The 223059-nt window shown below is 37.4% G+C and overlaps 1 protein-coding gene and 1 pseudogene across 1 annotated transcript; one reads left to right on the forward strand and one right to left on the reverse strand.

Annotated features, from left to right (window-relative positions):
• Positions 1-71831: 71831 nt before the first annotated feature.
• Positions 71832-181292, forward strand: SLC12A2 (solute carrier family 12 member 2). The gene is made up of 27 exons (XM_068535801.1): positions 71832-72664; positions 100071-100190; positions 101434-101509; positions 101819-101914; positions 116034-116173; positions 117873-117983; positions 118561-118669; positions 129402-129529; positions 129626-129710; positions 132232-132383; positions 137522-137629; positions 138716-138839; positions 139880-139981; positions 141805-141960; positions 142555-142654; positions 146980-147091; positions 148593-148733; positions 159075-159181; positions 162391-162470; positions 164754-164879; positions 167671-167718; positions 169178-169300; positions 170795-170906; positions 172693-172779; positions 174053-174188; positions 177049-177116; positions 178390-181292. Exons 1-27 carry the CDS (start codon positions 71924-71926, stop codon positions 178523-178525), a joined length of 3624 nt encoding a protein of 1207 aa, XP_068391902.1. The 5' UTR covers positions 71832-71923; the 3' UTR covers positions 178526-181292.
• Positions 181293-190683: 9391 nt separating this feature from the next.
• On the reverse strand, positions 190684-190781 carry LOC137760322 (U6 spliceosomal RNA; annotated as a pseudogene).
• Between the last annotated feature and the right edge of the window lie 32278 nt (positions 190782-223059).

Below are 223059 nucleotides of genomic sequence, written 5' to 3' on the forward strand. Positions count from 1 at the left end.
ATATATCCCAAACCTCTACCCTACTCCCCTCCGAAAAAAGATATAGAAAAAAAATTTTTTACAGTGGATGCTCACATTAAAAAAATAATAGTCCTAGGTTACGTGAGCAGAATTTCTAAGAGAGCTTAATTTCTTAAATTGTTTTTAATCAAAGTAAAACTCATCTTCCCAAGAGACAGGTGAGAATGCTATTTTGCTTTTAAGACTAGGGCTGGTGTTAGCACAGAGGTGAAAGAGAAAATTATGTGAAGGGGGAAACTACACAGAACTATACACTCAGCAACCCCATTAAAGCCATATGCTGGATACAGAGGAAAAGGAAATGAAAAGCTTTGAAATGCAGCTGTCCCACTCCCTGCTATTTCCACTCAATCCCAACTATTTTTCCATCAGGATCCAACACATGTGCAGTGACACATGGAAACAGGGTGAGCTCATGAACCCAGGGGAACAGAGAGTCCAACATTCCCAGAGCAGCACCCTGGAAGCACATGGTCACTCCCAACCTCCATCCCTATAGATGGTAGTGGAAGACGTAGCGATGGAAAAACTCACTTCACAGCAGAAGAGGAAAGCCAAAAGATAATTCAGACACCTGGTCGTTGTTTACTAATTATGCCAGCAGACAAAATCGTTAGATCTAAAACTAATCTAGTTGGACAATATCTCTGTTTATTAAAATCAGAGCAAGGATCTCCTTGGGGACATTGGAAGATAGTGGTATCAAAAACTAGTAATCAATGAAGGCTCTACAAACATAGTGGAGTAAGTTGTTCTGTCCATGTTCCTTAGGTAGGTCTTATTTAGAAAACCTCTCAGCTGAACACAGGGCATGACAAAGCTCAATTTGTAGAATGGAAGGAAGGCTTCTATTTTTCCATCTTTTCTTCGTGTTTGTATGTTTCTGACACTGTGGTATTAACATTTTAAATTGAATCTATAAATAAGCATTATGATGAGAAGCTTCCCTTATTGGGAAGGCCAGGCTCAGTAGATGACCTTAAGTAAGATGATCAGCTGCTTTGTTTCCGGTAATCTGGTTTCGTGATATATCCTTCTCCTAGGTATTAAGGTCTGGTTTGAATTAACTATACACTCAGCAACCTCAGAACTGCTCAGAGCTGTAAGAGTAACTGAAAGGACTTATTTTTAACTGGTGGCCCAAAAAGGCTTCCTTGTGGTTTGTGGCATACAGTTTATTTATTTAACTACTTACTCATTTGATGGGCATTCATTGACATCCCACACACATATGCCAAGCACTGTGCTAGGTGTACATATAAAACATGACTTAGTTTCAAGCCCTGTTTCTGCCAGGTATTTACAGTGGGTCATGATATTTAACCCCTCTGAGCCTCTGTTTCCTCATAGGTTTATTGTAAGAACTGAAAGAGATAATATATGTAAAGCTTAATAAATAGTGGTTTTAAAAATACAGCCTCTGCCTTTGAGTAGCTCAGTCTGAAAGTATGACATGTACATAAACAATTAAAATGTAATTTGATATTTGCTACAACAGAAGGTGTACATACCAAGTAATTTGAGAATACAGAGAAAGGAGTGGCTAATTCTGTCTAGAGTGGGGACGGGGGATGTCATCAATGAAGTGTCAAAGAGTAGGTGACCTTGAAGTATGAGTACAGCACGGGAGGGAGAGACATTCAGAAAAGTTAAGATTGAATTCACCAGGTCCCTGGAAAGTGAGAAACCCCTCCAGGTAGCAGCAGAAGAGCTTACCCCTAAGGCTTGCGATGCTCCTGTTCTTAGAAGCTGGAAGTTGCTAAGGTGTTGGCCTCTTCCAACTTCACACCACACTGCATGGCCCTGATGCCATTTCTTCTCTCTCCCACAAGCACAAACTGAGGGGCCTGACTCTCCCAAGGCAGCAGTTTGGGAAAAGGATAGGGTAGCTGGATCCAATCAGTAGATGGATCATAGAGGAAGCAGGGAGGAACTACTGGATAAACCTAGAGTTAAAAAAAATAATTCAAGTACATAGTACACTCACGGTATGTAGGACTTAGTAAGCATTCTATTACTAGAAAACATTTCCAGTCCCAAAACATTGGAGTGGCTATTTCTTCTAACACGTAAGAACAGTAATGTACAGTCACAAACTAGTAATTTATCACTAATGAAGCAATGACCTAGTATGGAGACAGCAAATAGAAGGTACTATTGTCCCCTCCCCGGCCCTGGGCAGACATTATTAATCAATCTTGGCATGCTTTCTCATTGAGCCTAGACACAACCTCAGAATCTAGGCTCTTATTGTCATGCCTGAACTAGCAGCTCTGTGGAGAACATGCTAAAAACAAAAGACCGTGAAATACATGACATAGTGCCTACAGAAAGATCAGGGTTGCAGTCTCATTCATCTGATTAAGAGAGTCATGCAAACCCAAAGTTCAGCTCTAGATATTTACTGTAAATGGGGCTGAAACACTGTGTTGGATAATTGTGGATTGACTTACTCAGCATTAAGGCCAACTCCCTTCTAGCATCTAGAAGCTGCAAAGCTAAGAAATGACATCTGGTCCCTTTAAATTTAGGGTTTCCGATTTTGATTCAGAAACACTCATAAAGAGAAAGGCAGGTCTGTGACAGATGCAGCATTGTCCTGTGGTTAGTAGCAGTCATGGGCCTCCTGACCCAGAGACTTCTCCCTCCCTGGTGGAGGGAGTCTGAAGCATCTCACACCAATGCCCAGGTCTGGAATGAGATTTGAGGAGTCATTACTGGAAGTTCAACCTAGAAGCTGTTTCTTCACCTCCCTCCTCCACAATGATTTCACAAACTTCTTAATAGCCAAATATCTTTCTGCTTAAACAGGCTAGATTCTGTTGCCTACAACTGAACTTTGACTGATAAAGGCACGAAAAAACCTACCTTAAACCATATTTTCTGGAGGAAATATATTTAGCAAAAATAATTCTAACAGGATGAATGTTTCAGTTAAAGCTCATATTTCTATAGCATCAGCTAATAGCTCTGTGAAAATGAATTCAAAATCTGTATTTCTAACTCCAGCTTCTGACCCTGTCTGCATTCTCTTATCTCAGATTGCTTCCTGGACTTCCACACTTGGATTTCCTGTCAGCACCAGGAAGTCCTATGTCAATAATTTCATTTTTCATCTTCTCTTTCATTATCCCGGCCACCTGAACTCCAAATTCCAGCATAATCTGACTTCCCCCTTTCTCCCTTACCAAACCCTGAAAATTCTTCCGCACAATCTCTCTTTTCTACCTCTTTCACTATCATCAGTCTAGTTCAGGCCTTCCTCAGCTCAGGCTTGCCCTATTATATTATTCTATCTGGTTTCTCTACTGTCAGTATTTCCCCAACCCCCTTAGCCCTCAAATTTACCCTAGCCATGGCAACCCAATTAATACTACTAAAAATCATTCTCATCTTGATACTTCCTGTTCAAACATTTCCAGACTTCCAATACTTTTAATATAAAATTCAGGGACTTCCCTGGTGGCACAGTGGTTAAGAATCCGCCTGCCAATGCAGGGGACATGGGTTCGAGCCCTGGTCCAGGAAGATCCCACATACCACGGAGCAACTAAGCCTGTGCACCACAACTACTGAAGCCCACGTGCCTAGAGCCTGTGCTCCGCAACAAGAGAAGCCACCACAATGAGAAGGCTGTGCACCGCAACAAAGAGTAGCCCCTGCTCGCTGCAACTAGAGAAAGCCTGCGCACAGCAACGAAGACCCAGTGCAGCCAAAAAGAATTCAAACAACTTAAGCTGACACTCAAGGCTTTCACAATCTGACTGCCAACTATCTACCCAAGGTTATTTCCCACTATTTCCCTCATTGAATCAATACTCCAGCCAACTCCAGCCAAACTGGCCTCTTTACTTCGTCTTCTTATTAACACACTATTTTGAAACAACCTGCCTGGTACACACATTTTCCCTTCTTGCAGTGCCCTTACTCTCTTTTCTGCATTTCATGTAATGTTGAATGGAAAATCAAAATTCCTCCTCCATTGAAAGGGAAAAGTAGCGGGGAGGTGGACACAGACTCCAAAAGGTATCTGAATGACAAACCGGAGAAAATGTACTAAATTGAGAAAATAACATTTTAGATTATTTTTATTGTTTTAGTCAATTGACTATCAGACAAAAATTTTATTTAGATTCTGGAAGAGCTGCAGCCTGGTGTTAATCTTGTGGTTCTCTGGGATTGAAAATACTGTTTGAATGGGCTGAAGCTATTAGATTTTTATCCACGTTGGATGAGAAATAGTACAGCTGACTTACAGAAATGACTTTCTGGTGAATGTAATAGTCAATAAAGCCAGACAAAACTTGGTTAACCTTTAGCCTAGTGAAACATCCAGGCAGATGACTGGCTAGCTGAAACCCTCCATCACCACCATATGTTTTCTCTGTGACAATTTTAGGATCTGCAGCAGGAGTGCATTGTTCATTATACCTATCTCACCAGATGGACTTAACTCTACTTGTAGAGCAAGGAAACGCTTTTCGCTTCCTTCATCCTCTCTCCTATTCTGCAGTTTGCTTGCAGGAGCAGGTAAAAGGATTCCCTCCCAGATATGTAGCTTCTTAACACATCATCTCTACACTCTTCCCTGCTGTCACTGCCCTTTTCCACTGGGGGCTATGGCATAGTACACTGAGTGAGGCATCTAAATTCAAACTTGTTGATTATGGTCTTAGGCTCACTTTGTTCACCTTGTTTGCTATCTATACACATATCACACAAGGGATGGATGTCTAAGGCTCCAAGGGTTATTTTTGGTGCCCTGCCAATTGTCACTTGTCAAAACCTGAGAAGCTCCCACAATCTTCTTTCCATGTCAACCAGCGTTTCCCTAGAGGGCTGGATGTTTCTCTTCATCTTCTCCCCATCTCCTTCATATTTAGTTCTAAGAACTCTAGACCAGGCAAATGCCTGCTTCTCTATTCTAATAAGATGTGCCCCAACCATAGCCAAAAGTCTATCTTCCTATTATTCGCAGCTATGATTTAGAGACTTAAACCCCATCCTCAGATTCCATCTTGGTAACTAGTCCTTTCCTTTTAAATTCTCATCAGTCATCTAAAGTCACAGAACTTAATTGGAAAAAGTGAATGACAATTTTCCTATGTCTAAAGTCCATCAATTTTTTTCTAGAAACTTATTGACCAAATATGCTTCCAAACCCATTCCTTTTCCAATAAATGGGCTCAATAACTCTTTTTAGACTTTCCATACCAACTGGTGTACTGGGGAAGGACAAGCCACATCAAATCTGCAGATTTGATACAATACAAAATTTGATACATACAAGAAATCACAACATCCATTTTTCACTCAAAAGGTTGATTTTCACCTAATAGTTAAGGCCCTCTTGGATGAATCACAATTCTTCCCAGGTTAGTATGCCATTCTTTGTCCCATATTCTTTTCTTTTATTTCCTCTCATCCAAGTCACATTCTTCTGCTCTCCTTTCTCAAGAGCCAGGTATTGGTTCACCATTATTCTCAGGAGTATGCATACTCCTTCTTTTCTAGATGGTCCAGATTGTTAAACACTTTTTGATATGAAGAGGCTCACATGTATCATCCTTAACTCTCCTTCAGGTAGATTTTTATATCTTCTTCCTCTTCTTATATTTCTCTACTTTTTATTCTCCTTACTCAGGTTTCAATTCTCTTCCATCTTACTAGAATCATATGTTGTCTGGTTTTCTCAATTCTCTCCAAAAACTTTGCATCCAATATTTTTTTCATTCCCAAAGTTCCTTCACACTCTTCTCAAGCCAGATTGCATTTAGTTCCTGTATATCTAGTTCTTCCCTCTGACAAGAATATAAACACATTCTCTAGTTTACCCTGAGCTCCATTCCTAGGAGCTAAGGAGCTCTAAGAAGTTCCAGGGCTGGAATCTGAAATGGAATCCTGATTCTTTGTGACTCCTCTCCATAACTGATTTGGTTGACAAAATGTTTAATCATGTATCTCCCTACCAAAGAAGCTGAAAATTGCTCTGCAAATTACCCATGTACTTCATTCAACTACTCAGTCACATTTAAAGCTCAGGAGAGGGTGTCTTGGGCCCCTTTGGAAATGTAAAGCACTCCCATCTTGAAAATAGAACGATAAAAGCTTGGAGTCCATCATTCAGCAGGCCTAGCGAGGTAACCCTTGTTATAAGATCTCAGGGGGCTCTGTACCTTTCTTCACAGTTATCATCAGTTAGTTCAGTGATTAATTGCTTAACATCTGAATTCTTAACATTGACACCTACTATTACCGTCCAATTTGCTACTTGTTACCCAAAATATGAATCACAGGCAATAGGTTTCACAATCACCACACTGAGTATTCAAAAGTTTATGGAGAGCTAACATTTCAACTGGCAGCAAAGCAAACAAGAAGGACGATGCACTTGTAGGCATGTGCTCTGAACGCAGATGGGTGACAGGCCACAGGCGCTGCAAAAAGCAAATGAAGGACCTTCTGCTTGGGCTACAGAGTCACTGCTAAAGATTATAAACTCCTTTGCTCATACTAGAACTTCCTGGGCAACAGAGCCACAGGAGACATCTCAGTGGGAAAGGCTGCTTGGCTTCAACTCTAATAACCTGAACAAGATGCAGGGCAATTAGCCCCAGGCTGTGGCCTCCAGGGCAAGCTTTTGGTCACCTTGCAACAGGCGTGCTTTCCTCTAGTGGTCCAGAACAACCTCACACTCGTTCCACCCTCCATGCTCCTCCATCCTCCAGGAAGAATCTAGTTTCTTTTCTCCTGCACCAAACTATAACACATTAAACACTTTTTCTCCTGACCACTTAGCAACTTTTTGCTCTTAGATCATGGAAATTGGAATTAGAACAAGTAATGAAATGCCCTTGGACAAAAGAGAACTGAATTCTAATCCTAATTTTGCCTTGAGCAAGTCACAGTTCTGGACCTGTTTCTTCAGCTGTTAAATCAGGAGGCCATATGCTTCAAGGTTCAATTTGGTTTTATTTTTACTTAGGGTAGACCCTCTAGGACAGAGTCTTTCAAGCTGGGGGTCAGAATTTACTAGTGGGTCATAAAATTCATTTTTGTGATGGAATGGAATATATCAGAGTACATTGAACAGAATAAGAGTATTGTTTATGCAACTTTTGTTGTGTCTTCGTGTGCATCTATGAGTTGGATATCGAACATATTTCTTCTGTGGATAAGAGTGAAAAAAAATTTTTAATCTCTGCCCTACAGATACAGACAGAAATTAGATTAGTGGTTGCCTAGGGCTGGGGGTAGAAATGGGGGGTGACTGTAAAGGGACTGAAGACTTCTTTTTAAGGTGATGGAAACCTTACTGTATCCACATATTTACCTTCCCACAGTCTGTGTCCTTGGCAGCCTGCAACTACTTTCCTCTATCCTGTTGTTACTCTACAAATCTCTTGTTCCTGGTTGAAGATGCTATATAAGCTGGAATTCTAGGCCACCATTTTGAATTACTTTTGGTTTAGGTTTCTCTCCCACGATGTGGGCTGTACACATCAATAAACTGTTTTTCTCTTGATAATCCATCTTTTTGTTAAAGAATCCCAGCTGAAAATCTCAGACGGGTAGAGGTAAAGTTTTGCCTCTCCTAAAGTACCAAAGATGAAGAGTCAAGAGACAGAAAGGGGAAAAAAAAGGTGGGGGATGATTCCTGTATCTACGTAAAGAGAAAGACAGACTGGGGATTTTTAAACAAAGTGGCGATATCAAGACAGGAAAAAGTATTTCTGGGTGATGTTGGTTGGATTCTTATGTACAGGCCATGAACTGTCAGCCAACTACACTTACTAGGTTGTGAGTACCTTGATGGCAAAAGAACACTTCTAATTTATCTAATAATGTTTAAAATAGGGCTTAATACAGAGTAAGTATTTAGTGTTTGTTAAATTGCAAAGTTTGTTAAAATGCACAGTGGTTGATAATAAACTAAGGACTGGATGCAACCTAAGTGTCCATCAAGAAGGGACTGGTTAAATAAATTGATACTTTCCAACTGTTACAACAGTGAAGTGTGTTTACATATACTGTTATAAAATGATCTCCAGAGTACAGTATTAAGTGAAAAAAGCAATGTGTAGAATATCCTCATGAAGTCCAAGAAAATTAATCTCATCATGCCACTTACATTAAGAAGTTCATAGGAAAAATACCAAATGGACATCCTCTGGCATACAATATTTTGTGCCATACCCTTTTTGCAGTAGGCTAAAAAATTTCCCCTAAATCATAAAACTCTAGGTTCTAACCTGGAAGAGTTAACCCAATTTTTGTAAACAATGAAAATCTTTTTGTACTGCATTAAAATTCATCAATAAAATGGTGTTCATTTACATTAATTATAGTGGTGATTGCTTACGGCTGTGCCGGATAATATAGTCCAGGCTCAAGTTCTATTTTTAGACAACTGCTCTGAGGATCATTAGACACCTGTCCTATTTAGCAGCTGGATCGTTAAGCATCATAGTGCTTTTAAAATAGCAGACAAGCCAACCACAAAGACATATTTTAAACAAGGGAGTTTTAGTAGTGAAGATCATGATTTGAATTCTTTCAATGCTACCTTAATAAAAGTATTTTAAGCTCTAAGATATGATCCAAGCAAAGTCAGATGGAGAAAAAGGTGGATTTGCCTGAAATCAAATGAAAATAAAAATTTCTTCCCCACCTCTCCACTTCTATACCTTGGTTGTAGTACCTAGAATCAAGTAAGAATGAACTTGGGCCCCATAAAATTCACATTAGAATGGAGAAGGGAAATTTTTAATAACTCTAATATGCCAAAGTGTCTTCTGGGCTGAAAAGAATCTTCAGAGATCTAGTCTAACTTCAATACCCTTGTTTTACAGAACAGGAAACTGGGGCTCAGAATGTTAATGTGACGGTCCCAACGTGGATTCTAAAGACTGTCCAAAGAATCATGGTAAAAATGAGATTCAACATGACTTGTAATACTATATATAAAATAGGCAAACAGCAAGGACCTACTCCGTAAAACAGGGAAATATACTCAATTTCACGTAATAATCTATAATGGAAAAGAATCTGAAAAAGAATATATATATATATATACATATACATATATATATATATATATATGTATATATATATATATATATATATATATATATATATATATATAGAACCAAATTACTGTGCTGTACACTCGAATCTAACACAGCATTGTAAATTAACTATACTTCAATATAAAAAAAACATAATGTGACTTGTATTTCTCACCCAGCCCCAGGGTAAGTGTGCATGGTAACCCATCCTCATTTGATGGAGACTGGGTTACAAGTAGGTATGTAACCCAGCATCAGTCAAACAAATATAAGGGAAATTTTCTATGGGGGATGGTTTCTGGAAGAGATTTATCTGTAATAAGAAGAAAAACAATGATGAGGACTACATCTTCTTCTGGCTGTGAATGCAATAGTTTCAAGATGCAATTCCTGGAGCTACAATAGCCATACTGAAACCTTCTATGACAAGCATTAGAATGAAAAGTCAACCCATTGAGGTTGAAAGGAAAGATGCAAAGAATGGTGGCTACCAATAGCATTGTTGAACTGCTGCACCCAAGTAGGGGTACTTATCTTTAAACTTCTTATTATCTGACATCATTAAATGTCTTTAATATTGAAATATTGATAATCTGATAAACAAGTATTGTGTGGCTTACAATCAAATGCAGTCCTGTCTTCTACAGGGCCAAAAAACCAAGTCTAGGTAATTGATTTATTTGTACTTGACTGTGAACCCCTAGAAAGCAGGGACTATGGCTTGTCTTTGAAACCACAGAAACCAGCAGAGTCTAGAAAATAAAATAGGTCTCAGAATGTTTGTTGTCATGGGATTACAAATGGCACAGCCACTTTGGAAAATAGTTCTGGTAGTTTCTTATAAAGTTAAGCATAAGCTTACCATGTGACCCAGGATTTTCACTCCTAAGAATCTACCCAAGAAAGTGAAAAAATATATTCACACAAAGATTTGTACACAAATGTTCATAGCAGTGTTATTCACAATAGCCCCAAACTGGAAACAACACAAATGTTTTTCAGCTGGCGAATGATTAAACAAAACGGTATATCCATATATGGAAGAGTATTCAGCAATAAAAAGGAACAAAATACTGATAAATGTTACAGTATAGATGAACCTCAAAAACATTTTCTTAGCGAAAGAAATCAGACACAAAGGACTCTATATTGTGTGATTCCATTTGCATAAAATGTCCAGAACAGGTAAATTTATAAAGTCAAAATTGATCAGTGATTACCTGGGGCTGGACGTAGGAATAGGGGTTGACTGCAAATAAGCACAAAGGAATTTTTTTTGGAGGGGTAGATGATTGAAATGTTTTAGAACTGGATTGTGGCAAGGTCACACAACTCTATAAATTTACTAAAAATCATTGAATTGTATACTTTCAATGGGAAAAATTTATGGTGTGTAAATTATACCCCAACAAAGCTGTTAAAAGTAAAAATGTGTTGCATTATTGAAATAAATCAAAAATTTTATTGTTATTGAAATACATAAAATCACTCAGTCAAGGATTTGATGCAGACAACTGTTTACCTAGTAGTACATAAAGTACCTAGTAGTGCAGAAGGCATAAAGGTGCAAAGATGTTGCCTTCCAGTGGGTTAAGAGACATTGTTGTGGCTGAAAAATTATAACAGTTCAGCCCAAAGTGAGTGAAGCAGGTAAAAGAGTACTAAAAGTTCAAAGCAAGAAATAATCATTGATAGCTGGATTTTAAGGAAGATATTCTGAAGTTGCAGAACTTCAGCCGGGCTTGGAAGAAAAAGAAGTATCTGGGGCAGAACAGGAAGCTGTTTACCATACTCTGGCAGCGGAAAAACAAATTAGGAAAGGGAAAACAGACAATGTTAAATGTTACGTTGTGTGTTTTAGTTTGTGTTCAAAACGGGCTATTTACAGTTATGTAGGTTTCAAAGTAATATTCAAAAAAATTTTAACAATGTTTTCTTAAGCCTTTGAGATCAACATCCGAATCTTCCACTTAAAAATCTAATAATTGTTATATAAAACAAGAAAAACCATTTTCATATATTCTTTTATTAATGTTCAACTAACTTATGTTGAACAGATTAAAATCACGTAAGAAGTTCTGTTTAAACACTTAGTTAATTACATTTTGTCTCACATTTTAAATTATACATTTAATAAATTTAAGTTTTGGTAAGCATTTCAAATGCCTGACCAGACACATTTACAGCCCTAACAAGAAAGATCTCCCTCAGCTCCTACGTAACTCTTATAAATCTAATAAATTATATCTACAAAAAATATGAATCACAATTGTGCTATTGTTCTTAAACAGTGCAAAACTGATGTTTTAAATTATTCCAGTTTTATTATATTTTTCCACTTAAGTCACAAGTCTAAACCAAATACATATTTCAAATGGAAATCACATGCGTAATCTCTCAGATTAGGTAACAAATACACACGTTTTCCTAATGATTGTGTAAAATGTTCTTATATAAAGGTAAATTACCATGGGCTTGATTTATTTCATTGTATTCATATTTAACTTTAAAACCTTCCTGAATATCAAGACATTTAATTAATGGCGATTTATCACCTCAGGTAGAATGAAGTGATTAAGTCAAAGTTCTAGGACTTCGATACAGTTACTTATAGCTCAGAAACTTAAGCCTAGAAAGTGGGACTTGAGATCTACATATCCATGATTTTGCTGAAACCACAAATGGACTTACCTTTTTTATATAAACTGTGTTAACGAGCCCATGCCACTCATGAAGTCAATTTTAATCCCCGAACTGGGATAGCTAGAATTCTGTACCCTCATCCTGGTTGCAATACTTCCTTCATGCTTTGATTTGATTCTATAAATCTCTTTACTGCATCATGAGATGCTGCAAACTTTTCTATTCATTTAGTCCTGATTGGATCTTGCCTGCCTCTCATACTTTGTTCTGGCTCTAGACATGACCTATAATCTTTTTAATGACAAAACTGGCTTTGCAGAGGATCTGGCCCACAGTGTCCTATGTCTTTTACCAGAGATCTCTTACCAAGGAAGAGGTGCTAAAGAAGGTCTGATATAGATGGCCAACAGGCACATGAAAAGATGCTCAACATTGCTAATTATTAGAGAAATGCAAGTCAAAACTACAATGACGTATTACCTCACACAGGTCAGAATGGCCATCATCAAAAAGTTTACAAATAATAAATGCTGGAGAGGTTGTAGGGAAAAGGTTGTAGGGAAAATTCCCTCCTACACTGTTGGTGGGAATGTAAATTGGTGTAGCCACTATGGAAAACAATATGGAAGTTCCTTAAAAAACTAAAAATAGAGCTACCGTATGATCCAGCAATCCCACTCCTGGGCATATATCCAGAAAAGATGAAAACTCTAATTCGAAAAGATACATGCACCCCAATGTTCATAGCAGCAGTATTTACAATAGCCAAGACATGGAAACAACCTAAGTGTCCACTGACAGGTGAATGGATAAAGAAGATGTGGTACATATATATACACACATATATATACAATGAATGGATAAAGAATGGATGAATGGACAAAGAAGATGTGGTGTGTATATATATATATATATATATATATATATATATATATATATATATATATATATATACACACACACACACATATACAATGGAATATTACTCAGCCATAAAAATGAATGAAATAATGCCATTTGCAACAACATAGATGGACCTAGAGATTATCATACTAAGTGAAGTAAGTCAGACAGAGAAAGACAAATATCATATGATATTACTTATATGTAGAATCTAAAATATGATACAGGGACTTCCCTGGAGGTCCCATGGTTAAGACTCTGCACTTCCACTGCAGGGTGCACGGGTTCAATCCCTGATCAGGGAACTAAGATCCCGCATGGGTGCAGCCAAAAATATTAAAAATAAATTAATTAATTAATAAAATTAAATATGATACAAATGAACTTATTTACAAAACAGAAATAGACTCACAGACACAGAAAACAAACATATAGTTACCAAAGGGGAAAGGGGGGGGGGATAAATTAGGAATTTGGGGTTAACAGATACACACTACTATGTATAAAAGAGATAAATAACAAGGACTTACTGTATAGCACAGGGAACTATATTCAATATCTTGTAATAACCTATAATATAAAAGAATTTGTAAAAGAATATATATATATATATATATATATATATATATATATATATATATATATATAACTGAATCACTTTGCTGTATACCTGAAACATTGTAAATCAACTGTACTTCAATTTAAAAGAAAAAAGAAGAAGGTCTGTAAGGTCATGAAATTGAGGTCCAGGTCATGGAAAGCTCAAGATGGAAGGTAACCTACAGTGTTGGAACAGTCAGAATAGAAGCCAGGCAGAGAGCAAGGTCAAGGGGGCCAAGGAAGACTTTACTGAGAGAAATGATAATAGCTGCCTACAGAGGATGCAGAGCTATGAGAATGTGGTCCTAAAGGAGAAATGGCTCTCTTCAAAGTCTCTGGAAAATTCATGACAGAAAATCTAGGGTAACGCCATGCCCACTTGTGGAAACTATGCGGTGAAGATGAAGATGTACAAGGTTACAGAGACTGAGAGATTTAGAATGAGCCTAAGGTTTACTAATGAAGACGTAAAAAGCATTAGGGTTGATGGCAAAGGTAAAGTGAAGAAACTTGATCCCAGAGGTCCAGCAATGTAGCAGCGAGAACCCCATGGCAAAAAGTCCCAAGTCAACTAACGTTCTGTACAATCCAAGGATCTAAGCAACCAGTCAGTACCCCTTCATTTCAAGTGACATCTGAAACATCAAAAATCCCAACTATAACAAAAACTGAGAAAGTACAGCTACTTTAGAGCTGGTGGTGATGTGGGTATTTGATCTATGGCAACTTTAAAACTGGTTTTGTTGAAAATAAAGTTATGGAAAAGTTATAAAATGATATCCCTGTTCTTTTGCTGCATTTACTAATCTCATCCATATTTAAATTTATATTCCAAAATTGGTCTGCCCTGTCTTTTATAAACTTGCAAATGTTTCTGAATTAGGTAGCCTGTGTTTCAAAATGAAAAACTAAAATGCAGAGGTTAGGAAACTTCTCATTTCCCATAGAAATCCTAGCAGAAACGAAGAGGAAAAACTATTGACACTCAACTTGTTTCTCTAATCGCTATATGGCATTATCACCCCATCCTTAATTCTAGTGTATTTGTTAGAAATTTATCAGGAACAAGCAAAGACAAATTTAACCTGATCTTTGTCGAAAAATCAACTACATTTTTGGTGCAAATCTTAGTTCCAAATAGAGTTGCCAGATTTAGCAAATACAACTATGAAATACTTAGTTAAATTTGAAATACAGATAAACAACTGTTCTTTTGGTCTCATGTCACAAACATTCCATGGGACATAGTTATACTAAAAAGTCATCCACTGTTTATTTAAAATTCAAATTTAATTGGGTGTGCTGAATTTTACCTGGCAACACTAGTTCTAAAGTGAGTGGGTTAGTGACTTGAAATCAATGGGCCATGAAACAGGAGTATGTGACAAATACCACTAATAAAGGTAATAACCTAATCCAAACTACTAATCTTCTTCCCTTCTCTACCCTTCACTCCTATCCCTGTAATACAGGGTTCTTAAAATATTTATTTATTATTTATTTATTTGGCTGCATCTGGTCTTAGTTGTGGCACTCAGGATTTTTGTTTTGGCCCGCGGGCTTCTCTCTAGTTGTGGCATGCAGGCTCAGTAGTTGTGGCATGCGGGATCTTAGTTCCCCAACCAGGGATGGAACCCACGTCCCCTGCATTGGAAGGCAGATTCTTAACCACGGGACCACCAGGGAAGTCCCATCCCTGTAATATAGTTTAAATTTAATCCATATTTTCATACAGCCAATCAGAGACTCAAGTGAGTAGTAACTCTGAAAAGCAGCTTGTCTCTAACAGAAAATCAATCTTTTAATCAGTCAGAGAAGGCATTCTAGATGAAAATTCCTCATTTATTTACATCAATATTTTAGCTAATAAAATAACAATAGTTTATACATAGTTGTTACAACCTACTAAATCAGCTAAAACTTTGCCTGTTTTTCTTTCCTTTTTTTTGTTTTGTTTGGTTTGGTTTGGTTTGGCCACGCTGTGCAGCTATGGGATCTTAGTTTCCCAGACCAGGGATTGAACCCTGGCCCTCAGCAGTGAAAGCACGGAGTCTTAATCACTGCACCACCAGGGAATTCCCAAATTTTTCCTGTTTAATAACTGATTTACATGTCATATAAATGAAAATAAGTAACAGTAGATTATTGACTTCAGATTAATTGAAATTAAAACACAAAATACTGAATTCATTATGTGTCAGTAATAAAAAATCATCCCCATTAAACGTAAGGTGTCAAATGCTTGAGAGTAAATGAAATTCCTGACAGAAGGGCATGAAGAAAAGACAGAATGTTCATGATTATCAGTACAGACAGGCAGAGGAGAGGAAAAAAAGCATTAGTAAATGAATGTCTACCAAGGTATGGTAGGCAGAATAATGAAATCCCTCCCCCAAATATGTCCATGCCCTAGTCCCCAGAATCTGTGAATATATTTCCTTACTTGGCAAAAGGGACTTTGCAGATGGGATTAAATTTAAGGATCTTTGAATGGGGAAATTTTCCTGGATTATTAGGTTGACACAAACTAATCACACGAGTCTTTAAAACTAGAGAACCTTTCCTTGCTGCACAGAACCAGAGAGATGGCAGCATGAGAAGGACTCAACAGAGTTGCTGGCTTTGAAGATGGTGGAAGGGGCCATGAGCCAAGGAATGCATGTAGTCCCGAGAAGCTAGAAATAGCAAGGAAATGGATTCTTCCTTAGAGTTGCCAGAGAGAAACTCAGCACTGCCAACACCTTCATTTTAGCTCAGTGACGAGTAAGCCAGAGACCAGTGTCTGGCTTAATAAATAAACATAAATTTATGTTGTTTTAAAGTACTACATTCGTGGTAATTTGTTAAGGCAGCTATAATACAAAGCTAACACATAAGGCTTGACTCTTTCCACTTAAAACACTTATAGAATTCGAGATTAGGCAGTTTCACAGGGATGGTCTCAGTGTATGGAACTCTGTGAAAAAATTAAAAAATTTTCTCTTGATATCTGGATGTGGATTTGCATGCTGTCTCCCACTGATGATCACACCTTCTCCACTAATTTACAGAGTTCCCAGGGGTTGTCAAAATACCCCACTTTTTTGCTTTGGAATCTATCCATGTGGCTATGGTGACACATATTATTTTTAAGTCACAAAATAAAATTTAAAAAAGAGGGGTATTCCAACTAATATTTAAGTTCTGAAAGCAGAAAATAGTTCAAAATTTTATTTCCTAGGAAGACTTGCATTCTGTTAAACATATACCAGAAACTCACAACTTTAAAGGATGTTTTAAAGAAAAGATTTCTATGTGGGTGTGAATAATGTCATTTAATATGTGAATAATAAAAGTCTTAAATTTCTAATTTTTTAGAAAATATTAATGTTTTATCATAGAATTTATGTTACAAAGGACCTTAAAGATAAAATAATCCAACATCATTCATTTATTAAGCAAATGCCTTTTTACCCATTTTCATGTGACATAAAAATGAATTGCCTTAACAAAATGAAGACAGAATTCTTAATTGGATGACAGTAGTATGAATAATTCAATAGAAGCAAGGAATTTTAGTACGGATGCATTGATGCACTTCTAAAGCTAGGAAAACCTTGCCTGTTGTCTGTAAAATTTCTCAGTTAAATTGGAGAAAACTCACTCAGCAACAGAATGAACATTGAGCACTTTAATCCCAGATGATGAATTGGTTAAAGAATTTGGTGACAGGTTATTAAATAATTTTCATTCACTAGCAGAACACAGCTGCACTATGGCAAAAATCTATCTGACTTAAAATTGATGTATTTGCTAACAAAGAGAATGTAATTTACAAGCAAGTCTAGAAATTAGCAGGTTAACACCATATCTTTTCAACACTTACATTCTCTTCTTTATGGATGGATTCAGCATCGTTTTTAAGAAAAGCCCTCAATATGTGACTTCTCTCCAGCTTCCTCGCCAAGAACAGATGAATATAACATGACAATGTTTCTAACAATGAATGAATGCCACACACAAAATATGATATTTACCAATGGAAAGTATATACTTTTCAAATACATCTGGGAATTATATAAACAAAAAACAGCTAGTCAGTGTTGGTTCAGAGGGCATGCTTTTGAATAATGTTTTGTCTGCACTTCTGGCTTTTCTTGGCTTTTCTGCTTACCTAACTTTCCTTTCTTGTCTTCCTTTGTCAACATTACAAAGATTTTTAGTTTATTCTAGAGTACTCATCATTGCCCAACTTATAATTTCAAGCTAAGCATGACTCAGAATGCCCTTGATTTTTAAGCTTCCACAGCCTTTGGTTACCTAAAGGTTACCCCTTTCCGATGTCCTTCTCAGTCAGGTAATGTCAGGAAACTGATCCTACATTTTAATGATTTTCCTCAGAAAAATGAAGACAACTGTAAGGTAGTCAGTCTGAAGCACTTGTATTTTGAATATAAACCAGGTGCTTCTTAAATTTCAGTTCTTTTTTTCCTTATCTGTATTCATTCAGCAGCTGATGAAACTACTATATCTTCCGAATTATTTGGCACTTCTCTGCAGCATTGTAAAGTCAATATAAACCAGCTGAGAATTTTTTAAAGTGGCAATAAAAGTCCTGGTAAATTCAGTGAATTATAAGCTTTCCCATGCATAATTCTGATTTAGGTTAGCTCTTATTTGAAGGTCAAGGGGGAATCCATGTGAACCGATGCTTTCATTCAGGTGAAATCTGTAATCATTTGAAACTGCAGATGCTAACTAAATTTAATATACAACATGAACAAACATCAACACCTTCTAAAGACAAAGGATGAATGCTCTGTGGCTAAAAGCAACCAAGAAAGAAAAGGTGTGGAAGATAGACAGACTGCACTGATCCCATGAGCCCCGGGATTTTGCATTCCCTTGAGATGTCTCAGTGCCTGGTCCACAGCTGGTGGAGGAAAGGTCAAAGTGAGCTGCACCAGTAATCAACAGTGTGGAGGCAGAGTAGGTGGCTGAGGAGGGGAGTGGGAAGAAGAGATTTAATAGTGGGAACAAGAAGAGGAGGGGCTTCTAAGAATATAAATTAATGGGTTCGAGATGAGAAAAGTAACACTCTGGGCTATGGGAATGGCTAATGCACAAAACTGAATTATGACGAAATCTGGTTCATCCTTGGAATGCTTTTATTTCTATAGTTTCTGATAGTCTGAATAAAGATTCCTACAATTCCAAATTTCTTCTCCAAAAGTTTAAGCATCAGTTAATTTAGAAAATATACACTTAGAGTTTGAAAAAACAAAAAACAAAACAAAAACTATGATTTTAATAAAAAATTTGCAGACTTGCTCATTATTTAATTTACTCCAAGTATAATTTGCAGTTGGAGGTTCTATATTTAAATGCTCATGAAGTATAAAATAATCATATATAATCCACTCATTTCAGAGAGAAAACATTGATAGTTAGTAGTTTTTAAAACATCAGGGCTTCCCTGGTGGCACAGTGGTTAAGAATCCGCCTGCCAATGCAGGGGACACGGGTTCGAGCCCTGGTCTGGGAAGATCCCACATGCCGCAGAGCAACTAAGCCCGTGAGCCACAACTACTGAGCCTGCGCTCTAGAGCCCACGAGCCACAACTACTGAGTACGCGTGCCACAACTACTGAAGCCCACGCGCCTAGAGCCCGTGCTTCGCAACAAGAGAAGCCACGGCAATGAGAAGCCCGCACACCGCAATGAAGAATAGCCCCCGCTCACTGCAACTAGAGAAAGCCCGCACGCAGCAACGAAGACCCAACGCAGCCAAAAATAAATAAATAAAAAATAAATAAATTTAAAAAAAAAACATCAATAAAGGATCTACTTCAAATTCCCACTAAAATTGCCCCATAAGTGCTATTATGGCTAAGGTTTATAGTTTTTAAAGCAAAAACGAGGAAAATTTACGTTAAGTTGAGTATACCAAGTAAATAAATAGGTATTTTTAAACTTTTGTTCAAATCATGACTTTAGCATATTGTAATTCAGAGAAAAAATTTAGGGACCTTTTAGTCTAATTCCCTTCATGGTAGAGGTGAAGTAATGATGCCCACTAACACCCTGGGTGCCCAAGTTCACACTGCACATCAAGATCCAACGCAAAAAGTGAACCTAGTTCTCTTAATTCCTGGTCTACCTTCCTTTCCATTGTATCACACTTTACCAGAAAAAATAATTTTAAAAAATAAATAAATACCATAATGCTAAGATGTTGGAGGAATGCTCCATTGATAATGTTATGTTTCATCCTGATCAATGTTCACTATAAGCAGGCTATAATCAAAATTAAAGAGTAGATAGAAAAGAGGAAACATATACTGGTATAGTTACCATATCTTGACAAGGTATTTGTAAAACTTAGGGAAAACTCTAGATTTAGCTGCCTAGATATAAGTTGTATTTAAAGAAATATGGTTATTCTGGGAGACTTTCTCAGGCAACAAGAGAAAAATTAGGATCAGTTTTGCTGTTATTGTAGGAGTAGTAGAAGTAGCATAAATTCATCAATTACTCTTTTTTTCTTTCAGGGAAAAGAGATGACCAAGGGCCAAGAATTTGCATAGACCACCAAAAGGAAGCACAGATTTCTCACATTTGTTTCTTTTCTCATGTCCCAGAGAATGAAGAATTATTTAGGCATTTTTGTCCCCAGGGCATATATGACCACTAATACAGTGATGTTTGCACTGTGGTTTTCAGACTTGATTAAAATGACTGGTAGAATAAATGTGTGTTATGGTTGATAGCCTTCTAAATTTGATAAAGAAAACTATAATTACAGCCAATCTTACCTGATGATCTAAACAAAATACTTACAATATGCAATGAGGATATCTTTGTCCTATTTATGACCTGTAAAATGGCTTAGAAATTATAGTTTAACTGGATGCTTTGATATGATTAAGTATATATTTACCTGACTATCTAAGGTATCCATGACAAAAATAAAAATGTGGGCTTCCCTGGTGGCGCAGTGGTTGAGAATCTGCCTTCCAATGCAAGGGACACGGGTTCGAGCCCTGGTCTGGGAAGATCCCACATGCCGCGGAGCAACTGGGCCCGTGAGCCACAATTACTGAGCCTGTGCATCTGGAGCCTATGCTCCGCAACAAGAGAGGCCGCGATAATGAGAGGCCCGCGCACCGCGATGAAGAGTGGCCCCCACTTGCCGCACCTAGAGAAAGCCCTCACACAGAAATGAAGACCCAACACAGCCATAAATAAATAAATAAATAAATAAATAAATAAATAATAAAACTTTCTTCCTTTAAAAAAAAATAAATAAATAAAAATGTAAGCTGGTGGGGTTTTGTTTGTTTTAGTTTCCCTAAGAATTATTCACATCTGCAGTCAAATGTAGTTTTTTCCAAGTAATGCCTATTAGACAGAAAAAAAGAATAAAGGATAAACTATACCTTTTTCTGAAAAGGGCTTCTATAATTTTAAATAGATGCAATAGGACTTACCTGGAGTTTCAGTGGTTAAGACTCCACGCTGCCACTGTAGGGGGCATGGGTTCGATCCCTGGTCAGGGAAATAAGAATCCACATGCGGGGCTTCCCTGGTGGCGCAGTGGTTGAGAGTCTGCCTGCCAATGCAGGGGACACGGGTTCGAGCCCTGGTCCAGGAAGATCCCACACGCCGCGGAGCAACTGGGCCCGTGAGCCACAATTACTGAGCCTGCGCGTCTGGAGCCTGTGCTCCGTAACAAGAGAGGCCGCGACAGTGAGAAGAGGCCCGCGCACCGCGATGAAGAGTGGCGCCCACTTGCCACAGCTAGAGAAAGCCCTCGCACAGAAACGAAGACCCAACACAGCCATAAATAAATAAATAAATAAATTTAAAAAAAAAAAAAAAAAAGAATCCACATGCCATACTGCATGGCAAAAAAAAAAAAAAAAAAAAAAAAGATGCAATATTTAGGGGAATCATATAAGTCTATAGCAAAAAGAGACTTGGAAAAACTAGAAAACAAAATGCAGCTGTTTATCCTATTTCAAATATAAACAGAATTAAGATCTTCTACTTAGGTTTTTTCACTTTTCATTATCTTTAGTATCTTTAAATTCTTCCCTAACTTTTTTTTTTATGGTGCAAATCTCTCTTCCCATGATTTGAGCCCAATTCTCATTTTCCACCTTCAACAGAGGTAGAACTATTGGTGGGGACTATAATATGTGATAACCTCCGATAGAAAAGTAATTACCAGCTTACAAACAAATGTTTTGTACTGTTAAGGATGGCTTATAAATATGTTGTTTCTATTGAAACTGTATGCTGGCAAAGGCTCCGGTCTGTTATTCTGATTACAGCCTGAGGTATAGTTCCTCCTCAGGGTCATTTGTACCTAATGACAAAGAACTCTCTTTATTGTCACCTCCCACTATCCCTTTACCCAATGAGAGCAGGTGGGTGGTGGGATGGGGGTAATACTGGTGTATTTCTCTCTCATATGAAAGTCTATAGACAGTCACACATAACTGCCTCTTAGATCCCATTGTGCAGAACTGAATTACCTGGCCATAACCAGCTGCAAGGGAGGGTAAGAAATGCAGCCTTGATTTGGGGCAGCCATGTGCCCAGATAAATACCAGGGGCTTTATTAATAGAGAATAAGTGGAAAATGGATTTGAGGGAACAACTAACAGTCTCTTCCACACTCCGCACCACACATTTTAACTTTGTATTAATAATCAAATGAGTTGTGCCTAGTTTCTGCCATAGGAATTTCTTTAATATCGGTTGGACCCTCAACCAAACTAACATTATTCATAGTTTTCAAGATACTCAAATGTACTTCTGCAGAGAAAATATAAATTGGAATCAAGGACAATACAGAAGAAAAAAATCTCTAATCATCATGTTACCTAGAATTTACAATGAGATAAGCTTATTGTATATTTTAGAAGTGAAGAAAATAATTACATAGATTTCGCTCTAGGGAAATCTCTTATATAAATTGATTTATTTTATTTATTAAGGGCTTGGCTCTGATCTTTTTTTCTAGTGACTTGCTGCAGTTCTCAAAATAATGTTAAGTGTTACATTAAAGGGACAGGACTCAGCCACAAAACTTAGCTTTGTTTGGGAATTCTAAAACACAGCCAGGTTATTGTCACGCCAGAACATTTCAAGGTGCTTCACAAAAGATGTACAATTACTTATGAACCGTAATGCAATCTGTGGTCCCAAGATAAGGATTGAAAACAGAAGGAAACAAGTGAGTCATTACAACTATTGGCTTCTATTTTTGATAAGATTATCAAAGAATTGCCTGCTTTCAGTCTTAGCTGCTTCCTATGTGAATATGCACGAAGAATGTAGGTGTGGCATATAAAACAGAAGAAGCTATTTTCATACATTTTCATAACATCTTGCACATACTTTTAAACTGAGTTCATTGAATGCTATCTAATCTTCAAAAAATTATATTACATTAAAAATTAAAAGAAAAATAAATAAATAAAAATTAAAAGAAAAAAGCAGATAGCTCTTCCTATCTTTGCTAAAATAAGGTTCGGATTTGGTGTCCTCCAAATTCCTATCTACCTGCATTCTACATAGTATTATTAACATTATCTGTATTAAATCTTTCAATATTTAAATGTTTTTCTTTTTCCTTTTTGGCCAGGACTATTGGATATACAATCACTAACACTTCTAGATTTCTGGGCTTTATGTGGGAGTTGGGGGAAAACTGGATAAGAAAGAATTTTTTTTTCTTCAAAACTATATGTTTTTCTGACTTACTATAGCCTCAAGCAGAGTCACTCTCTGAACCCCATCCTTCTGATGGGTTCACAGTTTCATCACTGCCATTTTGACCTTCCTGAACTTCGTATACTTTTGGCTTAACTCTTTGTGTCTTTAATAAACATACACAGAAACCCGAAGGAAGGCCTTGAAAAGATGACTGATCGTCAGAATGGTAAACACAAATCTGGAATTTCCAGTGAGGATGCCCTGTGATGAGTTTAATTTAATTTCAAACTAGGGAACTCTAGCAGCACCTAGCAGATATACCTGACAATGAGGGTTATAGAAATCACAAGTGCTATACTAATGAATTTTTATCCTCAGCATTCAACACTTTTTCTTTAGTGGTAATAACAGTATCAATAGCTAGTGTTTATCAAGCATATACTAGGTATGGACGCTGTTGTATATACAGTATGCATTCTCAAATTAAATTCTTCTAATAATTTATAAGGTAGGAATCATTTTCTTTCCAGTCTAACTTTTAAGGTAACTGGACCACAAAGAGGTCAAGAATTTGCCCAAGGTCACACAGTTATGATGTGGCAGATGGGAGATACCTACCCAGGCAGTCTAACTCTAGAACCCATCCTCTTGATCTCCACACTAACCCATCTTCCTCCTTTGTTCATGACATAAGTCATACTTGCAAAAAGACCTTTCTCTTAAAAACAAAATTGAAGATGTCTTGGAACCATTTATGTTTTGTGGCTCATTTAGATAACATTTGGGTTGTTGCTTCCTGATCTGATAACTACTGTCTATTCTCTTTCCATCCATATGGCTATAATGGGAACACCAATTGACTCTATCTTCTAGACCAAAATTTACTGATCCATGGGTGAACACCTGACTCAAGATGAGCCCCTGAGATCTTTTCCAGGATATATAGCGTTGGTTGAGGTTCCAGTTGTAGCCTGGTTGTCTTCTTGAATAGTGAACACATAAATGAGGAAGCTGGTGGCAACGGTCATTTTCTACCGCATGGACCAGGTAAGGGAAAAAAAACTGGTGTGCGAATGAAAAATAAAGCAAACCTTCACAGAAAAGCAGAGCTGACTTCCTGGGTTTACTGTAGTGGGTAGATTGCAAACCCGATTCCAATTCTTCACTCCCCTTCCTGTATGTCCCTCCCTTCACAATATGACTTTACAGCTCTTCCCATCAAGAGGCAGAGCTTAGTATCTCATCTCTTGAATCTGGGCTGGCCTTGTGACTTGGTGAAAGTAAGAGAGTGCCAGTTTCAAGCCTAGATTACAAAAAGCCTTGCATGTTTACCCTTTTTCTCTTTGATCCATCCACTCCCTGAGAACATGCTTGGCTCACTTGCTGGAAGGATACGGAGCACAACTTTAGTGCCCTAACCAAGGTCATTTTCAGAAGCCAGTCCCTGAAGGATACACAAGCTGACCAAAGAGACATGAAGAAACCCAGCTGAGATCATGCAAGCCCAGTCTACCCAACCAACCCATAGACTCATGAAAAATAATCAATGATGATTATTATAAACCACTAAGTTTTTGATTGTTATTATACACCACTAAGCCTTTGTTTGCTGTACAGCATTAGCTAACTGATAGTTACCTACAGTGCTTCCACCCATGGTTTTGGAGGCTTAGACACTTCCCAGCACTGAGGTTCCATGGCTCACACTTATAATAAATTTTCCAATTTATCTTGTTTCCTCAGTTGAGTTTCTGTCATTTACAACCCAAAGAATTTTAAATAACTAGGGTTTGATGGGATCTGAGACTAGCAGGGACAACATCTTACTCTTACCCAGGGTCCCACAAGAGGTAACCAGATCTTGTAATAGGATGCCTCAAGGATACTAGGTAGGGGAGATACAGGGTTTGTTAATCAGTATCTAGTCAAGAAAACAAAACCCAAGTTAGATATTCCAGTTAGAGGAAATTTAATCCAATTGCTTGTAAAAGTAATAAAAGAGAGAAAATAGGGAAGGAGGGAGGTGGAAGATGACAAGCAAGAAGGATGATACCCACAGACTAGAAACTGCCGGTGCTCCTGGGCTGCGGTTCACAAGCCTGTACCTGCCACTCTGCTGATAGCTAGTTCTGGATGTGTTGGTGAGGTGCCACCCCAACTGGGGATGGAACTTTGGCAACCCTGTCACTGTAGGAATTACCATCATTGCTGCCTGAGACACTGTCAGAAACTGGAAGCCACAGAATGATTCCCTTTTCCTCACTTCCTGACTTCCAGTACCCTGTTAGTGTCTCCCATTAGCAACCCCAATCAGAAGCCTGCTGGCAAGGGACCCTGGGAAATGTAACTTTCAGACTTTCAGCTCTCTAGGATATTAAAAGAGCAAAGAATAACAGCAGGAACAGAGCGGAAAGCAAACAGACAAATGACTGGTATAGGAGAGGTAGCAATACATTTTAAGAGAATTATCTTGGAGGGTTGTTCAAGGATCCTCATGGTCAAACTAAGGGTAAAAGAAGCTGAGGTAGCACCACTCAAGGCCTTGCAGAACTGGACAAGCAACATGTTCACACTGCTTAGTGTCGAAGACCAGGGGTTTACTCCTAGATGGGTGGACTGCACAATGTCCCTGGGACTCTGGCAGAATCCTATAGCAGGGGAAAAGAAGTCTGAAAAAAAGATTGACATTGAATTTTCCCCCAACACAGTAAAAGAGAAATCAAGATTAAATTTTGTTTGGGAAAGAAAAGAATGTGACATTTCTTACAACCAGAGTATTCAAACCAGAGTCATACACACTCTAGAATGGTGGAGTTCCAAGAGACATCAGCATTCCCTAACACAGGATGGATACGGAAACTGCAGGACTGAATGACATGCTCAAGGATTGCACAGTTGTTACAGGGCAAGGCGCACTGACTCCTGAACTAATCTTTCCACTGGATCATGCTGCTGCCACCATTACACAACAGTGAGCTAGAAATAGATGTACCATGAGATCCAATGTGAATGCTTCAATGTATCTGTGGCCAGCTTTCTACTTTTGTTTTGTTGGTTGTGATATTGGCAGTAGTTTTTCTAAATTATATAACTAATATATGAATATATTCTCATTGCAACCATTTGAAAGTATACGTATGCCTAAAGCGTGAATATGAAACCCCCTTTGCCACTCACACCCACAGTTAAGACCCTCCTCGGAGGAACTGGCGTAGGAGCTGAGATTACTAATCAAGGAACAAGGACCTTGAACTCATATCTTTACTGAAACCTGGCCAACTGAAACCTGGATGGAGATGAAAACCTTACAAAACTGTCAACACAGTGAGCTGCTTTTTATGGTTTGTTTGTTTTGCAGTACTGAATCTACTTTTAGGGCAGATTGCTTCTTTGATCTGATAATCCTGAATAGGCCATTTCGTTATGTAAGTATTAAGCTGATCCCTCATTCGAATGGAAGGTGTTTGAGTTGGTGAGCCCCCCAACCTTGAATGTTTTAGTACATAGAGGTTCACACAGGAGGCTGCCTACATGGGGAAGCTAAGTGTTCTTAGCTTACATGCAAACAGTGCTACCTGTATGGCAGGGATTATTCTGTTTGAGAGAACTGTTTTGTTTTATATATTTGGTTTGAGATCTCGCTGTCCTAAAAAAAGTCACTTGTTCTTACAGGTAAGGATAAATATGTGTATCTGTTTGTAGTCTTGCTGACAGGAAATTTAGAGCTGAGCTCGGAGAAGCTGAAAGAGCTGTTTTCTCCAGAGTCATGGACATGTCAATGCTGCTTTGAGGTCCATGAGATCGTTGGCAGCCTTCTAAGCACTGTGAGATGGAAGGTCCCTTCAGACGGGCAGGGTGACGGTGAGGCTTCTTCAGGGTTGCTATAGTCAGTGGATATGGACTCAGGGGAGCCAGAGCAGGGAGGAAAGATGGTGGTGGATACCTCCTGGAGATCACAGCAGACTGACTGCACAACAATTAGAAATAATGTGAGTATTAGAGATTAATGCCAGCCCAGTTTTCAATTGCAGACTGTCAAAGCTTGCAATATACCAGTTAAAATTTATATAAATATATGCTCCCCAAAATTTGTTTTTTGAAAGAATATACAGCAAAACAGCACAGACTATCTCTGGATAATAGGATTAAGGGTGCTTACGCGTTCTTTTTTGTACTTTTGCTTTAGAGCATTGTCTGTTTTCAGCAGAGTACATGTATGAGTGGCATAATTTTTTCTAAATAACTAAAACTTATTCCAGAGGAGGGAAACAGAAGACTATATGCTACATTTCAGTTAAGATCAACACCTACTTTGTTTTATGATTGTGTGACAGCTTTTGAAGAGCATGTGAAAACATCTTCTACTTTCTGAAATATTAGGTAAGACGTACTTTCCATTCATTAAGACCAGATTATCTGGAGCAGCAGCATTTGCGTGTGTGCTGATAATTTGGTAAACAGAGCCTTTTACAGTCACTTGGGATCTGGTCTGTGTATCTGTTCTTCCGGGGAAATAACGGAGCTGTGATTGGAGGACCGATCCTGGTAAACAGGTCTTCAGGTCACTGAGGTTACTTGTCTGGTCCTGTTTGCTATACATGTAACACCCCTCTAAGTCTCCAGAATTCTGCAGAGCAGTCACAGGAAGAATAAATAAGACATCCGTTCTTCCACTTTGCTCTGGTAGAAGGTCATGGAGTCCTAAAGATGGACCTTCTTATTTAAGTACATATAGAGTGGCCAAATATCTCTGATTGCTCAAGTTTAGATATTGTCAGGCCATTTGTCTTGAAAAATACAGTTTAAAAGCAGGGGTCTTTGCATTTCTCCAAAGAAGATATACAGATGGCCAACAGACACACGAAAGAATGCGCAACGTCATTAACCATTAGAGAGATGCAAATCAAAACTACAATGAGGTATCACCTCACACCAGTCAGAATGGCCATCATCAAAAAATCTACAAATGATAAATGCTGGAGAGGGGGTGGAGAAAAGGGAACTCTCCTGCCCTGCTGGTGGGAATGTAAATTGATACAGCCACTATGCAGAACAGTATGGAGGTTCCTTAAAAAACTAAAAATAGAACTACCATACGACCCAGCAATCCCACTACTGGGCATATACCCTGAGAAAACCATAATTCAAAAAGAGTCATGTACCAAAATATTCATTGCAGCTCTATTTACAACAGCCAGGACATGGAAGCAACCTAAGAGTCCATCATCGGATAAATGGATAAAGAAGATGTGGCACATATATACAATGGAATATTACTCAGCCATAAAAAGAAACGAAATGGAGGCATTTGTAGTGAGGTGGATGGAGTTAGAGTCTGTCATACAGAGTGAAGTAAGTCAGAAAGAGGAAAACAAATACAGTATGCTAACACATATATATGGAATCTAAGGGAAAAAAAAAAAAAAAGGTCATGAAGAACCTAGTGGCAAGACGGGAATAAAGACACAGACCTACTAGAGAATGGACTTGAGGATATGGGGAGGGGGAGGGGTGAGATGTGACAGGGTGAGAGAGTGGCATGGACATATATACACTACCAAATGTAATATAGATAGCTAGTGGGAAGCAGCCGCATAGCACAGAGAGATCAGCTCGGTGCTTTGTGACCACCTAGAGGGGTGGGATAGGGAGGGTGGGAGGGAGGGAGTTGCAAGAAGGAAGAGATATGGGAACATATGTATATGTATAACTGATTCACTTTGTTATAAAGCAGAAACTAACACACCATTGTAAAGCAATTATACTTCAATAAAGATGTTTAAAAAAAAAAAAAGTAGGGGTCTTTGGGGAATTCCCTGGCAGTCCAGTGGTTAGGACTCTGAGCTTCCACTGCAGGGGGCACGGGTCCAATCCCTGGTTGGGGAAGTAAGATCCTGCAAGCCGCGCGGCCAAAAAAAATAGGGGACTTTATACTTTAAATGCGTGAATTGGATGATATGTGAAATATATCTCTATAAGCTGTTTTACAAGAGGAGGCTAGGGCTTCCCTGGTGGCGCAGTGGTTAAGAATCCACCTGCCAATGCAGGGGACACGGGTTCGATCCCTGGTCTGGGAAGATCCCACATGCTGCGCAGCAACTAAGCCTGTGCACCACAACTACTGAGCCTGCACTCTAGAGCCTGTGAGCCACAACTACTGGGCCCATGTGCCACTACTACTGAAACCCACACACCCTAGAGCCCGTGCTCTGCAACCAGAGAAGCCACCGCAATGAGAAGCCCACAACGAAGAGTAGCCCTCGCTCACCACAGCTAGAGAGGGCCCGCGCACAGTAACGAAGACCCAACGCAGCCAAAAATGAATAAATAAAATAAATAAATTTATAAAAATAAATAAATAAAAGAGGAGGCTAGCACACAGGGTGATGTACCGGGAAACTTTAAAAAAACGCAATGCCCTGAACTCAGTAATTATTTGCTGAATAAATTAATAAATGAATAATAGCCTAAATAGCGAGAAACATTTAATCAATCTATTTTTTAAAATAAGTATAATATGTATAATTCAGAATTTAGATCATTGGTGAAAATGTAAGAAACCCAAGCCCTAAACTTTGGACTATTGGAAGAAAGTCTCCACATACAAACCATTAAAGTACAATTAATTTGTAGCATTATAGTGAGTACCAAGAAAAAAGTAGAAGGGAATCAGACCTAGAGATGTAAATATAAATCAAGTTGTGAGGGCAATTTTTAAGATCTGAGAATGGTGTATGTGGTAGCCAGCCTACAAGATGATCCCCAGTGATTCCTACTTCCTGGTATTCACATAATCCCCTGCCTCCCACCCCCTTAATGTTAGAGTTGTTCTACATGACCAGTAGCATATGGCAGAAGTGATGGTTTGTCACTTCCAAGGCTAAGTCATAAAAGACAGTGTAGCTTCTATGTCCCCCTCCCTACCAACTCTCTCAGGTAATTTGCCCTGGAGGAAATGAGCTGCTGTGTCATGAGCAGCCCTACGGAGAGGACCTTGTAGTGAGGAAATGAGGCCTCCTGCTAATGGCCACACGAGTGAGCTTAGAAGCAGATCCCCCAGTTAAGGCAAGTCTTCAGATGACTGCAGCCCCAGCTGACAGCTTAACTGCAACTTCACGAGGGACCCTGAGCCAGAACCGCCTGGCTAAGCTCCTCCTGGATTCCTGAGTGTCAGAAACTGTGTTGGATAATAAGTGCTTGTTGTTTTAAATAAACTAAATTTGGGGGTAATTTATTACTCAGCAATAGGTAAATAAAGTAGAGAATAAGAGAACTGAGAAACATGTAGAAATCCCAGACTTACATAACATTATAGCCTTTTCTAGATAACATAGAACTGGTGAAACTCTGTTCACCTCGTGCCTTCTATCCTATTATTTCCTTCTTCTCCAAAAGATTTCAACATGCTTGACTGGAAGATTTCACTCTCCTGTGGAAATGTTTTTCTAATTGCATAATTAAAGTCTGTAGAAAATTTAGATTTACTTTAAGTTGGTCGTGGTTTTTCTTTATAAATATTAATGTTCTATTCTTAAATACTAGATGTACTTTTCTTATAATAACCATAAAATTCATTACATAAGAAACATTATTTTACATTTAGGTCTAAAAGAGAAGAGTTGACAAATTTTAAGATATTTTTTCCATCATAGAATTTTCTTTTTTTTTTTCTAATTTTTTTTTAATTGAAGTATAGTTGATTTACAACGTTGTGTTCATTTCAGGTATACGGCAAAGTGATTCAGTTATACATGTACATATATGTAGTTACACATATATATATGTAGGTTATTAGAAGATACTGAATATAGTTCCCTGTGCTATATAGTAGGTCCTTGATGTGTATCTATTTTATATATAGTAGTGTGTATTTGTTAATCCCAAACTAGAATTTTCTTATTCTTATTATGATTTTGACAATAGATAATTTTTCATCTGAGTCAAACTGGAGTGTAGAGGATGGTATCTCCTTTGTAGAAGTATAAGCTGAAAAATATGTAAAGGTGTTGCTGTCCACTGTCAGATAAAATGAACTCAGTCTTGGAAAAAGCTATTCTTATTAAAGAAAGAAAAAAAGAATTTACTTTCTTTTGCTGGTTTAACAATGCCAATTTATTACAATGAATATCTCAAAATAAAAATGTGTGTGATGAGTGATGGTATTTATAGATTATCTCCCCAGTCCCTCTTTTCCTCCCCACCATTTATATGGCTATTGGGTGACTCTTGGCAACCAAGTTCACCAGACAACACCCTTTGGCCCAAGTTGATTGTGCCAACGTGAACATCTGCTAATCCTGGAAATCTGGAATTGTGAATGGGGTGGGGAGATGAGAAAGGATTGGGATCGATTTAGTTTTTCTCAGGATGGCTGAATCTGTGACATATAAACTTGGCTGCTGTCTGTGGCCATGTTTTTATCCACGTAACATGAAGCAGCGGAAGACTGTTGGCTGAGAGAGAGGTAATGAATCAGAAGTACAGAGATGAGTATACATAGGAGTCGAGAGAATATTTCTAGCTCCATCCTCGTCCTTAGGTTCCTCAAAATACCCCTGGTGTTCGTCTAATATATTCCTCTTTTTTGTTAAACTCAGGTGGGTTTCTGTTACTTGAAAATAAAAGTTCTAATACAGAAATAATGTGATATATTCTAAGGATTAATTCAGGAAATCAGGAAATATTTAACTACACAGCTGTTGATCACAGCATTGAAAACACTAAACACAGCAGAAACTAACACAACATTGTAATCAACTATACTCCAGTAAAAATTTAAAAAAAAGAAAAAGAGACCAGATTTGTGGTTACCAGAGGCAGGGTGTGGGGGTATAACTGGATGAAGGTAGTCAAATTCCAGTTATAAAATAAATAAGTACTAGGGATGTAATGTACAACGTGGTAAATATAATTAATGCTGCTGTGTGTTACATATGAAAGTTGTTAAAAGAGTAAATCTGAAGACTTCTCATCACAAGGAAAAGAAATTTTTCCTATTTCATTAATGTTGTATCTATATGAGATGATGGATGTTCACTGAACTTTCTGTGATAATCATTTCATGGTGTGTGTGTCAGATCATTACGCTGTGCACCTTAAACTTATACAGTGCTACATGTCAATTATGTCCCAATAAAACTGGAAGAAAATTTTTTAAAAAAACACTAAACATTTAACAGAAACAGATTAGTACCTCTATAATGTACCCAATATAAATCATGTTGTAGGGTAATATTAGGATAAGATTATGTGTTTATGATACATGCTAATGAAAAAAGTAAGTTTGGGAAGGTTATGTCATATTTAATCACATCTTTGTTTATATAGACATACAAGAAATTATGACATTGTATAAACTAACAAGTCAGTAGTGGTTCTCTCTGGTAGAATTGCAAAATTTTTATTTCCCCTCCTTTTTAAAAATCTCATTATCAATAAGGAACTTGCATTTCTTATGCATTGAGAACAAAGAAAGTTTTACACCAAAAGAAGAATTAAAATAACATGTGGAATGTTTGTCAGTCCACAAGTTAAGCAAAACTAAAAGCTGTAAAAGTTTAAAAAGAGTGAGAGCTCAGCAGTAGTCTAATATCAATTGAAATAATACCATGGTCATGAGAATGTGAAACAAGAAAAACAAAAACAAAAACCTCCTGCAAGTGCATTACAGTTTGATTATCATAGTTATATTGTACAGATAAGCAAGAGGTTTATAACAACTAATTGGATAAACAATATGTGGTTTGTAAGGCTCACTTATTCTCTGTGGGCAACTAGCCACTGTCTGTAATCTCACTCATCCAATAACTATTTAATTCAAAGTATAAATCCAACAGATAATAAACATACCCTGGAGGGATGAAGTATGCTAAAATCTAAGCACACAGTGATATACTGTCATTTATATTTAAAGCAGATGGTTGAAAATCACCGAAAAGAAAACATTCAATGGAAAAGTAGAAAATGATCAGATTGCATATTGAAAATATTTTTGCGGAAACAGATTAACTAAACCATGATTCATTCAAATATAAAACATCAAAGTCAAACTCTCTCTCTAAATACCTGCATGGCATCTCACCCTTTCTAACCTGTTTTATACCAGAGAACTTTAATCACAAGATGCGGTTGGCAGTATTTCAGAAACGCTGTTCAACAGTGCAAAATCCTTTTTTTGGAAACTAGGATTAGCTTACCACAAATATGGGTATGTTAAAGTAGGCACTGAGTTATGCAATATTTATGCAAGTGGAATTCTTCCAATATTTTCTGGAAGAGAGGTACTTTTCAATAATGCCATTCTGTAGACCAACATCTTAGAGAAAGTGCTTATGAGTATGCTTTTTTTTTTTTAAATGAGTGTTCTTAAGAATAAAAAGGCAAGAAAGTGTGAGAGCAAGATAAATCTCAATTTTTAGGTAACTAATGACTAATTTCAATAAAGTTTATTTAGAAATAAAATAAGCTCAGTATATATTTTATATGTAAGTTCTCTCCACTACCTTTTATCCATTTATTAAGTTCTGAAAAATATTGCTCAGATTTACAAGCTTCTAACCTCTCTCCTTCAGTTCACAATAGCAAGCTTGTTGTGTGTCAGGAGTGAACTATCTCCACCTACATCATGTGTGCAGTAAGCCCTCCCCATCACTGTCTCCATCTCTTCACTGTGTATTACCTATTTTCATCTTGAGCCCCTTCAGTCTGATCCCTGATCTGATGGTAGAATTGAACTATATGTCCCCTCCCACCATTATACATAGCCCTAAACTCCTATTTTCCTATGTTTCTATTTTTTATTAGTTTTTTCTTTTTCCTCTTGACTCCTGAAATCTGATCATTATCTGAAATTCAGTCTATAGCCATTGGTAATCTCTTCAAAAGTCTTCTTTTAGAGAACTTATTCACTCTCAAGTTTTCAACTCTCAATTTGGTTCCTAAATCCTAGTCCCAACTGCCAGCCGGGTATTACCATTAAATTATGACCTCATCTAGAATAGAACTCATCATCTCGCTCTCTAAGGTCACTATTCTCATTCTTCATTATTTTATTACTGAGTTCTAACAATACTTTCATAGAGTCTCTGAAATCCATCTCTCGATTTCAGTTTACAATTACCTTTCTTAGGCCATGGCCTTATCATCACATTGATTTCTCCCTGCCTGGTGTCTGACATTGGGTCTCTCAAAAGAAAAGCTAAGATAGGCTTGCATATTGGCAGTTTATGTGGGCAGTGATCCCAAGAAGCATGATTAAGAGGCTGAGGGAGTGGGACACAGAAAGAGGGAGAGCCAGTCCAAAGATGCCTTATTGAATTAATTGGCCACCACTGTGGGTAACCGATGCCAGGTCTCACCAGGATCTTCTAGTGAGTCTTATGAAATGCATCTCTGGAAATCCACCTGGGAGATGAAAGGAGGAAATATTTATTTATAAAATCCTGTCCCCCATTGATTAAAGATGACTCTGCTGGCAATAACTCCCCTGTACTTCCTGATTGTACATGCATGAGACTATGCATTTCTACTGGCCTTCAAGAAGCTCTGGGCAGGAAGTAGTAGGTAAGTGGCAGAAGCTTACATGAGTTTTGTCCAGTTGCACCTATAAGATGTGGCACAAAGGGAAATGAGTGGCTTATAAAAGGCATTATGATATATCTTATTATTTAATTTGCCGTGTGTGTCTCTTGTCTCTTCAACAGGACTTTAAATGTCTCAGTGGCATATATCCGATCAGTAGAGAATTTTACCAACAAATGCTACTGCTACTTCCAGGCTCCGCCACCAGCATTGATGCCAAAGCACCCCCTGCCACACACACACACACACACACACACACACACACAGTTTTTAAAGTTTGTATTTCGAATTGGTTTTTTCATGATATTACTGTGCTCCTATTATCTGGTTTCCTTAAGACCATAGAACATCTATGTAGAAAGTCTGGCTAACTTAGCAACATAGCCACTGGCTAAAGAAATAAACAAAGGGAGTGGGCTGTCTAAAGTTGTAATGCTGGACTCATTATCCCTCACAGTCCAGCCAACTAACCTAGTAACTTAAGTGACTAACCTAGTAACTTAAGGTTAGTTTTCATTACATTTTCTTATTTTTACATCCTACAGCTTAGACAGATATTTTTTGTATTCTCTAATCTAGTCCATCAAGATGGGTTGGAAGACTTTAGCTGTTATAATGGTCTCAAACTATGTTTATGTCCTACACAAATAGAGTTTATTTCTAAAATGTTCTAAAATGAAAAAGTGAGAAAACAAATTTACCTTTTTATCCTCTGGGTACAATATAACATCCATAGAATTTATCAAGCCCTTTACTTACTTGTCAGTGGTTTTCAAATGTTGAAGACAAGTTAGCAGAATACCTCTCCTAGAGGAAGTCTGGGGAGTTCTTTTGACCTGAAATAAATGTCCTTAACGTTTTTAAGGGAGAAAAATTCAAGAATTTGAAAAATGTATTCATTCACTTAACAAATATTCATCGAGGATGCTATCGTGAAAAAGCACTACAGTAGTCCCCCCTTATCCACTTTTGCTTCTTACAGATTCAGTTACCTGCAGGCAACCACGGTCCAAAAATATTAAATGGAAAATTCCAGAAATAAATAACGTATACATTTTAAATTGCGTGCCGTTCAGAGTAGCATGATGAAATCTCGTGCCATCCTTCTCTGTTGTGCCTGGGATGTGATCCACCCTTTTTCTGTACATCCCACCCATTAGTCATTTAGTAGCCCTCTGGGTAGCAGTATTGTGTCCTAGTAACCCTTATTTTACTTAATAATGACCCCAAAGAGCAAGACGATGCTGACAATTCAGATATTCTCTTACTGTGTCTAATTTAGAAATTAAACTTTATTATAGGTATGGATGTATAGGAAAAAACCTAGTAGTATAGGTGGGGTGCAGCACTACCTGTGGTTTCAGGCATCCACGGGGGACATATGGGCCATACCTGCCATGGATAAGGGGGACAACTTCACTTCAAAACCTAGTTTTAATCACTTCAAAACCTAGTGTTTATTGTTCTACTTATAAAAAATTAACTATACTCTCTGCAAAATAAATAAACAAACAAAAAACTTAGAAACATAAAAGCACCTGTAATCACACCACTCAAAGAGAAACACTTTTAATCTCTTATGGATGTCTAGTGCTTCTGCGGTGGAGTCCTCTTGAAAATGCTTTCATGGGAACAAATCAAAGGTTAAAAAAATTCAAGAATCTCTATTCCAGTAGACTCCATGTTTTCCAGTCATCAGGATTATGTTTTACTCTCCATGGTATCTACCCCAAGGGCTGACACATATTACAGGCTAATAAAAATGTTTGGGGGGGCAGTTCCTGAGTCTCATTAAAAACTAAACCAAAACAAAATACATTAATAAGCTCAATTCCCCAGTTAAGTGAGACATTTAGAAGGTTTAGCCACATTAACTCCTTCTGATCATAAAGCAACACTTACCAACTGTAAATAGAGTTTCCATATGTTCACCACAAGATGATAAGTTTTGGTGTTTATTAGGAATGGAATTTGGTGGCACAGGCGAGAAAAATCTATACTTACCTGGTTGTTGAAAATCAGGAGTGTGGTATCATTTGAAGCACATATGGTGATGGTGTCAAATTCTCAACACTCCTTCATATCACTTCAACCAGAGGAGTAAGACAAAGATTGATTTATCGTATCAGTGACTCATTTTCACATATGATAAAAGGTGACTATATTGGGGGGATCTTCAAGATGGCAGAGGAGTAAGATGTGGAGATCACCTTCCTCCCTACAAATATATCAAAAATACATCTACATGTAGAATAACTCCGACAGAATACCTACTGAACGTTGGCAGACCTCAGACTTCCTAAAAGATGCCTGAGGGTGACCTAAATGCAGAGGCGGGGCCAAAACTGAAGCTGAAGCCCAGGAGCTGTGCGAACAAAGAAAGGGAACTTTCTCCGTGCAGCCTAGGGGAAGCGGATTAAATCCCCACAATCAAACTGATGTATCCTGCATCTGTGGAATACCTGAATAGACAATGAATCATCCCCAAATTGAGGCAGTGGACTTTGGGAGCAACTGTAGACTTGGGGTTTGTTGTCTGCGACTGATTTCTTTCTGATTTTTATGTTTATCTTAGTTTTGTTTTTAATGCTTGTTATCATTGGTGGATTTGTTTATTGGTTGGGTTGCTCTCTTCTTTTTTTTAATAATAATTATTTACTTATACATTATTTTTTTTCTTTCTTTTTTTCTCCCTTTTTTCTGAGCCTTGTGGCTGACAGGGTCTTGATGCTCCAGCCTGGTGTCAGGCCTGAGCCTCTGAGGTGGGAGAGCCAAGTTCAGGACATTGGACCACCAAAGTGCTCCCAGCCCCACGTAATATCAATCGGCGAGAGCTCTCCCAGAGATCTCCATCTCAATGCTACGACCCAGCTCCACCCAACGGCCAACAAGCTCCAGTGCTGGATGCCCCATACCAAACAACTAGCAAGACAGGAACGCAACCCCACCCATTAGCACAGAGGCTGCCTAAAATCATACTAAGTTCACAGATACCCCAAAACACACCAACGGACGTGGCCCTGCCCACCATAAAGACAAGATCCAGCTCCACCCACCAGAACACAGGCACCAGTCCCCTCCACCAGGAAGCCTACACAACCCACTGAACTTACTTCACCCACTGGGGGCAGACACCAAAAACAATGGGAACTACAAACCTGCAGCCTGTGAAAAGGAGACCCCAAACACAGTAGGTTAAACAAAATGAGAAGACAGAAAAATACACAGCAGATAAAGGAGCAAGGTAAAAACCCACCACACCAAACAAATGAAGAGGAAATAGGCAATCTACCTGAAAAAGAATTCAGAGTAATGATAGTAAAGATGATCCAAAATCTTGGAAATAGAATGGAGAAAATTCAAGAAACGTTTAACAAGGACCTAGAAGAACTAAAGAGCAAACAAACAATGATGAACAACACAATAAATGAAATTAAAAATTCTCTAGAAGGAATTAATAGCAGAATACTGAGGCAGAAGAACAGATAAGACGGACAAAACAAACTTTAAAATAAAGACTATTACAAGAGACAAGGAAGGACACTACATAATGATCAAGGGATCAATCCAAGAAGGAGATATAACAATTGTAAATATTTATGCACCCAACATAGGAGCACCTCAATACATAAGGCAAATACTAACAGCCATAAAAGGGGAAATTGACAGTAACACAATAATAGTAGGGTACTTTAACAACTCACTTTCACCAATGGACAGATCATCTAAAATGAAAATAAATAAAGAAACAAAGGCTTTAAATGACAACTTAGACCAGACGGCCTTAATTGAAATTTATAGGTCATTCCATCCAAAAACAACAGAATACACTTTCTTCTCAAGTGCTCATGGAACATTCTCAAGGATAGATCATATCTTGGGGCACAAATCAAGCCTCAGTAAATTTAAGAAAATTGAAATCGTATCAAGTATCTTTTCCGAGCACAACGCTATGTGACTAGATATCAGTTACAAGAAAAAAATGTAAAAAATACGAACACATGGAGGGTAAACAATATGATACTAAATAAACCAAGAGATCACTGAAGAAACCAGAGAGAAAATTTTAAAATTCCTAGAAACAAATGACAATGAAAACACGATGCAAAACCTATGGGCTGCAGTAAAAGCAGTTCTAAGAGGGAAGTTTATACCAATACAATCCTACCTCAAGAAACAAGAAACATCTCAAATAAACAACCTAACCTTACACCTAAAGCAATTAGAGAAAGAAGAATAAAAAAACCCCAAAGTTAGCAGAAGGAAAGAAATCATAAAGATAAGATCAGAAGTAAATAAAAAAGAAATTAAGGAAACAATAGCAAAGATGAATAAAACTAAAAGCTGGTTCTTTGAGAAGATAAACAAAATTGATAAACCATTAGCCAGACTCATCGGGAAAAAAAGGGAGAAGACTCAAATCAATAAAATTAGAAATGAAAAAGGAGAAGTAACAACTGACACTGCAGAAATACAAAGGATCATGAGAGATTACTACAAGCAACTGTATGCCAATAAAATGGATAACTTGGAAGAAACGGACAAATTCTTAGAAAAGTACAACTTTCTGACACTGAACCAGGAAGAAATAGAAAATATAAACAGACCACTCACAAGCACTGAAATTGAAACTGTGATTAAAAATTTTCCAATAAACAAAAGCCCAGGACCAGATGGCTTCACAGTCGAATTCTGTCAAATATTTAGAGAAGAGTTAATGCCTATCCTTCTCAAATTCTTCCAAAATATAGCAGAGGGAGGAACACTCCCAAACTCATTCTACGAGGCCACCATCACCCTGATACCAAGACCAGACAAAGATGTCACAAAAAAAGAAAACTACAGGCCAGTATCTCTGATGAACATAGATGCAAAAATCCTCAACAAAATACTAGCAAACAGAATCCAACAGCACATTGAAAGGATCATACACCATGATCAAGAGGGGTTTATCCCAGGAATGCAAGGATTCTTCAATATACGCAAATCAATCAGTGTGATACACCATATTAACAAACTGAAGGAGAAAAACCATATGATCATCTCAATAGATGCAGAGAAAGCTTTCGACAAAATCCAACACCCATTTATGATAAAAGCCCTGCAGAAAGTAGGCATAGAGGGAACTTTCCTCAACATAATAAAGGCCATATATGACAAACCCACAGCCAACATTGTCCTCAATGGTGAAAAACTGAAACCATTTCCTCTAAGATCAGGAACAAGGCAAGGTTGCTGACTCTCACCACTGTTATTCAACATAGTTTTGGAAGTTTTAGCCACAGCAATCAGAGAAGAAAAAGGAATAATAGGAATCCAAATTGGAAAAGAAGAAGTAAAACTGTCACTGTTTGCAGATGACATGATACTATACATAGAGAATCCTAAAGATGCTACCAGAAAACTACTAGAGCTAATCAATGAACTTGGTAAAGTAGCAGGATACAAAATTGACGCACAGAAATCTCTTGCAATCCTATACACTAATGATGAAAAATCTGAAAGAGAAATTAAGGAAACACTCCCACTTACCACTGCAACAAAAAGAATAAAATACCTAGGAATAAACCTGCCTAAGGAGACAAAAGACCTGTATGCAGAAAACTATAAGACACTGATGAAAGAAATTAAAGATGATACAAATAGATGGAGAGATATACCATGTTCTTGGATTGGAAGAATCAACATTGTGAAAAAGACTATACTATCCAAAGCAATCTACAGATTCAATGCAATCCCTATTAAACTACCAATGGCATTTTTCACAGACCTTGAACAAAAAATTTCACAATTTGTATGGAAACACAAAGGACCATGAATAGCCAAAGCACTCTTGAGAAAGAAAAACAGAGCTGGAGGAATCAAGCTCCCTGACTTCAGACTATACTACAAAGCTAAAGTAATCAAGACAGTATGGTACTGGCACAAAAACAGAAATATAGATCAATGGAACAGGATAGAAAGCCCAGAGATAAACCCACGTAAATATAGTCACCTTATCTTTGATAAAGGAGGCAAGGGTATACAATGGAGAAAAGACAGCCTCTTCAATAAGTGGTGCTGGGAATACTGGACAGGTACATGTAAAAGAATGAAATTAGAACACTTCCTAACACCATACACAAAAATAACTCAAAATGGATTAAAGACCTAAATATATAGCCAGACACTATCAAACTCTTAGAGGAAAGCATAGGCAGAACACTCTATGACATAAATCACAGCAAGATCCTTTTTGACCCACCTGCTAGAGAAATGGAAATAAAAACAAAAATAAACAAATGAGATGAAACAATGAAACTTAATGAATGAAACCTAATGAAACTTAAAAGCTTTTGCACAGCAAAGGGAACCATAAACAAGACGAAAAGACAACCCTCAGAATGGGAGAAAATATTTGCAAACGAAGCAACTGACAATGGATTAATCTCCAAAATATACAAACAGCTCATGCAGCTCAATATCAAAAAAAAAAAAAAACAACCCAATCCAAAAATGGGCAGAAGACCTAAATAGACATTTCTCCAAAGAAGATATACAGATTGCCAACAAACACATGAAAGAATGCTCAACATCACTAATCACTAGAGAAATACAAATCAAAACTACAATGAGGTATCACCTCACACCAGTCAGAATGGCCATCATCAAAAAATCTACAAACAGTAAATGCTGGAGAGGGTGTGGAGAAAAGGGAATCCTCTTGCACTGTTGGTGGGAATGTAAATTGATACAGCCACTATGGAGAACAGTATGGAGGTCCCTTAAAAAACTGAAAATAGAACTACCATACGACCCAGCAATCCCACTACTGGGCATATACCCTGAGAAAACCATAATTCAAAAAGAGTCATGTACCACAATGTTCATTGCAGCATTATTTACAATAGCCAGGACATGGAAGCAACCTAAGTGTCCATCGACAGATGAATGGATAAAGAAGATGTGGCACATATATACAATGGAATATTACTCAGCCATAAAAAGAAATGAAATTGAGTTATTTATGGTGAGGGTGATGGACCTAGAGTCTGTCATACAGAGTGAAGTAAGTCAGAAAGAGAAAAACAAATACCATATGCTAACACATATATGGAATGTAAGAAGAAAAAAAAAAAAAAGAAGTGGCTCTGATGAACCTGGGAGCAGGATAGGTATAAAGACTCAGACATAGAGAATGGACTTATGGACACGGGGAGGGGGAAGGGTAAGCTGGGACGAAGTGACAGAATAGCATTGACATATATACACTACCAAATGTAAAACAGATAGCTAGTGAGAAGCAGCTGCATAACACAGGGAGATCAGCTCGGTGCTTTGTGACCACCTAGAGGGGTGGGATAGGGAGGGTGGGAGGGAGACGCAAGAGGGAATGGACATGGGGATATATGTATGCATATAGCTGATTCACTTTGTTATACAGCAGGAACTAACACACCATTGTAAAGCAATTATACTCCAATTAAGATGTTTAAAAAAAAGGTGATTATATTAGTAAAATTGTCTTTTTAATATTTGTGCCAGAAGATTGAAAACAAAGCCCATTATTTTCCTCTTGTTTGGGAATTACATAGTATTTTCCTTCAGAAAAATTTGTTTTCCAGCAGTTATTCGTATTATGGATATGAACAATTAGTCTTTTTTAATATGGAATATTTTCCCTTCTACACTAGTATTCAAAGGAAGATTCTGATACATCTTTGGAGAAGAGAACCCATCTTTGTACCCTCAGGACATAAAACAAATATTTCCAATCTTCTTCAAAGAGTGGAGATGAGTCCCATGTTTGTAAAACCAAGTTCTTTTTTTCCCTTAAGGAAATGAAACCAGCTTTTGTTTTTTGACAATAACTTTTGCTATAGTTTTACTATGCAGTCAAGCTTTTTATGAAAGGAGAGTGTAGATCCTCTGAGTTGAGAGATTAAAAAAAAAGTAATACGTCTGACACAGGAGGCCTGGGGGGGGATGGATGATGGTACCATTAGAATCAGTTATGTATGACTAGTTGATGCCTGTGATAACAGAATTCAACCTTGGTCCTAAGTCCCTAGCACTGGTTTGTTTAGCTGAATTTCTTCCTTGGTCCTGGTTCTCATTCTGCTCCAATACCACAAGAGTAATAAGAATCCTGTCCAGCTTGTGCGAGGCTCCTTTACTGGGGCTTGGTATCACCTCTCCCCTTGAATGGCAGGTCAGTAGGGAGGACCATTATTTAAGGACAGGCCATGCAGGTGTTACTTGTGGCTTGTCTTCCAAGGCCAGCTAACTGCTTTACCTAGAATCCATGTTGAACAGTGTTTTCATCAAACCGTCTGTACCAAGATGGCAGATCATCAGTCATTGAGAAGTCAGGCCTATTCCTCACCTCTCTGCCTTGTGAACAATCAGCTTTATCCCAGTCAGTCCTGAGAGCGTCAAGTTGTTCAGTTAAGAGGACAGGTTTTCAGACTATCCATCTATTAGCTAGAGAAAATAATATGCCATGGGATGAATGGTCAATAGCATAATATGAGAAACTAAGAATAAATGTCTTTAAGATCCCATCAAGAAGGAAAAATATATGCAAAATAGCTTCAATCACTAATTTGTAGCAGTTTTCAATAAGGCACCTCTGTTTTAAGTTATGTATCTCAAAATGTGACAAATGCCACTTTTTCAAAGTAAGCCTTAAAATTATGAAGTATGGAGTTTGAGTTATCAAGTCATCTGAATTGTATAGTAAATCATGGGGGAAATTCAGGCTAATTGACTGAAAAAGCCCTCAATTATCTTGGCAATTTAGAAAAATCAGTGTGTCCTATCCTGATTTACCCAAGTAATTATGGTTATAGACCTGAACTATTGCCTTTTTATTGTAAATAATGTTCTGATTTGAGTTGGCAATCTTTTAAGTGAAGTTTTAGGGGTCAGCTTCTTTCTTAGGAGACAGAAAACTTAATAAAGAGGTCTTTTAGAAGACCTTGCTTTGTAATAGTTGCTAGTAAACCAGGAATAAATTCCACAACCACAGAGACTGAGTCTGAAGTTGAGTCTATGCTGACATTTCATAAACAAAATTCTAATTTTCTAGTGTAAAAAGACATAATCAAATGCAAACATAACTGGTTTTAAAAGAAGTTAATGATTTATTTAATTGAAAATATTAAAATTGTTTGTTTCTAATCAAATTTCCCAAGGCTGCCAAACTAGCTCTCTCTTATGCATTTTGTCAGGCTGTTGTAAATGGATCTTGACTTTATTTTATTCAAGTCTACTGTAGAATCACTGAGGGGTTCTTAGCTCTAGAATTCACTCCCCCTGGTGGTCCAACAAATTGTAAACTTACTAGCCTTCAGGGAATGGCATTAAATATTTTCCTCTTGGCAACTCTGAATACAAAATGATATAAATGATATAATGCTTTCATGTCAAATGACCAACTATAGTTTTTTAAAATGCATTTTCAATAGCAATACAAGCCTACATCAAGAAACAGGAAACATCTCGAATAAACAACCTAACCTTGCACCTAAAGCAATTAGTGAAAGAAGAGCAAAAAAACCCCAAAGCTAGCAGAAGGAAAGAAATCATAAAGATCAGATCAGAAAAAAATGAAAAAGAAATGAAGGAAACAATAGCAAAAATCAATGAAACTAAAAGCTGGTTCTTCGAGAAGATAAACAAAATTGATCAACCATTAGCCAGACTCATCAAGAGAAAAAGGGAGAAGACTCAAATCAATAGGATTAGAAATGAAAAAGGAGAAGTAACCACTGACACTGCAGAAATACAAACGATCATGAGAGACTACTACACGCAACTCTATGCCAATAAAATGGACAACCTGGAAGAAATGGACAGATTCTTAGAAATGCACAACCTGCCGAGACTGAACCAGGAAGAAATAGAAAATATGAACAGACCAATCACAAGCACTGAAATTGAAACTGTGATTAAAAATCTTCCAACAAACAAAAGCCCAGGACCAGATGGTTTCACAGGCGAATTCTATCAAACATTTAGAGAAGAGCTAACACCTATCCTTCTCAAACTCTTCCAAAATATTGCAGAGGGAGGAATGCTCCCCAACTCATTCTACGAGGCCACCATCACCCTGATACCAAAACCAGACAAAGATGTCACAAAGAAAGAAAACTACAGGCCAATATCACTGATGAACATAGATGCAAAAATCCTCAACAAAATACTCGCAAACAGAATCCAACAGCACATTAAAAGGATCATACACCACGATCAAGTGGGGTTTATCCCAGGAATGCAAGGATTCTTCAATATACGCAAATCAATCAACGTGATACATCATATTAACAAACTGAAGGAGAAAAACCATATGATCATCTCAATAGATGCAGAGAAAGCTTTCGACAAAATTCAACACCCATTTATGATAAAAGCCCTGCAGAAAGTAGGCATAGAGGGAACTTTCCTCAACATAATAAAGGCCATATATGACAAACCCACAGCCAACATTGTCCTCAATGGTGAAAAACTGAAACCATTTCCACTAAGATCAGGAACAAGACAAGGTTGCCCACTCTCACCACTATTATTCAACATAGTTTTGGAAGTGTTAGCCACAGCAATCAGAGAAGAAAAAGAAATAAAAGGAATCCAAATCGGAAAAGAAGAAGTAAAGCTGTCACTGTTTGCAGATGACATGATACTATACATAGAGAATCCTAAAACTGCCACCAGAAAACTACTAGAGCTAATCAATGAATTTGGTAAAGTAGCAGGATACAAAATTAATGCACAGAAATCTCTTGCATTCCTATACACTAATGATGAAAAATCTGAAAGAGAAATTAAGGAAACACTCCCGTTTACCACTGCAACAAAAAGAATAAAATATCTAGGAATAAACCTACCTAAGGAGACAAAAGACCTGTATGCAGAAAATTATGACACTGATGAAAGAAATTAAAGATGATACAAATAGATGGAGAGATATATACCATGTTCTTGGATTGGAAGAATCAACATTGTGAAAATGAGTCTACTACCCAAAGCAATCTACAGATTCAATGCAATCCCTATTAAACTACCACTGGCATTTTTCACAGAACTAGAACAAAAAATTTCACAATTTGTATGGCGACACAAAAGACCCCAAATAGCCAAAGCAATCTTGAGAACGAAAAATGGAGCTGGAGGAATCAGGCTCCCTGACTTCAGACGATATTACAAAGCTACAGTAATCAAGACAGTTTGGTACTGGCACAAAGACAGAAATATAGATCAATGGAACAGGATAGAAAGCCCAGAGATAAACCCACGCACATATGGTCACCTTATCTTTGATAAAGGAGGCAAGCATATACAGTGGAGAAAAGACAGCCTCTTCAATAAGTGGTGCTGGGAAAATTGGACAGGTACATGTAAAAGAATGAAATTAGAACACTCCCTGACACCATACACAAAAATAAACTCAAAATGGATTAAAGACCTAAGTGTAAAGCCAGACACTATCAAACTCTTAGAGGAAAACATAGGCAGAACACTCAATGACATAAATCACAGCAAGATCCTTTTTGACCCAGCTCTTAGAGAAATGGAAATAAAAACACAAATAAACAAATGGGACCTAATGAAACTTAAAAGCTTTTGCACAGCAAAGGAAACCATAAACAAGACCAAAAGACAACCCTCAGAATGGGAGAAAATATTTGCAAATGAAGCAACTGACAAAGGATTAATCTCCAAGATTTACAAGCAGCTCATGCAGCTCAATAACAAAAAAACAAACAACCCAATCCAAAAATGGGCAGAAGACCTAAATAGACATTTCTCCAAAGAAGATATACAGATGGCCAACAGACACATGAAAGAATGCTCAACATCATTAATCATTAGAGAAATGCAAATCAAAACTACAATGAGGTATCATCTCACACCGGTCAGAATGGCCATCATCAAAAAATCTAGAAACAATAAATGCTGGAGAGGGTGTGGAGAAAAGGGAACCCTCTTGCACTGTTGGTGGGAATGTAAATTGATACAGCCACTATGGAGAACAGTATGGAGGTTCCTTAATAAACTAAAAATAGAACTACCATACGACCCAGCAATCCCACTACTGGGCATATACCCTGAGAAAACCATAATTCAAAAAGAGTCATGTACCAAAATGTTCATTGCAGCTCTATTTACAATAGCCAGGACATGGAAGCAACCTAAGTGTCCATCATCAGATGAATGGATAAAGAAGATGTGGCACATATATACAATGGAATATTACTCAGCCATAAAAAGAAATGAAATGGAGGTATTTGTAATGAGGTGGATGGAGTTAGAGTCTGTCATACAGAGTGAAGTAAGTCAGAAAGAGGAAAACAAATACAGTAGGCTAACACATATATATGGAATCTAAGGAAAAAAAAAAAAAAAAGGTCATGAAGAACCTGGTGGCAAGATGGGAATAAAGACACAGACCTACTAGAGAATGGACTTGAGGATATGGGGAGGGGGAGGGGTGAGATGTGACAGGGTGAGAGAGTGTCATGGACATATATACACTACCAAATGTAAAATAGATAGCTAGTGGGAAGCAGCCGCATAGCACAGGGAGATCAGCTCGGTGCTTTGTGACCGCCCGGGGGGGTGGGATGGGGAGGGTGGGAGGGAGGGAGATGCGGGAGGGAGGAGATATGGGAACGTGTGTATATGTGTAGCTGATTCACTTTGTTATAAAGCAGAAACTAACACACCATTGTGAAGCAATTATACTTCAATAAATATGTTTTAAAAAAATGCATTTTCATAAACAAAATACAGTATATATTTTTAGAAACTAGTAAATAATTCTATTAATATATTTATACCAATTGTTTAATATCATAATAATAAATACAAGTTTTATTGACAATAAAATAGCAATTACCAATTTAGTCAGTTAATAAGCTTGTTTATACTCCATTGCATTTGTGTAGAGAACACCTGACACATTTTTATATTGATAATGCTTTCCCAGGCAAAGTAAACCAAATATGTATCTGGTAAGTTTAGGCAGCAGAGGAGAACATTGGCAATTTATGTGTTCAAGCCAAACTGAAGAGAAGTTACATATCTCCTGCAAGTAATATAACCTAATATCCAAATCTTCTGACCTATCCTAAACTTACTAGGATTTTGCCCACTCCAGCTCCTGAGATCTTCTATGAAAGTCTATAACATTATCAAATGGCAAAAAAGATGATGTCTATTAATAAGATGTATTTTTCCCAGTAACTCATAGGGTGCTATAAATGCTAAGCATTTATAAAACAACCGATGACATGAGAGGATTACAAAAACAGAGATAACATTTTTCTGTTTCTCCTCTGAGGGCCAAAAAGCCAAATAAAATGAAGAAGATATAGGTAAAAAACAAACAAACAAAAAAACGCTCAAAAACCCCACCTTGAGTGACATCCCAGAACATCCATGGGAAGCCAGGTAGAAGGTAGAAAAGGTAGGAACAGATCTTAGCAGATGTTAATTTTCTTGAGTCACCCAAATTATTTAGGACAACTGCAATTAATTCTAAGGCAAGTTTAACAATCAAGAAGAAATTGATTTGGAAAAGTTAGGTTGAGAGTTTAATTGAATATGAGCAAAAAGGGATGAATCAGTAATTGAATAACTATATCAGAAATGCTGATCCAGGAATTAAGCAAACTGGCTGAGATCTATTAAACGGTTCAATCTTCCCATAATTTCTCATCTGCTACTGGTGTCAAGGCAGAAAGACTAATTTTCAAATATCGATAGTAACAGCAAATATATTTGGAGTGCTGTGCTAAGAGCTTCACCAGATTAACATCAGTTATTCTCACAGCGTCCTGTTGAGACCTACTCAGACCCCCAGATTTGGCAAGAAGATAATTTTAAACTAAAGACAGTTGAGATTCTTTTTTTTAATTTTTTAATTTAATTTTATTTATTTTTGTATACAGCAGGTTCTTATTAGTTATCCATTTTATACATATTAGTGTATAAGACAGTTGATATTTAACAGATGCAGAAAGAAGCCTTTTCAGAGCTTCTCTTATCGAAATAAAGGCAGAAATTTCTGGGAGTGAGGATGTCATAAATTCCCTCTCCAGGGGAGCTTTACTGGCCAGAAGGAAGATGGAGAAGACCACCGGCATCTGCATCAACAAACATTATCACAATCTTTCTTACTTCCCGTTTGTTCCCCTAAAAACCCATTTGTTCCTCCTATAGAAGCCTTTTCTCCCCTTGCCCATTCCTATTAACTGTTTGGAGAGTCTCATTTTTCCTTGTGCTCCCACGTAAATAGTTGATTAAAAGCTGTCTTTTCTCTTGTCTTTTCTTTTTGTCAGCTTAATTCACACATCCTCAATTATTGAACCCAAGAGGGTAGAGGAAAGGTTTTCCTCTGACAAATCCTGCAATGTAAGTAATTTCATCTTCATTGTAGACATGAGAAAACTTAAGACCCATAGAAATTAGGAAACTTGCCCAAGTTCACTGAACCAGAGGAATCAAGATTTAAATACAAGGCTATATTGCTCCAGAGTATATATGCTAGTTATCAATTCATTTAATTATTCATATTGGGTCTAAAGGTTCTACCAGCCCAAGTGCTTAAAAACAATTCTTCCAAGACCCTACCATTGATGTCTTAATTCTGAATGTATTGGTATTTACCAGGAGGGACATTATTTGGATGACTGCAAGATTTACCCAAATTTTTGGGTAAAAACAAAGTAAATAAAGCATTTAACTTTATTTTACTTCCTTCACAAACTGGTTTCTAAGGTTGGTATGTTTAATTCTTTGGAAGGAATTCTTTACATACAATTGGAAAACTGACTCAAGGTGAAAGAATCTAGCATGAGTAAGACTGCACTGGTCATATGTTACAATGAGGAAATTGAGCAGACAACACACAGGACCTAGAGCAGTCAGACACCAATGTTTCTGAAGCCCTAGAAATGCCCCGACTTTGCAAAGGTGAAGAAACTGCCCTAGAACATCCATTACTAACAGCCATAAAGGAAGGCAGCTAGCCAGGCCACGGAGAATCAACTGCAGCTCAGAGGATGAAGATTAAAGGAGGAGTAATCTGGAGATGGGGGTCAAAGGGAAGTAGGATAGAGGTGCAAAGGCAGAAAGAAACTTCCTGTGATGGACACAGAAAAACAAGTAGTCTGCAAAGCACTGGAGTAGGTAGCACCACAGAGCTAACTGTGTTACAAGAAGCTAGAATAAGTATTACTACCTTCCTCAAGTGAAAACAATTGGGATGAACATGGAGAGATTTCCAGGATATTTTTAAGAAAAAAATCAAGTAACAAAACAATATGTACAATATGACACTATTTTTGTTTTTAAAAATCCATAAAGCATCCAAAGAAGACATACAGATGGCCAGTAGGCACATGAAAAGATGCTCAAGATCGCTAATTATTAGATAAATGCAAATTAAAACTACAATGAGGTACCACCTCATACCAGTCAGAATGGCCATCATTAAAAAGTCTACAAATAACAAATGCTGGAGAGGATGTGGAGAAAAGGAAACCCTCCTACACTGTTGGTGGGAATGTAAGTTGGTGCAGCCACTATGGAAAACAGTATGGAGGTTCCTCAGAAAACTAAAAATAGAATAATCATATGCTCCAGCAATCCCACTCCTGGGCATATATGCAGAGAAAACTCTAACTTGAAATGATACATGCACCCCTATGTTCATAGCAACACTATTCACAAAAGCCAAAACATGGACACAACCTAAATGTCCATCGACAGATGAATGGATAAAGAAGATGTGGTACAGATATACAATGGAATACTACTCAGCCATAAAAAAGAATGAAATAATGTCATTTGCAGCAACATGGATGCAACTAGAGATTATCATACTAGGTGAAGTAAGTCAGAAAGAGAAAGACAAGTGTCACATGATATACTGACATGTGGAATCTAAAATATGGCACAAATGAACCTATCTACAAGACAGAAACAGACTCACAGACATAGAGATCAGACTTGTGGTCCCTAAGGGGGAGGGGGAAAGGGAGAGGGATGGACTGACTGGGAGTTTGGGTTGGTAGATGCAAACTATTACACTTAGAATGGATAAACAATAAGGTCCTACTGTATAGCACAGGGAACTATATCCAGTCTCCTGGGATAAACCATAATGGAAAAGAATATAAAAAAAACAATGTGTATATATATATATATATATAACTGAGTCACTTTGCTGTACAGCAGAGATTGGCACAGCATTGTAAATCAGCTATACTTCAATAAAAAAAAATCTATAAAGCAGTGTATATTTCCCAAGGGTACATATGAATATCCACCTGTAAATGCATAATAAAAAGACTGGAAAGCTATTGTGGAAATAAACAAATGAGAATGATAGAAGGATATTTATACAGGGCTTGCTATAGCAAGGGAGTCAGCCACGATCACTGATATTTGGCAGAGGCTGAAAGACAGGCAGGGGAGTGGTAAAAAGAAGTATTATAGTGGGAAAAGGGAAGGCTTCAGGTATTCTGTGATCGGAAATTGTTGGCATGGAAAGCTAGAGGATGGCTAACTAGAAGCAGGGGTATCTTAAGTGATTGGTTTAGGGAACATACTCTGCTCTCTCTAGTTGTTCCTGAGTTGGAAGCTGACAGTCATCGACCAAGCTCAGACACTTCTGGACCAATTGCTGCTGAACTTGTGGTTTGACTTACCAGTCTGGGTGCTCGAGAGAGTGTGTGTCAGAGTTCTATTGATATACATGGTCTGGCTCTTGTTCATTTGTATATTCAGTCCCTCGTTATGCACTAAACTGATATTACTAGTTACCATTAGCAAGGTGGGAAGGGGTATGGTCATCAAAGACTAAATTCCTTACCTGTAATGTTTTACTTTCTTATAAGGAGAATACATTTACTCATTTTTTAACTGTGCAATTTTTAAAAATTCTGAAGCAAAATGGCAGAAGGACAGTAGTTGCCATTTCTAATTTTTACAACACTGCAAGATGGGTCCTATTGTTATTTACTCTTGAGAATACTAAGGCACTAGGAAGTTAACCTGCCCAAGATCACACAGTTGATAAATAGCAGACAGAATTTAATTCCAGATATATCTGATCCTAAAAGCTACTTACCATTATGCCATGCTGCTGCTTATAGCAGCAAGTATAGTTATTCCATCATTAAAAGAGAGAATGGTCAGTTATACCATTTACAAAGGGCAAGCATAAGACATTTTGGATTAGCACAATATTAGCATCTATTAGTACATTAGACTCTATCCACCAATATGATATTAGAACTCAGAAATGATTGCTGTCCTTTTCAAATTGAACTTATAAAGCTATCATATAACAGTCCTGAATGAATTATTACAAGTCTGATCCTTCGTATTTCTGGAAGGGTAGCTTTGGCTTTTGAAAGAGATAGCATCTAAAATGCAGTTATAACTAGTGAGAAAACAGGATAGTATAGAACCTTTTTCTATCTTTCAAGAATTCCTTGCAGAGCACAATTTATCACCTATACTGCTGAGGAAATGGCATGTGCCAATTTCTCCTCTAGGAGATGCTAATGAATCCATTTCCTATAGGTTTAAAGAACAACGTGAAAAAGTTGACTGTTTTTTATGTGCTAATGTAGCTAACCTAACTTCATCAAGTTGATTAAGAGCTTATAAATGTGTTATATTTACCTCTGGCTTAAGGAGTGCAAACCAACACTGAATTCTTCTCTTTCTTTAAAAATCTATAAATATTTTTGCTATTTTTCTGTCTTGAATATTATCTCAGTGATTTACACAATAATCTAGTGGTTCTACACTGAAAAGGCACATTAAAATCACCTGAAGAGTTTAAAAAATAAGTCACTGCTTCACCCCTCTCCACCACCACCTCTCACCCAAGAAATTCTGATTTAATGGGTCTAGGGTAGAGTCTCTGCATCTCTATTTTTAAAAAGCTCAGCAAGTGATTCTAACCTGCAGCCTGAGTTGAAAAGCACTGCTATAGACTGTGAAAATTAATAAACAGAAACCTTAATTAAAATAGAGTCAGGAGGCCAGAAGGGGGAGCTCTCATGCCCTAAGAGGATAGCAGAGACCAACAAGACTCCTTCCTGCTTGGCAAGAGCTCAGCCAGTGAGAGACTGTCACAACTCAGCCAATGAAAAGTCGCTATACTTCCAACTCTCAATTCCTCCAAAGGACTCTTTGTTCACTATAACTCTCCCAACTTCCTTTCCCCTCTTAAAAGAATTCTCCTCTCCTTGTGGTTGGGGACTTGCTCAGGGCACACCAAGGTGGTAGACTCCAAATTGCAATTCTTTTGTTGATCCCAAATAAAACCATTCTTGCTGGAGAAATAGCTAGCAGTTTATTTGTTTTAGGTCAGTTAAGACCAAGATAGTTGTAACGCAAAGGATTTCATGACGCAGTTGTTTAGTTTGTTTGCCAGCATCCATTCCTTTGCGGAATCACTGTCTCCTCTGCTATGAGGTCTTGGCAAGGCTGACTTTACCCCTACCCATCCACAGCCAGTTCTAGTCATATGCACACAACCCAATTCAAGGTAATCCAGAGCTTGGTGGAGACCTTCCCAAGAAGTTTCTGTCAGTTAATGCCAAGTGTGATTGACAAAAGATGTTTATCCTCTACCCATCTTAGGTTCAATGGCGGGGGTTTAAACTGACAAAAGAGAGATTAATAAGAGAAAAACATACAGAAGTTTATTAACACATGCATTGCACATACACACAGGAGAGTTCAGTGATGAATATGTAACTCAGAGGGGTATTTAGAAGTGGGGCTTATATATGCTCTTAACAAAAGAAAAAAATTTGTAGAGAGGTGACAAGACAAAGGAAAGGGTTTTAGGCTTCTAAGGGTAGCAAACTGTGGGAAGGTAAATATATGGGGAAAACTAATGGAAGATAAGGGCTAGTTGGTGAGGTATATTATGTAGATTCCTCTGGTGCCATCCCAGGGCTGATAAGAGTCTAGAGTTATCTCCAATGACTAAGGGTTGTTCTGTCCTTTGTGGTATAGATGGGGAGGCCAGAGAGTTTTTCTTGTCTCTGTTTTTTCTCAATTGCCTTCAGCTCAAAATAATCCATAGGCCAGAGTGGCATACTTTAGGGTGGTACACTCTGAACCCTTTCAGAAGTCCTCTTCTGTGACTGTAAGCTGTAAGGACAATGTCAGGAGTGGCTTATGGCATCTTTATTACTGCATGGAGGAATCCTTCACCAGTGGAAGAGAAGTGATGCTAACATACGAAGAGAAAAAAAAAATCTAGAGTTGGAGAAAGATCCCTGATTTTCATTCAATAAATATTTATTTACTATGTGTGTTGGCTGGTGGTGAAACAGAGCAGGACCCTATGGTCCTTGCCCCTTATGTCCTCCACCTGCCTTTTGTCTGTGGAAAAACTTCAGCCAAAGAATAAGTTTAATCAGAGATGTGAGAAAATGCAGAGACAAAGGAAAACAGTCTAACAAGACTAAAAAATAATAATTTAGTCATTAAGCCTAGTTAAGGAACTTCAGATATAGGTAATATTCTGAGCCACACCCTGTGAGCTGCCTTGTAGATACTGAAACCCTCACCAGATGGAAGAAGTTAACTACATGATGACCAGAGTATAGCCATGACATAAGCTGCCATAATTCCAAGAATTGGCCTCAAGGAAATGGGAACAAACTGACCCTGGAACTAAAGATGAATTGTACTTAAAACAATCAAGATGTCGCTGGTCAGACTACCGATGACCAGTTTCAAGATGACTGTCAGAGCTGACTGTGCTGTTTCTGCATGTAGCCCCCTCCCTCCGTCTATAAAACTCTTGCCCACTGATAGTCAGTAGTCAGTGGTGAGGGTGGGGGGAGTCGGCCTCAGGCGTCCCCCCCACCACCCCATTTTCCGGCATCCAAAATAAAGCAAACTTTCCTTTCCACCAACCTTGCAAACTTTCCTTTCCACCAACCTTCCGGACCCCACTTTCGGTTACAGTGGTAGATGACTGATAATGAGACCCTGGATCCATCATTAGAGTTTCTATTAGATGTTCTACAGAACTAGCTTAAGCTATTTCATGCCAGTTTGAGTTGGGTTTCTATCGCTTGCAACCAAAAGTATCCCAAAAAATATAATATGCATTTAACATTTTTGTAACATCAGAAACATTTTTTGAAGTCATGGAATAGCTTACTCCCCTCTCCTGTCTTCCAATCATGGTTTTAAAATCTTTTTGTGTGTGAAACAGAACAGGCTTATTGCCAATTGGAGAAAGTTTTAGTGGTCTGGATAGAAGATCAGATGAGCCATAATAACATTCCCTTAAACCAAAGCCTAATCCAGAGCAAGTCCCTAACTCTCTTCAATTCCATAAAGGCTGAGAGAGGTGAGGAAGCTGCAGAAGAAAAGTTTGAAGCCAGCAGAGGTTGGTTCATGAGGTTTAAATTTAGAAGCTGTCTCTATAACATCAAAGTGCAAGGTGAAGCAGCAAGTGCTGATGTAGAAGCTGCAGCAAGTTAACCAGAAGACCTAGTTAAAATAACTACACTTGGCTACACTACACAACAGATTTTCACTGTAGATGAAATAGCCTTATAGTGGAAGAAGATGCCATCCAGGACTTTTATAGCTAGAGAGGGGAAGTCAATGCCTGGCTTCAAAGCTTCAAAGGACAGGCTGACTGCTGTCAGGGGCTAATGCAGTTGTGACTTTAAGTGGAAGCCAGTGCTCATTGACCATTCTGAAAATCCTAGGGCCCTTAAGAATTATGCTAAATCTACTGTGCCTGTGCTCTATAAATGGAGCAACAAAGCCTAGATGACAACACATCTGTTTACAATATGGTTTACTGAATATTTTAAGCCCACTTTTGAGTACTACTCAGAAAAAAAGATTTCTTTCAAAATATTGTTACCTAACTAAACTTGTGTCTGCTCACCTGCATGCAGCAAAGCCAATCTACTGACACCAGATTGGGGTGAAGGAAAGTGCAGCATTTATTGTAAGGCACCGTACAAGGAGTCCAGGACAGCTAATGCTCAAAAAGCCTGAACTCCCCATGGATTTCAACAAAGCATTTTTAAAGGCAAGTTGAGGGAGGGGAGTCTCAGGGTAAGTGATCAGCTCATGTACAATTCTCTGATTGGTTGACCGTGAGGTAACAGGGTGGTGTCACAAGGGTTAACATCATCAATCCTTAGGCTCCAGTAGGCCTGAGGGCCTGGGGGGTCATCAAGTAGTTAACACCTTCCATTTGGTGGGGATTTTAGAAACTGTAAAACAACCCAGGAAATGTGCATTAGATACTACTATCTAGGTACTTCAGAGAGGAGCTAAAGTAGAGGATATGGGGGAGAGGTCTGTCTGGGGAAACCCTCATAGGATCCTGCTTGGTTACAAGATCACTGCTCATAGACCATGCACCTGGTCACCCAAGATCTTTGATGAAGATATACAGTGAGATTCATGTTGTTTTCATGTCTACTAACACAACATCCATGCTGCAGTCCATGGATCAAGGAGTTATTTCAACTTTCAAGACTTATTCTTTAAGAAATACATTTCATAAGGCTATAGCTGCCATAGATAGTGATTCATCTGATGGATCTGGGTCAATTAAAAAACCTTCTGGAAAGGAGTCACCTTTCTAGACGCCATTTAGAACATTCATGATTCATGGGAGAGATCAAAATATCAATGTTAACAGGAGTTTGGAGGAAGTTGACTCCAACCCTCATGGATGACATTGAGGGGTTAAAGACTTCAGTGGAGGAAGTCACTGTAGATGTGGTAGAAATAGCAAGAGAATTAGAAGTGGAGCCTGAAGATGTGACTGAATTGCTGCAATCTCATGATAAAACTTGCATGTATGAGGAATTGCTTCTTATGGATGAGCAAAGGAAATGGTTTCTTGAGATGGAATCTACTCCTGGTAAGGATACTGTGAAGACTGTTGAAATGACAACACAGAATTTAGAATATTACATAAACTTAGTAGATAAAGCAGTGGCAGGGTTTGAGGGAATTGACTCCAATTTTGAAAGAAGTTTTACTGTGGATAAAATCCTGTCAAAGAGCATTGCATGCTACAGAGAACTCATTCATAAAAGGAAGATTCCATCAATGTGGCAAACTACATTGTTATTTTTATGAAATTGTCACAGCACCCCAACTTTCAGCAATCACCATCCTGATCAGTCAGCAGCCATCAACACTGAGACAAGACCCTCCACCAGCAAAAAGATTGCAACTCATTGAAGGTTCACATGATGGTTACCATTTTTTAGCAATAAAATCTTTTAATTAAGGCATGTATATTTTTTAGACATAATGCTAGTGCACACTTAATAGGTTACAGTATAGTGTAAATATAACTTTTATATGCTCTGAGAAATCGAAAAAATTGTGTGACTTGCTTTATTGTGCTATTCATTTTATTGGGGTGGTCTGGAACCGAAATTTAGCTGTCTTTATAAATTTACAAAACAAATGGCAACATGTGAAATAGGCTTCTAAGCAATTATAAAGTTATGTACAACCCCAAAACCATAAAAAAGGTTAAAACTTAGTCCAAAAAAGTTACAAAAATTAACTACAAAATAGGAAAATATTTGTAACACATAATAGGCAAAAAGTTTATTTCTTTAATTTATAATGAGTTTTACAAATCACTAATGAAATTGAGCATGAACCTGTGGGGCCCTCCTGGACACAAAAGCCTTTCCTTGTCCCCTGTTTCTTGTTTGTAGGAAAAAGGCTTCAGCCTCCTAGACCTTCCAAAGGTACCAAAGGGCAGATTCAAATAGATGCTAATCAGAAAAGTGAGGGAATGCAGAAACAAAGGAGGAGCAATCAACAAACAATAGTGCAGCAGTAAAACAGAGTTCCAGCTCCTCCTCAAGGAATACACATAACAATATATCTTTGAGCTCTTCGGTAGGAAATAAGGCCTCCACCCAGGTGGAGGATGGTAACTCCAGGCTGAGCACCGAAGTCCTAGAACATTGTCCTGTTACCTCACCACCAACCAATCAGAAGAAAGTCACACCCTGTAGCCCTCACCCCTAATTTTGCCTATAAAAACTTCTCCCAGAAAACCATCTGGGAGTTTGGAGTTTTGAGCACAAGCCACACGTTCTCCTTGCTTGGCCCTGTAATAAACCTTTCTCTGCTCCAAACTCCAACGTTTCCATTTGTTTGGCCTCACTGTGCATCAGGCACATAAACTTACACTCAGCGACACTAAGAGAAAAAAATGCAACTACCCAATACAAAAACAGGCAAAGGATATTAACAGGCAGTTGAAAGAAAAAGAACAACAAATAGAATCATCCTTAACTTCACTCATAATTAAGTAAATGCACACCAATATTTTTCAATGATCAGAAAAGCAAGCATAAAGTATTCTGCTAATGCACAATGTTGGCAAAAGCAGGTGATGGAAATGTAAATTGATACTACTTTTTGGATGGGCAATTTTGCAATATTTATCGGAATTTAAAATGCTTGTACACTGTGAACTGTTAAGTCTACAGCTAGGATTTCATCCAGTGAATAAACTCTCAACAATTACAAGGCATATGTTCCAATGTATTTACTGATCATCATCGTTAATAACAAAAACCTGGACATGACCTAAATATCCATCAGTTAGTGTGCTTGGTTGAATAAATTATTATATACCCAAACAATTCAACATTATTTAGTATTGCAAATTAAGAATTATACATGCTGTTAAAAGAATGGAATCATACATGCTGTTACATAAAGTGAATATAAACAAAAAATACTGTAACAGGAAAGAACAAAATCTGACTCCATGTTGGATCTGTTTCTTTTACTTTAACCTCTGCTCTCAGTTGCTTTTTGTATGTTGTCTATAGCTATTGGCATACATAATGGCCTCCCTGGGGGAACCGTGCCTCTCTGCCTAAATGTTAAACTACAAGTGCCTTTGCTGAGCTCACAGGGAAACATTCTGACCCTGCCCACCTGTGAATGGCTGCAAGAAAGAAGAAATTAACACATCCCCTACCTGAGGCTGGCTAAACCAGCAGATGTTTTGTAAGACTTATGGCCTTTTTACTTTACTTTCACACCTCCTCCCCCTCTCTGTTCTATAAAAATAAAACTAGCATCGAGACCCCGCTAAGATGGTACTCTAGGACATTAGTCTGCCATCTTCTCGGACTCCTGGCTTTCCGAATAAAGCCGTATTCCTTGCCTCAACACCTCGTCTCCTGATTTTTTGGCCTGTCGTGCAGCGAGCAGAGCAAGCTTGGACTCAGTAACAATAACACATATATTCTCATCTGTTTATGTACATGGAGAAATATATATAAACATTTTTCCAGGAAACATACAAAAGAAACTGTTAATTAGGCAGTCAGTTAAGGCAGAACTTTAGGGAGAGGAATTAGTAGAGACTTTACTTTGCATCTTACGACTTTTGCTTGATTTAAAATTTTATTTTACCATATATATTTATCTATATTATATATTTATGCTGTATTACATAGTATATTTGATATATATTTATACATTATATTATTATATGAATATATCATTGATAAATTATATATTATACTATATTTTATATATTAATACTGGATAATTTATAATATAATAAATATTTTATATAATATATATTAATATATATCATCCATATTGAGATACCTTTTTAAATCATGACTGGGAAAGAATGGGTTTCCATCCTTTCTAGATGGTGTTTTAAAATTTATTTTATAGAAACTAACATAACATTGTAAAGCAACTATACTCCAATAAAAATTTAAAAAAAGAACATCATCCAAAATAGCTTTAACATAATATTGTTTTCCTGATTATTTTAATTATTATTTCCTTCTGGGTGCTTATGGTTTGTTCATTCTACAATCATCCATCTTTCTTAGCAGATAGGCAAAAGAGATGAAAATGTGTGGTGAATAAAATGTACTGTTGTTTCTATAAAATTTTAAAATAAATAAAACAAAATTTATTTTATAATAAAATGCAGTACCATAGTATAACCAGTTTGTTTTCCTCTCTCAAGAAACTTTTAGCAAATATTTGAAGATATGGTAAAGAATCTTAAAAATAATACCATTCTTGGTATAACCACTTGGAAAAGTTTGCCATCTATGGTTTGTCACCTTCTATAGATGGTTTGTCACCATCTATAGAAGGTGAAGAACATACCCTACGAACCAGCAATAACCTCCTAAATATAGACCTTACAGAAACACGCATATATTCACCATCACGTGTACTAAAATGTTCACGACAAAAATGTTCCCAGTAGCAAAAACAAAAGCTAACATGGAAACCACCAAAATATTCATTAACAGTAGAATGGCTACATAAATTGTGATATAGCCATACAAGGCAAAGCTATAACGTTGTGAAAATAAATGCACTACGACACATCAGCGTGGATCAACTGTACAAACATATGCTGAAAAGAAGCAAGACACGAAACATGCAGTATGAATCCATTTATATTATGTCTAGGGGTGTATATACAGATAGGAAAACCAAGGAAATGACTATCACAAACTATCTGGGAGTGGGACAAAAGGGCTGTAAGGTGGAAAAGGCACACTTGGGGGCTTCTGGAGACCTGGCAATGTTATGTTTGGTGACCAAGTCATGATTTATACAGATATTTGCTTTGTAATTTTCATCAAAATGTACATATATGTTTAAACACTTCCCTGTATCTATGTTATATATCATGATAAAAACTATAAAAATAAAACAAAGCACCCAATACCATTCTGCATCAAAATCACAGTTTACACAAAACCAGTATTCTGTCTATGATACCAAAGGATATTTTATGTTAGTTTCCAAGGAGTCATCTTTTGGGCTTGCAGGATGGATTCTAAGGTTTGGACATTTATAACCCCAAAATAAAGTACAGAGAAACTGAATATAAAACTGTGCCCAAACCATCACAATAAAATCAGTCCCATTACTGAGTATATTTAGAATAGATGAGAAGATAGAACTTCAGATTATTCTTCATTATTAGATCTTTAATCGTTCTTCCTAAATCAGATATAGGCCATTCCTTTTCAAGAATATAGTATTTCTTGATGAATTTACTACATAAATTGCAAATCCTCTTAAATAATCATACTAATGTATTCTTCCTATCATCATTGCTCATATTTACCCACCCTGCAAAAAAGGAATCTGAGAGCTGAACAAAAGAAATACGTGAGGTATGTCAAGAGGCTTAAAATCATCTAATTAAAAGAAAATCTCTTCTCAACTTAAGCTCCACATCCAAATACATATTGGTGGTGATGGTGAAGGAAGAGGAAGAGAAGCTTTGAATTGCTATGGTATACACACACACACACACACACACACACACACCATTTTGTATGGGGAAGCCCCCACAAAATGTTAGCTATGCATAATTTTCACTTAATATTTGTAGGTACATTTTCAGTTCCATGTTCAACATAATTGCCATTTTAATAGGATGTTTTATAACCCTTCAAAATGCAGATTTCTACCCACTGGCAGGACTCATCATCAAAGGGAATTCCAATTCCATGGGTTTTGGCTGGCCACATGACTGCCCAGTAAAAGATGACATTTCCTAATCTGCTATGCATAGCCAAGTGCCTAAATTTTGGCCAGTAAGATGCAAGAATGTGAGTATGTGTGTGTGTTAGTATGTCTGTGTGTGTGTGTGTGTGTGTGTGCACGCTCGTGTGTGTTGTTAAGGAAGTTGCTTGTTTTCTACTCTCTAGTTCCCCCTTCCCACTGACTAGAAAAAAGCAAGATAGGAAGCAACTGCCTCTGACCCAGAGATGAGAGCTCCTGATGAGAATGGCAGAGCTACCTGGCCAGCTTGAGACACATTTCTGCACTACTGTCTGAGTAAAAGATAAATGTTTATCTTATTTCTGCACTGAAATTTGAGGATACTGTTAAAGTAGACTTTAATATAAAAGCCAAAATACTCAAATTATTTGAAGACAATTATTAAATCATTGCCTTATACCAAAGCAAAAGTAAATGTTATAAGAATTAGGAGATTAAACATAAAACCTTAAACTGAAATATATATACATACTAATTTTTGCACATGGTCTTGTAATGGCAAGGTTCTAGGCATTATATAAAAGGTAAAAATCACAGAGGAAAAGATTGAGATACTTGATCGCAATCCGTTTTAAAAATAACTGCATGTCAACACTAGGATGAACAAAACTACAATGCAACTGATAAACTGAAGAGAACCAATTTAGTTTAAGGTTTATGTCTGTGATACTTAAAAACTCCTAAAATTGGTAAGTAAAAGACATTGGAAAAATGGCAAGGAACATTGTATTAATACTGATTCTTGTTTGCAAGCCATGGGAACCAACTCTGGTTAACTTAAGAGTGAATTACTGGGAGAATATAGGAAAGCTAAAAGCAAAGAGAACTGGATGCAAAAAGGACAAGAGAAGTAGTTCCAGAGGAACTACTATACAGCCTTTTCTGAGTGCTATCACTGAAATAAAAGGACAGTTCCATGGAAACAGTTTGAGGTGGAAGATGAAGTTTTGCTGGTGACTGCTTTCCGAAGATACTCCTGCGAAGGAAATGAGGAGGCGAGACTGGGCAGAGGGAGAAGCCAACTAACGCTGTGGATGCAGCTGAAGCCTTAGTCAACCCCACAGGGCGCTCGTCAGAGTAGTCACAAGGAGAGGCAAAGGCCTTTGTTTTGTCCCTTTCTCCACTCCACCCTTCAGCTGCCCATAGGCAACGCAGTTCTCTAGTTAGGGAGACAGTGAAGTACGAGCAGCTAACAGACCCGGCAACCGGACTTACTTTCTGACTTTGCACCACACCCCGCAAAATTCAAAACTCTTAGGAGAACCAGACTGGCACATTTGGTCATGTGCTCACAATTTGGCTGGGGCAGTCAAGGTCCTCCAATGTTCTGTCCTTCCAACACTGCAGAGAGGCCATACCCACACCCCACCAAAAAAACATTTGTACGCTATTACCAAAACAAGGCAGAATGGAAGCCAGACTTCTAGGATACAGAATATGTCTATTATAGATATCAACAGGCAATTCAGAAATAATGATATGTAAATGATGAATAAACTTTTAAAAGTTCACCCTCACTAGCAACTGATGATCTGAAAATTAAACCTTGCTAATGAGACTGACAAAGATTAAGAAGGATCTTTCTCAGAATTTCTAAGGATGGTGGGAGACAGGCACTCAAATACAAAGCTAATAGAAGAATAAGCCGATATAACCTTTCTGAAAATCAATTTTGCAATGTATGCCGAAAGTTTTAAAAATACACATACCCTGAAATTTCACTTCTAGGAACTTAGCCTAAGGAAATAATCAATTATAAAAAAATTTATATTCACAAAGATATTCAATGCAACATTGCTTGCTATATTTATAAAGGAAGGAAATAAACTAAACATTAAAAGAATAGGTGATAGATTCAGTAAATTATGGAAAATCCAAATAATGCAATATTATGAAGCCATTAGGAATCATGCGTTTGCAAGATAATTATATATACAGAAAGATGTTCATGTTACTGGTAAGTTTTAAAAATTACAAAACAAAATATATAATAAATCTTTTTGTAATATCAAAAAGCAAAAGGTAAATGCTATTTTAGGGTGATGGCATTATAAGTACTATTTCCCTTTGATTTTTCCTATGACTTTTCTTTTTTTTTAAAGATTTATTTATTGATTGATTGATTGCTATGTTGGGTCTTCGTTTCTGTGCTAGGGCTTTCTCTAGTTGCGGCAAGCGGGGGCCACTCTTCATTGCGGTGCGCGGGCCTCTCACTATCGCGGCCTCTCTTGTTGCGGAGCCCAGGCTCCAGACGCGCAGGCTCAGTAGTTGTGGCTCACGGGCTCAGTTGCTCCGTGGCATGTGGGATCTTCCCAGACCAGGGCTCGAACCCGTGTCCCCTGCATTAGCAGGCAGATTCTCAACCACTGCGCCACCAGGGAAGCCCCCTATGACTTCTTTATTAAACGTGTTACCTTTATAATTAGAAAAATATTATAAAAATCTAATTAATTGACCTCATAAATGTGGATTTTTAAATTTATATTCTGGAACTTTGTGTCTTTAGAAATTGGTTGAAATAGTGGTGGACTTTCAGTTCAAAACTCTTAAAAAACAAAAAACATTTTTTGACTTATCAGAAGAGTTGTTACTCAGGGCCATCTTCGAAGTCAGATGCGGTAGCCCAGTTTCAAGAAAAAATAATTACTTGAACTGTAAAAGTCTGTCCTTAACTTTATAATCATCTGTTGTTTTTTCTGTTTTGTTTTTTTAATTTTGGCTGCGCTGGGTCTCAGCTGCAGCATGCGGGATTTTCCTTGTGCCATGTTTTAGTTGAGGCATGCGGGATCTTTTAGTTGCAGCATGCAGGATCTTTTATTTGCAGCAGGTGGACTTCTTAGTTGCAGCATGCAGACTTCTTAGTTGCGGCATGCGAACTCTTAGTTGCGGCATGCATGTGGGATCTAGCTCCCCAACAGAGGATCGAACCCAGGCCCCCTGCGTTGGAAGCGCGGAGTCTTACTCACTGGACCACCAGGGAATTCCCTGTTGTTTTTTTAAGTGGAATATTGAATTTAATAGTTTTGGCCCACATATAAGGAAGATTAAATTACTTGGAAAGATCCCAGAGAAAAGTAATAAAAATAATTACGTACCTAGAAATTGGGCTCTATAATGACGTGCAAGAGGAAATCATTTAGAAAATAAAACCAAAAATAACCTTACAATTTATGGGTTTCCATAACCTGTGAAGAATAGGACATGAAGCAAAAAATCTGAATTGTTAGAAGAATAATTTAGTTTAGCCACTAGGAAGAATATACTGTTCTTAAATAAGTATTTGAGCATTTATTACATGTTTAATACTATGGCTGTAAGGACTTGTAACCATGAGCATGTGTTACTAAAGGAAAAAAAGTTTGTTTTTTTTAAATGTCAAAGGCAGAACAAGTACTCTATTCCTCAATATAGGGGTTTACTATATAATCCTTTAAGATCCCTTCCATATTTATGACTTTGAATTTCAGGAATCTTACACAATTACAAAAACATATCTCAATTATACTTGTGGCTTTTTGAAAGCGAAAAACTGGAGTAATCATTAAGGAATATAATAGAGGATAAAAAGTTAGAGATTTTTCATTCAGAGTGAAGAAAATGTAGGGAACTCCCTGGTGGTCCAGTGGTTAGGACTCTGCGCTTTCACTGCCAAGGGCGCGGGTTCAATCCCTGGTCAGGGAACTAAGATCCCACACGCTGCATGGTGCGGCCAAAAAAGACAGAAAAAAAAAAAAAAGTGAAGAAAATGAAGGTATGTAATTTAGTTATGGGGTACATTACAATATTTGACTCCATAAAGAGGGTGCAATTTAATTCTTAAGGTCTGTGTGTTTTGTTAAAGTGTTGGTGTGTGTATTTTTAATCTTTAGTTTTGGGAAAGTATAGTGAAATACAGACAAAACATTCCTATAGCATACTTTAGTATGTAACATACATTTAGTGCATAATAGTTTTAGTAACAAACCATTAGTTTTAAAGGGCACAGTAGGAGGAAAAAATGGATTTAAGGTGAATAGAAAAGAAATCCTCAGTCTGGGCTGCTGTTCCATCTTCCAAATTAAGTGGCGGTGCAACTAAGGAGCCCATGTGCCACAACTAAGGAACCCATGTGCCGCAACTAAGGAGCCCACGTGCTGCAACTGAGAAGCCCACACGCTGCAACTGAGGAGCCTGTGAGCCACAACTAAGGAGCCCACCTGCTGCGACTAAGACCCCACGCAACCAAATAAATAAATATTTAAAAAAAAGATTTAAAAAAAACAAATTAAGTGGCAGCAAAATAATGATACTAACAACTGCTTAAAAAACCCCAAATCTGTAACAGAAAAAGACAGCTTACATGCTACTCAAAAATCATTTAAAAGCTTCTCAAAATCAAAATGAAAAGCAAAATTTAAAACTAAACAGGACACACTCCCCAAAAAAGATCCAATTGAAAAGTTTAGCCTTAGAGCCATTTTAAAAAAATTTCAATAAAACATTAAATGCTTCAAATAATTATTTAATGTTTATATATATTAGGGCTTACCATGTATCAGGCACTGTCCTAAGCACCTTATAGATAGTAATTAACGTAATCCTCATAACTCTGAGTTAGCTACCATCATTATCCCTATTTCACAGATGAGGAAACTGAGGCACAGAGGTCACACTAGCCCATGTCACATGACTAGTAAGTAACTAGTGAAGCTGAGATTCAAATCCAGGTAGTTTGGCTATGGAGACCATGATTGTAATCATTTAGCTATTTTGTAAAAGTATTTATTTGACATATTAATATTTGATAACAATTTTGAACTTTATTGCAAATGTTCACAGCCTGCAGAATTAGAAGTAAATCAGTGCAGACACAAATAACTTTTCCAATACAAAATTTTAGTGATTTCCTTGATTAGCTTTATGACAAACACATGTGTAGGTGGGGGTAGGGAATAAGAAAAGAGATTGTGTTTACTTTAAACGCATTTGTCATGAATTTACTGCTTGGATAAACAAAACATAAAAGATTTCGATTCAGTAAAATCTTGGGCTATGTTTTCTGAAAGACATAATTTACAAGTACTAATTTAAATGTTATTTAGATAAAAAGCAAGTCAGATTTTGATTAATGTTTAATTCTATGACTGACTTTAAAATCTTTACATTTTTAATTTAAGAAGAATATGATCGGACTTAGATAACAAAACAAAATTGTAACATTTACAGCATACACAAGGTTCTCTAGGGTAACTTTTTTTTTCCATGATAATCACTTTATTTCTCAAGGGAAATACTGTTGACCTAACCTGTATGCTGATTGCTAGCTAGTAAAAATGGGAAACCATAACCAGGTAGAATGTGAGCACAGTAAGCACGTCTAACTAAAACTCAGTGTAAAAAAAAGATAAATAAAAACTGTGACTTTAAAGCTCCACAAGGGGGCTTCCCTGGTGGCGCAGTGGTTGAGAATCTGCCTACCAATGCAGGGGACACGGGTTCGAGCCCTGGTCTGGGAAGATCCCACGTGCCGTGGAGCAACTGAGCCCGTGAGCCTCAACTACTGAGCCTGCGCGTCTGGAGCCTGTGCTCCGCAACAAGAGAGGCCACGATAGTGAGAGGCCCGCGGACCGCGATGAAGAGTGGCCCCCGCTTGCCACAACTAGAGAAAGCCCTCGCACAGAAACGAAGACCCAACACAGCCAAAAAATAAATAAATAAATGAATAAAAATTTAAAAAAAAAAAAAAAAAGCTCCACAAGGTTTTGTACCTCACATGCTCTAATGGTGCAAGATGTGAAGAGTTGCAGGTCTAACCTAATTTTTATCTCCTTTTAGGACATTTTAGCATTTGTGAAATGAGAAGCTTGGAACAACATCCTAAGTCCCTTCTAGTCCTAAAATTCTGAGTACATTCAATACATAGTAAGGACATTTGTACATACATGGCCAGACCGACTTCCTGGCAAAAGGGGAAGATGAGCAAAATGCCTGGGTTACTCCTCCATCATGGCCCTTACAACAAGTCTGTTCTCCTCAAAGTTAGTCTCTAACTTGACAACCGGTAAATCTGATAAATGTTTGCTAGCAGTGAACTACACGAGACTTCTCCTGACAGTGTTTCTACAAGTTTCACATGCGTACTTTGATTGTATCTCCTGGAGCCCTTGGTCCCTCTCTCATTACCCTCTCATTATGTTGGCTAATACATGTTACTAAATTCAATATATATTCACCTCTCATCTTTTTCCACCTCTTGGCCCAATTTAACACAGCTGATCCTACTTTGCAAATGCCTTCATCTGGTTTTCTTCTCATATCTCAGGCCACTTCTTTAATCTAGTCATCAAAGGTTGGAATCACACAAGTCTGGGCCCTAGGCCTTCTTTTGAACTCTATATCTATGCTATTTTATATGGAAGCCACTAGCCCATGGGGCTGTTTAATAAACTTAATAGAATTTAAAAATTCAGTTCAATTGCCCTAGGCATTTCAAGGGCTCAAAACCCACAAGTGGTTCATGGCTATTTTATTGGGCCACACTGATACAGAATACTTCCAACATTCTATTGCACAGTGTTGCTCTATTCCATCTTACTGAGTGACCGTATTCGTGCCCATGGTGTCAGGTACTATCATCTATTTGCAGAAAACCCTCACATTTGAACTCTCATACAAACTTCTTTTTTGAGCACAAGACCCATGTAGCCAAATGCTTTCTTAATTTTCCACTTGGATGTCTCAAAGCCCAAAATGCCCCAGACCAGATTTCTCATATTCATCTTCAAACCTAGCTTTAGAATGTTCTTCCTCACTAATGTCACTGCCATCTAACTCCAGGTGAACACGTTTGAAAACTCAAGTTATCCTTCATTTTCCCTCATTCCTTCAATCCGTTTCCAAGTTCTCTGAGTTACGTCTTAAGTACCATATCGCTCAAATTTTTCCCCTTCCTCATTTCCCTGCATCCCCCATAATCCAAACTCCTATAGCTTGATTAGTGGAGAAATCTCCCTGGATTTAAATCTTGGTTTTGGCTGAGTGACCTCAGACAAGTTTCTTAAACTCTTTTCCTTAACCAAGATTTTCATCTGTAAAAATAGGAATAATACTATGATGTTCTTCATAGTGTTGCTGTAAGAATTAAATATGACTATGAACGTAGAGTTTAGCACAGTATACAGGACATAAATTCCCTATAAATGTTAGCTACTATTATTACTATCATCTCATGCCTAGATTACTGAAATTGTATCCCGTCTTTCCATACTTATTCTTGTTCCTCTCCAATCTTCTGCCCGCAATATAATAACTAGAGAGACTTTTAGTAAATGTAAATCTGATCATTTGTGCTCCCCACCCCAAATCTTCCTGGAAACCCATTTTATAGGTTTTATAGGGCTTTTAGAATAGACTCATCTTTTATTACTCTTGTCCCTTAATCCCTATTCTTTAACCAAACTGGCCATGTTCATTCCAAGAGGCCTGTTGCTCGCCATATTTCCCTTTTCTCAAACCCCTATGAAAGTTATAGTTTAATCCTAGTCATCCTTCAGACCTCACTGAAAAGTCACTTCCTCCCTGACTAAGTTTGGTCCCTCTCTTTTGCATTCTCATTGTACCATATTCCTCTCTGTCCCAGAACTTCTCGGTTTGCAATCACATGTTTATGAGTGACTACTATTTGTTATTACTATACATTTCTTTGTTTCCTCCAACAGACATATCCGCGTGAGCTCATGATATTCCTCCAACACAAGCCTGCTCCATTCACCATCTTCTCCATCTCAGAAAATAGCAATACCATTCTTCCAGTTGCTCAGGCCCAAACTCTTGGATTCTCTTCAATACTCCACATCCATCAGCAAATTCTATTGCCGCCACTCCAGAGCTTGACCACTTTCCTCCCATTTCCACTGCTACACACAGCGGTCAAAGCCACACCTTTACTTCCCGGATTGCAGCAATACCTCTTAACACATCCCCTTGCTTTTTTCTGTCACCACTGCTTACCCACTTGTGTATTTACAACAAGGCAGCTAGACTGATCCTTTATACATCATCAAATCATGTCATTCCTCTACTCAGACCCTCCAATAACTTGCCATTGCTAGGGACTGTACTGTGTCTCCCCAAAATCCTTATGTTGAAGCGCTAACCCATGTGACTGTATTGAAGATATTGCCTTTAATGAGGTGATTAACGTTAAATGAAGTCATAAGGGTGGAGCCCTGATCAGATAGAAATGATGCCCTATAGAAGAAGAGACATCACAGTTCCCTTTCTACCATGTGAGGACACAGTGAGAAGGCAGCCCAAGCTAATATACCATCCCACTCAGAGTAAAAGCCAAAGAGGTGCTATACATTCTGGACTGTCATGTCCCCAACCCCTAAACTCTCTGACCTTTGATTCTCCCCATCCCTTAAGCAGCTTCAGCCACATTGGCCTACATGCAATTCCATCAACATTTCGGGCATGCTCTCACCTTCAGGCCTTTGCTTTTCCTCTGCTTGGAACACTCTTTTCCCAAGTATTTGCATCACTCATTTCCGCACTCAAATGTCACCTTCTCACTGGGGTCATCCTATGAAAAATTTTACCACCTCCATCTTACACACATATCCCATTCCCCTTTCCTTAGCACTCACTACTAGCATGCTACATATTTTACCTATTTATCTTGTTTATTGCCTCTCTCGCTAGACTATGAGCTCCATGAGAGAAGGGATTGTCTGTTTTGCTCATTGATATATCCCCGTAACACAGAGCACCTCATAGTAGGTGCTTACTATTTGTTTAGATCAATGAATGTTGAATACCCACAGCCACCAAATTAGCTCTGGAGCTAAAAGGTACCACACGCATCAGCTACTAAGGCAGCAATCTTGTAGTAGAAACTGTACTGCCTAAAGGACCACCTGATTGTTCTGGCTTCTTCTAGTTTTCTGCTAATATTACTACAGCTCATGAGGGACTTTAAAAACTGTGGCTCCATGATCCAAGAGCGGTTCCTTCCTCTCTCTATCTTTACAACAGAGATAATAAACTGAGATGAAAAGTTGTGAATGTCAAATAAAATCACGGATAGTACAATTTTTTGAAAGTTGCCTGGTTGCAGGTTTCTTGACGGTATTTCCAAACAGTTCCGCAAACTCTGCCTCTCTTTGATCATGCTTTCAGGATTCAGCAAAGGATGTGTTTATCCCCATAAATAAAATTAAAAATTACGTAAACATCAATACAAAACTAAAAGACAAGTGATGGAAGAAGCCATTCATGGTTATCTGTTTATGTAGGGCTGTGGGTAGAATTTAGGTTAAAAATGGGATTCTACCGCTAAGAAAATTGCAAAGTAATTATATTCCCCTATTTTTTACAGAAGAGAAAATAGGCCTGCACAGGAGAAGTACCTTTCTGTTTTGCTTGAAATAGCGGAAGTCTTCACAACTTAAACCACGTCGAAACTTCCTGGTTAGTGCTCCACAGTTAGTTATTGCTCTCAGTGTATTCATTTCTATGTTTTTTGCAAATGCCTCCACTTAAAAATCGTCTTGAAACAATATGGTATCACAACTAGGCTCCCTTCTCACCTTCAAACATCACAGCTTTTAAAATGAAGGTGTCATAGGAAATGTGGACACACCCAATGCATCACGACTGGAATTAATATCTGGTTACGCAAATCTAACGCTGCCAGGCAGGTAAACACCTCAAAGGCAGCACAGAAGAAATCTTGCCTCCCTCTAGGCTCAGGCCTGGAGTGAGTGAGGGGAGTCGCGGCGGGCCGGACCTCCGAGCAGGCCTCGCCAGGGCCGCGCCTCCCCGGGGGGCGCACCTTGCCCGCAACTCCGGAAGCACCTGCGGTCCGGACGGGAAACCCCCGGCATCACCCGCAGGAGCTCAGGGCCGCCCGCCGCTCCTGCATCGCCTCGGGTACCACGTGCCGCAGGGGAAGCGGCCCGGTAGCCCTGCAGCATCTCGCGAGATCTCGCCGGCTCGGCCCCGTATTGAGAGCTTAGAACTTAAAAAAAAAAAAGGAAAAAAAAAGCGAGCGGGCGACTGCCTCCGGAGCCGCCGCCGGAGCATCAGCAATCGGCGTGAGCCGAGGCAGGGCCCGCGCGCCCCTTCTCTGGCCGGGTGGGCCGGGCACCGTCCGCAGCCTGGTCTGCCGTGGCCTGTGCTGTCGGCCCACTGACGCGCTGCCCCAGGGGCGGGGAGAGAGGGAGGAGGCCGGGGGGCCCCCGCTCCTCTTCGCCGCAGAGCCGGGCGGGGGAAGGAGGTGGAGGGGTGGGAGGAGGGCGACGGAAGAGGAGGTAGCGGCGCGGAGATCTTCCCGGCGACGGCGGCGAGGCGGCGCTTGGCCGCTCCCGGATCGCGTTGCTCATGCTGCCCGAGGCCCGGCGTGGACGGGCCGGACGCGATCCCTGAGCGGGGTAGCGCAGGAGCCGGGATTGGCCGAGAGCCGAGGGAGCCTCCGCCGCGCGCCACTGCGGGACCGCGGGTGGGCGGGCTGAGGGGCGGAGGAGCCGCGGGCCCCGCCTCCCGCGTGCTGCAGCGGGAGCCACCACTGCCGCGGCCCCGCCGAGGCTTTAAACAGCGGGGCCCGCCCCGCGCCCGCCGCACTCGCGCGCAGACTCGGCTGCCGGAGGCGTTCGTGCCGGCCCGGGCTAGCGGCGGCGCGTGCGCGGCTAGGAGAGCGACTCCCTCACCTGGCGTTGCGGCGGCAACCACCGCCGGCCGGGGGCGCGGAGGGTGTGCAGCCCGCCAGGTCCGCCAGGCTCTCCGGGTCCGCCGAGCGTCGGGCGGCGATGGAGCCGGGGCCCACGGCGCCCTCCTCCGGCGCCGCGAGGCTGGCGGGGGTCGGGGAGATGCCTCCAGCCGCCGCGCTGGCCGCCGCTGGGATGGACCTGCCCGGCACGGCCGTGCCCTTGGTGCCGGAGGATGCTGCGACTGCGAGCCGGGGCGGCGGCGGGGTCCGCGGGGAGGGCGCCGCGGGGGCCGGTGACGGGCTGGGCAGACCCCTGGGGCCCACCCCGAGCCAGAGCCGCTTCCAGGTGGATCTGGTTTCCGAGAATGCCGGGCGGGCGGCGGCGGCGGCGGCGGCGGCGGCGGTTAACGCTGGGGCGGGGGCCAAGGAGACCCCCGCGGACGGGAAAGCCAGCGGCGAAAGCGGGCTAGCCAAGGGCAGCGAGGAAGCCAAGGGCCGCTTCCGCGTGAACTTCGTGGACCCGGCTGCCTCTTCTTCGGCAGACGAGAGCATGTCGGATGCAGTGGGGATCGGAGGCGACGGGCCCAACGTGAACTTCCAGAACGGCGGGGACACAGTGCTGAGCGAGGGGAGCAGCCTGCACTCGGGCGGCGGCGGCGGCAGTGGGCACCACCAGCACTACTACTATGACACCCACACCAACACCTACTACTTGCGCACCTTTGGCCACAACACTATGGACGCCGTGCCCAGGATCGACCACTACCGGCACACGGCAGCGCAGCTGGGCGAGAAGCTCCTCCGGCCCAGCCTGGCGGAGCTCCACGATGAGCTAGAAAAGGTGAGCTCTCCCGGCCCTCTCTGCAGCCCTCTCGCCAGCCCCCACTCCTCCCCAGCCGCTGGTCCGCGCTGACCGCGGGATGTAGCTGCCGGCTCTCCTCTGGTGAGGCGGCGTGAATGGACGTGCACGACTCGCTGGCATCTCTGGATTCAGCTGTCAAGGGTGGAATTGCAGAGGAATGTAACTTAATCTCTTAAAAGTTGGCAGCGGGTTAGGCTAGTTACGTGATACCGGAGAGGCTGCATTTAACAATCTCCCCCATCCAGTTATATATCTTGTGTATGCTTTTTTTTCCCTCACCCACGCTTAACAATTACCATCCCTCTGAATGACAGTTGTACTTTTAGGCCCCGAGAAGGGAATGTGCAGGAGGTTTAGGTGGTGAGGACGTTTCTCAGGAGGGAGTGGAGAGCACCTACCATCCGTGTCTTTTTTTAAAGGTTGTTGTTGTGTGGGTTATGTACACCCGTTAGGGGTCCCAAGAGTAGGAACATTAGTATTTGAAGGGAAAATCTTAGCAGGGTGTGTTTGTGGTGTATGAATTATTAAAGCTCAATTCCTGCAATCTTGAATGTGCAAAGATATAGAAATCTTAAGTCTTGGGACAAGCACTTCCTGATAATGGCATAAATCCACTTTTTATAATGTAAACCTTTTGGAAGAGGGTTACATCAAAAAGGCGGGGGGCAGAGTCTAAGAGAGAGGGAGAGAGAAATAGAATTGTTTTTTCTGTGGAGGATGTCCAGAAAGACCTTCTGGGGTCTTGTGTAAGTAGTTATACTTGGTGAACAGAAAACCATCTCTATAAACTCTATTGATTTCTGTAATTCTGTCTTTTATGGCCGCATACAACTTGTATTTTTTCAGGGTACAAAATCGTTCTTTTGAGATGACATTGATGCTTTTGAGATTTGATTAATAATTTTTTATGATTTGGGATTACTTGAAGTCTGCCTTTACAAGTGTATAATGAATACATTGATGGAATTTTGTGAATGCAGAGTTAGCACCATATAGGTTGACACGATCGAAGTGTTGGAAAGTTTAAATACAGAAAGTATGTAATTTCTTTTGGATAGGATTATTTGACTTCATACAGTCATTTCATACAAGACTGTACTTGTCCCAGTGTTTGAAAATGTAACATTCATAACATTCATTGAAATAATTGCCGAGGTCCCAACCCTTACAGCTTATTGATTGTTTAAAAGCCTGACATCATTTAGCTTTGGGTAGTACTACTCCTTTCATTCTGTTATGGTATTTTGTCATATCAGAAGAAAAACGATTTTTAAAACACTTATTTTATTCATATTCCTGCAGTTTCTTTCAAATCTATTATATTTTCCTTTCAAAACTCAAAATTCTCATAAAGCAGATTATATAGCTGGTAATTTCCTTTTTAGAGCATTTTTATTATTGAAAATATTATATAGATATTTTCAGGTTTATTTCACCAAAGCCCTGTAGTTTAGTAGTAAAACAGTCTGTATTTACCCGTAAGTATTAAAAGCTTTTTTTATTGAAGGATATTATATACCTTGATCTTGTACGCTTCCTAGGAAAGTTTTTGTTATTTTAAATTAAATTCTCTCAATAACAAAGCCCTTCCAGTTCTCCAAATTTTCAGGTTTTTGTTTGGTGTTTTTGGTCAGTTCGCAGTATATAAAAGAGAACACCTGTATTGTTTAGATGTATAGTAGTTGAAGAAGTCACCTAGCTTCTCAGCCTCAGCTTCCTCACCTTTCAGAGTTATTTTGAAGATTAGGGGGAAAAAATGTATGCAAAGGCCCACGTTCAGCGCTTGCAAAATAATGGCTAGTATAGTTACCATTTCAATCTTATATTGGCCCTTAAGAAAATACATCGTTAAACTTTAGGACTTCAGTTTTAGATTCTCTTAATTTCTGCATTTTTTCAGTGAATGTAGTATCTAAAATGTTATGTTCAGATTTTCATTTGTGCAGCATGTAGTGTAATGAATTCTTTGTAGTTTTTTACCTTTTACCGTTTGGGCCCTTTATGGGCAGCGAAAAAGGTTTATTAGGTTAAATAAGCATAGAACCTCCTCTTGAAGATAATTTTGTTTAGAATTGAGCGAATGGATTAAAGAGATGTGTCATGTTAAGGAGTACAAATCTGGCTATAGATAAACCAATGTTGAAGGAGGGCAGGGGAGGGCTGATAGTATAGGTTGGCTAGATTCCCAAAAGTTGTTCTTCACTTTTTAGATTGACTCTTACTCCTTAAAACCTTTTCTAATGCTTGTAGCTCTAGGTGAAATCATAATATTTAGAATTCTATAACATTTAATCTTAGCTCTTGATTGACTGTCATGTAGTCTGCTTGGGCCACTGAATGCTTAAATATCTACCATGGATCTAACTTTGTGCTAGGAACTATGGAAGAACAAAAGAAGTAGAAGAAAAGCACTCCAGAAACTTGTTGGGGGAAAGGACTATAGTGTCTTCTACGTGAATTCCTTTCTTTGCCGAGCACTGTGACTTTTTAAAGTATTTTGCCTAGAATCCAACTGAAGGGGAATAGTTAAATAACCATGGTGCGTCTTGCTATATTATGCAGCCATTCTAGGGCCAGGACCCATGAGTTCTCCATTTATCGAATATTTATTGGGGAGAAGAGTTTGTTAGGTGTGGGCCACCTGGCTGTGGCACTGCGGGGTGATGCGGTGATTAGCAAAACAGATACTGACTCTGTCATACTCTAGGCATACATTAACCAAATGGTTGCACAAATAACCTAGTTACAAACTTTTTTTTTTTTCCAGTGCTATGAAAGAGAAGGGTTAGAATGCTGGTGAGGATATAATAGGACCTAATTTTAAGTGGGGTGGGTTGGGGAGGCCTTTTTTTTTTTTTTTTAACTGTAATTAGATATTACCAAATAAAGTAATAAACAACTCTTAACTTAGAGTGCAAAATGAAAGCACCTTATTATTTTAAAGGTGCAAAAGCAAGAAAATACAGCATAAACTTATCCATTTTTAAACAGTCATCTGTGTGATGGGTATACAAAGTATGACATTGAAGCTGAAACCTGAAGGCTAAGTTGATGATAGGGCAGAACAGTATTCCAGGCCAAAGGACCAAAATCTGTGAAGATAGTGAGGTGAGAGAGTGGTATGTCCAAAGAACTATAAGGAGGCCAGTATGAGATTTTATTATAAAGGTAGTGGGAAGTTATTGAGTTTTGTGTGAGATAGCAACATGGTCTGTTTTGTTTTGACACCTTTTGATTGCTGGATGGAGAAGGGTGAGAATGGAAGCAGCTTTTACTGTGGTCTCCTTACAGATAATAAGGATTGGGGGCAGAATGAGTGGGATGTAGGTGGATTGGATGTGGGAGTGAACGAGAAGCTGATTCCCAGCTTTTGGACTTGAGCAGCTGAATAGATGGTTGGTACTTTGCCTAAGATGGGAAAAGCTGGAGAAGGACTATAGATCGGGGAGGAAAGAAAGAATGCTTTTGAGTAGCCTGCAAGATATCTTAGTCCAAGAGTCATTTTGAGGGAGAAGGGGCAGAATATATTTTATATGTATATGAAATATATGTGTGTATGTGTATATACATATATATTTACATACATATGTACGTGTATATATATTTCTGTGTTTATCATCTAAAGTCATGCATGAAATTACTTGGGGAGAGTGGGTAAATAAGAGAACAGAAACAGGGTCTGGGATTGGGCCTGGGGAATGTCTAAAGGTCTACGAGAGATTGTGGCAACACTAGCAAAGGAAGTTAAGAAGGAGCTGTTAGGCTGGTGAGAAATAGCCAGGAGAGCAGTGTCAGGGAAGCTGAGAGAAAAGTGTTTTAAAGAAGGCACAAAGTCTTCAGAGATATGCCAGTAATTGATTTTTTTTTTTTTAAGTATTTCAAAGAATATAACCGAAGTAGTGATTCCTGCCCCTACAAGAAGAAAGTAAAAAGTGGGGGGTAAACAAATAAGTGTTTGATAGACAACTTCAACATGTATGATGGAAAGCATGATTATCAAATGTGGAAAAGTATGTGGTGGAGAATCCATAATAGCTCCTACTGGATTAGAAGCAGTTTTAAAGTAGTTTGAAAAGATTGCATTACCATTGCAGAGTTGTCCGTAGGCCAAGGTTTGGAGCCTTTTGCTGGTGGTATGTCAAATCTTTGTATGTGGCCTCTCTCTTTTAGCCTCTCTCATTAATAAAAAGGGAAAGGTCAAGGGAACAGCTATATCAAGTGTCTTATGTTTCACTGAACTTGTTGGTTTTTTCATTTAATTCCTAAGAAATAAGTCTTATACACATTTTACTCATGATAAAATGGGGTCATAAAAAGTGAAGAAATTGCTTAATGCCACTCTCAACAGGAAGTGGTACAGCTGGCATTCACACCCAGGTTTTACTTATTAATGCCAGGACATAGTAGCTCCTCTTTCTTGTTATTTCTTCTTTCTCCCTATCCCCTGGACCTGCTCTGAGATGGCAGGGATGTTGAGGGGGACATGTTGGGGGTTGCTGACATCACTCTTCTATCTTGACCTCCTGAGAGTAGAATGGTTACATAACTGAGAGAAAAGAGGAGGAATTCTTGTGATAATGTAATTACTGACTAATATGACTGTCTCTTTCACTAGGATCTGAGCTGGTGTCTCATTCATCTCCAGACAGAGAATAGGTAGTTAATAAAGATTCGTTTATCGAGTGTATCAGGGTGGGCAGTTCCTCCCACTTAACAGGGACTTTAAAACACTAAACAAGTGTAGCTGCTGCTCTAAATGGGCTGTGCTGAGTCTTGGACAAGAAATTCCACACACTACTAATCATGTCAGTACAGAGGTTGAGTCTTTGAAGGTCGCCCTGGAGGAACCAGAATGGGTCACATCCCTGGGGATAAGGAATAGAGTAGGTCCAGGAATGAGTAAAGGTGGGACCTTCATCAGAAATATTTGTTCAGGGCACAAACTTGCACTGTTTCACAATTTTGCCAGGGGCCCCACCCTCTAAACCCATGACACCAGAGCTGAAGTCTGATTTACCTGTAAGACTGTACACATTCTCCAAGTATATACCAACTAACTGCCTGGGGAGAAGGAAAGATAAATTTGGGGATTTAAAATCTGGCAAAAAATCTGTACGCTGCTGTCGTAATCAGTGTCTTCTCTATGTGTGTTTGTGTTCATAGTCACATTCCCAATCTTGTTAGGCCAGAATTTGAAGGACCAAAAGAGCGTTTCTAGGTTCTTATGTACTGAGTGTGTTTGTTTTCACTAATTTTTGATTACATGTTTCATACGTGTTTGTAACGTCTGTAGCACTAATCAAATTGGCTCCATGCTGAAGTGAAATGAATATGAATTTAGTTATTCAACAAATCTTGATTGAGCATCAATAATAGCCCTGTTCTGAGTGCTGGGGTTACAGCAGTGAGCACAACAGAATTGTGGAGCTTTCATTCTAGCAGTAGGAGAGAGTAAACAGATAGGTCAGATGTAACTGCCGTGAGGAAACCGAAAGGTGGATAGATGCTGATAGCTGGGGTGGTGTTATTCTGGGGGAGTTAGAGAAGCCCCCTCTGGTACATGAGCAGACACTAGACGGGAGTGAAAGATCAGCCCGTGAAAACACCTGAGGGGGAAGAACACTAGGCAGAGGACTGCAAACACCAAGACCTTGAGATGGCAGTGTGCCTGGGGTATGCTTGGCATGACTGAGAAACAAGAGGGCCAGCAAGACTGGAGTGGCTAGCAGGAGAGTCATAGGCGAGGAGGTTAGAGCAATAGTGAAAAACAAACAGTGTAGAACTTGGTAGATCGTGATGAAGACTTGGGGTTTTACCCTGAGTGATGTAGGGAATCATGGAGAGCTTTGAGCACAGACTTGACATGAGCTGACTTACATTTTTAAAACATCACTCTCATGCTGTGTGGAGAGTATCCTGTAAGGGGGTAAGAGTGGAAGCTGGGAAACAAGTTAGAAGCCTATTGCAGTGTTTTAGTTAAGATGATGATGACTTTTATGAAGGTGATAGTGTTTGATACAATGACAGGTGTTTAGATGCTGGATATGTTTAAAAGGTGGAATTGTTGGGATTTGGTGACTGTTTGGGTGGGGGGTTTTCCCCTGTTGAGAATAGAGTCGATATTTATGAAGAGGTGGGAGACTGGGAAGAGCAAGTTTGGGAGGTGGACTCGAGTTGGGTTTCATTCTACAAATTAGTTCTACAATGGGGCAAACACTTATAAAATTGCAGCTACTGGTTTGTGAAAAAATAGAACCTAAGAAAATGGGTTTTAATTTGTAGTATAAATATGTGCTTTTATGCTACAAATTTCAGGTAAAACCATGAGAACCGGTAGTTTTTCAAATAGAGTATAAAGGGGTGGGGAACTAGTGGGTTGACTCCACAAAGTGAGAGAGTGAGGAATGGACAAGGAAAACTACTTAAATACTGAAGTTAAAAATATATCAATGGTTTCTCATTAAATATGAAATTTATCATCTGCCATTGGATTTATGATTCTTCCATTTTTCACTAGAACCTGTAATAGTGCTTTCTTAAAGCTATTATGAAAAACTTGGAGCCCATGGAGGACTTGGGGATTTCTGATTAGAAGAAGGGGGAAGTCTGAAAGGCAAACATAGCTTAGTGGAATCTTGTCTCTCTGCAGAAGCTGATTGTGGCTGGTGTAGTCATAGTACCCTTGGGCTCAGAAATTTCTCTGCCTTAAATTTTCACTGTGCTGTTCCTGAACAGTGACAAATTAGCTATTCATCTAGAGTAAGAATACTAGAAACCTCTGGATGGTTCTTTGTTGGGCTGGTATGAATTGGTTCCTTCAGTGATGTAGCTTCTAACAGAGTTTAGTGTGCGAGTCACTTTGGAGCTTTTTTGCGGCTAGGTAGCTTGGTAGAGCAGGCTTTATTGTACTCCAGTGGAGGAAGACTTAAAGGACCTATGAGGACCCTGATCATCTGCTGTAGCATGACTTTTACCCCATCGTTTCACCTAAATAGTTTTTTATTTATTTATTTATTTTATTTATTTATTTTTGACTGCATTGGGTCTTCGTTGCTGTGCGTGGGCTTTCTCTAGTTGCGGAGACCGGGGACTACTCTTCTTTGTGGTGTGCGGGCTTCTCATTGCGGTGGCTTCTCTTGTTGCGGAGCACGGGCTCTAGAACGCAGGCTCAGTAGTTGTGGCACATGGGCTCAGTAGTTGTGGCACACGGGCTTAGTTGCTCCATGGCATGTGGGATCTTCCCAGACCAGGGCTTGAACCCGTGTTCCCTGCATTGGCAGGCAGATTCTTAACCACTGCACCACCAGGGAAGCCCCTCACCTAAATAGTTCTTATTAAAGTCACCAGTGACCTCCTCCATTCTTATCACCAATTCCAGCAAACCTTTTTTCTCAGCAGCATTCAACCTTCCAGCAGCGTTTGATATTCTTTTGAAGTCTTCCTGATACTTCCTTGGCTTCTATAACACCACTCTCTCCTTTAGTTTTCCTTCTTTCTCTCTGGCTCTTTCAGCCCAGTGTCTTCTGCATTTTCCTTCGTCTCTAAACTGGCCATCCTCTAGGCTTGATTCTGGCTTTCCTTCTTCCTCTGCTGTCTTCTCTCTCTGTATATCCCCTGTCTATATCACCTGTAGGCTAATTGCTCCCCAAATTTTGTCTCCTACTAATACCCTGTTTGTGAGTTCTGGGCATCCAGAGCCTGCTGGACGTTTTTGCTTCCTTTCTAAAAGACACCCCACACTCACAAACTTAAGATTTTTCTTCCTCTGCCTCTGAAAACAAAACCACCCAGGTCCTCTTCCGGTGTGCCCTGTGTCTCTGTGAATGGTACCACCATTCATCATATTGCACAAGTGAGAAAACTGAGTCATCCTTGACACTTTTTCTCACCTCTCTACATCCAGTTCATCACCAAGTTCTTTGTATCACTTTTATTTCCTAAATATTATTTTCATCCTCACTGCTACCATCCTAGAGCAGTCTTCAGCATATCTCTCCAGTAGCCTTCTCTGCTTTCCCCTATTCACTATGCCCTCCTATTACTATTGTGCCTGGAGTGATCTTTTTAAAACAAAATTGATCATGTTATTCCTTGGCTTAAAATTAGCCCTGCATTGTCTAGCTCTGGCCTGCCTCTTCTTTAGTGTTTCAGTTTCTCAATGGCACAGTACTTCCTCTGGCCATAGTGCCTTTGTATGTAATACTATCCATGAATTCTTCCTCCCTTCTCCCCCATACCACACTGATAACTTTTCAGTCTTAATATTTCACTTCAATCTGTATTTCCTGAAAGAGGAAACCTTTATCCTCCAGTCTAGGACAAACCTCTTTTCTCTTCTAGCCCTTATTTCAGTTAGTGGGAGTATGTTTGTTAAGATGGTTGTTTGAGTAAACTTCAGTCGACTTCAAGCTCCATGAGAAGCAGACTATGTCTGTGACTGTTTATCATTATGTCCCTACTACATAGTAGACCCTCAATCAATACACGTTGAATAATAGAACTATTCTTTATAAATTATTGTAGTACAGAAGAATCTTAAAGTCTTTTATGTACCTTATATTGTCATCTAGAATCTCTAAAGGACATTTGACAGGCAGATGGCCCCAGTTTGCACATTTGGAATTTAAGACACAAAAGAACTAAGTAACCTGTCCAAAATCATAAGACCCGTAACTGGCAGAGCCACGGTTGGAACTTGCAGCAACCATTTTGACTCCCAGTTGATGTTAATTCCAATGTCCTACAGTTTAATACTATGTAAGTTCTTGCTATTTTGGTTTTAATTCCCATGGCAGTTGTGTTTTAGTTCATTGAAGATAAAGTAGAAAATATTTGGACCCCTCAGTTTCACTGTATGGATAGATCTTTTCCCAACAGAAAAATATTTTTAAAAAAATTTAAGTATAACAAGGTTTCTTATAAATGGAATCAAAGTAAGTTTTTTTTTTTTTAATTTCTTCTGCTTTTCTTGTCTGTATCTCCCAAAAGTGTAATGTAAATGTTTAAATGTTCTCGGGTTGCACTTTTCAGTACTATAACCACTAGTCACATTTGGCTGTTAAACTAAATTTTTTTATTTTTTATTTTTTTAATATTTATTTATTTATTTATTTATTATTTTTGGCTGCATTGGGTCTTAGTTGCAGCACATGGGATCTTTCATTGCAGCGTGCAGACTTCTCTCTAGTTGTGTTGCGTGGGCTCCAGAGCACCGGCTCAGTAGCTGCGGTGCACGGGCTCCAGAGTGTGTGGGCTCTGTAGTTGTGGCGCATGGGCTCCAGAGCATGTGGGCTCTGTAGTTGTGGCGCGTGGGTTCCAGAGCGCATGGGCTCTGTAGTTGAGGCATGTGGGCTCTTTAGTTGTGGTGTGTGGGCTTAGTTGCCCTGCGGCATGTGGGATCTTAGTTCCCTGACCAGGGATTGAACCCATGTCCCCTGCATTGGAAGGCAGATTCTTAACCACTGGACCGCCAGGGAATTCCCTAAGCTAAGTATAAATTAAAGTTAAAAATGCATTTACTTGAGCCAAATTTTAAGTGCTCAATACCCACATGTTGGCTAGTGGCTACCATACTGGACAGTGAAGATACAGAACATTTCCCTCATCACAGAGAAATCAGTTAGCCAGTGCTGTCAGGGGAAGTGATATTTAAAGGAACTTTTCCCTTCCCTCATTCCTCCTTTCTTGGATTTCTCCCTTCCTTTTCTTCCATGTTAAATAGTCACCACTAGTTTAAAATTATTAAACAGTCAAATTTTCTCTAATTTTGCATGAGATCCTTCCTTAAATAAAGTTGTCTAAACATATTAGGCCCTCAATGAAACATTTGTTTTGAATCACTGGAATTTATCTCTTTCTGAGAATGGAGATTTTTAATATTGGAAAGGGTCTTTAATATTGGAAAGGCTGTGAAGAATTTCTTAATATTGTATAAAGTGTTAAGTTTCCAAAGCACTCTTAACTCATGTATCTGTATTTGGTCTTCAAATCTATCTTTGGAGGAGATGGGTTTTCAGAAGGTCTTAGAGTAGCAGTCATATTTTGCAAGGTTGTGGTTTGCCTAAGCACTTAACTAATACTTGGTAAGGCTGCATCTCTTTGAAACTAGCTCTTTGTCTCCCTTTTCTTTTGGACCAGAGATTCCCAAATTTCTAAAAGAATTACCTGGAGAAAAATTACAGATTCCTCTCTCCCAAAGAATATACATGCCATTTTAAAAAAGCTTTCCTGGTGATTCCCAGAGAGCCAGGTTTCAGAACCAATGTCCTAGACAGACTTTGGTTATCATTAATGACAGTAGTACATAGCTGTGGGGTTTTTTGTTGCTTTGTTTGTTTGTTTTGATATGCTGATTGTCAGTTTTGAAACATCCTACTATAGGAACCTATCAAAGATCTGGATTTAACCCTTAGGTAACTGTATAATGAATTGTATAACTTTACCAGTTATTCAACATCTGTCATGTTTCAGGAGCAGTCTGTAGTCTGTGCACAGTAATCTTCCAAACCAGTTAGTTTACAGATAGACAAACTCAGAGGCTAATAGCAACTTGCCTAAGTCTCACAGCCAGTGAGTGGTAGATGCTGGATTTAAACATAGACATGTTAATGAAAGCTCACATGTGAGGTGCTAGGACAAATCCTGTAGGGAAGTCAGACACACAAGTACTAACTGGTAAGTCTGAATCCTGATGAGTTCACATGGAATAGCTGGAGTGAGATATTACCTCTCTTTTATAGAACCTAATGGTTTCAGATGTAAATAATCAGGCTATACTATTTTAGAAGTTAAGCTTTATGATAAATTATTCTTAGTACTGGCTTACCTGTAAATTTCCAGAAATAATAGATTTGGCTTGTAGGACTTGAAAAATTATCGTTTCACCTATTTCAGTCCCAATTATTTGGCAGATTTGCTGATTAGAAACAAAGGTGATTCAGTAATTAAGCAAAGCAGCAACAATAACAACAAAAAGGCCTCATTTAAAAGGGTTCAGCACACCTGCACTTGGGGACTACATAGTTAAACTTTATACACAGTTACAACAAATATGGCCTTCTGGTTTTCAGAACGAGGGCAGATTAGAAGGGAAAATGAACACTGGCAGAGGTGGATTCAAAGATGACCAGCATGTTATACAGATAGAAAATAAGAAAATCATAAAAAGCAGAAAATAGCAGTCTAGAATAGCTCTTGAGTAGACGCAGAGACAGGGCCTGAGTTTTGGTTGTCACAGTATCTCCATCTAGCATAGTGCTGGCACAAAGTAACCATGGTGTTTTAAATCTCAATACAAAAAGAGTCAGCCAACCACACATTTTTGGAAAATTTCAGTCTCATGTCATCCTAGAGTATCGCATTTTAAGAGGCTAAGTATTAGTCCTTTTCAGAACCAACACTTTAAAAATTTACTCCAAGGGTTTCATTGTACTTTGTTTATTTAAAATGTTTATTACCGTATCATTATGAAGAGAAGATAATATAGGAGGTTTGAAAAACAGAGAAAGTTAAAGACCTCAAATCCTTAACACTTTTGCATTTTTATATACATGTAAAAATTATGATTTTATATCCTACTCTTCCCACCTAACATTAAATAACTAATCATAAGTAATCAGTTTCCTATGTCACCCACAGTAATCTTCTGTTTAAGTGAATGTTTTTATGATACTCTCATACATGTACCGTATGATATGTGTACCATAACTTGCATTTTCTCTGCAGACTCTTTAGTTCATTTACACTTATTGTGATTTGGCTGTTATTAGGCATGGTATTTTGCTATTTGTTGGTTTTCGTACCCGTTTTTGTTCCTCTCATCCTCTTTTCCTGCCATCTTCTATGCTAATCAGATCTTTTTTAATATCCATTTTAATTCTATTTACTTTCTTCTTATATATCTCTTTGCATTATTATTTCAGTGGTTGTTCCATTTACAGAGAATATTGAATTTTTCCAGCTAAAATATAGGAACCTTAAAACAGAATACTTTTCTTAGTACTTTGGTCATCATGTAAATTACAAACCCAGCAATACAGTGTTGTACTTTTTTTTTTTTTTTTTTAAATTTATTTATTTATTTATGGCTGTGTTGGGTCTTCGTTTCTGTGCGAGGGCTTTCTCTAGTTGCGGCAAGTGGGGGCCATTCTTCATCGCAGTGCGCGGACCTCTCATTATCGCGGCCTCTCTTGTGGAGCACAGGCTCCAGATGCGCAGGCTCAGTAATTGTGGCTCACGGGCCTAGTTGCTCCGCGGCATGTGGGATCTTCCCAGACCAGGGCTCGAACCCGTGTCCCCTGCATTGGCAGGCAGATTCTCAACCACTGCACCACCAGGGAAGCCCCAGTGTTGTACTTTTTGTTTTCAACAAAAGTCCTACGACTTTTAAAAAAAGAGGAAAGAATGCTTATATGGTGTTTTATTTCCTTTTTTTTTTCTTCTTCCATTTCTTCTTGTAGATCTGTGTTGCCATCTGATACTATTTCCCTTCCTTGAGTAGTTGTTGTAAGGGAGGTCAACTGGCAACAAAATTCTTTGTTTTTATTATCTGAAGATGTCTTTACTTCACTTTTGAAGCATAGTTTTGCTGGATGTCAGTTTCCTGGTTGCCAGGGTTTTCTTCTTTCAGTGGTTTGAGTATGCACTTTCAGTGTCTTCTGCCCACCATTGTTTCTGATAAGACAGCCATTAATCATACCATTGCTCATCTGTATATGATACATTGGTTTTCTGTGGTCGCTTTCAAGATATATTCTTTACCTTTGGCTTTCAGGAATTTGTACATAGGGGCTTTTCTCTTTGTGTGGATCCTTTTTGGGTTTAAATTTCTTGTATCTGTAAGTTAATGGGTTTCACTGCTTCCTCCAGCCATTTCCACTCTGCTGTTGAATCCATCTAATAAATTTTTAATTTTGATTTTCAGATTAAGAATCTCTAATTTTTAAAATATAGCTTCCATTGCTCTGTTGAGATTCCATCTGTTACTCACTGATACCGTACTTACATTTAGTCTTTTAATATATTCATTATAGCTATTTTGAAGTCTTTGTCTCCCATATCTAACATATGGGCCCACTTGGAGTTAATGTCTAATGACTTTTTTTCTTGATTATGGGTTATATTTTCCTGTTCAGTAATATTTTGGGTTAAAGACTAGACTTGTATGTAGATAACACATTGTAGCAACTTTGGGTAGTTGTTTTTTTCAGTATTCTTCTAAGGATTATTGTTTTTTGTTCTAACAGGTACTTAAGTTGCCTAGATTCAAACTGCACACTGAGTTCTCTTTCCCCACTATGCAGTACCTGATATCTCTGTTGTGTCCTGTGTTTTCAGCTGCTGCTTTTTTAGCCTGTCTCTTTGGGGGGGGGGGGGGTGTGTGTGTATGTGTGTGGTGCAGATCCTCCCTGTACCTGTGTGATTTAGTGGTCACCTGAGATTTGGGGCTTACCCTCGCTATCATTCTGTTTTTTTATCTAGAGATTCCCACTTAATTTCTAGTTCCTCTTTTGGCTCTTGGGCTGTCTTTTCTAATATTTCAAGCTAGGAAGGCTTCACTTTAAGCCATCCAAGTTACACACACTTGGGGAAGTGCTCTCAGTTGAAAAAGAAAGCAAACTCAGTGCAGCTGTATCTATCTAAGAGTATTTCCTATCTGGTCTTTGCTTTTTTTCAATCTGTCCTAGTTTTTATTCCATACATAGATAGTTTAGCTGTCAGTCAGGGGTTTAAATCTTGGCCTTTCCGCTTAATGCTTGTGTGACCTTCAGAAAAAGAACTTGCCACTTCAGATTCTCAGTTTCCTTCTACAGAAAATGGGAAAGATGATAATTCATAGTGAGAAATAGCACATATTCATGTGAGAAATACATGAACTACCAAGTGCATACCATGTGCTAAATGTAGTTTTTGTTATCGTGTGTTTCTCCATGTATATTGCTTTTCTAATACTTTACCCATTTAGGATATTGTAAGTCATATATTTATATCTTTGACAACTTTTGGTTCTCCTTATTTTAAAAATAAAACAATTTGAAATGTAAATGACACAGTTATACCTTCCAGTATCACTTAATAATATAAGTTTTCTGGTAACTTGAATTAAAATGTTTTTAAGCTATTTGTTGACATTAGCAAGTTGTGTGGGATTTGAAATAATGTATAAATTATGCTATGCATAATGCATTTTGTTGTAACTCAGTCTTGAACATGATAGGCTAGGTAGAGGACTGAATTCTTTGACTGCAATCAGCAGTTCTGACTTGGTTCATTGTAAAGTCACATGGTCACAGCATCCACTTTTATCTGTGGCACTTGAGTTTTGAGCTTTGCATTAATGCCACTGGATATTAATAGACCATTGTTAACCAGAGCAGATTGGATTCCTGTAAAACAGTACTTTGTTTTGAGAGCATAGTCTGTATGGGGAGCATTACACTGAATACACCAATCACCGACAGCACGGATAGGAAATGTTGGTAGCTTTGGGGTGATATAATTGGCTAGTACTTAATGAAAAAATGGTTAGAATTAGCCCAGCCACTTTGGCATCTAAATTTGCATATGTATGCATCCATTTTTAGTTACTGATTTGGCTTTGTTTCATAATATTAATTTAACACTTTAGCTTACTTTGGTATTAAGAAGATGCTATTAAACTGTATGAGAAATTTTTATCTAAAGTATCCTGATGGATACTTTAGTTCAGAAGTTTGTTTTTAGGATTTAAATACCATTTTTTGGTGAACTTTCACTTTTTTGAAGTGTAATTTTGGGTTTTTTTTAAATCAATAATAAGCTGCTTGTAAAGAAAGCAGTGAATTCTTTTATACTAACTGTGCCCTGAAATGAAGATTCCCCACTCCTCTGGCTGTCAGTAACAGTGATTTAATTTGCTTAAATAAAGCTAGGCCCAGAAGTTTTGCTTCTGTTCTCCTACTGTGCAATCTAATATTAACCCTAGCTTGTGTTGCTGTGATGTGCTTATCAGTTGCCACCAAAGCAAACAGCACAGGGAGGAAGCTCTCATTTATTAAACACATTTTTAGCACTAGTGAAGTTACAAAAGATTTCTAGTAGTGTGATCATTGGTCCTCAAAGCCAGGTTCTTCACACTATATCCTATTGACTTGTTGATGGTGTAGGTAATAAATCTTTTACCACCATTCAGAATGGAGATGCCATATTTCTATGTATAGGTCAGTGTTTTTGTTTATTCTTCCAGAGGTAATCTTAAACTGCCAGTATTATAGGAAGCAGTGTAGTAGATTAATAGTCTAGATTAATAATGTTTTGCAGTACTTATTTTTGTGTATTTGTTCAACATCTAGTTATTTAAACTCACCGCATGGGCAGTTGAAATAATCACTTTTTTGTTGTTTATAATAATAGCCAAAATTTATCAACCACTTACCCTGTTAATGTCAGACAATGTACCAAGCAGTTAATACATTTTCTTTTTTAATCTTTTAAAGTCTTTTTATTTTGTTTTTTTAGACATTTTCCCTATGGTTTTATTTATTTATTTATTTATTTATTTTTAAATTTTTATTTTATTTTTGGCTGTGTTGGGTCTTTGTTACTGCGTGGGCTTTCTCTAGTTGCAGCGAGCGGGGGCTACTCTTTGTTGCGGTGCGCAGGCTTCTCATTGCAGTGGCCTCTCTTGTTGCGGAGCTCAGGCTGTAGGCACACGGGCTTCAGTAGTTGTGGCTCGTGGGCTCCAGAGCACAGGCTCAGTAGTTGTGGCGCATGGGGCTTAGTTGCTCCACGGCATGTGGGATCTTCCCGGACCAGGGCTCGAACCCGTGTCCCCTGCAGTGGCAGGCATATTCTTAACCACTACGCCACCAGGGAAGCCCTAAAGGTCTTTTTAGAATTGTGGTCTATAGCAGAGAAAAAAAATGTAAAGCCTAAATGCATAACTTAATCACGTGATCACCACCCAGATCAAGGAATAAGAACATTGCTGGCACTCCAGAAACCCTCTGTGCACCCCATTCTGATCTCCCTGTGCCAAAAGTAGCCACTGTCCTGACTTAATGGTGATCATTTATTTGGGTCTGGGTCTTGGTATTTTGTTTGTTTGTTTTTGTCACCTTTATGTATTCTGGAAGACCATTAGTCTAGTTTTGCCTGCTTTAAAACTTTATATGGAATCATACAGTGCTTTTTTTATCTGTCATCTTTTGCTCACTGTTATGTTTGTGTATATTTATAATTCATTCATTTGTATTGCTAATTATCTTCCATTATATGAAATGCTACAATTCTGTAGTTGTGGATGTTTGAGACTGTTTCTGGTCCTTGGCAATTTTTAGCAATGCTGATATGAACATTTTAATATAAGTGTCCTACTTCATTTAAGTGTTGTTTATCTATAGGGATATATCTAGGAGTAGAATTGCTGGGTTAAAAGGTATGCATTTTTTTCAGCTTAAGAAGATAATGCCCAAACTTCTTTCCCAAAGTTGTATACCAATTTATATTCCAACCAGCAGTGTATGAGAGTTTTTGTGTTCTATACAATCATGATATTTTCTCACTTTATCTTCTCAAACACTATGGGATAGGTAATATTATCTCCATTTTACAGATGTGGAAACTGAGGGCCAGAGGTGTTAACTTGCCAGAGTTCACATAGCTAGTGATAGCAGAGCTAGATTTTGAACTTGGATCTGACTCAGGAGCAGACACTTAAAATTTTACTTGTTACTATTTCAGGACATTATTTGGAAAACAGGGATTGCCCATAAAGACTCAATATTCATTCACTATGTCTTTGATTAAAAATGACAGGGAGAGGTCTGTACCCTTGTGAACCTTCCATTTTAATACATATTGAAGGAGTGGAGGTAGGTACATAGATTACAAGAGCTGAATAAAAAAAAAAATACTGGGTGTGATATATGCTATGAAGAAGAAAAAAGGGGCACTGCTGAGAAGAAACTGTATGTTGGGTGGTCTGGGAAGGAGGCTACACTTGAGCTAAGACCTACAGTTTGAGGAGCCAGCCATCTTCAAAGTGTGTTAAAGACAGGGAATGGCAAGCAAAAAGTCCCCCAGGAGAAAATACTTTAAAATCAACATTTCAGCAATAAAGCAGTATTATATCAAATTAAATATTTGATAGAACTCTTTCAGTAATTTTCTAACTTAAAGGATAGGATTTTGAAGGTGTATAAAAACTTCAAGGAAAATTAATAGAAATAATAAAGTGGTGTATGATTGGAAAAATACAGAGACTTCTAAAACAGACTAATATTTACTTTTTCTTTAATCATGTCAAATCTTACTATGTGTGGTAATAAAACATTGATGACAAATCTCAAGAATTCTGTGTGGATAATTTTCTTTTTCAAGCCTTCCTGAAAGGGCATGGATGTGTAAGTGGACCAAGGAGTGAAGAGGTTGCAATGGTAAAGCATGTACGGGAAGAAGGAACCTGGTATGACCCAGAGCATTTGATCAAAAGGAGTGGCTAGCTTGCACTGCTAATGTCCGTTTTTAATTGGAAAAAGAAAATTCTAGGTCAGATAGAAACTGAACGATTTATTGGTCTGTTTTAACTACCCTGTCTACCACCATAGCCTCCAAATAAGCTCCTAAAGTTAAATAACTTGTATAACTCTATTTAGGACACAATTTCATATTAAACATTTTAATATGTTTATATTCCAGGTGGGTTATATCTGTACACTAGCAAATGTTTCCCCTCCGTAGGAGGTCTGATCCAGCTGTCTGTAACAGTCCTGTAGGGCAAAGAGTTTCACACACACTGTAGACCCTGGGGGAATTTCTACAAAGAGCAAAGAGATTTTAAAAAATACCCTCTGGTGTCATACACCGCGCAGAACTTCTGCTGTCATTTTTATGAGGACTGTGTCAGAAACCCTTAGCTTCTGTAGATTTGGAAGCAGAGGAAGGAGGGAAGGATGAAGCAAGGTAAAGAGTGAAAACAGCTGAGGAATTGGGAAGTTTGAGCAGGACAGTTTCTTAAGTTGGGTGATTTGTCTAATGTCTCCTTGCCCAAAATAGGTAACTTAAAATAATTCACCTTGGCTCACTGTAATATGTGGAATTCTACCATTTAGAAGATTCTCTGCATTGCCACATTAATAGCTACATGGTTAGGGGTAAGTTAACCTGTCAAAAGACTGTTCGCACATTTGTTAAGTGGATATTAGATCTATCTCTCAAAGATGTGCCAGTTCAGGGAAACAGGGTGTGAAAGCATTTAGGGAAGTGTCTGGAACACAGTAGGCTTTCAGTAAATGTTGGCTGTAATTAAAGGAAGCCAGAGAGATTATGAGGGTCTCCTATACTACGAATTCTTATTTTACCCCATGAGTAATGGATAGCCAAACCTAGATTATGTACAACTGTATTTTGTATGAAACTTTTGTTTCTTGACAGTAGAAAAACTACTATTTTGATGTATCTTGCAATATTACTTAGCACAAAAAATCTTGTGTATATCACAATAAACTTGAATTGGGTTGGATTCTATGCCAGGGTTCACCTTACCCCAAACATGCAAAACCAAATTATTGCCTAACCTATAAATCAATTCTTATCCAGAGTCAAACTCTTTAAAAGTCATGGAGAAAAAAATCATCCTTTTCCCTGTTATATTTTCCAAGTGTGTTTGTAGTTATAGGAAATAGTAAGAGAATTGCTCAGAAAAAGATGGAAGTAAAGTGTATTTAACTACTAAGGCAGATTGTTACACTGCTAAATAGGCTTTTCCATCTTGTTTTTCATTTAGTACAAATATTAATTAGGGAGAATTGAAAACTTCTGGAATGAATTATTGTTTCAGTTCTATTTATGTGTGATCACCCTTCATGTTGAACTTGTGACCTTTTTGGTAGTTGTAATTAACAGAAATTTTTAGCATTTAGATGATATGATCTGCCAGAATAATTTGAAATCGGATAACTTGAATGAGGGTAGACAGTTCTGTATATTTAAAAATTTCTCTGTTTTCTACCATAGCTACTACCCTGTACATAGCATCTTCTAAATAAGTAGTTGTTAAATGCATGCAAAATTTTATAAGCTATTATCTGCCCCCCCGACATTGTTTTCCAGTTCAGGTAGTTTTTTTTTTTTCTATTGCTTAAGATTATTTGGTAAGGTTGATTTACTGTGTAAAAAGTAACATCAGTTGTGATTGGGATCCAAATTTTATTTCATAGATCAAAATGCTAGGATGCAGTGTAGTTCCCTAGTCTTCATTTGGCAGGGTAAATGATGGTTTGACGCATATTTTGTGGCAGCCAGAAAATGATTAGCCAGTGCATATAATTTTGTCATATTGAAAAAATAAAGCCATCTCATATTATATCCTATCTTTATTCCTTTGCAGCTTTCGTCATCTTCAATAATTTTAGCTTTGTTTTTTTATGTAAACGAATACCTTATCTTACACAATCCTCACATTAACTATGTAAGTTAATGTATTAGTTTAATAACCACTTTCTAGTTGCAGAGATAATGCTAATAGAAAATTTTGTTTTCCTATGGACTTCCCTGGTGGTGCAGTGGTTAAGAATCTGCTTGCCAATGCAGGGGACACAGGTTCAAGCCCTGGTCCAGGAAGATCCCACATTCCGTGGAACAACTAAGCCCGTGTGCCACAACTACTGAGCCTGCACTCTAGAGCCCGCGAGCCACAACTGCTGAGCCCACGTGCCTAGAGCCTGTGCTCTGCAACAAGAGAGGTCACCACAATGAGAAGCCAGTGCACCACAACGAAGAGTAGCCCCTGCTCGCCACAACTAGAGAAAGCTCGCACGCAGCAACAAAGACTCAACACAGCCAAAAAGAAAAAAAAGGAAAAAAAAATTTTTGTTTCTCTAAATAAATGAACCTTAACACAGAAGCATGGATTCATAATGGATCCATAAAACATGACCAAGATTTAATGCAAGATATGTTTCAGAGATGCAGTGTGGGGACAAAAGGAGGAGTACCCTTAGTTGCAAGAGGAGTTAAGGGATGCTCACTGGCATGGGTTTTGGTCCTCCGTATGACATGGAGGACCTTTTTATAACATTCATAAAAAATGAATATATTTGGGTTTGAGCTTCCCAGAAGGTGCCACAGGAGCAGCATTGACTGGGTACTGAGAGCAGGTACAGCCTCAGGGAAAATGCTGCCTTTGCTCTAATAGGGTCAACTGAGTATGTAATCTTGTTCTTGTTGAGAAGTGGCTGGGCATTGAAAAGCCAGGCCATCTAGGAATAATTTTCCTACTAATCCTTTTGAAATGTGTAACTGTGAGTCACCCTCTTACATTTCTAACATGGCACTGAAACTTAAATTGCTGTATTATAATCAAGCTGTATCAGTTGGCTTGATAGTCAAGCCCAAGAAACCTCAGCTGCTCTGTGTGGCTGTAACACATTGATCTTTATTTACAGTCTTGAGACTCCAAGGAAATGGTACAGGTGGGCAGGGATTATTATCTCCATTTTACAGATTAGGAAACTGTCACAGAGAGGCTGTGACATGAAAAGAGGTATCAACGGTTTTGTTTTTTTTTTTTTTTTTGACTGGATTAAACAACTAATAGAGGCTTCTTGGTATAGTAGAAAATGCCCTAGATAGAAGATAGAAAACCTACCTGTCATCTCTAGCCTCTACTATAAAAATACCAACTCTGGGAGGGCTGAAAAGTCCCTAGCATGGTTCTTGATAAAACTGATTAATAAATATTTGTTTAATGAATGAGTGGAAGGATGTGGTTGTGGTTTATGCTCAGAAACTGCTTTTTGCAACTGTAGAATCTTCAAGTAACAGAAAAATATCAGAAGTTATTTTAAGGGACTGGAACATTTCCCTCTTCAAAAAGTGTCCATATTTGAGCATCCTTAAGTCCACCTGGAAACAATATTGTAGCAGCCATAGACCTAAAGAGATAGTTTGGTACAGCTTTGCTCAGTTGTTCTTTAAAGCACCAGTAAACCAAAATAAAAGCCCAAACATTTTCCCCTCCTCCCAAATTTTAAAAAATTATGTAGGTTACTGTCTTTTGCCTACTATGGCCTGAAATTGCTGAGCTAAGATACTTTTGCCAAGTCTTTACTAGTTTAACTGTAAAAAGAATAAATTTGTATAAAAATGAATATATTTGGTAATAGGCTTTGCCAGAAATGTGTTTTATTATATTCTAACTGTATTCAAAAGTTGCACTGTCTAGACAGTCTTGATTTTTCTTTGTACAATGACAACCACCTTTATTCAACTTTGGAAAAAACATGATCATAAATCATTCTGAGCACTGCACAATCATCTTTCATGGGTATTAACATCCTTGTCCAGTGATGTCGCAAAGGCCATCTACACTACTTTGTATACTTGAGATGATAGTCTTGTGGACTTAGTAACTGGGATGTCTGAAGAAAGAAAATAACTGCCATTTTAGTGTAATGTGTACCTAAAGCATTTATCAATGAAAAGTGTGTTGGTGTGCCCATGATGAGGATGTACACAGAAGACAATACTGTACTCTAGGTTACAGAGCCAGTGAAAGCAGTGTTAAGATTTCTAATTGTAATTTTTTAAAAGCTTGGGTAAATATTTTTTCCTAAAGCTTTATTGTTGTTCATCACTTTAAAAAGAAATCTGTCTTCATCCTAGGTTGTCTCTAAAATACTGAAGAAAATTCTGGTGTTAGGGAAGAAACAATAGCTTGAATTTTTAAGAATTTTTTTACTGAGAAATCATCAGTGAGCCTAGCCTTTGTGTTTCAGTTGTATTTTTTTTTTAGGTCAAGCAGAGTATGAGTTATGACCTTTGATATGTAAAGGGTAATTTAAATCAGTGAATTCAAAACAAGTTAATTTTTGGATATTGGAAACTGAAAAACTAAAATTTTAAGACGTGTATTGCAGAATAAATCTAAAATCAATTTACATTATAAAGGATTTTAATTATTAAGAACTTTATTTTTTTGATGGAAAGTTTTTTTTTTAATTTTATTTAAGAAGTTTTTATATTGGAGCATAGTTGATTAACAATGTTGTGTTAGTTTCAGGCATATAGCACAGTGATCCAGTTATACATGTATCTATTCTTTTCAAATTCATTTCCCATTTATGTTACTACAGAATATTGATCAGTGTTCCTTGTGCTATACAGTAGGTCCTTGTTGGTTATCTGTTTTAAATATAGCAGGGTGTACAAGTCACTCCCACACTTCCAATCCATCCCTCCCCTCTCCCCTTCCCCCCGCCCCCACCGGTAACCATAAGTTCGTTCTCTAAGTCTATGAGTCTAGAATGTACCATCTTTCTGATCAGATACCTTTTTTGATATTTAAGTGTCCACTGAAACCTTTAAGAATTAAAAACTAATCCAAAAAAGAGAAAACTGTTTCCCTCTCCTTTTCATTTAGAGGAAAGTTGTTTGTAGTACACTGACAATTTCTTTTTTCTTATTTGGTAAGAATTGGAGTAGTAAAAGTAATGAACTATAAAAGTGGCAACATCAGTATTTTACACACAGGGCTGATATTGAGAGGGGAGGTCTGATCTGGAAAAGTATGGGAGCTGTCACTTATTACTTATCACATACAGATGGTGTTTAAAGCTACAGGTTTGGTGAGATGACCATAGGAGAAACAGAGAGTGAAAGAGATGGGTCTAAGACCAAGTATTGAATGGACTCTTACCATTTAACTGCTGGCTGGAAGAGGCTAAAAGAGTGTGGTATTTCAAAAAAAGTTTGAAGAAAGAGGGAGTTGTCAACAGTATCATGAGCTGTTTCAAAAGTCCTTTGAGACAGGGACTAAAAACTGTACATTAGATTTATTAGATTTGGTAGCAGAGAAGTCCTTGGATGTCTTAAAACTGTTCCAGTGTTGCGGCATGGTGAAGCCAGGTTGGTGTGCCTTGTTGAATGTGGGGTAGTATTTCAGCACGTTTGGCTGGACATTTGGAGGTGGGGTGTGTGGTGTGCAGCAAAAAGATAACTATGGTTAGAGGACAAAGAATGATCAAGTTGAGGTAGAAATTTGAATATACAAGGGAGAGTATCCACAGTGCAGAAATTCTCCTTTTCTCTACTCCCTGCAAAGAAATAAATGACCATGGAAACCAGAGTTCCCTTTCATTCTTTTATTTTCTGTATTCTCAGAAAAATGCTCAGCTACTCAGGTGTTCTTTCCCTAAGTTTCTCTTTTCATTCTTTTTCCATAGCTTCACCCACTAGCTCTTTATCCCTGGCCCCTCTCCTAATTTCCAGTCATGAATTTTTTAACAGCCTGGTGGAACTCTAATTGTTTCATGGCTCCTCAAATTCAGTATGTCCAACTGAATTAATCATTTTCTTTTTAGACTGATATAATTTATTAGTATCTCTATTTGTTTCATTAAGAAATCCTTCCAGTTACTGAGGGTCTACCTCTCTGTGTTTTCCATTGATTCCTCTGTTTCTTCCTCTCTTCCCCACTCTTGTTCTCATGCCCAGTCTTTTTTTTTTTTAGTTTATTTTTGGCTGCATTGGGTCTTTCTTGCTGCGCGCGGGCTTTCTCTAGTGGTGGCAAGCAGGGGCTACTCTTCGTTGCGGTGCACGGGCTTCTCATTGCGGTAGCTTCTCTTGTTGCGGAGCATGGGCTCTACGCGCGTGGGCTTCAGTAGTTGTGGCTCGCGAGCCTCTAGAGCGCAGGCTAAGTAGTTGTGGCACACGGGCTTAGTTGTTCCGCGGCATGTGGGATCTTCCCATACCAGGGCTCGAACCCGTGTGCCCTGCGTTGGCAGGCGGATTCTTAACTACTGCGCCACCAGCGAAGTCCCTCATGCCCAGTCTTAATCCTTGCTTTGTACACTCAGATTCACAGTGCTACTTTTTGAAAGATTATTTCCCCAGATAAATTTAAATTAGTTTGTTCCACCTCATTTAATATGGTGTTATCCAAAAACTCATGTTGTTATTTTTGACATTGTATTCATTATGTGAAAAACAGTAAAAAACACAAACCCATTATTTCTCTGAAAATGGTAGGTAGATTGAAGATTTTATTTTTGTACTTTTCTATCAGTATAATTTATAGTTCATAATTGTATATGTGAAATTTTCCTGGTAATAAGATTTGTATACAATATTTTGTGTGTGTGTGTTTGTGTGTGTAGACAAAATGCCATACTCAACAATTTCCTTATTTCTCTGAAACTAATGTACTTATAGAAACAAAATGTATTCTACCTTGGTTTCCTGTTATTTCAGGAAATAAATAATAATTATAAACCCAATTTTATTTTACTTAAATCTATTGATTGAAATATAAAAAATAACATATTCAATTGATTTTAATTTTTGAATTGTATTTTAAAGATAAATAACACTTTTTAAAATAGGGCTGTTGGAACATGGTAAGGAAGTTAAACTTAAATTTTATTTGGATTCATCTTTGTTTTAAAATATGTTATACACGCAGAAAAATCTTACTGTGTTTTTTGAATATAGTTGTTCATAGTATAGTGGAAACTGGTATAATTATTGCTAGATCTTCAACTTTCAGGTGGAATTCTAATAAATACAGCAAAAATTTTAAGACGCCTGCCTGCTTCTGAATTATTAAAAAGACACGCACATCAGAATTTAGCCTTGGAGAAAGTAGCCTATTAAGTACACACATCTTCAGTTTTCTTTTAATAGAGATGGGAATAGAAATATCTCTCTGTGTGTAATTATAGGCATTGCATTTTTTTGTGTATTATTATAGGCATTATATTTTCTTGTAATACTTGCAGGTTATATAATATTTTATGTTATTTTATAACTGAAGAGCACCAAATATCCTAGAGTGAAATCTAAGGAACTTCTGTCTGCTTTAAAGTTGATTGAGTTAATAGGCAAACATTTTTGTTCTGGCTTTATTTGAATAATTGAACAGTTGAGCCATCAATTCTCTTTTTTTTCTTTTTTGGGGGCAGCGTTGGGGGAATTCATCAGTGATGTCCTACTGTATAGAACATAAACAACAGTGGACGTAAAGCCAAAGTGGGTTGCTGAGCTACACAGGCCCCTGGTTACATTTTTTCCTGTTTGTACGTATTTCTAACACATTTAACTATTACTGGTTTCCATGTGTATACCAAATTCTAAGCACGAAAGAGGGATAAAAATAGACACATGGACTAAAATGAGGAGTGACAGTCTGCAGACGGATACAAAAGAAGAGGTGGGAAAGACGACCAGAAATAGTCATTGCAAAAAGTATTTCATGGCCCAGCAATTCTTCTAGGTATATACCCAAGATAAATGAAAAACACATGTCTACACAAAAACTTGTGCACAGATATTCACAGCAGCATTATTCATAATAGCTAAAATGTAGAATAGGCCCAAATGTTCATCAGCTGATGAACAGATTTTAAAATGGGGTATATCCATACAACAGAATATTATTTGGCAATAAAAAAGAGTGATATGTACTATAACATGGATGAACCTTGAAAATGTTATGCTAAGGAAAAGAAGCCATACACAAAGGCCACATGTTGTATGATTGCATTATTCCATTTATATGAAATATCAGAAGAGCAAATCCATAGAGATAGAAAGTCAGTAAGTAATTGCCAGGAGCTTCAGAAAAGCAGAAATGGGGAGTGACTGCTCATGGGCGTGGAGCTTCTTTTGGGATGATGGAAATGTTCTAAAATTGACTGTGGTGATAATTGTACAACTTTGTGAATATACTAAAAATCATTGAAATACGCACTTTAAATGGGTGAGTATGTGAATAAGAGCTCAATAAGGCTGTTTTAAAAAGTATAGAAGATTGGGGTGATTACAGAATTTTTATGAAGTGTTTTATATGCCATAAGCCTGGGGCATCCTTTTTAAAGTACAGTAATCATTTGATACAGTAGACAGTAGTTATGAAACTGTGCTGTAAGGGAAATTATTATGATTTATTTCTCTTAGGATCTGTTTTGTAAAGTTTGTGAACTATCAGAATTAGTCAACATTAAAGTTCATTTTTAAGTTCTTAGTAATCTTAAAATGAGTTATTTTCCATGTATTTCATGTAGTTGAAGTTATAGCTTTGTCTTTTAGTGTAAACGTGGAGATTAGTTTAAAATTTGATTATTTAAAAGAGCCTAGGCAAAATAATTTCAAAAAATACACCTAAAGAATTTACTGCATCTAACTTATTATACTGTTTCTTCTATTGCTTAAAAATCTAAGAATTTGCAGTAGGTACATTATAAAAATATGGAATATAAGAGCTGATCTAGGTTGATAGCACTTTGAAAAGCCATATAGCAATAATGCATTAAGAGAATTAAATGAGTCTACTTGGCTAACAGAAGTCAAAGAAAAAAAGGAAGTTTGGATCATTACATAGTTTTTTCTCTGTTGTAACACAGAACTTGCTGCAGCTCATTTCTATGAAAAAAATTATATTCAGAATTCAGTAGAGGGTATAACCACTGAAAATGCTTTCTTAAAAAAGTAGGATATCTAGATCACAGTGTTCAGGATTAAATGATAATTAATTTAGTTGGCTCTTTTTCATTTAAAGAATGAATGTTTGAAATATAGCTGTACTTTGTTCCCTGCTGTTGAGATATGGGTAGAGGAAGAACTATGGGGCTAGTGTTAGGGACAGGATTCTAGATCTAGAACATTTTCTATTTCCCAACACCCTTCCACCCTTCATGATCTGTTTAAGGCACTGCCACTGGTTTGGAAGTTTGTCATGTGCCTTGGGTGTGTTGGGACTGAACAAAAGTTGAGAGCCATGGAGAGAAGGAGAGAGAGAATGTAAAGAAGAAAAACTAAGAATTATAGAATCAGACATGAAACATAAAAGCCTTAGAAGGAAACACTAGTTGTGAAAATGCATTGTGTCAACCAGTTCACATCTGAATCTGAGAAGAATTAGAAAGGAAAGAATGAAGAGTGCTGAGTGACTGAACTCAGGAGTGAGTAAAGGCAGGAGTTAGGGGTGAATCTTGGGATCCACGGAGTCCTGCTGTCAGGGACTATAAAGGGAAAACTGTTCACTGGTGACGAAGAGGAGTTTTATATTGTGAACACTGAAAGTCCAGATAGGGGAAGGGTGGCATCCAGGCAATATAAAGTTGTGGCTGGAGAGACAAGGTCTGAATTGACTGACCTGGTTAGCCTATACTTAGCAAATAGTATTCTTTGTGTTCTCCAGATACCACCAAAATGTAATTAAAATTTTAAATTATTAAAATGGGTTTCATGATAATTAAATTTTTAAAACTCTCAATCCTCAGGTAAAATATTCAGAAAGCCTTGATTCTTGTAAATACACTAAGTGTATTTAGTGGTGTTTGTTTTTATCAGGTGATTTTTAAATTTTAAATAATTCTTAAGCATAATTCACATTTCCTCTTATAACCAGGAACCTTTTGAGGATGGCTTTGCAAACGGGGAAGAAAGTACACCAACCCGAGAGGCTGTGGTCACGTATACCGCGGAAAGTAAAGGAGTTGTGAAGTTTGGCTGGATCAAGGGTGTGCTAGTATGTACCTATAGACTTAATTTTAGAGTTATACATTTCTGTTTATTATACAATCTTCCTAATATCATCATTCTCGAGATAATGCTTTCTCTTTTTTAAACTGTTTTATCTGATTGTTATGGAGGACCACATTAATAACTTGTACCTCCTTTCCTTGTGGGTATTAAATTCAGTAAAGTGAATATATTTATTAATTTAATCAAATTATATTTGATTACTTCTAAGTTATATTTTATAACCTCTTCTGAATCTCACATATTGTCACTTTTCAAAAATTAAGTATGAAGCTATTAAATTGATGAGAGCAACACAATCAAGAAAGCTGGGCAGGTAATACAGCTGAAATATGCCTGCTTCCTTTCCTGCTACCGTATTGTCTTTTGAAGAGAAATGTATAGATGTTAACAAGCAACAGAATAAAGGAGAAATAAGTGTTGAGATCACTTCAGTAGACAGGTTTAGGTGATTAAGGTTCAGATTTACTGTGTTTACTGGGTCTTTTTCTGTGTTTGAATAGGCACTAAGGATCTGACTGGAGTAGAGAGTCTCACTGGGACTTTGGAAGCACTAATTTAGAGTTGTATTGACATTTAGGGGAGAAGTAGAGGGAAACATCCCAGTTCTAGTAGTGATTTTATTGTCTAATCAGTAGAGTGTATTTTAAGCTCTGAGTTGTATTGTTTGCCTATTCTTAGATTTTACTATTTTGGAAGACTATATTCTATGTACGAGCATAGTAAATAAAAGTAAAAATAAATTGAGGATGCTGTCTTACAAAGAGTAGGTTTTCGAAAGATGTGTGAACAGTTGGCATTTTGTGTTGACAAGATATTACATAATACTTAAATCCACTGTAGAAATCATGAAGTGAAGACGTTATAAAAGAATAAGTAAAAAACTGACTTGCATTGATAAGGGGGAACATAAACTCCTTTTTTTAGGGCTGAAGTCTTAAAATATTCCTTGTGCCTTTCTTGTTCTTTTGCTTCTGCTGCTTCAGATAAATGTGTGTGTATAAAGTACATACACACACATATACTCATATATTACCTTATACTTATACTTTAATTAGCTCACATTTAAGCTCTCAATAAAGCTCTTTAAAAACAACTGTTAAAGGGTGGGATAAGAGATTTGCAAGGACCTTCTATAGTTTAAAATGTATGTTATCCTACTATTGGCTAGTTTAGCATTTACTGTGTATTTAATTACTTTTCATCTGTGACTTGGCCTCTTTTTCTAGGTACGATGTATGTTAAACATTTGGGGAGTAATGCTCTTTATTAGATTGTCATGGATTGTGGGTCAAGCTGGAATAGGTAAGTGAAGTGACATACTGCTTGATTCATTTGAGAATGAATAGGGAAAGTGGCTGTGTGCATGTGTAGTCTCTGAACCTCATAAAATTCAAGCAGTTGGAATCATTCTACATTATGTTCTCCTTTGTATCAGACTGTTGTCTTAATGTCACTTTTTTCATAATTCTGATTTGATCTAATATGAGATAAAAGTAACATAATTTATAGGTTATAATGTAAATTCAGTATACTTAGACTAACCAGTTCTAGATGTGGCAGGTTTAAATGAGAGTGTAAGTATTCTCAAGTCTCTTTTCTTTTTCGCTAAAGGTCTGTCAGTCCTTGTAATAATAATGGCCACTGTTGTGACAACTATCACAGGATTGTCTACTTCGGCAATAGCTACTAATGGATTTGTACGAGGAGGTAAATTCAGTCTTTTTACATCATCAGCATTGGATTACTGACACTAAATAAATTGAGATTTAAAAATATCTCTAATTATTTTTTACCTTAAAGAAGCAACATATCAGGTTCTATATAGGCAAGAAAGTTTCTATCAAGTACTTTTTAACTAATATTTTGAATATAAAATTTTAAATTCCATACACAAACATGTATGCTTCAGATTGTTCAGGGTGTTCAGTGTGTTTGGTAGCAAGAATGGAGCTTCTAACTAGGTTTCTTCTCCACCAAGGCACCCCTTGTTGCCTTCTCCCAGGCTTCAGCCCTTGGATCAGTGGTGTGCATCCTGCATTTGGTCAGTACTGTACAGGTGTAACCTCATTCTTCCCCACTGAAGGAAACTTAGGCAGAGTTCTTTCCTCATGGTCTAATAGCTTGTGTGAGTTACACCTGGGACTCTGAATCCATGCCCTCAACTCTAGCTCTCTTCTCTGGGTACCCTGAGGCCTATTTTATTGGAGCCCACAAGACCTGCCTTGTGAGGTTTTACTCTCCCCAGGGAGAACACCCAGGACACCAGGATAATGGCCTTGGGACCCCTGAGAACAAGAAGAAAAGAAATCCATTTTCCAAACAAAAACTCATCATTCAGCTGGAGTGAGGAGAAGATCCTAAGAGAAAGAAGAGAAAATGTATACCAGCTCCTGTAAATTTATCATAGCAGATCAACTGAGAAAAGAATCTACCTGTTCCATCTGCCTCAACTATTTTGCAGATCTGTATTTGACATTATATACATGCAATTTCTGCTTTTTCTGCATTAGTACTTGGAGAAAGAGAGAACCAGATTGAGCTTTTCATTTTTCCCCAGTCATCTTCATATTTTTTTATATACCAGAGGATTCAGATCACTACGGCCCTCAGGGAAGCTGGTAGCTCACATCTATAGTTACGACTGTGCTGAGCATGCATGACTGCTGGCTGAAGGTTTATATGTACCTGAATCCGGGTTGAGCAAATTGGGGTCCAAGATGTGCTTATGTCCAACAATTAATCAGACAGTGCTGAGAGATTCTTGGTTTCTTGTGTAAGTGGATGCCCCGTGCTTCATTTCATTCTGCTGCTATTGGGGAATGGACATCGGAGGAGAAATGGGATGGTGTGTTAGGTATTTGAGAGGATCAGCAAATCATCATAAAATTTCTCCTTGTCTTCAGCCCTTCAAATCTAGGTTGTAAGCCTCAAGGGGAGTGGGGCATGGACCCACTGTCGGCACAAACCCCATTCTGTTCTCTGTGTGAGTGCAAACTTAAGGAAAGTATAGATTTTCCTGCATTGTGACTAAAAAGCCATTTCATGTTTCAATACTACCAGTAGTTTTCATATATTTTTATGAATACCTCAGAGACTTGTATCTAGTCTTCTGTCCTGGACACCAAGGAAGTATGAGAATATGGAGTACATGAAGATGTGTCCCAGCAAAGTACCACATGTTGCAGTTTTGCCTGAGTTCCCTCAAAATGATAGTTCACAAAGTAACTAACTATAGAGAAAAAAAAAATTGGATTATACAATTTGGAATTCTTCTGTTATCATTTGTTCATAAATGACAAAGTAAATACATTTGCTGAAATAATGAAACCTATAGAAAAAGAGAAAGCTATTAATTTAAAGAAATGACCAAATGCTTTGAAGCTTTGCTAGAAGGCATTCATGTTTCACTTAGATCAGTTAGTGATGTTAGAAAGCTGGCTGATCCTTTATAGAATAATAAATGAGCTGCATCATCTGCAGTGAAAGTTCCTGGAGATTCTTGCAATAAATGTAAACCCCTGTGTCTCCTCTCCTTCTGCTTCATAGACTTGGAGACCCCTAACAGGATTTATTTTGGTTTCTTGGAAAAACAGTATTTCCACAAAGGAGAGAGTAGATATAGGTATAAAACTGGTGAGATTACATTGTTTTCTGTATGCGTGGTTCTAAATTGAAAGTATCAGTATGACTCACACATTTTATCCCAAAAGTCTATATTTCTTAGCTCTGTCCACAAAAATCACCTGTAACAAATGACCAACCCAGTATCAGTGAACACCCTTAGTGCCCACATTGTGTATTTCCATTCAAAGGAACCAGGGAACCTTGGAGAAAGCATTGATTCCAGATCTGGATAGGAAATATACTAGAGAAGTCTAGACATCTTTTCACATCAAAAAGTAAAGAGGGTAACAAAGCCTACTTGTTTCATGTCAAAAGGACCAAGGAGCCAACTTGAAACTAGCACAGACTTAAATTTGGATAGAACAACAATACTACTACTAATAGTAACTGATTTAAATGAAAACATAAAATCCCTAGGTTCACAGACATCACACACACACAAAAATCTCATTTTCACCTTTGAAGAATGCTAGAGAACTAACTTATTTTGAAAATTGATAAAGAATCTAGTGTAAATCAGGTTTTCTGAGTGAAAACTCCTTACCTGAACTCATTGTAAGCAAAAAATTGATGAGAGATTTATCCTTTGTGTAATTATTCTACAAAATAAGTGAAGAAGAAAAGGGACTATTCCAACTTTGTAAATGCTTTACTTAATAAGACTACCTGTGAAATATGGAATATGAATCACATCATGCCTATAGCTTCAGGAAGCATAGAGTATTCAGGGGATAGAGGAACTTACTAAATGACACTATAGGATGACGACAGCAAATGCCAGACTAGGAATCTCTCTGGAACAAGGAATCCTTGTTCAGTAAAATCTTCCAAGGAGCAAAAAATAAAGAGAGGGAATTACAGTTTAAAACAAACTTTAAGAGACTTAATGTATAGATGCAGTTTATTTGCTGTTCTTCACAATAAGCTTTTTATCTTTTAGTAGTATGGGACCAAGGGTGCCTGCATTGGATGCCCTCTAGCCCAACCACTGAGGACTTAATTTGACTTCCTTCCTTGAAAGGGCTGCGTAAGAGGAGAGCAGTAGAGCTAGAGCTATCTGGAGGGTCAGGGTGCAAAGACTTAGAGATAGGAGAAATGGAGGAATACTACGGGAACAGAGATGTCTGGAGACCCATCTTAATTTTCTGTGGACTGAAAGTTGACTATTAAGGGCATTAACAAGGAAGTATTTTACCCAAAATGTTGCTGAGAGGTTGTGGCTGCTCTCTTTACTAATTTCTGTCTGAAGAGCCCTTTTTTAAACTTGAGTGTGTAGTTATTAATATAGAGAACTATTTTGAGGTAGTGCTTGACATTTTAATTTGTTTTATTTATCTTGACTCTTAACTGAATTGTGGCATGTATTTTTATTAACACTGAATAATAATTTATTCTTGTTTTGTGAGGTATGTACTTCCAACCCCATGTAAGTGTGTGAAATGTGTACTTTTCCTAGTGTTGGGTGATTTATGCCGCAGCTATTTAATGTTACTAAATAGCCTTAACGTTGGCTTTAACAGTACATTTTAGAGATTAAACAGGTACCAATCTAGAAAAGTGTAGTTTTTTAAAAAATATAAATTAACTGTCAACTTGTGAACAAATGTAATAGTGTCCAATTATGAAGTCTAGGATAAAAATAATATGGAAACATTCAGGGTTTCTGGAAGAAAAATTCTAAACTTAGAAAATACAAGATTGTGAGTCTCAGTCTTGATTAGACTATAGTAATACGGGGGGTTACTATTTAAAGCTACTGGTGGCAGGTTAGAGAACCATCCCCTAGGTCCTCTGCCTCTACAGAATAAAACGAGCACCAGCAACTAGCTGATGGAGTCACTGGCATACTCCCTGCCCTAGCAGACACATTCAGGCTCTACAGATTATTGCACCTTGGAGCCCAGAGCTCTTTCCTGTTCTGCAAATCCTCCCAGTGTCCTTGAGATCTTGGATTTTACAGAATTTCCTTGGACCGTGTGCAACAGGTTCTGCAACTTAGATGGCGCTGGCCAGCAGCCACTGTCACTCAGGTCTGCATTTCCTAGATTTCACAGACCAGAGTCTCTTCTGTTCTCAGATAATTAACCTCTGAATATCAACTCATCTATGAAATAGAGGACAACCACAGACAACCTTTCATAAGATGGAAATGTAAATTCTGCTTTTGGATTATAGTGTATTATATGAACTGAGCAATAGAAGGGAACAGTTCTTCAAACACTTTCTGGTTTGGAGTATTAAAAACAGAGGTCAGTACACTTTCACATAAAAGCCCAGGCTACATCAAATTTGTGATGGGCAGTTCTGAGAATCTAAAGTCAATAGAAATCTGCATAAGTGACTAAGATCAAATTTTTATATTCCTTGTATTTCAGTCAATCAACAGATAATTGTTGAGCACTTTGTGTCAGGCACTGGTTTTGTAACAATGCAAGCCAGACAAGACCCTATTTTCTTGGGGCTTATGTTCAGATAATAGGGACAGTTATTTTTTTAGATCTAACTGCTAGGCATGGTACCATGGTCTTTGACATACATTGTCTGATGTCATACAACATTGATGTTGCATTATGCAAAAATGAAACATACTTTTTTTTAAACAAAATTAAATTTTATGCAAATTCTACTGGTAAATCTTTTAAAAATGTCTGCAATATGTCAGAATTACCTTCACATACTGGTATCTTTTTCTTTTCTCTGAAATAATTGACCTCCTCACTTTTGTATATAGGTAAAGCCAAACCATTGGAAGTGAGGAAAAACTAACGCTTTTTACATCTTGTGACAGAAAGTACTCTCTGTATTGGTAAAAAATCAGATTATCATTGATTGTCAGATTTTTTTGTTTAGCCCATTGTATAACTTTATCAGTTCCTATCATTACCAACCAAGGAGTTGTAAATTAGATTTCAGCTCTGTAGTTCTTTCCTTTTATTGCTAATTTATTTCAAATTGTAGTTTTTCAGATCAGTGAAATGTTTGAAGAAGCTGTAAAAAGCAGTTCTATAACAGTTGGGACTTCCCTGGCGGTCCACTGGTTAGGACTCCTTACTTCCACTGGTTCAATTCCTGGTTGGGGAACTAAGATCCCACATGCCATGTGGCCAAAAAAAAAAAAAAAAAAAAAAAAAAAAAAGAATAAAAGCAGTTCTATAACTGTTGTATTATGAGTTATTAGACTTAAACATAACATTGTGTTTTCAGTTCAGTAAAGCACTACTTATGCACCACAAGTAACTCAAACGTGAATCTGGCAAGTAATTGTAAATAATTTGGCTTGGGTTTTCTCTTTGACTCATTTGGTGACCTTTCAATTTTGCCAGTCTTTAATGATTAAAAATACTTTAACTTGGTTCCCGAATTGTCTGCTGCAGAATTAGAGCTACATGTCTTTGATTTTAAAGTTTAACGTATTCAAGTGATCAGTCACAATGATAACATAGTACCAAATTATGGTCTGAAGATTACATGTTTGTCACTTCGCCTTTTCCTGTTTGGCTTCGTAATGGCAATGGAATAGAGGAAATTTACTGAATGTTAACAGGCAGATTCCTTATTGTGTGTTTGTTAACCAGGGTATTAGGATATATTTCCTAGAACAATAACTAAAATGGATGTTGAATCCGTTTGGATCCATCGTCACCCCATAGCATTCCTAAAGTTGTTCCTCAGAATTTTATACAAGGTGTCTTTGAATAAACTGTTAAGTGAGTGTACAGAAGTAGGTAGCTTACCGCTCTGACAAATAAAGGATTCTGGAGTGTTTGCTAATCTTACCAGATGAACTCTGAACAGTAATTGCTGAATAGTTTTCTTTCTATACTCAAATCTTTTGCCCAGTGTTTTGGAGGATATTTATTGAGTTTATTTTATTGTGGTTTCTTACTATTGAGTTTTGAGTTCTTTATATATTTTGTATACAAGACCTTTGTTGGTATATGATTTGCATTTTACCTTGTATCGTGTATGTATTAGTCTGGGTTCTCCAGAGAAACAGAACCAATAGGAAGTGTACATAGGTAGAAAGAATTATTTATATGTAAATCTCAGCCCAACACCCTCACAGAAACATCTAGAATAATGTTTGACCACATATCTGGGCTCCAGGGCCCAGCCAGATTGACACATAAAATTAACCATCACATTGTCACTTCGCAAAACTGTTTAAAACTGGAGTTTATTACCTTTCAGACTTTATTAAATTTTAAATGTGTTCATTTTTCTACCTTGTAATTGTAGTTTGTATTTTAAATTGAATTGCCTTCAAGCTACTCTTTGAAAGAAATTCATTTTGATAGAAAATGTGTGTCAAAGTTTGGTTTTGTTCAGAGATTGTTACCCACAACCTTGAGTCACTGAGGATGTCCTAGACCACATGCTTGCTGTGATTTTTCAGCATCACAATGGACAGTAAGATTTGTTGTCCAACTTTTGTCTAAGAGTGAGCATTAGTTACAATAAATGAAGATGAAATAGTCCAAAAGAAATTAACTTGGAGTTAAACAGGTTTGTTAGTGTTTCTAAAAATTCAAATATTTTTCACATTAATATGAAACATTTAGTCTATCTTAGCACATAGAGCCATGTGGTGCTAAATTGAGCCATGTGTGATTTATTTTTATTTTTATTGAGATATAATTGACATACAGCACTGTACAAGTTTATAGGGCATAAAATGACTTGACTTATATATATTTTAATAATTACCACATTGTTTAGTGAACATCCATCATCTGTTATAGATACCAAAGGGAAAAATTTTTTTTCTTTGTGATGAGAACTTTTAAGAGCCACATGTGGTTTAAGAAATGTCTGTTTTGTGGCATAGTTATTAGACAAACATCCAGAGTCCCTGGTCAAAATTTAGTAAATACTGCTCCTACCTTCCTGCGTATAGTTGTTTGGGTTTTTTATCTTTGTGCATATTACTTTAAAGGTTCTATGTAGTTTGAGTTGAAGTCAGTTGTTGTGAGTATTCGTGAAAGCTGTATCTGATAATGCCCCTTTCCACAAATCTTCTTTTGAAGTCTAACATATGATTACTTCCTGCTATCTCATTTTGACTATGGTACAATTTAAAAAATGTTAGTTGTTGACAGTTGATTTATAGCTTATTAAATAAGCATTACTGAAGTAAAATTCCCATGTAGTGAAATGCACAGATTTTAAGTTTACAGTTCTGTGAGTTTTCATAAGCATGTAAACCTGCGTAACATCTAGCTCAATCAAAATACGGAATATTTCCATCACACTGGAAAGTTTCTTGACAATCAGTTCCTCACTGGTAGCCCAGGCTGGATTATATAGAAGGTACTCTTTTTATGTCTCATCTCTTTCACCTAACATAATGTTTTTGGAATACATCCATTTTAGTAGTTTGTTCATTTTTGTTACTGTGTAGTATTTATTCCCTTTTATCACTATAATATTTGTAATAGTAAAAAATGTGTTTATTTAGTGCCTATTGATGGACATTTGGGCTATTTTTTAGTATGAGGTTATTATGAATACGCTGACATGAACATTCTTGTACAAGTCTTTGTGGTTTTGTATGTTTTTGTTCATTTTGGGACACTACCTAGGAATGACTTCTTGATTCATGGGGTAGGTATACTTTTCATTTATAAGAAACTGCCAAGTGATTTTCCACAGTGGTCGTACCATTTTATACTCCCATCAGCAACATATGAGACTGCCAGTTTTTCCACATTCTTGCCAACACTTGTTACAGCTTTCTAATTATAGCTGTGTTTACGGAGGTTTAATAGTGTCTTACCGCCACTGCATTTCCCTGATGATTAATGATGATGATGATAAGCATCTTTTCATGTGCTTGTGACCACTTGTATATCTCATCTTGTAATATATTCATATCTTTGGCCAGTTTTTAAAGTGGGTTATCTTTTTGTTTCTGATTTGGAGGAGTTTTAAAAAATATATTCTGGATACAAGTCTTATGTCTAACATGTATTGTGTATATTTTTCCTAGTGTGTGACTTGCATCATCTTTTTTTATCGTTTTCTAAATCATGTCTTTTGAAGAGGAAACGTTTACCATTTTGAGGAAGCCCAGATTCTCAGATTTATTTATCTATCTATTTATATTATTTATTGACCAGTGCTTTTATTGTTCTGTCTTGAAATCTTTGCTTATCCCAAGGTCGTGATGATATTTCCCTGTGTTTTCCCTTAGAATCTTTATAGTTTGTTTTTAGATTTTTAACTATGAATAGCCTCACATTATGTGAGACAGAGATTGTGCTTCTCTCCCCTACTCTTATCCCCCCCATATAGATAGCCACTTCTTCCAGCACCATTTGTCAACCAACTATCTATTCCATGTTGAATTAGTTTTGGTACTGTTGTTGAAAAATCAGCTTTCTGTGTATTGTCTGTATTGTATCCTGTTCCACTGATTTGTTTGTTTATTCTCTTATGCCAGTTATTCTAAGACTACCCTGTTTTGATTGCTTAGCTTTATAAGTCCTAAGTCTTTCAACTCTGTTCTTTTTCTAAATTGTTTTGGCTTTTCTAGGTTCTTTGTATTTCCATATAAATTTTTGAATTAGCAATATCAATTTCTACAAAAACAAAAAGCCTTGCTGGGGCTTTGGAATTTCACTCTTAAAAAATCTTTTTGGGAAGAATGGTCATGTTAACAATATTGAATCTTCCAATCTCTAAACATGCTATATCTCTCCATTTATTTAGATCTTTGGTTCTCTCAGTAGTGTTGTATATTTTCAGTATACAGGTCTTGCATGTTTGCAGGTCAAACCATCAGTCATGTTTTTCATCTGGTAAATGGTATTTGTAAATTTCATTTTTCATTTTTTTTTATGATTGTGTATAGAAATGCAATAGACTTGCATATCTTGGTTCTCTATTCTGTGACTTTGCGAAACATAAACAGTCATGTCATCTGTGAACAGAGATGGTTTATACTCTTTCTTTCCAATCTTTAGTATTTTCCTCTCTCCCTCTTTCTCTCCCTCTCTTTTTTCACACTGTTCAATTAGGTAGGACCTCCAATACCATGGTGAATAGAAGTGGTGAGAATAAACATCCTTGCCTGTTCCCAGTTTTAGAGGGATTGAGTTCAATATATCACTATTAAGATGTTAACTATGGAGTTTTGGAAGATGTCATTTGTCAGATTGAGACAGTTCTATTTCTAAATTGCTGACAGTGTTTATTATGAATGGATGTTGAATTTTGTCATGATTTTTCTACATCTGTTGAAATGGTTATATGGGTTTCTTCTCTTATTCTGTTATTATCACAAATGATATGATATTTTGAATCTTAATAACCTAGCATTTGTGGCATAAACCCCACAAAGATCGAAGATATATTTGGTCAAAGATATTATGCTTTCTGCTACTTTTTACTTGCTAACATTTTGTTAAAGATTTTTGAACCTATGATCATGAGGAATATTTGTCTAAAATTTTCTTTTTTTTGTAATAAACTTTGTCAGGTTTTGGTGTTAGGATTATGCTCAACTCGTAAGGGGTGTTGGCTAGTATTCCTTCATCCTCAGTTTTCTGAAACAGTTTTTGTAAAATTGATCTTATTTCTTCCTCAACAGTGGAGCTACCTGTGCCTATGGTTGTGTGTGTGTGTGTGTGTGTGTGTGTGTGTGTGTGTGTGTATTACAAATTTAATTTCTTTGATAGCTATAGGATTATTTCAGTTTACTGTTCTTGTTATAGTTTTGGCAGATTTTTCAGGCAGTTTGCCTGTTTTGGCCTTATTGATTTTTCTTTATTGTTTTCTGCATCAGTGGTTTTAACTCTTTATTATTTTTTTATACTTTAGGTTTACTTACTTTTTTCTGCTTTCTTAACGTAGAAGCTTAGATCATTGATTTCACCTTATTTATTTATTTTTAATTGAAGTTTCATTTTTTTAATATAAGAATTTAAAACTATAAATTTCCCTGTAATTCCTGCTTTAGATCTATCCCACTAATTTTGATATGTTTTCTTTTCATTATCATTCAATTCAAAATGCTTTTTAATTTCCCTGTGGTTTATTCTTTTACTAGTGGGTTACTTAAAAGTGTGTTGCATAATTTAGAAATATTTAGGGGAAGTCCATACATTTAATTTAACACTGTTGTGGTCAGTAATACTGTCTCATTTCAATTCTTTGAAATTTATAGTACTTATTTTATGGCCAGTAATCATATGGCTCTTGATTAACCTAGTCAGTGTTTTGGTTGTTGATTTGAAATCTAGTGAGAGCTTCAGGGGCATGTGTCCGCAAATCAATGTGTAGTAATAATGGAAGCCAGTGTATATAGTATTGTCACTACTTAAGTATCTCTTGTACCTGACTCATTGATGTCTTCTACACTCAGGAGACAGGGCATTTTATGGCCAAATTATGAGAGTCCATGAGGATATTTTTTCCATATTGACTTCCCATGTTTGCTTGAGCAGTAGATTTTTTGTAAATACAATAGTTATTTTTTCTGTTGTTGCCTCTTAATTCATCATAATTTTTTTCATACTCTTCAGCTTATTCAATGATAATAAAAAGGCTAATTTAATTATACCTACTGTACCGAGTAAGCACACAAGTCAGAGAGACCTGAGTTTAAGCCTACTTCTTCCCTTACTATTTGCATGACCTTGGTCAAGTTATTTAACTTCTCTAAGCTTTAATTTTCATATATGTAAATGGGAATGATAATAGTACAGTTGTCCCTTGAACAACACATAGGTTAGAGGTGCTGATGACCCCTGTGCAGTCGAAAATCCATGTATAACTTTGAAGTCCCCCAAAACTTAACTAATAGACTGTTGACCAGAAGTCTTGCAGATAACATAAACCGTCAATTAACACATATTTTGTATATATGTATTATATACTGTATTCTTACAATAAAGTAAGCTAGAGAAAATAAAATGTTATTAAGAAAATCCTAGGGAGGAAAAGGTACATTTACAGTACTGTACTGATCCCATAAGTTTTACATCATCTGTTTGCAAGATGTATCATCTGTCACTACCTACATCAATATTGTCTTATACGATACAAAACAGTGTGTAGTGTATGTTACACATATTACTAACACTAGAGATAAATATGAAAAGATTCACTTTGCTGTACACCTGAAACTAACACAAGATTGTAAATCAGCTATCCTCCAACAAAAAATTTTTTTTAAATATGAGAAATTAAAAAAACATTAAAAAAAGAGAGGCTAATGTGAAAAAAGAAATTTGTATTTATTTACAGGTATAACAATTCATACATTGATAACAAAGAGGCAGCAATATGATTGCTTTATTGTAACCCAGTATAATGATACGATTGTGTCAGGATAGCCTAGCCTATACACTGAGTGAATCATTGTACAATTTTTATGCCATATAACAGTACAGTCATATTCATAATACAGTATTGTAAACATTGTAACATTTTTAAAAAAACACTTATCTGTGATGATAGTCAGTTTCTCTAATTAGGAGGGGTGGGGGGAAATGTGGCACATACTGAACGGTAATTAATTCTCTGAGAGCAAAGTTACATAAAACACTAAGAAAATTAACACATTAATTTTATATTAAATATCACTCAACTCATACCTATGTAAGGATAGACTGGTATCCACATATATTTTATGCCTTCATGACATATGTAACCTTGTCTTAATCTTTTCAATATTTCTATGCTGTGTGATTCATCTGTGAGTTTTTTCAAATTGTTGCAAATCTCCAAAAACTTTTTCAATATATTTGTTGAAAAACATCCACGTATAAGTGGACCTGCACAGTGCAAACCTGTGTCGTTCAAGAGTCAATTGTACTTGCTAGAATTAAGTTAAAAGTTTAATAAAATTTAAATTTAATAAAAATTTTAATTTAAGATACCACTCTATGCTAGTAAATAGACGAGTCTTTCAGAGTAGTAGATCTTTTATACTATCTATTTTGTTACTAAAGAAAAAAAGGGGGAGAAAGCTGCTCTTAAAACTGGTTACCTCTAGGATGCAGCAATGGAAGTGAGAATAAATAGGGCAGAGTACTTTCTGCTTTTCATCAGGAATTTAAAGTATAGGACGATACTTCATGTGTAACTTTTTATTCTTAAAAAAAATAAAAATCTTTTAAAAAGTAATGAAACTGGGTCCTAGATTTTAAGTTTAGGTATCCCAATTGGTAGAAGATTTTTAAATAGTTCTGAAATGTCAGAATTTGTTACTTATATTCATTTCCCTTCCCATTATCTTTATTCATATAAAGAATATTCATATTTCCCTTCCCATTTATCTTTACCCACGTTAAATGCCCCTTAAGATAGATATTTTGGGGGGGGGGGCTTCCCTGGTGGTGCAGTGGCTAAGAATCCGCCTGCCAATGCAGGGGACACGGGTTTGAGCCCTGGTCCGGGAAGATCCCACATGCCGCAGAGCAGCTAAGCCCGTGCACCACAACTACTGAGCCTGCGCTCTAGAGTCCACGAGCCACAACTACTGAGCCCACGTGCCACAACTACTGAAGCCCACGCGCCTAGAGCCTGTGCTCCGCAACAAGAGAAGTCACCGCGATGAGAAGCCCCCATACCACAACGAAGAGTAGCCCCCGCTCGCGGCAACTAGACAAAAGCCTTTGCACGGCAACAAAGGCCCAGTGCAGCCAAAATAAAATTAAATTAAATAAATAAATTTAAAAAAGAAGATATATTTTTTTAGTAATAGATTTGAAATTTCATAAAATCAAAACTTTAAACACATAACAAATGAATTCCGTGCTTTTATAGGCTCTCTTGGTGATATTTCTCATTCTAAAGTTTGTATTGTCAACTATTGAAACACGTGAATGGTTGACTGATTTCAATTAACCTTTTATTGTGACTTAATTTTCTTATTTATAAAATCGGGATAGATAATACTTTTCTTAATTCATTATTGGTATTGGGATTAAATGAAATAATTTACATGAATTTTGAAAACATGTTTGTTAAATGTAGTCTGTGATTAATTATATTCCAGGGATTTTCCTTGTGATTAATTAAAATTGTCATTATATGAGTCCATTAGAATTTTTAGTGTTCAGAAAGATTTGGGGGAAATTTTTAAGTCATTTCATCTCATAAAAAAAAATGAGACTAATACTAAATGGTCAGGTTGCAATTCTTTTTCTTCAGAATTTTCAAGATGATAAAAATTATTAATTAGTAAAGTGAATTACTAAGGAAGTTTTGGTGGATAGGTTTAAAGTACATAATATTTTGAGAAACTTGATAAAAATTAACTACAAAACCTATTACAGATATTTCCAAAATAAAGTTTGCACATTTAGTACTTCATTAAATTGTAGAATCTGTTGTTGCATTTGTCTTCATTATACTGGGAAAGCAGTAGAAATAAATATTAAGCTGTTTAATGGCATTTCATTATATGGTCTTAAGAATAAATACTTCATCAGTGTCTAGAAAATGTATATAACTTATTGTAACTTCATTATTATTAAAACTAAGTTTTGATTATGACCTAGAGGCCAGAAGTAAATTAGAATTTTAGGAGAGCTCTTAGTGACTTCAACTAAGCATTAGACTGACTCAAAATCATCATACTGATTTGTTTTTTAAGTTAGAAAAATACTTGCTTCATATAGCTTATTTAATGTCTTTGTCTACTCTGCCATTTAGGCAGGATTTATTAGAATACGAACTATTAATATATCTGTTAAGGGTGCCAGTATGTGCTATTCTTTAAGTTTCTTGTGATACTTTCTTTTTTGCCTTAGTATTCACGTTACCAGCAAATTACCACACTAATTTAAGTAACTGGAATCATGTCGATTGTGAATTTAAATGTTACATTAAGATTAAAAATAGTACTTAGAAAATCATTGGGAAATGATCTTGGTGTCTCTGAATATGAGGAAGAGGCTGTTACCCATTTTAATCTAAGTTTTAGAAGAGAAAGAGATTTAAATAGCAGGATGATTTTATATTTAACATGAGGAGAATTCTCTGGATGTTCAGAACTGTTATGAATGAAGTGGGTTGTAAAGAATTCTTTCTGGGTGTTTCTTCCTAAAAATATGCTCACCCACTTGCCTGTGAGTTTAACTGCTGTGTTCACTGGTGGCATGTGCTTTGTGAACTCTTTTGTAATTAAAAGGATTGACATTTTAAATTCTCACATTAGTACTTTTGGTGTGTTTTTTTTCCTTTTCTTTAGGAGGAGCATATTATTTAATATCTAGAAGTCTAGGGCCAGAATTTGGCGGTGCAATTGGCCTGATCTTCGCTTTTGCCAATGCTGTTGCAGTTGCTATGTATGTGGTTGGATTTGCCGAAACTGTGGTGGAGTTGCTTAAGGTAATTCACCTTTTTCCAGTCATTTGTTTCCCAAATCTTTATTGAGGGTTTATGTGCCACTTACCATGTAAGATGCTAGGAAAGCAGCAAGGAACATGAAACTCGCCTTTCAAGACATTTAGTTATGGGAGATAGACAAAAAAATTTATTATAGAGTGTCAGAAATGGCTAACTGTAGGGGGACGTGGGAACACGAGGGGGATGACTTAGTATACCATCCAGGAGTGGGGTGTCAGAGGAGTGTCAAGGCAGGGTTTTCCAAGGAAGGGAGTCTAGCCATTAGCAGGCAGATAGGAGGGGTAAAGTATGGTATGAGGGGAGTAGGGAAGAAAAGGAAACAGACCTAGAAGGAGTAGAGTATGGTATGTTAAAACAGGAAAAAAGAAAAACGGAATATTTCAGTATGGCTGGAGCACTAAGTGGCAAGAGATGTAAGATGAGAGGGAGAAAAAAGGATCATGCCAGGAAGGGTTTTATTTGTTGTTAAATTTGGATCTTATCTTGACTGGAGTTGGGGATCCATGATAATCAGACTTGGGGCCTAAAGAAATATCTGACCACAGTATAGAGAATGTATTTGAGGGATCACAACTGGAGATGGAGACCATTTAAAAGGTTGTTGTAGCTGTCCTGAGAGAGGAGATGGCAGCTAATATTAAACCAGTGACCAGTGAGGCTGGAGAGATGTGGGTGTATTTGAGAGATTTTCAAAAAGTTGAGTAAGTGGACTTGATGAATGAGATGTGGGAAATTAGAGAAAGAGAAAGGAAGATTTAGATGGATGGTAATGCCATTTACTGTGAGAGAGAATGCAGAACATTTTCGTTTTGGATGTCTAATTTGGTATATCTAAGTAGAGCTGGCCAGAACGTGGTTGATAATATTGCTCTGGAGTTGAGAAGAGAACTTGTTTGAAAAGAGTAATTAGTATGTGTGTAGTTAAAGCAGTACAAGTGAAATAGGATTCAATATTATTAAATGAGAGGAACCTTGAGTGACACCTGTAGTTGTTCATGTTAGGTTGTAACCGTTCATCTACTGTAGTACGTGGTATGTTAGGAGTGTGACATCTGAAAGGACTGACTCTTGCATTGGCATTGACCTTAGCTGTGTAGGCCAAAGAGACAGAGCAAAGGAAGTAAGAAAGCAATGTAATCATTAAGAATTCATATTCATTCATTGTTTAATTTAGTATATGTTTTTGATGTCATTGATATTTAGCCACAAATAATTTTGCTCTTAGAATGGAGTGGTGTGATTTGGACAGCTGCATGATAGTGTGTTCATCTCTTTTCCTTATGCAACATAAGAGACCATTAAAAGAATGAGCTCACTAACCACAATGAATGCAAAATATATTTCAGCTTTGTAACTTTAAAAAATCCTGTTAGTACTACTTAGTCATATTATGATTTTTTTCCTTGCTTGTTAGCAATTCTTTCTTATATTTGAGTCTGTATAAAATACAGCAGTGTTAATAATTTGATCATATTTTTGATGTCTTCAGTTGCTTGAATGATACCTTAATAGTAAACAGTAATTCATTCCTTTTCCCTAGGTCTCTCTATTCATTCCTTAAGTAGGCATTTATTCAACTTCTACATATGAGGCACTGTGATAGTTCTAAAACTTTTAAAAAGAATTGAAGAATTTATCTGAACTAACTAATGCTGCTCATCCTATTATTTTCTTTTTGTAGGAACATTCCATACTTATGATAGATGAAATCAATGATATCCGAATTATTGGAGCCATTACAGTGGTGATCCTTTTAGGTATCTCAGTAGCTGGAATGGAGTGGGAGGCAAAAGTAAGTAGTGATATCATTGGAACAGCTGTAAATGTTGAATGTACAAACTTTTAGACCTTGTGTTTTAGGAATGTTCTAAGGTGTAGTAATATTTTCAGATTTTGAAGGTTCCTGAGTGGCCATTTTCAAAGAAGTTCACGTATAAGGTCATTTTCTATTTGGCGACATAGGGAGGATTTGGAGATAACAGTCATTTTAAGAGGTAATCAGAGTACGTGGGAAAAAAAAGAATTATAGGGTATGTCAGAGGGATTTAGTAAAGGTAATATAAGTACTGTGATTTTTTTTTTTTCTATATTTTTAAAGTTTGTGTTATTTGTTAGCAGGACATGCACATCTTTAATTCATTTCAGAAATATATGGCCTGATCCTACTTTTGCTATTCATTTTGGATAGTTCTTTAAAGATTGTTCATTTAACAAAAATTTATTAAGCGCCTGGTTTGTGCTTGGCATTGTGTGAGGCACCAGGGAAACAAGACAGAAGCTTTCCCTCATGGAAGTTATATTCTAGTGGAACTGAATTAATGTATAGACATGATATATTTGATTTTGATTTTTAACGTTTAAAATTTCAGGCTCAGATTGTTCTTTTGGTGATTCTACTACTTGCTATTGCTGATTTCGTCATAGGAACATTTATCCCATTGGAGAGCAAGAAACCCAAAGGTTTCTTTGGTTATAAGTGTAAGTAAGAAAGATAGAATGTTTTTTTAAAGGTGCATATTATAGCATTCCAGTGTTAAATAAATTTAGTACATTTTACATAGTTTGTAATGTAATTGAGTTTGGTGTAGTGACTAACAGTAATTGACAGTCCAGTTTAGTTTGGTTCCTCTATGTTTGTTGTGTAATTGGAGTAAAAAAAATCACTTTTATTTACATCTTTCATTTCTGATTACTAGCAACAAAAGGTGATAGAATGTAGAGAAATCAGTGCTACTGAGGAAAAGTGCTTTTGTTCTCTTCTCATTTGGAGAATTTGTTACTGAAATTGTAAGTTTTGTTCTAACATCACTTTTTCATTCTTTTAGTTGTATTTAAACACAACAATCTAAAGGTGCCTAAGACTGTGAAAGCAACTAGAAATATTAGTTTCTTGGTACAATTGCAACATAAGTTTTTCTACAGTTTACATTCTTAATTGTGTGAGAATTTTCCAGTTTTTATCTTCCATAACCTCTTTCATTCTGCATGTAATTTTCACTACAGGTGAAATTTACTTGTCAGTTATTGTTTCCTAAAGTGTCTTTCTGCATCTCCTCTTCTCCCCACTCCCTCCATTGAGCAGCCGTTCTGAACCTATCTCTGCAAGGTAGAATGGAAGCCAGAAAGAATAGTTGCAGTAGCATCAGAGGTGCTTATCACCTAGGGTAATAGGTGTGTCTGTCTTAAATTGACAAAAACTCCTTGTTTTGAAGCCCTAGAAGGAAAAGACTAGCTTCAGTTCTCCTGAGTTGTTTAGCCCAGAGCTACGCATACAGATTTGTGAAAAGATGCAGAATGTACAATAAATCAATGCACTTCTTCCTTCAGAAAGTCTTACTGGAAAAAAATTAGTTGACTAAATTTTGGATCCTAGAGACCTAGTTGATTTACCTTCTGGTGTAAGCTCCTTAATCTAATTGCCGACTGGTAACACCACACCGTCCTTGGAACATATATGAGTAGCACTAGTTTGGCCTATGTCTGACACTGACTTGGCTGGGCAGTTTTCACATAAGAGTTGTTTCCAGGTTCTTACCTTAAGCAAGAACACCTGCCTGCAATAATTTGTACTTACTCATCCTGGGTTGATAGTGTGATGTCTGTTCTGGTTACTAGCGCTTATGCCTACTTCTGAAACCAGGCACTAAATGTCTAATCATGATTTCCTGAATTAGGGGAAGAGGTGTCTTTTAGGCATGCCAGAAGTGAAGGTTAGTATTATTAGATAATTTTCTGTATTTCGTTCTCTCATAAATTGTATTTGTGACATTTCTTCTAATTATGAATTTTTTTTTAATTTATTTTACATTATAGATTTTTGAACATTTGTTTTTGCAACCTTTATTTCTAAAATTATAGTAGATGGTTACTTCTAAAAATATTCCTAATATGTATTTTCTGTTTATGGCTTTAATTGATTTAAAAATATCTGTAAATATCTGCTAGGCCATATTTTTCATTTCCTTTGTTTCAGATCCATCCTTATCTAGTATAGTAATAATTTATATTGTATTCAAATAGCACACCTGGGCTTATCTCAATCTGAGGTAAATAAATTTAAATATACTTTGGAATATGACTTTTCCTTTTTAGCAGTTGATACTGCTTGGCCTTCCTATTATTAAGGTAGTGTCTGCAGTGAACAGGTTATGTTAATAAACTTGTCAGTTCAAACGACTACCTAATAGGGATATTCATCTTCTCCTTTTTCCTTTTTGATATGAGAAATATCTCCCTTTTGCCAAAGACCGGTGCCTCTGCTGTGATCTAGACCCCATTTCCTTTACTTTCTCAAAGGCATTTATCCTTTGGTAATTTACTTGCTTCCCTGCATCAAAACTGTCAGCTCTGTATAAGCTTACATACTTGCTCTAGTAATTCCCATCCTTGAAAATACTATCTCTGGTCTTTTATTCTCCTCCAGTTACCACCTTACTTTCCAGGCCCCTTTCACAGACAAATTTCTCAAATCCTTACCTCCCATTTATTGCTTGTTATTTCAAAAAAAATTCAAACTTACAGACAACTTGAAAAATTAATACAATAAATTCCTTGGAGGCTTCCCTGGTGGTGCAGTGGTTAAGAGTCTGCCTGCCAATGCGGGGTACAAGGGTTCGATCCCTGGTCCAGGAAGATCCCACATGCCGAGGAGCAACGAAACCCGTGCGCCACAACTACTGAGCCTGGGCTCTAGAGCCCGCGAACCACAACTACTGAAGCCCGTGTGCCTAGAGCCTGTGCTCCACGACAAAGAGAAGCCACCACAATGAGAAGCCTGCACACTGCAACAAAGAGTAGTCCCTCTTGCCACAACTAGAGAGAGCCCACGTGCAGCAACGAAGACCCAACGCAGCCAAAAAACAAATAAATAAAAATAAATAAATTTATAAAAAAATAAATGAATTCCTTGCACCCTTTACCCACATTCACAAAAAAAAATCACACTTTTATGTTCCTTTTTGCCACATTTGTTTTATCACTCATATATCTAATTATTATCACTATGATTGCTAAACCTTTTGAGAGAAGTTGCAGAAATCATGACTTCTTACCTATAAATACTTAAGTGTGTATCTACTAAGGAAAAGGACAGTTCAGGAAGTTTAACTTTGGCATAATGTTATATATAACATATTTTTCATGTACAAATTTTTCCAGCTCTTTCTTTCTTTCTTTCTTTCCTTTTTTTTATTTGGTTGTGCCGGGTCTTAGTTGCGGCAGGCAGGCTCCTTAGTTGTGGCATGTGAACTCTTAGTTGCGGCATGCATGTGGGATCTACCTCCCTGACCAGGGATCGAAACCGGGCCCCCTGCATTGGAAGCACAGAGTCTTAACCACTGCACCACCAGGGAAGTCAACTGTTTCTATAAAGGTTATGTGGAGACTTTTTTTTTCCTGTTCCAGGATCCAGTCCATGATCCTGTATTGCATTCACTTGTCATGTCTCTTCAATCTCCTTTTTTTAAAACTAGTTCTTCACATAATCTTCAGTCGCCTTTAATCTGAAACAGTGCCTTAGCCTTTTATTTTTTATTTATTTTTTTAACAGCTTTATTGGAGTATAATTGCTTTACAATGTTGTGTTAGTTTCTGCTGTATAACAAAGTGAATCAGCTATATGCATACATATATCCCGATATCCCCTCCCTCTTGCGCCTCCCTCCCCACCTCCTAATTCCACCCTTCTAGGTGGTCACAAAGCACTGAGCTGATCTCTCTGTGCTGTGCAGCTGCTTCACACTAGCTATCTATTTTACATTTGGTAGTGTGTATATGTCCATGCTACTCTCTCACTTTGTCCCAGCTTACCCATCCCCCTCCCCGTGTCCTCAAGTCCATTCTCTACGTCTGCATCTTTATTCCTGTCCTGCCCCTAGGTTAATCGGAACCTTTTTTTTTTTTTATAGATTCCATATATATGTGTTAGCATACGGTATTTGTTTTTCTCTTTCTGACTTACTTCACTCTGTATGACAGACTCTAGGTCCATCCACCTCACTACAAATAACTCAATTTCGTTTCTTTTTATGGCTGAGTAATATTCCATTGTATATATGTGCCACCTCTTCTTTATCCATTCATCTATCAATGGACACTTAGGTTGCTTCCATGTCCTGGCTATTGTAAATAGAGCTGCAATGAACATTGTGGTACATGACTCTTTTTGAATTATGGTTTTCTCTGGGTATATGCCCAGTAGTGGGATTGCTGGGTCATATGGTAGTTCTATTTTTAGTTTTTTAAGGAACCTCCATACTGTTCTGCATAGTGGCTGTATCAATTTATATTCCCACCAACAGTGCAAGAGGGTTCCCTTTTCTCCACACCCTCTCCAGCATTTATTGTTTCTAGATTTTTTCATGATGGCCGTTCTGACTGGTGTGAGGTGATACCTCATTGTAGTTTTGATCTGCATTTCTCTAATGATTAGTGATGTTGAGTATCCTTTCATGTGTTTGTTGGTAATCTGTATATCTTCTTTGGAGAAATGTCTATTTAGGTCTTCTGCCCATTTTTGGATTGGGTTGTTTGTTTCTTTGATATGGAGCCACATGAGCTGCTTGTAAATTTTGGAGATTAATCCTTTGTCAGTTGCTTCGTTTGCAAATATTTTCTCCCATTCTGAGGGTTGTCTTTTCGGTTTGTTTATGGTTTCCTTTGCTGTGCAAAAGTTTTTAAGTTTCATTAGGTCCCATTTGTTTCTTTTTGTTTTTATTTCCATTTCTCTAGGAGATAGGTCAAAACGGATCCTGTGATTTATGTCATAGAGTGTTCTGCCTATGTTTTCCTCTAGGAGTTTTATAGTGTCTGGCCTTATTACATTTAGGTCTTTAATCCATTTTGAGTTTATTTTTATGTGTGGTGTTAGGGAGTGTTCTAATTTCATTCATTTACATGTAGCTCTCCAGTTTGCCCAGCACCACTTATTGAAGAGGCTGTCTTTTCTCCATTGAATATTCTTGCCTCCTTTTTCAAAAATAAGGTGAACATATGTGCGTGGGTTTATCTCTGAGCTTTCTATCCTGTTCCATTGATCTATATTTCTCTTTTTATGCCAGTACCATACCGTCTTGATTACTGTAGTTTTGTAGTATATTCTGAAGTCAGGGAGTCTGATTCCTCCAGCTCCGTTTTTCTTTCTCAAGACTGCTTTGGCTGTTCAGGGTCTTCTGTGTTTCCATACAAATTGTGAAATTTTTTGTTCTAGTACTGTGAAAGATGCCATTGTTAGTTTGATAGGGATTACATTGAATCTGTAGATTGCTTTGGGTAGTATAGTCATTTTCACAATGTTGATTCTTCCAATCCAAGAACATGGTATACCTCTCCATCTGTTTGTATCATCTTTAATTTCTTTCATCAGTGTCTTATAGTTTTCTGCATACAGGTTTTTTTTCTCCCTAGGTAGATTTATTCCTAGGTATTTTATTCTTTTGGTTGCAATGGTAGCTGGGAGTGTTTCCTTAATTTCTCTTTCAGATTCTTCATCATTAGTATATAGGAATGCAAGAGATTTCTGTACATTAATTTTGTATCCTGCTACTGTACCACATTCATTGATTAGCTCTAGTGGTTTTCTGGTAGCATCTTTACGATTCTCTAGGTATATTACCATGTCATCTGTAAACAGTGACAGTTTTACTTCTTCTTTTCCAATTTGGATTCCATTTATTTCTTTTTTGTCTCTGATTGCTGTGGCTAAAATTTCCAAATCTATGTTGAATAATAGTGGTGAGAGTGGGCAACCTTGTCTTGTTCCTGATCTTAGAGGAAATGGTTTCAGTTTTTCACCATTTAGAACGATGTTGGCTGTGGATTTGTCATGTGTAGCCTTTATTATGTTGAGGTAAGTTCCCTCTGTGCTTACTTTTTGGAGAGTTTTTATCATAAATAGGTGTTGAATTTGTCGAAACCTTTCTCTGCATCTATTTAGATGATCATATGGTTCTTATCCTTCAGTTTCTTAATATGGTATATCACATTGATTGATTTGCATATATTGAAGAATCCTTGCATTCCTGGGAGAAACCCCACTTGATCATGGTGTATGATCCTTTTAATGTGCTGTTGGATTCTGTTTGCTAGTATTTTGTTGAGGATTTTTGCATCTATGTTCATCAGTGATATTGGCCTGTAGATCTTTTTCTTTGTGACATCTTTGTCTGGTTTTGGTATCAGGGTGATGGTGGCCTTGTAGAATGAGTTTGGGAGTGTTCCTCCCTCTGCTGTATTTTGGAAGAGTTTGAGAAGGATAGGTGTTAGCTCTTCTCTAAACGTTTGATAGAATTCACCTGTGAAGCCATCTGGTCCTGGGCTTTTGTTTGTTGGAAGATTTTTAATCAGAGTCTCAATTTCAGTGCTTGTGATTCGTCTGTTCATATTTTCTATTTCTTCCAGGTTCAGTCTCGGAAGGTTGTGCATTTTTAAGAATTTATCCATTTCTTTCAGGTTGTCCATTTTATTGGCATATAGTTGCTTGTAGTAATCTCTCATGATCCTTTGTATTTCTGCAGTGTCATTTGTTACTTTTCCTTTTTCATTTCTAATTCTGTTGATTTGAGTCTTCTCCCTTTTTTTCCTGATGAGTCTGGCTAATGGTTTATCAATTTTGTTTATCTTCTCAAAGAACCGGCTTTTAGTTTTATTGATCTTTGCTATTGTTTCCTTCATTTATCTTTCATTTATTTCTGATCTGATCTTTATGATCTCTTTCCTTCTGCTACCTTTGGGGTTTTTTTGTTCTTCTTTCTCTAACTGCTTTAAGTGTGAGGTTAGGTTGTTTATTTGAGATGTTTCTTGTTTCTTGAGGTAGGATTGTATTGCTATAAACTTCCCTCTTAGAACTGCTTTTGCTGCATCCCATACGTTTTGCATCGTCGTGTTTTCATTTTCATTTGTTTCTCGGTAGTTTTTTGATTTCCTCTTTGATTTCTTCAGTAATCTCTTGGTAGTGTATTGTTTAGCCTCCATGTGTTTGTATTTTTAACAGTTTTTTTCCTGCAATTGATATCTAGTCTTATAGCATTGTGGTCAGAAAAGATACTTGATATGATTTCAGTTTTCTTAAATTTACCAAGGCTTGATTTGTGACCCAAGGTATGGTCTATCCTGGAGAATGTTTCATGAGCTCTTGAGAAGAAAGTGTCTTCCGTTGTTTTTGGATGGAATGTCCTATAAATATCAATTAAGTCCATGTTTTTTAATGTGTCATTTAAAACTTGTGTTTGCTTATTTATTTTCATTTTGGATGAGCCGTCCACTAGTGAAAGTGGGGTGGTAAAGTCCCCTACTAGGATTGTGTTACTGTCTATTTCCCCTTTTATGGCTGTTGGTATTTGCCTTATGTATTGAGGTGCTCCTATGTTGGGTGCATAAATATTTACAATTTTTATATCTTCTTGGATTGATCCCTTGATCATTATGTAGTGTCCTTCTTTGTCTCTTGTAATAGGCTTTATTTTAAAGTCTATTTTGTCTGATATGAGAATTGCTACTCCAGCTTTCTTTTGATTTCCATTTGCATGGAATATCTTTTTCTATCCCCTCACTTTCAGTCTGTATGTGTCCCCAGGTCTGAAGTGGGTCTCTTGTAGACAGCATATATACAGGTCTTGTTTTTGTATCCATTCAGCTAGTCTGTGTCTTTTGGTTGGAGCATTGAATCCTTTTACATTTAAGGTAATTATTGATATGTAGGTTCCTATTACCATTTCTTAATTGTTTTGGTTTTGTTTTTGTAGGTCTTTTCCTTCTCTTGTGTTTCCTGCCTAGAAAAGTTCCTTTAGCATTTGTTGTAAATCTGGTTTGGTGGTGCTGAATTCTGTTAACTTTTGCTTGTCTGTAAAGGTTTTAATTTCTTCATCAAATCTGAATGAGATCCTTGCTGGGTAGAGTATTCTTGTTTGTAGGTTTTTCCCTTTCATCACTTTAAATATGTCCTGCCACTCCTTTCTGGCTTGCAGAGTTTCTGCTGAAAGATCAGCAGTTAACCTTATGTGGATTCCCTTGTATGTTATTTGTTGCTTTTCCCTTGCTGCTTTTAATATATTTTCTTTGTAGTTAATTTTTGATAGTTTGATTAATATGTGTCTTGGCATGTTTCTCTTTGGGTTTATCCTGTATGGGGCTCTCTGTGCTTCCTGGACTTGATTGACTATTTCCTTTCCCATGTTAGGGAAGTTTTCGACTATAATCTCTTCAAATATTTTCTCAGACCCTTTCTTTTTCTCTTCTTTTTCTGGGACCCCTATAATTTGAATGTTGCTGTGTTTAATGTTTTCCCAGCGGCCTCTGAGACTGTCCTCAATTCTTTTCTTTCTTTTTTCTTTTTTCTGCTCCCTGGCAGTTATTTCCACCATTTTATCTTCTAGTTCACTTATCTGTTCTTCTGCCTCAGTTATTCTATTGATTCCTTCTAGAGTATTTTTAATTTCAGTTATTGTGTTGTTCATCACTGTTTGTTTGCTCTTTAGTTCTTCTAGATCCTTGTTAAATGTTTCTTGTATTTTCTCCATTCTGTTTCTGAGATTTTGGGTCATCTTTACTATCATTACTCTGAATTCTTTTTTCAGGTAGGTTGCCTATTTCGTCTTCATTTATTTGGTCTTGTAGGTTTTTACCTTGCTCCTTCATCTGTAACGTATTTTTTTGTCGTTTCTTTTTTTTTTTTTTTTTGATGGGTGGAGCTGTATTCCTGCCTTACTGGTTGTTTGGCCTGAGGCATCCAGCACTGGAGTTTGCAGGCAGTTGGATAGAGCTGGGTCTTGGTGCTGAGATTAGGACCTCTGGGAGGCCTCACTCTAATTAATATTGCCTGGGATCATAGGTTCTCTGTTAGTCCAGTGGTTTGGCCTCAGAGCTCCCACCACAGGAGCTCGGGCCTGACCTCCGGCGTGGGAACCAAGATCCCGCAAGCCGGTCACTGGGGGTTCCCCCCGTCCCCTTAGGTGTCCATGGTCCCCCACTGGTGCCTGGTAGGTTCCCTAGTTGTGCGGATACATGATTTACGCATCCTCTTGGTCCGCCATCTTGACTCCACCCCACAGCCTTTTATTTTTCTTTCCCTACATTGACACTCTTCAAGAGTACAGGCCATTTGTGTTTTTAGAAATTCCCTCCAGTTGGTTTTGTTTGATTTCCATAGATTCACTTGTTCACTTTTGCCAAGAACACTACATGAAGAGTGTGTCTTCAGAGCCTCACGTCAGGAGACTCACATGATGTCAGTTTTCCCCATCACTGATGGTGTTAAATTTCATGACTTGGTGAAAGTGCTACCTGAGAGTTTTATCTATTGTTAGGTTGCCACTTTCTTCTTTGTAATTAATAAGTAGTTTGTGGAGAGATACTTTGAGACTGTGTGTAACTTATTCCCCATGTTACTTTCACCATATGGTCTTATTTCATTCATTCTCAACCCCTGTTGACTGGCTTCTGTCTGTCATGGTCACGATAACATGTTGCTAGATACAGCATGCAGTTTTTTAGTCTTCTGACTCTCAGCAACATTATATTTAGTTGTCCCATTCTCCTTGAAATACTTTTCTTGTTTTATTTGATGTCAGACACTGTGTTCTAGTGAGTTCTTTTCTACCTAATTCACTGGTCACTATATCTATTACTCCTGTTACCCCTTCTCTTCTTTCCATCCTCTAAATGTCAGGGTTGCACAGAGTGTTGTCCTGTGTCTTCTAACTGTATTCTTTCCTTTGGCAATATCTTTTCTCATGGCTCAAAATGCTCTCAAGAGATTCACATGTTTCTATTCCTGCATCTCTCCTTTAAACTCCAGATATAGGTGTACATTCAATTGTTTATTTGATGTCCCTCCTACCTAACCGTTCTCAGACCTCTTCATCCTAGTAAGTGAAAGAAACCAGGATCTCAGTGTTTTCCACTTGCCCTCTTACTTACTAATCCTTCTCTAATCAGTACATTATTCTCCCGTCACTAGATTGAACCACTGCAGTACCTCCTAATTGGTCTCCCTGCTTCAGATGCTGATGCTTTCAGTCCATTGTCCATGCAGCATCCACATAAGCATCATGTCAGTTGTGTGGTTCTACGCCCACCTTGGCGTAGGACAAAATCTAAACTCCTATAAAATTAAAATTTTGCATAATCTCACCCCTGCTGATCCCTTCCATCTCATTTCATCTCCCCCTTACTGTGAGGGCTTTGCATTCTTTTAGTTCTGTGAGAGCTCTGCATTCTTTTAGTTCTTCAAAAGAGCTAAACTTTTTTCCTGCCTCAGGGCCTTTCTACATGTTGTTGGTTATTCCTGGTGTACTCTTTCTCCTGGAACATCACGTGGCTGATTCCTGCTCAATAAAGTCTCAGCTTAAGTGTTAGCTCCTTAGTTGTATCTCTTTAGCCTTCTGTAGCCACATTGAATTAGATTGTCTCTCTTTCATTATTTATCACAACACCCTGTTTCCATCAGTACATTTACTGCTATTTGCAGTGACCTTTTTCTTAACTTATTTTGTAGCTCCTCATTGATACTCTTAAGTTCCATGAAGGTAGCTTGTTGCTGTTGGATCTCTCAGTACTTTGAGATACTGGATGGCTCCAGTACAGGACCTGGCACATGGTGTATGTGCAAATATTGGATGGATGGATGGATGGATGGATGACCGTTAATTGGTTGTTTCAGTGTCAGGGCCTATCAGAATAGATGGAAACAGCAGGACTAGTTGAAGCTTTCATTATTGTTGAAATGGAAAGGACCTTTACCTGGTTTGTCTTAGCTACAAATTATCTGGATGCCTGATGAATAGCCTCAAAAGTCAAACAAGTCACCACTAGGAAATAGAGAAAGCTGTACAGATAGATAGAATATAAGCTGGATGTAAGGAAAAAAGTGGTTCCAGGTTAGTCTTATGTCCCTTTTGTTCTTCTGCCTGCTTTCTTGCTTCTTTGACCTCTTGGAGAGATAACAATCAAGTTAGAGGTGCTTGAAACATAATTAGTAAGGTATAAAAAATAGTGGGACATGAACCAGGTCAAATCATTTTGAATGTAAACCATTTCCCTCATATAAGAAAAGAGAAACACCAATACATACTTGAATTAGGAAATATTCAAGAATTTACCAGTTACTTGAACTGAAGAAAAGTCAGGGGTCTTAGATAAACACTTATTCTTAACCTAAGTTATCATGGTCTAATCTGCTATCCATAAATTGCCAAAAATATTTTGTTCTCTACAGCTGAAATATTTAATGAGAACTTTGGGCCAGATTTTCGAGAGGAAGAGACCTTTTTCTCTGTGTTTGCCATCTTTTTTCCTGCCGCAACTGGTATTCTGGCTGGAGCAAATATCTCAGGTGATCTTGCAGTAAGTATTATAAAGTGCTGTATCGATTTTATACAAAAAGTGATATACATATATTTATTTTTAAAGGTAGACTTAAAAAATGTTCTTGTCTTCTAGGATCCTCAGTCGGCCATACCCAAAGGAACACTCTTAGCCATTTTAATTACTACCGTGGTTTACATAGGAATTGCAGTATCTGTAGGTAAATAACCTTACATTTGTTATGTGTTTCAGAAATTTAATGATGTACATACTATAAACATTCATTTTCATGACATTATATCTCTAACTTTTAAATTAAGAAATATTTCAATAAAAAGATGCGAAGTTTTGTATTTTCAAAAATACTTAAGTAAACTAGTGGTGATTCTGTAGACATTATCTAAGTCACCAAATGCTCTAAGGTTTTTCCTCTAGGATTTCTATTAATTAGTAAGTTAGAAAGTTATGTAAAATCTTATCTGCAGATTCTTAAATTTCACTGAGATATATTTACAGAAAATGTAATTCGTATGTAGAAGTAAATGCATTTTACTTTCTGAGCTTTACAAATTTTGGAATATTTTTGTTTATGACTGTTATTTTATATTTTTACGTAATCTTGTTGTATGAAGATTGTTTCAAGGCTATTAAGAAATACCTGGCATTTTTTACCATAAAACCTAATTTCAATGCACAGGAGATACTACATTGAATGAAAAGTGTTATTAAATTAATGAAAATGGTTTTAAGCCACTTTAATACATTCATGGAATCATAACATTTTAGAACTTGAAGAAAGGACTTAAGTGGTCAGCCAGTCTCTAAATCTTTTATAGATGAAGAAGTCAAAGGTCAGAGATTTTGTTACCAACCATATGATAATGGCACTTCCTTAAAAAAATTGTTTTCATGGCAAAGGGGGTTTTCGTGTTTATTTATTTATAAGCAAATAAATAAATAATTTTAAAAGGCTATTTATAATAGGAGGTTCTTAACTGAAACATAGTACAGAAAAAAATTTAATAACTACTGATTTTACATATAACTTGCATACATTGACTGTAGATACTGTCTTGTCTTGAATTTAGTACACATTCATGAAAGTACATCGTGTACCCAGAAAAACATATGTTCTTAAAATGCAAGCATTGTCTTTAATATCTAAATTCTAAAATTCAGGTTTTACAGTTAAAATTTTTAAGCATACTACAAGAATAAATCTTAGTCTAGTACTAATCAGAAGAGTCACAAACTCCAAATTCATCAACTACAGAATATAAATTTTCCATATATTTGAGTAAGAAAATTTTTATTTTTGCCATATATTCAATCATGTGTTGGGAAGTAATGACGGAACTGTTTTTACAAGCTGAGCTGCTAATTTGCATAAATGTAATTTTGAAATTTTACTAAACAAGAGTTAGAAATGCGAATAATATTATCATGGTGGGCTATGTTAACATTTGAAAAAGTAACTCGATTACATTTATCATTGCAATGCATACATAAATTCCTGAAATTCATTTTGAAAAAAGAAAATGAATTAGGTTTATAAGCTTATTAGCAAAATATTTTTGTATTCCCCTAAAAGTTTCTAGCATGCTTGTATACAGGGGTCCCCAACCCCCGGGTTGCAGACTGGTACTGGTCCGCGGCCTGTTAGGAACCAGGCCGCACAGCAGGAGGGGAGCGGCATGTGAATGAGCGAAGCTTCATCTGCCGCTCCTCATTACCCGCGTTACTGCCTGAACCATCCACCACCACCCCACCCCACCCCTAACCATCCCCACCCCGTCCATGGAAAAATTATCTTACACAAACCCAGTCCCTGGTGCCAAAAAAATTGGGGACCGCTGTTTATATACATTACACATAAGCTAGCTATGGAAAATTTACTTTTAATTTAAAAAATGATATAACTGATTATGTTTCATGGGAAATAATTTGTTATTGCAGGAAAACATTTCTGTTTTTATCTGACGCTCCAATAATGCTTGCCCTCGTACTCATTCTGTCTACAGAATGCTTGCCCTCGTATTCATTCTGTCTACACTAGGGCAACAGGAGTAGCCCTTTCTCCCTGTTATTCAGTAGCGGAGTCAGTAAAGATCACCTCTACACTAGTAATTGTGTAACTAGCTCAAGCAGTGGAACCTTTTTTCCCCAGACAATTCTGATGGAGAACATCAAAATATGAAATATAAAAGCATAGCTGCTTTAGGGTTAGATAGGGCTCTCTCTGTTCTGCCCTCAACCTCCAGTGGTTTCAGGAGTACCTTTAAGGAGATGGTTTTGCAAACACTGCTCTGAAACTTCGAAGAAGAAATTTAAGAATGAAGAACTGTATACAGACTGTCTAGTCATTAAAAAAACTCTTCCTTTCAAGACTTAATTTTTGTTTTATTGTTTAGTTTTTGTTGTAATGCCTGTGATTTTTACCCCATATATGATGAGAAAGCAATGTTAAAGTGCTTCAAAAGTAAGAATATATGAGCTCTAAGGAATGGTCATTACTGTTAGTTGTACATCATATGTTATTCCAAATAATTCTTAATACTGGGGACCATGATGCTTTCCAAATTCTGTTCCAGGTAAACCTTTCTTAATTGTAAATACAATGTATGCTATAATAAGCAAGTATATACAGTCAGCACTGTAATTTCTTTATGGGTGTATATAATTTTGAAATGAATGTAAGCATTAGTTTGATTTTTTTGTCCTCATTGTCACTTGTGCTTCAGGTTCTTGTGTTGTTCGGGATGCTACGGGGAACGTTAATGACACTATCGTAACAGAGCTAACAAACTGTACTTCTGCAGCCTGCAAATTAAACTTTGACTTTTCATCTTGCGAAAGCAATCCTTGTTCCTATGGCCTAATGAACAATTTCCAGGTGAGCATCAAATTTATATTATACAGACATTCTGTGTTCATCTAGAGGTCAGACTGCTATCAACTCTGACCATTCAGAGTATAGCAAAAACTTAGAAGGGAGGATTGTTGTTACTTTATACCCAGATATCAATAAAGACTGTACGCAACTAATTGGGCAAACAGAAAAATATGAAAGAATGAAATCTGAGCCTGTTCAGGAGCAAAAGGGCCCCAGAGGGCAACACTTTTATCATAGGGTATAATATACAGTATACTGTTTCAGAAAGCAAGAAAGCATCTCACACATGGTCATATGTGCTGGGTCTATTTTTGGATTCTCTGTTGTGTTCCATTGATCTTTGTGTCTATCCCTCCACCAATGCCATACTTTCTTGATTACTATAGTTGGTTGTAAGTCTTGAAATCAGGTAGCTTGATTCCTCCTATTTTATTCTTTTTCAAAATTATTTTAGCTATTTTAGTTCCTTTGCTTTTCCAAATAAATTTTAGAATAATCTATGTTTATCTACAAAAAAGTCTTGTTGGAATTTTGATAGGAACTGTATTAAACTTGTACATGAATTTGGGGAGGATTGATAAATTTACTATGTTGAGTGTTCCAACCCATGAACACTTACGTTTCTCTATTTATTTAGATCTTCTTTAACTTCTTTCATAAGTATTATGTAGTTTTCAGAATATCAATCCTGTACATATTTTGTTAGACTTACATCTAAGTATTTCATTTTTATTTTGAGCAGTTTAACTCCATACTAATTGAAATAAGTTCAGTTTTCTAATTTGAGGTTTCTCCATAATTGCTTTATATATGAATGCCCTTTTAAAAAAGTATTGATTAGTATCAGTAGTCTTATTTAATTAGATCTGGCTATCTTATAGTGATGCTGTGTTAAACCACTCTTGAACAACAGAATAAAATTATTAATGGATGCTTGAAAGTTTGTGAACTATTAAACGTATGAACTGTGTAAAGATTAGTATTACTGCTCAAGTATTTGGAGAATATCAGTTTTATTATTACCTCTATAAGGTACTGAAAGCGAAATGAAATTTTTGTAAAATTTATGGGTTTTAGATAGAAGAGGAAAAGGAATCACTAAAATTTGGAGGATATTTTGAGAGTTGCTTGATAAGCCTCAGGATGCTAGAAATAAAAGAACACAAAGGTATAAATTCAGGAGATTAAAACAAGATATTCTGTGGTAAATTTATAGAATAGATGGTACTGCTAATTCAAAGTGGAAAATAAAAATTTTGCTTCCTAGTGTTTCTCCAATAATGTGTAAACATAATAAACAGAATAGTTGAGGATTTAATGTATTGCAGAACATTATATAGACATTTTATGTAGAATCTATGTATTTTACATTAAAATTTTATAACTTAAATTTTTAATGCCATAATTTGTATTTTCTTTTGTATAGTTTCAAGCAATTTACTGCACTTTCCGTGGTTAAAAATATTGAACTAAATTATGTAATAGGAGTTTGTTTTTTCTAGTCATAAGACTAGGCAAAATCGTAGGAATGAAAGAAAGTATTCATGTCCAGCTAATTATTCAGGCCAATTCGGACATTGATACTGTGTATGAAAGGCACAGATGTTGGTCTCTGCCCAGTGACTGAAAATGCCAATCAGATTTCTGTGTTGTTGCCTTGAAATACAAAAGTGTGTTGTCTTTATCAAGTCTAAGTATGGACTCATTCAAGCAAAGTGTGAGAGTTTGGTGTACGTAAAGCTGCTTTTCCAATTTAAGTAAATTAAAAAAAAATACTTTGTAAAGCGATACAGAATGGAAAGAAAATCCTGTAAAATTATCAATTGCTTGTCACTTGGAGAATGAAGAATGGTGAATAGAACATAACTGAGGAGCATGTAAGTGGAGACTCCATCACGAAATCTATACAAAGGCACGCTATATAATGCTGTTTTGCATATAGTTGATAAATATATGCATACATAATAGGGTCACTTTATTTTTCTTAAATGTTTAAGTTTCTTTAGTTTTATGTTTCTTATTTCTACATTTTAATGTCCTCTGAAGCCTTTGACTCCCCACTGCTTAATAAACAAAATGTGAGCTTCTTTGCTCTGTCAAAGCCTTTCATACCCAAACTTAAGTCCCACTGCTTCTATCCAGACTGAACTCCAGTCATTACGTGTTTGTATATGTATACATGCACACGCTTACCCTACTCTTTTGCTTTATTTGGTGCTTCACTCTGCTTGGAATGCACTGGCTTTTTCTTTTTATATGTCCAAATCTGTCTGCTCTTCAAACCCAGTTCCATGAAGATTTTTTTGAACCCTAAATCGTCAACACACACACATTCCCCACACAAAATCTCACCATTTGTTTTACTTGCCACTTTTTTTTTTACCTTTTATTAGACTTTTGTCTTTTATCCCCCCCTTATTAAAGACCAGACCATCTTTTGTTTTTCATCTTTGTTTCCACTATATATTTTGGACAACACTGATGTTACTATTATTTGAATGCATTTTCATTTACTTGCTACTCATATTTTACCATAAAATGGTGGGAAACACAAAGGTTATTAGATAAATGTATAACTAGAAAACAGGAAACTTGGCAAATCATAGAAGCATAGTTTCTAGATGCTAAGCATGGAGCATTATTTATCTTAATTCAGAGGTGATGGAAGAAAAGAAAATGAATCTTTTCCTCAAAACATGAAAGGTGAAATGTTGCGGTTATATGTAATGTTGCTGGTGTCAGTTTTGGCTTAATCTATCAATGTATCATATTCTTTTTTCTCCCCTTTTTTCTTCATTTACCTCCTGCCTTTGTACTTACTTAACTTTGAAGGCATTACAGACAGACATGGAATTTTGTATTATCTGATAAGTATATATAACAGAAGTCAAGTCTGCTTATTTTTATCTTGGTCCACCTTATCTATCCTTTATAATATCCTTCCCTAAGGACAGATTTGGCAATGCTAGATAATCTAGCATTAAATAATAACTGTGTAAAAATAGTGATTATGAAAAATGTATCATGTGTATGTAACTACTAAATTAAAAGGCTGAATAGAAAATCATCTTTTCAATGAGTTTTTTCTCCCGGAGATTCTCAGAGAAGTCAATGCTAATGTTTCTTAAAACTCTTAAATATGTTCTTCAGGTTTAAACCTAAATCTTCTGAAAGATGCAGGGAGAGACATTTAAGTGAAACAAGGTGGTTTATGTATACATGAAACCAGACTTAGGTATTATGGCCAGGGATTGTGCCCAGAGCTAGTTTTACATCAGGCTTAATATTAAATTATAGGCAAGTGTATAATAAACAGCCTAAAACCTGATTTCCTTATCTCCTTGGTCTCAGTTGGCATGTTCTTGGTCAATATAAATGAAAGGTAAATCTCCACTAATGAAGTAATGAATCTAGGTGGTGATCATCATTCACTACTGGTAAAATTTATAATGCATAGATCAAGTTGACAGTACCTGAATCCATTAAACAACTCTTCCAAATCAATTTAATATTTTGACAGATTTCAAAGGTTCACAAGGAACAGTGCAGTGAAAACCTGTGTACCTGCCCTTCATTTGTATTTACTAGTAGTTTATATTTTGCCCCATTTTCCTTATCTTTATATATATATGTATAGTATTTTTCTCCTCAAACATATGAGAATAAATTATAGACATCACAACATGACAATCAGATTGAAGTATTTAAAACATTCTGTACAAGCACGGTAAATTTTCCCACCCAAGTAATTCAGTGTTGATGAAATACTGTTCTCTAAATATATATTCCATATTCATACTTCCTCACTTCTTCCAGTAATGTCCCAGATCAATTTTTCTCAGATCCAGGATTCAATCTGGTGTCACACATGGCCTTTAGTTATTTTTAAATTCTTTAATCTAGAGGAGTTCCCAGCCTGCCTGTTTTAAACTTTCAGGATGTTGACATTTTGAAGAGTCCAGGCAATTTATTTTGTATAGTGCTCCTCTGTTTGGATTTATTTGATTGCCTTCTCATCGTCTAAGTTAGTGATCCATTTTTTTTTAAACTTCATCATAGGGAAATGTTTGAACATGTACAAAGATAGAGAAAGCAATATAATGTACCTAACATACACATTTTCCAAGTTCATCAGTTATCAGCGCATGGCTAATTTTGTTTTATTTATGATTCCCCACTTCCTAGATTATTTAGAGGCAAATCCTGGAGTTAGATCCTTTCAGCTGGATATTTCTACTTTTAGCTTTAATAAATAAGTACTCTTTAAAGACAAACAAAAAACATAACCACAATACCAATCTACTATCTTAACATTAAAAAAAGGAAATAACCTTCCTGACAGAAGTATATCAAACCACCTTGGAATACTCTTGCCAGAAAACTTGTACCTCAGTCTGATCAACTTGTCTAGATCTACCTACCTACCAGTTGACTAGAAATAGAAGTGAGAGGAACAAGTTAAACAAGGCAGTGGAGATTATCGGCAAAATCCAGAGCGTGGGGTTTCTCTAGGAGAAATGACATAAAAATCATAAAATGTAAAGGAAAGGGTGAGCCTGTAGATTGAAAAAGACTTAAGAGACGTATCAACCAAATGTAAATGTAATCCTTTTGTGGATCCTGATTTGAACAAACTTTTAAAAAGCAAGGAAAGAGGAATAATTTGGGGATTTTGAATGTGATTGGGTATTTGATGCTGTTAAGGGATTACCCAGTTTTTAAGCTGTGACAGTGACTTTGTAGTTACAGTTTTTAAAGGTTTTTACGCATTAGAGGTACACACAAACATTTATGCATGAAATGAGATCTGGGGTTTAATTCGCAATAATGAAAAGATTGGCCCTGTTGAAACTGAGCGATGGATACTTTGTAGTTCAGTGTGCTCTTCTCTCTGCCATTGTGTGTGCCTTTGACATTTTACAAAATAAAAAGTTTTTTTACATTTAGGGCTGGTGGTAAATCAGTTTCAGAAGTTTGTAACGCACGTAACCATTATTACTGTTTACTACTGTTATTTTTATCAGATTTCTCCCAGAATTACTATTAGTGTTCTTCATAGGAATAATAAAGATGAAGTGTTGTGTTCTTTTTTGAATTTTATGTAAGACTTATTTTACCATTTTTGTCACTTTTTTAAGGTAATGAGCATGGTGTCAGGCTTTGCACCACTAATTTCTGCAGGTATCTTTTCAGCCACTCTTTCTTCTGCATTAGCATCCCTTGTGAGTGCGCCCAAAATATTTCAGGTAAGTATTTTCACGTTACAAATTTTATTAAAGGGGCAGTTAAGGTAATACATTTCAATATGGGATTTTTAATATTTTTAAATTATTTGTTTACTTCTATCAAGCCCATGTATTGATATTTATATGACATATATACAAACACATATATCAAGAGTGGCATATTTAATTTTATGCATATGAATGCGGATGTGTATATATAAACACTTGGCCTATATCTACTCTCAGGGTGTAATTTTTGAGTTGTCTTTATGGAAGTGGTGATGAATTTTTGCTTTATGGACATACTGTTAGCATAAATTTTCATAATGTCTTAACAAGGATAAAAAGTATAGTCCAAGACCATAAATCAAAAGAATTAAAGTATCTTATTCCTATTAGCATAATGCCAACATTAATGTTTTATTTTATGAATATTTGAATGTCTAATACGTGCTATACATTATGTTAGGTACTCAGGATATAATAATAAATGATAGACATTGTCTCCCTTTAATGAGCATTAAATAAACGGCTGATACTGGATAGAAAATACTTTTTATTACTAAAACAAATGAGATATTGATTCTGCAGCTTTGTTCTTAATTTCCTTTGTTCTTTGTGTTTGTTCTTAATTTTTTGTTGTAGCTAGTTAGTACAGTAGAGGTGTAGAATATTTACTAAAATTATTTTCAGTATTGTTTTAAGAAAGGTGATTATGTTTTATAATTAGGATTTTCATTTGTTTTGAGTCTAGGATTTGGACTTGGTTTTCTTAAAATAGGTCACACGTCTGTCATACTTCTCAAGGTTCCACATTTCTTCTATGTGTATGCCTGCTCCTTTGACTCTTTATTCATATAAGAATTTCAGCCTGGGGTGGAATAAAATGTATAAAAACTTCAGTGTATTCTAAACCTCCTGTCTTTCTGATGCTAGAAATGATTGAATCTCCTTTACAGTTTGTAGGTGAAGCAGCGTGAGGGGAAAGAAAGAGGACCAAGAATTAGAAACTTGGGTTCCATTCCTGATTAACCTATTGTAACTGTAAGGAGATCTGTATGTCTTATTTCGATATATTTCATTTTAATGTTTACATTTCTTCATTAGGCCTTATGTAAGGACAACATCTACCCAGCTTTCCAGATGTTTGCTAAAGGTTATGGGAAAAATAATGAACCTCTTCGTGGCTACATCTTAACATTCTTAATTGCACTTGGATTCATCTTAATTGGTTAGTCTATAAATGTACGCTAATGTAGATTTTGGTGCATTTATAGTATCAGCTGTCAACACTGAATTATAAACAAAATGTTACTTTGCCTGCAATACTAAGTTAGTTTCTTTTTGATCAAAGGAAAGAGTGTTTAGAAAATAATGCGAATAATAGCACTTGTTAAATATTTGCTAAAATTCTTACCATCACTAATTCTCCATTAGGGCTAGAGGGAACTCTTAGGTTCTTGTCCCTAAAACAAATATGATAATAGCATAAGGAAAAGGATTCCAGTGTCTTTCATGAAGGTAGAACCTCCGCCGATCTACTTTTTGGTACTGTTGCCTCTGATCGTAAGGAAGCTAATGGGTCTTTCACTGCTAAAGAAGACCTTGGACTTTTATTAAAAGTCTGATTATACTACCGGAAACTAACTCTCATGTGATATTTAAGAATGTATTTGGTTAAGTTTCCTATGATCCAACAGTTCTTTTTAGGGGTTTTTACCCTATAGAAACTCACATATATAAGAATATTCTTAGTGTCATTAATTATAATAGTGATAAATGGAAGCAACCTGAGTACCTATCAACAGAAGAGTGAAGCTGCAGAATAATATTCCATAGTAAAAAAGTGAATAAACTTGGTTTTCATATATTAATATGGATGAATCTCAAATATAATATATGTGAAAATAACAAATTGCAGAATGATAATATAGTATGATATAATTTACGTAACTTTTAAAACACCCAGAACAGTGCTACACAATGCTTATGGACCATATATGTGTGTAGTAAAACGAAATAATGTCACTGGAAAGAATATTCCAACTTTGATGAGTTGAGGTATAAAGGGGGCTTCTACTGTGTACATAAGGTATGATTTCTGAAAATTAAAGTATATAAAGTATATATGGCAAAATTCATTAAATCTGGTTTGTGGATGTAGGAGTATTCATTATGCTGTTATCTAAAGGTTTGAAATAATTCATAGTTTTGAAGAGTTAAAAAAAGGTCTAATATGTCAGTTAAATATGCTTCATGTTTCTTTTGCAGCTGAACTGAATGTCATTGCTCCAATTATCTCTAACTTCTTCCTTGCATCGTATGCGTTGATCAATTTTTCAGTATTTCATGCATCACTTGCAAAATCTCCAGGTGACTTACTTTTTTTAAAAGTTCTGTAAATGTGGTAATGTCTGATTTTAGAGAAAATGAAACTTTATAAATTTATTTATTTTATTTATTTATTTTTGGCTGTGTTGGGTCTTTGTTGCTTTCTCTAGTTGCAGCGAGCAGGGCCTACTCTTCGTTGCGGTGCATGAGCTTCTCATTGCAGTGGCTTCTCTTGTTCCGGAGCACGGGCTCTAGGCACGTGGGCTTCAGTAGTTGTAGCACGTGGGCTCAGTAGTTGTAGCTCGCTTGCTCTAGAGCACAGGCTCAGTACTGGTGGTGGTGCACAGGCTTAGTTGCTCCGCGGCATGTGAGATCTTCCTGGACCAGGGCTCGAACTTGTGTCCCCTGCATTGGCAGGCGGATTCTTAACCACTGCGCCACTAGGGAATCCCAATAAAACAAAACTTTAACACATTTTAAAAGATGGCATGTGGAGAATTAGCTCACTAGTGCTTCACTCTGCCTTTATAGTTGAGTCAAATTGAGTCTTCAAAGATCTCTTTATCATGAAGTTTATTGCTAAATAATGCCTGTTTCTTGTCTTCAAAGAATTTAAAATAGCATTAATTTTAAATTCTGACACTGTGAAAGAATTACTTTGCTTTTTTCTGTTTTTATTATTTATTTAGCTGATTGTTATTTCAGTTCTAAGAACATTATTATGATATAAACCTATCCAGGAATATTTTTAACACAGTGAGTTCTGTGGAGTTCTAATATAAGGGGTCTTTATCAACTGAAAAATTACTCCATATACATTTTTTATGGGTTTTGTTATAAACCATGATAGCAATTGGACATCAGAGAAGGAAATAAGGAACAAAAGCACTGTTCCTTCTAAGGGTCTAAAAGTTTCTCAGAAAAGGAAAGATAAAGTATGGGAACTTAGGACACAAACATCTTAGCTTCAGTTTTTACTTTAAGAATATAAATTTTAGAGGTGGGTATGGGTGTGGCTATAAAAGGGCAGCACAAGGGATCCTTGTGTTGGACTTTTCCTTATCTTGACTGTCTTAATATTTTAGTTGTGATATCGTGATAGCATTTTGCAAGATGTTATCATTGGGAGAAACTAGGTAAAGGGTCCCCGGAATCTCTGTGTATTATTTTTTACAACTTTGTGTGAATCTGCAGTTATCTCAAAATTAAAAGTTTAATTTTAGAAAAGAATATAAGTTTTATTGAAATGATTTAAAAATAGTATTTTGGGCTCTGGAATTACCTATGAATGAAAATTTAAAACACGGTCTTCAACAGTTTTTCGAGTGAGCTTATTAATTCATAAATACTTCCCCAAATGGGAAGGTATGTTTCTATAGTCAACTCACAGTTTTTCTAGCAAGTAGATGAATTTTTTAATGATTCTGCAGAACAGTTTGTTTGAATTGTTTTATACATTCATTAGGATATAGATGTGTCTCCTGCTAAAACACAGAAAATAAAACCACACTATTAAGTACTCAATTTGAAACCTAATTTTTTAATCTTCTCTAGTTTTTAGCATTCACTGGGCTAAGTTGATTTATACTTTTTTGGTAAGGAATTTTTTGAATACAGAACTAGTAAGATAGGGTAATGTGGACATAAATAGATGTGCCCACTTCATGGCGGTCAAGAATCATGATGTTGTGATCAGTAATGGTCTATGACTTCACTGTTATAATTAGCCTTATAGTTCACATTTAAAGACCTTTTAGTGTAGCAGCCGCAGAGAGATTTATTTTGTGCATACCTATGTACCACTGTCTAAAGCAGATGAGGTATCCAAGTGACTTTTATTTATCTGTTTTGTTTGTTATTGTTAGGATGGCGCCCTGCCTTCAAATACTACAACATGTGGATATCACTACTTGGAGCAATTCTTTGTTGCATAGTGATGTTTGTCATTAACTGGTGGGCTGCATTGCTAACGTATGTGATAGTTCTTGGACTTTACATTTATGTTACCTACAAAAAACCAGGTAATTACATTTTGTAATCCAAGTATGAGAGAATGAAGTTTTGGATTAGAATGGTGGCTTTAGAAATGAAATGGACAAAGAAGATACTGTTTTAACCATCTCAGAAACAATTATTTCTCTAATATGCTTATTAAGTCTCTAAAGTAACAAATGTCTAAAATCATCATTTGTGTCCAGACTGTTTTTTTATTCAGTAAGAGGTAAAATTTGCCTGTTCAAATAACTTAAACTGTTCAGTACTATAAATAGTACTTTATAACAATCATAGATCTGCCTCTTTCCTTTTAGACCTTTGGCTATATAAGCAGTAATTTTTAAATGTTTTCTTTATTTGTAAAAGGCTCATTTTGAGTTGCACGCACAGCGTGTCTGCAGCCCTATCATCCCAGTCTTTTCTAAGTTGTACTTTTTTTTTAAATGTAATTGTAGTTCAGATTAGCATTGTCTTAATTTCATGCCATGAACTTGAACTATTGAAAGTCCTGAGTACAGTAGTTTATTTTAGCAATTGACTTTTTAAATGTGAAAGTACTTGTTATGGATGACTTGTTACAACCGGTATTAAGCTGCTGCCTGAATACTGTCTTCCCACAGATGTGAACTGGGGATCCTCCACACAAGCCCTGACTTACCTGAATGCACTGCAGCATTCGATTCGTCTTTCTGGAGTGGAAGACCATGTGAAAAACTTCAGGTAAGTCATAAGGTAACATAGAAACATTTTGTCTTAGGTGGCAATCAGTTCTTCCTTTATTGTTCAGTAACATTTTCATATGCTGATATTTCATGAAAATTTCTCTAAAAGAATAGGGTATTGTTTCTTGTTTTGGTTTGATTTGAGCAGTTTATTCAAAAACAAGGTTGAGGTTTCTTCTTATCAAAATTTTACAAAGAGATAAATTATCATCTACCCTGCAAAAATGTTGTGAAAGTTTTGGTGGTCTCTCATTTGAAAACTTTTAAATAGTAGGTATCATAAAGTAAAGTTTTTTCCCCCTCTGTGGCCATTTTTTTCCCCCTCTGTGGCCTCAGTAGTTATATAACTACTGAGGATGAAATTCATAAAAATCCCCTTTTTGCAATTTTACTAAGGCAGTAAATATTTTCATGTTAGTGGCTTCATTCTCATTGTGGTACTGGAAACCAGTTTTAGTGATAAAGAATCAATGCCTTAGAGTGAAGAGTATTTCTTACTTTCTTCAATAAATTACTTTATATTTTATCTTGTAATAGTTTATCAGTTATCATTTTAAAAACTATTCCTTAATTTAACATGCTTCTAATAATTGATGAGATTCAGTTACTAAAGCACTGTTGTAAATCCAGGAGTATTGTTTATTTATATAGATTCTTAGAAATTGTGTATTATTACTTATACCAAGCTAAAAAGTAGGCTTGTCATTTTTAGACAATAGATAATTAGACAGCCATTCTCATACTGTTCATGTAAGCCTGGTTCTGAACAGGTGACTTTCCGCAGTCATGAGTAATCACTTCTCACTGGCTTCTGCACAGTAATCACAGAAATAAATTCCTTGTTTCAGTAAACCAAAAGGCAAAATCTTTTTTAAAGAAAACTTCCAGAGTGGATACGTGCCAGAAAAGAAGTGCTCTACCAAATTTCTCCCTGGAAGAAACATCTTTGTATATCTTTTTGTTAACTCTTTGGGTTCTCCCCCCCCCCGCTCTGCCGCCAACTTTCTTCTAGAATGAAAGTTTTCCAGAGACCACAGATCTTCAGCTTTGGAGTAGAGAGAAACTGGAAAAAGAAAAAGAAATGAGAGCCCTGGGAGGAAAACTTTAAATGCAGCACATTTTGAACATTTTGACTAGTTGATGCCAAATATGGCAGAAAATAGAAATCATTCCTTTATGTAAAAAGTTGTATTCCAGAACTGAGAGTATGACCAAGAGTCAGAGTTAATTTGCCATTAATAAAAAACTATTGCTTTGGCTTATTATAGTAATGGGGAAATTTTTTAAAAATGTTATTCTAATAAGTGTTTTAAAATTTTTATCAGAATTATACATGAGCATAGTTTAAAGAGGAAAAACTTAGGTTTGTCATGAAAATTAACAGTTGCCCCACTTCTCAAATCCCTGTTTCTCTCATGCCATAGGCAACCACTTTTAACTGAATCGTGTAATATAATATTTACTTCATATTCCCAAAAAGAGTGTTTGTCTTGTTGTATTGTTTGAGTTTTAACTTCAGGCGTTATCTGCTGATTTCTTTCATCCATGTATGCCCACCACACATGTGCACCCTTCCCTTTACTCCACCGTCCCTGGGTATTTTTTATGTCATTATTTTGATTATATTAGACTTGATATTTATATTGACATTTTAAGCATGATTCAAGAGCTCAGCCATGTAGTAAATTATGGTTGCTTTTTTTTCCTGTACAGGCTTTTTGTTTTCTATGTAGGCAATAAATTTTTTTTCCTGTTTAAATTTCTATTTATCACTATCTCAGCGTTCACCAAATTTGCCAAAAGATTTTGTTTTCTTCACTTCATAGTTTCTATTTCCTTGAAGTGTCTTTCTCACTATTTCCTGCCTCTTTAATTTGGGTTCTTAGATTTAGCGTTGTCTGAAGTATCTGTGATCCTGGGCCAGGGAAGTTCTGCATTGGTGGGTGGGGCTTGTCAGTGAAGCCCTTAATGTAGATTAATGTGGCTTTGCTGGTTCTTTAAGAAATTTAAGTCATCTTAAAGGTTTTCTATTTTGATCTGATTCGATTTCTCAGATAAGAATCTTTTAATCTTCTGCTTGTTGATAAAGTTCTGGCTACCAGAGTTCTGAGAGCCAAGTGGGAAGGCAGCTCAGAGATCTCAGGGTTCAGCGTATAGTAAATGTTCTCCTAACTCCCCTACTTAAAGTAGCTGCTTATGCCCTTAGACCAGAGGTCTCTCTAGCAAATAAGCCCTAGCCTAACAGGATTGGAGAGGGACAGGGACAGCTGCCCATCATAGTGATGGAAATGATTTGGGTTCATCTAGGTGCTTCTTATGCGAACTTTAAATCAGTCCTTCTTATTTTAGTTTCTTTAACATATTACCCCTGCCATTTCCAGAGACATCTATTGCCTCTAAGTCCTAGGCATTTTGATTCTTAGGTATAAAATCAGGTGGCTTCACAGTTTTCTCTTATGCTCATTTGTAATTTAGCCTTTTCCTGATTTGTCAAATCCTTTATTTTTCTTCCATCTGCTTTCTGGCTTTCAAAATTTCAATGCTATTATGTCCTATCCTGTTCTCCATATTTTTGGTGACTTAAAAAATCCCATCATACTATGGAGATTTTTAAGGAGGGAGTAAAGATGAAGGCAGATGTTCATACTCTGTCATTGTTACTAGAAGTAATCCCTAATATATTTTGTTCTATACCTTTCTTTGGAATGATAAAATTACACCCAAATTATGCCTTTGTGGTGTGTTTACTATTTATTGATAGTAAAGATAGGGATTACAAATTCATTTCCCTCAGTAATAGGTTATTTTAGTAATAGGTTAAACTACCATAACAAAAAGCTGAAAAAATTAAGTGGCTAAACAAGATAGATATCAGTGTTATGTGAGAGTCCAGAGGTAGATGGATATTCATGGCTGGTAAGTAGATTGGCTTCACTTGGTCATTCAAGTTACACGTTCCTTTATCTGTCAGTCTGCCATTCCCTAGGATGTGTTTTTCTGTCCATGTGGTCAAAGACATGACCCGCCCCCGCCGCCACAGCCTAGCTTACAGGAAAGGGGAAAAAAGTATGGAGGGTGGCCAGCTTCCTTTTTCAAGGACAGGACAAGGAATTAGGGACATCGTATGGGCTGGAAATCAGTCATAGGGCCACTTGTAGCTGCTAGGAAGGCTAGGAAATGCAGTATTTAGCTGGGGAGCCATGTAGCCTGCTAAAGCTCAGGTGGAGAGACTGCACTACCAGCAGTCTGGGCCTTAGAGGAGGACTTCGTATTCGATTGCCCCAAAGCAATTCCCCCAAGCAGAACTGGCTTTTCAGATAGCTTGCGAAAATTCTGAATGAGTTAGTACCATTTTTAGGTCTTTATTCAGGTTTTCCTGCTTATTTTATAAGTATAGTTAGGAACTACCCTAACAATTTAGTAGGTAAGTCAGAATTTTTAGTCTATTTGCTCTTTGTTAAAGTTTGTTTTAATTATACACATTGTTGTGATTCATTTTGCTGTGCAGTAGAAGCTAACATAACATTGTAAAGCAACTATACTCCAATAAAACAATTTTAAAAAATAATCAAAATTTAAAAAAAAAAATTTTTTTTCTGAATCTGTTTGAATTTATAAAATGGATACCTGAATTTTTTTTTCTCAAACAAGGTTGATTTTTATTTCTCGTCAACAAAAATCAAGAGTTAAAAATACATGAACGTCTTGCCACTGTCTTGTGTTTGCAAAGGCAATTGAATTCAATTTTGGCTTTCATCATAATTAATTAGAATTAAAACTTTTAGTTCAAATAGAAACCTTTTCTTCACCACAGGTGGTTTTACTCATATGATGTCATTAAAATTAAGCTAGCTTAGGGAGGGCTGATATTACAAAGTAGAAGTAAGTATGATGTGATCAAGCTAAGAAGGAAAGTGACCTGTTTTTTACATGAAGGCAAGGCCATGCTCTAAGGAAGTTTTGTGGACACTGTGGAAGAACTGGAATATTTATTTCCTTTATAAGATGAAAAGTTGTTACATGTTTTTAACCAGCATGGTCATTTCTTTCTGTAGTGCCTCCCAGAATCTTGATGTATAATATTACCTATTAATTTAGGACATTTGGTATGATGGTTGTTCAAAGAAGGTTTTGTTTTTCTGCATTTCTCATGTACCAAGGAACCCTAGTTATGTCATCTTCTGTGAGAATCTTGTGGCCTGTCTTGAGGACAGTTGCATAAAGGAGTGTCTAGTGTAATAATATATTCTTAGAGAAGCGACTTAAAATCATGTCCATGTTATCAAAACCCTAAACTTCTCTTTCTTTTTAATCTTAAATTAGGCCACAGTGTCTTGTTATGACAGGTGCTCCAAACTCACGCCCAGCTTTACTTCATCTTGTTCATGATTTCACAAAAAATGTTGGTTTGATGATCTGTGGTCACGTACATGTGGTAAGTACTAGTTTTGTTTTCCATATTAAAACATTTTTCACTCTGTGTATATCATTTGTAATTTGTGGAGCTTTCTAGATTTGAAATAATTTGAGTAGGTCTTAGCAAACTATATTGCTTTGGCTAAGAAAAATTACTTCCCGATAACTAAGGAACCTAAATGGAATTCAGTATGTGTTTTTTCTTGCTGATAAATCTCATAAAGTCCTGAGAATACTGGGAACATATACTTATCAGAAAAAAAAAGAGGCTGGAGGAGGTGGACAAATCATGGTAGATATCTAGTATCTGATATGTAAGAAGAGTAGAGTGAATGCTGAATTTCCAAATTCAAACCCTTTAATTGTTCATTCATTTTAGTTTTATTCATGAGTAAGGAAATTATTAAAAATAGGGATAAACGGTCATCCAAAAGTAGTTTTTTGTTTTTGGCATCTTGGCTATTGAAAACAATTACTAGATGATGGATCACCTTTTCTGCATAAGAAATTGGAGTATTTGCCAGATTAACTTATCTCTCAGGCTCTACTGTTCATTTTATTTTGGTGCTAGAAATGCGTGTTATATGCCCTACATCTCAGCCCCTGCTAGAGTTGATCTTCTACTTGTATAGTAGCAAAGTGAGTGTTCATGCTCGTGCGTGTGAGTGTGCATGTGCGTGCGTGCATGTGTGTGTGTGTGTGTGTGTATGTAGGGTAGTGGAAGAACAAACTGAGACACTGACTCCACTCAGGACCTGTGGAGTTTCACAGTTTATCTCCACGTAGATCAATTCAGGTTGGGGTCTTGAGCATAAGAAATTACAAAGGGGAAATTTTTCTACTAGGAAAGATAAATTGTACTTTTTCTTGTCTTATTCATGTATAATTAGGGTGTACTTTTAATCTTATTTTTACATTTTTTTTTAATACATTTTAGGTAAAACATGTAACACATTTTATGTGTTGCTTACAAGGCTCAAAATAGAATGGCAAGTTGAAAAAGCTCATTTCCTTTCTTGTGTCATTTCATCATTTAACAGAAGTACAAAGAAAATGTGTATTTATATAGCTCACTTTGACTTGTAATGATACTTCTAGTTTCTGAGAATTAACAACTCAGACATTTGAGACAAACAAAAAACAAGATGGGAAACTTTCCGTAGAAAAACAGAAGGCTCTTATTTTTCTCTGTGTAATCTCTTCTCCATTTTCAATAATTTATAATTTCTCTCATTTACTAGTATCAAAACATTTATTTTTCAAAGTCTGTGTTTCTTCCTCTCCTCTTCTTCCTTCTACTGGCACCCTCTGTGTCTTTGTTCCATCAACACTGTCTTTTCATAATCTTTATTGGAAAGAATTCACTGACATGAAAATGAAACGCTATCATTATACTTCCCTTCTCACCCCACTGCCATGTTTAGACACCTTGTTTAAACCAAGATAACAGGAGGATTTTTATAAAAGGGGAATAGATTACCTTTCAGTTAAAGACATTATTAATATTTTTTACCTTAAAGGGCCCTCGAAGACAAGCTATGAAAGAGATGTCCATTGATCAAGCTAAATATCAGCGATGGCTTATTAAAAACAAAATGAAGGCTTTTTATGCTCCCGTACATGCAGATGATTTGAGAGAGGGTGCACAATATTTGATGCAGGTAAATTTGTTACATCTTTCAAATGACAGTATTTTAGTTTTGTGTAAGCTTTCAAAAACTTTTTTATTCCAGGTTTCATTATTCACATTAATAAAAATCATAAATCTTTAAACTATCTTTACTGAAGTAAAATACTACAATTTGTATAATTTGAGAGTTACAGAAATACTGTTGTGTTGGCTGACAGTGAAGAACCTCTTTGTGAATTATCTTAGCCTATTTCTGTCCTTTTCCTAAGATAGTTCCCATTCACTCCCTGTTGTATTAAGTAATGGCAGTCCTTATTTAATTTTTTAAAAATTCTAATTCCCTACTATATTTCTATTATTTTACTGGTGCTAAACTTAGACTTCTCTTTTGGTTTTGTGTGTGTCCTAGTAACCAGAATGTGGGATTTGGAATCAGTCCTAGGTTTAAATGCTAGCACTGCTACTTCCTTATTATGGATTTCGGACCAATCAAGTTATTTAACTTCTCGGAAACTCAGTTTCTTCAACCGTTAACAGTTGTAGGGAGACAGTGTTTGCCAACTTATTTTTATAGGAACCTCTTTCTTCAAAAGAAAGCTTAAGCAAAAGCCCATTGACTGTGTCGATTGTTGAGCTGCTTTGTTAAAGTAGAGGTGGGGGACTCAGTGCTGTCACTGGGCCCTTTCTGTTTTGTGTTTTTTAAAACTTGACAAGCACATGGTTAAGAATAGCCTAGGCTATTCCTCAGGAATAATAAGGGGTGGGAGTGAGATTGCTTTGCCAGATATAAAGCCTTATTAGCATAAAACTATAGTGATTAAGACATTGTGGTATTGAAGTAGAGACAGACAATTCAACTAAGTAGAAATAGAGCCACTCATATAGGAAATTTAATACATGACAGAGGTGACATTGAAAAGATGAGCTGGGATAATTGATTATTTATGTGAAAAAAATATATAACACATCCTTATAAAGACCAAACAAAAAAACATTTCCAGATAGATTAAAGACCTAAACATGAAAGGCAAAATTTGTAAGCTTTTAGAAGAAAATAGAGAATAATTTTATGATCTTGGACTAGGGAAGAAGTTTTTAAATGAGACACAAAAAGTTGAATTATGAAGAAGAAACCAATTATTTTTTAGTTAACATTTATAAAGCTGGGCTTCTAAAGAAAGCATGAAAACAAAAAATGAAGCCACAGACCTAAAGAAGGTAATGTTACCAGCAAAAGAATATGGTCCACAATATATAAAGAAATACTAAATCTATAAGAGGAAAAAAGAAGAGCAAAAGACATGCAAAGAAGAGGAAATCTAAATGACAGAAGTAAAAATTAAAACCACAGTACAGCTTTATTCCATACCCGTCAGATTGATCAGAATCAGGTCTGCCAATACCAAGTGTTAGAAATGGTGTAGAGCACTTGGAAATCTTTGCACTGCTGTAGTAAATGTAGACTGGACAATCACTTGGGACAGCAACCTGGCAGTATTCTGCATCTTTGAAAAGTGTGGATATCCTGAGACATTCCACTCTGAAGTGTATACCACAGAGAAATTTTACACATGTGAGGAAGGCTATGTGAAGTTTCATAGCACTATCATTTCTTACAGTGAAAAGGAAATTAAAGTAACTTCAACAGCCATTAATCACATTATTGAAAATTGTGGCATAATCATGCAGTGGAATTCCATATAGTGGTGAAAAGGTACTATACATATCAATGAGGATAAACCTCAGACAGAAATGTTAAGGAAAATAGCAAGTTAAAATAAGAACATGAGTAATATGAAGATATTGTAAATTTTTTAAAATATGTAACTTAAAAATTCATACATATATATGCCTAGATAATGGAATATATAGTAAAAATACAAGGAGATCTTGAAAAGGACACATTGGGTGCTTGATGTGTATTTGTGAAGTTTATTTTCTTAAGCTGAGTGGTGGATACATGATTATTTATTACTTTATTCACTTTTGTATGTGAAATATATAAATATTTCAAACGGAATGCTACCCCTGGTCATAAGGTTGTTTCTAGTGGGTAAATCTTGCTTGCTTTTGTGCAGTTTATAGGAATACTTTGATAACTACTCTATGTATTTAATAAATGTTATGAAGGAAATGAAAATATTTACTTACAGCAATGGTTCTTAACTTCAGCCTGCATCAGAATCACGTGGTGGACTTGCTAAAACACAGACTGCTGGGCCCCATCTTTACAGTGATTCAGTAGGTCTAGGGTGAGGCCCAAGAATTCGCATTTCTAACAGGTTTCCCGGTGATCACGCTGCTGCTGCTGGTCCAGTCCAGGCACTACACTTTGAGAACCACTGCCCTCGAGGTTTTCTGCGGTATAAATGATGATATCGTAAATTGGCCAAGCGTTAGGAACCATCCTGCTTATTCATTCTCCTCTGCCTAACATACTCACCCCCGAGGGTCATGACAGTTTCACCAGTGTGGGGCAAAGGGTGCATGCATAGAACAGTGTCATTTTGAGACTGCCCTATAAACCTGGCAAGTGCTATTCCCTTTACAAAGATGCCCAGGAGATGGTTTATTCCAGTGGCAGAGCTGTCTGAGGAACTGTTTAAAATATCCTTACAGATAGATGAATTGCCTCTTTAGAACTAATCACTGAAATTTTAGTGTAAGTTGCCACTGAGTGTACTTCTCTTTCCTTCAAACCTTCTCGAAACCTGTTACATAAAGTGGCAAATGCCTTTATATCTGTTAGAGGTTTATAATCTTTGTCAAAATAGTTTTTTGGACATTGATTTCTTTATACAGTGACTTATTTTATAGTTCTAGAGGTGCTGTTTTAGATGGGTTTGTTTTACTATACTTTACATTCTGACTTTTCATTTCTTTGTCCCTTCATTTGTCTAGTTATTAGTTATAATCATAAGCATTTATTTAGAGATTCACTGTTTTAAGGAGAGGTAGTCTTGTCAATAACTTGCTTATGGAGCCCTTTGGCAGTAATAGATTAACACTGCTAACTTCTTTGTTTAAATGGATTTTTCTTTTCTTTTTTTTTTAAAGGCAGGAGCCACTTGATTGTCAATCCAATTTTAAACATTCATTTTAAATTAGCAAAAAACTATTGTTTTTACAAAAAATTCAGATTACATCATGATGCCCTTTAAATCAAGTAGATCTCATTTAGTCTTAGTGTAGCTATAACTACCTTTTTTCCTGAGCAAAGCTAGTCTAGAATTATCCTGTAATATATGCTGAGTATTTCTGAAGCCTTTCCTCTTCTTCATTAGCCACATTTTGAGGTTAACAGCAATTTTTTTTTAATTTTCTAAACAAAAAGTAGACCGAAATAACATTGCCAATAAGAATATTTAAAATATAAATTATACCCAAGTCCTGTAGCCCCTTTCCAAATATATATACACACATATATATAATGCCATGATGTTAAATTAACTAATGATAATTTAAAGCCATCACTATTAGCTCAACTTTAAAAACTAACCATCTAGAACATGAAGCCAAAACTCGGCACTTTCGTCAGTGATTCTTTTTTTTTTCAGCCAATATTTTATTATAAACATTTCCATTGTCATCAACATTCTTTAATTAATGTAACGTTTAATGACTATTTTTAATGGATTTAGCATAATATCCTAAAGCAATTTTTTTTAACATCTTTATTGGAGTATAATTGCTTTACAATGGTGTGTTAGTTTCTGCTTTATAACAAAGTGAATCAGCTATACGTACACATATATCCCCATATCTCCTCCCTCTTGCGTCTCCCTCCCACCCTCCCTATCACACCCCTGTAGGTGGTCACAAAGCACCGAGCTGATCTCCCTGTGCTATGCGGCTGCTTCCCACTAGCTATCTGTTTTACGTTTGGTAGTGTACATATATGTCCATGCCACTCTCTCACTTCGTCCCAGCTTACCCTTCCCCCTCCCTGTGTCATCAGGTCCATTCTCTACATCTGTGTCTTTATTCCTGTCCTGCCCCTAGGTTCTTCAGAACCATTTTTTTTTTTTTGACTCCGTATCTATGTGTTAGCATACGGTATTTGTTTTTCTCTTTCTGACTTACTTCACTCTGTATGACAGACTCTAGGTCCATCCACCTCACTGCAAATAACTCAATTTCGTTTCTTTTTCTGGCTGAGTAATATTCCATTGTATATATGTGCCACATCTTCTTTATCCATTCATCTGTCGATGGACACTTAGGTTGCTTCCACGTCCTGGCTATTGTAAATAGAGCTGCAGTGAACATTGTGGTACTTGACTCTTTCTGAATTATGGTTTTCTCAGGGTATATGCCCAGTAGTGGGATTGCTGGGACGTATGGTAGTTCTATTTTTAGTTTTTTAAGGAACCTCCATACTGTTCTGCATAGTGGCTGTATCAATTTACATTCCCACCAACAGTGCAAGAGGGTTCCCTTTTCTCCACACCCTCTCCAGCATTTAATGTTTGTAGATTTTTTAATGATGGCCATTCTGACCGGTGTGAGGTGATACCTGATTGTAGTTTTGATTTGCATTTCTCTAATTATTACTGATGTTGAGCATCCTTTCATGTGTTTGTTGGTAATCTGTATATCTTCTTTGGAGAAATGTCTATTTAGGTCTTCTGCCCATTTTTGGATTGGGTTGTTTGTTTTTTTGATATGGAGCTGCATGAGCTGCTTATAAATTTTGGAAATTAATCCTTTGTCAGTTGTTTCGTTTGCAAATATTTTCTCCCATTCTGAGGGTGGTCTTTTCGTCTTGTTTATGGTTTCCTTTGCTGTGCAAAAGCTTTTAAGTTTCATTAGATCCCATTTGTTTATTTTTGTTTTTATTTCCATTCCTCTAGGAGGTGGGTCAAAAAGGATCTTGTTGTGATTTATGTCAGAGTGGTCTGCCTATGTTTTCCTCTAAGAGTTTTATAGTGTCTGGCCTTACATTTAGGTCTTTAGTCCATTTTGAGTTTATTTTTGTGTATGGTGTTAGGGAGTGTTCTAATTTCATTCTTTTACATGTAGCTGTCCAGTTTTCCCAGCACCATTTATTGAAGAGGCTGTCTTTTCTCCATTGTATTTTCTTGCCTCTTTTATCAAAGATAAGGTGACCATATGTGCGTGGGTTTATCTCGGGGCTTTCTATCCTGTTCCATTGATCTATATTTCTGTTTTTGTGCCAGTACCATATTGTCTTGATTACTGTAGCTTTGTAGTATAGTCTGAAGTCAGGGAGCCTGATTCCTCCAGCTCCGTTTTTCTTTCTCAAGATTGCTTTGGCTATTCGGGATGTTTTATGTTTCCATACAAATTGTGGAATTTCTTGTTCTAGTTCTGTGAAAAATGCCAGTGGTAGTTTGATAGGGATTGCATTGAATCTGTAGATTGCTTTGGGCAGTAGAGTCATTTTCACAATGTTGATTCTTCCAATCCAAGAATGTGGTATATCTCTCCATCTGTTTGTCTTGTCTTTAATTTCTTTCATCAGTGTCTTACAGTTTTCTGCATACAGGTCTTTTGTCTTCTTAGGTAAGTTTATTCCTAGGTATTTTATTCTTTTTGTTGCAGTGGTAAATGGGAGTGTTTCCTGAATTACTCTTTCAGATTTTTCATCATTAGTGTATAGGAATGCTAGAGATTTCTGTGCATTAATTTTGTATTCTGCTACTTTACCAAATTCATTGATTAGTTCTAGTAGTTTTCTGATAGCATCTTTAGGATTCTCTATATATAGTATCATGTCCTCTGCAAACAGTGACAGTTTTGCTTCTTCTTTTTCGACTTGGATTCCTTTTATTTCTTTTTCTTCTCTGATTGCTGTGGCTAAAACTTCCAAAGCTGTGTTGAATAATAATGGTAAGAGTGGACAACCTTGTCTTGTTCCTGATCTTAGAGGAAATGCTTTCAGTTTTTCGCCATTGAGAACGATGTTGGCTGGGGGTTTGTCATATATGGCTTTTATTATGTTGAGGTAAGTTCCCTCTATGCCTACTTTCTGGAGGGTTTTTTATCATAAATAGGTGTTGAATTTTGTTGAAAGCTCTTTTTGCATCTACTGAGATGATCATAGGGTTTTTATCCTTCAGTTCATTAATATGGTTTATCACATTGATTGATTTGCGTATATTGAAGAATCCTTGCATTCCTGGGATAAATCCCACTTGATCATGGTGTATGATCCTTTATTGTGCTGTTGGATTCTGTTTGCTAGTATTTTGTTGAGGATTTTTGCAACCTTTTTCATCAGTGATATTGGCCTGTAGTTTTCTTTCTTTGTGACATCTTTGTCTGGTTTTGGTATCAGGGTGATGGTGGCCTCGTAGAATGAGTTTGGGAGTGTTCCTCCCTCTGCTTACATTTTGGAAGAGTTTGAGAAGGAGAGGTTTTAGCTTTCTCTAAATATTTGATAGAATTCGCCTGTGAAGCTATCTGGTCCTGGGCTTTTGCTTGTTGGAAGATTTTTAATCACAGTCTCAATTTCAGTGCTTGTTAGTGGTCTGTTTATATTTTCTATTTCTTCCTGGTTCAGTCTTGGAAGGTTCTGCTTTTCTAAGAATTTGTCCATTTCTTCCAGGTTGTCCATTTTATTGGCATAAAGTTACCTGTAGTAGTCTCTTCGGATGCTTTGTATTTCTGCAGTATCAGTTGTTACTTCTCTTTTTTCAATTCTAATTCTGCTGATTTGAGTCTTCTCCCTGTTTTTCTTGATGAGTCTGGCTAATGGTTTATCAATTTTGTTTATCTTCTCAAAGAACCAGCTTTTAGTTTTATTGATCTTTGCTGTTGTTTCCTTCATTTCTTGTTAGTGATTCTTAAATAGAATCTCATGGCAGTACTTAACTAAATTAGGTAACCATGATGTTTGGAAATGTTTTTATGTAATAGTCATGACAGAAATAAAAAGCCACATACTATTGGGGAAAGAGTTGTTCTTTCTGCTACAGTAAAAATGGTTATGATGATACACAGAAAAATATTATAACAAACTAAATGCTTTTCTTGTCAGCAAGTTCTGGTGGAAGATTCAGAGAAAACATTGCTCACGATTCAAAAAAACAACACGGTGAGAATGTTTTGATTGAAACTGAAGCTATTTGTAATAAGCTTCAGATGACTGCATTTTGCTATATCAGTTTCAATTATGGAAGTCCACGAAGAACTGATTTTCTATGAGCCAAAAGGAATATGTTCCAGAGAAGACATATTTTCAGTAATGTTATTTCTTTAAAACACATGATGTTTTATGGAAACTGAGAACATTACTTCTAACTGAATAGGTACTTTGATTAGAATTTACAAAGGATTTAGGATGACTGATAGATGTGAAATTTCTTTACTGAGTCATTCAAGGGAAAGTTATTACGATAATGAAGTTGAAAACAGAAGTGCACAGAGTACCTCAGAATGTTACTGTTAATTTTACAAAAATAAAACCTTTTAATTATAATAAGATTATGACCAAAGTTTGTGATGAGAAATGGTGTAACTCTGACAGTGTTTTGTACCATCAAGAAGTTGCTGGTCATCTTGTAGCTTACTTCATTAAAAAACAATAAAACTTGAAGATATTTCTTGGTTTTCTTTTACCAAAAAACACAAAAAAATCAAAATTATGTTGTGTGGTTAGTGGCTACCTTGCTATGTAACAGTTTTTAAAATAAAAATAAATATTCTTTATCTGTCTCCTGAGGGCAAAGCGTTATTTATAGTAGAGTGGAAAAAATCATCTTATTTTTTGAAAGAAACTTGTGCATGGATAGAACATTTTGAAAATGAATGTAAACTTTACATGGTTAGGCTTATTCCTTGTGTTCCCTAATTGTCCAGAGTCTTTATGACAGTGTCTGGCACATGGTCAGCACTTGGTAAGTATTTGAATTAATTTAATCTTTCACAAAAAATGATTTAAGTATATCACCTATAAAAACTTAAGTATGACCTCATGACATAAAATATTAATTCAAAATGGATCTAAGATCTAAATATAAGGGTTAAAACCATAAAGCTCTTCAAAGAAAACATAGAGGTAAATCTTCATGACCTTGAATTTGGCAATGGATTCTTAGATATGGCACCAAAAGCACAAGCAACAAAACAAAAAAGTAAACAAATTCGACTTCATCACATTTAAAAACTTTTGTGCATCTAAGGACATTATCAAGAAAGTGAAAAGACAATCTACAGAATGGAAGAAAATCTTTTTACATCATATATCTGATAAGGTTTAATATTCAAAACATACGTAGAATTCCTAAAGCAGCAACAAAAAGACAGACAACCCAATTAAAAAATGGGCTAATAACTTGAATAAACATTTCTCCAAAGAAGAAATAAAGATAACTAATAAGCACATGAAAAAATGCTCAGTATCATTAGTCATTAGAGCAATGCAAATCAAAGCTACAGTGAGATACCATTTTACACTACTAGCATGTGTGTAATTAAGTAAACAAACAAACAGGAACTAACAAGTGTTGCTGAGGATGTGGAGAAGTTGGAACCTTTGCCTTGCTGGTGGGAGTGTGAAACGATGCAGCTGCTGTGGGAGACAGCTTAGTGGTTCCTCAGAAGTCTAAACAAGGAATTACTGTATATCCAGCAAGTCTACTCCTAGGCCTATACCCAACGAAATTAAAAGCTGGGAGTCACACAGATATTTGTAGGCCAGTGTTTGTTGCAGCATTATTCACAGTAGCCAAAAGATAGAAACAACCTAAGCATGTATCAACAGATGAATGGATAGACAAAATGTGGTATACACATAGAATGGAATATTATTCAGCCATAGAAAGGAAAGCAGTTTTAATAGATGCTGTAACATGGATGAACCTGGAAGACATTATGCTAAATGAAATAAGCCAGACACAAGGGACAAATATTGTGTGATTCCATTTATAGGAAATATGTAGGATAAGCAAACTCATAGAGACAAAAGTAGATTAGGTGTTATCAGGGCCTGGAGGGAGGAAAGAATGGGTAGTTATTACTTAGTGTTTACAGAATTTCTGTTTAGGGTGATGAGAAACTTTTGGAAATAGATAGTGGGGTTGGTTGTACAACACTGTGAATGTAATTAATGCCATTGAATTGTACATCTTAAAATGGCTAAAATGGCAAACTGTTTTATTTATCTTTTACCATATAAAAAAAATCTTATGTCTGTACCCAACCTTGGGAATAGAATTTTTAGTGTGTTTTAAAATATTACGAAAGAGGACTTCCCTGGTGGCGCAGTGGTTAAGAATCCGCCTGCCAGTGCAGGGGACGTAGGTTCAGGCCCTGGTCCGGGAAGATCACACATGCTGCAGAGCAACTAAGCCCATGTGCCACAACTACTGAGCCTGCGCTCTAGAGCCCGCGAGCCACAACTACTGAGCCCGCGTGCCACAACTACTGAAGCCCGCGCGCCTAGAGCCCACACTCTGCAACAAGAGAAGCCACTGCAGTGAGAAGCCTGCGCACCACAATGAAGAGTAGTCCCCACTCGCTGCAACTAAAGAAAGCCCGTGCACAGCAACAAAGATCCAATGCAGCCAAAAATTAATTAATTAATTAATTTTTAAAAAATTACAAAAGAAGAAATTAATTGATGGAATTCTGAACTGTAGCCAACAACGCATGTATTCAATTTGGACTTCTGCTTCTAGGTTTTAATGGCAAAATATGTAACTGGGAATACCCCTGTATTGTTATGATTTTTATGAAAGGTTAAGTATATTCCATCATCTTTCCCTTACTAAAAATGAAAATTCTGATAAATCATAAAAGTACAAAATATACATTTAGAACTTTTCAAGTGTTTAATTTTATCTTCTGTTTTTGTGTATGTTTAATCATAAGTAATATGATTAATGTATATATAATTTATAAATATGCATGCATTGGATGCTCAACTATTTTTGCTGATAAGGGTACACAATTTTATAATGTTTAGGGACTTCCCTGGTGGCACAGTGGTTAAGAATACACCTGCTAATGCAGGGGACACGGGTTTGATCCCTGGTCTGGGGAGATCCCACATGCTGTGGAGCAACTAAGCCCATGCGCCACAACTACTGAGCCTGTGCTCTAGAGCCCGCGAGCCACAACTACTAAAACCCACGCGCCTAGAGCCCGTGCTCCACAACAAGAGAAGCCACCGCAGTGAGAAGCCCCCGCACCCTAATGAAGAGTAGCCCCCGCTCGCTGCAACTAGAGGAAGCCCGTGCGTAGGAACGAAGACTCAACACAGCCAAAAATAAATAAATAAAATAAATAAATTTATAAAAACACATTAAAAATAAAAATGTTTAGAGGCTGTCCATTAGGATATTGTCATTTAAAAAGCATTTTGTGAATGGCATATCTTTAAAGTTGTATTTTTTCTGTGTTTTAGGCTGCTGGTCTTGGGCGTATGAAACCAAACACACTTGTCCTTGGATTTAAGAAAGATTGGTTGCAAGCAGATATGAGGGATGTGGATATGTATATAAACTTATTTCAGTAAGTATCCTTTTAATTCAGTAACTTAGTTGATTCAGAAAATATTAATTTTGAAAGCTTGCACTGGTTTTTGAAGTCTGTTTCTCATATAGTCTCTTCTAGTAGAAGCATAAGAATGAAAATAATCATTTGGAAGTTATTTACATTTCTTTTTTTAAAATGCACTTATATGTTTGCTTTTCCACCCCCTTGAAGTACTAAGTTCTGAGTTTACTATTCACTTTTCAGTGGTATTTCCAATGATGTTTATAAGACAGCTTAGTTTTGATTTACATCACTTTAATTTCCTTCTTACAGGTTGTCTAATGAGTTCTTATCCTTTTGTTACTTTGTCTTTCTGATTTTAATCTATCCATGTTATTAAGTTTTGGATACGTATCTGTTTAATCTATTACAAAGGTGTTTTGGAACTGAGTTATTTAATAAAAAGAATAAAATTTCTTTCTATTTTTGTCATATTTTGTTTTTAATCTTGAAAAGTACTTTTTCTAGTATTCCTAGTATTTATTTAGCAAATCTCTTTATCTCATTCACACTGTTTTATAGAGGATAAGGATTCCCTCTTAGTACATCATACTTGATTGAAGAGTAGTCTTTTTCTTGTCATAGATGCTGATGAAATAGAACTGTTCACTCCTTATAAAGTATTTCTTTATAAAAATTGTCATTTTTTAAAAAAAATTTATATTTGTCAAAATAACTCTAGTACCAGATTCAAATCCTATTTCTCTGTGAATTTTTAATCTGTTTATCCTTAACTCACTGGAGTTATTTCCCTTCCTGGAGCTCCTATTGTATCTATTGGTAGAACCATATAATTATTTGCCTGTATCACATATAATGCTTTTGTTTTCATAGCTACCTTGATACATCTTTGTGGAAGTAACCAGAGCTCATACTTTACTTTCATAAATCTCTTTGTATTCATTAGTAAAATATACGATAGTTAAGATTTCCCAAGTAATTGTTAAATGGTTTTTAGTAAAATTCAAGCTCTGCTGGTTTGTCAGAGGTTGTGACTGGTCTTTGGCTTTGGGTTTGTTAACTTTTTCGTAAACAGCACTTCATTCTCCCTTTCTAATTCTGTAGTCTGTACTTTGTATGCATGGGGATTAGGGAAAGAAGGAGACTGTGAAAGAAAGACTACATCATGTGGGCCTTGAGCCGAAGAGTATGCTTTTTCTCTTTGAAGATGTAAGACCAGTGAGATGGAGTAATTATCCTAGAAAATAGAAAAAGTGACATTTTTGCAAATAATTCATTCATTATTAGTTGTAGTTTGTCATAATGGGGGCACTGAAAGAAAGGAGTCTTTTCTGACACTGATCTTTTAGGAACTGAAGTAAATGTTTGCTCTGAGAGTCCAGTATTAATCCAAGTATTATATGTCAAGCAGCAGTTTAAAGATAGGTAAAATATTGCTCTCTGGTTTCTGGAACCATAGACGTTGATGGCTATTTTAAAGCAGTGATACTGCTTACTCTTTTATCTTGTGACACTTATGTTCTGGTTGTGATTTTAAATACCTTGAACAGCTGAGGTATACTTTATTTACTATGTATGTATTAACAGTATGGAGGGTCTGAAACTGTAAATCAACTTCTATAGCTTAAAGAAATTATATAGATTATAGAAATTTCCATACCTTATAGCAAAAACATTTAGCTCTTTTAGTCTGAAGTAGACTAAGAGCTATATTCACTGGATTTTCTTTAAGGAAATTGATTTTGATTCAATTACTTTATTAACTATTTTTTAAAATACTTGTGGTTATTTCTTCTCTAATAGTTAATTAGATCTTTCACAGTACAGCAGAGGAAGGTTAACATGTCTATTAATTTTTTCTCCAGTGAATCTCTCTTGACCTTGGTTAAAATTCAACGGAAGAATCAGGCCAAAATTGTCTCCCTGTGATTTAAAACAACAATGACAAAAGACCTTTTACAATGACATATTATACCATGAACACATTCTTCTATTTATCAATAGGAGCAAAAACTTGATCATTTTATTAGTTTTTAGCTTTTTCTTTTTATATGCCTAGCTATAGGTTAATGTATCATTTTTATATGCATATAATGAATATTGATTACTTGTATAATTAAAAATAATAATAAAGGATAAAATCTAAGCCTGTTGCCACTCCAGGGAACAACCTGAAGTTTTTTGGGTTTTTTTGTTTTTTTAAAAAATTTATTTATTTATTTTATGGTTGTGTTGGGTCTTCGTTTCTGTGCGAGGGCTTTCTCTCGTTGCGGCAAGTGGGGGCCACTCTTCATCGCGGTGCGCGGGCCTATCGCGTACTCTCTTGTTGTGGAGCACGGGCTCCAGACGCGCAGGCTCAGCAATTGTGGCTCACGGGCCTTGTCGCTCCGCGGCATGTGGGATCTTCCCAGACCAGGGCTCGAACCCGTGTCCCCTGCATTGGCAGGCAGATTCTCAACCACTGCGCCACCAGGGAAGCCCCCAACCTGAAGTTTTACAATTGGAAATTCTTTCAGTAGATTTAAGAACTTAGGTCTACATGATTTACGATCTTAACTAAAGTTTCTGGAATTTAAGTCTGGTTTGAGAGTTGTCTTCAAGGTTTTAATGTATTTTACCTGTGTATAAGATGTTCCTGTTTGTGTTTTAAAAAATTAAAAGGGCATGTGAATACATGTCCGCAAATGCATATATAACCTTAGGACTACTTTTTAAACCTGTTTTGTAAAAATTTTTGAATTACTTGAAAAGCACCCTTCTTTCATAAATGATAAGTGATCCCTTCATATTCTACAACCTGCTCTCATTCTCAGAACCTGTCTTCTTTGTCTTCATGTATTTCTCTTGGCTTTAAAGGTATAAGCCTAAATTAACTATGATGGGATTATTGAAAGTTGTTTTTCCATAATTTTGGGCTGTTTCTGATACATAAAACTACAGTCACTGCTTTAAACAGCTGCTGTAGGTAGAATATCACTACTATAAAGATCTACACTTAAGTAGATTTTAGCGGTATTGCAGAAAAGGGGAAAAGGAATGGTGTAGGATTTGAAACTAACATATGGATGTCACTGTAATTTTTAAAGCATATTATAAGAATCAGATACTTAAAGCTGAAAGTTAATTTAGAGATCATCTACTATTGCCTTCATTTTATAGAGAAGGAGACAGACAGAAATTTTTGTGATTTAAAAAATTTTTTTATTATTTTTTTCTTGTTACAGTGACGCCTTTGATATACAATACGGAGTAGTAGTTATCCGCCTAAAAGAGGGTCTGGATATATCTCATCTTCAAGGACAAGGTAAATCTTGTTTGAGATACATTTTTTATCTTAAAAATATAAATTACTTCGTTAGAAAATTATATATAATTCCACAAATTCTTTAATAATTTTAATATTTACCATCTAATATGTGTCATATACTTATTGTATGGCATTTAAAGATCAGATCTGATTGGCTCTACCAAAGTTTGTATTTTCTCTTTGTACCAACCTGAATGGTGGCTAGTAATTATTAATAGAATAAAATTCAATTCAAATCCTAAGTTTAAGTGAAACAAACATTAGTTATGATTGTAGTTTGGCCAAAGTTATAAAAATACATGATAAATAAAATAATCAGAGGAAAACATTTTAGACATTTTCATGTTTATGGAAGATATGCTTTGTACATAGAGGCATATTAATAATGAAAAACTAAACTTTGTTATATCATTTACTCTTTCTTCAGAAAAGACTCTATAAGTATATTTTTTAACTTTATCATTTTGAAATAATTATAGATTCACAAAAATTTGTATACCCTTCCTCCAGTTTCCCCCACTGGTAACATCATATCTATAGTTCTGTATCAAAACCAGGAAATTGACATTGGAACAATTTACATACCTTATTCAGATTTCACCAGTTTTACATACACTTGTGTGTGGTTCTGTTTCACTTGTCACATATGTTGTTTCATGTAAGATACAGAGCTGTTCCATCACCACAAAGATCTCCCTTGTGCTACTGCATTATAGCTTCCATTCATACTCTTTCCCTGTTCTCTAACCCCTGACACCCACTAATCTCCTCTCAAACTATATAATTTTTTAAGCTTTTAAAAATGTTTTTTTCATTAAGCTTAAAACCTATTAAAGTATACTTAGCGCTTTTGCCAACTTTATAAAAACTATGGAAAATTCCATACCCTCTAATGATTTCCTGGTAGCTTAAAAAATACTGTAAGTTTAAGAAAATTTGCATACCTAATATTTTATCCTTATCAGTTAATTAACCAGGTCATCAAAATTAGCTAAGGTTAAATAGCTGAGAGGCATATAATGAACTTTCCTCATCTGGTCATGTGTTTAAACTGTTCTAATCCTCCCACTCCCTCCACCACTTTAAGGGTATTGTACATTTCTGAAAGGAATGCTTTGAGGTCTTTATCCATGTAACACGAAAGTATGGCCTGCTGAAAATGCATTTTCTTACTCTGGAGTAGGCCTTGCAAAATACTATTTATTATGCTTGTTATGCTCTAACAGTAATTTTGGTTTAGGATACCTGTTAACTCTGCATAATTATTGGTAGTGTTCCCTTTCACTCTCAAAAACATCACAGTTTGGCTAATAAATGATATACTCTGTAATTTGCTGAGATTTAAATGTGATTGGAAGTTCAAGAAAATATTTTCAAGTGTTTATAATCATAAGAATTGTTTTGAAAGCCTCCTTATTCATCATTAAGATTTGGAGACAGGAATTTGCTTTAGCACAGGGCTTAAGAGCATAGGCTGTAGAGTCAGATATGCTTTAAAAATTCCAGCTTTTTCTCTTAGTAGTTTTGTAGCTGGGGCAAATTTGTTGACTTCCAAGCCTCAGTTTCCTCATCTTTATTCATAGGGCTATTGTGAAGATACTGCCTGTGATGCTCTTAGCATAGTGCTGGCACCGAGGCTTACATACTTTCTATTGTTATTTCTCTTAATATACACATATTAGTGATGGGGATTATGGATAGAAGATCAATTTCATATTACGTTTGTCTTTATGATAAATCTTTTTTATTGTGGAAGCTAAATGTTTACTAACTCCTTCCCAAAAAACAGAAAATGAAGAAAGTGATTTAAAAATAGAGATGGCACTTTCACCATGAGCTTAGGAAAGAACTCTATCCCCTAGTTTTGGCTCTATAGTCATGGGTATAATTTTTCACTGTTGTCTGTCATCTTATATGTAATGAACATTTGTCACATTCTACATTTTTTACATGCGTAAATGACTTTTAGAGTAGAGTTGATTCACATTTTATACATCATTCTTTTGTCTACCAGATTCTTATGTTCTGTACATCTTACTCATTACTGATTCCCCATCACCTAATTCAAATGTCTGACAGTTAGTTGTGGCTAAAGATATTTAGTTGAATAGTCATTTCAAAATTGATTGTCACATTTGTTTATAATAAGAAATTATTCATTATAAACTTACCATTATCATTATAAACTTTGCTTAAAATTGTCATTTAATTGATATTATACCATGATGCCCTCTTTGGTTAAAAGATTCAGATAACATTTTGAATACTTTATGTCTACAGAAGAATTACTGTCATCACAAGAGAAATCTCCTGGTGTCAAGGATGTGGTACTAAGTGTGGAGTATAGTAAAAAACCAGATTTAGATGCTTCTAAACCATCTAGTGAAAAATCCATTACACATAAAGGTAATTTTTATTCAAACAAGAAATTTTATTAATGGTAATGTTTTAATTTTGGAAGAAATAGTTTTTATTATATGTCATGTCTTACAAAGTAACCAGTTCTCAAACGTGTATTGTTCATTTCTAGTTGCTCAGGTAAAATTTATGCCTTTCAAAAATGGCTACAAATGATTAATTATTTTTAAGGTATTAAGTAGATCATAGACCAGAAACCATGCCAGTTAATTAAATACTAATATGCTCTTGTATGTTTTTATTTATACTTAATTTTAATTTGAAGCATTGATTAATCTGAACTTGGAAAGAAACATGGTAGTTTTGGAGTAATGTGTGTATAGCATATGATAACACTGAAAGGAATGAGGTTTATAAAATTAGTTTACATAATTTTTTTGGTAAATCAAGATACTTCAATACCAGGGGTTTTGTTTATGTGCTGAGATACTCAGAATATTTTTACATCTACTGTACCTGGTATTGTTCAGGTAAAACAATGTAGTAAAAAATCAAGTGCAATTTTATTCCTCAATTTAGTCTCCTCCCAAGAAATGAGCAATTTACGTTTGGCTGCTGAACTGTTGGGCCATAATTACAGACATAAATACTCCTGGTGGCTAATGTGGTTTAAGCCACAAAAAGATTTCCAAATCTCCTGAGACTTAGGGATAATTTCATCCACAAATCTCTATGTCATGTTTATGAGAAGGAAAGAGGAATGACTTCCAAATCTCACTCTCCCACCCTCACTCTCCTACCTCTGTTCAGTCTAGTATCTCCATCTGTCCTACTCCCAGCTGACATGCAACAAGAAAAATCTGCACTGTAAATCATCAAACCGTATCATACTTTTGCTTCCTGTAAAATAATTACCATTCTTTTTCTGAAATTGATAACCTTGGATAACTCCTATCTCTGAAATCTCTTCTAGATTATTTAGAAGCATTAATGTTGCTTTTGCTTTCCTCCTTATTTACCTTGTTTGCTTAGAGTGGTGGTAGTTGAGAGTTTAGTTGAGACCCACTTTCCATATCAGTTCTTTGCTGGCTTGATTGTAATTTTTTTTTTCTATTTCACCTCAAAATTCTATAAACTGGTTCTGATAACTCTTCTTATGTTCCTGCATTTATTTTTAGTTTGTGGTATACATTCTTTCATTTCCTCTTATTTGTTGTTGTTGTCCTTTTCTCTTGCCTAAAACAGATCCTTTCTTTACGGACTCTGTTAGGAATTAATAGGTAAAACTGTGATAGGAGGAGAAGAAGTAATATATTTATCAGGCATCTACTGTTCCTCTTACATTGTAGTAGATGTTATCCATTCATTAGCTCATTAATGTATGTCACAATCTTATGAAGTCTATTTTTATAGAGTAGGGAACTGGGTCAGTACATTTCTACTCATCTTTTTATTATAAAAGTGTAAATGCCTTTAACTTAGTTTAAATCATTTTTCAGTGTCAAGATTTCCTTGACATTTCTAAGCTCTTTGAAATGAATACAGAATGTCCATAGTTATATTTATAAATGTTTTTTATTATTATTAAAGATAGATAATATCAAATATCTACTTTATATGAACAATAATATTTAATACTATTAAATTAAATGTAATAATTGAAATGTTTCTTGTTCCATAACAGGCATAAAAATTAGCATTCAAAAATAGCATTTATTTTATTTTGTGTTTATTTTCTATTTAGCCAATTATTTTCAAAATTAGTATAGAAAATATAGGAAAGTTTATATAATTTTAAACGTCTTCAGAATTATAAACATTCTGGTATCGTTATTATATTCGGTATGTCTGTCTTATTGAGGCATGCAGTATGCAGAGGGACAGAAAGAGTACCCTTTGAATATGTGTTTTGTGCTAGGCACTGAGCTGTGTGCATTAATGCTTGCAATATAACAACCTTAAGAGGTAGGTATTGTTCACCCTTTTAACAAAAGAGGAAAGTGAGGAGTTAAGTAACTAGCTTAAGGTCACACAGCTAGAAGAAGGGTTAGAGGTAATCTTGGAATGCTGGAAGTCTGACTCAGAGCCCACTGCAGTGTACTCTTTCCTGTCCAAGTTGGGAGTTTTATGTGCCTTAAACAAATAGTACAGCTTAGAATACGAAAAAAATTTCAGATTAGGAAATATTTATAGATATGTAAATATAAACGGACCGACATATGCTATATACATGCGTATACACACACGTGTATATATGTGTATATATATACATATACATATATGTATATATATAAATTTATGTATTTGAAAGATCACTCCTGTATAACCTGGCATTTTATATAAACCAAAAGACTCTTGTCTCTGATCAAACTCCTAAATATTTCAAGTGGTGATTAATTTTTACAAATACCAAATATCTATTAAGTGTTTCTAAAATTACTTGTCAGTCATTTACACAGTGATGCAATGGCATGTTTGAAATTTATGTATTACTTGCAACATCAGTTTTATAATATCATATTTCTACTCTATAAGCCAGAGAAACTGATTTCAAGTATGAAAGTTTAAAAGTTTAAAAATTCTAAAGTTTTTGTCAGTTTTACAGGAATGAAATTTAGGGGTGGGTGTTACTCAGTAGCCCTGCTGGAGGAGTCTAAAATATGTTTGCTTTTTCAAATCCTTAACACTCAGTGTAGAAAATATCTTCAGTCTTAATTATTTTTCACACTGTTTTTTTCATACTGTGTTTTATTTATAAATGTGTTCTAGTTACATTTTCATTATTTTATTATTAAGAAGGCAATTAACTTATATTTTGTGTTTTTTAAACATAATCTAGATGAGGAAGAGGATGGCAAGACTCCAACTCAACCACTGTTGAAAAAAGGCAGGCATTTTTCATCATTTTATTTTAATCCTTTTTCTCATACTGTTAATTCTTTAACTCCAGTCTTATTATTTTCTTTCTTTACCTTGGTTTTTATTTCCATGGTGAGGTGATGTTACAGTTTTTTATTAAATGCAGATTAGAAAAATTATCATTAGGCCAACTAAAGCATTAAATTATCCCAGGAAAAGGTGATATATCAAAGACATATTCTTTTAAATCAAAGACAAATTCTTTTAAATCATGGTAGTATTTCAGAAATATTCAAATCCTGAAAGTCAGTATTTTAATTTTTAAATTTAAACTGCATGGTTTAGATGATAAGTAGAGACACTGAGATAGGTTTATTTACAGTGTCACTTGCATTCTTTACCATCAGTTGTACCCAGCCAAGTCCTTAATTTTGGTACTAATATATTTCTCATTTCAAAAACTACAATATTTCTCACAGTCCTGCTGCGTTTGGGAGATACAGTCATGTCAACGTACATGAATTTTATGGGAAGGAGATAGAGGTGAGAGTTATGGAGCAGTGTGGTTTGGTAGCCATATTACTTCATCATGCAAAATCATTCGTCATGTTTTGCGTACATCATGGCAGCATGAAAAGTGAATGATAGACATTCTACAAAAGTGATCAGACTTCCTTCTGTGGATTTATGCTTTTAAAATTTGGTGTAGGGATTTCATTGTAGTCATTTGCTTGCTCACAGAGTCAGTGCTGATGTTGTTTCTTCCTTTGTAATTCCTGGGGATACATAATGGGAACTCCCTTGATAAATTGTTCTTTAGACCTACAGTAGATGGGTGCCCTTCCTAGGAGTTCCCACAGTCTTTCTGTGGTTCAAAGAAAGATGTGGTGGTTATATGGCTTTAGAATTGGGCCTCACATATTGAGGGGACAAAAGTTAGGTAAAGATGAGGGAGTTTTTCCTTAGACTGAGAGGTTTCATTGTGATAACTGCATGATTGTATTGATATGTCTCCCATTTCTTTCTGTCTTTTATATTACAGATAACAACGTTACATTTAAAATTTTTTTTGAGCTTTAAATTATTGAGAAACCAGATTACAAAAGAAATTATGTTCATGGAACGGGCATAAGCTTAATTTGCCCAGTTAGCCTGAAACAGCTTTTCAAAAATCAAAATCTAGCGATCATAATTTTCTTTAGTAGTTTTTATGATTCTCTTTCATTCAGAATGCTTCAAAATATTAGAAATTAGGCAAGATAATTTGGATGAGTTTAGGTATTGTACAGATATTATTCATCTGTAACCATTTTTAAAGTATATTTAAATTGTAAACAACTATAACCTTATGATTGATGTCATATATACAACTATCTACATTATAAACATTTGAATATACAAAAGTTAGGGAACTATGGGAATTTAGCAAAATATACTTTAATATTTACCTCCTCCCTAATATCTTATTTTTCTGCTTGATCCTTCAGAATCCAAAGGCCCTGCTGTGCCTTTAAATGTAGCTGACCAAAAGCTTCTTGAAGCCAGTACACAGTTTCAGAAAAAACAGGGAAAGAACACTATTGATGTCTGGTGGCTTTTTGATGATGGAGGTAAGGCTGCTAACACATGTTTTTAAGAAGTTTAAATTTTCTGAAGTTGTGGGGGTAGTACTAGGAAATGGTGTATACTCTTCATTGACCCCATTCCCGTTAAGCCAGGTCCCCCAAAGCAACAGGATTAGTTCCAGAATCAGGCATCACACTTCGTTGTCCTGTCCCTTCAATATCCTTCAATTTGAAAGTTACTCAGTCCTTCCTTGAGCTTCATGACTTTAACATTATTTTTTAGATATTACAGACCATTTTGTAGAATGTCACTTGATTTGGAGCGCTGTCTAATGATTCATCATAATTAGTTTCTGTGGGTAGAAATATCACAGAAGTGATGCTGTGCCCTTCTGTCTGTGTCTTATCACGTGGCACATAGTGTTGATTTGTCTCATCACTGGTGAAGGTAGCTTTGACCATTGAGTAAGGTGGTTTTCCCCAGGTTTATATACCGAAAAGTTATCGTTACCCCCTTTTATGATTATATTTGGGGCATGGGGAGTTACTTTGAGACTATGCGCATATACCATCGTTACTGCTATTTTTGGCACCATCTTTAGCATCCATTGATATTTCTGCCTGAATTTATTCTTGCTGTTACTGTTGTTGTGGTGTGTTTGTGGTTTCCAAATGATGATTTTTCCAATCCCGTCATTTCTTCATTTATTAGTTGGTGTTTAAATATAAAGAGGAGCTTTCTCTTTACTTCTACGTGGACTTATGGATTCCTATTTTTATTCAGTGGATTATGATTTTTTCATTCTCATAGTTTGTTTTGATGTTTTCCCAGATTTGGCCAGCAGTATCCTCTTTAGGATAACTTCTGTGTCCATTTGTCATGTCCCAATCATTCTTTATTTTCTGATAAAATAAGACGTTCCAGGCTCAGTTTTGTACTTTACCTACACCAACACTTGAATCACCCTTTATCCAAAGAGGCTTGATTCCTTTTAGTGGAGAATGGTATTTAGAAACAAAGGTCAGGGCATTAGATATGCCCGTTTCTACTAGGGTGTCACTGCTCCCAGGCCCTGTTAGTGGACAGATGTAGGAAACACACACACACACACACACACACACACACACACTTATTTGTATATACAGGTATAGATTGAAACCACTTCCACTGCAACACTGCAGGGTTCACTCCAGCTTCTCCCTTTTTATGTTTCTCATTCCATTGAGAAACATGGCTCCCGTTAGCTTCAGTGAATACTCTCTTTTCCTCAGTCCTGATATAACCAGTCTCCCTACCCTGCCAGGCCACTATCCCATTTCTTTGCCTTCCTCACATGGGCCCTGACTCCACTGGGCCTCCCTCCTTATTCAGGCCTGCCAAGTGGCTTTTTGACTGAATTATTAAGGAAGGACTGAAAGAACAATTTCGTTTCATATTGAGTTATAATAAAGGTGTTTTTAGCAACTAACTTGAATTAAAAGTTCTTAATTGAGAAATTAGTGTTTTAATAAGGGATTTGTTATATTTTTATGATTCAGGTTTGACCTTATTGATACCTTATCTTCTGACTACCAAGAAAAAGTGGAAAGATTGTAAGATCAGAGTATTCATTGGTGGAAAAATAAACAGAATAGACCATGACCGGAGAGCGTAAGTCTGTTTTAAATTGATGGGCATTTATCTAGTAGTATTTCATTATTTCAATATAGATTTGATAGGGATAACAATTAGACAACACAGAAAATGTCATGTTGCTCTGTTCTGTAGTGAAGCTGAAAAGTCTAGTTAAACAAGTAAAACCTCATTCTCTTTAATTTAGTCTTAACGTTTAAGTTTAGATTCTTGGTTTTACTTATATGTAATATTTTTTAATATATTGACATTTTAGAAAATCTTTATTAAATACTTCCAGCATCAAAGTGTTAAGCAGCCTTTTTCAAAAAAAAAATCAGGGTAAAAAATACACATAAGTGATATTCGTATATGTGTTATATTTTGTAGACTTCTAGACAACAGAAATGCAGGATGGCATTGTCCATTTTCTTATTTCTGTCTGTCCTGTCACAATTCTAGTTCTGGTTTCATTGCTTCTCTAAGTACACTGTGTCTCATCTCTGAACATTTTGTAATACATCGTGCATATTGCTCCCAATTTCACGTTTAGAAAGCAAAGCTTTGATCATGTGATGCCTCTGCCCCAAATATTTTTAACTTCTTCTCTGTTACACACCATAGAGAGTCTAGGCGACAGGGCCCTTTACAATCTGTTCTCCTGTTTCCTTTCTGTCTATATCTCCTGTTCCCCCAAATACGCCTTATACTTCAGTTTACATTTCTGCATCTGCTCTAAACAAACATATGATTTCAGACTTTTACTTCTTTGCCTGCTCTCATCTGTCTACTACAAATAGTTCTTCACTTGCCTCCCTTCTCTGTTAAAATAACTCCATTCTTTAAAACCCCAGTACTTATTGTCACCTTCCTCATAACGCCTTCCCTCTTTCTTTCTAGTTTTGTTACATTCCCTTCCTGAAACATGATATACTTGATACCAATCATTACATTCTGAGGCTTGAATTATATTTATTTTCTTATCTTAGATTTGAGTTTTGTGGGTCCTACAACACATATTAGGCACTTAGTAGATTTACACTGGAGTTGAGCTAAGTGTTTATACATTTCAAATCATGAATTATGCAAGAAATACTAGTAATTTAAAAGTTAAACCTATAGCTTGTTTGTTTTCTGTTATCTTAATTTAGAAAACTCACTTTATTAAAAATAAAATCCTGTTTTGTTAATTGCTTTTCCTGTATGTTTCAACTTTTTTGTTGTTACCACCAAAGTTTAATTGCCAACTCTGCCTCCAAAAAGGTATTTATTTACTGAAAAATTAGAGGCTTATTGGAGCTCCTTTCCATGTTTGTCCCAGTTTAAAAAAAAAAAAAAAGCTGTGAACTTAATCTGCCATCAGTTATAGCTTCAGTTTTGCCCGAAAAGTCAGAGTTGGACCTTGAAATATGCATTCTTCGTGGATAGAAGAATAATCCAAAAATAATTTTTAAATAACTGTGTACTAGTTTTTACTGAAATACATATACTTACCAATATAATTTGACTAAAATTAACTTTAAAAAAACTAGTTGCCATTCAAATTTCATTATTAATGTCTTGCTCTGTCCATTCATTATTGGATACTAAGGAGAGATTCAGAGAAAGTAGAAGAATACAACACAAGTTTCTACTCAGAATTTAGATGTCTACATTGTGAATGAACAGTAACTCATTTAGATGTCTACTTTGTAAGTTAATTCAGGTGGACTCTGTTTAGTACCTGGTAGACTTTTCCTATAAATCATATAGATTCAGCCCTAAATAGAATAAGAACACTTCTATATACATCCTTCATGTGTCTCAATGCTTGCTTTTGTTCTAGGATGGCTACTTTGCTTAGCAAGTTCCGGATAGACTTCTCTGATATCATGGTCTTAGGAGATATTAATACTAAACCAAAGAAAGAAAAGTAAGTTATTGGATTAATTGCTTTGTATAAATTTCTGATTCTTATGGATGACATACTCAGACACCCTAACAGATCATTTAACTTTAACTAATTACCTGGGGATTTTGCCTGCTGTTAGTTACATGTGAAGTCAACTTGTTTTTAATCTAGCAGATAGTTGGCATGCCTATTGCAGATATTGAAGTAAGTCTAAAGGGTTTTTAATATTTAGAGAAGAATTCAATTACTGATTTACAAGTAGTTTTTGAAAATCATTAGTGCCACAGAAATTCCACATGGTTCTTTAAATTTCCATTGTTCATTATGACCACTCAGTCCTTACTCCACATGGGTAATACTTTCCACTATTTTGTTTTTTTTACTAAAATAGGGGATAAAAAAATCTAAGAATTTGCCTATAGTAATTGCATTCAGAATTCTCAAGAGTCAAAGAAAAGTAGACTCGTGGACTATTCTACCTGGAAATGGTATATGGAAGTTGTTATAATTATACATATTTATATTACTGTACATAATTTTAATTACTCTCAGATATATGTTGAATATATGATGAAGCTGGTATAAAGAATTCATTTTAAGTAGAAAACAGTAAGGTATACCCTGTAAGGTTGTAGTCAGGGAGACATTTTTTTTCTCTTATAGAACAATATATACTAGGAGATTTGTATGAGACTGATTCTGAAAAATAAGTTTTTCACATTCATTGAGGATTAGAATGCTGTTCATGTTCTACTATCTTTTGTCCTATTTAGCATCTTTGGACCTACAGCTTAATTCTGCATCTTAAATGTTTAATATCTGCCCTTTCCTCCCTTCAAATTGTTCTAGTACCTTTTCTTACACTACTTCTCTTCAGTGGTACTTGAACTGGGAAAGCAATTGAGTGTTTTGAGTAAAGGAGTAACACAATTAGACTTATTATTTAACAGGATCATTTTGGCTTATGTGATGAAATTTATTTAGGTTGGCGGGCTGGGGTATAGGAGCAGGGGCAGATACAAGGAAACCTGCATTAGCAGTTAAAATTGCAGTTCTTTTATTATGAACATGGTTCTAAATTTCTAATCAGTTAGAGAAACTATTATTGCTATTTTCAAAATAAATTGCCAGAGTGATTGTTATAGTCAGAGTATGGAAGGGAGCACAATAGTTGGAAAACACTAACTTCTGAAGTTATAACTATACTAACTTTTCAAGTTATAATTTAGTGTTTAAGATCTTACTGTTAAGTAATTCAGCATAAGGTTAATTATCTGTATTCTGTTTTTCTAAGTATTGTAGCTTTTGATGAAATGATTGAGCCATACAGACTTCATGAAGATGATAAAGAACAAGATATTGCAGATAAAATGAAAGAAGATGAACCATGGCAAATAACAGATAATGAGCTTGAACTTTATAAGACCAAGGTATTCTTTCTCTCCTGCTTCCTTTTCATTAATCTTCCATGTGATTTTTAAAAAAAAATACTTAAGACATATGTATCAAGAACTGCAGTTGGACATTAAAAGGATCATACACCATGATCAAGTGGGGTTTATGCCAGGAATGCAAGGATTCTTCAGTATACACAAATCAATCAATGTGATACACCATATTAACAAATTGAAGGAGAAAAACCATATGATCATCTCAATAGACGCAGAAAAAGTTTTTGACAAAATTCAACACCCATTTATGATAAAAACCCTCCAGAAAGTAGGCATAGAGGGAACTTTCCTCAACATAATAAAGGCCATATATGACAAACCCACAGCCAACATCGTCCTCAATGGTGAAAAATTGAAACCATTTCCACTAAGATCAGGAACAAGACAAGGTTGCCCACTCTGACCACTATTATTCAACATAGTTTTGGAAGTTTTAGCCATAGCAATCAGAGAAAAAAAAGGAATAATAGGAATCCAAATTGGAAAAGAAGAAGTAAAGCTGTCACTGTTTGCAGATGACATGATACTATACATAGAGAATCCTAAAGATGCTACCAGAAAACTACAAGAGCTAATCAATGAATTTGGTAAAGTAGCAGAATACAAAATTAATGCACAGAAATCTCTAGCATTCCTATACACTAATGATGAAAAATCTGAAAGTGAAATTAAGGAAACACTCCCATTTACCATTGCAACAAAAAGAGTAAAATACCTAGGAATAAACCTACCTAAGGAGACAAAAGACTTGTATGCAGAAAATTATAAGACCCTGATGAAAGTAATTAAAGATGATACAAATAGATGGAGAGATATACCATGTTCTTGGATTGGAAGAATCAACATTGTGAAAATGACTCTACTACCCAAAGCAATCTACAGATTCAAGGCAATCCCTATCAAACTACCACTGGCATTTTTCACAGAACTAGAACAAAAAATTTCACAATTTGTATGGAAACACAAAAGACCCCGAATAGCCAAAGCAATCTTGCGAAAGAAAAACGGAGCTGGAGGAATCAGGGTCCCTGGCTTCAGACTATACTACAAACCTACAGTAATCAAGGCAGTATGGTACTGGCACAAAAACAGAAATATAGATGAATGGAACAGGATAGAAAGCCCCGAGATAAACCCACGCACATATGGTCGCCTTACCTTTGATAAAGGAGGCAGGAATATACAATGGAGAAAAGACAGCCTCTTCAGTAAGTGGTGCTGGGAAAACTGGACAGCTACAGGTAAAAGTATGAAATTAGAACACTCCCTAACACCATACACAAAAATAAACTCAAAATGGACTAAAGACCTAAATGTAAGGCCAGACACTATCAAACTCTTAGAGGAAAACATAGGCAGAACACTCTTTGACATAAATCTCAGCAAGATCCTTTTGACCCACCTCCTAGAGAAATGGAAATAAAAACAAAAATAAACAAATGGGACCTAATGAAACTTAAAAGCTTTTGCACAGCAAAGGAAACCATAAACAAGACAAAAAGACAACCCTCAGAATGGGAGAAAATATTTGCAAATGAAGCAACTGACAAAGGATTAATCTCCAAAATTTACAAGCAGCTCATGCAGCTCAATATCAAAAAAACAAACAACCCAATCCAAAAATGGGCAGAAGACCTAAATAGACATTTCTCCGAAGAAGATATACAGATTGCCAACAAACACGTGAAAGGATGCTCAACATCATTAATGATTAGAGAAATGCAAATCAAAACTACAATGAGATATCATCTCACACCGGTCAGAATGGCCATCATCAAAAAAATCTACAAACAATAAATACTGGAGAGGGTGTGGAGAAAAGGGAATCCTCCTGCACTGTTGGTGGGGATGTAAATTGATACAGCCACTATGCAGAACAGTATGGAGGTTCCTTAAAAAACTAAAAATAGAACTACCATACGTCCCAGCAATCCCACTACTGGGCATATACCCTGAGAAAACCAAAGTTCAGAAAGAGTCAAGTACCACAGTGTTCATTGCAGCTCTATTTACAATAGCCAGGACGTGGAAGCAACCTAAGTGTCCATCGACAGATGAATGGATAAAGAAGATGTGGCACATATATACAATGGAATATTACTCAGCCATAAAAAGAAACGAAACTGAGTTATTTGTAGTGAGGTGGATGGACCTAGAGTCTGTCATACAGAGTGAAGTAACTCAGAAAGAGAAAAACAAATACCGTATGCTAACACATATATATGGAATCTAAGAAAAAAAAAGTTCATGAAGAACCTAGTGGCAAGACGGAAATAAAGACACAGACCTACTAGGGAACAGACTTGAGGATATGGGGAGGGGGGAAGGGTAAGCTGTGACAAAGTGAGAGAGTGGCATGGACATATATACACTACCAAACGTGAAATAGATAGCTAGTGGGAAGCAGCCGCATAGCACAGGGAGATCAGCTCGGTGCTCTGTGACCACCTAGCAGGGTGGGATAGGGAGGGTGGGAGGGAGGGAGACACAAGAGGGAAGAGATATGGGAACATATGTATATGTATAACTGATTCACTTTGTTATAAAGCAGAAACTAACACACCATTGTAAAGCAATTATACTCCAATAAAGATGTTAAAAATAAAAAAGAACTGTGTTTGGTTATGAGAGGAACCAGTGGTGTAAACTAAATCTACTTTAAGTTGTAATTATATTTGGATAGTGCAAAGCATTAATTTTTTTTAAAATTCGGGACAAGATATTTTTATTATACCAAAATTGATTTTGGTTTCTTTTTGTCTACTTAATAGCTTTATGAACCAGGGTAAATTCCAGTTTTCAAAAGGTCTAGTAATGACTTTGTTCTGTTTCATTTCAGACATACCGGCAGATCAGGTTAAATGAATTATTAAAGGAACATTCAAACACAGCTAATATCATTGTCATGTAAGTAATACCTATACTAAGATTTTCTTGGGTATTCATTTTATGATAATTCAATTAGGATTCATTTCTATTACCAAGTATATATCTATATAACATCCATAATGACTTTGTGGTTATGAGGAAAAAAACTTATTAAATACACTTTGCTTTAAGCATATGAAGAAATCATTTAAGATAGGAGGAAAGAAAAACAAAAATATTAACCTTAAGCTTGCATGAATCTAAGTACTTCTTTATCATAATAGTTTATTCTGTGATTTTTTCCTTTATCCTTTTTCCCACTTTTAAAAAATCCCTTAGCTTTGGAAACACTGCAGCATAGCCATCAACATTTGTGGGGTACGAGGGCTGCAAGTTAAAACGTCGATCCCAGGCAGCTTCTTCATAGAAATAACTCCATCAAGTTATGTGGAGGATTAAATTTAAAAAGTAGTTCCTATCTCAATTCCCAGCAAGTTCCCACACACAAAATTTACATCTAGACGCATTGTCTTCACATTGAATATCGATGCTTATGCTTACTCTGGCTTTTCCTCCACTAAACCAGGTTAGCTAGATCTTTCTTGAAGCCAAATTGTCTCAGTCCTGGAGCCTGGGCCCTTATATAGGTAAAGAAGGCTCAGATCTCTGAAACATGCCAAATGATGAAATAAAGTAATGCCAAAGGATTGTTATTTTGATTAACAACAAATATTTAATACACCAGAAAATTTCAGATTTTGCTGATGATAATTAAGTATCTGTAATGGAAGTCACTAAAACATAGAAATCTAGAGAGAGACACTCTGTGGAGCAACTGGACATACTATCACTATCTACAAATGGAAATGAGAGTCCAGAGAGAGACAAAAGAAATTGAACATTAATATGTAGAATTAATTATGTTTGAATTTCATTTGTCCATGTATAGTTACCACTATCGAAATTCAGATAGAAACGTCCCTTTCTCCTAAAAAAAAAAAAGAATTCTAAGGGGAAATTTGAGGTTTAATGTTAGATACCAAATGTGTTATTAGGGTTTATAGAAATATTTATTTGCTATTCTTAAGAAATTTCTGAGAAATATTTTGTTCAAACTTGAAAAAATGAGAGTAATTATATATGAGTATAGTAGTTGCTATACTATATGCAGAATTTCCCTGCACTCAAAAATATTCTGTAACTATAGTAATTTTTAGTTACTATTACTGTGACTTAATTTATAATTCTTACTACATTTTATTCTTCTCAACCTAAAGGCATTGTCTCATTTCCTTTCTTTTTTTGATACCAGGAGTCTCCCAGTTGCACGAAAAGGTGCTGTGTCTAGTGCTCTCTACATGGCATGGTTAGAAGCTCTATCCAAGGACCTACCACCAATTCTCCTAGTCCGTGGGAATCATCAGAGTGTCCTTACCTTCTATTCTTAAATGTTCTGTCTGCACAGTGGACAGCCCTCCAGACGGTACTTCAGTGCCTAGTGAAGTAACTGCTATCACTGAAATCTTCAATGACACGTTAACATCACAGTGGCAAACTGACTTATTTTCACTATTTCATTAATTTGAAAGCACACAGAGAAGTTGCTCCATTGCTGTGTGTATGGAGACTTCCGTTTTAGTCAATTCCGTATCTCTATCTTAGTGAATGATGACTCCTTGTTGTCGGACTGAAGCTTGTGAGAGTTAAGTTTTCCTTTGCTACTTGAATAGCAATAAAAGTGTGTTATTTTTTGATTGATGAAAGGAGTACAAAAAGCCTTTAGCCTTGAGGTGCCTTCTGAAATTAACCAAATTTCATCACTATATCCTCTTTTATAAATCTGTAGAATGTCAAACTTTGCCTTCAGCTATTTTTATTTCTAGTCTCTTTCACCTTAAAATAAAATGGACACTGCTTTTCTTTTTCCATTGACCAATTAGCGTTGAGTACTTGTATGTTTTCTGTTACTTTTGTAAAGGTGTCTGTCAGATATTAAAGGGGAGAATTAGGGCGAGTTAATGAAAATGCAGGAAAAAAAATGGGAACCAAAAAGTGACCCCAAGTTTAGGTTTGCATGAATATGTATAAATGTAGATCTAGGAGAAAAAAGGCCAAATAGACTTTTTTTTTTTTCAAACCTCTAATTGGCTGTTATTTATATCTTATTTGATTATTATTTCTTGAAACCTTAGGGAAGGTTGAAGATTTATCCAGTACTTCTATATATCATGCTGAAAAATCACATATTGTCATTCTTTAGACAAAAATCTTTAAGATCGTTTGTATTTATTAGAAGAAAGATCTGTCCTAATTTAGAGTTCTCCTCAAATCTGAGGGACTTTTATGAAATGCTAGAAGACTTTTCTGGAGGAAAATTAGACAAAGTATTGTTGTTTAATAGAATATTTCAATAAACACATGGAATATCACTGTATCATCCTTTTTATAAATAATTAAAATATTTAGTGTTTCATTGAATGGTTAAATGGACCACTGGTTTCTTAGTGAAATGTTTTTAGGCTTAATTCATTCAATTGTCAAGTTCATAGTCTTAATTAATATACTCAGGTTTGAACAGATTATTCTGAACATTTAAATTTAATCCATTCTTAATACTTTAAAACTTTTGTGTTAAGAAAAACTGCCAGTTTGTGCTTTTGAAATGTCTGTTTTGACACCATAGTCTACTAGTACCGTTTTGACAGTGCATTATGTACTGTTACTAAAAGCTTTATATGCAATTATTAATGTGAAGTTTTTCATTTTTTATTCAAGGAAGGATTTCCTAGAAACATTTCAAGGGATAATGTATCTACATATCTGTATGTGTGTGTGTATATGTATATGCATACACAGATGCATATGTGTATTTATAATGACGTTGCTGGTTTTTTGCATTTTAAAGTGATCAAGATTCATCAGATTAAATTTTTTTGTTTCAGTAAACATGAGTTCACAGATTGAAAGACAGGTTTCATGGAGAACAAAGGTGATCATTTGAAGGGCATATAACTTCACACAGTTATCATTCAGTTAGAAAATGGAGAACATTTCATCTAAAGTACTGTTCAGTGTGTTCATTGGTATAAGTTTCACTGGTGAAGAGTTTATGTAGGTTTTCATGAATCTTGATAGAAATCTATAAAATTACTACTGTTGTTCAGTAGTGCAATATTTTTGCTGCATGAGTATGAACTAAGTTAACACCATAAAGGAGATCTGATAATAATTTTAAATTCAGAATGTTAAGAGAATGAGGTAATTGTTTTTCTAACAGTTTTTTCCAATGTTATAACTCATAGCATTGTACCATTTATTGGAGGTTTTGTAGTGTTTGGAGGGAAAGACAGTAGAAATGTCATATTATTCAGTAAACAATATCATGTTTGAACTTTTAAAATGGTTAATAGGGCATAACTGAGTGCTGCTATCTTGAAATGTGCACAGGTACACATTTTTTTTTTTTTTTTCTCATTCAGGAAAACATCGTTGTGATCTGTACTGCAGGAACCAAATGTCATGCATCATACATATGTGTATAAAGTACATAAAATATATCTAAATATGCATAATGGGGGAGGGTAATATTGTCTGTGAAATAATGTTAAGAAGCTTTTCACTTTAAAAAAAATACATTACTTTCACTTAACACTAGATACCAGGTCAAAATTTTCAAGGTTGTTGTAGTGCTCTAATAAATTTCAGCAATTAATTCTTAGAGATGCTAGCTAGTGTTGAAGCTATTCTACTCTATTTTATTTATGCTGAATTTGATTATTTTAATGCCAAAAATTTTTAAGTTCTAATCATTGGTGATAACTTGGAAATACATAATTATGTAATGGCATATGACAGGTCATTATTTCTATAGGTAAAAATTCAGTGGGTTTAGAGAATGGTGGTGTTAAGGTGATTATTAACAGTTAATTAAATCAAATATTTATTTGTTACATTATTTCATTTGTATTTTAGGTTTCCTTTTACATTCTTTTTTTATGCTTTCTGACATTACATATTTTTAAAGACTATGGAAAAATAATTTAAAGATTTGAGCTCTGGTGGATGTTTATCTACTAAGTTTGAAAATGTAATATTTTGATAATACTGTACTATAACTGTCACACAAATGGTTTTCTAATGTTTTACTGTTGAGTATTGCAGTTGCTGCTTTGTACAGAGGTTACTGCAATAAAGGAAGTGGATTCATTAAAACAATTTAATGTCTACTCTTATATTTTATCTGTTTTATAAATCTATGTCAACTTTGTGATTTAACCACATTTATACAGTTTACTTCATGGACGTCTGAGCTTTTTAAATGGCTTTTACTTTAATATTCATGCCTTGGAAAAGTTGTTTGAAATTTTTCACTATCCTTAAGCCTTTGGAATAATCACTAGTTATATTGACAGTGAGATTGAGCCATATCAGATGCAGTTCATTTTGATATTTTGGAAATGATTTAACTTTTCTAATTCTGCTTTATTTGTCTTTTGGTTAAATCACATGGTTATGAATGAGGAAACTAGAAGATTAAAATGGATTCATAGCCCCTGAGTATAATCTGATTCTTTTCTTCCTAAGATTTTTGGCAAAGCTAATTTACAGTTTTACAAAGCATTTTCACTTTATCATTTGAACATTACAGTAGGTGTGTTATATGTTCAGGATGGCTATTTCTCTCTCTTCTACTATTTAGCTTGGAGCATTGTAGCGAGTTTCCCAAGGTCATGTGAACGAAGGATGTTGGCCTAGAGCACAGATCTTTCATCTTCAGGGATGTCACCGTTATATATTCACTGCTGCCTGATCCATAACTTAATGGCTGGGATAGATTGGTCATCTCCAAACTACTCATACTTATCTGCCCAGCAAGTGTGTGCTCAGGTAATACAAATTACAGTTACAAGTATAGATTGGCCACAGGCTACCTAATAGATCTGAAACAAATGTAAGTGTCCATTGTATGATCTTTGCTTTTTGCTTATTCTCCAATAAGCTGCTGTTCAGGCCAGTTTGCTCACTTCTTTGTGTGTGGGGGGGGGGTGTTTAAGAGAGAATTCAAAGGCAGCTATGAACGTGGCATTTACCATCAGAGCATCCAGTGGTTTTCAAAACAGGAGTGTAATTACATATTTGAGCCAGCAGGGTTTTTTTGTTCTTTCACTGGGAATAAAATACTTTGATACATTTCTGTCTTTGTTTATGTATCAACAGGATGTCTGTAGGATCAGAGGAAATAGATGGTAGTTTAACTATTTGAGTAAAGACAGCACAAGTCCTAGGATGCACTCATCAGAAAGTACTTTTTAGCTAGTTCAGATAGTAGATACATAAAAGGTATTGGTGGGTTAATCAGTTAGACATACATTTTTTTGTAGACTACTAAAATACCTGAAGAACCCAGTCTCCTTATAGAGTCTGGAGGCAATGGTTATAGACCTGTTTTACGTGTGGCATAGGAGTTTCAGGTAGGCTATTAAATGGTAGCATTAAGAACTGCAGCCCATTTTCCCCTTGAATCTACAACTGAATTTTGTGTTAGACAAGGTTAAGAGTTAGAAACTACTGTTTTAGAGGAAAATGTGAAGACTTCTGAATATGTCTCCTCCTGCAGCCTTACTTGTGGCTGCTGTCTTCACAGATCAGGAACTTATTCCCAAAAATGATGGTGTCTTTTTAACACATATCCTTTGTTCCACTTTTCCGGGATATGAATGCCAATTAGCAAGATACTCTGCCCACAGCTACAAATGAAATTTACTTGTTTGATCCACAGAACAGGATCAGTGATCCATGGATACTGAATGCAAAAACAGACGTCCCAGACTCAGTACTTGTCAGAATTTCATTAGAATACTGCTGATTAAGCTTTGGGGGTAGAGAATTGTGGAGATTTTATTCTGGAAGTATTAACTTAGTCTGAAAAAGGGAAGTAGTTTACAGGATAATTTCATATCCAGCTCATATCTCTAATAACAGAGCAAAAACTTTTAAAAGTAAGGAGGCAGTGTGTTTTTGATTTACATATGGTACACATAAGGCATATAACAACTACTACTGTAAGATATGATTGCATTTGCTCTTTTAAAATTAAGTCCCAAGTAACCCATTTTTAAAAGGAGGTCATCACAATTTGAAAAGGAATGAGCTTTAAGAGTTTATCTGTATGAACAATATAACACAGGTTATTTTTATTTCAAGCACACAACATTTTTGCTTAAGCCATGAAAACTCCTTTGAGTTTCCTAGAAGTGTTACTAGTCAAGACATTTAAAAGATGACAAGGACTATTTGGGAATTGGGGTGGGGGTAGCAGGATGGAAAGTTACACTCCAAGAAAGGTTCATGGATTGTGAAAGATCGCTTTTATGGCTAAAAGTCTTGCATTCATTCTTCCTTCTGGGAAACAGTGAATTGTGAAGAATGGAAGTTAAGTGTTTTTGTTGTTTCATTTTTTGTTGTTTTTTTTTCCTGAATTTTAAAATCTGTTGATTTTAATCAGCATCTCCTATTAGCTATGTGGTACTAATCTCAGAGGTATGACCTAACTCTTTCAGGTAGTCTTTCTCTATGGCTGTTCCATCAGTAAAGATAATCCTTTGTTTACTATCAATGCACCTGTGAGTTTAGCATTCTTGACATAAATTTCACAGTTGGTGTTTTTCAGAAAATTGAAGATAGGGAAGCACAGATGTATTATGTATTGAAACACTCACTAGAAGAGTGGTTCTCAAACTTCAGTGTGCATCAGAATCACCTGGAGAGTTTGTTAAAACCTAATTGCTCCTGCCAAACAATCTCTGTTCTGAGTGAAATTCCTCCCCTTCACAAAGGCAGCTTCTCAGTATAACCCTCCTTTCTTTATGGTGGCCTTTGTCCTTTACTCATGCCTTATCTATTAAGTTTCTTCCACAGGGTACACTTATTTCCATGTCCTCAGCTGTGAATTCAGATAATGACCTCCCTTCCACATTCCCCAGTGTTTTCCTTTTATGTTAGATTTTCTTCAGTGGTAGGAATAGAACCTAAAGCACACTAACAGAAAAAGAAGTCCAGGAAGACAGCTCAGTTCAGGGACTCAAGTTTGTGTAAAAGCAGAGACTCTAAGGTTCTGTCTCTACCTTTCCTTCTCTCTCCTTTGCCTCTCTTGGCTTGACTTGATTCTTCAGGTAAGACTGTCACTGCATAGTGTGCTCTATGGCTTCTGAAAAAAACAACTCAATCCCAGTAGTTCAACAACTGTAGTAAAAAGGTGGTATGTTGATGGCTACAATAACCTCATTAGTTTTCAGGAGCCATGCCCTCTTCTTTGGGTTTGCCCTGGAGTCTGGGGTTTATGTAGCCCAGGAAATTAGGGAAGGGCCTCAGCTCTTTGGTCTACACCAGTGGCTAGTTCCTTCTCCAGGTGCTGGCTTGCCCAGGTTCCAGAGGTTGATTCAAAGGTGAACAGCTCTCAGGCCAAACCCAAGCCACTGACAGCTTTACTAGGTTTCCAAGCTCTGCAGCCAAATGCTTCATATCCACTCCCCTCCCTGTCTTCCAACCCAGCCATCCCTGACTCAAAGTTTCTGTTCACAAGGTATTTGGCAGTGGATTCCTGATTCCCTAGTCTGCAGCAACCCCATTTGCACACCCATCTTGTCCTTTCTCCTTAGGGAAGTATCTCTGCAGAACCCCCTCCCACCCCAGTCCCTGCCCACACTGGGGGGTCAGCCTCCCCCAACCCCAGAACAAGAACCAGCCTTTCCCTTCCCCTTTCCCTGACAATGGTCCTCATGGGAAAATTTAGAAAAGCTCAGTTAGTAGGCTCCAGTTCACAGAAGATTCTGCTTTTCCTACAGCATCTAGAAATGCAATAGCCATTTAGAAATGCATTTAGAATGGTAATAGAGTCTTCCCTCACCAAAATAGGCAGAGTACTGTACTTTTTCTAAAGAAATTGAAAGCAGTTTGATTTTTCCTACTATGTTGCACTAAATTCTCAGCAGCTCACCCTGTTACCCTTGAACCATGCCCAGGCAATGGTAAGCCCCAAAAAGATTTAACACGTGTAGTGCAGGATTAACTTCTCTGGAGAAGACATACATTACCCCCAGCCTGCAGTAGAGGGAGCCAGTGGGCACCGGTGGCGTCGGTATCAGATGGAAGGTCATTACAATAGTTCGAGAGAGAGATGTCAGGGGAGTGGAGGGTATTGAACCAAGTGAGTAGCAGGAAGAACTGAAAGAGTTTAGATTCAGAAAACATATTGAGAAAGAGTTTTTAAAGGCAATAGGATGTAGTGTGGTTAGGAGGAGAGACTAGGGGATGAGGTGAGGATGACATCGAGGTTTCTGGCTTGGGCCACGGGTGGATGGTGAAATTGAAACAGGAAGCCGAGCAAGTCCGGGGAAAGGTGTGCATGTGGGAGGAAGATAAAGGAGCTGTTTAGAACATGAGTTAAAGATAAGATTCAGGGTCTGGAACCCAACACGACAATTAGCTATTGAACACTGAAATAATTTACCAATACAATTGGGACTAGAGCCTTCTTTAGAAGCAATACTTAAATTATGCTGATTTCATTCCACAGTTACTGTTTACTTAGGTTTTCTATTTCTTGCTGTGTCAGTTTTAATAATCCTTCATTAAATGTTTATTCCTATGTATTGAAATTTCTAGCAATTCGAGCATGATTTAATAATCTCAAACTTTATACACTTGATATATTCATTTTCTTTTTTACATTTTTTTTCTCCTTTCTCAATTGGATTTGTTTCTGATCCTTAGAAGAGACACACTTTTGGATTTATCACTTCCATTAATTTTCTCAGGTGTCATGGCTAAAGAAACAAAAATAGAGAAGCAATGCTCTACATTTAATTCTCCCCTTCCTAAACCACAAGGAATATGAGTTTTTTTTCCTCTTAATCCCAGAAAAGTACACACTAAGATACAAATCTATGGAAATAATCGTTAGTTTCCAAAAGGTATCACTATCTTGCAAATAGCAGGATGTAGATAAAGGAAAAGTCATGCTCCTATCTCCAACAGGCTTAAGTATTCCAAAACATCAAAGATACTCTTCTATTTCTAAAACCATGGCACAACATTAGCTCCTTGGCAGAAAGCTGCACATGAGCTCAGGTTGCACAGAGAGCTGACATGTTCTGTTGGATGAACTTGTTGTACTGGAATAGCTGATAAACAAGAGCTATCTCCTGAACTTAAAAAAATGATGAAGAAGAAAGTCACCAGTATAGTACAGGGAAAGGAATATTATTTTCTGCTCACTGCAGGAGACCATATTTTTTCAGGGAAGTTGAGTATAAATATACAGGAAGGTCCTCTTGTGAGAGGAAATAGAAGTGTAGACATGGCTTTCCAGAGAGACTGACCCGGGTTCCCATCCTGACTCTGCTATTTACTGTGATCACAGCCCCTCTAAGCCTTGCTCCTCGACTCTACTATGAGGATAATACTATTCACTTCAGAGAGGGGTTGTGAGATTTAAATAAGTTAAAATATGTAAACAGGTGACATATGGACAGTGTTCAGTTGATGTGAGCTCCTTCTCCCCCATCTCTTCCGAATTAGAAATAAGAAGACAATACTCAACCACTCAGGGCACCGTGAGTGACTCCATCTTCTTGCTCACCCCTCAGGATAATCCATCACCCAATCTTATTGATGTTTTCCTCCTAAGCAACTCAAATTTCTACCTCTCTCCAACCAACAGATTAGCTATGACATCAGTTCCTATTTCCAACACTGTGAGACTGTTCACGTCAGGCCTGCTCTAATCCTAACGTGATGGTAAGAAAGAGTTCTGGATTATAAAGTCAGGGCAGAGGAATGATTCCCGCACCTGGAGGAGGTGGACCCTTCCTTGGGTACTGATGTGGGCCACGCTTTTGGGCTCCTCTCTCCCGAAGGCTCTCTCCCTCCATATCCCCTGAACGTGGTGGGTGCATTCCTGAGGAACTAGAGGGCCACCTCAGAGCTACATCCACTGACTTGTATCCTTTGCACTGTTTCTTTGCTAGTTCTTCAGCACACCCAAACGAAGGCCACTTAAAACTAAGTCCAAATCTTTATTCTCTTCTAGTCCTCTAACTCAGACCCGGACTTTGTGGATTGGCCAAAATGATCATATAGTTCACGTTATTACAACAGGTTTCTCATTTGTCTCTTTGCCTCTCATATTAATTACATCATTCTGAAAATGAACCTCTTTAGGTTCATTTTCAGCTCCCACTGTCCTGTGTCTTTAACTCTCTACTCCAGCCAGATTAACCATCTGCACAAAGCTTTTGCTTCCAAGCAGTTGAACATCTCAGTTTCACGGGCTGGTCTGTCCTTGACCTTCCTCTTCAAGAGGAAGCTCAGAGTCAACTGCTCTGGGAAGTTTTCTCTGGTGCCACCAGGCTGCATTAGGGGTCCCTCCTCTCTGCTGTGCCCCTCTGTGCTCACCCACTTGCCCCTGCCATAGCCTCACCACCTACACTGGAGTTACTTGCTTTGTTCTGTGTTTTACACCATTCTGGGAGCACCCTGGGAGCAGTGACTTTAAGCAGGGCTTACAACATAGTGGGCACTTAATGTTGCTGAATGTCTGAATAAATGAAATGCGTGATGAAAAAAAGAACTGGTTTTTTTATCTTATGAACCCTATGGACTATGTAATTTATTTTGTTTTCCATTTAACCTTGACTGATAGGTGAAGTATTAATACTATTAGGAGTATATGGCGCATATTCAAATTATTAGGGCTACCCCTGGATTTTCACATCCTTTCTCTTTTCCACTCCATTCCAACTTCTTCACTGATACTGTAGTATCAGTACATTTTTGGAACTAAGTGAGAGTGGTGAAATATTTAAAAACTGAACGAATTTGTTTTATCATTGTGAAAAAGCATCTGCCATCAATGCCTTGTCTTGTCAAGTGTCTGAGGACCAACTGCCTCCCAAACCCATGCTCTTATACATACTTTATGAATGAGAAAATGTTATGTAAATATTACTCATGACTTTTCCCAACTGGCAAAATCCTGCTTTCTCTAGGACACAGCTCAAAAGTCAACTTCTCTGTGAAACTTCTCTGACACCAGTTGCCAAACTCCTTCTGCAGCCCTCTCATCTTTTTTCTTGGGCCACTGGCATTGTTATATATTTGATTTCCCTATTAGTTTAACTGACATACTCATTTTCGTATCTCCAGTGGCATATCTCAGTAGTAAACAGCTAGGAGGTTTCAATATAGGATTTTGGAATTAATTAATTAGTGAAAAAATTAATTATATAGAGAGGAAAGCTGATGACAACAGGATAATGGATGAATGAAATTACAGGCACGGGAGCCTTATTAGGACTGGAGCTTTCTGAAATGGGTGATTTGATTTAGTGCTCTAGTGGTAACAACTACACAGTAATGATATGCATGATGTATGCTTGAATTCTTGAGACCTAACCTGCAACAACTACTATTTCAATTCAAGAATTTATTTCGTTTCCTTCATGCTAATCACTAGGCTATCATTATTTGCAGAAGGGGTCATTTAATAAGTGGTTATTGGTGGCTGTATCCCTAATACTTAGCACAGTGCCTGGCACATAATAGGTCCTCAGTAAATATGAAGGAGTAGAATCGTGTAAGGGGAGGGAGTGGAGACGAACGCGGGAGGACACCCGAGGACACCGGGGGCTGGGCAGCTGGGCGAGGGCGCCCTTCTTTAAGGCATTTTTAAAAGGTCTATTCCAGGCGATTTGACCCCCCAAACTCGGCGCGAGAAGCAAGTTGGGGGAAAGCGTGTCAGGAGCGGCCCTGGGGCTCCAGCCCACCCTGACAGAGGGCGATAGGGCTGGGGGTGAAATGCTCAAGTCGAGGAGGAAAAGGAGCCAGTGTTTAGTTAGGTGTCAAAGTACTTGGTTTAAGAAATTAGTCACCCGCTTGGCCAAGTCCTGGCACCGGCTGTTATCTCAACTGCCCTTTAATCGCTTTTGTCGGTAGCTTTTGTTCTTTGAGGATTATTGAACAATTCGGTCCCACAGGTGCCCGCTGTTTTGAGAAAACTTTGTGTCGAAAAATACACAAATTGAAGCAAATCCCCATTTGTTGTTAAACCTCCAGTCTTTTGAGAGGTCCTTTTTCTGAGACAGAAGACTGAGGGTTGACATAATCCTCCATTTAGAGGTCCTAAATGGAGCGGGGGATTTTCCTGCTTAACCCGGGTCACGCCCAACTCTGGTGCAGACCAACTGAAGAAACCCTGATAATTCCGCCCGCCCGCCCGCCCGCCTCTCCTCGTTCCCTTCTCTCTCTCTCCTTGCCTGCGCCCTCTTCTTACAGTTAGTACAAGTGTAATTATGACTTAGGTCGTACCCGTACCCTTCGGTCTTCTTTTTGACAGTTCTCAAATTTCACCATTTACTTATTTGGAGGGGGAGGGTCTTGAAAATAAGAACGCAACTTTAACACCTTTTATAGTTTTAAAAACATCTTACTTCCTTATTTTGACTTCAGGTTTATCAAATGCCAGTCAGAGCGGAGTCAAGGCAGGCTAGAGGGACCCTCGTCAGCTCTCTGCGGTTTAGAGGAGAGACAAGACAGATCTCGCCCGCACCTGAACACCCGGCCCCACGAGGCAGCGCGGGCCTCGCCCTCACGTGGAAACCCCGCCCCACAAGGCAGCGCTCGCCTCGCCCTCACGTGGAGACCCCACCTCACTGAGCAGCGCGCGCCTCGCGCTCACGGGGAGACCCCGCCCACGGGCCAGAGTGCGCCTTACCCTCACGTGGAGGCCCCGCCCCACAAGGCAGTGCGCGCCTCGCCCTCACATGGAGACCGCACCTCACTGAGCAGCGCGCGCCTCGCGCTCACGGGGAGACCCCGCCCCACGGAGCAATGTGCGCCTTACCCTCACGTGGAGGCCCCGCCCCATAACGCAGTACGCGCCTTAACCTCACCTGGAGACCCCGCTTCACTCAGCAGCGCACGCGTCGCCCGCAGAGGAGGGCTTGGGGCTGCGGAATCCGTGTTTGCCCTGACGGGGGCTCCCCCGTGTGGCTCCTGTGGACGGTAAAGTCTGTGACCTCAATGTTTATACTTGCATTCTCTTTTGAGGATGGAGGATGTTCAGGGTCTTGCCCTCCGGAGCAGAAGAGATACTCTTGTTTTCTTCTTAGCACATTTCTGTCTCTCTCAGAGTAGAAAAAGTTTCCAGGTTTTCTCAGACTAATGTAGACTCCGGCAGAGGAATTCAGTAACATCCAGTTTCGAGTAACTGAACTCCTGCCTGGGAAAGCATTTGGGGTAGAATTACCGCAGGAAACCCCAAGGCTGCTGTTGTCACGCGGATGAGGGAAAGGGGAGGTTAAGACCTCGATTAACTGAATACCCACTAGATGCCAGGCATTTTACGTCATTATTTAATCTTAGACTATCTTAAGTAGGAATTGTCATCCCCATTTTTTAAATTGAAGTTTAGTTGATTTACAATTTTAGTTTCAGGTGTACAGCATTGTGATTTGGTATTTTTACAGATTATACACCATTAAAAGTTATTACAAGATAATGTCTATAATTCCCTGTGCTGTATAATATATGCTTGTTGTTTATACATAAAAAAATATGGCGTTTTCCTGACATCCTTGCACAGGGGCCATGCTAATCTTCTCTGTATCCGTGCAATTTCAGTATATGTGCTGCCAAAGTGAGCACTGCCATCCCCATTTCATAGACAAGGAGGAAGATTCTCAGAGGCACAAGGTCTCAAAATGATGTAGCGAGGGTCCAAACTGTGACCTAAGTCCAGAGCTTTGCGCTAATGAGACCACTTACAAGAAGGCAGCATTTCCTGCTCAATTTCTTCTCCTTAGAGATGTCACATTCCAGAGAAATTTCCTTATGTTGCAACTCCAATATCCTTATATCTGTATGGCTCATCTGTGAGTTATGTGTGAGTGTGTCACTTCTGCCTCTGCATTTGTAAAGTGTGTTGCGTTTGCAGATTTCATCTCAAGAATAGTTTTTATGAGTTTTTATTTTTATTTCAGTCTTACCGATGTATAATTGACAACTAAAATTGCAAGATATCTCAAATGTACACAGTGATGATTTGATAAACATTGTGAAGGGATTCTCCCCAACCAGTTAATTAATACATCCATTGTTATTATTATTATGAGTTAATTCATAAAATAAAGTGAGGCCAAGGGAGATGAAGTGACATGCTTAAAATTATTACAACTAGCAAATGGATTTCTTAAGTCTAGTGATGTGAAAGCCGTTTTGATTCTCATATCAGGCTGTCTTACATCTGCTTTTATAGAGTAGATTTTTAAAAATATGTCAAGTGAGAGCATCACTACGTTTCCTCCTAACCCTCCAGTTCTGGGAGTTCTGATTTTCTGATTCTTAAGGACTTTCACGTCTTGTCTCCCCTTATCTTCAGTGCTCTGGTCTGGGGATGCTAAGGCCATAGAGAGGTTTAATGACTTGCCCTTGGTCACACAGACGGCCTCTGCCCCACCCAAGCCTGGCATGCAGACTCTCTGACTTGTAGCCTTGCACTGTGGGGTAGGCATTAGCATTTATTTGGCCTCAGTTTGCCCCTTTTCTTTGATGAGCACTTATAATTTCCTTCTTTTCTTGTCTTGTTTTAGAGGGGCTGACCCCATCCTGGCTTTTGGGGTAGACACCTGACTCTGGCCTGGCTAGTCAAAGTGATTGTTAGAAAAACAAGCTTATGGTCCAAATTGGGCGAATAGCAGGCAGCTGTAGGTTTCACTAGCACCTTTGGGTGAAAAGTGTGTCTTTCACCTGGGCTTGCAAAAGGGGTTTTTGTGGACTGAATGCCTGTGCCTCCCCCAAAATTCATATGATGGAGCCCTAGCTTCCAGTGTATTTGGAGATTGGGCCTTTAGGGAAGTAACTAAGTTTAAACGAGGTCATAAAGGTGGACATCAAATCCTATAGGATTAGGGTCCTTGTGAGAAGAAGAGACACCAAAATGTGTCATTCCCCCCAGCCCCCAACACATGCACATACTGAGGAAAGGCCATGGGAGGAAACAGAGAGGAAGCGACCATCTGTAAGCCAGGGAGAGAGTCCTTACCTGAACTGAATCCTGCTGAAGCGTTTCTCTTTGACTTCCCAACCTCCAGAACCATGAGAAATAAATCTCTGTTGTTTAAGCCACCCAGCCTATGGTGTTTTGTTATGGCAGCCTGAACTGGGTAACATAGTGGTGAAAGACCAGCTGGGAGCCACTGGTCATCATCTCTGCCGCCAAGTGAAGGCCAACAGAGGAAGGAAGAGCTGTGAACGGGAGAGAGAGTGGGTCTGGACCCTAGACTGTTCAGTATGTGAGCCACTATCTTTGTTTAAACAGCTGTATTGAGGCATAATTCAGATACCATACAATTCACCCATTTACAGCGTGTAATTCAGTGGATTTTAGTACACTGAGAGATATGTGCAACCACCACCAGAGTCAATTTTAGAATATTTTCATCACTTCAAAAAGAAACCCCATCCCCTTTAGTTATCATGCCCCTTCTCCCCAGTCCTAAGAAACCATGAATCCTTTCTGTCTCTATAGAATTGCCCATTATGATTATTTCATATAAATGGAATCATATAATATATGGTATTTTGTGTCTTCTCACTTAGCATAATGTTTCCAAGGTTAATTCATGTTATGGCATGTATAATTTCTTTCCATGGTAAAATAATATTCCGTTGTACACATATACCACATTTTGTTAACCCACTCATCAGTTGATGGATATTTGAGTTATCAGATATTGCTTATTATAAATTATGCTTCTGTAAACATTCATGTGCAAGTTTTGGGGTAGACTTATGTTTTCATTTATTTTGAGTATATATACCTAGGAGTGGAACAGCTGGGTTATATGATAACACTGTTTAATTGTTTGAGGAACTGCCAAACTGTTTTCCAGAGTGGCTACACTGTTTTACATTCTCATCAGCAGTGAGTGTTCTCATTTCTTTGCCAACACTTATTATCATCTGACTTTTAAATTCTAGCCATACGAGTGGGTGTGTGAAGTAATATCTCATTGTGGTTTTGATTTGCATTTCTCTGGTGAATAATGATGTCAAGCATCTTTCCTTGTGTTTATTGGCCACTATATATCTTTCTAGGAGAAATATCTACTTGGATCCTTTGCCCATTTTTAAATTGAAGTATTTGCCTTTTTATTATTGAGTTGTAAGAGTGTTTCTGTATCTTAGATACAAATCCCTTATCAGATATAATAATACTGAAAAAGTTTGAAATATTGCAAGTTACTGAAATATGACACAGAGACACAAAGTGAGCAAATGCTGTTGGAAAAATAGCACCAATAGCCTTGTTTAACTCAGTGTTGCCACAAACCTTCAATTTGTAAAAAGTGCAGTATCTGCAAAGTGCAATAAGGTGAAGCATGATAAGACAAGGTATGCCAGTATTTGAAATTCGGTTCATTTTTGCATATTGAACCAATATATTTTTGTTAACCTTAATCCTGCTTAAATTGTACTTTTAGTACTTGGAACTGAAAGAACGCTAACCAATATTTTTCTCTAGACTACGCCATAACTGGCTTCCCCAAAGGTTGGGATGTAGAAATATATTTAAGCTTTTACATGACCTTATTTGATCCCTGCTCACCTTGGGAGGTGTGCAAAGTGGATATTTTCATCCGCATTTTAAAGGTAAGGAAACTGAGGCTTGAAAGGCTAAATGACTAATCCAGACTTCACCTTAGTAAAGGGGCATATCTGGAACCAGAAGACGATAAAATTCTAGTGCCCACCCTAAGGAAAAATGATTACTTGTCAACCACAGAAACTTTTTTTTAAAGTCATAATTCTAAAAAGTATGGAAAATAAAATCTCACCCCCCCCCCAAATGGTTTGGAATATTTGTGGTAGATAATTTACTATCTTAGGAACTATACAAACTCTTTAAACTGCAAGGCCAACATCTAAGGAGGCCAATTTGGCATTGCATTTGTAAAAGAAACACAATTATAATGAAAGTTGAAGCAAAGGAAATTAAGTAGAGTGTGTGCTGTACTTGGCATGTATCTAAACACCAAGTTAGGGCCAGTGAGGAAGGTCCATTACTTGGCTTGAGTGTTGAAAAATTTCTTTGTAATTGCTCTCCGCTGTAGGTCATTATTTTTGTACTTAAAAACTGTTTCAACCACGTTTTCACACGTCAGTAGGGTGCCGACAAACATACTTATATGCATTAATAGTGTCAACTTAAAAGGGAAGAATTATTTCAGAATTCTCCATCTTACTCTAAACTGAGTCAAAATCAAATAGCTCCACTTAAAAGATAAATGCATTTTCTTTTCATCCTTATTCATCTGTGCATTCAGGTGTGCATGTTGGATAGTGATGGAAAGTGAGTAGGCAGTGCCAACAGTACTGTTTTGGTTGTCAAATCTCCTGTTAAGGGCATGGTTCACAACTGGCATGCAGTCTACTTGTGGCTCACCCAAAGGAGTGGTAGTGATGGAGGTGGAGGGCTGTAATCTGTTTTATAATAATTTGTAGTAGGGAGGGGTTAGGAAATTCCTCATTCATTAGAGTCCTCCCCTATTACAACTAAAAATGTTTTCTAATGACTCCATCTCTATTTGAGAACTAAAAATCCTGTTTATGAGTACGGATTATTGCATATGAAGATTACAAAGAAGAAAGCTTTTTGTATTATTTAGAAATATGTGTAGATACATGTTCATCTATGAACCATTTAGGATGATGGCAGAGAAGGCAGAGATAAAAATGTTAAACCCAAGTTGAAGGCCAAGCTGGCATTCAGAGGGACGATCTACTAAGTGAAGAGGTCCAGCATTCAAAGGAGAAAGGTGAAGTAGGAAAAATAGCCCATGCTCAGTCCACAGGATGGCAAATACAGTATATACTCCTTACCATCACTATCCCATGTCACAGTGACACTCAACGAAGTGGGTAAAAAGCTTCCAGGAAGGCCCCCAAACTGGAGTGCTTTCCCAGCTTGCTGTCATCTGAGAGTTCTGTGGAGGACAGCACTACTGCTGGGTGTGGGTCAGAACAGCTCAGACCCCAGTTACCACCACTGGGGAACTCCCTTCTTCACTAGTGCTAGGGGAGGTAGCCAGCCCCTAGTTGGTCTCCTCCCTTTCCCTTTCTATCACGCTTCTATCTTATGGGGCTGGGAAAGGAACCAGAAAAAAGCATCTGTCTTTATTTTCCCTAGGTCATCCTCCTCTTTCTCCTGCCATACACCAAAGAGTGTAAGCTCCTACTTCTCCCTTGCCTTAGGACAGACAGTTCCTGCCCAAAATGGATTCTCAGTGGATTTTGTTAAAATGAATTGAATCTGCATTCCATTTTACTGAAATTGTGGCTCTGTTTACCTCAACGGTAGTGACAATGCAGGGTGGTTTTGTGGTAGTTTTTTCTACTGGAGTGTCCACCTCTCTGTTTCTGCTTCTGAAGATCCAGAAGAAGTTGTTTCTTGCCTGCTCTAGCTGAGGCCTTGAGTGTGGATTAAGTGTCTATTTGGCCATTGAAAAATGTTCAGTTCAAGTAGCAGTGGCCATTTTCCTGAAAGATCACAAAAGTCTAAGCCAATATAAAGATCTCTCAAAAATTTTTAAATGCCCGTTTATAACAAGAAAGGAAATGCAAATATTTATCCAGGAAAAATGGTCTCTCCAGTGCAAATTCAAAGAAATACAAATTAAAGCAAATTTGAGGTGCCATTTACATTGGTTACCTGAAAATCTAAATGGATTAGAGTTACATGTGTCAACATGACTAAATTTCAAAAATGTGATATTCACAAAGTTTTACATACAATAGGATGACATTTATGAAAAATTTTAAATGCTAACTAATATTGCATATTGTTTTTTGACACACACATCTGTTTTTAAAAGTATAAATTCAACCCAGGAATAATACCAAATTCACATTACTGATTACCTCTTGGAGGGAACTGGGAGTATTTTATCAAGAATGGGCCTTCTACCATATCATTAAATTTTCTTTTTCTTAAAAACAAAAGATCTAAAACAATATGTCAAAAAAATGTTAAGATTTGACAAAAGAACATTCATGCTAGAAGTATTTTTTAATAAAAAAGATATTCATTCCAATATTTTAACAACAATTAGAAACATTCTAAATGTTCAATAAATTTTGGAATTATTAGATAAATCATGCCATTTAAATTTTATACCACATTATTTGGTTGTTAAAAATGAACATTTGTAAGGCACATGATGTAATCAGAATAAAGCTAGGCAGTTCTGTAAACATAGATTCCATGGAGAGAGTCATTCAAAGAAATATCACTCTGAAATCTAACAAATTATTAGAGAATCAATCTAATTTTCTTCTGAGAGCTCTCAAAACGTTATTAAGAGGTCCTTCATTCTTTTTTTTTTAAACAGTTTTCTAATATCTTTATTTATATTTGGCTGCATCGGGTCTTAGTTGCGGCACGCAGGCTTCTCTCTAGTTGTGGCATGAGGGCTCTACAGTTGTGGTGCACAGGCTACAGAACGTGTGGGCTCTGTAGTTGCGGCACGCGGGCTTAGTTGCACTGTCGCATGTGAAATCTTAGTTCCCTGACCAGGGATTGAGCCTGAGTCCCCTGCACTGGAAGGTGGATTTTTAACCACTGGACCACCAGGGAAGTCCCAAGAACTCCTTCATTCTTAAAGCACAGTAAAAGCTCTTAAGATTATCTTTCTTTATATCTTATTCTTACTGTCTCAGAGGATGGTTAGCTACCTGGGAAGCCTCTATTCCCCCTTCCTCCACATGTTTAACTTGACCCCAAGACCAGTCCCACAGACTATCTTTTCATCCCTTCTTTCTCACATTCTTAATTTTCTTTTTCTATTGCCAGTAACTCTAAGCCCTTTCCAATATAAACCACTCAAGCATGTTCCAAAGCCTTTTCATTCTTCCTCCTCATTCATTGTCTCAATCCTGCAAATTAAAGGTCCTGGAACTGAATTGGCAAAGAAGGAATTCTTAACCAGTGGAGGAAAGGGAGTGGCTTTGAATACACTGCATTAATAATTTATTTTCCTGCTAGTGAAAACAAGTCAAACGTTTATATCTATCTTCTAGGCAAAGAAAGTTACACTATAAAATTCATGTTTACTATGACAACTATTGATTCAAACTGAAATGGTCCCTATTTCAACTAATAAGGTGGGCTAGGTATTTGGATCTGCCTTCCCAGCGAAAAAAAAAAGCAAAATTCCATGATAAAATATTAAAAAGTATTTTTTAAAAGCAGCAGAATGCTGAATAGTAAGGAATTATTGGGCCAATATCTAAGTGAAGGTGGGAACCAAAAAAGTTGAAACCACAGTGCCCAGAAGGCATTTTCCCTATCTGCTCAACATGAGTTTCAGTTCTAGGACCTCAAGAGGCACATGGGACAGCAGACAAAGGTCATGGCCCACTCAGGGTGGGAGTCTAGCAGAAGATCTCAGAAAATGCTGAGAACCTCAGAGAGCTTCACACTATCAAGTAAATTTCATCTGGAAATTGATGTGTCCAAACTCCTGACTTTAGGGCAGCGGTCCCCAACCTTTTTGGCACCAGGGACCGGTTTCATGGAAGACAATTTTTCCACGGACCGGTGGGTGGTGGGTGCGGGTTCAGGGGGTAATGTGAGCGATGGGGAGTGGCAGATGAAGCTTCGCTCGCTCGCCCACCTCTCACTTCCTGCTGTGCGGCCCGGTTCCTAACAGGCCATGGACCGGTACTGGTCAGCAGCCCGGGGGTTGGGGACCCCTTCTCTGGGGGGTATAATGACAATCGCTTCAGTAGAGTAAAGGAAAACAAACAAGCAGATAACAACCTATAACCAGGATTTGCAACGCAAATTGCAATGTGGTCTAAAAAACTCTACGAGCCTAATTTATAATTGTCTCGGGATAGCAATATGTAGAGTCTAAAAAAATCAAACCAAAACAAAAAAACAGGCTCATAGAAACAGAATAGATCGTTTATTAGTGTGGGGTGGGGTGAGGGGTGGGAGAAATGGGTGAAGGGAGTCAAAAGGTAAGGAAAAAACCCAAAACTAATTAGTATATATAATTACAGTTAAACCAGAATCAGAGGATCTGAGGTGAGGTTTCTGTGGCTTCGTGTCTTGAGGGACTATAGAAGCTGAGGTTACCTAATCTGTTCCTAAACATCTCCAGTCTGTGAGTGATTATGAACAGCAGGGGCGGGGCCGGGGGTGTGTGTGGGTGGGTTTCCAACCCTTCTCCCTCTGCTTTTCCCAATAACTTTAGTTTTGGAAAGCCCCTTGTCTGCACTAAAGTAAACCAAGCCTCCTCTTCCGGGGTGTATACCCTGGCCAGGCCATGGGCTTTGTCCACTTTGATCCCAATTTCAGGAGGGAAATGACCCCAAAAAGAGCTGGAATCTAAGGGCTAGAATCCAGTCTGGTGGTGGAGACGAACACACTTCCAAAAACGTGCAAAACTCCACTTGTTCTAAATCATTTTGCTTCCCGTCCAGGATGTGAACAGGGATCCTTGTTCTCTGTGAGGGGTGTGCAGTTTATCCCGGTAGGAGGTAAAGACACTTTATATTATTTTATTGTTTGTGGAAAATGAACTGTTACCTTCCAGAGTATTACACAGGAATCTTACAGTCTTGGTGTCTGAGGAACACACCCAGGGGCAGAAACAGTTCACCAGAGACTGAATTAACACCGAAGCGTGGAAGAGAGCCATTTGAAGATGAAAGGTGTTTCCCGGGGCCAAGTGAGGTGATGGAAAAACAAAACGCCAGACAAGTATGTACATAAATGTGGAAAGGGTACCTTTTCTCCAGCTTCATGAAGTACTTAGGACTTGATTTTGCAAAGTGCCTTTCACACAAACTGTCTCCAAAACCACTTTACAGTTAACAAAAAGCTCTGTATTAGCCGTTTGTTGGTATGCAGTAATAAAACATGGTAGAGGCAGAGGAAAAAGTTACACCCAGGAGATGACATGGCTGTCAACTGTCTGTGGGGCGGGGCAGGTTGAAGATCTGGTGCTAGGGCACCACAGAGCTGATCTAGATATCTGACTCCACTCTTCCCGGGTCTTACGCGGATCTGTCAAGCAAGGGTAACTACTTTTTGAGCAGTAACCACCGATTGGCTTCTCAGTATTTCTCAGGTTTCTCCCACCTCCCAGTGCTCCCTGCCTGTACAATTTTCAAGGCAGAGATATCAAACCAAACCACACACAATTTGCCACCCATTCGTCAGTTTTAAGTATAACTAAATTGAGGGTGTAGGCTTGAGGACAGATACACATGGTACAAAATTTGGGAAAAGAAATTTAACTAAATTTATCCAAGACCCATTCTCAACATCGAGCCACCTTCAGGCCCCAACAAGAGATTTTCAAACAGTGAAACTCTGTAAAACGGAGTTTATTCTGGAAGCTGAAATAGAGACTGCATTATTAGTTATATAAGGAAAAAAACTTTTTCGAGCTTTACATTAAGACCAAGCAGTTTCTTTTCAGTGATTATGAAATGGAAACAGTAGATGGCGACGTTGCCCTTAATTTGGGGGGAAATAGCTGCTTGTTAGAAGCTGGTGAACTGAGGCAAACACATTTAAAATCTAGGTTTAAAGTGTCGTTTCAGTTGTGTTAGAAATGCACACATTGTACCCACTAGAAGCTAGAGAGTTTCCCTCAACTTTTATTAGCTTTTTATATCTTTCTGTTGTTTTGAGGTTGTGCTTTTATATCCCAAGCTGTGGCCAGAGTAGTAGGTGTAGGGAAGGAATTTACCCTAACCCCGGGCCATTTGCTCTGACCTCCAAGATGCTCATCAAAGGAAGAAGTCAGGAGATGATGAAAATCTATCAAGTTACCAGTTTTGAAAAAAGTACTCCAGATATTTGTTTGGAAGAAATGGTAGACAAATTGTAGAGTTGATACACTTCTATGATAGTAAATTTCAGGAACAAATAAAAAAAGAAATGGTAATTACAAATAGATCCACCATTTATTGAGTTTTTGCTATGCGCCAGGCAGCGTGTCAAGTATTTTACATCTGCCATTATGTAATTCTCAGAAAACTCTATAAGGTAGGTATCATTACTCCCATTTTACAGAGGAGGCTTTCAGAAAGTTTAAGGATTTTTTCCCGAGGTTTTGCAGTTAGTCACTGGATTGGTCAGGATTCAATTATAAGCTTGTCTGACTTTTTACTAACTTCCCTGGACTATGAAAAGAATTTATCTCACTTTTTCTAAAGCCAGTCAAGATAAAGACAAGTTTGCTGCTTTCAGAATGAACCTTCAAAATTTATATATGAGCTATATAAATATGTAAATCTCAAGAATGGGGAATAAAGAAGCTTGTGGGGTTAGAGGAAATACTTTTTTCTTAATTGTTAGAACTTCGTGTATCCTACCCAAAACAATCAGATCAAGTTTGTGTGTGGGTGTAGGTGTGAGTGAGTACATACATATATAGCACTGTGGACTGAAAAGTCTGCCTGCTTATTTTTTAATGATATTGTTGCCAATTCAAAAGAGCTATGTGGTGCAAAAATAAGTTTTCACAAACCGCCCATCTCATAAATCAGTAAAAATGTTTCTTAATCATTCTACTCAAGTGTAAATTCACGTCAAGGAAACACTTTTCCCACAGTGACACTAAGCAATAACCTTCCACTGTGGGGTTAAAGGTAACAATGGATAAGCTCACAACCATTACAGGGAAGCTCATTCAGAGTCTCCACAGTACAGAATGCATGTACCTCCTTTGTGAAGTTAGAACTAATCAGAAGGATTAGAACTAATCAAATCCTTCTTAAATGTCAACATGATAGTACAAAATTCCTTGAGTACATACTTGTGAAGTTAGTTACAATTCAGATAAGCACAATGAACAAAGTATAAAAAAAAGCCCTTTAAAAGTTGCCTTTGGAATATCTTGACTTTGGAAAGATTGGAGAGGCAGAAAAAATGTGCCAATCTAATTCCCTAGTTGGGGTTTGCTCATGCAGTCAAGGCCAACCAAACCACTCCACATATTCTTTAATTTACTTCAAGACAGTTTATGAGTCTTTATAGGAAAGGAGACAAATCTGGATGGATACAAACCCCACACCTGATACAAGAGTACCGGCCCACCCCTCATGTTTACAAGGTCGGGGGCAAGAGTACAAATGGAAGCCCTGTACCGTATTATCTCATTTTAACGTTATAAATCAAGCTAAAAGCTGTTGAATAAAATATGTTCTATCATCCAAAGCTGACAAGTATACCTTCCTAATGTCATGGAAGGAGTCTGGATTCTCATTGCCCTCAAGGTCCTGCCCTAGAACACACAGGGAGAGCCAACTCCTGGGCTGCTTAAGAGACCTTACGTGCATGGGTGTGCACACCTCATTCCACGTGTCCATATTCTATCCGTTCTTCTCACAAACACCTTCCCCTTGCCCTCCACCCCCTAGGGCCTTATGAACATTGGAGGAAGGACCCAGAGAAGAAGCTGATGTGGGTTCTAGAAGCTGGCAGGGGCCAATGGGGTGGGAAATTTGGGGACCATGTTTGAGTTGTGGGTGGCTTGAGGGCTCTGGGTCATCATGCTCCCTTGACCCTGCAGACTTTCCACCGCATGGAGAGGAGCACAGCAGAGGACGGTCAGGGCAGGGCACACAAAGCACAGGACCTGGCTGGGGCTCTCTTGCATGGATCTAAATGCACCGAGTGTAAGATACTCCATAATTGGTCAAAAGTATATGTGAAGGTCAGCTTCCTCTGTAGGAAAGGAGATTGCAAGAGGAGACAGAAGACCAAGAGTAGGAAAAATGGCAGGAAGAAGAGTCAAGAGAACATCTCTCAGCAGAGGCGGGAGGCAGGGTAAGCTAATGACTTTGCATGCTCAAGCAGAGGAGTTCAGAGATGAGCCAGGTGAAGTGGTTTGAGGAACAGTATTGACCCCTGAACTGCAGAAACAGCATTTTAGAACTCATCTCCAGTGGTCTCTTTTGGGGGTGTACATTTCCGTGACTTGATTCCACGTCCTGGGCTGCAGTTTTGTCTTATGGAGGTGAACACTGAGCGTTCACTGATGCTGTTGCAGCACCATTCCCACGCAGTAACAGCCTGCTCTGCTTTCATAACCCCTTGGAGCGAGGCGTCACCTCCCTGTCCTCTTTCCTCTAAGAACTCAGTCGTTTGCCAGACCTCAGGAGGTCATTTTCAAAATCCACATCTCAGAAAAAACACAGGCCTTTGGTGACCACAGTGTTGAGGGAGCCTGGCAGAGGCTTTGCCAGGAGCCAGGCTGTTGATCCTGGCAGGGTTTCTGCCCTGATGTGGACAGAGCACAGGAGACCAGCCTCCCCTCGCTCTCACTCTCCCTTCCTGCTCCCCTGCTGTGCAGTAGGCTTGGGTTTCTGAGACTCCCAGTGGGAGCCAAGCAGCTTGTCTCAGGCCAGGGGTTTGTGGTCTGTGCCCATGGTCTCCCGAGCTGGCCTTAATGTGCTCAGATGAGCTTCACCGCAGACCCACGGCTAGAAGATGACTCAGGGCCAGATGCAATCAGACTCTGGGCCAGCCAGGTCTTAATGCTTAAGATCACACCTAAGGTGTATGTCATATAAAATGAATGTGGTAAGAGGACGTGAAGTATTAACTGGGGTTGTCCACCTCTTTCCACCACAATGCTCTTGCCAGTTGGCCTGAGACCAGAGCCTGGCATTGTCCCCCAGACTGGGGAGGAGTGTCAGGAACGAGCTGGAGAACAAAGGCAGCAAGGTCTCAGCTCTTAATTTCAAAAGCCTTGGGTTCAGGTATTTTAGGAGCTTGAGAAAATCAGCCACAACTAGTACCACCTCATCTCCCACCCCCACTAGACAGAGGTGCCCTAGGCTGGGGGAAGGAGTTGTTAATGAGAGAAAGGAAACAAGAGTTTGAATTGACTGTGCACGTGATGGTTGTTGAGGCGAGGGAGGACTCTGAACCCAAGCCTATCCTTGTATTTCCTGGGCCAGACCTGGAGAGGAGACACCAATATCCCCAGTAGGTTTGGTGGTCCCAGAGCAAAGTGACCCTGTGAGTTGATTCCCAGAGTTCGGCCTTGGGAAGAAACTCCATGTCCAGTGTGTGCTCTTTGAGGCCAGTAGACCAGGGGAAGTTCATGGAGCCTCCAGCAGGCCCAGTGTCATCCCTCAAAGTACTGTGAGACAGCACCCAAAAGTTTCAGTGGCTCTTTGACTGGGTGATGGAAGAGAGCAGAAAGAGAGCCTGCAGCCCCTGGGGGCCATGGCTGACACGTAAGGCAGGCACAGAGTAACCTGCATAGATCTGACAGATGGAGGCCAGAGGTCCCTGGAGATGCCCACGGGGCTGTGTGGAGGGCTGGCGGCCGTCAAGGGCAATGACAGGAGGAATGTAGGTATCAGTGGGACAGTCAGTCAGGTGGACTGTTTTCCTCTCTGCCTGCCATGGCCTTAGGTACACTCCCCAGCTCTTCCCTCTCTCAGTGCCAGGGTTTTAGCAATGAGTTTGTACGGGTAATCTTCTATTTATATGTGTGTAATCTTGTACTTTGTTTGTTTTGAAAATTATACTTTAGTATCCTAGAGTCCTTCTCCTAGACTTAATAACTCACTTGGCATAAACAAATAAGCAAACTTATCTGGATCTATCTAGCCTCTCTTATTAGAATGTGTGTGCGGGGGGGTACTTGTTGCCCTTTGTCCTTGGTTGCAGTTCCATGAGAAAAATATCCCACTTAATATCCTGTTTCAAGTAGGTGTTATTACTACCATATTACACACAAAGAAAGTGAGGTTCAGAGAAGTAAGGTACCTTGCCCAAGGCCACTCAGCTAGTGGTAGCAAAGGTGGGATTCATACTTCATACCTGCATGTTTCCCGTCTTTGCTTTTCCATCACACCACACAAACTTCTCTACTACTAGCCTGAGTCAAACATCAATTTGTATATGAAGAAACAATCCAACATAAAGTAACCTTTCAGTGTACCTGTGTGCACACACACACACACACACACATAAAATGAAAAGAGTGAATAGAAAGAAAAATCTCCACCCAATCCAAACCAAAACAAAACAAACTCTAACCCCATAAAATAATAACTGCTTCTTTCCATGCTTTTATCCAAAGGCATAATCCACATTGAGCTCTTGTCCTCTCTCCCACCCCTGTCTGCTCTATCTCCTGTATTTCTGAGCTTGGTTGGTGGCAATACCATCAACCACACAACATCCCCCTCAGGTTAGAACCAGGTTGTCATTTTTTCTTTTTTTTACCTCTTTCTTTCTAACTTTCCTCTCTGCTAGTGTCAAATTACTAGCCTTCAGAGTTGGAATACTCTTCAGTAAAACCCTTTTTCTCTATTTCTTCTGCCGATACTTAAGAGAGGTCTTCAGAACTTTTCTTTTTTTGCTTGACTATTCCCCAAAATAATTTTGGAAAACTATGTAGCCCCCATATATTATCAAGCTTCCCTCTAAAATGTTTGTTATACATAAGACACGACACCATAAAACTCCTAGAAGAGAACACAGGCAAAACATTCTCTGACATAAATTGTACCAATGTTTTCTTAGGTCAGTCTCCCAAGGCAATGAAAATAAACAAATGGGACCTAATCAAACTTACAAGCTTCTGCACAGCAAACGAGACCATAAACAAAACGAAAGACAACCTACGGAATGGGAGAAAATATTTGCAAATGATGCGACCGACAAGGGCTTAATTTCCAAAATATACGAATAGTTCGTACAACTCAACAACAAAAAAAACAAACAACCCAATCAAAAAATGGGCAGAAGACCGAAAGAGACATTTCTCCAAAGAAGAGATACAGGCCAATAGGCACGTGAAGAGATGCTCAACATCACTAATTATTAGAGAAATGCAAATCAAAACTACAATGCGGTATCACCTCACACCAGTCAGAATGGCCATCGTTAAAAGGTCTACAAATAAATGCTGGAACGGATGTGGAGAAAAGGGAACCCGCTCCTACACTGTTGGTGGGAATGTAAGTTGGTGTAGCCACTGTGGAAAACAGTATGGAGGTTCCTCAGAAAACTAAACATAGAATTACCATATGATCCAGCAATCCCACTCCTGGGCATATACCCAGACAAAACTATAATTCAAAAAGATACATGCCCTCCTATATTCATAGCAGCACTATTCACAATAGCCAAGGCATGGAAACAACCTAAATGTCCATCGACAGATGAATGGATAAAGATGTGGTACATATATACAATGGAATACTACTCATCCATAAAAAAGAACAAAATAATGCCATTTACAGCAACATGGATGCAACTAGAGATTATCATACTAAGTGAAGTAAGTCAGAAAGACAAAGACAAATACCTTATGATATCGCTTATTTGTGGAATCTAAAATATGACACAAGTGAACCTATCTATGAAACAGAAACAAAATCAGGATATAGAGAATAGACTGGTGGTTGCCAAGGGGGAGGAAGGTGGTAGAGGGTAGGAGTGGGAGTTTGGGATTAGCAGATGCAAATTGGTATATATAGAATGGGTAAACAACAAGGTCCTACTGTACAACAGAGGGAACTATATTCAATATCCTGTGATAAACCATAATGGAAAAGAATGTGTGTATATATATATAAATATATATATTTATATATATATATAAATAACTGAATCACTTTACTGCAGAGCAGTAATTAACACAACACTGTAATTCAACTATACTTCAATAAAAAATAACTGAAAAAATAAAATGTTTTCTGTAATTTCAAATATTTGCAAAGAATCTAACCCAGCATATTATGAATACTGACACATGAAAAGAAAAACATTTCATTCCTCATTATTACTCTTTAAAGGTATCCAGTAAAGTCTAAATACTAATGATCGATACTCACCATCATTCATGTTAAATAATACGTGTTTCAACAAATGGTGCTGGTACAGTTGAATGTCCATGGTAAAAAAATCTGAAGCTCAACCCATACCCCCTCATATTTTACACAAGAATTAACTCAAAATTATCATAGACCTAAATTTAAAACCTAAAACCACAGAACTTCTAGCAGAAAACATAGGAACATTCTAACATTGTAAACCTGGGTTACTAAAGTGATTTCAGATGTAACACCAAAAACGTAATCCATAAAAGAAAAAAATTGATAAAGTAGAACTTACCAAATTAAAACATTTTGCTCTGTGAAAGGCACTCCAAAGAGGATGAAAAGACAAGCCACTGACTGGGAAAAAATATTTGCAAATCATATGTCTGGCAAAGGACTTGTATCTCTCAAAACCTAATAATAATAATAATAAACCAACCCAATAAAATTGTGACAAAACTATTTGGACACCATTAAAAAAGATATAGGGATGGCAAATAAGCACATGAAAAGATGCTCTATGTCTTTAAGAAAATGCAAATTAAAACTATAATGTGATACCACTAAATACCTATTAGAATGGCTGAAACTAAAAAACAAAACACAGAAAACAATACCAAGTGCTGGTGAGGATGTGAAGCAAGTGGAATTCTTATGCATTGTTGGTGGGAATGGAAAATGGTACAGCCAACAGTTTGGCAGTTTCTTTAAAGTTAAACATGCACTTGCTGCATGACTCAATAACCCACTTATAGGTATTTACCCACATGAGATGAAAACCTATGCTCACACAAAGACCTGTATGCAAATGTTTATAGAACCTTTATTCTAATGGCCAGAAACTGGAAAAAAACTCAAATGTCCTTCAACTGGTAATGGATAAACTGTGATCTAGCCACACAATGGAATACTACTGAGCAACGAAAAGGAATGAACTCTTGGTAAGCACAGTAAAATGGTTGAAGTCAGACCCCCAAAGGTTGCATGATTCCATTTATAAGAAATTTTGGAAAAGATGACACTACAATACTGTATCAAATATTGATACAGTGGTTACCGATGGTTGAAACTGAGGGAAGGATAGACTCCAAAGGGGCAGCATGCGAGAATTTTGGGGGGTGAGGCAGCTGTTCTGAATCTTTTTTTTTTTTTAATTGTTTTTGATGTGGACCATTCCCGAAGTCGTTATTGAATTTGTCACAACATTGCTTCTGTTCTATGTCCTGGTCCCTTGGCCACGAGGCATGTGGGATCCCAGCTCCTCGACCAGGGATTGAACCTGCACCCCCTACATTGGAAGGTGAAGTCCCAACCACTGGGCTGCCAGGGAAGTCCCTGTTCTGCATCTTGATTGTGATGGTGAATACATTTGCCAAAAATCCATACAACAGTAACTCCAAAGAGGGACTTCTACTGTATGTAAATTTTTAAAATTTGTATATACATATATATGAACTACATCTTCTTTAATAATTGTAGATTTTTACACCATTCCTTTTTCTTTTTAAATTTGCATTTCCGTTTTACCCCTCCAAGAATTTTCTCCTAATGTAATATATTTTTATACTTGAAAGTCTATTATTGATAACCCCAATATACTTCTCTTTCACAAAGTATATATAAATTCAAAATTAAGACATTAAAAAAATTCCTTTTGATCATAAGTCTATATGCAATTTAAAAATGCTGGGTAGAGTTATTTCCATCATTTATAGTAGTTCAAAATGGACCAAAACAGCAGAAATATATTTTAAATTTTGGTAATTAATGAATATAAATTTATATAAAAAGACATTTATGTAAAAAGTGAAATTTGGGGGGAAATGTATCTGTTAATAAGATGGATGTTTATATTTTAAATTGTCCCCTTGTTTTCAACTTCTCTGTCCCCACCCCAAGTCTTTTTACTCTGGTACATTACACCATAGTAAGATTCTTGGTGGTGAGAGGTGCCTTTCTTTCATTATGTGGGAAAAGGATGAGTTGTGGAAGGAGAACCGGTCCAGCCACTGCAGGCATGTTCTCAGGACGACCAGTTTGAAGAAAGCAAGCATATGAAGATGAAAGCTCTGCCTGGGTAGCACTTACACTTGGATACCTGCTGCCTTTGAGTTCAGCCTTCCCTCCGCCTTGGCCATTTCAGCAGCTTTAATCCCCTGTCTCCCTTCTGATCTGTTCCCCACCCAGCCATCAGGCTTATCTTTCTGAAGGACAAACTTGACCATTTTCCTCCTTGGCTCACAAAGTTCACTGCCCAAATCTTCCCTCTCCCCTCCCACCCTCCATAAATAGTACCCTCTTTATCTACTATATCCAAACTCCTGAGCTGCTCCTTTCATGATCTGGGTCATGAGCACCCCCATTACATCCTTATCTGACCTCACCTGCTCTTATCACCCTCTCTCCCTTCCAGTCTGAGAATTCTGAGAGCATGTTCCATACATTTCTCAGCTCTGAGCTCCTGAGCCTTGCAGAGTGCCTGTTGTGTAACAGGCTTTGGGGGAGTAGCAGAACACTGAAGTCAGAGAAAGGGAAAGAAGAATACTGGTATTTCTTTCCAAGTCACCATAAAATGTTTCAGTGTGGAATAGAAAGACACAGAGAACTTACACCTATCAAACATTAAGGTTTATAGGCCCATTTAAAAATGATTGGTTCATGGCTGTGTGGCATTTTAATATTTTTATGGAAAGGATATGCCAGATGTGAGCCTTGCCTTTTTGGGCTGTAAAGTCTGATTGGGAAGGGCCATGTGTGTGTTCTCCCCATTTCTTCACACAGGGTGGGCTCTAAGTATATATTAAATGACAATGAATTGCCAGAGGGTTAGGCTGGTTTGTTAATCTTGGCAGTGGGGTTAACCATGGTGATGTTAATAATGAAATTCCCTTTTTTTAACCCAGCCCCTTTTCATCCACACTATGACATAATGTGGCTTTGAAGTAATTTTATGAAGGGGAGAACAAAAAGAATGTTAGTGTTATAAAGTTCCAATACTGTGTTTCCCCTTAATGCATCTTTTAGCTGCACTTCCATTAAAAATGCTTAGTTTTGCAGCAGATAGAGACCTCTCCTGTTCTTCCAAGAAGGAAACTGAGAGGAGGGGGAAACTGCCAAGTCACTTGCATCCTGTTGATTTGTACAACAGATTCAGCCTGCGTGGGAAGGCTGGACTGGGAATCAAGTTTGTGCCACCAGAAGGGGCCTGATGAGTCTCAGAGGGAGGGCAATGTCATGTAGTCAAGTGACAGCATCAGTCACCAGCCCTCATGGTGGGACCAAGGTCCAACCACAGAATGCCTGTGGGCTCCCTTGAGAGGCTGACTGGCATCCTTACAATATTTCAGTTCCACTTATTGTAAAAACCCGTACGTTTTTATTCAATTTGGCATCTCCATGGCCTTTCCAGATAATGTGTCATGGGCACATTTGAGGCTTTTGGAAGCCCTGGGGTTTCCTGGCAAGGTGAGTAAAGAAAGCCATTAGCAGAAGCAGCAATAGGTCTGCGAGTTACTTGCCATCCATTGTCAGCATGTCTTTTCCTGTGGGCCCAGACCCATAATTGCTCTATGACACACAGCTTTGTCAGATCTCCCAAATTACTGAGATTCCCAGCAGCCTTAAAGGGCTCAGTGCATAAGAGTATAAATTCTGTTGATGGAATGGCTCTGAAAATTCAACATCCCCCCATTTGTTTGACTTCATCAAGACTCATTACCTGAATGAGCAGGTGCAACCCATCAAAGAATTGGGTGACCTCATAACCATCTCGTGCAAGGTGGTGGCCCCCGATTCTGGCATGGCAGAGTATCTCTTTGACAAACACACCAGGGAGATGGCGATAACCAGAGCTAAGTCTTAGGCTGGCTTCCATAGCTATGGGGGTGATTTCCCTGGTCACCAGAGCATGCATGTCGGGGTTAACTTTATCTTGTGTATAAGATGTATCAAAACATCTACTTAGATACTTTCTTTTGTACCCTTCCTTCAAATAATGTGATTTGGTCTACCCACCCTCCCACCCCCCAAAAAGTAGATAAACTTGCTGAATTTTTAGCTGAAAGAAGACAGTGCTATATACAAATGGGTGGAATCAGGGGAAGTGGTAGGAGGGTCACAGAGAAATAGATGAGTGCTCAGCAATGGAAAAAAAAAGACTGCTTCCCTCTCTCCTGTAGCCAGCTGGATATGGTGCAACTCTTAATTATTAAATGCCCTTAGAAGAAAGTGAAGGAAACATAGAGACTTTCTAGCATCGTACTTTGACCTGGTGGTAGTGGCAGTTGGGAAGAAAGAGGTAGATTTGGAGAATGGGGGTTGCGGTGGGGAAGGGAGAAGGTTTTCAAAGGGTGGAGTTTCCCATGCCTTAGCCATTCAGAGCCCGGGTTCCTGGAAGTAGGGAGGACACTGCTTTTCTGGGAGAGGAATTGTGCTAAAAGGGACAGATGGGCCTAAATGTATGCCCAGTGGCCTAGGGGCATGTGGCCCATTGCCATGGAGAAGAGGGAGTGAAGTATTCACTCTAGGGAGCTGTGATAGGAAGAGAACTCTGGCCTGGATCATACCTGTGCCTTCTCTACAATTTCCATCTCTGACCAGCAGGGGTTCCTTGAGAAAGAACTGTGGCCCCTTGAAGAATCACAGCACCATATGTATTGTATGTATTTCTTTAAACTTTCTCCCTTATTCAGTCTGAATATCATAGTAAGACCTGGTTTGGTGAAGGAAGCTCCAAGAAGTTGTAAGCTTTTGAGTTAAGGAATAGAAGGCAAAAAATGAGCTGGGACAAGAAATAGACTCATAAACTCAGGTCAAGTTGGGAGGGACCACGAGAATGATCTGCATACAACACTATCACTGTATGAGTAAGGAAAACAACAACGAAAAGTTTCTAGCCTGGGTCACGCAGCAGCCAAAGTAGTAGGAAAATCAGAACAAGAATCCATGCTTAGTGATTGACAATTCAGCATAGTTTCTTCTTCACCAGGCTGTTTTAGCAAAGGGTCCATACTAACCTCTGTGTATGTGTGTGCGTGTATGTGTATGAGAGAAAGGGGGAGAGAGGTAGAGATCAGTACCCATGGGCCCACAGCATACCCACACACATACTTCTATGCTGAACTATATTAATCCTTAGCAATGACACACTTGGCCATTGGTGGGTTCTCTGATCTCATAACATACACATACCCCTATCCTGGCTCTGGTGATGGACAAATATAGCTACACCTGCTCTTTTGGCTCCTTTGGTGAGGCTGACTCACTGAGTTCACAAGCTGCTGGCTAGCTTAGGGAATGGTTTACTTCCCCAGGAAGAAGTCACTGACTCTTCATACATTTATGGCCCCTTGACTGTTAGGAGAGACCCAGGCTTGTCCCCATTCTGGGGCTATGTGTTACATGGTCTTGAGGGTGGGCAGCAATGCAAATTCCTGCTCTGAGTAGGACTGTACCTTTCTGAAGCCCTGTTGACCATCTGACCTGCTCTGGCCCTACCAAATTCATTGCAGCAACGGATCTCATTTGGCACCATTTTTAGGGTCTCCTTGTCCTCCATAGACACCATAAAGAAAGATGTGAAATTAGCTTATTAAACACCAATCACCTATACTATTTAAAAAGATAATTAAAAAAAATCTCCTATGAACATTTATTGGAGATATTAATGCCAACCCAGGTACAATTAACACGTTCAGGACCTCACCACACTGCATCTATTTTTTTGAATTTTATTTTATTTACTTTTTTATACAGCAGGTTCTTCTTAGTTATCCATTTTATACACATCAGTGTATACATGTCAATCCCAATCTCCCAATTCATCCCCCCACCCCCCCCCCACCCCCCCCCCACCACCACTTTCCCCGCTTGGTGTCCATACGTTTGTTCTCTACATCTGCGTCTCTATTTCTGCCCTGCAAACCGGTTACCACACTGCATCTTAATTGTGCTTCTTTTGTGCCAAGGAATTGAGATTTGATTCTTTCTAAACTCTACTATTGGCCGACCTTGCTGGGATTAGGTCATTAATCACCAGTAATTCTCACCTAGATTCTCTGCAGATGCTACACATTAGAGCACTCATTTGTTTTACTCTCCCTCTTTGCTAAAGCATCTGTTGTAGGTGGCGTTGTTCCAATCCCACTACTCAACAAATTAAACTTTCCCAGGAGCAAAGAGTCGTCCTTAAAATTTCCTGAACATCGTTGGCTTCCTCTGGGCACGCTTACTTGGAAACACATCCTGGTAAAAGCTGAAGGGTGACTAATGCTACCAAAAATGGGTGTTCTGAATCTTGTATGGTGGTCTCCCTGGTTTGCACTGAGGGCGGCATCCCTCGTACCACAAAGAATGTGATATACAGATGGGGATGCAAGCATGTCATGGCAAGGGCCAACTTGTGGGCACTGTTAGATAATGCAGGAAACGCTAGGAAATTGTAACTATTTGAACCTCACATTGTCGCACCGTTAATTGCTGGAGTCCCATAGCAAGCACTTCTATTCCCCACAAGAAACATCATCATGGTTCTCAGTATTAATGAGTCAGCCATGATGTCTTTATAAAATGTGCTTTTAAAAGTTAACCTCCCTTAGCCAAGGTCTCCCCCACTCTTTTTTTTTTTTTTTTTTTTTTTAAACCAAGAGTGTTTTCTGACTCCAGCTCATATGTTAATATGACTGGCTTCATTCAGTGACACCTCACTTTCTAAGCTGATTATGCTGCTCAGGTATTGTACTTGGGCTTTTTATTGCATGTGACTTCCCCCCCCCCCCACTGTATTAAGAGTGACAGGGAGAAAAATAACTCACAATTCTGAAAAGTTACCCAAAATGAACTTTTGGAGAAGAAAGCCCACACCAATCCTGGATCAGGGTAAAGCCCACAGGTTCCCAAGACTTATATTTTGCTTTCCTTTGATCAAGGTATATTCTGGGTGTGTTCCTGAGAACTTTACTTTTTCTAGAAGGTTTAGGGAGGGAGGGGCTGGTGTGACTAGTAAAAAAGAGCTGACATTTCTGGGTTGACAGGGATTAAGTGCTGTTTGGCAGCTATCTGATGATGGAGGTGTAGAAAAAAATCAGCCAAATCACTGAATAAATTAAGTTTGACGCATAACACTAAAGATAGCTGGAGGTCACACCAAAAGAATTTGTTCCACCTCTTCTAACCTAGACTTTCTCCATATGGAGAGAAGAAGGAGAGACAATCAATCATTTGAGGGTCTTGACCTGAATATGGGAGAGTCTTACCTGCAGGAAAACCAGCGTCGAGCAGGGAATGGAGGTAGACAGGTGCTGAGCACCTTCTCTGTGCCTGACTTTGTGCTCAGAGATCTAAATGCCTTACTTCAGTTAACCCCTGCAGCAGTTTTGGGTAGGTCAATAGTAATCCCTACTTAGTCACTGAAGTGAGGTAATTTGCCAGAGTCATGGAGATAGTACACATCAGAGCAGGACCTCAAACCCTTGTCTATTTCTGAAGCCCATTGTCTTTGTTCTTTCTTACACTGACTGGAGTTAGCCCAGATACGAAACAAGAAAGGTCTTTTCACATCCACTTGATAGCAAATTCTTCACGCAGGGATGAAGAACATTTAGAACTCATTTTTTTTTTCTAGAACACCCAGAATTTACCCACATGAAAACCACAAATCCAAATCAATCCCCCCCACCACCAAATGTAAATAAACCCTGTAAAATAAATAATTTCAAAAGCAGTTTTTATACTGAGAAATGATGATGAAATATTACCCCTTCCTCAAAGGCACTACTATAGACTGAATATTTGTGTCCATCTAATCCCTCCATCTGATGGCATTTGGAAGTGGGGCCTTTGGGAAGTGATTAGTGCCCTTATAAAAAAGACCTCAGAGAGCTCCCTTGCCTCTTCCACCACGTGAGGACACAGCAGCAAGATAGCCATCTAGGAACTAGAAAGTGGATCCTCTGCTGCTGCCTTGATTTTGACCTTCTCAGCCTTCAGAACTGTGAGAAATAAATTTCTGCTGTTGAGAGGTCACCCAGTCTATGGTATATTTTTTTATTGGAGTATAGTTGATTTACAATGTTGTGTTAGTTTCAGGCATACAGCAAAATCAATCAGTTATACATATACATATATCCACTCTTTTAGATTCTTTTCCCATCTAGGTCATTACAGAGTATTGAGTAGAGTTCCCTGTGCTGTACAGTAGGTTCTTGTTAGTTATCTATTTTATATATAGTAGTGTGTATATATCAATCCCAATCTCCCAATTTATCCTTCCCCCTCTCCCCCTCTGGTAACCACAAGTTTGTTTTCTACATCTGTGGCTCAACTTCTGTTTTGTAAATAAGTTCATTTGTACCCTTTTTTGTTTTTCAGATTCCACATATAAGCGATAATCATCATATGATATTTGTCTTTCTCTATCTGACTTACTTTACTCAGTATAACAATCTCTAGGTCCATCCATTTTATGGTATTTTTGTTGTAGCTACCCCAACAGACTAAGACAGGCACATAAAATAAATTTTACCTTCCTCTGCCAATCAGGAGAGAATATTCTTCTAGACCTTGTGATGGGCTAAAGGGGAGCTATATTTTATTTCAGTCTTACAGTGACTTCTGCCTAGAGTTGCTAAGGAGTTAATATCTTTGTGCACGATTTTTTAATGGTTGACTCTGGCAGAAGAAAGAAAACCATAAAACCATCCAGGAGTCTTGCAACAGGTGTTCCACTACCTTATTTAAGGATTATAATTTCCAAAGCTGATCTCTAATCAAGCCTTGACAGAAGGGCCTCCCTCTGGCTGTCCCCCAGAGTGCCTTCCCATGCCTTTGGGGGAATCCTTCATCGATGAGCTCAGGATGCAGTCAGACTGCTAAGTCTTTTATAACATATCAACCAAATGTTTCTTTCAGAGTTTGACAAATGATTTCTACTCTTTTTTGCACAGGTAGAATGCCCAGAGAAGTGTTCAGAGCCCCCATGAAAAAATCTTTTCGGAACACCAAAACTCAAAAAAAAGAAAAAGAAAGAAAAAAGCAACACTTCAATGGAAAATATCATTGTCATCTGTTTCTTGTTATTTTCTTATCTGTGTCTCATCCTTCATTTTGATAGGTGTGGTTTTATTTTTAGACTCTTGTCTTTCTGACTTGAGTGCTCCTGCTGTTGTTTTCTATACGTTTTCACCACCATTCTTGTCAGTACGCTTTTAGTGGGGGATTGTTCGGGTTATTAACCTGGCTGCTCAAGTTTAAGTGCAACTGGCATACATAGTGCTGGGTCCGTGCTTAAAGTACGTGTGTGGAGAGTGTTACGTTTGAAGTGGAGTTTGGGGATTTGGTTGTTCCAGTTACCATTTCCCACGGGGAATGTTTTTGAATACTGTTGTTTTTTGAACCATCCTTGTGGCAGGTCTGATTCATGACTATCAGAACTGGATTGAATTTCTCATCTCCTCTTTTGGAAGAAGTGCCTTTTTAGTGGGAGCAGGTTGGAGGAGGGGTTCATTTTGCTGCTGGTTCCAGAACCAGGATTGGAGAAGAGACACAGAAGGCTATCAGGATGTCCACTAATTGCTTTCCAATGCATGTCCTTTCTTTCTCCTGAAGTTACCAGTACTGTTTCCTATAACTTATCTTATTCTGTGTACTGCCAGATCTTTCTATGAGCCCTTTTCCTTTCCTTCTGTGAAAGGATAACCACATGGTGGTGATGTTTTACTGATCCAAATTTCTTGAATGTTTTTTTTCTCCTTGTACATATTTATAGGAGGATATGGGGAACCAGATAAGTTGTGGCACTTTGTTTCTAAGAGCCTGGCTCACGTTCTGCACGTGGAATGGATGTGCAGAGCAGAGGAGGACTCTGTAAGCAAAGTGACCGTTGGGGAAATCTTATGTTTGGGTTACATCTTCCTTGCTCGATAAAGCCCACATGACTTCTAAATATTATGCATCTTCATTGGAGATGGCAATTAGGAGAAAATATTTTTTCTGTCCATTTATCAGATAATTTTGATGCCAGACCAAGCCATACTCTGGGGCAACAGCTTCCTGATGGGCAAACATGTCCCAACGGGACTCATATCAACCTGGAGGAAAAGACAATTTAAGTCTCTAGCTTGGAAGAAATGCATGGTGGTGTAAAGAAATTAATTCCAACAAACTCTATCTTTTGTGGGGCTCCTACCTGGGCAACTAAAAAGGGACACATTGAAATTGTCTGGTATTTTCATGATGTCATTGGTTCAATGACAGCAAAGGCTGTTCCCATGGGGCCAGCCTGTCCTGGCACAGAGGACAACAGTGGCAGTCTTTGTCAGGCTCAGTCATCATTCAGGGATGCTCCTTATTCCAACATGATCCTTTACTCCTTTATTTTTCCTTTAATATTCCGTGCTTATCTCATCAATAAACCGTGTGGGCTCTACCTCAGACATATCTCCTTCCCACCACCTCCACCATATCTCCCCTGGATTACTGCTGTGACCTCCTCCAAAAAGGTGGTCTTTTTGCTTGTCCTCATATGGAGGAAGGAACAAGAAAGCTCTCTAGGGTTTCTTTTATAACGGCACTAATCACATTCAGGAGGGCTTCACTCTCATGACTCAATCACCTCTTGAAATCCCCACCTCCAAATACCATCACCTTGGGGGTTAGGATTTCAACAAATGAATTTGGTGGATCGGGGCAAACACAAACATTCAGCTTATAGCAGATTTTCTGCTTTTAAGGACGCAAGTGATTACACTGGGCCCACCTGGATAATTCAGGATATTTTCCCCATCTTAAGGTCCTTAGTTTTAATTACAGCTGCAAAGTCCCTTTTGCCATGTAAAGTAACATATTCACAGTTTCTGGGGATTAGAGTGGGGACATTTTGGGGGTGCTATCATAACTTATATTTTCTAAATATTCTATAGTGAATTTTAAAAATAATTTTTTAATTTAGAAATTTAAAAAAGCTATTTAAAAAATAAAAGATTCTCAGACTGAGTTAAAATAATGAGCCAAAAAACCCTCTTTCCATGAAACGTATAATATTAATAAGCACCAACCATGAAATTACTGTTTCTTTGTTGACTGGTTAATGTATATGAACATTAATTTTAATTACAGTGTTTTGGTTCACTTATTCATGCATAGAAATGTTAAGTTTATGATAGATAATTACTATATTTGGCCAAGCATATACTGCAGGATGTTGTTTACTTGTGCTAATTTTATAAATTTTCCTTATTTTATGGGCTGTACATCCAATAACTTCATTATGAATAAAGTACAGGTTTGGAGAAGTTACATTATCCTGAAATGATTTCAATCAATGATAACTTTGGTTTTTATAAAGGTCACCTGATAGAGGTGTAGTGGTTTTTTTTAGGGAAAATAAATTTATTAGGTTAAGTAATTATTCCTGCAATATCATAATTGCAAGTTTCTTACTATCTTTTAAAGATGCTTTTTAATAACCATTTAAAAAGCAACATGATAAGTGATTTCTCTGTTAAGATCATGAATATACATCAAAGGATGAATGAAAATAATCAATTGTCCTAATACCATGCAAATGAGCACTTGTAGCTTGAGAAAAAAATTGCAGTACAGCCTCACTGGAAAAGTGCCATATCTCAAAACAGTTTAGGTGACCTATATGAGAAAAGAATCTAAAAAAGAATGATTATATGTATAACTGAATCACTTTGCTGTACACTTGAAACTAACACAACATTGTAAATCAACTATACTCCAATAAAATTAAAATTAAAAAAAACCAAACAAAGCCCCAAAACAAACAAAAAAAACAGTTTAGGTGATATTGGAGATAGCATACTTTGGATATCTGTGTTAAATGATTTAAAAAGTGCAGCACATACATAGGGCAAATATGCATGCAAGGAATGTAAATAAAAATAGTTTATAAAATGTGAGTGTAGAGAAATAAAATATGTTAAATCAATATATTATTTTAGATATTATACCATCTTTAAATAGGTGAGTAACTAAACTGGAAAACAGAAAGTAAACATTATTTTATACAGTTCCTAACATTTATAGATTCAATTTGGCCCTGCACTCACTCTCTCTCTCCCTTTTTAATAGTCTCAGTTGGGAACATGGGCGCTTGCTTACACTTGGGATTGCCTCATATTCAGGCTTGTATGTTACATAGGAGGCATGATTTGTTTGAGGATTAATCAGGGGACAGCTATTGGATGGAGTCAGGGCCAGGGGCTCAGCAACACAACTCGTCATCTTGGCTTTTTCTGATTCCAACATGATTTCAGTTTCCTCTTTTGAAGAGGATCAAGCAATCAGGCAATTAGATTCCTTGCGGCAGAAATGGCTGCTATTAAAAGCACCCTGGAGAGACAGTCACGTGTCACTGGCTTCCCCTTCCTTCATCAGCCCTGAAAAGAGACTTGAAGAAGTGAGGGAAGTGGATGTTTATAGTTTGCGGACAAGATCTATGCTATAAAACAGAATTGCTTTTGCTATCAACAGCAAAAGGGAACTTACAGATATATAAACCTTTGGGGCCTGGTTGATATCATTCCTCTATTTTGTTTTTGCTGTAAAACAAATATGAGGAAGAGGTAGAGACATAAAGTAGATAGAAACAAATTTAGAACAGACACCGGAAAGCTTTTTTTTTTTTCCTATTCTGAAAACCATTTGTGTGTAGCAGGACCAAGGAGACAAGGGTGAAGAATTAAATCGCGAGGTTGCTGGAGAAATAGTTAGCTGACATAACTGGCATTTGGAGAAGCTGGCTTTTTAAGATGTGAATTAGTTTTGTTAGGCCAAATGCATTTATTCCTTCAAAAACATCTTGTGTAATTATTTATTCGACACAACATTTCACGTGCATGTACTCAATCAGCCCATGAAACAGTTTAGCAGAATATTGCAGGAAAAGCAAAGGATGACAGCATGGAAAGAAACAATTAAAGTGGCTGACAGCATTTAATTTATCTCTTTTACTTAGCTGGGCTATATCCAGGCTGCTTGGGGCTGTTGGGCATAATCCTCGGGGATCATGAATGGTTCTTACTGCAGTTTTCCTTGGTCCTTTGTGAAATGTAAAAATTTACCTCCTGGGCAGAGCAGACGCCAACGTGCGCTTGAGAAACAAAGAGGCCTGGCTGTAGTTTCCCTCTCCTGGGATGGAGTCCAGTGTGCCCAACCCAACTCCGTCCTGCCTAAACCAGAGAGATGGGGAGTATGCAAGAAATAGTGAATGAAAGTGGCAAAGCTCTTGTGAATGGCAGACCCAAGTTGGCTTAGATATTCATGGTAATAGAGGACACCAGAGGTGGGACGGAGAAAAACTCGGTTCCTTCTTCTTGACATCATTAAAGCAGCTGTATTCTAGGTCCTATGCTTGGAGAGTCCCACAGTTCTAATCCTCATAATAATCCTAGGAGTAGGGTAGATATTAGCATTCTTAAGATGAAAGCAACAACTTGTTCTAACAATTAAAGTAACTGAAAGGAGAGCTCAGAGAATTTTGGGAAAACTGAAGAATCAGGCTTAGAAAGAAGATAGAAGGGAATAGTTCCTGGGATCTAGATTGCTGGAACTGACCCACACTGTCCTTGGGGTACTGTTTGGATGAATGCAAGAGCTATTATCTGCTCTTGCATTATTCTGGTCAAGTCTCAAGTTTCGTGGAGAGAGAATCTAATGGGGGCAAGTGGAGATCCTTGAAGTCCTAATATGACTGTATGCGATGGTGGCTGGGTAGTTACCCAAAGTAAAATTGGTATGTTGTCACAAAGCACCGGGATAGGATGCTGGAAAGGCAAAAAATGCAGATGTGCCACAAACGGAAACTTAGAAAACTTAACATAACTTGACTAATACCACCCAGTGAATGAGTGGCAGCCAGGATACAAACGCAGTTCTTTTTTTGCCTCAAAGGCTACCCTTTTCCCACTCTGCCATGCCACGTCTCAGATACACAGGTGGACAAGGACCATGTAAACCATTTATTTTGTCATCGTTTGCAACAAAGTGACTAAAGTGAAGGAAGAGATGAAGATTGGAGGGTGTGGTGAGTAGATATGGGTGGGAAAGGAGAAGATTTGATTTTTTTTTAAAACATCTTTATTGGAGTATAACTGCTTTACAATGGTGTGTTAGTTTCTGCTTTATAACAAAGTGAATCAGCTATACGTATACATATATCCCCATATCTCCTCCCTCTTGTGTCTCCCTCCCACCCTTCCTATCCCTGGGACAACGGGAGAGAGTGGCATGGACTTATAAATACTACCAAATGTAAAATGGATAGCTAGCGGGAAGCAGCCGCATAGAAGATTTGATTTTGTTAGCAAAAAATTTTCACGATACTTTTCTTAAGTACCTTCCTATCTAGGCATCCTTGATACTCCCCTCTTCTGGTCTTTATCACTTCTCTACTTTCTCTTTCTCCCAAATGCTCTGACAGCTCCTCACATTCTATTTCCCAGGGCTTGGTCCTAGGTTCTCTCTTCTCCATCAACTCTCATCCATACACCAATGACCATCACTAGCTATTGACTAAAGGATAAAGTCCAAATGGCTCAGCAAGTCCTTCAGGGTTCCTCATGTCTAAGCCCCATACTACCTAATAATCTTCTCTTTTGTTCTTTATGGTACCATAATTCAAGACCCACTGGCCTATCTTTTCTTTGTGTTCCAATAGGCCATCCACACTATCACTTCCAAGGTTTGTTCATCTTATTCTATCCTCGAGGAAATCCTTCCAACTTTCTACCTTGTATCCAAATCTGCCTCATTCTACAAGGTCCAGCTCAATTCTCACCATCTCCAAAAGACCATCTCCAGTAGCTCTACATTTCAATGGCCACTTGCTTTTTCAAGACAAAATCTGGGGGACTTTCCAGGCGGTCCAGTGGTTGAGACTTCACCTTCCGGTGCAGGGGGGTGCGGGTTCAATCCCTGGTCCGGGAGCTAAGATCCCACCCACATGCCTCACGGCCAAAAAACCAACACATAAAACAGAAGCAATATTGTAACAAATTCAATAAAGACTTTTTAAAAAAGAAAGTCTGGGGCATTTGTCTGGGCCCTTAACCACATACCACTTCATAATCTTATGTGGTTATCTTGTTTCCCTGAATTGACTGTAGGCTTTTGGAGGGAAAAATCTTTTTAGGACTGGGTAATAACTACCCAACAAATATTCACACAATCAGTTTGTTTCAAAAACAAGAAGTGTGTAATCTGTGTCTTAAGAAAAAAAGTTATTGGGCCTCTTCTCTCACCCATGACACTACAGAAGCAACAGCAGCTTCAGTTCAGGTTTGGACGGGGGTGTCCCCTCATGTGACAAATCCCAATTATAGTCAGCCTTCCCAAAGAGCTTTCAATCTACTATCATCTTGGGTAAGATCTATGGGGCTCCCTAGGAAGGTGCAGAAAAGCAGCATAAATCAAGAAAGTCCTCCAGAGAGAAGGGAAGGTACCTCCAGAGTGACCCCCAGAAATCTGTCCAGATGATGTCCAGTGAAATCATTACTGTGAAACCACCCATGCCTTGGACGAGGCCCAGCTCCCCAGGTGGTCCGTGGTGTCCTGTGGCCATCCACTACTACCCAAGGCGGTAGATCCTATGGAGAGTCTTAGAATCCTCTCCCTCCTTTCATTTACTCATTGACCATTTCCTGGCCTTGGCTCTGTGAATTACCAGAACGACTAAGGTACAGATTCATCTCACATTGAGATCTTAGGTGCTGATACATGACCATGGGTCTTGGACTCTGTCTCAGGCCTTACATTCATGAATGCACAGGCCTGAGGCTCTAAGTTCATCCCTGCATGAATGGGTTCCCTCAGTACAGGGGTGCTGGGGTGTGGAAGGAAGGCGGTAAACCCAGGAGCAGAAACCTAGTCAGCCTGAGCAGGCCAAGGGGCTGCTTTTTTGACATGTTTCTCAGGAATTGGCCATTCACAGCCTTCACTGCTATTTCCTTAATATAACGCACACATGTAGCAGTAGTTGTCTGGGGAAGGCTTGTAGTGCTAACTTTCCCTATGGTTTGCTCTCAAAATCGTGTAAAGCGTTTTCCTGTTTTCCTTTGGAAAATGTCTACACTACATCCTGACATTTCATCTACAGCCCTAACGGGGGTGACTAATATGAGCTGTTGGTTCTTGGCTCTTTCAAAAGTAAGCCAGCTCAATCTAGTAATATCTTTCTTAGGCTCACAGGAAAAGGAAAAAAATGACAATTAAGCAACACAAGCAACTAGTGTGCTTTCCTTAAGTGTTCTTACTGAAACAAAAGTGTATGTTTTTTTTTTTTAATGTTTTGAAGGTCTGGTTTAAATAAAACATTTAACCCTTTGAAAGTCAGAGCTCTAGCGTGCTTTTAAGGCAGCACGTGATTTAGGTGGGGTCTACCCTGTGGCAGCCAGTATCTTGGCATTCTAGTGTATATACAAACCTCTGGTCTACAGGAGGTTGGGTGCAGTTACACAGAGGGTGGGGTAGACAAAACAAAAAGCAGTGCTTGAATCGTGCTTGGAAAACATTTTTGGATTCAATGTGAGCCAAAACCATGGGAACTGGCCTATATCCTGAGGGTTTAAAAGAGATCCAAGTAGGCTGACCATGTAGTGGAAGTATGAATAGTACCAGACTACAACCGTGCAGCCAGGGTTCTAGTCTCACCTGGGTGGAAACTAGCAGTACAATTAGCTCGGTTATGAATCTGGGCCTCAGTTTCCTCACATGTACATATGAGTAGGTTTCCAAAGGCCTCTGTAGCTCTGACTTTCCATGGCACTACATCACTCTAAAAACGATTATTAGATGTCTGTGTTCTCCTTCACGTTTGGTTTCCTAGGCATCTGTAGATAGGAGGGCTCTGGTTGTGTTGGTGGCCTGAACTTCCAGGGCTGTAGCTGGTGACTCCAGTAAGTGAAGAGCACAGTGGAGACTGTAAACTCTCATGACCACACCAGGCCTTCTCCCTAGAGGTACAGACCACTTAGGAGACACGTCCTGGATGCTAGTTATCCCATACAGTTCAGTGGGAAGGTCGTAATTTCAGGGC

This window comes from Eschrichtius robustus, chromosome 2 (genome assembly GCF_028021215.1).
Source record: "Eschrichtius robustus isolate mEscRob2 chromosome 2, mEscRob2.pri, whole genome shotgun sequence".
Classification (NCBI taxonomy): Eukaryota; Metazoa; Chordata; class Mammalia; order Artiodactyla; family Eschrichtiidae; genus Eschrichtius; species Eschrichtius robustus.

Excerpts from the sequence above, each read along its gene's own strand:
- SLC12A2 (XM_068535801.1), top strand. The coding sequence starts at position 71,924 with ATGGAGCCGGGGCCCACGGCGCCCTCCTCCGGCGCCGCGAGGCTGGCG. Across the intron at positions 101,510-101,818 it reads TGTGGGTCAAGCTGGAATAG|GTCTGTCAGTCCTTGTAATA; the intron begins GTAAGTGAAGTG and ends TTTTCGCTAAAG. Across the intron at positions 132,384-137,521 it reads GCCTAATGAACAATTTCCAG|GTAATGAGCATGGTGTCAGG; the intron begins GTGAGCATCAAA and ends CACTTTTTTAAG.